Source organism: Ictidomys tridecemlineatus, chromosome 3 (genome assembly GCF_052094955.1).
Source record: "Ictidomys tridecemlineatus isolate mIctTri1 chromosome 3, mIctTri1.hap1, whole genome shotgun sequence".
Taxonomy (NCBI): domain Eukaryota; kingdom Metazoa; phylum Chordata; class Mammalia; order Rodentia; family Sciuridae; genus Ictidomys; species Ictidomys tridecemlineatus.
In genome coordinates this window covers 112,481,875-112,702,074 of record NC_135479.1, presented here as the reverse complement: position 1 = coordinate 112,702,074, position 220,200 = coordinate 112,481,875, and the positions used below count along the sequence as shown (strand labels likewise).

The following is a 220,200-nucleotide window of genomic DNA, read 5'->3' as shown; positions in this document are numbered from 1 at the left end:
GGAACCATGTAACATTGTAGATTTTACTCTGAGAAATTAAGTATTTCTGGTATGCTGGGCCCTAGTAAGCTTTGCACATCTCTTTTTCAAAAATAGCCACAATTAATAGTAATTTAAAGTTGTACCAATAGTTGGTTTGAAATTGTCTTGAGTGTTACTATTATATACACTCTTTAAATATGTACAATTTTGTTTCACCATAGAGAAGTTTTAAGGAAATTATGTATTAAGTATTCATGTTAAGTGATTTCATTTTTCAATTATAAAATAAAGGAAAAAATCAGAATTTGTTTATCTTTTATAAAGATATTAAACTAAATTCCTGTTGACAATATAATTTTTTGCTTTAATGCAGTTGTTATTTTTTGCTCCATTTTTTCAAAATGGATTTTTAAAGACTTATTATCATTGACCACATAAAAGTAAATCATCTTGTTAAATAGAAACAAGAAATATGTGGGAAGAAGCAAAAACCTCGATAGATATTGGATGAGATATCATAATTTATGAACATTTTACTTGATTTTTCTTCAAGGATACATAGCCAGTAAGACAAATAGAATTGGTGACTTTACTATTTATATTGGGCATAAAGTATCATTCACTCTTAGAAAAAAAATAAATGATTATTTGCAGAACAGACTTGTGAATATATGAAGAAAGAAGAGTTTTATTTGGAACATGCTTTTCTTACATAAACCAAATACTGTCATTCCTCCTGTTTTATTTTCTTAACAGAACTTGGTGGTTACCAGGCATGTCCCAAATCACTTGTTTTATAAGCACTCTTTCTCTTTTATTGCCGACCATCTCTGGCCTTCTGTTTTTATGAACTATGCCCCCAGAAAGGGGCTAATTTTCAGAACGTCTTTATTTGGAGATTTTGCTGTTTGGGATGTTTAAAATACTCCTTCCCAATACTTAACAACATGAGTTTGTTTTTTTGTTTAGTTTTTTAAGATTATATATTAATAATAATCAGGACATGTGGCTGGCAAACTAATGTAAGCCCTTTATAATTTTTTTAACTATTTATGGAAATAATTTCCAATTTACAGAAAATTTCCAAAAAGAAGAATATTACAAAGAACATCCATATACCTTTAACCCAAATTAGCCTGTTAGAATTTTACCTTCTTTTTTTTTTAATCATTTGCATGTTTTTTGTTGTTGTTGTTGTTGTTGTTGTTGTTGTTGTTGTTGTTGTTTTTGCCCTGCCTTAATTTTCCCTCATTTGGGCTGCCTTTGACTTAAAAGGCATTGACAGGTGTTTGAAGAGAAAATTATCTTTCCCCTTGTTTTTCTCTTTTAATATAATGTTTCTTATTTGGGGTTTCTGTGTGATTAAATCCAAGTTGTGCATTTTTGGTCAGAATACTTTCTTGGTGACTGTGTCATCAGGACATGACATCTAGGAACATACAATATCTTATCTCCTCATTGGTGATATGAATCTTGATCACCTGGTCATGGTGCAGTTCTGTTTCTTCGATGTATAGTTACTAGTTTTTACCCTGAAATTAATAAACAGTCTCTGTGAAACAAGAAGTCTACATTAACATTTTCTCCCAGCATTTAAAATCCATTGATGATCCTTTAGATTATATTTTGGGAGTTTCTGTGATGATTTTGCAACTCCAGCATTCCTTCCACATGTTGCAGTTAGCACTCATCATTCTACTGAAAGCAGCACTGTCCCCAATCCATGCTTCTATCCATCCAACTAAACTGTTACAGCTATAGATTTCAGTTTTCTAGTATTTTTTCACTCCCTCTTCCTCCCCAGTGGTGTATAAGTTATTAATGCACTTACTTTGGTGCTGAAATTGCCTTAGATTTGGCAAGAGTCCTTCTCTACTTACATAAAAGATATTGGGGATCTATATCAGCAGTTTCTCCATAGAACCCTAGGGCAAGTTATTAGATACTTGGATCCAGACCTGAGGTGTATTCATTGCTAATGAGTATGTGCTCTAGGCCATACAACAAACGGAACTAGGAAATGATGTATGTACAAATATTCATGGACACATTTTGATGTGCTTATGTACCACAAACATGATTTCAGAAATCATGAGTTCACACCAACACTTCCAAATCCCAGGTATCCTCTCAGGGTGCATCCTTGCCTTTCCCATTCTGTGTTTCTATCTTTTTCCTCAAAACCCTGGTTCCAGTAACATTCACTTGCTCACCCCTGTAACATCTAAAGTAGTTACAGAATTGCTTCTGTCAATATCATTGTAAAAAATGTATGTTTGCAGTTCCCTCTCTTTGTGTATCCTATCCAAGATTAAGGATAGTTATAATGCTATTTGTTCATAAATTTTGGTTCTTTTATCCCTCCACTGTAATTATTATTCGTTGAAATATAATCCATTTATTTTTTCAGTTTACTTGAAGGTTTAAGGTCCTCTCTGCAACCCCTATTCATCTTTGTTGATTTGTTCTTATTTTTTAAATATATAGCACTTAACATGCTTGTAGATGTAAAGAGTGTAGTTTCTTTTCATATCCCTCAGAGGTGCCCACCTTTACTTTTTTTGTTTTCCCCTGTAGTTTTCTTTTTTGAAGAACAATAAATCTGTTTTCCTTTTCCCCTTTCCAACCCCTTCCCTGGCATACACATAGAAAGACAAGCATCCCAGTTTGCCTAGGAGTGAAGGACTTCTTGGAACACAATACCGTTAGAGCTAAAACTGGGAAAACCGGGCAAACCTGGATGGATGATATATTACTGTATTAGTCCATTTCCTGGTGCTTATAATATGGCAGATTGCATAAGTTAGAAGAAAGATTTATTTTAGTTCACAGGTCTGGTCCAAGGTTGCGGGGCCTGTATCTGGTTGATGGCCCTGCTGGCTGTCCTGAGGCTGTGCAGGGCATCATGTGCAAGAGATGGACCCACGTGCAGAGCTTCTGGTATCTTCCTCTTAAAAAGCCACTTGCATTCTATCCTGAGGCTTCATCCTGATGATCTCATCTTAAACTTATCACCTCCCAAAGGCGCCACCTCGAAACATGGTTGTTAAGTGTGCAGTCTCTCAATATCTTACAATGAAAATTAAACTCCACTATGAAATTTGGAGAAAAATCATATTCAAACCATACCAGTTATCCTAATGTCTTTCAAAAAATGTTGTATTGATACATATTGTAACCATGTTATTCACATACCTGATCTTCAAAAAAAAACTATACTGAAGTACAACTTAGTGCCACAAAATTCACCCATTTTAATTGTACCATTCAGAGATTTTTTAAAAATATTGACAGAGTTGTACAACCTAGCCATGATTCAATTTTGGAATAAGTCTCATACCTGTAAGATTCCCTCATGCCCAATTATAATTACTCCTTCATATTTCCAGTTCTGGGCACTACTAGCTACTTTCTGTCTCCATAGATCTTCCTTTTCTGGGGATATCATAAATAATGAAATAATTGTCTTTCTAGTCTTGGTTTATCCATATCATAGCATATATTAGCAGTCCTCTCGATTCTTTTATTGCTGAATATAATTATATGCCATATATTTATTAAGAGTTGGTGAACATTTTAATTTTTTTCTATAATACACATTCAAGTCGCTATGAACTTCACATGGAAGTCTTTGTGAACATGGATTTTTATTTGGGGGTAGAGATCTAGGAGTGGAATTGCTGGGTATCTTTATATTAAACTTTTAAAGAAGCTACCATTGTTTTCCAAATGGCTGTACCATTTTAAATCCTCACTAGCAATGTATTGGAGGTTCCTCATTTTTCTACATTTGTTAAAGGGTGTTTCTTATCAACATTCTACTAAATGTAAAATTGTTTTTTAAATTTTTCTAATGACAATAATATTGAGCTTCTCATGGGTTTATTAACTAGTTCACATAGATCTTTCTCATTCTCTTATAGAATTCCATGGTGTACAATAGTTTATCTGATTGATTCACATTGACACATGGACATTTAGGTAGTTTTAAATGCTTTGCAAAAATACAAATAATGCTACTGAAACAAAAGGTGTATATACATAAAATTTTGTTAGTACCGATTTCCTTTCCATAAAGATGACATTTCACATTTACCAGCAATATATAAGGTCATTCCCCATAGCATCACTAATAGATCATCAAGCTTTTGAATTTTTACCAATCTGATGAATAAGAAATGTTATCTCATGGCTTTAATTTGCATTCTGCTTACTACAAGTAAAGTTAACATCTTTTAAGGAAGGAATATTTTTATATTTGTGATTTTGGTGGTTTATGGAGTCTTGCTCCCCATGCTATTATTTTTATCAACCATCTTATGAAACCATCTGGGCCTTGTGCTTTCTTGGGAAGTAGTTGCTTGATGACTTTATTTCTTTTATGAAAATTGGTTTAAATTGTTTCTATAGGTTGGTTACACTGAGTCTGTATGTGTGTGGTTTAAAAAATTACCCCTTTCCATTTTTAAATGTATTTCCACCAAAGTAATTTCATTTCTTAAATTTTTTTCTCTATCAACAGCTTTTCCTCTTATTATTTATTATTCTGTATATTTTCACTTTCTTTTTTTCTATAATAAACTAGCAGAGTAAATTGTTACAGTCTTTGGGTTTTCCAGGATTTTACTTATTAATTTGGCCTGCTGTTTTTCTATTCTGTACTTCTTCATTTCGATTCTGTTTATTATTTACTTCTGTGAACTTTATTTGATTATTGTTCCAACTCTTTCAGTAGGAATTCATTTTTTAAATTGTACAGTTATTTAGTACTGTGAAATTTTCCCTGATTACTGCTTTAGAACGTATCCCAGTGATATGTTTGTTACCATTATTTTTCAGAAATTGTATAATTTTTGTTTGCATTTTCTATTTTGTCCGAGAGTTAGGTTTAATAACTTTAATTTCCATCCAGTATGACCTTCTTAATTTCTGTTTTTCTTGCTTGTATTAATTTTGCTTCATGTTACCTGGTGATGTTTTCTTTGTTCCCTAACATATGGTCATTTTTTTTAATATACATGTGACTGTCTCATGAATACTTGAGAAAATGCTACATTCACTGTTAGTGGAGTGTAATATTCAACATATAGACTTCAATAAAGTCTACCCTATTATATTGTTTAGTATATGTCCTTGTTTGGGGTGTTTTTTTGTTTTGTTTTGTTTTGTTTGGTTTGGTTTGGTTTGGTTATTGTTCATTTGGGACATCTAAATGTTAAGGTGTTCTTTTAGTGGTGTGTTTCTACTTCTTGTTTTATATAGGTGGCTGATGGTATTATAGAAATTCTTTCTACATCAAAAGTGAAATGTGGGTTTTAGTATTATAAATTATCTTTCTCTGCCTTGTTTAATGACTCTTGAAATTTGTCTTTTGACTGAGTTAACCATATTCATATTTATTGGTGTGACCATTATGTTTGAGCTTTAATTCTGTTATGTTATTTGCTATAATTGCTGTGCCTGTCATGTTTAGTTACTATACATCTTTCTCTATTCAGTGTTTCTATTTTGCTTTTAGAAATATTTCTTTTGTTATTGAGGTAGGTTAAAATTTTTTTGTGTGTTTTCTTTGTATTAGTATTTTATGGTATTTGAATCCCTTTTTGTTATTAAAATTTTACTACTATATGTCAGTTTTAAACATATCCTTTAGCTCTCACCTATTATTTATGACAGTCACTGTTCCTTTTTTCTTTTTTCTTTTCTCTCTTCTCTCACTTGTAATTACATTTTTTCTGCCTTATCAAAACATAAATTCTTCCATGATTGTGTATACATAATTTTTTACTAGTATTTCCATTTTTATTTTGGTCTAATCTCTACAATAAAATTACACAGAATACTTACTATTATTACCTTTGTCAAATTTTCACAGTCATTTATCAGTTGGATGAAGTTGGTCCTCTAGAAGATTCTTCAGGAAGAGCACATCTAAAACAGTATTCTCCAAGTTCTTGCCTATTCAACATTATTTTCCTAGAATCTTGATATTTGATACCCTGGTTGGTTATAATATCCTTAGTTCACATTTCACTCTCCTAAAAAAAATTTCTTGAAATGAAGTTTCACTGTTGCCCCACTTTGTGTGTTGTTTTTGAGGTCTCTTATCTAATTTTCTTGCCTTTAAATTATTTCATCCCTTTGCTTGGAATCCCTCAAGGCTTTTTCTTTAAGCATATAATGTCAGAATGGACTATTTCAGGAAACATTCAATTTTCCTTATTTTTAGAAAGTGCAGACACTTTCTGTGTGTTTATGGAGATATTTTATTTTTGGAAAAGTGGTCTTAACTTTTTATTCCATTGTTTTTTGCCCTTCTGGAGCATCATGTAAACGTATGTTAGACCCGCTTACTTTTTCTCTGAACTTTGTTACTTCTTGCTTTACTTTTATTCTCTTGCCATTTGTCAGGACTCCATATTAAATTTTGATCCAAATCTGCTTACCTTTGGATATCTTATACAATTATAATTTACAAGTTAAATATCTATATTTCTAGTATTATTTAATTTTACCTTTTAATTTCTCTCCTGCAGTCAATCAACTCCCATTTTATTTCTTTCTATTCTTGAGCCTTTCTCTTCTCAATACTTGTACTTCTGATTCAGTCTAGTTTTTCATACACCATTTGCTTGTTTGAAGCTATTTAATTTAGTTGGAATGTGCTGATGCAGTTTTCTTTAGCTCCTTGTTTTTGTTTTGGATGAAGGAAGGTATCATCAGCAGAAGTGAATTGTGTGGATGATGTTGGGGAGAGATGAGGGTCAGCATCACCTTTGGGTTTTTGTTGTTGTTTGTTTGTTTGTTTTTAATACCCCCACGTGCTGAGTTTCCCCTTTATATTTTCATTTTTCTTTGACTGCTTCATTCTTCCCTAGAAGCAATGCTTCACCAAAATTGCCTCTCTATATTAGTAATATGATCTGTCAAGTACACACCTATGTTCATTTGGTCTTTGATGTTACACTTTCTTCTTTCTAGGACAAAACTTTGCTTTTGCTTTGTCTATGTCCTCTGTTCCCTTGCACTCCTTTCCACAGACTTTTAAATGTCCCCTGACATACATTTGCACTCACAAGTTTGTACAGCCAGGGAGCAGTGGAAGCTCCCTTGGAATTGTTTTCTTTGTTGTAGGTAAATATATAGGCAATGCTCTCTGCCTCCTATTAATACCGAAGGCATATGTCATCTGAAGTTTAATTTACTCTGAATGTTGATTTACCAATTTACTTAGGAGGAAGTGAGGGGAATTCAGAATCAGCCACCATAGTTTTCCAGACCTGGAACTTACTTTTTCAATTTTTAAAATAATTTTATGGTGCTATGAAATTCCAAATTCCTTGGCCCATTTATTGATTAGATTATTTATTTATTTATTTATTTGTGTGTGTGTGTGTTAAGGTTTTTGAGTGCTTTATATATCCTAGAGATTAGTGCTCTACCTGATGTATGAGGGGTAAAGATTAGATTTGCTCCCATTCTGATTGTTTCTTTTGCTGAGAAGAAGCTTTTTAGTTTGAATTCATCCCAGTTATTGATTCTTGGTTTTAATTCTTGTGCTATAGGAGTCTTATTACTGAAGTTAAGGCCTAATCCAACATGACGGAGATTTGGGTCTACTTTTTCTTAGGCACAAGGTCTCAGGTTTAATTCCTAGGTCCTTGATCCACTTTGAGTTTTGTTCATAGTGAGAGAAGTTTAATTTTATTTTGTTACATGTACATTTCCAGTTTCCCAGCACCATTTGTTGAAGAGGCTATCTTTTCTCCAATATATGTTTTTGGAAACCTTGTCTAATATGAGATTACTGTAATTATGTGGATTTGTCTCTGTTCCCTATTCTGTACCATTGGTCTACAGGTCCATTTTTTTATGCCAATACCATGCTGTTTTTGTTATTATTGCTCTGTAGTATAGTTTAAAAGTTCTGGAACAGTAATGCCACCAGCTTCACTCTTCTTGCTAAGAATTGCTTTGGATATTCTGAGTCTCTTATTTTTCCAGATGAAATTTTTTTTTTTTTGGTCTCCCATCCCTTTATTTTTTTATTTTTTTTTTTATTTTTTAAATTTTTTTTTATTGGTTGTTCACAACATTACAAAGCTCTTGACATATCATATTTCATACATTAGATTGAAGTGGGTTATGAACTCCCAATTTTACCCCAAATGCAGATTGCAGAATCACGTCGGTTACACATCCACAATTTTACATAATGCCCAATTAGTAATTGTTGTATTCTGCTACCTTTCCTATCCCCTACTATCCTCCCTCCCCTCCCCTCCCATCTTCTCTCTCTACCCCATCTACTGTAATTCATTACTCTCCTTGTTTATTTTCCCATTCCCCTCACAACCTCTTATATGTAATTTTGTATAGCAATGAGGGTCTCCCTTCATTTCCATGCAATTTCCCTTTACTCTTCCTTTCCCTCCCATCTCATGACTCTGTTTAATGTTAGTCTTTTCTTCCTGCTCTTCCTCCTTGCTCTGTTCATAGTTGCTCTCATTATATCAAAGAAGACATTTGGTATTTGTTTTTTAGGGATTGACTAGCTTCACTAAGCATAATCTGCTCTAGTGCCATCCATTTCCCTGCAAATTCTATGATTTTGTCATTTTTTATTGCTGCATAGTACTCCATTGTGTATAGATGCCACATTTTTTTTTATCCATTCATCTATTGAAGGGCATCTGGGTTGGTTCCACTCCAGATGAAATTTTATGATTGCTTTTTCTATTTTTATGAAGAATGTCATTGGGATTTTGATTGGGATTGCATTAAATCTGTATAGTGCTTTTGATAGTATGGTCATTTTGACAATATTAATTCTGCCTATCCAAGAACAAGGTAGATCTTTCCATCTTCTGTCTTCTTTAATTTCTTTCTTTAGATTCTGTAGTTTTCATTGTAGAGGTCTTTCATGAACTCTTTCATTAAATTGATTCCCAAGTATTTTATTTTTATTTTTCTTGAGGCTATTGTAATGGGGTGGTTTTCCTAGTTTCTCTTTCTGAGGATTTGTCATTGATGTACAGAAATGACTTTGATTTATGGGTGTTTATTTTATATCCTGCTACTTTGCTGAATTCATTTATTAGTTCTAGAATATTTCTGGTGAAATTTTTCTGGTCTTCTAGGTGTAGAATCATATCATCAGCAAATAGTGATTATTTGAGTTCTTTTCCAATTCGTATTCCTTTAATTTCTTTTGTCTGTAAATGGGCTTAGGAACTAAACAGACACTTCTCAGAAGAGGATATACAATCAATCAACAAATCTCCAGTCAGAATGGCAGCTATTAAGAATACAAACAACAATAAGTGTTGGCGAGGATGTAGGGGAAAAGGCACACTCACACGTTGCTGGTGGGACTGCAAATTGGTGCAACCAATCTGGAAAGCAGTATGGAAATTCCTTGGAAAACTTGGAATGGAACCACCATTTGAAACAGCTATCCCTCTCCTTGGTCTATACCCAAAGAACTTAAAACCAGCATACTACAGGGACACAGCCACATCAATGTTTATAGCAGCACAATTTGCAATAGCTAAATTGTGGAATCAACCCAGATGCCCTTCAGTAGATAAAAAGGAAATTTTGGTATATATACACAATGGAATATTACTCATCATTAAAAGACAATAAAATCATGGTGTTTGCAGTTAAATGGACGGAATTGGAGAATATAATGCTAAGTGAAGTAAAACAATCCCAAGAAACCAAAGGCCAAATGTTTTCTTTGATATGAGGATGGTAACTCATAATGGTGATGGGTTGGGGAGGGGGTATGGAAGGAATGGAGGAACTTTAGATAGGGTAAAGTGGAGGGAGGGGAAAGGAGAGAACATGAGGGTTGAAAAAATGGTGGAATCACTACCCTAAGTACATGTATGAAGACAAAATGGTGTGAAAATACTTTGTGTACAACCTGTGACTTGAAAAATTGTGCTCTATATGTGTAATATGAAATGAATTGCATTCTGCTGTCATATATAACAAATTAGAATAAATAAATAATTTAATAAAAAAGAAATCCCAAATTCCTGAAAACTGTACTAGGAGACTGAAATTTAGAGATAAATTGTAACCCTTTGCTGTTGGAAGGAAAGTTTTAGTAGAAAGCTGTTGGCCTTCTTACTTCTTCCTGTCCCTTTCTCCCAAGGACAACATTGTGAGTTGCATTACTCTTTTCCCTAGTCATGATGTATTTGATGTTAATATAAAGGTTAGCTTGAGGAAATTCTGAATAGCATTTCATGTTGGCTAGAATGCGGAATTGTGGGCTTTCAATAAAAAGAAAAAAATGACTATTAAGTCCAATGATTATTTCCAGTCATCTAATGAATTTGCAAACCAACTGTGATAAATTAGATAAAAGTGTGCTTTTGAGTAAAACTTGGTGTTTTGTTTTTTAATTTTTAAATTTTTTCTAATTAATTATACATAACAGTAGAGTACATTTTGATACATTGTACACAAATGGAGCATAACTTGTCTTTCCTCTGGCTATACATGGTGCAGTCAAACCAGTAGTATAATCACACACATATATAGGATAATAATGTCTGTCTCATTCTACCGAAACTCAGTGTTTTTAATGATGGCTAAACTTACTATTAGACTGGAATGAAATAACAAATTATAATGGTCTGAGTGGCTTAAACAACCAAACTTATTTTCTCACAGTTCTGACAGCTGGGAGTCTGAGATTAGAATGCTAACATGGCTGGGTTCTGGTGATGGCTCTCTGACATGCCAGCAGCCACCTTCTTACTGGGTCTTCATATGATGGAAACAAGAGAAAGAGTATTAGTAAGCTTTTCTGTACTGTAACAAATAACTGAAAAAATCAATTATAAATATAAAATGTTTATTTTGACTCATGGTTTCAGAGTTTAATCTATGACCAATTGACCCTATTGCTCTGGATCTGTAGTGCTTCATCATGAAAGGAGTACATAGCAGAGCAAAGCTGGTCTCCTCATGTCAGGAAGCGAGAGAGAGAGAGAGAGAGAGAGAGAGAGAGAGAGAGAGAGAGAGAGAGAGGAAAAGATTCAATCCCACTATTCTCTTTAAGGGCACATCTCTAATAACTGGAAGACCTTCCACTAGGTCCCATCTCTTAGTTTCTATCATCTCCAAATAGTGCCAGCCTGAGAACCAAACTAATGCATAGGCATTTGAGATACAAAGTGAAAAAGCATTTTCTAATAAAGGCACTAATGGCATTATGAAGGCCCCATCCTCATGACTTCTAAATCTAATTATCTCCTCAGAACCCCACCTCCACCCATCATATTGAGGATTAGGTCTTCCATGTACATATTTGACACAATTTAGGACATAGTTTAGTCTATAAATATCACCATTCTAATACTGCCTGCCTGGACTAAAGAATTAAGGATTATTACAGGGAAAAGGTGGTATTCTTGAAAACAACAAAAGTGTATTATAGATAATGTTAGATTATTATCAGGTGATCAAATGGAGACTAGTCCTCAAAGAATTGAGAAAGATTTAAAGAGCACAGGAGGTACCAGCCAGATTCATGGTGAATAAGTCCATATTAAAGTTCATTCTGTTAACTGGGTCTTGACCGCTTGACCAAAATACCTGACAGCAATTTAGACAAGGAAAAATCATGTTAGCTCCTGGTTTCAGTCAATAAGAAGCAGAATCCATTGCTCTGGGCCCAAGGTAAGGCAGAATATGTTGGTGGAAGGCCATGGTGGAGGAAAGTTGCTCAATTCATGGCATCTGGGAAGCAGAGAGAGAGCAGGAGGAGCCAAGTTTAAGATATAAACTGCAAAGGCATGCCCCAATTAACTACTTTCTGTAGTCACATCCCACAAGCCTACAGCTGCCCAGTTAGTCCATTTAATCCACCAAAGGACTAATCCACTATATTCTGTCTCCATCAGAAGTGGGAGGGAAGATGGACAGGGGATTCTGAGAAACAGAACTAATAGGATATGGATGTCCTATATATAAATAAGATTTATTGTAAGGAATTGGTTCATGTTATGGAATTTGACAAGTCTGAAGGTCTGCAGGGTGAGCTGGCAAGCTGGAGATGCAGAATTAGTTCAGTCCAAGAACAAAGGCCAAAGAATCAGGAGACCCAGTGGTGTAATTTTTATCCAAAGACAATTGACCGTAAGAGCCAGGAAAAACCAATGTTTCAGTTCTAGTCTGAAGGCATGAAGAAAGTCAGTGTTCCAGTTTAAAAGCTTTCAGGAAGGAAGAATTCACTCTTCCTCATGGGAGGGTCAGCTTTTTGTTCTACTCAAACCTTCAACTGATTAATGAGGTCTTCCCTCATTATGGATGCAACCCGCTTTCCTCAATCTACTGATTGAAATATTGATCTCATGTAAACACTCTCAGAGAAACACTCAGAATCATGTTTGACCAATTATCTGGGCACCCTGCTTCCTTGTCAAGTTGACACATAAAATTTATCATCATACTGCCTGTAATCCCAGCATCTTGGGAATCTGAGACAGGAGGATCACAAGTTCAAAGTCAGCCTCAGCAAAAATGAGGTGCTAAGCAACTCAGTGAGACCCTGTCTCTAAACACAAAATAAAAAGGGCTGGAGATGTGGCTCAGTGGTTAAGCACCCCTGGGTTGAATCCCTGGTGTGAAAAAATAAAATAAAAACAACCATCACAGACTGCAAAGAGGGAATCTTGATCTGTTTGTGAGAATAGCTATAGAGGAAATAAGCAGAACAATCTAGAACTGACTAATAAATGTTTCTGAATTTAGACTTTAAATCTTGAAATATTTCATTGTCTTTGAAAAATGTGATTGTAATGTCATCAATAAGGTTAGTCATTACAGTGATTTTGGTTCTGATATAAAATGACCTTTATTTTTAAATTTGGCATATCATTGGTATATTTGGACTCTCTCTCAGCCTCCATATATCTCCATGGAAGACAAATTAGGCTTACCAACAAATAGGCTTAAAGACAGATAAACTAGTAAATATAATTTGCTAAATTATTCTATTGATATTACAATGTTACAGAGTTCTATCCTCTTCCTAAAACCTAGACAGAACATTGAGAGTCTAGAAGATAAAAGGCAGCTTATTATGTGGCCAGGCATCCAGCACAATGCTTAAGTTAGTAGGCACTTCATAAATATTGAGGGAATGATTCATCAGGCTTCTCTAGAATCATTACTATCAAATGTATATTATGTTCAGAAAGTCTGTAGAGATAAGAGATAATTGAAGGTGTTAAATGAAGATTTTTGTTTGTTTGTTTTTCCCCTTGAAGAGCAACAGAGAAAAGAATAATCAGGGAAGAGAATGCTAGGGGAAAAAAATTGATGAGCTTTCACATATTTTAAAGAATACCTGAGATAGATGGTTTCACTTGCTAAAGTTAATACCAATGAAAAGGGCAAAGAATCCCACGAGAAATACACACAAGAACACAAAAATAAATGTGTATACTGTGCCTTTCAGTTATAAGATTCATAAAAAGAAGAAACTAAGGGAATAAGGAAAATGTCCTGGAATTATTTTAAATATGATCACCTTATAAATGTACTGAGATGTTTCACTGATGATAAAACAATTAAGATGCTTGGGAGAAATTTTTGTAACCATGACAAATTGAAGAGCAAATAGTCATTCAGAAAAGATGGCTTTTCATCTAGGTACATTGCTTTAAAAGCTGCAGATTGTCAATAGAACCTTGCTCTAAATGCAATTTAGAAAGCAAAAATTGCATAGATTAAACTCAAAAATAGAATCAAGATAACTGGGGGGGGGAGTGGCTGAATGCAGATCTGTTTCACCATTGATCTATGCCATTTGATTGGCATTTGTATTTGACCTCTTTATCATGTTTATGCATTCCTCTTTTCTATTAAGCTTTTTTCCAAAAATTGTTTTAGAGAGTTTTTTATGATTTTGACAGTTTGACATTTATAGTCCAAGCAAAAGTGTTAAGTTCTTTCAAGCATGTGTTACTAAGGTCTTGGAGAAAATAAACACAGTCATTTGATACCACCACAGGGAAAGAGCAGTCATCTTTCTAAATCAAATCAACAATTCACAAACTTGTTGGATATTACATTTTCTTCTATTGTTATCCTATGTGTCTGGCTTTTCAAGTATGGATGGGAAGTTATTCTGTGTAGTATACTCACTAGTGTCTTTCTTAACTTTCTTTTTTCAACAGTACTCACAAATGCCAGAGGAATCACCTTGGTTTCCTCCAAACCCCACTTCTAAATGAAACTGCCTCACTCCTGCTTGCTACCCCATCCATTGCTGAAGAAAAGATATCTGGTCTCTTCCTATGTGATTTCTTCCATCTACAATGATTAGATCAAGGGCAGAAACCTTATTCAAGGGCAAATGTTGCTGACCATGGACTTTAAGATAGTGTGTCTAGAGTACAGCTCTATTAACCATGATGAGCTGTGTCTTTTCAAATTCTTGGTCCAAACCCTAAATTGGGCAATTCAAAGAACAGGTTCACCGTGGGAGAGGAAACCAAAAGAATACCACGAGGCTCAAAGCAAAAGTGGGCACACAAGAGGAAGAAGCAGAAACCACCAGTAAGGATGAGGTGAAGAAATTGATCAGAGGGCAAGTAATCAAAAAGAAGCAGCTGAAGAACTGCTCAAATTTCATTTAGATGAAAATTCAGCTGACTGCTGCTGACATAAAATAATCCCCAGCTCTGATTTGGTTGCAGAATGACCTCCCAGTTCCAAAAGGTTTCAAACTCAGCTGTGCTATAATACTTTTTGTCTCTGAACTTTCACTTTCTGTTTCCACCTCTCTTTCTTTCACTCTCACTCTCTTTTTTTAATGACACTTGGCCAGTATACAAAAAGTCCCCATTACTTGGCTACTTGAGTGAACCTGTTTTTTTTAACAATGAAATAGCCTGACCTATGTTGCCTAATGATTGTGTATGGGTAGGTCTCTGAAAGTATCAACATTTAGGTACCCCTATTTGTTTTCCTGATGCCAAAATACTTCAGGTATCCTCTTAATTTCCTCATTTGCCTCACTCACCTGTTCTGTTTTGTTTTGTTTTCAGATTTACCACTAAAATGCTGGAGGAGGGAGAAAGGAAAGGTTGCCAGTATCATCATGCGCTGCTTTTCTGCTAATCTTCACATTTACCAACTACAGAACTTTCCTGGCTAATCAGAATTTCAAGGAGTACAGGAGGCAAAGTTTTCTTTCTAATTTAGAAAAGAACAATTCCTAACATTGTATAAAGAAAAGGATAACTGGAGTTACAGGAGAGCTTCAAAAAATAGTGTAATACACATATGAGTGTGCATGTATATTTATCATCGTTATACAGTATATCTTATCATTATTGCTGAACCGGTTGCAAATGTTGCAGGCATAATGACCCTTATCCTAAGTATTTTACCATTTATGCCTTATGAATAAATACATTCTTTTACGTAACCACAGAGCAATAATTAAATTCAGACTATTTCATATTGATTCAATACTAGTATTCTAATACCATTCCTTGGTATTATTACAATACTAGTATTCTAATACATTCAAACCTTGCCCATTTCCCCAATTCTCTTCCCTCCTCTCTATTCTCATTTTTTCCCCCCTAAGGACATTTAAAGACCTGTGATTTAATCCTTTAATTTCACAGATGAAAATTCTGATACTAGAGAAGTTAAGGAACTTTACTTTTATGTTGTGAATATTTAATGTCCCCCAAAGTCCATGTATTAAGCAATATAGCAATGTCAGGGTAAAAATATTAGATTATGAGAGGTATAATGTCATCAATAAATTAATCTGTTTGAAGGATCAATAATTTGAAAGGACGACTGGGTAGTAACTCTAGGCAGGTGGAGCATAGCTGAAGGAAGTAGGTCACTGAGGGCATGTATGGGTCTATACGTGTCCCTGGCCCCTTCCTTTCTCTTTCTGTGATTCCTGGCTGCCATGAGCTGAGCAGCCCCCCTCTGCCTCCCTCTTCCACCATGATGTTCTACCTCACCTCAAACCTGAGCAACGGAGTGGGCCAACCATGAACTTTACCTCTGAAACTCTGAGCCCAAAATAAACATTTCCTGCTCTAAGTTGTTTTTAACTGGTATTTTGGTCCCAGTGATGCAAAGCTGACTAACGCATTCGCCAAACAGCTGGTTATTGTCATAGATCTGTATCATTTTCCCCTTCATTGAAAATTTGACTCACTTCCCTAAATTTAGTATCCCACTTGGTAAAGCTGTAAGCCCTACTATTGCCACTACTGTATTTTCCCAGGATGTAGATGAGCCCTTCTCCTGAGCTAACTGCCCGCCTCCTGCATCTGAAGTGGACATGAACACAATAATTAGTGCTCCTATCATCTGCTTGGAACATGCATAACTCTCTAACTAATTCAAGAGTGCCTTTTTAAAGCTTGCCCTTAAAGAATCTCTTATTTCTTCCGACAGTGGCGAGAGTTAATTTTGAAAATTACAAAACCAAAACGTGTTAAGCAAATTGAGATTCATTTTCTCTGACAGCATTTGGGCCTAGGCAATGATTGCAAAAGCTCCATCTGCATTTTGTAAGATGCTTTCTCTGGGAGAACACGCACAGCAACTTGATTTAGGAATGTATTCCGATATTAATTTGACAATCGCTCCTCCTGCTGTGGAGAAATGGAGGCCCTTAGTTTCAGGGCATTTAATCAGAAGCGCCATGTTAGGAGCACTATGTTCTGTGAGAAATATTTATTGTGGTGTGTTCTCTCTTGGGACCACGGTTTTCAATCTTTTAAAGTGCCGTTTGTTTCAGAACTTTGAGTTTTACAAGTTTTGAATTCCTTTTTATTACCTTTCCCCTTTATTTCGCTGCTTTCCTACACAGAATTTCTTAGAGTAAACAAAGGTGAAGTGGCAGCATTTTTCACAGAAGTGTGGACTTTCCTGATTTTTTTTCTCCCTGTTTTTAAGAAGTAGCGGATTGACCCAGAAAAAGAAAAATTAAGAGTATGAAACAAGTAAGAAATAGATTTTAAAACTATATTTGATGCCAATTCATTCCTTATTCTGTGAACTCCTTTTTTTTTTTAAAGCATTCATTCAATAAATATGTATTTGGTGCCTACTATGTGCCATACACTGTTCTAGGTCCTTAATATTATATCATTGTATTAAAATAATTGTGTATATTAGTATTTGATGTAAGTTTAATAATAGTGATACGCATTAGCACCACACGTTTCTACCCATCAGCTGTTTTTCTTGATTTTCCATATAACCAACAAAATTCATTTACAAGGGCTGTCACAATCATGTACCACAAAGTTAATGGCTTGAACAACAAAAATTCATTGTGTCTTGGTTGTGGAGGTAGAAGTTCATCATCAGGCCTCAGCAGTGAAGCCAGATTAGATAGGCAGTCAGTATACTCCAGTCAGGTGGGATCAAGGAGGCCAATTTTGAGTGAGTCTGGCAAGTAGGAGACTGTCCCCTGAGGGATTGAAATGTTAATTCCTTCAGAGCCCTTTCTCCGCCCTTATCAAGAACCTGCCCCAGCTCCAACCTGTTGCCAAGGTAACCTGTCCCAGGAATTGCCCCTTCCTACAGGGAGCTATAAGGATGTTTGTGGCTTTGGCTGCTCCATCCTGCCCTTCCCTCTTCAGCCCACCTGTTTCCCACCTTTTGGTCCTCCCATCAGCATTCCTGGGCCTAGTCACCTACTGGAAAGATAAGGGGAAAAGGGCAGGAAAACAAAGAAAGCCTAGGAAATATAAAAAGGGCAGAACGCCTCCCTTCTTGGGATGCCAGGATACCAGCTATGGCCCCCTTCTCCCTTGCAGGAGAAGTCTGTGTTACCCCTTTTGAAATAAACTCTGCTTTATATGTTTTCCTCTTCATACTTCTCTAGTGTTCAAACTTCAACAGGTGGGGAAGCAGGACACAGATAACTGGCAGTATCAACAGGACCACATACATGCCCTTCAAGGCACTAGGAAAGGATCTGCTTCTGGCTGCTCTCAGTTTCTGTTAGTTCCTTGATTTAGAGCAATGGAACTACAGTGTATGTATTTACATATGAATGTCCCCTTTCTATATGGACATTGCTCATATTGTGTCAGAGACCCTAGTCCAGTGGGACCTCCTTAATATAATTATATCTGCAATCACTCTCCAAAAAAAGGTCATGTTCTGAGATACTGGGGCTCAGGACATCAACTTATGCATTTTGAGAATTCAAAATTTCAGCCACAACACAAACTCCAAAGTGATCTCTTCCAAAACCACCTTGGCTCCATCCACCAAGCCTCCTCAACTGTAGTTAAGTAATGTTTATCTTAAATAAAATCATGTAGTATTTCATCTGTATCATTTAAGGTGTTCTGTAAACTTTATGCTCCCTAATGTTAGGACTCATTGCTGATAGCTATTGGCGTTACCAGAGTGAAGCCCCACATGTTAAGTAACATAAAAACTATTATTAAATGAATGAAACAATCAACCACTATATAAATATTTACATAGCCCTTTCTGGTTAGCATATATTTGCACAGACGTGATCACATTTGAGCTTCAAAGTGATTACTTGAAATATGAATGAATGAACAATTATTTCCATTTATAACCTTGGAAACTGAAGCCAAAGATGGTAGGCCTCCAGAGTCATACCAACACAGTGGAGACTGCACAAAATCCAGGTCTCCTGACTCTAAAGTGAAAACTGTTGTCCTATTATCTTTTGTCCATTTCAGAAATATTTGAATCTCCATTTTATCATTCTACCACTCTAGTCAGTGGCCAGTACTCACTTGAAGCTCTGTGACTTCCCATAATTCCCCTTTGTGAGGCAACCTGTCTGAGAAATTCCCAGTCTTACACTCTCACAAGTTTTTTTCTCTCTCTTCCTCCACCTCTCATTCTCCCTGTCTTTCTGTGCTTGTATATGTGCATCCATAAGACATGCAAATGTCTATAGATCTTCCTTTGGGACTAAGTTAAAAGTAAGTCCATATGGAATTAAAGTCCACTTCTCTCCTAGAATAGAGTTTTTAATACTATATAAACAAAATATCTGATTCAAGGGATTCAGACACATAACAGAGAGTAGTTACACTATATTTGGTATCATTTCTGCTGTTATTAAAAATAGATTGATACAGTGCCAAGCAAAACAGGTCTTCTTAGGGAAGACTTCTGTATTTTCATTAACTCTGACGACTAACCCTTAGGCAGAAAATGTTTTTGCAAAGTAATAACCACCCCCACCCAATTCCACCACACACACACAATCTTTGCATAATCTTGAAATATTGATATAGCATTGCTCTCTGGGATGCATTCAGACATAAGACCTTTCTAGAAACAATGAAAATGATTATAGAATTCAGCTTCAGTGGGAAATGCCATGATGTGAGTTAACCTGGCTTTATTATGTTTCAAGATTGCCGTATTCCAATCCCTCTGAGAAGCCCCACCTGAGCTCCCTGAGGTTGCAAGAAATTTATCTTTCTTAGGTAATTTTACCCTCAAAACCATTCTAGGAGAGAAACAATATTTCAATCTTCACTTTGGGAATTGACTCGATCTGATGCAAGATTATAGGAATGAAAAGGAGAGAACCCAAACTTGAATTTGGAATTCTGATTCCAAATTCTGAAACACTTTGACTTGATTACTTTTGGAACTTCTTGGTATTCAGCACAGATTATGCTACACAGAGCTTAATATTATGAAGTGCATGGACATATCTGGAGTTTGAATTCCAGCTTTGTTTTGTTTTACTTTGCTGGGTGATCCTGGACAAGTTATGCAACCTGGCTAAGCTTCAGTTTCTTTATTAAAAAAAATATAAATAGTGTCCATAGCATGGAGTTTTCAGGAGAATTGATTGAAATAATACATGTAAATTGAAATAATACATGTAATTATTTGCAGAAGAACTAGCCTCATTCCATTGGTATTATTGCATTACACAATTTGCAAGTTGTATGAAAATTGGATGAGATACTTAATTTTCTTTAGTTCTCTCGTGAATTAAAAAAAAAAGAAAGAAAATAGTAAGTATCTTTTAGGGATATCATGAGATTTAAATAAAATAACATTTGTGAAAGTCCTTACCACAGTGTTTGACATATACAAGGAACTCAATAATTGTTCATTACCAATCTACATATTTTGGTTGTTTCAACAAGGCAATCCATACACGCTCACTGGATTCTCATTGACTCCTTTCAGGCAATGATTTTATGACTATTTTTTAGTGGTTCTATACATGGATGCAAGTGTTCAATATCAAAGTGATTTTGACAAACTGTTCGAAAGCTCCAAGTAGAATAGAATGCAGTGTTCTCTCAGCAAGGGAACGTAAGAAAAAATTGGTAACCTAGTTCACAGTAATTGCCCAGTAAGTGGCCCCCTAGTGAAAACTCTGCTGTTGACCCAAAGAACCACACAGCACTGGGAACAAAGACATTGATTTCAAAGAGAAGCACGTGTTAAAGAGCATCTCAAAGTGATTTGTGATCGGGGATGCCCATGAGAACTCTCACAAACAGACTGAACCTAAGAATATTTCTAAGCACTAGTTCTCGATATTAAATTCAGTGGATCCTAGGTGCCTACTGATAAAATCACTGTTAGTCAGCTTTTTGTTGCTGTGAAAAAAAAATACCTGATAAGAACAACCTAGAGGAGGAAAAGTTTATTTTGGATCATGGATTCAGAGATTCAGTCTGTGGTGGGCTAAGTCCATCGCTCTGGTCCTTAGGTAAGGCAGAACATCACGTCATAGCAAAAGACTGTGCCAAAGGAGAGCCGCTGATCTTCTGGTGGCCTGGAAGCAAAGAGAGAGAAGGGGTAGGGGCTGAAGGAAAGGTTAAGTCCTCCAAGGCATGCTGCCAGTGGCCAGCCTCTTCCAGGCACACTCCACCAGCCTAGGTTACAGCCCAGTTACTCCATGCAGTCATTTCATCTGTGGACATTTCTGCATTAACACAGGAGTTTTGGGGGGACACCTCATATCCTAACCATAATAGTCACAGGTACCTTTTTTCAAATAAGTAAAAACAGTGAAGTCAATAATTAAGATTTTGGGGCTGGGGATGTGGTTCAAGCGGTAGCGCGCTCGCCTGGCATGCATGCGGCCTGGGTTCGATCCTCAGCACCACATACAAACAAAGATGTTGTGTCCGCCAAGAACTAAAAAATAAATATTAAAATTTTCTCTCTCTCTCTCTCTCTCTCTCTCTCTCTCTCTCTCTCTCCTCTCTCACTCTCTCTTTAAAAAAATAATTAAGATTTTCTCTTATTTTACATTTTGCTTCCCTATATGGATATATGAATATGTAAATATGTGTTTAACTACTACTATTTGCTTGGACTAGAGTTTTACATATGATGGAATATAATTTATTGTGAAATTATATATACAGTTACTTTGGGATATAAATATTTCATGAATTCTGTCTTCAAATCCTTGAAAAGTCTGAGGGTTGCTGCTATAAAAATATAATCTTGTTACTCTAAAAGTTTCTCAGTAGGTCAAAAAGGCTAACGTGTATGTGCCTATGGTTAACAAGGAACCCGCTTTCTAAGGTTTCTCAAAAGACAGGATTAATCTAAACCCAATATTTACTGTTACATGAACAATGGTGGGCACAGAGATGGATGTCACTTACCTTTGCTTTTCTGGTGCTTAGGGCAGGGTCAGGAACAGAGCAGAGCCTCAACTCTTATTTGCATTTTATACCAGACTTCAAAAGTGCTTGAATACTTGAAATGGCTTAAAAACCCAATCTCTTCAATCCATTTGCAGTTTACTTTTTATTTTTTTTTTTTAATGAGTTTACTGTGGATGGGTGTAGTGGAGGGAGGGGTGTGGGGGTGGGAGATGGGAGGGAGGCTGGAGGGAAGTGCTGGGGATTGAAGTGGAGCAGGTTGAGTCCCACACCTTTGTGATTATGTCAGGTTGTATCCTGCCGGTTGTATGTAACTAAAAAAAAAAAAAATTAATTAAAAATAAAATCTTAGGGGAGTACTATCATAAAAAAGAAAAACTCCATCTTAGTTTCTCTTCATGTTTTTCTGTTTTCAAAGAATCATGCCTTGGTGCCACCTACTTTCAGGACCCCTCACTGTTGGGTAACTCAAGGTTGCAGTGAAGGCTGCTTCTGCCTATGCTTTCATACAAATGAGCATTACATCACTGTACTGCTTAGGCAAAGCTCTGTGTTGGGCAGCATGAGGCTACAGGCATTAGTGGGGTATCATTGCTGTTCCTAGGGAGTTAATCTGGTGGGAGAGAGGGATACACAGACAACTAATTGTGTTACAAGGCAGAAAGAAAAAGTGCTGTGGTTAAAGGATTAAAAAAAAATGCTGTGGTTGCAGAGAGGAAGGAGTAATTAATTCTCACTGGGAAGATTAGGAACAAGGAAGCAAAGAAACTAATATTTATTAAGGGTTCAGGAGGTGCCCCAGGTGGGCTGGCGCTTCACGCTGGGCTCTGGGAGGAGGTTGCCTTTCAATTGCAGATTTTGGTCACTGGGACCCTGTGGGGAAGGCCTGGGTTCAGGAGCCAAGAAGACTGTGGGAAGATAGCCTTCTTCCAGCCCAGAGAGAGAGAGAGAAAATAAGGCAAGAAACTCAACTTACCATGATGGGAAATGGGGTTAGTAAGAGGAAACAGGTGTCAGTTCAAAGGAGGAGACAGAGAATTCTAGGCAAAGGTAAAGAATTTTAGTAAGAAGAAGCTACGACATGGATGGACATCCCCCCATTAGAGGAAATGGGAGACCTGTATTGATGTTAGCAGGGATCAATTATGCGAGCAGAAGGCAGGGATTTGGGGATGGAGTGGGGAGTTGGCAGAAGGACCCAGACCTGGTGTGAGCTCAGTGGGAGAATTATTCAGTTCCTTGGTTTCAAAGAAAACAAAGGCCAGTGGATGAACCAGCTAACTTGGCACACTTGGGTGCTTGGTGCTCACAGATCTAACAAGCAGTAGCCTGTCCCTACAGGGGAAGGGAGCAAGTGTCAACTTGTTCCCTCTCTCCTGAGACTAAACTATCAACATTTGACAGCCCAGACTGCTTCAGCCCTGTGACATTCCCTGTAGAGCCTAGTAGTGGACTGGTCACGGGGCAGCCTTTCACCAAGTCCTAATTGATTCCCAGTGAGCAAGGACGTGAATTTCTGCGGTCATGTTATGAATTTTACAGAGTTGCAGAAATTTAACCTGAAAATTAGCCATACAGATACAGACAAAGGTTAGAGCATTGAAGAGTTTACCATCAAGAATTATTTCTAATGCCATAATTTTACAGAAAGAAAACTGTGTCAATTGATTAACTTCTACTGTAATTTGTTAGCTGCTCATTACACTTTCCTATCTTGACTAATGAAAACGTTTAGAGCTGCATCTTTATGGAAGCTAACTAGGCCAGGCAGCTTGCCGGTCTTAGAATAATTAGAAAATTTTGCATTATCAGCCAGTGGGATACCTGCCTCTCCTGGTGAAGCTTCATAGAATGTTTTTTTTTTTTCTTTCTATTTCCTCTTCTTTCCCTCATTAGTGTCTGTTACTGAACTAAGCCCAACTCTGCACAATTTCACTATTAAAATATATTATAAACATTTATGAGGATGATCCAGCTGAATCAAACTCTTATTCACTTACTCATTAGGTTGGTAGAAAGAAAAATTTTGTTACCATATGAGATAACTTAGGGGGAATTTATATTATTAGGTCTTAAAAATGTTTTCCTAACTTACATGGGATGTTAAGCCAGGAAAGGCAAATTTGGGTAAATATGCTCCCCCACCATCTTTCTGTGTCCATGATACATGTCTATAATCTGTAATACTGTCCTTTCCTCTTAGACTATCTATGACTTCACAATCCTTCTCAACACAGCATTATAAACAGCAAGAGGTTGGAACTGGCCTGGAGGATGAATTAAGCAGGTAATTGTTCCTACCAGACTATAATCTCTTTAAGAGAAGAAACCAACTCAATGGTTTGTTTTTTTTTCCCTGGGTTGGGGGTAGTGAACCAGGATTTGAACTCAGGGGCACTCGACCACTAAGCCACATCCTGAGCCCTATTTTGTATTGTATTTAGAGACAGAGTCTCACTGAGTTGCTTAGTTCCTCAGTTTTGCTGAAGCTGGCTTTGAATTTGTAATCCTCCTGTCTCAACCTCCCCCTGATCCTCTGGGATTATAGGCATGTGCCATAGCACCTGACTGGATAGTTCTTAATGAATGATTGAACAAACAATGGGAACATATATGAATGTGTTAATGGATGCAGAGTGAATTTTACTTTTTCTATTTTTTTTTTCATTCTACAGAAATGCTTGCAGGATTCCTCCATCTCCTTCCTAGGAAATGCACTATGTATGTCCACATACCTAGAGGACACCAGCTCATAGACCCTTAGCTGGAAGTAACCCAAGAGAGTATCCATGGCCAACTTTTCAATTTACAAAGATGAAAAGAGGGTGCAAAAAGGACATTCAGCTATAATGCAGGCTCTCAGGCTTGGGAGGCATTCTGCTGCATTCCGCATCTGACTAATGTCCCTGTGTGGCCTCCGTCATTTTCTTTGCAATTTCATCCATAAAATGGGGGAGAGTGATTATATCTGCCTTGTATAGTTTTGCAAATTTTAAACGAGATAAGGGGTACAAAGTGAATAGTATAGTGGCTGGAACATGGTAAGTATTTGAAAAAAGTTAGTTTTTCTCCTTTTTTTTTCATCTCCTTTTTTTCTTTCTTTTTTATTTCTGCAGTACTTGGTATTGAATCTAGTGGTGCTCTGCCACTGAGTTACATCCCCAGCCCTTTTCATTTTTTTATTTTGAGACAGGGTCTCACTAAGTTGCTGAGGCTGACCTTGAATTTACAATCCTCCTGCCTCAGCCTTCTGTGTTGAGTAACTGGGATTGCAGGGTGCATCACTGTGCCCAGTTCCTTTTTATTTGTATTAGCTGAACCAGTGATTTATCACAAGTAGTTTTATTGTCAGGTTTATCATGTTACATTATACTTCATTTTTTTTCCCAACTCATTTTCCAATGAGTTGAAAGCTTTTTTGAGCCATCCTTGTTCTATATAAATCGAAAAGACAAAGAGGATATAAGGAATAAATTTGTAATAGATGAGAAGAAAACACTTTCTGTGTGAAAAACATAATAAAATTCCAGAATCTCATGCCATGCTTCCTTCCTGGGCTAATCACATTGTTTCCTGATATGCTTCCTAGAAAATAGGTTTGTAAAAATTGTCTTCAAATCATACAGGATGCAGTTTTATACAAATATGAGTTTGCTGACCTGTTCCTTTAAAAAATAACTCAGCACGCAGATTGTGCATTCAAACCTTCAGTTCACTCATTAGTTGGGGAGGAAAAGTTGGGGCTGGTTTGATGCTGGTTGCCAGGAAACATACAAAGGCCTCAGAAACAGATGAAACAAAACAACTCCACATTGCTGGGAAGGTGGCCTTCGGGGGCAGGCACTTCACCTGTGGGGGAACTTTGCAGCTTCGTCCTCTAATGTCCCCAGACAAGAAAATGGAGTCGAAAACCACAACTTATTAATGTAAGCAAGGTTAGCCACAGAGATCTTGAGGAGTTACTTTTCTCATGCATTTAAATGAGGATCTGAAGGTGTTTCAGTGTCAGTGGCTGTAATTATGGGAAGCTTTACACATTTTTTAATCAAACAGTACAAAGAAGGGGACTAGGGGTTTTAAAATAAACTATGGAACTCAAAGTGGGAGGGGATCGAGGATTTTCATTTCCTACCTTGGCTTAGACATTTTGCCTTCTAATGACATGCCTTGAAAGGGTGGTGCTTTTTTATGGGGTGGTGGTGGTGGTGACCAGGGATTGAACTCAGGGCCATTCGACCACTGAGTCACATCCCCAGCCCTATTTTATATTTTATTTAGAGACAGGGTCTCACTTAGTGCCTCACTTTGGCCGAGGCTGGCTTTGAACTCACGATCCTTTTGCCTCAGCCTCCCAAACTGCTGGGATCACAGGTGTGAGCCACCATGCCCAGCTCTTTTGGAATTTTTGTTTGTTTGTTTGTTTTGGTGCTGGGGACAAGCACTCTACCAACTGAGCTATATCCCCAGCCCTCTTTGTGGGATGCTATTGCTAAACTGAGTTTCTTTTCAAAGGCACCTATTGAAATGGGAGGGAAAAAAGCCTCAGAAAGAATTGAAGGCCCCCAAAGAGGTGAAGCTATGATGAGTTACCAAAATGCTGCACTTGATTTAAGCACTGGCTCCCAGCCTGAGCCAAAGAGCCCAGAGAGGACAGAAAGTGTGACTGTAGAGAGAGACTATGGCACAGGCCTGCTTGAAAACCAGCTCAGCGTGGATGACTTTGTGAAGATACAGAGGGCCTTCGAGGTAAGCGTCATGCTTGTAGACCAGAGAGTTTGAGTGGTTCACAAAGGACACTAGGATGAATCAGAAAGAGGCTTCTTTTAAAAAGTATTTTTAATATATTTAATGATTACAGCAGGGAATTGAAAATAATGAGACCCAGCTTTGACATCATGTACTTGTTAACTTTATCCCTCAGTTCTCTGGGATGAATAATAATACTTAGTTTGAAATTGCTGCACATGAACTTTGTTACTCTCAAGGAAGGACAATTTATTCTTGGGCGACATTTGTTTTTGAAATCAACATATTTTGGGGAAACCAAAAATTTGGTTATAAATGAGAAAAGCCAGATTACTGAGGTAACTCCCAGTAACTCTTCTTGTATTTGGTATGTACATAAAACTAAATAAATACAAATTTGAACATCCGGTTTACAAAAACTCTCTCCTGCCTCACCTGGAGTGGCACAACTCTTTTTCAAAGCTGATTTTGGCATTTTGTTGTCCCCAAGATCCCATACGAGGGACCTGCTTTTCATGCTTCTTGTAAATCCTGGAGCAATGCCCATAAAATAAAATTAGCAGTTTTCATTTTAATTCCACATAGAAAATAAACCGTCGGAACTTAACTACAAATGAATAATTTCCTTTTCCCTATCTTAGTTAATTAATTTGAAATTCTGCAGCTATGCATAATGAACAGCATATATCAAAGTGGTTTTAGTTTCAAATGTGGTTAGGAAGAAATGCCCTCTGTGCTGTGCAATTTAGGTAGACCTGAGCCTCCATTCTTTCTGTTTCATTATGTTCACTAAAATATGATCTCAGGGCTTCATAAAGTCCCCAAAGGGGTGCTTGGAATATCCATATTAGTTTGAAATAGACATATAATATTTTGCGATACAACCTTGAAATTTTTAAAACATGAAATGTAACAATTATATTAACCTGTAACCTGCAGTTTAGTCTTTAAGCTATCAAAAAAAAAAAAGAAGAAAGAAAGAAAGAAAGAAAGAAAGAAGAAATAACAAAAACCAAAAAGAGTTGCTAACCATTAAAATTCTGCTATACCCCATTTTTGTATATAACAACTTAGATTCTTCATTAATAAATTGATGTCCCAATAATATAGATCACTTCTTTATAATAGAATCTATCATATTTAGGAGCAAAGATATCCTCCGTCTTATACTTTTTCTCATTTTAACCTTTATGTATTTGCTATTTTTCTAACTGCATTTTGTCTGAAAGATTTCAGTGCTGCTCCATACCCAATGCCCTCAAATGAATTTGGCACATTTTGATAGACATAGCCAGCATTTTGACAGCTTGAGGACAATCAGAAAAATGTAACAATGGATTAGGATGACTTTAACTTCAGAAAGATATATGGCAGTTTTGTTCTGCTGTTAAGAACACAAAGAATTTGAATGTTAGAATCTTTTAGGAGAGTTAACATTATAACATTGATGTGTTATTGGAACTACGGCAGAGGGTTGGGAGTGGGTGTCTTTTCAAACTACAGATTCAACCTATCAAAATTGGACCACTAATTTTGAAATTACCAGTTGGAAAAGCAGATGCTGATGGACACAAAGGAAGAAAAGGATGCAATTCAGAGCTTCTGTGAACAAAGAGTCTATGACAATTTTTTTTCCCCCAACGGAGCTTTGCAGGTGTACTTTCAAGAAACAATGAAGCTCATCCATTTTTAAACCATTCAACAGAGATAGACAGGAACAATCTAGTGACAAGTGTATAGCCAATACTAAGAGTGAGACCCTTGAGTAAATGTGAATTCCAAACACAGCATGGACACCTCGAGAAGATGATATGCTGGATGATTCCCGTGAAATGCAGCCATCTGTCACAAGTGTGAGGTCCACAGGCCACAGGGGAAAACTGCGGCCGAAGAAAAGCATGTCCTCAGCAGCTGAAGCTCCAGAGACACTGGTTTGTGCTCCAAGAGTTAAAGACACACTCTTAGAAATCCCATGATTCTGGCACTAGATTCCTTTATCTCTTATTTTGTTTTGTTTGTTTTGCTTTTACACAACTTGCTTATTTGGGATTGAAGTGTTGACAGATGTTAGCTGAAGTCCATCTCCTTAAATAGCAGGGGCAAGGCTTAATGAAAGACAGGAAGTTTGGTCTTTGAATTGTACAGTGAATGTTTTCCATATATCTCTAAATAAAATGTCCCAAATCAAATTAATCCTAGTATTAACATTTAGGAATAAAACAAATTATTATGTTCACTGTATAATGGTACAAATGAGTCAGAATCACAGCTTTGCCACTTACAATGTGACCTTGTGCACATCAACATCTCTGGATCTGTTTCCTTTATTTCTAACTGGGAATAACAGTTTGTGTGTGTGTGTGTGTGTGTGTGTGTGTGTGTGTGTGTGTGTGTGTGAGGATTAAGTGAGGTAATATTTGGAAAGCTCTTGAAAGAGTGCTTGCCACACAGGTTAAGTTCTCAATTAACATTAGATGTTATATATTCAGCCAGTAGAAGTTGAACTCCATGATCTCTAACATTATCTTTTTTAAAAAATATATAATTTTTAGTTATAGATGGACACAATACCTTTATTTTATTTATTTTCATGTGGTGCTGAGGATTGAACCCAGTGTCTCATACTTGGGAGGCAAGTGCTCTGCCACTGAGCTACAATCCCAGCCCACTAACATTATCTTGATTCAAATTTATTTATTTCCTAAAGAAAATTAAGCTTCCAATGATACTTGCTACTGTTTTTGTTGTTGTTGTTGTTGTTGTTGTTGTTATTTTTTTTGTGTGTGTGTGGTAGGAAATGGTTAGCAATAAGTTTTGAAAAGCCAAATAGTTACATAGACATGGAAAAAAAACCCACATCATTTTCCATCTCCCATTTCATATTTTATTAGTGGGCAAAAGATTCTAATTAATGTCTTGGTTCTGTTCTTTGGAACAAAGAAGTTACATGGAGAGAAGGATGAGAACAGTAACTTGTGGACTTAATTTTCTTTCAAGTGGTGGTGTCAAAAGGCCATATATCATCCTGAAGGGAGTGAAACTTGTATTATTCATAGAATTATAAAATGGTTGTTACCCAAACTTTCTTGTAGAACTTGCAAGGCTTAGAGAAATGACATGGTCTCTGGATGTTCATATTATTTTTGATGTCAACCGTATTTCACATTTTCTTAGAAACTTCAAACGCCAGCTATTGTATGAGACAGACTGAGTGTGGTTGATGATTTTATAGGAATGGTGAGAAGTAAAAATTATGGCATAAGGGAAATGAGATTTTTGGAAGGCCACACTGGGGCTATGTATATATATGTATATATGTATTAAGTTTCTTCTGGGCGTCTAGTTATGTAGTCATCTAAAGTTTCCTTACTTTTATTTTCTGTTGTTGACTTCAGTGCCAGGATGTTCTGTCTGTGATCCTGGATTCTCTGTTGCCTGTTTGATCTGGGAGCATAGTTTGCTTTTCACTACTGGGTTCTTCTTGGCATATCTGTTCTGGCCAGGCTATAGGTGCAGAGGCAGGGACTGGCCCTGCATTATCTACTGTATGCTACCACTTCCCCAAGCCCACTTTCTGTAGAAACAAAAACTCCTAAGCCTCATGGAACACAGGAGGTATTCATGCTCAAAGTAGAAAGGCTCAGAATAGATCAGTGTGAGAACAACATGGCTACAATTCTAGCAGGAAGTCCCTAGAGACCATCCAGTGAGAATTCTTGGAACAAACATGTCTTTGGAGTAGATGGAATCTAAACATAATGTTCTGGTGATACTTTAATCTCTAAAGACCAGAAAAGTTCAGGAGACAAAATTGGCAAGAGTTTGAAAAGTAATAAAATAGTTACATTTATAGATTTTATGGTACCTTCATTCTTGATTATCTTTATAAAATTCCCACCATTCCTGTAGACAGATCCTATAGCAGGGCCTGTGAACTGTATTCTTTGCTTTAACAAGAAAAGATGAGGATTCTGGTACCCTGCCAGGCAAGCTAAGTTTGAAGGGAATATGGAAAGTCAGATTTGCCTCTTTTTTTACCTTTCCACGATTTGTCCTTCTTTCTAAACTGTCAAGCTTCCTTTCAATTTATAAAGGGCCCAGAAATCTCTAGGGCTTCTCTTTGTATGTTTCTGTATGTTCACTAGTAAGGTACCAAAAAGAACAGGACCTATTGGGTGTGCCTCATGTTGTGGACTATTCTCATCATTTGTTTCTTTTCTTGCCACCCCAGACACCACAATCTCAAACATGTAAATAAAATTACTCAATTGGTTTTAGTCCCTTCTCTCAAAACATTTAGCTTTTGTTGTCTCTGATAAAATGTGGGATAGTCCATGAAGATCATTCAAAAATTTTTCTTAGATAAGACGGATAGTTAAAATATAAAATTAAGACAGTATTATTCAATAAGGTTTCAAATTAGAAAATCTTGGTCTTTTTAGGTTTGCAAATTGTACTAAATACGTCATGCATCACCTAGTTCCAGCACTTATTCTGAGAAATGCACTGTTAGGCAATTTAATTATTGTGTGAACATCCTGGTGTATACTTACACAGACCAAGATGGCGACAACATCATTGAGCGGTAGAAGTTCATGAGACCAGCTTCATAGATGTGGTCCATTCTTGACCAAAATGTCATTATGCTGTACACAGATGTCACCATAGTTTCAATATGGATATGTTCTCCCAAATGTCTGTGTGTTAGAGACTTGGAACCCAGACGGGTGATAAGAGGAGATACTATTAACCTTTAAGAAGTAGTGCCTGGTAGGAGGTCCTTAGGTCATTGAGGGTGCATTCAAAGGGGACTGTGGGACCCCCATCTTTCAGTCTCACTTTTTCCTGTCTCTGTGCCTGAGTAGTTTGCTTGGCTGCACACTTTCATCATAATATGCTACCATCACCAGAGGCCCAAACCAATGGGGCCATCCAATCATGGACTAGAACCTTCAGACCGGAGAATAAAAAATAAAACTCTATATACTTCTTAAATAATATGCCTCAGGTATTTTGTTACAATAAACCAGTGCTATAAATAACAGTCTAACATGATAGAGATTTCTTTCTTTCTCATGTAAAGTAGAAAGCAGATATTTCTAATTTGTAAACAGCTCTAATTAGGGATTCAGGTCCTACCTAAGCTTCTTCCCTCTTCTGCTTTCCCAGATTGTCATGTTCCAAGCTAGAAAATATGGGAAAGCCAAGGGGAGCCTGTAGAGATCATCTCATTGGCTAGAGCTCAGTCAGATGCCACACCTAATTGCAAGGGAAGTATAGAAAGGTGTATTCTCAGAAAAAAATCTTACCAATGATCCTCTTAGAGTTTAGGGGTAATACCTCCCATCTCTCCTAACAAATCAGCATACTTCATTTGTAATGTTAGGAGAGCCGTGTGCCTGATTATATTCTGTGTTTTGACTTAGTTTAAAACTAAGCTTACTGTTCAATCCATACAACTAGTCTTAGATCTTCTGAAACAATTATTCATTATTTCTATTATATGACTCTTGTTCTTTTATCTTTGCCATAATGTTTTTTTTTTATCACCTGTAACTTTTGTTGTAACTGAACTAAAATTCTGGAAATCAGTGAAGGTGAAAGTGATGAATAAAAATGTATTACCTTTCATCTGGGGAAAGATTTTTATAAAGCACTTCTGTGAGCATGATGTTATTTGATCCTCTCACCAGTCTGAAACCTAATCAAGGCAGACATTTTTATTTCCCGGTTGCACATAAGGAAATAGAGACTCAAAAATATGTAATTGAATTCCCCCATGGGTCAGAGCCAGGACTCAGAGGCAGATTGTCCATTTTCAGTGCATGCTCTTGTGTGACTTCTACTGACCGCAGACTTCCTTTGGGATGATACTCCTTTAAGGAACAAGAATCAAATAGGATAAAGACTTCATTAACAAAACAAGCATGTTAAGTCAATAGTGTACAGGTCGAGGCTCTGCTAACTTGGAGTTGATGCATAATCAGCAGATAATCAACATTGCCTACAGTAAAATCAATGCAAAGAAGGGTTGAAGAATGAAAGGCAAAAATAAGAATATCCCATTGCTTTTTTTATTCTGGTTTCTTTCTAAAGGCATCTCCATGAAGACTTGTGAGAAAGTAAACAGGTAAAGCTTAATCAATAACTCTATTATACAGTGAAGAGTGCATTCAGTAGCCTCAGTCAATTCATCACCTGCTGAACAAAGGCAGCAGGTCAGAGTGCTCCTCACCCAGCTCCCTTAGTGGAATCAAAACACCTATTTTTGGTGGCAGCAGAAAATCAGTGAAGCTCTGCAGGTCTCCTTCCTTAGCATTAAGGTGATAGCATGAGGACAAATCCAATTTCACTAAAGCTGGCACAATAGAAGATGGCAGAGGAATTCTTTGGTGATTTTGCTTCTCTTGTTAAAATTCATGGCTGATGGACTGCAAACGGTGTCATAACCAAAAATCAAGGAAGTGAAACCGTGTCAGTACAGATTAAAAAAAATGTGTCTTCCCAAATGCTGCAGCCTTTATGCTGAACTTTGTGGCAAGTTCTAATAGCTTCATGCCTTTTCCAATTTCTCTGTGTACTTTTGTAACGGATGCTTATAAATAAAAATGAATCTGGATCAGAGGAGGTGATAAAGAGAGATTTGGGGGAGCAAATGTTTTAACTTTGAGCTTTGGCCAGGACTAGAACAGAAAAGGCAACTAAGAAGCTTGCTATAAAGGAAGGAGAAAGGAAGGCAGAGATGTCCATTGCTAATCACCGGTAGTGCAATTTAACTGGACCTGTGGACCATGGTACAGTTGCTTTTTCAAATTTCTTGAAGATTAGACAAGAAAATGGACAATGTAAGAACTGTGATTTGAGCCATTTGAATCTCACATTTGTCATATTTTACCAATATCCAATCAAGTCACCACCAGCTTCAATGATGATTTCTGACCTTTTCCCAAGGCTGTAGCTCATATGTGTTTAGGACTAAATCCTAGAGTCTCTTCTAGCCCCATCACATCTCACCACCATTTTTGGATATACTTGGATGGAATCTGAATTTTCTGGGTGCTGACATTCTTTGCTGAGGACGACAGGAGCTGCTGGTTTTCCCTACTTCTCTACCTCCCGTGTGTGTTTGTGTCTTTCTCTAATTCTCTAAATCCACCTGAGGCTGGTTGTCATACTAGTTTTGCTGCAGAACTGTATTGCCCACTGGCCCCAAGCTACATGTGGTTTTTAAAATTAAATAAAATGGGATAACTTAATAAAATAATTTAAAAAATCAGTTCCTCATAAGTACGAGCTGTATTTCAAGTACTCTATGTCCACATTGGGCTGGTCACTCTGACACTAGACTGCAGAGATGATAGAATATTATAGAAAGTTCTATTAGACAGTGCTACTTCAGACCCTTCTTCAAATTTTCTGCTAACTTGTTCTATTTTCTCACTTTGGGCCACATTTATGTGGCTATGGAGCAGCTCTCAGCTCTTCAATATCCTGGAAATGCATCAGATTACCCATTCCTTAGAGTCTATAGGTCAAATTGATTTGTGGCCCCAGAGATAGCAGAAAATATTTTCCTTTACTCTAGACTAAGAACTGATTTTCTGTGTTTCTTTTCTAAGACTGTGAAAAATGGAAATTCTCTTTTGGGGACTCCTTCTTCCAATCTACACCCCTGCTCCCCAACTCCCAACACACACAGGTGTTTGGTTTGGATTTATGGCAAGTCAGTCACAAAAATCATCTGACACTGGAGCATTACTGTCATACCAACATTATTCTATTTACTTGAACATATTCTCATTGGAGTACTTCTCTCCCATTCTCCAACAACTTCCCAGCTAACTTCACTCATATCTGTTGTTAAATATCACTGCCTCAGTCTGCTGGTTCAGCACTTTAATAAGATCCTCTTTTAGCATAGTTTCCTATACATTCCTTTTTTTTTATTCTTATCACAAAGGATCTGTTAAGTACAATGGCTTTGTTTAAAAATGATTAGAAGAGCCAGAGAAGCTATGAGATGGAAGTCAGTGTGAGAGGATCTCAACTTAGATACTGAAGGGAAGAACACAGGTGCAAGTGAGATGAGCTTTCTGGAGGAGAGAGCAGGGTGTCTAAGACTGGACCCCAGGGAAATCCTTCAAGGCAGTGAGAAACAACTCTAATTGGTACAAGAAAAAAATACCAAATAGGATTATTTCCTGGAAGTAAAAGGAGAAGCCAACAAACAAATAAAAAAGGAGTAGATCATATATAATTACATTTATTTTTATGATTCCTATTTAATAATCCCTTCATCATTGAAAAATTAGAATATTTTATTCCCAATGTAAGAAATCCAAATTAAGCCTGAAATTCCCCTCTTGCCATGGCTTACCTATATCCATGATATTTTTCCCAATAATTATTTTTAATGCTGTATCTTTTCAGTGCATTTTATGCACATATATATATATATGTACATACCTATATGTATCATATGTAGCTTTATTTTGCATAGAATCTACTTAACTACACTATAGTCTATGCCTTCAAGGGAAAGTGCCAAACAAATAGCTTTGAATCATGTGAAAAGTTACTTAACTTCCTTAGGAATTTGATTTAAAACTCTAATTAAAAACAAAACTTCCTTATTTCAATTGTCAAAATGTCAAAGATTAAAAAGATCAACAATATTTACTGTTGGCAAGTAATCAGGAAAATAGGCACAATTGCTAAGACTGTCAGTTGGCAAAACTTATTGGGGAAGGCAATTAGCTATTATATTTCAAACATAAATATCACGTTTGTTTTTTGAGCTAGCAATTCGATTTCTACAAATTACACTGAATAAATTCTGATGTGTTCAGAGAAAGATCCATGCACAAGGATATTATTATACCTTTGTCTATAAACTGGAATATTAAAAAAACATTGATAAGCAGTAAGTGGATAAATAAATTATGGTGTACTTGTACAACTCATTTGTTAAAAAGAAAAAGGAAGACTTTTACAAGATTGCCAAGATTTACTGCTCAGCAAAAATAAGAAAATTATAGAATATTGCATAATACATGCTGAAATAAAAAATGTGTATATTTGTGTGGGTGTGTGTATAGGTCTCAAGAATGGAAAAATTGAACTGTGTTTGTAGTGGGGGAAGTTACAGCAAATGGCTTTGTGGACACTTTATGCCATAATTCAATGCAAAGATAAATGTTACTAAAATGTCAATGTACCATAATAACAAAGCATCTGTGGTACTACTTCTAAATGTATGCCTCACAATGCTGAATTTAAATAGTACTGGGTTGTAGATACTTTGTCCTTCTACTAAGTAGTGTTTCTTCATTGGAGTCCTTGGAGTTTTCACATTAAGAGAGAGACTGCAGTGGACTATTTCAGTGTCTTCATTTTACATATGATGAAACAAACATCCAGAATAAAGGATTTGTCATTCTCCATTTGAATTATTGACAGAGCTGGAACATTGCCCAACATAGTATGATAGCCAGTTTTTCTCTCTTTTCTCTTAGTAAACAACTCTAAACCAATCTTTATTCAAACATTTTTCTCTAATTTTTCGAAGTTATTTTACACAATATTATTTTATGCCCTTGGTCATCATTCTGTACTCTGATCCTCACAAACTTGCTATTATCAGAAAAATTGATAAACATCTCTTCTGCAATGTAGAAAATTTACACTCATGGGGGTGGGGTTGTGGCTCAGAAGTAGAACACTTGTCTAGCATGTGCGAGGCTCTGGGTTCGATCTTCAGCACCACATAAACATAAATAAAATAAAGGTATTGTGTCCAACTACAACTAAAAAATAAATAGTTAAAAGAAAATTTGCATTTATATTGAAAATAATACTTTCAATACATTTCTTAATTTGCTTTTTCTTACAACAAAAATTTATCGGATGTCCGTCCTGTGGAAATTGAAAACCACTTATATTCAGGCTTTCCCTACCAGAGGTGCATACTCAAAGTAAACTTCATTACTTTGTAATTGCTCAGTGCTTTGAGAGGAAGAGAAGAGTGTGGAGGGAGCACGTATCTCATGCTTGGGACTGGTCTCCTGGGGGTTTTTTTGTAGGAAATAACATCTAGGTTACTATCTGAGGGAAGGGCATCACTCTGGTAGGTGGAATGGGGGCTAGGAAAGTAATTTTCTTGAAAGAGAATACAAAATGCAAAGTTTGTACAAAAATAGTATGTATGGTGCACTAGGATATTAATTTATAGTAAGACAGAGACTTCTTCTGCAAAGGGGAAAAGGAATAATAAAAGGTGACTCTGGATCACCAAAGCCTGAACCATATCAGGAGGGGACTGGGAAGTCAGGTTATAGTCTTGACATTTGTTTTGAGGGCTGGAGAGAGTCATTGCATGTTTCAATCACAGACATGACATGATACGATTGGTATTTTGAAAATGACCTTTATGTTTGTACTTTTTATTTACTTATTTATTTAGTTGTAGTCGGGCACAATACCTTTATTTTATTTATTTTTATGTAGTGCTAAGGACAGAACCCAGTGCCTCACACTAGTTAGGTGAGTTCTCTACCACTGAGCCACAATCCCAGCCCCTGTTTGTACTTTTTGAGGATGGTTTGGAAGTAGAGGTGGGTGAGGTTGGAAACAGGAATAGAATACAATTAGAAGGCTGGTGCAATGATCTGCCAGTGCAGAAGAGTCTGATGTGAAAGTCAAATGCTATTCAGGAGCTATAAAAAGCAGAATTTGTTGATTGATGGGGTATATTGAGTAAGGTACCAATATATATAAAGTTAAAAACACAGAAAGAAGAATTTGTTTACTGCCCCCAAATTGTTTTTGTAAATCTCAAACCTACAGAAAAGGGGAAATACGAGTACAATGACTCATCTTTCATCTAGATTCAGCAATTGTCAAATTTTGCTATATTTATATTTCTACATCCAGATAGATAGATAGATAGATGTATTGATGGCTACAGAAATACAAAATTTTATATCTATTATTTATTTAAAAGTGAGTTTCAACCATCCTAACCAGTTAGTCCTAATTATCTCAATATATATCTCCTAGGAAGAAGCACATTCTCCTTGATAACCAACTATAATGTCACTATTACACTCAAAAAGTTTAACTTCATACTTTACTTCCGAAAAATTTCATATCAAAACATCTTCAGTTGTCCCAGTAATGTTTTTTTTAATTATTATTTATTTTTTAGTTGTAGTTGAACACAACACCTTTATTTCACTTGTTTATTTTTGTATGTGGTGCCAAAGATCGAACCCAGGGTCTCGCACGTGTGAGGCCAGCGCTCTACCGCTGAACCAAAACCCCAGCCCTTCAGCAATGTTTTTTATAGGCTTTTTGCTTTTTCCAATTTCTGTTTACCTTTATTTATTCACTTTGTAAAACACAATTGAATTGTAATCCAAGGAGACTTATTTAAAGTCATTTTGGTAATCTGGCTAAAACAGGAAAGTGTTTGTGTATGCTGGAGGCATGTAGGTATTTCTTACATAAATGGAAACTGAATTATTTTTAAGAAGTTACATCTAATGAGAATTGTTGTCTAAGTTCTGTGAATTCACATGTAACCTTCAAAAATTCACTTATGACCTTCAGAATTATGGGAAGAGACAATACATATGCACATTATTGTCATACTTATTACACATGTCTTATGCCCTGCTTTAAAAAATTTTTTAAAAATTTATTTATTCTCATTTTTATTCTAATTTTAATTTATGTATTCTAATTTTGTTACATATATATTATATTTATAGAGAACATTTTTTTATGTCTCTAGTTGTACACAAAGTAGAGTCACACCATTTGTATCTTCATGCATATACTTAGGGTAATGATGTCCATCTCATTCCATCATCTTTCCTACCCCCATTTACCATCCTTTCCCCTCTCACCCCTTTGCTCTGTCTAGAGTTCATCTAATCCTCCCAAGCTCCCCACCCCAACTCTATTATGAATAAGTATACTTATATCAGAGAAAATATTCGGCATTAAAAAAATCTCAGGCCTAATCAGGATTATACCTTTGCTTTCGGTGATTTTTTCTTTAATTGTCTTCAATTTTGGTCACTTTTTCTCTTATTTCCTGATGTGGACATTTTGAGGAATTCCCGCCATTTGTTTAGAATATCCTACAATCTGGATTTTCTTATTGCTTATTCACTGTAAGATTCAGGCTCACTACATTTTGGCAAGGGAATAGCATAGAAGATGTTATGTCTACCTCTTGCATGGTATCAGAAATTACATCATGGTAACTTGTCCAAGTATTGGTGATTCTGTAGTTTGATCCTTTGATTTAAATGGGTCCCCTACAGTTATCCACTATAAAAGTACCCGTGGAGTGACACTTAGATATTATGAATAGTCTTCAGCACATTTTTATCCATTGACTTGAGCATCAACTGATAGTCTTTGCTGAAAAGAGTGTGTTTAGGTTAATAGAAAATGGTGATTTTTATATTTTATTGATCCTTATTTATTGTCAATATGGCTTTTTTTTTGTATGAAAGACTTCTTTCTTATCTTCTTTTCTTTGTCTCTCTCACTTTCCCTTTCTCTCTGTTTTGAGTGTTGCTACAGATTCATGGATTCATTTATTCTATTCAATGTGTTATTAGCTATTATCATCATTATTCTTTTTGATACTAAAATTGAGAAAGATTCACAGTGTCACAGAACACAGGCACTTCCATTATTAAGGGTCATCTTAAACGTGTTGGCTATGGGGCTTTCTTGATGGTTGCTGATTGGCAGGCCACCTCTGTCATCTTATTGTCTCCCATTCTCTCTGCTTCTTCTTTATGTCACTATTTTCTTCTATCCCTGTCTGATCAAACAATAAAATTATCAATAAAATAAAAGTACCAAGTTCTTTCTGTTTTAGAGTAGCTTGACCCTTTTTTATTGATTGGTATCTTGCAAATACGTCAGCTTTCATTTTCCCATTAAGTGGGAATCTCAGGGTTTTTTTCTCAAACAAAGATATTCTGGCACTTAACATCACCTCGGTACATTTTCCTTTTATTATATAAGAACTGAAAAAAGCCCATTGAAAGATTTTGTCATAAGATTTTTAGTCTTCTTAGTAAAAGCAGCTTCAAAGGGGCAAGGAAAAGAAACTGGATTGTAATAGGTTTAGTATGTTGGAGGTGAGCATCATTCCTTCAAGTACAGAGTAGGAAAGGAGATGAAGGATGTGAAACTAGTTAAAAACAGATGGTGGTGTCACGAGAATATGTTCACTGTTCAGTGACTTCAGTAACTTGACCATGTTAAAGTGCTGGTGAAAAGGAGTCAATAGGGAACAAAAGGACGATGAAGGGAGGGCTTCTCTGAGGTGGGGAGAAGTACACGTCCAGAACATAGGAGAGGTTCTGTCGTCACAGGGAAGAAGAGGGCTGCTTACACAGGAAAATCTGTATTCAGGGTTTAAAAACAGAAGTTTCCATCTGATTGATGATTCCTGCTTCTTCTTTTTTTTAATATTTATTTTTAGTTGTAGTTGGACACAATACCTTTGTTTTATTTATTTATATGTAGTGCTGAGGATTGAACCCAGGGCTTCACATGTGCTAGGTGAATGTTCTACTGTTGACCCACAAACCCAGCCCCTGATTCCTGCTTCTTTTCATTCTCTTTATCCTGCTCCTTTATTCCTGTAAGAATTAGGAATCAAATTTCTCTATTAAGAATGAACAAGGAAGTGATATAAACTAGGAATTTGAAGAAAGTGTGGAATGAATCTAAAAGTTCAGCAAAGAAACTTGGAAAGAACCCTAATAATACAGAGAGACCATTTTAGTTGGAGATCATATGTTTTGTTTAGTGACAACTTTTGCCCATTTGTGTGATCTTTTTTTATATATATTTAAAGTAATTGTGTTTTATTGTGTCACAATTTATCAGCATGGATATTTAATATAGCTGGTGAATTCCAATTAAACACCACCAAGTTGTTCATGATTATTAGATTAACTACAAATGCCATAATTTCGTTCTTTTTTAATGCTGAGTAAAATTCCAATGTGTATATATGCAAAATTTTTTTAATCCATTCATCCACTGAAGGACATCTAGGTTAGCTCCACAGTTTAGCTATTGTGAATTGTGCTGCTATAAACATTTATGTGGCTGTGTCCCTGTAGTATGCTGTTTTTAAGTCTTTTGGGTATAGTCTGGAGAAGAGGAATAGCTGGGTCAAATGGTGGTTCCATTCCCAGATTTCCAAGGAATCTCCATATTGCTTTCCATACTGGCTGCACCAATTTGCTGTCCCACCAGCAATGTATGGGTATACCTTTTTCCCCACATCCTCCTAGTTGTTTGTCTTCATAATAGCTGCCATTCTGACTGGAGCGAGATGATATCTTAAATTAGTTTTGATTTGCATTTCTCTGATTGCTAAAGATGATGAGTATTTTTTCATATATTTGTTGATTGATTGTATATCCTCATCTGAGAAGTATCTGTTCAGGTCCTTGGCCCATTCGTTAATTGGGTTATTTTTTTTTTTTTTTTTTTTTTTTGATGTTTAGCTCTTTGAGTTCTTTGTATACCTTAGAGATTAGTGCTCTGTCTGATGTGTGAGGGGTAAAAATTTTCTCTCAGGATGTAGGCTCCCTGTTCACCTCACAGATTGTTTCTTTTGCTGAGAAGAAACTTTTGAGTTTGATTCCATCCCATTTATTGATTCTTGGTTTTAATTCTTGTGCTATAGGAGTCTTACTAAGGAAGTTGGGGCCTAATCCCACATGATGAAGATTAGGGCCTACTTTTTCTTCTATTAGACACAGAGTCTCTGGTTTAATTCCTAAGTCCTTTATCCATTTTGAGTTAAGTTTTGTGCATGGTGAGAGATAGGGGTTTAATTTCATTTTGTTGCATATGGATTTCCAGCTTTCCTAGTACCATTTGTTAAAGATGCTATCTTTTCTCCAGTGCATGTTTTTGGCACCTTTGTCTAATATAAGATAATTGTAATTTTGTGGGTTAGTCTATGTGTCCTCTATTTTGTACCATTGGTCGACCATTTGTGTGATCTTTATCCATCAGTTTTTCAGTATCCTGGGTATAGGCCTGGAGAAGATGCTTTTCTAGGACTGATATTTTTCTTAATAATTGACAGCAGATCAAAAGAATGGGAATAATGACTAGAGAATGGTGGAAATGTTGAATCTTTGGTTTAAGAAGGTTGTGATAAAAGGAAAGAGTTACAATTTCATAGAAAAGTTTCTCTTAGAGTCTTAGACCCTAGTTCAGACTTTTCATCATTTCTCTCTCTCTCTCTCTCTCTCTCTCTCTCTCTCTTTTTTGCAGTGCTGGGGATTGACCTAGGGCCTTGCACCTGCTAAGTAAGTGCTATACCGCTGACCCAAATCCCCAGCCCATCATTTCACTCTTAACTGATTTCAAACTTTGTAAGTAAAATTTAAGTGTATCACTATATAAAACTTTAGACTTCTAATATATAACTTAACAAAATGTATGAGTTAATTGGGGTATATACATTCTAACTTCATATTTTTCTGTGTTATTCTGGAGAGAATCAGGTTTTATTGAAATCAGTGTATTTACAGTGTGTTAAAGTGGTAAGAAATTGGAAATCCTTAGTTTTAGGCCTGTTTCTGTCACTAGTGAGCTATGTGATCTCATCTATGTGGTCTTTTTAGTTTCCTGGGCCTCAGTTTCTTCCTTTTAAATGAAGGGTTTGGTATAGATTCTCTAAATTTCCTTCTGCTGCAATATGCTATCAATTCATAATCTTATGGATGTGTGAAATTCTTTGCCACATTTTTTGACAATAAAGAAAAATCGTTTTAAAAATTTATATTTAGGCTGAGATTATTAGATTTCCAAGTGAATATCCATGGAGGTGAATTATCTATTGGTTATGCCAGTCCATTGGTCAGATTTCTACCCCCACCTAAGTTTCTAGTTTAGGCAAAAAAACAGATGATAATGATGAGCACCAACTTATACATAGAACAGAGAACTGAAGACTTCCATAGACTTAGAGAAAAATAAAACAATTAGGTTTCTCAGGGATCATGATCATCTTTATTTAAAAAGGGAAGATGGATTTATTGATTTTGCTTTCCCCTATAGCTCCAAATCACTTCTAATTCACCAGCTGGGTAAGAAACCTAATTGTTAGATTTTTGGTTTGGGAGAGTTTGATTATAAACCTTAAATTCAATACCTGGATTTCAAAGCCTGTGTCTTTGTTACTCAGAGTACTCTAATTTCATTCGAATTGGTGAGCTCTTGAGTCATTAATATCACAGCATAAATGATAATTAAAACCTACTAAGTTCATGGAAGCAGGAAGAAACAGTGCTATGAACCTTAGCTAGCAGATAGCCTCTCCTGTTCTTTTGCTCAGTCTCTCACGAATGTTCATTGTAGGTGAAAATTGCAGGGGATGATTTAAACTGCTGCATCTGGTTTGAAATAACATCTAATCTTCGGCTCCAGAAGATGTTCACGGGGTTTGACAGCGAATCCTAATACATATTCATAACCAATATGCTTTGTAACCAAGGGAAATTGAGGCAAGTGCAACAGAATGAAGCATGAGAAAGCAGCATGTTAATTTTAAATTTAATTACAAAGAGAGGAGAAAAGAATGTATTTTGATAGTGTATACTCGTTCAGCTGTCATGGAACATTACCCAAAAATCATGCTGAATGACAAAAGAAATATTAATTTGGGTAAAGTGGTTGCTAAAACTAGCAGGTACTGGAGAAAACAAGATTCTGAGATCATATTCTAAGCTATTTTTCATGTAGAGGAAAAAGAAGCATTGATGAATTCCAGTGTTCTGAAATAAAAGCAAAAAACTTACCAACTAAGGAAAAGTTTCTAATCCCTATAAGATTTCTGTTTATAGAATGTTTCATCATGTTTTGGAGAGGCATTCAGTTTAAAATTAGGAGAAATAATAGTTATGGAAATGCTTGTGACCTTATTCTTTTTGGTAACCTAGAACCACGTGCCAGTCAGTGGTACTGACACACCTAGTATCTCCACTGAAGTTCAAGTATTTGAAGCGTTGACCTTGTCTGTCTTGTGCAGAGTTAATGCTCAGTGTTTAGAATAGCATTTGACATGGGTCAGGCACCCAATAACTAATCATTGCATGGATAAATAAAAAGGTAAGCCTACTTCATGCTGCCTTTTATTATATACATACTTACCATGCATTTACTAATGAATAGATCAGTAGATGAATAGATAGATGCATGGATGAAAATAATGAAGTTCACCATTTCACTTTAATTTCCATGACCTGGAAGCAAATACAATGAATGAGGTCAGTGGTCCTTAGGTCTGTGACATGCTAACCCACTGCCAGGCTGTGACAGAGGAGAGAATATTCAGATTTCTTATGGAGTTGAATTATGCTCTTTCCATAGTTGTAATCTTGGACTTGTATTATTGTCTTGTGCAAGTCCTTACTTATAAAGTAGGAGAAAATAAAGAATCTTTTCTTTCTTCATTTAATCAGTAAATATCATTATAAGAAAAGAATAGGAAAAAAATACATAAATGACATTTTCAAGACTTGGCAGATTTTGAAAGACAGAGTTAAGTGTCTGCTTTGGGAACGTATTGCTCTTTTGTGCCAGAAAGTGTGTAAAAGTTTAGGCTTAGCAAAATTATTTTGTAGCAATAGTTGGCAAGTCTTGGGGCTGGGGCTGGGGCTCAGTGGTAGAGTGCTTTCCTAGCATACGTGAGACACTGGGTTCGATCCTCAACACCACATAAAAATAAACAAAAAATAAAGGTATTCTGTCCATCTACAACTACAAAAAAAAAAAAAATTAGAAAAAAAAAAAAGTTGACAAGCCTTACAAATACCCAAGCTTGGTGAGGCTCTTTGGTATAAGCAACCTTATACTTTGTTGATGGGAATGTAAATTTTTTCAAGCATTTTGAGAAGGACTTGGCAAGACATCAAAAATTTTAAGAATGTGCAAATGTTTTGTCTCAGCATTTCTGCTTCAAGGGAATTTTTCTCAGAAATTAATTGCACAACTGAGTAAAGATATATGTGCAGGGATATTTGTTGCAGTGTTGTTTACATTGCAATACATTAGGAATAGTTGAAATGTTTAATAATAGAGGCCATAAATAATCGAATGTCCCTGCCATAGATCTCATGATGATAAAGACCAATATATATTGCAAGAGGCATAGTTTTTCGGTATGATGGAAGAAAAACAGCATATATATCATTGCATTATTCTGTAAAAGCCGTCATTTCTATTTCTTCCTAGAAAAACTGTCTGGAAGGCTTAACAGTATGGTGAATTTTAATATTTAGCTTAATCTGTATTTTTTTTGTAGTAAGCATGGGTTATTTGTGCAAAAAATCAACAATATTTGAAGCATATTGGTACCCTCACATGTTACCAATTCAAAACACAGCATCTCTTCTTAATGACAAAAAAACAGCTGTCAAGTTTCTTACATAAGATGTATTTTAGGAGTTTTACACTTAGATTTAAAGCTTAGTTTTCATGTAAGTTACAATGAAATCTAAATCTAACAATGCTCAGAAGCTGAAGAGAATTTTAAAGAATTCATGCTTTAGAACACACACACTCACACACATGCACACACAGCTTGCTAGCACGGACTATAGCTGTAGAAAATGCTTTCAAAAGGAAATGATTTTTATAATGTTCTTTGAAAGAGATTCAGGAAGACAGAAAGATTTCCTAAAGGTATAAAGTTGTGCCTAGTGGGACAATCAGCCAGACCTTTTTGAGTATATTAGTCTTCTGGTTCTTATAAGAACTGTTAGAGACAATATCTGGTTATTTTCTTTTTCAATAGTTAAATAGATACAGCAAAATAAATTTACAATGCTATCTCGGGAAGTGCTGAATAAGAATGTTTTCTAATTGCTCAGATGCTTTTCACTTTCATTGGAAGTGTTGTTTTTTTGATTTATATTTTTTATGTTATTGTATTTTTTTATGTCTTTCATTTATTTATTTATTTTTATATGGTGGTGAGGATCAAACCCAGTGCCTCGCACATGCCAGGCAAGTGTGCTACCACTGAGCTACAACTGAAGCCCCGGAAGTAATATTTTAAGAGGGGCAAGAATACCAGTTTCTAATTCATAAAGGTCAGCCAGAAAATTGATTAACAGGAGTGAAAAGATATTTCTTTGAAAATACTGTCAGGTAGTTTTTATCTGAAAGGCTGACATTCATTTTGAAATGTATTTATCTGTTGGGAAGAAGGTTTTATTAATGCCACAGTAATTAAACTTTCAATTGAAAGGAATGAGAATTAATTATTGGACGCACTATGTTTTGTAATGAAATAAAATTTTGTAAGTTCCTAATAGTTCCTTGTCTATACTAAATATATGCTTGTGAATTTAGCTGGATATGGATACGTCTTCAACAACAATATATTTGAATATAGCTGTTTAATGTAAAGATGGTCCTTTATATGAATTTTCTTATTGGAGCCTCATATAAACCCTGAGAGAGGTTATGACTGCCTCAAGGTTACACAAATATTGTGTGCAAATTCTGGCATAAAATCCAGATGCTAACTAAATTAATATTAATTTTAACAAATGTTTTTGTTCGTATATCAGTGATACAAAAAATAAATTATTATAAGGAACAAAATAATATAAAATCAAACTAATATGAAATTAATATAAACTCAGAGTTTTTGACAATTAAATCATGGTATAAGCAAGTTCATTTTTAGATTGAAGGGTCTCTTAGGTTCTTTTCCATGGGGTTGCCTCTTTCCAAGAATTCCAATGTGGGACCTCAGCTCACCTCACATCACAGTGGACTCCAATGGCACATGGCAAGATGGAATGTTGATCATGAGGATGTGAAATAACTGAGGTGTCTGGGAAAAGGTGAATTTTGCTTTCACAAGGCTCACTTAGGACACTTTTTGCTTTTGAAGAGCATCTGGAAGAGTGTGTACAGTTATCTCATTTTAATCTCAAAACTAATCTATACAGCCATGAGAGCCATGGTCATAGAACAGACAGCCTCAGATTATCCTGTTGGTGGAATCTCCTCTACATATTTTTCACCCCAACAAGAAATCTCAGAATCACTCAATTTGCAACAAGCCATTCTTGATAGAGAAGATAGTATAGTAAAATTAAAAATTGACAACTCAGTTTTACACAGATGAGTTGAGGTAAATTCTCAGCCAGTAGTTATTGATGACTTGATTTATAGTTCTTAATATTCTTTAGACCCTTTAGCAAGGAATTAACATTTATTGAGTATAAGTGTACTATCAACACATTCAATTATTTCATGTGGTATATATACCTGAAATTATCCATTAATCCTAAGAATAGCACTAAGTTAGTTATCATTATTTATATTTAGAGGTGCATTAACTATGGCTGGGGCTTACAGTTCAGTTATACTATCACACAATCTCTCTACAACAGAGTGAATATGTGTGGTAAGATGGAATAAGTGAATTAAGTCTAGTCCCAGAGGGCAAGGTGGGAACCAGTGATAAAATCAGTATAAATTGTGCAGTTAATGCAAATCCTTTGTGCTTTTCAGCTTATATAAAAATTCAAATACTGTATTAGTTAGTATTTTGTCATTGTGACAAAATACCTGAGAGAAACAAAACAACTTAGAGCAAGAAAGATTTATTTTGGCTCCTGATTTTAGAGGTTTTAGTTCATAACTGGCTGGTTCCATTGCTATGGGCCTGTGGTGAGACAAGAGCATCAGGGCAGACAGGGTGTGGCAGAGCAGAGCTGCTCATCTATTGCAGCTGGGAAACTCAGAAGAAAGGAAGCTACAAGTGATAAGATATGATTGCCAAGGGCATACCCCTGAAGATCTACTCCTTCCAACTAGTTCCACCTCCTACATTTTTCATCACCTCTCAATAGTTCATCCAATCTCTCAATGGATTTATCCACCCATGAGGTTGCAGTCCTCAGGATCCAATCACTTCGCAAAATTCCCATTTCTAAACATTGCTGCATCGGGGGACCAGCCCTTTAATATACGAGTCTTTGGGGGAAACTTCATATCCAAATCATAACAAGAATTTTAACAGTACATGTAAGTAATTTATTCAGGCTAGCATGTAATAGAATAAACACAAGCCACATATTTGTTGAGACATAATGCCTCTTGAAATAAGATAGAATTTTTTAGTAATAACAAACTGTGAAAGTTTTAACCAAAAATATGCTAAAAATATGGTTTTATTTCCAAATTAAAAAAAAGTACTGGGTGAACAATAGTAATGAAATTGTCATGGAGAGCAAAGAAACAATTGGACTTTAGTTTTTAATCAATTTCATAAATTGAGAATATTTTTCTCTCTTCACCAGTGTATACTGGCATTATTAATGTGCAGAAAACTATGTCCTTAATTACTTATGGTATTGGGGGGAAGAAAATCTGTTGCTGATGTTATATCCACAATACCATATTCATGAATATAAAAAAAAATTGTTTCAATGTCTGTCAGAATATTCTTAGAAATAAAAAGAAGTTACTAGCTCATAGGGAGAAAATGCACTGAGATTCTGCTTTAAAATGTTGTTTTATTAATGAGATTATAATATATGTGAGATTGATTGATGCCATTATGTAATAGTTTAAAATAAAGATCAACATTGACTTAGTTTTCAAAAACAGTTTGCAGTTTGGGTTCAGATGGAGTGATTTTAGGCCCAGATTTCTTTCTCTGTGCTAAATCTTTCTCTGCACTAAAATCTGGGTCACTGAAAAATTATCATCAATCTAAACTTTCTAGACTAAAAGATAATTTAATAAGGATAAGAATGATAGACTACTGCTCCTTTTTTTTTTTGGTACAAAGAATTGAACTCAGAGGTTCAACTACTGAGCAGGATCCCAAGCCCTTTTATTAAGAGACAGGGTCTCACTGAGTTGCTTAGTGCCTGCTAAATTGCTGAGGCTGGGTTTGAACTAACAGTCCTTCTGCCTTAGCCTCCCAAGCCACTGGGATCATAGGCATGCAACATTGAACTGGGCAAGATTGCTACATTTCTGATTAGTTCAAATGACCTGATGCTAATTATTTCTTAGAAAATTAATTTAGTTAATTAAAAGCCTGGACTAAGCTCTATTAAACATCTGATTACCCAGTTCTTACACACATGATACCTCAATTAATCCTTACAACAATTTTATCATGACTGATACTGTGATACCCATTGTACAGATGTAGGGATTAAGGCTCAGAAATGAAGTAGCTTGCTGGTAGATTTTACAATACTGGAAGAATCAGGATAAAACCTACATCCGTTTCACCAGCTGGGTAATATGCTGCCTCCTGGGCTGTCAATCTTGACCCTTTGCTCCAGGGTAGTAGGAAAAGTTGATTGACTCATTGCAAATTGTGGTGAAAAGCTCATCAATATTAAGCAATATATTTATTCAAAATATAATCATCATTATTCATAGATTCTTATTTGTGAATTTATCTACTTCTAAAAATATGTTTATAACCTAAAATCAGTACACATGGTACTTTCATGGTCCTTTGCCATCATGTGAAGACTAGGGAAAAATTTGAGTATCTGAATGAACACGTTTCAATCTGAGGTCAAGCAAGGTGACCCTCTGCCTCTTTGTTCCAGCTTTCACACTGTGAATAAGCATCCTTTCTCCATCTACCTAGTGCCATCTTTTTTCATTTCTGTGCTTTTTGTTGATGATTTTGCTATTTTAAAGGACCCCCAGGTGTAGTGGCAAAGTGCTTTTTAGCATTTCAAAGCGCAAGAAGGCTGTGAAGTGCCTTACTGAGAAAATCCGTGAGTTAGCTTCATTCAGGCAAGAGTTACAATGGTGTTGGCTATGAGTTCAATTGTGATGAATTTACCATAATATTAAAGAAAGAATCTTTAAATTAAAATACACATAAAAATTATGTATTCAGCTGCTTATGAAAATGGGGTGACCAGAGGACTGCAGAAACCTGATCCTGTGTTCCCCCCTGAAAAACAGTACTTCAGTATCTGCTAACTTATACTCTATAGAACATTAGCATGAACAGCAATTCTCAGCGGTCTGTGGTTTCATTGTTTCTGTAATGGTTTGTTTACAGAAGTGGACTTATTGCACTTGGATTAAAGTTTCACCACAGTATAATTTCACTGACTGAGCTAAAGCCTCTTGGGAGATTCACTCATTTTCTGTGAAGCACTATATTAAGTTGTTAATGCTGCTGTAACAAATTATCACAAATTTGGTAGCTTCTAAATGAAAATTTATTAATTTGCTGGAAGTCAGAAGTCCAAAATGGGTTTCACAAGGCTAAAATCCAGATAGTGTCTGGGTTGCAGGAGGGCTCCAGCAGGGAATCCTTTCCTCTCATTTTCTAGGTTCTAAAGGCTGCCTGCAATCCTTGGCTAGTATCCCCTTCTCTTCTTCCACTGGCACACCTTCTCTGACTCTCCTGCTCTCCTCTTCCAGTTATAAAGATGTTTATAATTGAAGATATCAGCTTCTAGCCCTGGAAATAATTTGTCCTGTCACCCAAATTCACTTAAATATGATATCACTATAAAGTAAAAGACATTTTTCTTTGCATCTTGGAAGAACTGTTAATTAAAGCCAGTTCTGGGGGTAGCATGATGCTCTTGTACCTGTGGATGCTTTCACTATGGTCTTTTTTTTTTTTTTCCATTTTTAGTCTCCAGACCCAAGGGAAACCATTTGTATGTCCAGAGAAGAATTCATGCATAAGATGACTGAGACTGTTGGTTGGGGCCCAGCAGAAGAATATGGAGAGCTCTTTGACAAAGTGGATGTGGCCCGGGAGGGCTTCATTAACTGGGACAAGCTGACTTCATTTATCCTGTTATCACTTTATGAGAAAGATGCACGGACAAAGGCAACTGTGGTTCCCCAGTGGAAGGACCTTGAATTCCTCCCAGGAAAACACAAGGACACCATTCAAAAGATAATTTTCTTAAAAAGTTCAGGTCATTATCTGACTATCAGTAAAGAAGGCTTATTAGGAATCTGGGGAGAAAATTTAAAGCTACAAGAAACACTTCCTATCACTTCAGATGCCACCAAACTGAAACACCTGTGGGTGACGTGTCTGGTTTCTCTGGAAAATGTAAACAAGGTACAAAGTCTTTACAAGTAAATCTCTCTGTTGTTTTATATCATTTATTTAGTTGCAGTGCTGAGGATGGACGGAGGGGGAAAATGAGGGAACAGGGCTTCTGATCAATATCAAGTGTAACCGCAGCAGTGACAGAGAGCTGCATTACTCTTGGTGCCTTTCATCTGACTTGGAGGAAATACAAGTAAAGCCAAGCAAGCTGCTTCAGTTCCTAGACTGTTCTCTTGGGTACCTTAAAATGACACCACTGATAAGGACTCAGGCTCTGGATCTCTCCCACATGTGGCCATGCTGTTATTAGCTTAAAGACTACCAGTCCTTTCCCAGTTTGCAACAGAATCAAGGATCCACATGCAGGCAATTATAATATGTGGCACAGTTTAATGCAATTGAGGGGAAATAGTTATCTGAGTTTGACCACTGTACTAGTCAGTTTCTTAATTCTAATAGGTAGAGCCTACTCAGTCCAAATATCTCTGCATTCTTAATGTATTAAACAGCAAATAGTAAATTTTACTATGAACAATTTTAAATGCACACACAAGCAGAGAGAATAGCATTAGGATCTATTGATGTATTCTGGATCCACCCTTATAACCATCTTAAAGTCATGGCTAGTCTTGTTTCATATATGCCTTCCTGGTTAAGATCCAAAGTACCAAATCATTTCATCTATAAATATTATATTCCCCTAATTGTCTTATGATTTGAAATATTTTGTTTGAATCAAGATCTAAGGTCTACATATTGTGAATCGTTCATATATCTTTCCCCGCCCTCCCATCACCCCTTTCTCTTTCTCTGTTACTTTATTTATTTATTTGCAGTATTGGGGATGAACCGGGGCCTTGGGCATGCTAAGCAGGCACTGAACTACATACATCCTTACTGGGATATGTCTCTTTTGATCTATGCATTTTCCTTCATCTCTTTTTCTTGGATTTTTTTTGCTATTTCAACTGCACTTGTGTTAAAGAAACTTGATATTTGTCTTTGAGAGTTTCCTATATCCAGCAAATCAGTAGTCAAGTCTAAGGCCCCAAGCAGTTTCAGATTTGTTTGCTTCATTTCATTCAGGAGGTACAAATGCCTGATTTTTGTTTGTTTGTTTGTTTGTTTGTGAATGTTAACATTTAAAGCCAATTCTTTCTAGACTCATCCACATATTAGAGGTTGCCAGATGATGATATTCTAACATCATCATTTCTTCTCCCTTTATAATATGGAATTTCTGTATAGAAAGAAACTTCTCTCATGAATGACTTAGTTATCATGCAGGACAAATCGCACAAGACAGGACAAATGCCCCGTTCTTTACTTTTATTTACCAGTTTTCAAAATAATAAGCTGTTTTGATATCCTCTAAAAGGATCCAAAGGATCTGTGCATCTAAAAGATGAACAAAGAGTGCTAATATCATTATTGTTACTGATAAATTTGAAAACTCATAGGTTTAAAAAGTTGATTTTAAAATCCACTGAATTATTATCTCCTGTAAAAACCGTACCATCTTTACACAGTAGGAACTAACACAAGTTATCTTCTGAGTCTTTTTATAACTATAACAGTCTTTGAAAGTTTCATTGCTTCCTGGTACGACAAGATGTTCCAGGATTGTCTTGTATATTTCCTGTGCCAGACCTAGAATCAGCCATTTCTCTGAAAAGTCAGGTTCTTTTTAGTAGGAAGTGTATGCACCACTGCCTGGAACCATAAAAAATCAGTGTCACTAGCTTCCTATGGAACATGCCCTGATTTTCTACTCCTTTCAAGATCACCACCAAGTTCCTAATAGTCCTACTTTAAGGATGAGAGAGTGAGCAAGAAGTTGTTAATCTTTTCTGGGATGCAATTAGTGTTGCCACAACTTGTACACTGAGACAACTGGTGTTCAGAGCCTGTGCCTTAGTGTCTTCACTGCCTGCACAGTGGCTGCTGGTATTGTATCCATTTCTTTGCTAAGGATTCAGTGCTAAAACTTAAAGGCATTAAAAGACAGTTTAAAAGATTAAAACACAGTTCTAGTCCAGATTACATTTGTGTGCAGCATTCTGTTATCATCATATGATATTCGTCTTGCAGGGTTTCTTCTTCTTAGGACTGATAACTAAATCTTAGCCTGTCCTTTGTAGTCATTCTACATAGAATCTTCATATTGCCTTTCGGTTGAACAGTTTCATTGAGGCATAAGTAACAAACGATGCTACCAATATTAAAAGTGCCCCAAGTTGATAGTTGTTAATATATGTATGTACCCAAGAAAAACTAACAGCATGACAAAGATAATGAGCATATCCATCACTTTCAAAAGTTTCCTGGCACCCTTTGGTAAACCTCCCACCCCGTCTCTTCTTGTCAGGCAAGCACTGATCTGTATTCTGTCATTATAGATCAGTTTGCATTTTCTAGAGTATTATATAATTGTCTTACTGGATGTACTCCTTTTTTATTTTTTTGGCCTGGATTTTTAAATTTGACATAATTATTCTGAGATTTCTTGTGTTGTTAGGTGAAACCATAATTTATTTTTTAATTACTCTTCATCTTTCTGTCATGTGGATATATAGCATCTCCTTATCAACACTAGATAAGATCAGATATTGTTATTTCTTAATTTTAGCCATTTAAAAAGGTTTATATTGGAATATTGTGGTTTTAATAAACTTTTATAATTACGAACCATGTAATTTTCATATGCTTATTGCTACCTATATATCTACTTTGGTTAAGTTTCTGTTTAAATCTTTTTGCCCATTTTTATTGGATTTCTTTTCTTGCCTTAAAATAAATCCAGTGCGCTCTCTCTCTCTCTCTCTCTCTCTCTCTCTCTCTCTCTATATATATATATATATATATATATATATATATATATATATATATATATTAGTTGTAGATGGACAGCATGCCTTTATTTCACTTATTTATTTTTATGTGCTGCTGAGGATCGAACCCAGTGCCTCAAATATGCAAGGCAAGCGCTCTGCCACTGAACTACAGCCTCAGCCCAGATTTATTTTCTTATTGTTGAGTGTTTGGTGTTATTCATATATTTTGGGTGTATAGATTCATCAGATGTAGACTTTACAATATCTCATCCAATCTGTGTTTTGTCTTTTTGTTCTCCTAATACTGCCTCTGGTTATTTCATTTTCAGGTTGTTCATTGAATGAAATACAACAGATTTTAAAAAACAAAAACAAAAGCAAACACAAACCAAATATATATCCTGCAATCTTGCTGAACTTATTTCTTTGGTCTTTAGATTTTTGTGGTTTTCCTGTAAGATTATGTCATCCATAAATGAAATAACTTAAATCTTTTCTTTCCAAACTAGATATATTTTCTTTTTCTTGTCCAATGTCTGTGGGCAGAACCTCTGGAACCATGCTGAATAGAGGTGATGAGAGTACACATTTCTAGTCTTGTTCCTGAATTTAGGGGTAATACATCCAGTTTTCCACCATTAAGTATGATAACAGATGGAATTTTTTGTTAAATTGTACATGGTCTTTACCACAAGTAAGTTCCCTTTGATTCCTGGCTTATTGGCTTTTTTTTTCTTATGAAAATATGATGAATTTTGTTAAATTCAATTTTTGCTATTTCTGTAATAATATAGTTTTCATACTTTAGTCTATTAAAATGGTTTCTTAGATTGATTTTTTATTTGTTCTTTTTAGATATACATGACAGCAAATGTATTTTGACATATTACATACACATGGAGTATAACTTATTCTAATTAGGATTCCGTTCTTGCGTTGCATGCCGTAATGTGGCGTTTCACTATGGTGTATTCATATGTGAACATAGGAAAGTTATGTACAATTCACTCCTTTGTCTTTTCTATTCCTATCTCCCATTCAGCCTCTTCATTTCCCTTTGTCTAATCCACTGAACTTCTATTCCTCCTGTTCCTCTGTTGGGTGTTAGCATCCACATATCAGAGGAACTATTCAAGCTTTTGGTTTTGGGGATTGGCTTACTTCATTTTGCATGATAGTGTCCAGATCCATCCATTTTCTGGCAAAAGTCATAAAGTCATTCTATTTTATGGCTGAGTAATATTCCATTGTGTATATACACCACATTTTCTTTGTCCATTCATCTGTTCAAGGACACCTAGGTTGGTGTGATAGCTTAGCTAGTGTGAATTGAGGTGCTATAAACATTGATGTGGTGTCACTATGGTATGCTGATTTTAACTCCCTTAAATATAGAACGAGGACTGGGACAACTAGGTCAGATGGTGGTTCCATTCTGGATGGTTTGAGGAATCTCCATACTGCTTTCCAGAGTGGTTGTACTAATTTGAAGTCCCACCAGCAATATGAGCATATCATTTCCCCCACATCCTGGCCAACATTTGTTGACTGTTCATATTTTTTCTTTTGAAAAGTATCTGTTTAGTTCTTTTGCCCCCAACAGTGTGGCTGCAAAGTGGCTCCTTCCTCTGTGCTCGGCAGGTAACTGAGAAAGATGAGCTTCTTTCTCGCACGAGCATAGTTTGCATCACATCGTTCAGGTTAGTCCAGAAGTGTCTTCGATCTTTGATCTCTTCATACCCAGATATGCCACAGGCCTGCTAAAAATGCAGGTTCCTTTAATTCCCTCATCCCTCACTTTGTTTCCGAGGAACCACTCTGGCTGGTATAGGCAGCAGCAGCAGCAGTGGTGGTGGCAAGGAGGATTTCTTCCTTATTTTACTTTATCCAAACTCCTGAGTCCCCATTCTGCTTTGAATGTCCAGTATTAATTCCCAGTAAAGTCCCCCCCCCCTTTTTTCCCTTTCACCCACCTTGTTGAGAAACTGCGAAACTGCTTTCTTGGTTTCAGGCCACAGAATATCTAGGAATGGACCATCTCTATTCTGCCATCTTCCTCTACCCCCCTAGATTGAATTTTGTATGTTGAAAAACCTTACATTATTAGGATAAATACCTCTTGCTCATACTTTGTAATGTCTTGGTGTGTTTTGCTATATTCTCTTCGCTAGTATTTAGTTGGGTATTTTTACATCTATATTTACAAGGGATATTGGTCTTTAGTTTTCTCTTGTGGTGTCTTTGGTTTTAGTAATAGGATAATACTGACCTGACAAGGGGATTTCATAGGAAGAATCTGAGAAGAATTGGCATTAATCATTCTTTAAACATTTGGAAAAGAATTTATCAGTGGAGTAATCTTCACTGCAATATTCTTTGTGGGAACTTTGTTTATTCTGATTCAATCTTATTTGTTATAGTTCTTTCTCTTTTTCTCTGTGTTTTGGTTGGTCTAACTAAAAGTTGGAAAATATTTTTGATCTGTTCAAGAACCAAGTCTGGTTTTGTTGATTTTCTCTATTGCCTTCCTATTCTCTATTTTAAAAATATTTGAAACTAAATTTTATTATTTTTTTCCCTTTTCTTAATTTAGGTTTAGGTTTTATTTTTAATTTAATGAATGCCAGCAATCATTGGCTTTATTTTGTTCTCTCAAGCTATTGATTATTTGGGCATATGGTAAAGCAGGAAAGGAAAATCATTTTCAGTTCACAAACTGCATTAATAGTGCAAAATCAAACCACACTGACACTGTTAATTGAAGATACATGTTTAACATGCATTTGTCAGCAGCTGGTACTGTCCTCTTTTTTGCCTGATCTTGGGACAGACCAGCATTATGCGAGCAACAATACCTTATTGGTTTTCATGTGGCTTATGTGATGGTTTTGGTACAATGAAGAGCAGAATATAATCACATTTTTCTATCCAATTATCCTTTCACAAATAATATTATGATATTTAACATACTATCTTTAAATAGCAGAATTAATAGTTCCATTAAAGAATACATGAAAACAACACACATAGAAATATACACACGAACAGTTTTGAACCTTATACATAATTAAAACACTATAACCTTTGTTTATCTTTTGATATGGTTAAAATGTCCCTTTCTATGTCACCTGAATACATCTGCCATCTGTCTTCCAAGGATGACTCTAGGGTTTTGGGTCAGCTTCCTTCTACATTTTGGAAATGTAGTTCATGTATACTCTTGATTGCTACGTGTTCTATCAGTTGAAGGAGCTAATTAAAGGGATGCCTCATTCTGCCTCTTGATAAATATATATGTGTATATATATATATATATAATTTGTTATTTGTTATTATTAGGTGTACATGATAGAATGTATTTTACATAATATATATACTATATATATATATGGAGTATAACTTCTCATTCTTTTGGTTGTACATGATATGGAATTACATTGGTTATATAAGCATATATGCACATAGGATAGTAATTCATTCTGCTGTCCTTCTAATTCCCATACCCTTCTCTTCCCTTCATTCTGCTTTTTCTAAACCAAAGTACTTTTATTCTTCTCTATCCACTTCCCCATCCTTTTTATGAGTTAGCAGCTGCATACCAGAGAAAACATTGAACTTTTTGTTTAGTTTTTACTTCTTTTCTCATTTCTTATCTGAGAAGTTAGATTACTGATTTGATATCTTTATTTATTCTGGTGTTTACAACTACAAATTTCAATCTAGGCACAGTTGTTACTGGATTTCAGAAGTAATTACAATTGTGTTTTTGTTTTCTTTCATTTTTTTTCCTATTTTCTTGTTGATCTCAGTCCATTTGTTCTCTTCATTATTGAAAGTGGGGAAATTGTTGAAATGCTGATTTCTCTTTCTAGCTCTTTTAGTTTTTGCTCCATGAATTTTGGGACTCTGTTGTTAGAAAAATGCAAATGTAAATTCTACCTTGTCAGTAATTATATTAAGTCTAAATCAATCAAATGATATGATTCTTTACTTTAATAATTTATACATGTTTATTGATATTCTCTCTTTGATGAGATATCTGTCTCATAAATTTAGTTCTTTAGATATTGTTTCCTTTAGTTGTTTTGGCTCTTTTAAAAATTTGTATTAAATTTAATTTATTGTCTTTTAAAAAAATTTTTTTTATCCCGGAACTGGGGATCCAACTCAGGGTTTCCTGTATGCAAGGCAGGTGCTTTGCCACTGAGCTACATCCCAGCCCAAATTTTAGATAACGTCTCATTAAGTTGCCAAGGTTAGGCTTCAACTTGCCTTAGCCTCCTGAGTAGCTGGGATTATACGTATTTGCCACCAAGCCTGGTTTCTTTATTGCTTTAAAATATTTATAATATTTGAGTTAAAATATTTGCCTAATAAATCCAACATGTGGCCTTCTATAGGGATCATTTCTATTGACTAATTTTTAAGTTAATAATTTGCCTTTTAAAAATAGTCTTCAGGATTTTATATGACTAAGAATAAAACTCCTTGAAGTTTTATTAATTGATTTCTGTGAGCATCTCTGTTTACTTCATAAAACATGGTTAGTAAAGTTTTGGGTATGATTGTGGGATGCTATAGCTCTCTGTATTGTCTTTCCCATGTGAAGGGCTATCTAGCCTCCCATGGACAGAGATGTCAGTGGTTGTGTGGAGTAGAAATAGGAAAAAAAGTTTGTTCAAATGTCTTTAATGGAAAAAAAATTTCTTTTTTGGGCTACAGTCCAAGGTTGGAATAAAGTTCATGTGTGCCACTGTGCTACATTTTCATAATGCTGTTAAAGACTTTCAGGAACGATGTCTGATTTGGAGATCAGATTTGTATATCTGCTTTGCATATTGATTTCACTAAATCCATCAGAAAGACTTGCTAATTTTTTATTCTGCTACTTTAGATTGCAGTGGCTTTTACAAGTAAGGAGATTTGTTTCTATGATCTACTATCCAAAGAATTTCCTTGTCAATATAAACTCCAAGGCCTGAAAGGAACACCAATTTGCATGGATTATTGGTGTGATCCTCTTGATGCCAATGAATCAATTCTTTCTTTTGGGGACATAACTGGAAAGGTAAGTGAGGGAGGGATAAGACTGAACAGTATGGGATGTAATCACCAAACTGTAGCTCACGCTATCAATTAAAATGGCATCAGTGTGATCTCCTGATTGAACTACATTATCAATTATAAAGTCACACATTTGGACATAAAGAGATATATTATATTATAATTCATCTTCTTGCTTATACAATCAAATCTTTACTGTGTTTTTTTAGTCTGTGTATCACTGCATTTCACTCATTCTTTAAAAAAAATCTCACTAAGTATATACCATAGAATACTTAATCTAACAGATCCCAATTTTAATGAATGTTTAATATGAAATCTCTAAACTTATCTATCATAAGTCTTTCAAATGAACTGTTCTGATTTTCATTCATAAGATTTTGAGATTCTCAGGGCTAGTCAACTAGGGATTGCTCATTTTTTATATCATGCAATTAAGGGAGAGATGCATAGAGGGGTAACACTGAAATCAAGACACTGAATTCAATGATTTCTTGCTTCTTATCAAATTCCATGTAACAAGTGAGAAATTCTTATTTACTGAATGACGATAGAATATGCCAGGGACCTCTCAAGTAGCTTAATTTGAACAATTTCCTTTCCTAATTTTGAAAGCTTTTCATTCTTGCTGTATTAAAAGACAAGAGTACTTAAAAGCAATAATAAACTATTCTTGGAAATTGCTTTTCCAGTCTTATAATCTGTTCCTTATTAATCATAAAGAACGCAGAATCTTCTTGCAGCAATCACCCTGCCTATGTTTGTTTTTCTTTCAATGACTTAAGGTCCAAGCAATTGTCTTCACGGCAGCCTTGATCTCCCTGTTTGAACGGCCTGCTACTGCATGTGATGACAAAGAGGCCACCATGACCATTAACTGGGCAGAGCTGCTTTCTGGATGTCACAGATGTTGCCATATTTTAGGACATAAACTTCATCGTGGAGATTGGGTCAGACAAGGTACTAAGTTTGAACAGTAATGAAAGAAAACAGTCACCTTCGACTTCTACATTTATATTCTTTGATGAAAATGTTTCACACAGAATGTTTAAGTTTAGAAGCCCAATAATTGGTTCTCTGGAGGATTTGGTCTGGACTCTCTGCTATTCTCTGAACACTAGCAGAAATCACTTCTTTCCTTCTAAAATTTATGCTTCATACAATTAATTCAGGTGAACTGTGAACTAAAGAAACCCCAAGAGAAGAAAGAAAATTGTCATAGAATCCATTTAGCTTCAACCTGATTCTGATCATTCAGGGCTGCTAAATAAAAGAATTTAACAAGGCCCCTTACAGTTATACTTTGGTTTTCTTTATGTTCTTATGGGAAGTATATTAGCTTGACTGCTTTCATAATGAAATTGCCTTAATTTTCTTTTCTTCCATTTTTTGATATATAGTGACATGAATTTCTTTCATCTAGAGTACTTTAGCAGAAATTCTGTCATGGAATAAGATTATTTTATAAATTAGCATCTGTAGCATACCACAACTTCTTTAAAGCTGAGTCACCAATGAGTGAATTAGTTTCATAATATATTTTAATTTCAAAAAATTTGTATCTGATGTTCTAAGAATCAAATGTGCACTATATGTACTGATATCTTGGTACAGATACTAAGGATTGGTACAGATACAAGGATTATGTTAATTTTTCACTTCTAATTTGCCCCAGTAAGAAATACTCACTAAAAAGAACTTTAATGAGATTAATGTCATTGGTCTGTTCCTGACGTAGTTTGAAGAAGAGGCAGTTCAAGTGAACGCAGCTGTTGGTTTTTGTTAATTTTACCTTCTTTGGGTTTTAGGAACTTGGAACTAATTCTCTAATGTATGCCCACAAAGATCGTATCCTACATGAGGAATTAGACTTTTTGCATTTTTCTTCCACAAAACTTACATCACGTTTTTTTTATAACTTCCACCCATCTATCCTTTAACTTTGACATGATAGTACTTGGGGGAAATACAAAAGATGATGTGTTTTGGTCACTTGCTAAGTGTGACAGGCACAAATGATGTGTTGAATCTTCTGAAATAAGAATTAGTACTAGAAATAACTAAATAGAGCTATTGCAGCTGCTTCCAAAAAACATTACATTTGACACATAAACCCCAAATGAGACTATAATAGTAAAGCAGGGGTTCTTATAGTGGATTCTTTGAAGTTGAGTGTATTATTTGAGTACCATGATCTTAAATTAATGTGGATAAATAAAGAGAAGTAGTCCATGTGATGATTTTGAGAAAGTTGAAGATTAAGCTTTGAAATCGTCAGTGAACATTTGTCTTTTAAGATGCAGAACAAGAATTGTTCTCTAGGTCAAAGTGAATTTGCTACTTACTAGGTTTCCATCCATCTTGTTCTGATCTTTGGTTTCTTTATCTATTGATAAAGAATGTAGAAATATAGCTTAGTTGAAGCAGAGATTATATTTATAATCTAAGGAATCCAATGTGAGTCTGGTCCCTAAATCATTGCATATTAGGAAATAGCTACAGATGTCTACTATACATACATGTGCATTTAAATATATATTATTAAAATCTTTGCTGTCTTACCTGGATTGCATATTTACTAGCTCTTTGAATCAAATTGCATTTTAATTAAGTAAATAATCTTCTAGGAAAATAGCTGAAATATATTTATGTAACAATATATATTTGTAAGAATAAACATGTGTGCATACTTATTTTAGCCATTTATTTGAATTATGGAATTGAAATACCAATCAATCAGAAATTATCTATTGATATTCTATGTGCTCTTAAAAAACTATCTTAGGCATTTGAGAATGTAGAAGAAAGACTAATTATGGGCTTAATTCTCAATAAGATTAATATCTGACATAAAATTAACACTAATGTAAAATATTTCATTCATTAAGTCATTGTATATGGTAATAAATATTTACTAAAAAATTTAAACAAATTTTGATTTACAGTAGTTCTTAAGAAAAAACTAGTGCACTTAAGGGAGCCTTTAAGTGCACTTTGCCCAGACAACTCTTGTTAAGAACATCAATTTCGGCTTTGCTCCTGGATTCTTCTTGAAAAGCTTTCTAGAGCAACAAGATGAGCAGAGATTTATAAAGAAAACAAAACACAACAACAAAAATAAAAATTTAAAAAGAAGGAACAGCTATGAGGAAAAGCTTCAGAGATACAACTTAGACAAGAACTTAAAGGATGGGGAGATGGTGGAAAAAATAGAGAACATGATGAACTTGAGTAAAGGAAGACAAGGAGACATACTTGGCAGAGAGAGGATTGGACATGAATAGAACAGACTGAGTACTGAGGAAATAAAAGTGAATAGATAGATCAAACGGGGACATATGTGGTAAGATCTTAGCAATCAGGCCGAGTTCCTATTTGGTACAGGATGAAATATCAAGGCATTGAAGGTTTTTGAGGAAATTTAGACAGATCTGATGCAGAAAGCATTTAGGGAAGGTGTCTTTTGTAGTTCTATGCAACACAGGTTGGAGGAAAAAAGAACTCACAAAAAACAAAAACCACAATCAGACTGGCTCGTTAGAAGGTTTTTGATCCTGAGAAAATGGAAATTGTAGAGCAAAGACAGAAGCAAGCTATCTTCTGAACCAAGAATCTTCTGGATTTCAAGTCTGAAACTGCAGAATGATGAGCCATTTTAGACTGTTTAGAAATTTCACCTGGTGGAGAATTATCTATTTGCAGGTCATAGATCCTCACCTGAGCCAAATACTCAGACTTTTCCCAGATTATCTTCTCAACTTTGATCACTTCTGCAGATTTCTTCATTCTGAGATAGTCCAGATCCTGTTGTCAAAGAAAAGCTTTTTAAAATTTTTACCAGAATGATTCTTGAAACTTTCTTTACCTTTTGCTACTAACCCATCTATGGAAACAGACTTTTCACTGAGTGATATGCAAGAACATCAATTTCTGCTTTGCTCCTGGATTCTTCTTTAAAACAATTCTCTTTGATGCTGTTCAAACTGTGAACTAATCATATGGACTTTGGTACCCATGGTAGAATTTGAGTCCTTACATTCATTACCCTCTCTACTCCAGGAAAAAAAAATCCAATGCCTCACATGCCTGTTACACTTATATAAAAATAGAAAATAAAAAATACCCTTAACTATGAAGGCAGTATTTCTTTTATTCTCCTTAGTGTCTATGTAGAGTAAAAGAAATATTGATAATGAAATATTTTGTAATATTTATTTTTAATTTAATTATCATATGCCTTTGTTTTTCTTGGTGTATGTGTGTGTTGCTTAGAATTCATTGAGACTCTTGGATATATGAATCTATGTCTAGTTTAACTTGAAATTTTTTCTGTTATTGTTTTCAAAGTTTTCTCTCTCCGACCCATTTTTTCCTAGGCTCCTAGTTATCTACCTTTCCTTAAATTTCCCAACTTCTGGCTGCTTCACCCTCTTCAAACTCCAATCTTCAGCTCTTCATCTCAGGAGGTTTCTGAACTCTGTACAGTTTCCCTCTTTGTGTACCCATGTTTGAAACTTCTTCCAAGGAAGCTGGGGATGATTGCAGGGCTCACTTCATTTGTTTCCCTTCTCTTAAGCTTTATACTTCTTTGTTACCTGTTGTCAAATGCCTGGAAAAACACTGTTAATGCAGTTTTCTAGTTGTTTATAGGGGGAATTAAATTTAGTTCTTATTACTCCATCATGGCTAGAAGAGAAAATTAAACAGGATGTTTTTTTAAATACTGAGTATGCAACAAATATTTGTCGATAATTCAGTTTCTTCCCTGAAATCTTTCAGTCCCTTTAACAGCCCTTTACCTACCCTGCATGTGGGAGCCTTTAAGTGCACTTTGCCCTACAACACTTGTTAAGTACCTGCTGTGTAATGGGCACAGTGCTAAACACTGATAAGTTCAATGGACTGTAATGTCTGGCTCAGTCCTAAGCAACTGACCTTCCAATATGCTCACTAAGGAGAATTTTAAGATAATTATTTCAAGATTTATTTATTATTATGATCATTTGGAAGTGTTCAAAACTCAGCAGCCTCTCAGTAACACCTACTGAGCGTCCATATGCACAGAGCATTGTATACCATGTTCTCTGTGATAATTGTGGTAGAGAACAATGGGCAACTTACTTGCCAAAGGATGCTAGGTGAATGAATGTCCCTCTGAGCTTGGTTCAGGGTGGAAAACAATTGGCAGTTTATCAATTTCATGGTGGAGAAACTAGACTGTGTTTTGACATAGGGAAATGCCAAACTACCTGAACTCATAAGAAAGAATTTCATTAATGTTTCTTTTTTCTTTCTCTTTTTAAAATATTTTATTTATGTGTCTAATTCATAATCACATTAATTTACTTTGTGAAAGCTTATTTGATTATGTAAAAAAAGTCATTTTGCAATTTGGTTGTCAAAGGTCTTGGATAAATTATTGAATGAATATTATTGAAAAATATTATAACAAGTAGAGAGAGATATCAAAAGAAATTATGCTTGATATTTGTAGAATTCTTTTTATTATAAAATAAGGACTTATTTATAGTAAAAAAAGTGATTGATATAAGAAAAACAATTAAAAATCATAGTTACATACTATATGAATATATGTTGAGAAAAAGGCAGAAGAGAAGATTATTCAAAAAGAAGAAAGTAAAAGAGTAAAGGAAATGAGTTATCTATGTAAGGTTTTTTTTTTTTTATCTTCTTTCAAGTTGTGGATTAGGCTCGATAATGGTCATCTGTAATCCAGTGGCTTGGGAGGCTGAGGCAGGAGGATCGTGAGTTCAAAGTCAGCTTCAGCAACTTAGCACAAGGCCCTAAACAACTCAGCGAGACCCTGTCTCTAAGTTAATAGAAAGACTGGGGATGTGGTGCAGTGCTTAAGCACCCCTGAGTTCAATCCCCAGTACCAATAAATATATAACCAATCAAGTTTTACTTTTGAAGCTCAAAGGCTTCTGAAAAGGGAACCTACTTCAGTCTTGACCAGCAAATGAGGAACTATTCTTAGATATAGCAATAGAGATAAGAAGTTTAAATATGTCTGTTTGTTGTTATTTGAAGCTCAGTTATTTCAAAATGAAGAGAAGGAGGAATACCGGAATGAAGAAGGAGGTAGAAAGAGAAGAGAGGTTAGAGTCAAATATAGCACAATGGGATTCATAGTGATCATGGATTATGCTCCTTTGGCCTGCAAGACCTATTCTGTCAGCAACAAGTAACCTAGGGCTGCTCTAATTTGATATGCTTTTTAACTCCAGCAACATGAATTGATATTCTTAGAACTCCTAAGGAATATTTTTGGTGATTTTCTTCTCAGTGTGAGGAGGGAATATACAATTGAGGATAGAAAGAAATACTTGAGCAAGTACAGGAGTAAGCTTTTACCAGAGCTAAGGATAAAATGTCTTCATGGCTGAAATGTGAAAAGAAAAGCTCCGTTTCAGACACAAGAGTATTATTACCACACTGTTTTAAGAGAACGTTCAGACTTCTTACTTAAAACTGAGGGAGAAAATGTTTTCATTGTATTGAATGGTTCTGTGCCATATTTTAATAAAAATAGTAATTGCATTCTGAAATGATTGTAAAGTAAATGAGATTTGGGGGCAACACGGTGAGACATAAATATCTTCAAATTCAGAAAATTTTCCTTTTTAGTGATTGTCTTCTCATATAGGCGGTACCATTGGGAATCTCAGACACAACAGACTGGGAGTGTAGCTACCGAAAGAATGATCATTGCCCAAAGAAAAGCCATTGATTTTTTTTTTAAAATCATGTTGATAGGTGTTTTCCCATCAGGTCTAGAAGGAGATACAAAACTTTTGGAATTAATAACAAAATCATTAATTGCTGCACTATTTAAGGGGATTCTTCTTCCTGCTTAGGGGGATGTAAGCCACCTAAGAAATTAAAGTGTAGAATAATTAGTGAAGAACAAAGACACAGGGTCAGAATTAGTTTCAAAGGATGGAGCAGCTGATAGTTTCAACCTTCACAGGAGCTGGAGCTGAATAACTAAAAAATGGCTTTTGTGGTTTATTTAAGGGGGTACATCAAAGGCAGGGATAAGGTTTCAGGGGTGGAGTCTTGCTTCCTGATGTCTTACAGTCAGCAGGTTGATTGGCATCTTGGCAGGTCATACCCATCTCTGAGAGGCTATGTGGCTGCAGTAGGTCTCCCCCTCTCCGAAGCTGTGTGGGACCTGGGTCATAGCTTGCAAAGGGCTCACAATATGTCTGGGCAGTCTTAGAGGAAATTTCCACTGGAATTTCCCTGACACCAGATTCTCCTATTCACTAGGCAGTGGTGCCTCTGTAGTCCATGAATGGCTCTCAACAGGCATGAACCACTCAGTGGCGAAAGCACCTTGTCTATCCTCCCAGTTCCCTCACTGTGTTTAATGTAGTTGAAATCAGCTGCAAGTTGGTGGCCTGAGCTTGGAGACAAGGCTGCCTTCCTGCAGATTGTTCAAGGGCATGGTGGAAGTGGAAGATCGGTTTGTATCGCAAATGGGTATCAACTTTCTGTTTTGAAAAGTCCTGAAATTAATTGTATTACTGTTTATAAATATTCTTAGCAGTGCTTCATTTGGGTGTTTTTTAAAAGTGCATTGGATTTTTAAATAGAATATAGATACAGTTATTCTTTCTTGTCTTTCCTCTTTGAAACAAATGGTGGTTGCTTAGTATTTACAGAGATCCATGGTGTTCTCAGAGAATGGGACTCTAATTTCAAAGTAAGATAAGAAATAAAACTGAAAATAACCTTTCTTCAAACAAAACAGTATCAAAGAATGTCCAAAATAAGCTGTCATTCTAACTCACATGACTTATAAAAGCCTGAACATTGATAATAAGAATTCCTTGCTATAAATGGCCCAGTTTTCTACCCTGATACAGACTCTATCTGTTGGCAAATGCTTTAGAGGGACTTATGCTATCTTATTCTAAGTGCACTTAATAGCATTACTTACTTAGACGTTAGGTATCACTTTTCATTTTCAAATCATTTTCCCACATTAACTAATTGCTATTACTAAGGGTCATTTTGACAGCACATATGGGGATAAGGATCAATAGCAGGTTCCCTTAATGCGTTTTTTTTTTTGGTGACTGTGTCGAGAGAGAGTAGAAGAGTTGAAAGTTAGCATCTTTTTTTAAAAAATCTTTTTAATTTTTTTTTTAGTTGTAGTTGGACACACTATTTATTTATTTATTTATTTTTATGTGGTGCTGAGGATTGAACCCAGCCCCTTGCACGTGCTAGGTGAGCACTCTACTCTGAGCTACAACCCCAGCCCCAAAAGTTAGCATCTTAATGGACAAATATATTCAAGCTATTGTTTTTTCCTCTCAAAGTGATATATAAAAGTAATTTTAAAGTATTTTCCTCTTTTAATCCCTAAAATTGCTGAGAATTTTAAAAACAAATAATTTATTTTACCAGCTCATCCCATTGCCTAGCTTGGTATTTTAAAAACATTTCTATCATGACCTATCATTTTCTTACCTCAACTAAAGAAGTGAGGAAAACATTTTTATTTATCAGATAATTTGATTTTAAGGAAATGGCTTTTCTCTCACCTTTTACTCAAGCATTCTCAGGAGTTCTTCAGTTCTACAATTTAATCAGAAACAAGTTGTATCTTGCTTTAGAAGTAAAGTGTGAATTGTTGAGCTTCCAGTATGTAACAGTGCAGTCCCATAAATGTCACATGGCAACTCACAGATTCAAATCTTAAAGCAGTACTGTGAACACCAGAACAGAATGCACTTCTTTATATCTTTCTTTATGGCTTCAAAACTAAGGATGAGTCTTGGATATAATGTGGGAACATATGACAAAAGTAATCTTCTGAATAGAAATATTTTATTTTATTTTTTGGTACCAGGGATTGAACTCAGAGGCACTTGATCACTGAGTCACATCCCCAGCCCTATTTTGTATTTTTATTTAGAGACAGGATCTCACTAAGTTGCTTAGTGCCTCTCTTTTGCTGAGGCTGACTTTGAATTTTCGATCCTCCTGCCTCAGCCTCTTGAGCCGCTGGTATTACATGAGTGCGCCATGGCACCCAGCTGAAATATTTTATTTTGATGTACTATAATTATATTGTAGAATTTCCATGGATTAGAAGGTAATATTAGTGTAATAGTGTGTACTTTAGATCTTATAATATTGATTTACTGAGTGTCAAGTTATAATAATCCTTAACATTTTTCAGTAAACAAAAGGGATATTATCAGTGAGGCTGCTTCCTAAATGATAATATATACCAATACATCAGGTTTTACACTGTTGGTCCCTCCAATAAAGACTTAGTAATGAAGCAAGCAATCAGGGGTCCTTATGCCTCTGGAATTAATTGCTCCTTAATGAAGCTGAAGACACCCTTCTTTATAAGAAACATGTTATTAATTCGTAGAGTTCCTTTCTCCTTCTTTCCTTCCTTCCTTCCCATCCTTCATCTCTCCCTCCCTCTCTCCCTTCTTTGCTTCCTTGAAAGACAGTACTCCTGAAATCCCAGCTATTGGGGAGACAGAGGCAAGAATGATTTCAAATTGGAAGCTAGCCTAAGCTGTTTAGCAAAGCCCTTTTTCAATCCTAAGTACCATGTATGGAAGGAAAGAGAAAGGGGCAGGTGGGGAGGGAAGAAAGGAAGGAAGGAACAAAGAAAGAAGAAGAAAGGAAGGAAGGAGGGTAGGAAGAAAAGAAAGAATTCCGGATCTAGTCCTGGCATGTGCATGGCAGTATGGTTTACTAGAAAAAAGGAGGCTGTAATAGTACAGAAAAGAAAAGTTCACAGCCAGATAGATGGGTTCAATCTCATCTCCACCTGTAATTAGTGTCATGCCCATGGGCAAACTTACTTTCAGAATTTCTATCCCTCATTAGTAAACTTGGGATAATTTACCCACTGAAGATTTTAACAGGGTAAGAGCACCAGACATGCTGCCTGGTACATGTGAGAGATTCAATAAATTATCATAATTATAAAAAGTCATCCATTGGTCAAAGGGAAATTACATAAGGGGGGGATGAGCAAGAAACACACCATCCATGTGAATTCTAGGCAGATTGGAGAAATAGACACTCTTACCACCCCCCACTCCCCCAGCAGCCCTTCTGTTTCACGACACACTTCACAGTAAATGATTCTGTGCTCTGTGAGGTAGCTCTGCTCTGGTCCCCTTTCTGAAACTCTCCTTTACTTTCCAGTCTCTTTTCTTCCTCCTGAAATTGTGTTCTGACATTAAGAGAACCCCACCATCAAAAGTCATTTAAACTCATATACATTAAAGAAGTGGAAGCTAAACATAGAAAACTAAAGTGGATGTGCACAAACACAGATGGCATATATTATTAGTAACAAATTTTAAGAATTACCTGAGAAGCAGGTGGAGAATTACTCATCCAAAATTGCCTTGCAACCAGAGGCTCATGCCCTACATTTCTCAGATGGATCACTGTTGGGATTTATGAACATCGATGGGAAGATTCTTAAATTCCTGATATTTTACACAAACTTTTTTTTGTTTGTGTGTGTGCACATCTTTCTGGTGGAGAGGGTCTATGACTTTTGTTAGATTGCCAAAGTAGTGTTTGGCCTCACAAATTTTCAGAAGTATGGATTGCTTCTCTAGAGTATAAAATGATGTCAACACTTTCAAGAGCATACTTGAGAGCCTTGTTACTTTAAGCATAGTCCTCAGGGAGTATCAGCAGCAATTCCTGGAATGTGTGAGAAATGCACAACCTCAGGTTTACTGAAAGAGAAGCTGGCTTTGAACACTGATTTTCAGGTGATTCATGTACATGTTAAAATTTGAGAAAAGTCCTACTGCAGCTATGAAGGGATCAGGCTCTACCTTCTGAATTTGTACTCTGGTTCTGTCAAATTCTAATGTACTGAGCTTGGATATATAACCTTGCATGTATGTAACATTCAACCGCAAAACCTTTAGAATTTATCTCAGGACTGCAGGCCTGAGTTAGACAATAATCAGACAATAATGACTTTGGACAGATCACTAAACTTATGTGGGCAAGTCAGTTTCTTCATCTGTAAGATAAAAAAGGTTCTCTTTATGCTCTGAATTCTGGAGTTTACCATTTGTTTCCCACACAGATGTTTTTGCCATGACCTCTCATCTACTGATATGTTATCTTTTTGTCAAGGTTTATTAAATGTTCCCCAAACCCAGAAACCCACACTGTTTTATTTCTTTATTCGGCTCCTATTATAGTTTTGGACTATTCAATTTATCACTTTACTATGGGCTATAATTCTAACTGTTTGATATACATATCTTCATTTCCAAGCTTGGAGACATATGATAAAGGTTCAGGCTTTATCTATTTCTTCTCTTATTATCCTTGTCATCACACAAAGTGTATAGTAGATGCCCAATAAATCATTGAAGACTGGATGCCATGTTTTGAGAAAGGTTATCTACAGAAGACACACTGAATAGGATCAATCTCATTAACTTAGTTACAAATTGTTCATGTTAAGCCATTTATTTCCTGGGGAGATAGGTATGAAATATGTTAACTTAAGCTATTCACATATCAATAACAGCTCCAGAATGAATAAATTCTAGTTGCTTTTAGAAGCAATTAATCCAGTTGAATAGGTCAAAGGAAAATGAATGTATTGAGCTACCTTATGCATTTCAGAATTTCCTTGCCTTTGGTAATTATTTGGAAACTCATATATACAATATTGATATATGTGCATATAAGCACATGTACATATGTATAAATATATACATGCACCATTCATATAAAATAAATTAAATTCTTTCACCAAAATAGTTAAACTTGATGGTCTCTTTAACTCTTTAATGAGGGATGCTATTCCTGATATAAAATTGCACATATTTTTTTGTACAAAAATTTCTGTTTCATTCTGTTCAGCTGCTCTAATAAAATACTTCAAAATAAGTGGCTGATAAACAACAGAAATCTATTTTCACAGTCTTGGAGGCTGGAAAGTCCAAGGTTAAGGCAGTAGCATATTGGTGTCTGGTGAGGGCTACTTCCTGATTCATACATGGTGCCTTTCAGCTATTGCCTCATGAGCAGGAAGGAGCAAAAAAGCTCCCTCATATCTCTTTTACCAGGCACTTCTCCAGTCATGAGGCTCTGCCCTCATGACCTCATCATCTCATAAAGGCCTCACCTCCTAATTTCATCACCTTGAAGATCATGATTTCTATCTAGAAAATTGGGAGAAACAAACATTGGATCATAGCACTGCCAGCTAAGAACTGTGAAGGGTCTAAGTTTTTATACTGTGTTCAAGCTAGCTGTTTGCAGTTCAGCTTGCCATTTCCAGTAGAGTCAGCTACAAATAAAGTTCTCACTTTGAGTGAATGATTAAAAAGAAAAAAGATCTTAGAGTGACAATGGACATGAGACTCCTATGTCTGAGAAAAAGTTCTTTTTTATTCTCAGGAGAGCAAGCAGCATAAGCATTAGCATACCTGGTTCAGTTCTTCTGGCCACATGTCCATAATGGAAATTAAGAGGGTCTGCACAGGCAACACATGCATTACAGGAGAAGAACCCCCCAATTTAGGGCATCTGAATCTTTTACAGTTTATGGGATATATGCTTCCTCCTACTCCAGAGAAAGACACTGTCTTTATTATGTTGGGTAATAAGTATGCCTGCCCTTTGCTCCAAAGGGACACAACTATCTCTACATTCCAAGACTGTTTGCAAGACAAGCATCTTTGAAAACACGATCTAAAATAAAGGGCAGTGAGTGCTTAGTTTCATAAGAAGAACTGAAATGCTAGCCATCTTCCACAAAACTCATGCATGATTCTAAATAAGAAGTAGATTAGAAATAATTTCTAAATCATTCTATTAAAGTGGCTTTCCTTAAGTGACACAAAGTGACAAAATCCTTCTCTATGTGAGGCAGGAATTTGATCCTAAGGTCAAATCAGAAATTTTTCAACATTAGCACAATCATTGAACAAAATAAAAAAAGAAAAGAAAGAAAGAAAGAAAAAGAAAAAAGAACTTCCACCTAACTGGGAAGGGCACAGTGGTTTGAGCAGCTGTGTGACTATTTGCTTCCTGGAGCTTGTGCGTCTGACAGGAATGGTAAGGTCCTGGTGGCAACAGTCATCAGGGCCATTATCCTTGTTTGGAGGGTAAGACTTTGCTTTGTAACACCTGGCACAGATTCATTGGGAACATAGGGACAGCCATTTTGTCCTGAGCCTCTTGTTGTGTTTGTGAATCTGGACAGGGAGTTGAGTCCTGGCCATTGACACTCAGATATGCTAGACCAGTAAAATCTAAATAAATCATTGTTTGAGCATGAGCTGGACCTTTGGGGAGCAGCAGATGGTTGGTAATCTCTTGTTTGCCTATTCCAGGCCCAGAAGGAAGAACATGGGAATTTGGTCAATACTCATTTACATCTCAGCATCCCATATGATTGCTGTGATTAATATTGTTTCCTTCCATGTATTCCATAAAATATTTTAAGTTGTCCCTAGAAAGGGAAGAAATTCTGAATGCAGAATTTGCTGCAACTTCTCACTGTGAATTCTTTGATGGGAGATGGGGAAAAGATTAAAGAGATATTTTCTAAGTGTTGAGCTGCATCATTATAGTATGAGTTTAATTTTTAACCTAAACTGTTCTATTTTCCTAATATCTTATAAAAAATCAGCTAAAGATTGCTTTCCTCTTTTTAATTTTTTTTTTCAGTGACTTATAATGCGTCTTTGGATGCTATCATTTCCAGTACAACCAGCAATACAAATACTGTGGTGCTGGCTTGGAGAGAGAAATCAAAAAAGCATCTTAAAATTACATCCTTCGACATTGCCCAGGGCGTTCATGCTTTTGATTACCACTCTCGGCTCAATTTAATTGGTATGTAAAATAAATCATGATAACTATGAGGGCCTCATAAATAGTCTAGAATGCATATTTGTATGCATGGAGCCTCTCTACCTTGTTGCTTTTATTGCCAGAGAGACCAACTTGAACAGCTAATATTTTATTGCCTGAGAATGTCTGATAATGATGCATTATTATGTGTGGTGTATATAAACTACATTGGGGTGAAAATATGAAAAAGTACCCCAACGCTTTAATGAGTGTTTTTTATTAGAATTGGTGGGGGGTGCATAATGATATAGACAAAGAAGACAATTTGTGCAACATCTGCTATCCTTCTAACACCACCAAATGTTGCACCCAAATACATCAGTTTCATTGCACAACACACACACACACACACACACACTGCTAAATAGAGAACTGCAAAATGCAGAATGTTTTTCACTTGCCGTTTGGGAATACAATTTTTGAAAAATTGAGCTTAGCTTTAGTTTACTAAGGAAGAGTTCTTTTGACGTAAATGGTATATTTTAGGAAATATGAAGGCTTTCAGATATTAACTATTTAAATAAAATACCTAGACATTCTGAAGTTGGTATTTGATATATGTTAATGTTCAAACATTATAAAAATGTGAGGTGAATATGTATTGTTTAAAAATTGACAAGTTAGTTATTAAGAATGTTCATGGCCTATAGGTTATATTAGTCCTCATTCATTAGGTATCATTCATCAAAAAAAAACATTGATATTAGCTATTGGATTCCTAAAATTCCCAACAATACTAGCTGACAATCATGATAAAAAGTACCATGAATGTCAACACAAAATCTAAAAGGAGTATTATAGATATATTATAGAGGGCTGAGGGGGGTGGTTGATGAATCGATTTGCAAGGATTCAAATATCAACCATTTAACTTGTTAGCTGATTAGTTATTCATTTTCCTGTATATTTGATCACTATTTTCACTTGCCACAGTGCTGGAAAAATAAAGGTGAATAAGCTCAGCTCCACAGCTGATTCTAAAGTGGGAAACAAAAGAGAGTGTTACATTGTTTCCACCCACCTGAATAAGTATTATACCTCTTGATCTTGAACTGCTCCCCGAATATAACCAACTCATATTCACAAATACTTAATTTTACCAAGAAAATAGGACAAACATACATTTGTAATGCTAGTTTTCTTATATATTCTTGATTATTTCATTAGTTGGGAAAATAATTTCTTCCTTCTATTTTATTAATTTGTGAACTTCCAATGTTGCCCTAGTCTGTTCTTGCTCCTGGGTAGCTCCAACACTGTCTACACTCCTAGGCAGCCCAGTTTGAAGAGAGAGAACTTCAGGATTAGGAAGGATTCTGTCCCCTGCTGGGGAAGGCTGCTGGTTGGCTCCTAAGTTGTACCATATTTTCCCTTTCAGCTCATGCACATCCCTTTCTGCTAGGCAAACCCTTTTTCTCCTGCTCCTCCATTTCAACAATTTTTATTGCCAGGGCTCATAGCTTGGTCTAGTTGCCTATTTTAGTTAGGCAATGGCAAGACTTTCCTTCCTTCAAGACAAGGAAGGGTGCTTTGGTGTTCATCAGAAGGCAGTTACTAACATAGATATGTGTAAACTCATTCAAAAAAAGAAAGGTTATTCATGCTATTTTTTTTAATGTTTTTTTTTTCTTTTTAATTCTGATTAGCAACTGCTGGCATTAACAATAAAGTTTGCCTTTGGAATCCCTATGTTGTTTCTAAACCAGTTGGTGTCCTTTGGGGTCACTCAGCCAGTGTAATAGCTGTCCAGTTCTTTGCTGAAAGAAAACAACTTTTCAGCTTCTCCAGAGATAAAGTAAGTAATATTGTACAATTAATTTAGTTCTGCCTTCCCAATGCCTACTGAAAACTCTCAAGGGGCCTGAATTTCTCTGAGAGCTGATGTTAATTTTTAAAACACATTGACTAACTACTATGTCTTTGGAAATCTATATTTTAAAAAAGTGTTGATTGATGGTTATTTAAAAATAGTTCTTTGGTAACTACACAAGTATTTCATTAAAATCTTGTTCAAACCAAGAACTGACTCATGGATTTAATCCCTTTTGTTGGACTCTCAATATGTCACATTTTAAGAGTTTCCAAATTTCTCACTAATTCAAAGAAAAAAATGGGGATAATTTTTGTCTTATTGAAATGTTGTTAGATAGTGCAGTTAAATAGGTATAGCCAGTGGCTATTGTTGCTTTGATACAGAAGAGATTTAACAAAATAGAAATTAATGCTAATCTGGAGAATATGAAACACATTTCAATTATACTCAACAATTCTTTTCTATTTGATGGTTTTGATGGGATGTTTTTATTTGTATTTCTGGGTGCTGGGAATTAAGCCCATGGCCTTGCCCATGCTAAGCACATGCTGTACCACTAAACTGTACCCTAAGCCCTTGAAAAGATATTTTAAATATTGTGGAAAAAGTATGGCACCAGAGCTGTATAGTCCAAGTTGAATTCTGGGCACACTATTTTGCTGTATGTATCCACTTAAGTCAATTTTTTAATCTCTAAAAATATTATCTTTAATGCTTCTGTAAAAATTTCCATTTTGTATAATGCTTGACTTAAGGATCCAGTTAAAAATGTGATAGATTTCAAGATACTTGTTTATGGAAGAAAAGGGGGTGATAAGTTTAGTGGGGAAAGTCCCTGAGACACTGGATTTTTGTTCTATGCTAAAGGGTACACACACACACACACACACACACACACACACAAGCATATAAACACACACATATATGAACATATGCATATGCATACACATATATAGTATAAATTTAATATGTGTAAATTAATGTTTAAATATACAAATATGTGTAAATTATATATACATATTTATATGGAAATTCATCTTCAACTCCTTAGCCACACCTAAGCCAAAAGTCCTACTAAATTTACTGTTTCACTCTTTGTTACTTATCATATAAACCTTTTCCCTTTCCCTTCCATTTTACCAATAAATCTTCAATTCCTGCTGATTCTACCAACAAGACACATTTGTCAGTCTCCCATCTCCATCTCAGCTGCCATTGCTCTTATTATAAATCTTGACTTGTTTCCTGCAAAACACTGCAGTATTACTAAAATGTCTGCTGACTTTAAGACTGGTTTGACTCCAGTCTGTCCTCAGTTCTAATAGTAGTTTGCAAGACAAAAGTTTTCATGCTCTTATATCTATCCTCCGTGTATCAACTCTAAAATTCTTTCATAAAAAGCTCTCCTCCTGTTTTCCAGTCCTATTTCACTTCCTGCTTTTCTCTTTCATTTATTTAGTGCTGTAGAACTCCATCAAACAGCTGTTCCTACCATGCACTTTCTTGGCTTAGCAACATGCTCTGTCTTTAGTCCCATCTCTTCCATTAACTGACATGTGCCGTCTGTCCTCCAGGCTTCGGGCATTTTGGAGTCTCTCCTCGAGACTTTCGTGTTTCTCTCCATGCACTCTGCTGCATGTGTCCTTGGAGCATTTGTGATGCTGTGCTTAAAGTGGTAGAATGCTTCCTTAACCAGGGTCAGGATCTTTTTGGCTTGTATTCTTGGTGTCTCACTGTGCTGAACACCTGTAGTGTTTATTCGGTGATTATTTGTTGACCACTTGAAGTGAAGGCACATTACAATGATCAATACTAGGGAAGAAACTCAAAGTGAAAACTTTTTATGATATCCTAGTTAGATCTACTTGTGCCTTTTTATTTAAAACCTGTCAGCACAATTGTCTTAACTTTCATTATTGAATTTGCCATCTAACTTGTATACTGGAGCATTGTGTATGTACATTGTACCTTTCATTAGATTTTGATTGCTTGAAGGCAAGGATCATTTGTTGAATTTATTTTTGTGTTTCCCAGGATCTAGCGAGTATTAGTGTGTTAAACACATGTTGAATATAATATATGAACTAATGTACTGTTAACAAAATGATAGGACTCATGAAATTAGGAACTCTGTTTTACTTGGATTGCATCATATGCATACAAGGTCCTCAATAAATCATAATTAAGTGGATGAATCATTATCAAACATAAAAATGAAGTAAATACCAGATATTTTACCATTAAGAGTTCCCCGAAGAAAGGTTTTATAACTTTAAAAGCAAGTGAAAACAATGTCCTTAGAGTCAAAATTGATTGTGAACAGCTGACATCAACTTTAAGACCACCTAGCCTCTTTTGAAAGCAGTTCTGTCCTTCTGTTTTTGGTTTGACTTATGAACCATTACATCATAATAAAGCTTGTCATGCTGTCATTCACATTAGTCTGAATCCATTACACTTTGATAAATGCATGATAATCTCAGTTCTTATGTCTTTACAACAAAGCACAGAGCTTTCTGCTGCCCGGTTAAACCTCTGCTTTATTGCTAAAAATTAATTTTTTTAAATAGGACTAGAGGTAAGTGAGAGAACAGGGAAAATGAAAAAGCATTCTTTTTCAAACAGCCTTTGATTGAATCAGGTTTTGATTGAAGAGTTGCTAAATTAGAGGATTTGTAGACCAAAGAAATTTGGATCTAAAATAATTTCTTCCAAAAATGATCTGAGACTTTAGATCATTTTTTTGGAAGATTGTTCTATTGCCACTTCCCAGTGATGATTAAATAATGTTTATTTCTAAAGAACTTGGTGTCATGAATAACAGCTCAGTTGCACTATATTTTGGAATCCTAAGCAGATTCTCTTAATGGCAGTCACTGGTGGCAAGGCCCTGCTGGGAGTCAGTAATGTGGCCAATTGAAGGAGGAACCACCAGGGGACTGAAAGCATTTTCAAGGCCCAAGAGGAATCGCTCTGCTGGAGTCTAACATTCCAATCAATGAGCTGAAGTCAGCTTTTCTATTACTCCTAACTCCTGGGCTACTAATCCTGATTTGGCCACCAGAATCAGATCAGTTTGTAACATAATCCTTTGTTTGAGGTTCTGATTTTTTTCAAAGCCTGGTGTCTATATTGTAGAACTGTGGTTGGCAAAGAAAATACAAAGCCAGACTTTGGTGTTGGTGATTGCATTGTACCTATTTGTCTTCTTCCCTCCACACAGCCCTCCACCCCAATTTCTATCACCCATCCAGAAGCTAAGTATTTTCATCTTGTTTAAATTGCATGAATAAAGGGATTGATTCTCCCCCATAAATGTTACATTCTTTTTATTTTATTTTATTTTTGCAGTACTAGGATTAAACCTAGTGACTCACACATGCTAGGCAGATGCTGTACCACTGACTAAGCTATATCCCCAGCCCACCTCTAAAGATTACAATGATGAGGACGCATATAGTGCAAAAAGTGAATATTTTTCTTTTTCATTTCCCCTTCAAGTCAATTTCTCTCTCAAGAAATAATTGATAGTTGATGTACATCTTCTCACATTGTTACTGAATACTTAATGCATTGTTATATACATTGTCCTTTGTGTGTGTACAAAAGAGAAGTATTTATTAGTTTTTTATGTAAATGGTATCACTTGAAATATACTTTTCTTCAATTATTTTCTCCTAAGTAACATCTCTTGGATAACATTCTGTGTGAATATACATAAACCTTTTTTTTAAACTACATAGTATTTTATAATATGGATGGCCATGGTTCAATTATTCAATCATCTATGGATTAAAATATATAGTTCCTAAGTCTTTATTGACTCTCTCTCATACACACACACACACACACACACACACACACACACTCACACATTTACACATCTTTAAGACCTCATAAATTAATTTCTTTGTGATAAATTTCTAGAAGTGATGTGATTGGATCAATAGGCATGTGACTTCTTTTATAGGATTGTCTTATATATTGCCTATTCAGTGTAGAAGTGTTGACTAACTGACATACTTGTCAGAGGTGTTTAAAAGTGCCTGTTTCCCCATGTTCTTTTCAAGAACGGAAACCATCAGTGTTTATTTATTTATTTATTATAAATCTGAAGGGCAAAAAATTAGCATGAATTTGTTTTTCAAGTATTAATTTATATTTCCTGATTTTAATGCATTAATTGATCATGAACTTTATCTTATTTTAATAAATTTGACTATCTTTCTACTGCTTTGTAGTAGCTCGAAAAATTTTTGATCAGCTTTTATTAGAATATTTTACCTCTTTCAAGCATACATTTTAAAACTTTAGTGACTTTGTTCATTCAAAAGTTTTTAATTTTTGTGAAATTGAGTCAGAAATGGTTTTCTTTGTGGATCTGGATTTTGTGTCTATCTTCGGAATGTCTTCCATAATGCTTCCATTTGTAAGAGTGTCCTTCTTTATTTTCTGTTAATACTTTATACCAGTAATTTTTTAAAAATTTAACTTGGCAATTTATTTTTGTGTAAAGATTTTTTTTTTCTTCTGTAAATGGCTATCCAAGATAATTTATGAACAGCCTGTCTTTTCTACTGTTTTAAATTGGCATTGTTATCATCTGAATTACTCTATGTACATGAATTTGTTTTATATACTTTATTCTTTACATTTACCAACTTATTTTTTTTCTCACACAATACACATCCTACTGTTTAACTACTATAATTTAACTCTATATTCTGATACATGGTAGGTCAATTTCTACTTAGTGTTCTTCTTTTTCAACTTTATCCTCTAGCATTTTATTCTTTCAAGTAAATTTTAGGATCAATATTTATGTTCCATGAAAAATACTATTAGTATTCAGACTGGAATTGCATTGAGTTTGGTGATATTTGACAGCTTTAAAATAGTGAGAAAGCACATCCAGTATTTTCCCATTTATTTATTTATTTGCTATCTCTCTGAAAACATTGTGTTTTCCCACCCATTTCTTTGTTCAAATTTTTGTTCATATTTTAGGAGGTGTTCTTATATTCTTGACCTGAGTGAGGTGTTTCTAAAGGCGGTGTGTCCACACTGCACATAACTCATACCTCTCATTCTTAATTTTTTAAAAAATGTATATTTTTTAGTTGTAGAGGGACAGAATACCTTTAATTAATTAATTAATTTATTTATTTATTTTTGTGTGGTGCTGAGGATCGAACCTAAGACCTCGCATGTGTTAGGCAAGCTCTCTACTGCTGAACCATAACCCCAGTCCCTCATTCTTAATTTTTACTAAATTTTTCCTCTACTAGGTTTATTTAGAGCTATATGATAAATTTGGATAGTCTTTTGCTGTTCATTCATTTTGAGGACTCTGACTTTTAGCTCTTTACCTTTAAACTTAATTATACTTTTTTACTAATAATTCTTATACCTGGAGTCCTTGATATCTAAATTTGATGTCTGCTGTTCTGGTAATTCTCCCTCATGGAGACTTGGTTATCTTTTATTGTTACCTTACTTTTTATTATTGTTGACGGGTAGGCATTTCGAAAACCAAATTATATGCCAGTTTCACAGATAGATGTATGTTTGTTTCTACTCAGCGTAAACATGGGAAACCGCCGCTCCTGGCTTCACTATCTCCTGCCCAGTTATCCCTACTTGCGGGCCCACATCCTGCCAATCCCACGCAGGCTTGGCTACTGGTTAAAGGTCCTTCCTTTAAGCCTACTCTTCACTGTTCCCATTTTAAGTTTGTTGCTTTTTTCTTTCTTCTTTTGGACTCATGGAGATGGTCTCCTCTCCCTGAAGGCCTAACAAGGAGGCAGATATTATGTTTTATTCAGAGCTGTGTTTCTTTGAGGTGGAAAGGCACTTTACAAATACCTAGTTTTCAATGATAATTGAATAAAAGTTCCTAGTTCAAACTATTGACTTTTTTTTCTTTCAAGGTTGTTAGAATAGATACTAAGGGAGTAAAAAGAAAGAACTTAAAATTTAAAAATGGAACTGTGATTTTGAAAAGAAAAAGTTGAAGAATCTTAAAAAATGGGATCATTTCTGCTACAATTTTAAATGTCATATGAATAATTATAATGGCAAAGAATCAATTTAATTTATGAGAAACAAAATACCCTGAAATGAAATGTTGGCATTATCGAATTTATTGTCAAATTGGAACTGAGAAATCAATGTGATTTCTGTTGAACAATTCATAGCTTTAGGAAATATTTTGACTTTTTCCAGTTCAGTGGTAGAATACACAACAGACATAATATAAATTGAGTTGTAGAGATATACAGCTCTCATTTCTTGATCTGAGTGAGAAAAGAAGTCCAAAGAAAATAAAGAAAACATAATATCATGGTAATGTTGAAATATAAATAGCAAAGGAGAAGATTTTAATTTCAGACTAGTACTCTAAATTTGATGACATTCATTGGGGTGGGGGAGTCATAAAAATTTTTCTCAATCCTTTTTATCCCATTTTCCCAGATATTGTACTTGCCCAATATCCCATTTATAGGATGACTTTATATATAAAAGATACTTTTATAAACATAAAAGATATTGTCCTTGTATCCTATTTATAGGGCAATCTGAATTTTCATTCTTAATAATAATAAAAGATATATCAACTCTAGATTATGATTTCTCACCCATTTTAATATACCTTTGTTAATTTTATTGAAATATTTACAAAATTGAAAACTTGGGACATAATTTAAAGGAAGAACAGTTCTGTGACTTGAGGTAAAAATATTAGTTGAGCTATGTAGTAGAAGAATTCTCCTAATATATATCAAGTCAAACAAAATTGCCTTTAAGTATTTACTGATTATGTTTTTGTGGATTACTGAAAGGCTTAAATTCTGAATAAATAGATTTGTTAATACATAACAGTGTATTCAGGACAGCCAGTGCCTTCAGTTCCAGTTATCCTATTATCTGCAAGTAGGTGATCCAGTTCTGTGGATTACTCCTGGAGAGCTGGGTTGCTGAACTGCTGTTCTCAAAATCCTCTTGCAATTCACGCACACCCTTCTGTCTCTTTCTCTTTTTTCTTATCATCATTTTATATTTGTCTCTTACAGAATGGCAGGAGTTAGTAAATGTTTGATGAAACCAAGCAAGTCTCCTGTCAATAGAGCCAGTGAATCTATTTCCTGCTTCTCCTTCACTTTTATGTCATTATTAAGAAACTATGAATATTTTTTTTGTATTCTAACTACTTTTGATTAAACTTGATATGTTGTCAGTCTGTAAATAATGTTGATTTATGTGTGAGGTCCTGGGGATGGAACCTAGGGCATCATGCATGCTAGGCAAGTCCTTTATCACTGAGCCGCATCTCCAGACAGGATTTTGTTTTTAAAAGTGCACTGAAAACAGATTCTCTATCCGTACTTACATCTATTCATGCCCCTACTTATCTATTAAGTTACCCTTTTATAAATGTAATATTTGTAACCCCAAATTAATGTTATTTTATTTATTTCTTATAATTTTATGATGCCTGGGTGAATAATGGAGATTCTGTCTCTGGAGGGAGCAGAGCTACACTGCAAACATGCTGCTGTCCTACATCTCTAAAATTCAATCTTCACAACACACCCTTCTGAATTTGTTTGAATTGTTGTTATTTTGAAATATTTAGATAATGGATTGAGCAATTTCACAACATTACAGACAGAATTGACAGAATCTCAGAGCTGGCAGGGTCTCTTTATCAGAAAGGTAAAGAAATGGACGGCAAAATCACATACCTAAGCTTACAAACCTCAGCAGGATTAAAATGGCATCCAGGTACATGCAGCCTCAGTACATTAGTTTCTAGTTCTTGTTGTGTAAATAATATAGTATTTGCTTATAATCCTTCATCATTAAAAGGTTAATATTGAAATAGGATAAAGATTATGCAGAAAAATGTCATTATTAGTTGAAAAATCTAAATTTTGCCTTAATATAAAACCATGAGCATAAGAATCTATTCTGATAATGTAAAAGAGGACCTGAAATGGAGAACCCCTAAATATGCCCTTTTGAGGACCTGACTTGGTAAGTCTGAGTTTTAATAGACATCGCAAGATCCTGATGTAAGTAGATGCAGCACAGTTTAGAGAAGATTTGTGGAAAATAAAAAATTAAAAAAAAAACCATTATTCAATTGTAGTTTTTAACTTTAGGAGTTTGTCAATCTCTTTTTCCTACTAAGAATTAAAAAAAAACACATCTAGAAGATTTAGAATGAAAATTGATATTAAATATGGTCCTTTGCGAACTTGTAAAAGTTGGGTAGAACCCATGATTCTCAAATAATAACTAGATGTCTAAGTGACATTTTGTCAAAGGGCTTGATTAATAAAACTGAAGTAATATGAGTTCTTTTGTGTGATTAAAAGGATATAGACTGATTAGGAAAGAGGAGTAGAGTTATCTGGTTTAAAGCCAAGGCATGTGATTTTACAAATTAAGCTGAGAGAAAGATTTCTTACACAAGGAGATTAGCATTGACCTTAAAACCAAGTAGAGCAGTTAAATGTTTAATACAAAGAAAAAACCAGGGGAAAGTATTTTAAAAATACTAATGTCTGAGCCCCATCCTCAGAGACTCTGATTTAATTGGTCTGGGATGGGGGCCCAAGCATAGGTGTTTTCTAAAGCATTGTAGATTATTTCTAATATCAAGTTTAAGAACCACTGGTATAGAATATGGTAGTATTTGGAAAACCGAAAAATGTATGGTAGATCATACATGATCACATAATTGCTAAAAGTATGCTATTTTTTTTTTTCCAGTAATGGGGACTGACCTTAGGCAAGCACTCTACCACATAGCTACATTCTCAGCCTTGGAACATTGTTTTAAGCATTGATGCCATCATATCAACCTTGTTGTTTGACTCTCAGAAGAGACAAAACTTTTGAATTAATGATGGAAGGTTGACTTAATGGGATTAGTAATGGAGAGACTTTAGGATGTCACAGAAGAATGATATGAATTAATTTTAAGGAAAATTAATTAATTTACACATTCCAATGAAAATAGTTCTAGTTTTAATTGCTAATAGCAAGAAGTTACCTGTTGTAGAACAGAGAGGTCACAGTTCATATATTTTTTTTAATTTTTAGTTTAATTTACGTGACTAAATGCCAATGAAATGTTAAAGCCAATACTTCCAATACTCAATTACTTGAAAATAAAATGGAAGTTGATTCTGGTAAAATTATAGTCTACTGATACTGTTGAGCTATTCTTAAACTATACTCATCTAAATCCCAGATTATTATGCTGACATGAAGTTAGTTTCTATTTCTTAGGAGGGGTCCCATACCAAACAAGACAGAATTTTGAATAATATTCTTAAGAACATAAGTAATTGAGACTGATATAGAATCTTCTAATATTATGGATATAGCATTCAGAAGAACAGTTTAGTAATTCTACTTATATTATAGTACCTTGAAGTATATTTATTTATAAGTCTTTGTTCTTATAGAATTTATATTTTTGAGATAAAGATTTCTTGGGGTGCTGCCAGAACATTTTAAATTAAAACAATTTTTTTAAGCAATGAAAAACAAAACAGGACAAGTTCTTTAATAAAATATTTGTGCCAAGGAAACCAATTTTTCTTTATAAATATATATTTTTGGCATTAGAGGGACTGGTAATCCTGTTTGTCGTACAGGAATCAGGCCAAACCTCATTGGATAAGGGCTGGTAGAGAAAGGGATTATTCTATATAGGAAGCACAATATTTCTGTAAGATATTTGAAGAAGCCCCATGTTATAGTCAGCATTTTTGTCACTATGACTAAAAGGACCTGGGCAAACAACTGTAGAGGAGGAAAAGTTTATTTAAGGTTTATTTAAGGGCTCAATTCGTAGATAGCAGAGTCCATTCCTCTGGTCTCTCAAGGTGAGGCTGAACATCATGGCAGAGGAACGTGGCTCACATGATGATGAAAGAGAAGGAAGGAAAGAGAGAGATCTCCACTTGCCAGATACAAATATATGCCCCAAAGCTATGCCCCCCAAGGAACCACTTCCTCTAGCCACACCCCATCTGCCTCCAGTTACCACTCAGTTAATCCCTTCAGGGATCAGTTCACTGCTTTGGTTAAGGTAATAACCCAATCATTTCTCCTCCAAATCTTCTTGCATGATCTCACATGGACTTTTGGGGGACACCTCACATCCAAACCATAACACCCCATAAAATTTCATTGTGGATTATATGAGATCTTGAACTGGTTGAATAACTATGTGAAATAAGGCCAATTTTTTTTTTTTGTTTTGTTTTTAGTGCTACATTCTTGGATATATCCTCACTAACCTTTACATCAATAAACTGAATTAAAAAAATAGTGACTTGGTAAGCCATAATTTTAACAAATTAAAAAGTAATTATTCAGCATTTGCTGTGTCCTGTGGTATATTTGGAAAAACCAAGCAAGAATTGTCAATATAATTGAATTTGATTCAAAATGATTTTGTTCATATTGCAATCCTGGATTAAAACTAGGAAAATTCCTAATCTTATTTCAAAAAATAAGAGTTAGTGGCACATTAAATGTTTACCTAATAATGAAATTCATTGTGATATATTTGTACATGTACATAACATAATTTGGTCAACTTTATTCCCCAGTTTCTCCCTTTTCCCTCCTTTCTTTTCTCCCTCTGATCCCCTTTCTCTATTCTTTGGTTTCCTTTATGGAAAGGAGCAACCCCTCTCTCACCTCCCCACCCTGGCTCATTCCTTTTGTCTCTAGCTTCCACATGTGAAAGAAAACACATAACTTTTGACTTTCTGAATCTGGCTTTTTTCACTTAAAATGATGTTCTCTACTTCCACCCATTTTCCTGCAAAGGACATACTTTTGTTTTTCTTTATGAGTAAATACAATTCCATTCTATATATATACCATATTTTCTTTATGAATTCATTCATGCATGGACAGCTAGGATGGTTTCTTAACTTCAATATTATAAATTTCACTGCTAAAAACATGGGTATGTGTATGACCCTATGGGCATGCTGACTTTAACACTTGAGAAACACCAAGGAGTAGTATACCTGGGTCATATAATTGTTTCATTCCTAGTCTTTCAGAAACCTCCATACTGATTTTAAAGGCAGGATGTTAGATATCTGGCTAGCTTATTTGTTCATGAGAATAAAATCTAGAGCTTTGGCCAATCAGAATCTCAAGGCAATTGGAAAGCAGGATGAAGTAGCTTACTAGCCAATGCAAAATTATGGTGCTTTGAAATAGTCATAAGTTCTGTAATGGTTAAAATTCCCTTGAACAGAGGGTTTTGGTGCATAACTGTAATCCCAGCAGCTCAGGAGGCTGAGACAGGAGGAAAGTGAGGTCAAAGCCAGCTTCAGCAACAGTGAGGTGCTAAGCAACTCAATGAGACTCTGTCTCTAAATAAAATACAAAATAGGGCTGGGGATGTGTCTCAGAGGTCAAGTGCCTCTGAGTCCCATCCCTGGTATACCCCTACCCCCAAACAAACAAAAAACTCACTTGAAATATTGGCTCAGTTCTGGGCAATTTTCTTAAAAAAAAAAAAGATCATTGAGATCCCTAAGGTACTCAGAGATAATGTCTTAAATTAGTGGTGCAACAATTTTAAGTACTTTATTTAAAATTATAATAACCAATTATAATCTTAAAATATTCAGCTTGGGAACGGAGGGATATGAAAAGCAGAAAAAGAGTATAACTGTTTTTCTAAGGACAACACACACACACACACACACACACACACACACACACACACACCTTCTATACATACATACACGATGATATTTGTTAGTGTTATTATGGAGAAAATCGTAACCTTGGAAGAGTTAAAGAAGACTGTCTCCAAGAAGTGAGACTTAGGGTAGAGATAAGGTTGGGTTAAAAGCCCTCTGGTGCTATTTGATGTTATACAAAGAATACATCCTTACCATGGATTTTAAAAGCAAACAAGTCTGCATCACTACTCTTCCCTGCGGAGAAAGTGGGAACAAAAATGAAGCCAGAGAGAATCTAGAGGCTACCATGATGGAAGATGTGAAATCTGTAAACTGATATTAAGATGGCTGAAGAGACCGGGGTCATTTATTCTGGAGAAGAGGTTTAAGAGGAGAGTTAAGTTGAGGTGAAAAAAGATAGGATAAAATCAAAAGGTAGAAGAGATTCCTTGGATGACTATATTTACAAATTACTATTATGGTTTGGGTATGAGATGTCTCTCAAAAGTTCCTGTTCATGCAGGAATATTTAGAGGTTAAGGAATTAGATTTATGAAAGCTGTAACGTAATCTGTCCATCCTATTTGGTGGTAACTATAGGCATGGAGTTATGACTGGAGGAGAGGGGTCACTGGGGGCATGCCCTGAAAGGGTGCATCTTTCCTGTGGTCCCTCCCTCTCTTTCTCTCTCTCTCTGCTTCCTGATGCCACCATGAGCTGAGCATCTGGGCTGGGCTCTTCTTCTATGTTGTGCTGCCTTACCTTGGGTCTAGAACCATGGAGTTGGCCATCCATTTCAGTCCTATGGGACTAAGACCTCTGAAAAACTGATCCCCATATTAACTTTTTCTCCTCAAAATTGTTCTTGTGGGTATTTTGGTCAGTGATGCGGAAACTCACTAAAACAGAAATTGGTTCTGTAGAAGTGGGGTAGTTGCTGTGACTCACCTGACCATGTGTTTCAGAATCCTTTGGACATGGTTTGTGGGAGTATTTGGGAAACTCTGGAAATGCAGATTTCAGACTGTTGTAAGCAGAGTTTAATGGGTGATTCTAGGGGGAGCTCAGAAAACTAGAATGCTGGTTGGACTGGGGGCTGTGCTCTTGTTTCAGAGAGAAATGAGGACTCTCTTGGGAATTGAACTAGCGGCCACTCATGCTGTATTCTGACAAAGAAGCTGGTTACATTTTGCCCATGTCCTGAGACTATGTGAGACTGAATTTAAAAGTGATGGAGTCATTGATCAGGCGGAGAGAATTTCCAGGCATCATAATGTTTAGTCAGTGGCCTGCATATTTTTGGCAGCTTTAAGCTAGTTTCTTGTGAGAATTGGGAGAAGAAAGCAGAGCTAAAGGATTTTCAAAAATTTCAGTTTGACTGGAATAGTGCATGTAAAGTTGGGGCCAATAAAGCTGTGTTTGTTGAAGGGATTACAGTCCCTAAAGAAATGCTAAGTACTTTACACAGAGATAAAAGGAAAGATGCCTTGAGGGTATCTTAGGAATTTGTGAGACCACACGTATGAGAACTCAAGGCTGTAGAAGGAAAATTCCTTTGGAGAAGACATATTGGGGATGCCTTACTCACATGGTGGGGAGCGGTCTAGGAAGTTGTTTCACCATATTGATCCATGCAGTCACTCAGGGGCCCCTGCAGCCATGATTCCAGGGAGCCTAGGTATCATGTGAGCTGGCAGCAGACCTTAATGGCATAATCCACATGGTGCTGATTCTGCAGGAATACAGGATGCCAAATTTAAGGGATCATGAAGACTTCCACCTGAATTTCAAAGGAAAGCTTGGGAGAGCAGGGGTCAAAATCCAGGTTGCTTCTGAGAGGGCCATGTGTGACATTGTGAGGGTGAAGCCCAAGTTGAAATGGAGACCCCAGGAATTAAAAGATACTGGCAATTTGGACTGTCTGCCAAGACAAGCTGCTGGCTGTGAAGATAGCCAAGCTAAAAGAAAGCACACGTGTGTTACAAACATTAAAGTGGAGTGGGTCTGTCCAAACCCTTTGGAAATAACTTCTCATAGCCATTTGTCTTAGACACTGTATGTGGAGTTACAGAAAGAGTTCTGGGACATCTTTGACTAGCTTGGTTTTGGTAGGTCCCATCCTTTCTTTTTGTGCCCTCCCTTTTCCTTCCTTTTTGGAATGGGAGTGTTTACTTGGTGCCACTGTATGTTGAATATTTGTAACTTGCTTTTGATTTTATAGGAGCTCACAGCAAAGAGTTTGCTCTGAGTCTCAGACGAAACTTGGACTGAACTTTTGGGAAATACTGAAATTATTTGAAATATTGAAACTAAATGACTGGGTAGTAACTACTCCAGGCAGGTGTGGTGTGGCTGGAGGAGGTGGATCAGAGTTGGCATTCCCTGTATTTTCTCCACAGGACCCTTCCTCACACCCTCTGCTCCCTGACCTCACTATGAGCTTGAGCTCCAGCCATGATCTAAACAGCTCTCCTCTACTGTGTTCTTTCCCCCCATGATGTTCTGCCTCATCTTGGGCTCAGATCAATGGAGTTGACCTTCTATGAATTGAGACCTCTGAATTTGTGAGCCCCAAATAAATTTTCTTCTTCTAAGTTATTCTACTCAGGTTTCTTGGTCACAGCTATGCAAAGCAGGCTAAAACAATTACTGTGGGAGCTGCTATCTTGAATCCCAGGACCTACCGATATGTATGTGAGGGGTGTGGTTGTGTACTCAAAGAAGTTATATATAAAATAACATTAACCTGGGTATCAGTATTCAGTCAGGGGAATAGAGCTATCATTTTCAACAGAATTTTTTTCCAAAGTAGTGTATGATTTGAAATAGATTAAAAACTCTTTGTTAGTTGCCTGTTTTATGAAATAATATTCATTTAAACAGAAGCTATCTTTCTGTTCAAAAATAATTCTCACATTGGGTAGTATAGTTTATTTGAATAAATCTTTTCCGCTCTTTGGTTCAAATATTTGTATGATGAAAAATAATAATAAAATAAGTATAACAATAAAAAGCACCATTAAACAGTTATTACAGTATAGTTTTCATGCTAAAACATGAACATAGGCTCCCATTCAATTCTTATAGCACTGCATTAAAAACTCAGAGAGTAAAAAAAAAAAAAAACTTGCTAGAGGTCACCCTAAAGTAAGGGACCAGTAGTAAGGTTAAAACCACAAGTCTAACCCTAGAACTTGCCTGCTAACCCCTTTTGGAGGGATTTTTTACTATTTATTTTGACTCTTTCCCCCTCTTTAGCCTATGCTAATTTGGCACCATTACTTATAACCTCATACTAGTGCCCCAAACCTGCTCCTTTAGTTTTCTTCTGTGATAACCTTAGTGTAACTTACCTTCAGGGAATAAAGGGAACTTTAAGAGACTCAAAATATAGGAAAAATGGTTATTTAGCATCTGTTGAATTTAAAGCAGACTTTCTTCTGAGCAGGCATTCAGTGTCTGTCCTCTACTATCCATTGGTCCATTGATCATGTTTGTATAAGATTCTAATATCTGGTTTATTTGAATTTGATTTCATTTAATGCCATTTATTATATTTCACCAAAAAATGCATGGATATCTAAATACACACAGAGAGAAATAATTATATTCATTTTCCATGAATACAATTGACTATAAATTCATTGTCTTGAAACAACACAAATTCATAGTATTTTTGTATTCTTTAGGTTAGATTTCTGACATGGCTCTTGCTGGGCTAAAATCAAGGTGTCAGCAGAACTGTGATCTTTTCTGGAGGCTGCAGGGAGAATCTACTTTCATGCTTTAATAGCTTTCTTGGATCATGGCTCCCATTCTCCATCTTCATAGCCAACAAATCTAGGCAGAGTCCTTGTGCTGTATCATGCTGGTCTCTTTTTCTGCCTCTCTCTTACACATTTAAAGACCCTTGATTACATTGGATTCACCCAAATAATCCAGGATAATCTCCTCACCTCAAAGTTATCGATCTAATCACATCTGTAAAATTATTTTTGCTTTATAAAATAACATATGCATAGATTCTGGAAGTTAGGACACAGACCTCTTTAGGAGAGCACTATTTTACCTCCTATAAGCACATGCTCCAGGCCAAGCCATGTTTCAGGGACTGGGATAAAACAATCCCTTCCTTAGAGGAGTTTACTGTTTAGTAGATATTTCAACAGGCCACTGAAACACAGAATAATATGTGCTGTGACAGAAGTAGGAACCAATTATGGTACTGTGGAGGAAATAACTGTATGCCTCGGGTCTAGAGTGAGCTAAAAAGAAATTGGTTAAAAAAAAATTAGAATTATCTTTGACCTATTCATAGGATCTTATCCCTTTTCATCCAGGTTTTGAGACTCTGGGATACTCAGCACCAACTGTCCATCCAGAGAATAGCCTGTTCTTTCCCCAAAAGTCAGGACTTCAGATGCCTCTTCCACTTTGACGAAGCCCATGGACGACTTTTCATCTCATTTAATAACCAGCTAGCATTGCTGGCCATGGAGAGTGAAGCCAACAACAGAGTGAGAAGCCACCAGAAACCAGTCACTTGCATTCTTTATAATTCACTCCTGAAGCAGGTAACCATGCTTCCTGCTCTCTCTCTCTCCTAGCACCTCTCCAAGACCAGCCACTCATTTCCTTAATTCATCCTAACCTCATACTGAAGACAAATCTAGCAAAAACAAATGTGGAGAGGAAATGATTTAGCAATCATGTACTCTTCTGCTATAATGTGTGCCCAGGTGAATTAGAAGAGGGATTTCATTTTCCGCCAGTGACTACAGCAGCACTGACAGAGTTACAAGGAATGATAACATTCCAGCTTATACAAACACAATGTGTAAAGTAATTGAACTTATCTTTGTTACCAGTTAGTTTGAATCTTGAGCCAAATGCAAGTGAACCTGCTTGTAAAATTCCCTTTTATGAGCACCATCCTCCTGTATCCCAGTGCAAAGTTCTGAAATATGCATGAAACGTAATTAGCAAAGATCCATTTTGCCAGCGTATTTTACACCAGTGGCTCACAGTGGCAGCCCAGAATGTATTCATAATAAAATGATTCAGTTAAATGGGATGGCACTTGGTATGCAGCACGAGTGTTGTTTGTCTCCCCACCACTTTAATGATGCTCTGCAGCCCTTGCTTATGGGGAGCGCTACCTGCATCTCAATGAAGAAGCCTGGCTCCCCCGGAGCAGAGATGCTACTCAGACCATAGCCCTTCTTAGAGGACAGGGAGGTCCAGCTGGGAAGCCTGCAGAGATGGGTAGGGGACAGCCTGTGGGTCTTATGGAGGGGGTAGCAACCGGTGGAGGTTAGTCTGCTGAAATGATTACCTCGGGCTGATGGTAATAGCACAGCATGAGCCAAGCAGAAAAGCAAGTCTCCAGCTTGCGGCCAATTAAACAATAAGTCCAACCCATTCTTTCTTTTCCCTTCTGTGGAAGCTTCTGTGTTCACGCAGAAATGAGTAGTTCAGATTTTGCACAAGGGGTGGAAAGCCCTTTGTTAGTAATGACTACTGTGTCATGTCACTACTTCAAATGTTCTGTTTTTCTGGTTCTTCTAGGAGATAAAAATCCTTTACAGAACTATCCATTTTGAATTCCATCTGCAGGGAAACATTCCCCTGCAAATGTTTTGCTGAACTTTATGAAGGCAACCAGCTAATTTGGCTCCCTGGTGGCCGCTGAGAGAGAGAGCGAGAGCGAGAGATGTGTTTGTTTCCAAGAGAATATTCTGTTAATTGAGATCTGCAAAGTTAAAAAGCTAGGTTTGCTTATAATGTTAAGATTCTAAGTTGCATGGCCATAAAATGAGAAATGTCCCATGAGGAAGTCAGGAAATGGGACACAAAGAAGATCTGAAATCTTTCACCAGGGAAGCGAAGATAGAACCAAAGTAATACAAATATATGTGAGTTACAGGTGACCAAAAAAAAAAATGTGCATATGGCAGATGATGTAGAAAGTATCACTGTACATTTGAGGATAGCTCTACTTGTTGCTGTTAATGACTTAAATAACTTAAAGCCTTGATGTATATATAGAACACAGACAGCTGTACACCACACATACCAGTGTTTTCTACATGTGGCTAAGCTATCAATGCGTTAACATTATTATATTTAAAAGAATGTAATGCAGAATAGAGTACCACCCACAGTCCTATCACCAATAATAACCCATTTTAAAGGCATAAGACAAAGCAAATAAGTAGTTTTGAACCACTTTCAGGTGCTAGGCATGAAGAATTAAATATTAATAAACCTCATTTCTTTGCCCCAGTAGCTCAGGGAGACTCAGCCTTTTAAGGGCAGGTCCAGATCCTCCCCCCAGGGCTCACTGCTGGGCAGGTGCTCATTAAGAAAGAGAGGCAGACATACTATGGACTGACCAGGAAACAACTGAAGGCGGTGAAATGAAGCACAGGTAAAAGCAAAGTGCTGTTGGCAAAAAATGATCACTTCTCCTTGAGCTGCCGTGCGGTGGGTGGATGACATTTCAGTCCTGAGAGCTGGAGTGGGAGTCTCTAGGAGGAGAAGGAAGTCATCCCAGGCAGAAGGCACAACAGGAGTGCCTGCAAAGAGATTTGAGTACTCACAGTGCCTTTGCTGAGGTTGGCTTGGCTATTTGGGGGAGTTTACAGCAAAGGTTGTTGGAGCTGAGGCAGTCAAGGGAGATCAGGGCCAGGTTGTGCAGGTCCTTCACTGGATAAACCACGATCGGGTCTCCGAAAATTAAGCATAGACTTGAGATTTAGATAACAATTCTCACACTATGACTGTGGACCCTTGGGACACTCAGATCCTCTGGGAGAATCTGAGAGGTCAAAACATTTTCATCATAATAGGGATTCTCTGGTTTTCGTAGGAGTATACAGTGGAGCTTTCTAGAGGCTGCATGACACATGATCACATCATTCCTCTGACAGCTCAGGGAATATATGTTTTTGTATTCTTGTGTTTTCACAATCAGTTCAAATTTGTAATGTGATGAATATATCCATATGTGCATATGCATTGTCTATTATATATGTACACCTATAGACTATATTTACATACATACACATCCCCCCCAAAACGAAAATTCAATTTTTAATTCTTTAGTAATTTTTGAGAATGCAAAGTGAACCTAAGACTAAAAGTTTATAGCATTGTTAAGCTAGAGAGGTGGGAGTTGGAGTTCTGGGCAGACCTCTTACTCTGACTGATCTTCAGTGTACTGGCTTTAAAAAATATCTTCTTCTATGAGTGTGGGAATAATAATGGCAATGTGCCTTTCCGGCAACGCCTTGCTAGGGCTGGCCACTGGTCATTTGGAAACTGTCCTGGCCCTGGTTATACCAGCTCCTTTGATCATAGTAGGGTGAATTTTGCTGTTTTACCACATATCTTTTTTTCTTCTTAACTTGTTGGGATTTTTTTTTTTTTATTGGTTGTTCACAACATTACAAAGCTCTTGACATATCATACTTCGAACAATAGTTTCAAGTGAGTTATGAACTCCCATTTTTACCCCAAATACAGATTGCAGAATCACATAGGTTACACATTCACATTTTTACATAATGCCATACTAGTGACTGATGTATTCTGCTACCTTTCCTATCCTCTACTATCCCCCTCCCCCCCATCTTTTCTTTCTATCCCATCTACTGTAATTCATTTCTCTCCTTATTTTTCTTCCAATTCCCCTCACAACCTCTTTTATGTAGTTTTTTATAACAATGAGGGTCTCTTTCCATTTCCATGCAATTCCACTTTTCTCTCTCTTTCCCTCCCATCTCGTGCCTCTGTTTAATGTCAATCTTTTCTTCCTGCTCTTCCTCCCTACTCTATTCTTAGTTGCTCTCATTATATCAAAGAAGACATTTGGTATTTGTTTTTTAGGGATTGGCTAGCTTCACTGAGCATAATCTGCTCTAATGCCATCCATTTCCCTGCAAATTCCATGATTTTGTCATTTTTTAGTGCTGTGTAATACTCCATAGTGTATAAATGCCACATTTTTTTAATCCATTCATCCATTGAAGGGCATCTGGGTTGGTTCCACAGTCTAGCTATTGTGAATTGTGCTGCTATGAACATCGATGTGGCCGTATCCCTGTAGTACGCTCTTTTAAGGTCTTCAGGGAATAGCCCAAGAAGGGCAATAACTGGGTCAAATGGTGGTTCCATTCCTAGCTTTCCCAGGAATCTCCATACTGCTTTCCAAATTGGCCGAACCAATTTGCAGTCCCACCAGCAATGTATTAGAGTACCCTTTTCCCCACATCCTCGCCAGCACTTGTTATTATTTGACTTCATAATGGCTGCCAATCTTACTGGAGTGAGATGGTATCTTAGGGTGGTTTTGATTTGCATTTCTCTGACTGCTAGAGATGGTGAGCATTTTTTCATGTATCTGTTGATTGATTGTATGTCCTCCTCTGAGAAGTGTCTGTTCAGGTCCTTGGCCCATTTGTTGATTGGGTTATTTGTTGTCTTATTGTCCAATTTTTTGAGTTCTTTGTAAACTCTGGATATTAAGGCTCTATCTGAAGTGTGGGGGGTAAAAATTTGTTCCCATGATGTAGGCTCCCGATTTACTTCTCTTATTGTTTCTCTTGCTGTGAAAAAACTTTTTAGTTTAAGTAAGTCCCATTTGTTGATTCTTGCTATTAACTCTTGTGCTATGGGTGTCCTGTTAAGGAATTTGGAGCCTGATCCCACAATATGTAGATCGTAGCCAACTTTTTCTTCTATCATACGCAGAGTCTCTGATTTGATATCAAGGTCCTTGATCCATTTTGAGCTAATTTTTGTGCATGGTGAGAGGAGGGGATTCAGTTTCATTTTGTTGCATATGGATTTCCAGTTTTCCCAACACCATTTGTTGAAAATGCTATCCTTCCTCCATTGCATGCTTTTAGCCCCTTTATCGAATATAAGATAGTTGTAACTTTGTGGATTAGTCTCTGTATCCTCTATTCTGTACCATTGGTCTACCCGCCTGTTTTGGTACCAGTACCATGCTGTTTTTGTTACTATTGCTCTGTAGTATAGTTTGAAATCTGGTATTGCTATACCACCTGATTCACACTTCCTGCTTAGAATTGCTTTTGCTATTCTGGGTCTTTTATTTTTCCATATGAATTTCATGATTGCTTTATCTATTTCTACAAGCAATGCCATTGGAATTTTGATTGGCATTTCATTAAACCTATAGAGGACTTTTGGTAATATCGCCATTTTTATGATGTTAGTTCTGCCTATCCATGAACAGGGTATATCTTTCCATCTTCTAAGATCTTCTTCTACTTCTCTTTTTAGGGATCTGTAGTTTTCATTGTATAAATCTTTCACCTCTTTTGTTAGGTTGATTCCCAAGTATTTTATTTTTTTTGAGGATATTGTGAATGGAGTGGTTTTCCTTATTTCCATTTCAGAGGTTTTGTTGCTGATATACAGAAATGCCTTTGATTTGTGCGTGTTGATTTTATATCCTGCCACTTTGCTGAATTCATTTATTAGTTCTAGTAGTTTTTTTGTAGACCATTTTGGGTCTTCTAGGTATAGAATCATGTCATCTGCAAATAGTGATAATTTAAGTTCTTCCTTTCCAATTTTTATGCCTTTAATTTCTTTCGTTTGTCTAATTGCTCTGGCCAGTGTTTCGAGAACTATATTGAATAGAAGTGGTGATAGAGGGCATCCCTGTCTTGTTCCTGATTTTAAGGGGAATGCCTTCAATTTTTCTCCATTCAGAATGATGCAAGCCTGGGGCTTAGCGTAAATAGCTTTTACAATATCAAGGTAAGTTCCTGTTATCCCTAGTTTTTCTAATGTTTTGAACATAAAGGGATGCTGTACTTTGTCGAATGCTTTTTCTGCGTCTATCGAGATGATCATATGGTTCTTATCTTTAAGTCTATTGATATGGTGAATTACATTTATTGATTTCCGTATATTGAACCATCCCTGCATCCCAGGGATGAATCCTACTTGATCATGGTGCACAATTTTTTTGATGTGTCTTTGTATCCGATTCGCCAGAATTTTATTGAGGATTTTTGCATCTAGGTTCATCAGAGATATTGGTCTGTAGTTTTCTTTCTTTGCTGTGTCTTTGTCTGGTTTCGGAATCAATGTGATGTTGGCCTCATAGAATGAATTTGGAAGGACTCCCTCTTTTTCTATTTCCTGGAATAACTTGAAAAGTATTGGTATTAATTCTTCTTTAAAGGTTTTGTAAAACTCCGCTGTATACCCATCCGGTCCTGGGCTTTTCTTGGTTGGTAGTCTTTTGATTACTTCTTCAATTTCATCCATTGATATTGGTCTGTTCAAATCGTGTGTGTCCTCCTGACTCAGTCTGGGCAAATCATATGTCCTAAGAAATTTATCGATGTCTTCACTATCTTCTATTTTATTGGAATATAGGTTTTCAAAATAGTTTCTAATTGTCTTCTGTATTTCTGTGGCGTCTGTTGTGATATTGCCTTTTTCATCCCTTATGTTAGTAATTTGAGTTCTCTCTCTTCTTCTCTTCGTTAGCATGGCTAAAGGTTTGTCTATCTTGTTTATTTTTTCAAAGAACCAACTTTTAGTTTTGTTAATTTTTTCGATAGTTTCTTTTGTTTCAATTTCATTGATTTCCGCTCTGATTTTAATTATTTCTTGCTTTCTGCTGCATTTGCTATTGTTTTGCTCTTCCTTTTCTAGGGCTTTGAGATGAAGTGTGAGCTCATTTATTTGTTGGTTTTTCCTTTTTTTGAGGACTGATCTCCAGGCGATGAATTTCCCTCTTAAAACTGCTTTCATTGTGTCCCATAGATTCCGATAGGTTGTGTCTTTTATCTCTAAGAATTTTTTGATTTCCTCCTTTATGTCTTCTGTAACCCTTTGATCATTCAGTAACATATTGTTCATTTTCCATGTGATATTGGATTTTCCCTTCCTTCTTTTATCATTAATTTCCAGTTTCAATCCATTATGATCAGATAAAATGCATGGTATAATCTCTACCCCTTTATATTTATTGAGGGTTGCCCTATGGCATAATATATGGTCTATTTTTGAGAAGGATCCATGTGCTGCTGAGAAAAAAGTATATCCATTCGATGATGGTTGGTATATTCTATATATGTCAGTTAAGTCTAGGTTATTGATTGTGGTATTGAGGTCTATAGTTTCTTTATTCAACTTTTGCTTGGAGGATCTGTCCAATGGTGAGAGAGGTGTGTTGAAGTCACCCATAATTATTGTGTTGTGGTCTATTTGATTCTTGAACTTGAGGAGAATTTGTTTTATAAACTTCGAAGCGCCATTATTTGGTGCATAAATATTGATAATTGTTATGTCTTGTTGTTTAATGGTTCCTTTTAACAGTATATAATGTCCTTCCTTATCCCTTTGGATTAACTTAGTCTTGAAGTCGATTTTATTCGATATGAGGATGGCCACCCCTGCTTGCTTGCGAGGAGCGTGTGCGTGGTATATTTTTTCCCAACCTTTCACCTTTAGCCTGTGTATGTCTTTTCCAGTCAGGTGAATCTCCTGGAGACAGCATATTGTTGGATTTGTTTTTTTGATCCATGTTACCAGCCTATGTCGCTTTATTGGAGTGTTTAAACCATTAATGTTTAGAGTTACTATTGATATATGGTTTGTACTTCCAGCCATATTTGATTATTTATCTCGTTTTTTTTTTTTTAATTGCGTTTGTTTCACCATGATTAGTTTCCCCCCCTCCGTCTGTCTTTACTGAGGTACTTCCCACTGTTGGCTTTGGTTATTGTTTTCCGTTTCTTCCTCGTGAAGTGTTTTGCTCAAGATGCTTTGCAACGCTGGTTTTCTGGCTGCAAATTCTTTTAGTTTTTGTTTATCGTGAAAGATTTTTATTTCATTGTCGTATCTGAAGCTTAATTTTGCTGGGTACAGAATTCTTGGTTGGCATCCATTGTCTTTCAGTGTTTGAAACACGTTATTCCAGGATCTTCTCGCTTTCAGCGTCTGAGTTGAGAAGTCCGTTGTTAACCTTATTGGTTTACCCCTGAATGTAATCTTTCTCTTTTCTCTTGTAGCTTTTAATATTTTCTCTTTGTTCTGTATATTGGATATCTTCATAACAATGTGTCTTGGCGTTGGTCTACTGTGATTTTGTATGTTCGGTGTCCTGTATGCATCTACAATTTGAATATCTGTTTCCTTTTTTAATTCTGGAAAGTTTTCTGTGATTATTTCATCTAGTAGATTACTCATTCCCCTTGTTTGAATCTCTATCCCTTCCTCTATCCCAATGACTCTTAAATTTGTTTTTTTTATATTATCACATATCTCTTGTATGCTTCTCTCATGATTTTTAACCAGCCTATCTGAGATGGCTAGCCTCTTTTCCAGATGATATATTTTGTCTTCATTATCTGATGTTCTAGCTTCTACTTGCTCCACTCTATTAATGATACTCTCATTTGAGTTTTTAATTTGGTTTATGGTTTGTTTCATTTCTAAGATTATGGTTTGATTCTTTTTTATAGTCTCTATCTTCTGATAAAGATGCTTAACTTCTTCCTTTATCTGTTTGTGTAATACATTCTCAATGTGTTCTTTCGCTGCTTGAATTTGCTGTCTTGTATCCTCTTTAAGGTTCCGTTCCATCTGTCTCAGGTGTTCCATGAGTTCTTTATATGACCATTTTTCTGGTGGTTCTATATCCTCCTGAATATTTAGGCTGCCCTGCATTGTTTGCACTCCTTTTCTTCCTTGCTTTTTCATGCTGTTCATATTGTTTCTTGTTCTGTTTGACTGCTGAGTTACTGTTTACTCCTATAAATATATTTGAAGCTTGGGAGGAAAGGTATTAGAAGGGATGGGTAGAAGTCACTAAAGAGAATAAGAGTAAGCAGGTAGAATTCAAGGAAGGGGGAATAAGAAAATTAAAAAGAGATGTAAAGACAGGAGAAAAGAAGGATAGAAAAGAATAGAAGATTAAAAGGGATTTAAAGAGAAATAATAATAGTAGAAATGGAAAATGAGATTTAAAAAATAGAATAAAATAAAATAAGATGGATTAAAAAACATTTAAAAAGACAGTAAAAAAAAAAAAAATTTATAAATGCAGTCCTAGAGTTCGATTAACTGCTCTTCCAGTGGGTGGAGCTATGCCCACCAGGCCAAGTTTCTCCTCTCAGTAGGCGGGAGTCAATCACTGTGCAGCGGTACTTCCTCCAGGATTGGGCGGGTCTCCCTTCCTGCTGTTCGCTGTGTGGGCGGGGCCTTTTGCAGAGCTGGTCAGGGGTCGTTTGCAGCACTGGGTTGGCAGGTGGAGGGTGGTCGTCTGCAGCTCCAAACCACCAGAGGAGGTTCACAGAGTCGGGCCCTCGGGGCCGGGCAGGCAGTGTTTGCTCCCCCACTCACTGCAAGGGTGTAGGCAGCGGCCGCTTGGCGGTAGCCAGCGGCGGTTCACAGAGCTGGTCTGCGGGGAGCCCAAGCAGCCAAGCAGGCAGCGCCAGCTCCCAAGTTCACTGCGCCGTGTGAGCAGTGGCTGGTTGAGGTTCACCAAGCCAGCCCGGGGGAGGGAGGGGGGACAGGCAGACAGCCAGCAACTGCTCCCAAGTTCGATGTTACGTGTGGGCGGTTCACAAAGCCGGGCTGCGGGGACCCAGGCAGGCCGCTCCTGCTCCTAAACTCGATGCCACGTGTGGGCGGTGGTCGGCTTGGGTTCACAGGGCCCACCCGCGGGGGTCCAGGCAGGCAGCAATGGTTCCCAAGAACAATGCAGCGTGTGGCCTGCGCCAGCTGCGATTCAGAGAGCCAGCTCGCAGGGCCCGGGCAGGTCGCTCCTGCTCCTAAACTCGCTGCCGCTTGTGGGTGGCGGTCGGCTTGGGATCACAGGGCCCGCCCGTGGATCCAGGCAGGCAGCAATGGTTCCCTTGTTGGGATTTTTTAATATTTGTTTTAATCATGTGTTGTGTGGGTCCTAGCTCTGCTTCTCTCAGGAATGTTCCTTGAGGTGAGACCTTCTCTTCTTGGCCATTGCAGTTGCTTCTTGCTTTGGTCTTCTCCAGAGACATCCCCAGTCATTCTTGCCTCCTTGCTTTTTGAGCATTAGTCATGTATCTAGTTGTTTCCTCAAACACTTAATCTTTTATTTTTGTCTCTTCCCATGTTTGTGGCATAAGGAAAAGAACTTGTCTTCCACTTTTTCTACTTCCACTTATTTTCTTACATCTCCTAACACTGTTCTGAGTACAAAATAGATGCTCAATGGCTAGATTTGGTTGATTATTGCAATTTCACATTGCACGTTTACCTGTGGCTTTTCAGTCCTGGCTCCTGCTCTTTGGATATCTGGTTTGGCATCATTATTGAAAGCTTTCCCTTTTGTCTGAATTTAATGAAAACCTTCTCTTCTGCTGTCATTTCAACATGTTGCCCACATTTCATTACATTTGGACTTCAGTGGGGGAGCTCACGTAATCCTTCTGTGAAAGCGGCTTGGCACATTCCTGTGACTTCTCTTTATCTTCTTGCCTTTTGGTTTCCTCACCTCCTAACCTAAGCAAGTGTGTTAAGCCACACAAACCCTTTTAAATGGAACTGCTTCTGGCTTGTAGCCCTCTCAGCTACCAGCAGAACAAATTGGGACTAGATAAGGAGTCCCCGGAATAGACTTTTTTGAAGGAATTAATCTTGGAGGCCATTCTAATGAACCATCTTAACAGTGATTTCTTAAATGAAGTTTTTATTAAAATCCATAAATATTAAGAAAATTCATGAAATGTAATTCTCTATATCACCTAAAGTGGAATAGGTAAACTTTCTGTGTTATGACTAAGTTCTTCATTCTAATGATGTAGATTTACATGCGTTTATAAAACAGGTAATGTTTCAGTTTGTTTTGCATCTTGGACACATACGGAGTCAAGCTAGATATTTAAGTGTTACCAAATCTTAGCAGAAATTGTATTTACTATTTCTGTGAAAAATAAATAAGCTTCACATTATATGTGAAACATTTTATATATATAATATTATGTATATATATATTTATATACACATACATGTAAGAAATTAAAACAATGTAGCAAAGCTCAAATAAGAACTAAATATTGCTGAAGTTTCATCAGCAAGTTCTAAAATCTCTGTGCATAGGCTTTTTTTTTTACATAAGTATGGTTCTGTAACTTTTTATTCAATAATATATTGGAATATTATAGTTCCTTGTGCTTAAACATAGATCTAATTCATAATTTTTGAAAGGCAGTACAGTATCTCTTTGTATCATAATTTACTGACCCATTTCTTCGATGAATACTTTTTTCTTATGAAATTTTTTGTATACATACATTCACACTCATGACTTTATCTCTGTACCATAAATTCCTAGAATATACTTCTAGATTAAAGGATGTGCCTATTAGATAGTTTGATATACAAACTGCCTTCCAGAATTTTACCATGTTATCCAACTCCTAAGAGTATATGTAGTCATCTTTTTTGTTGCTGTTGTTGTTATATTTTTATTTATTTATTTTTCTATGGTGCTGAGGATCGAACCCAGTGTCTTGCAATGCAAGGCCAGTACTCCACTGATCTACAGCCCCAGCCCCATATGGTTACCTTTTAAAGAGACTTGTCAGATTGTGGCCAGGTGGCTTCTTCCAGCAGAATTCCTGATATCCTTGATGGGGGTTCCCATAATCTAGCATGGAATGTTTGCAGATTTGAAAACTAGAGCTTCTTCATTTTGTCCAGAGTAGTGCTGTTGTTTTGAGGATTGACTCTCTCCCTGTCACAGGAAACCTGAGGCTGAATCATTCTTTAAAGAGGGGACCCATGTCCTTTGTTCTTTTTGGGAAATTGAGGTATTTGATGATCCAGATAATTCAATTGCTAGTTCCCTTGGGAATCATAAAATCTTAGGAAAGGGATGAGGCTATCCTTGAGAGAAATTTACCTCTACTTATCACGCAGTATATCTGTACTTGCATTTAAGGCAAAGTCAATAAATTTCTCTTTTGCAGAGAACTGGATGAACACTAATGAAAATTTCCTCCTTTCCTGACTTATTGCTGGGCTGGAGTGACATTGCTGCAGTTAATATAGCTTTTTTGCCATTGGCCAGATTAAAGCTCTAACTGGTTCCCTATCAATCCTGAGGCTATGTGCTCTGATCACTTGATGGAAGCATAAGAAATACACTAATTTTGTTGATTACACTAAAATACACACACATGTATGTACACACACATACATGCACACACACACATTTGTTTGTTCATTTATTTAATGTAATTAATTTGGAAGTAACAGGCATTTACATGTTAGAATATTCAAAAGGACAAAAGATTTATGGTGAAGATGTCCCTTTATCCCCCTGTATCTACCTACTCATTTCTTTCCCTGCAAGCATCCAGTTTTATGAGTTCCATGAACGACTTTCAAGGGCGATTCCATTCCTACAAAAGTGAACATATATATTCTTTTATACATATTATTTTGAATGTCTATATAATACTCAACAATTCTTAATATTTAATATATATCACTTAAAGCCTTTTTACACAAATGTATCCTAGTGCTTTGTGTTTTGAATTCCTGTACTTTGACCATGGGTGGTTACAGTCAGTGGCTCCTCAATCCCCTTCTCTGCCTAGGCCTTTGGACCTCCTTGCTGCTCTGCTCTGTGGACATGCTAAGGGCACCCACACAGGGCTTTGCATTGCTGTTTCCTTCACCTGAAGCTCTTTGACTGTGGTATCTATCTTCATGGTTCATTCCTTCATCTTAGTTATCTTTCCTCCAATGATTCCTCAGGGAGGCCTTCACCGAGCCCCTAATTTTGCACTTACCCACAATGCTCTCTTCTTTCTCTTGTGCTGTATTTTTCTCTGCAACATTTTTCACCACCGAACTTCATATTTTAATATGTGCTATTTTTTTTTCTTTTTCTTTTTCTTTTTTTTTTTTCTTATCTGGCAGCATCTCTTCTCTCTCTCGCCACAAAATGAAAGGGCAGAATAGTTCATGGCTGGATCCCCAGTGCTTAGATCCAGAACCTTGAACGTTACAAGTGTTCAATAAATCCAAGGAATGAATTTGAAAGAGAAAATTACAAGTTAATTGAGGAAGATGTAAAGTCTAATAACAAGATTCATAAATGGAGAATGACTGCCTTAATATATTTGAATTCTTTGTGTCAGTACTCTGAGATATTATTCTTGTTCTCCTTACTCACTGAGATTGAACTTCTGGATTTGATATGAAATGGAAATACTAGAAGTCACCTGCTTTATGTGATGAGACTGTAAATAGCACTGAGTAAAATAGTAAGATTATAAACAAAAATTAAATCAAACATCCCTATCACCTGATAGTCAATAGTTTCAGCTGCTGAAATTTTTGATTCCTGCTCTTTCTTAGACCTAGGACTTGAGATGCATGTAAAAGACAACTAACATGCCCATTGTTTTTGGACTTATAAGAAGACAATTAGGTGACACAGATACAGCTTCATATCACTTGAAATTGTCTGATTAGCTGTGACAGCTTCAGTGAGAGAAACAGAAAGGACTCCGGAATTCCTAAACAGCTATTCAGTCAGGTGTATTCCCATCAGAGCAACAATCTGCTCATGACACTCATTTGCACTGCCACTTCTGCTCTGCTGATTGTCAAGGTCCCATCCTCACTGTCTGAGGTTTAGTCTGATAAGAGACATCCAAGAATGAACTGTGCACCCATAGAGATCTGGTATTATCAAAAGGTGGTATGTAAGTGTGTTGCCAATATTAGTTCCTTAATAAAAATGGTTTGCTTAAAAAAAAAAAAATCCTTACCATTCTAGAGTCAAACCACATTCTTCATCTGCCAAGTGACAATTGATGTACTCCTCTCTCGATAAACTTTGAAAGCTTTTTCACCATCATTGTTATTCTTATATTCCAGTATTGTCATAGTTAGAGTAGATTCTGGTTAATGCTAGTCGTATGTTTGTGACACAGTCAGTTTCGACATACTGTTTTCCTGCAGACAGCACCGGAAGGCAGATTGCCATAAAATGAAATCAGACTAGCTGTGCGGTGTTGTCACTGTTGATTCTGATTTCATGAGAAATTGTTAAATGAGCAGGGAAAGGTGATGGAAACTGATGAATGGTGTGCTGGGGCTCAGCCAGGTGGGCAGGAGAAAGAGTGCAAAGGAGCAAAAGTGAACATTACTAATTTCTGATCAAATGTCTGCATTAGGGAAGAGTGGTGCGGCGTATGACTCGATGGTTTGTAATGTGGATGAGGTCAGACTGTCAACAAGTAAGCAAGTCTTTCCTCAGAAAATTGTTTTTTCAAAAAATGTTATTTTGGTCTCTTTGTTTCTTTTAGGAGATCTCCATCTTTTAGTGCTGAAATGTCTACCTTATTAAAAAAAATGCTTTTTGGATAGAAATAAGGTTCTTTTCAAACTTTAAATGTTTTTTTTTTTAAAGACACTTATTACAAATTTTCACTTATGCTTAGAAAATTATGTTTTCATGGATTTGTCTTTAATATATATAATCTAAATTCCTAATCAATTATGTGAGAAATTTATAAGTACGATATAATTTGAAATTTCAATGTATATCTAAAATCTGGTTTCCAAAGTTTTAATTGTCCACGTTCACTGTCATGGTTAGAAAAGGCAAGATATTTTTTTCTTCAATTGATTTGGATATGCAAAGTGATATGAACCTAAATAAGAGGTCAGACAAATAAAACTTAGATAGAATAGTAATACTAGCCAAATTTTATGGCTTATTGACAGACGTGCCACACATTATGTTAAGTGATTTATAGATCTTAGTTTATTTAAACTTCAAAATAATGTTTTGAACTGGTTGCTATGATTATCACTGGCTTACAGATGAGGACACTGAGCCCTTGTGCTTGACCTTAATCTCAAGGTTGACCAGTAGTTGGTGAGACCACTAGCTGTCAGACCTAGACATCCTGGAAGAACATCCCTGTACTCTTACCTACTGAACGTATTGCACAGACCAAGTCAAACCGGAACACAATTAGCTATTGGGAATGATAATTAAGGTGTTAGGACACTTTTTTTTTTTTGGAAAGATCCAGGTTGTCCATCCTAGAAATTATACCATAGTAATGGCAATTAAGTATTTCATGTACTTTTGATTTTTCTGAGAGATAATGTGTAGCAACAATATAATTTTAAATAATTTAAGAAATTGTCTCATCAGAGTTGTAATTTCAGAAAAAAAGGTCTAGTAGAGATCATACACTGATGATCATTTCTTTCTTTTGGCATAAACATTGGTAAATGGTGACCCCATTTTTCAATCTCTCCTCTCTTTTCTACCTCTGGAACTAGTGGGTTAGGTGAGAATCTTTTACCTGAATTATGACAGAGACTCCAAATGGTCTTTCTGAAAATCCGATTTCTCCAAACTACTGTTTATCTTCACAAAGAAACCAACAAAAAATATTCTGTACCATACATCACTAAAATTGCTTTTAATCTTTTAGGTTAATTATAGACCTCACTGATAATCAAGGAAAAGTGCAGACCTTGCCAAGTAAAGTCAACTTTATACATTACTCAGTATTTCCTGGAACTTCTTATTAGGGATTTCTAAAATCTGATCTCCAGCTTGCCTCCTTCTCTGCTATCCCACTGTATTTATTACTCCAAATGTTTTGCACTTGTGCTTCATTGAACTTTTCATTGTTTCTCATGCTTGGAAAAATTTTTAAACCCCCTTCTCTTTCAAACAGTCTCTTAATAACCTGGGATAGATTCTAAGCTGGAATAAAGATAGATTTTATGACACGGTACTTGCTCAGACTGTCAAACCTGGTTATTGAAGCTCAGAAGCACTACTTAGCTGACTGCAATCTCAACGTCAACATTGGTAAAATGACAATCATAATATTATTTTGCAGAGTTTTGGTGAAATTTTTTTTTGTAAACTTTTAAAATGACCAATGTAAAGGGATGTTACTCAATAAATATATATGTCTTACTCAATTCCACATCAATTGTAACCTTCTGTGTGAATCCTGACATACCCCTCTCACCTCCACTTCCTACATCCCCATCTCCCACTACAGTAAGTGTATTTTTGGGTTTTCTTTTCTGTGTACCTGCAGCACCCAAGGGTGGATACCTTTACACTTGCAGCATTTCTTGGAATTGACATGTTTCTTGCTTGTGTCTCCATCTAGATCAGTAGTTATGATCTCAGCCTGCACATTGAAATAACCCAGGGAGTGCTAAAAAATAAATGGTTGCAATCTTAATCAAGACTTAAGCAGAAAAAAATTTTTTGTTTTCTCTAAGTCTAGCTATTGCTTTAGACAACTTCCTACCTACACATTTATGTGTTTGTTATTTTTTCTTTTTATTATTAGGGTTTCAAAAGCTATATTAGCTAGGTGGTTTTAACCAATAAATCTACTTAAAAAGGTGCCTAAATACTTAGACCTGAAATTAGCCATCTACTTGCTACTATAAAATGTCTTATTTTGGACTACTGTATATAATCCTGTTTTGCACTCCTTTTGAAATATATATGCAGATTTGTATTTAACTTGTGATATTTATTTTTAGTAAACAACAATAATTGTGTTTAGCCATAAATATATGTATATTATACTGCCTTGAGAAAAAAAAATCAAGGGACTTGTGGCATAAAAAGCAATAGCCCTTGTAATTTGTTGAAATTAACTTTTTCCCAGAATAGCTGGTAGTACTATTCAGAATGCTAAATGGAAGCTGATACTTAATAAAATGTTTCCTTTCACGTAGTAAATAGTGTCAGTGCACCATAACTGGTAAAATCAGCTTTCTTATCTAAATGTAAAAGATTTATAAGTTTATTTGTGGTAGGGTTTGATTTCTGGATGGCCTCTAGACATTACGCTGAGTTCTGGGTAAAGGAAGCAGATTCCTATCTTCTCTGATAAAAAGGATCATGACTTCATTACCTCAGTAGTGGCTTAGAAATTGAAATGTTATCAGCTTAACACAAAGAAAGAAAATGCATTACAAAAATGTCTCTAACTGTTGGGGGATTTTGGTAGTGGAAATGCATTGGCTAGATATTTTTTATTGAGATAAAATATGGTTGGCCCTGGGTCTATATTTAATGCCCATACAATGTTATTTTCTCTTAGGTAATCAGCTCTGATGCGGGATCTACTGTTTCCTTCTGGATGATAGACACTGGGCAGAAAATCAAACAGTTTACTGGTTGCCATGGCAATGCAGAAATCAGCACTATGGCCCTCGATGCAAATGAGACACGGCTTTTGACTGGCAGCACAGATGGTACTGTAAAGGTGCGAACCCAAGGATGCTTTTTCTATCCAGATATGGGAAGGCTAAAATTCTGTGAGAGGAGATGCAGCTACAGATTCACTCGTTTTTGCCTTTTTGGCCCTGCAAGGAGAACCATGGGACAAGATGAGAGCTAAATAACTTAAACTATCTCACAGAAAAGCTGCTAGGAAAATAAACCTCTGTGGAAAAATGAATAAATGACTTTTCTGAATAAATTATTTAGAATAAAGACACAACTTGGCTTGCTTATTTCAGAAAGCCTTTTTCAGTGTACTGGATAAGGGACTACTTTGGGGAATAAGAGACCTGAATAATTTTCACATGCTTCAGCTAATGTCTCTAGGCTTCTTTTTCCTAAGTTTATAAAATAAGAAATTAGGGCAACTTAAGTAAACTTTTAAAAATGGCACAGATGCAGATTTTTTCAGAAAATAAATATATAAAGTGATTCTACTTAATAATTTACATTTTTGTTTTATAAAAAAAAATGGAGAGTAGAAAAGGATAGTAGAAAAAAAATTGTCATCTCATTTAGTATCCATCCTAAACTGACACTATCTTATTGCTTACAATTTTCTTATTTGTAACTGCTATTCATTTATTTTGGGAGAAAGGTGATATATTACTTTGCAAAATGATCTTATTTTTGTGCAAAGCTAGATGCTTGCTATGTGAAATCATGCCCACCAGTGACTCTTCTCTGCTTTCTTCAGCATAGAGAATCATGCTGGTGTGAGTGGAAATGGCTTGTCATGCTTAGAGGAAACAGAAGGCAGTTTCTTGAATAAATACTGAATGGTCCTCAAACCAGAATAATTGGGGTCAGAAAGATTGTAGACCACCTCCCATGGCAGTCTATGAAAGGGATGCCGTGATAGGTGTGTGGCACATCCAGATAAGCTGTTGGGCAGGGTCACTAGAGCTTGTTGGATATGTAGCTAGAATATCCCGGGAATAGGGGATGAGTACTCATGGGGATTCCAGGCTGGCAACCGTTACTATGAGGGAGTTGCTATGGTGGCTTCATGGGGAGAATCTCTAGAAAATCAGCAGAACTTGGTTCTGGAAAGGATAAAGGAATAAGCATGAACTAGGAACTTGGGTTTAAGGAAAGACAACAAGATTGCAGGAGATGGTAAGATGTACAATGGTACCAAACAATCCCAATCCCAATAACTTAGGTGAAATAAAACAGAAATAAATGGAACTGGAGTGTTAGGTTGTGGTGTAGGCAAAATGGACTCAGCAATTTCTCATTTTCCAGTCCTGTGGTATGAGATTGAACTCAATAAGGATGCAAGTAGAATAGGTCCCATATAACTTTATCTTGGAAAGTAACTGACTATTGTCTAGGGTAAGGCAGAACTTGTAGATGCAGATAAAATTATCCCAGATAATTAGTAGGACTTGGGACATACAGATCTTTGCAATATTTACTTGTGTGAATTATTTTAGTCATGTTTAGAGAAAAAGAGAATAACATGGGTAAAGAGTAGGTATGCCTCTCAATTCTCTACAGAAGCCTTGACATCTTAGAGATTAATGTGAATTTAGTAATATAATCACTGCTTTTGAAGGTGCATTTATCTTTATCACCATAGCAAAACAGAGTTCTTAAATCTAGCTATCTCTGCATGGGTCATAAAAATCAGGGTTAAGCTGGTCTGGCCGAATTTTATGAAGAAACAAGAGTCAATGACATTTTCCAATCCCATTTTTAATTTAGAATATAAACTCATACCTATGTAATCAAAGATATAAAATTAATGTCCTATACATCGCAGTTTTAAAGGAACTGTTTTTTAAGTTAATTAATATGTTAAGTCATTAATTAAATGTATGTACAATAATTTTTTTGAAATATAGAAGAGATGTGTAGTGGAAAGAAAGTCTTTTTTCTCCTTCCTATTCCCAGCTCCTTTCCTGAGGCTACCACTGTTATTGGTTTCTTGTGCATTTTTCTAGCCTATGAGCACTGTTTGTTTCTTAATGATAACCTACAATGCACACTGTTCTGCATTTTTGCATTTTTCTGTCTTGGACACTTGTTAATATAAATGTGTAGAATAATAATGTTAACTGATTTTCACTGTACGCTTACTATGAATGAGGCATGGTTGCAAGCATTTCATAAGCACACACACACAACTTAATTGTTATTGTTATTGACATCTTAGAGGTTAATGTGAATTTAGTAATGTAATCACTGATATATTAGAAATCATTGTTATTATCCCAATTTTACAGGTGAAGAAACTAGAGCTCCAAGATATAAAGCAACTTACTCAAGGCACCATAACTGACTGAGTTTTGGGAGAGTCTAGAAGCAAGGAAACAATTCCTTTTTATCCTTCTTTTCTTCCTTCCTTCTTTTTTTTTTAATGCTGGGGATGGGCCTTGCACATGAGCTCTACCACTGAGCTATACCCCCAACCTCAATCATCCTTCTTAATGGTTACAATGTATGCCAGTACATACATATTCCATATTCTGATCATTTAGTCACTAATGAGCAATTAGGTTGGTTCAAATTTTTAGCTTTTGTAAACAATGCTGCAAGACAGGTTTGAAAATATGTCATCCCACACCAATTACTGTATCTGTGGGATGATTTCTTAGAAGTTAAAATTTTTAATTAAAGCATATATGCATTTTAATTTTGAGACATACTGTCAACTTGATCTCTTGCTTAACTGCTAGTACAGAACCCAGGGAAACACTTTATTTTATTAACCTAATATAGAAGAAAAGCTGGTTAAAAAAGATGCAAAAGGCTAGGGATACAAGAAGGGGTATGAAGGATCCATGATAACCACCTCTGGGTGTGTGGTGCTCTGGGCACATCTGCATGCTCAGCTATCTGCCATAGAAGCTCCCTGATCCTTGCCCTTGGATTTTTTGTTATGTGGGCATGATCAGTTACATTACAGGTCACTGGTGATCTATTGAGTTTTGAGTCCCTCTCCCTAAGAAGTATTTGGGGCTCAAAGTCCAGACCCTCTAATGTTTTTGTCTTTCCTATGACCAGCTTCCAAATGCTATGCAGGGAACCCAATCTCTGGTCATTTTGTTAGCATGCTACAGTCACTCCTGTCACTCTGAGATCTCAAAGTTTTTATTATTTTTTTTTAACCAAAGAAGGTATAGAAGACTATATATCTTATATTGTGATCTGTGTTGGTAGGTCATCACTTTATATAGTCTTAGGGAGGAAGATCTGGGAAGGCCAGAATGAGTGAATATATAATATGATATAGCATATATGAGATAGTATATATTACATAGACATTAGATTTCACAAATAAATATGTATACACATACACACATATATTTCACAAGGTCATAAAAGTGATAAATAGAATGGTTAAATCAAATTAGAGGATTTTCTTTAATTATTACATAGCCTTACAACTCTAGTTCAGAATGTGAATATGAAGATTTAAAATAATTCTATTATACTGTGTTGTTTTAGTTATTGAAGATAATTTCATTTCCTGCCTAAAAGGCGGTTTTGATTTTTCTTTGAAGGTATGGGACTTCAATGGCTATTGTCACCACACTCTAAATGTTGGGAAAGATGGAGCTGTGGATATTTCACAGATCCTGGTTCTTAAGAAGACAATACTGATAACAGGCTGGGAAAGGTATGGTATGCTTCGTGCAGCTCTGTAGGAAGGTAGAATGGGAATGTTTATATTTTAATCAAAATCTAAAAGGAGAACAACATAGAAATCTTGACTAATTTTAAGTCATTGATGTGATGGTGACCCAGGTGACTGAAATTCATTGGAACTGACTGAGCATTTGGTAAATAAAATATAGTAAGTTCACATAGGTTGAGTAGTAATGGTAAGTGTTACAGGGCTTTCTTCTGGCTTCAGGATTTTGACTTTTTCTTTAAAAATTCCAGATATGAATGTAATAGTGCTTCATGAGCTCCAAAAGTTTTCCAAATTTTAAAGTTAATAAATTCTTTTTTTTCCATAGTTTTTATTGTTGTATTATAATTACATATAATGGGGCTAGGGTGGTAGCTCAGTGGTAGAGCACTCGCCTATCATGTGTGAGGCACTGGATTCAATCCTCAGCACTATATAAAAAAGTAATAAATAAAATAAAGGTATTGTGTCCACCTACAACTAAAAAAATTTAAAAAAATTATACATAATGGTGAGATTTGTTGTCACATAGTCATACATTGCTAAAGTCAATAAATAATGTATGTGTTACATTATTCTAACTGTAAAGGGCACTCCTTCTTCCCTCTCTAGTTACCTATGTTGAGTTGCAGGGCAGGACAGACTTAGCCCAGAGACTTCTGTGTTGGCCTGGTTCATATCACTGCAGAACAGGGCCTTGCATGGCCCACTTACTCTTCTTGTGGAATATTTCTTCCATTTCATTACAAGGAAAATTACTTTTATTTCCTTTTTTTTTCCTGAGAGAACAAAAGGATCATAAACAGGCCTTTTTCTATGCCATTGTATAAGCACTAGGAAAATTAAAGTGTGATATGTTTTGAAAAGATATTGTCCATAAATTCAATAGTTCACAAAATATTGCTCTAACAGGCAATTTGCTCAATGTTATTCATTGTAGAATTATGTTGTTAATGGTCTGAATCTAGGAGTAAGTCAGATTTTATACCTAGAAAACCAGCAGTGTATATTTTTTTCTAGGGCAAATGAGCAAACACTTGAGTAGCAAACATAGTCTCACACATGGCTTCATTTTCAGGGTATTTGGATAATAAGAAAAGAAAGTATAGTACAGATTATTCTACTTGATATTAAGAACTAGTTTAATAATCCTTACCTTTGAAGGACAGGCTTCTACACATCCCTGGGAGCAACCATGATCCATTATCAACCACTCCAAGAGTCTGTGGCCTAAAGACCTCTGTAATTAAGCCGAGGCAATGAATAAGTTTAATTCTCTAACACCACAGCAGGATATTTGGTGGTATCAAGCTGACCCAATTTAAATTTTGAACATAACAAAAGGACATTTAAAACTCTAATTCAGTGTAAATCAAAACTAAGAGATGCTATTTAATTTTTTTTGTTCTTTTAAAGTGTTTTTATTTTATTTAATTTTTATACCATGAAATTTCCTTGTTACAATGAATTTTTTCTGATACATTGAGAGACCATTTTCTTTATTTTTGTTGCTAGCCATAGTTAGAAATTAGCATCAAATAGCTTTAAAAAATTCCTTACAAGGGAAGATTTAAAAGATTATGTGAGGTTATTGAGGGTGGTTTAAAGAAAAATCTGGTATTCTGATCCATGTTAATGGGTCATCACTATGGTCTTAGGGAAAAGATTTGGGAAGAAGGGGGAGGAGAGTAAAAAAGACTTGTCCCTCCTCCATGGTCTTCCAACTTTCCATCCTCCTTAAGGTTGTCAGCTTTTGAAACCCTTTGTTGGAATTAAAAATTGAATCAATACATTATCACTCTTATTATTTCACTTTTATATTGGTAGACTCAAACATTTATATTTCCTGAGTCAGAGGTGTTATGTTAGAATGAATTTTGTATGATCTAAGACAGGATCCTTTTTACCAGGAGGCTCTTAACAAAAGAAGCAAGAAGGCAAACACTGTTTGGTTATAGTTGGGGAAATATGGACTATTAATCCAGCTCCTTAACAGTGATTAGCAAGAAATGACTAGAAGATTGACAGTCAGCTTATTAAGCTTTCTGTAAAGCCCGGGGAGAGCCCGTTAGGTTAAGCTGTAGCTTTAACTTCAGACTCTATCTAAATACAGAGATTGGTTTGATAATTTTGCCCAGGATGGAAAAGAAATTACATTCATTGAGTGAGTAACCTAAAGATACCATTTAATTTATTTTTAGTGCCGTGAAGCAGTAAGCACTTTATACACATTATCTAATTTAATCCTCATCTTTATTTTAGAAGGTAGGTGATATTCTATAGATACCTTGAATATCTGTCTTCAGCTCTTATTTCTCTAAGCTCCCTTTTTTATTTGCTTGCTGGATGTGTCTGACTGTGGCTTCAAATCCAACATGATCTAAAGTGTCTTTTTTGGTCTTAGATTTGGAGCTTCAGTTAATGAAAAGGGATCTGGACTTGTGCCTTATTCTCCCTTTCAACTTAACCTCATAAACAGTAGTCACTAAGTCTTGCCTATTTTTTTAAATATTTTTTTTAGTATTTGTATGCGGTGCTGAGAATCCAACCCAGTGCCTCACACATGCCAAGCAAGTGCACTACCTCTGGGCCACAGCTGCAACCCCAAGTCTTACCTATCTTACATACTAAATGTTTCTTTAACTGCTCCCATGAGTACCACAGCTGTACCACTCAAAGCATCATTCCTACTTGGATGGCTTGTACAGCTTTATAAAATTTATCCTTTCCTCCAGTGACATCCACTTCTCACTCCTTAAGTAGATTCGGTACACTTAGGCAACAATGATTTCTTTTACAATGAATTCTATCTATGCTATTCCCTTGTTTAAAACTTTTCAGAATGTCTACAAAATAAATCTAACCTCTGTCTGGCCTGGACTTATTCTTTATTCTCTAGTTCCATTTTTACACATCCTTGTGTCTATTCTAAACTTCATCAGATAAAAACCTGCAGGTCGGGTTGTTCCCATACAAAGTATCACATTTCACATCCCTCTGCCTTTATCTCTTCTCCTTATCAAGAAATTCCTCTTCCATTTTTTTTTTCATGTGGCTGACATTTATTCCTATTTCAAGGCTTGTTAAGATACCTTCACCACCAGGATATTCCCTTTAACTTCCAAGATAAAAATATATCCTCTATGTGTCTATTTAACTTAGGGAAAAATATTATTAGATGCACAATTTTGTTTTTTATTGGTGAATTATAAATTATACATGATTAAAAAAACCCAAATGATTGAGTAGGTTGGTTTTTTTCAAGCAAAGGTTACCAATTGGTTTTGTGCATATGAAAAAACACAAAAAATGTTATTTATCAGCTTAGCAAGATCTCAGATGTTTCACTTAGTATATTTTTTCCCCAATAGATATTTTAAAAACTTTATCCTGGTGGAAGACACTGAGTTAGGAACTATAGTATACAGAATATGAAAAATCATGATTCCTGATGTCAAGAGCATCACTTTCTGGAGAGTCAACATGTACAAGGCAGGATATGTTAAATGTCATTGTAAAATAGTACTAAGAAAAAATGAATTAGAGCCCATGTTGTTTATTTAGAAATACAGTCATCAGAATTTATATGTCCAAAAAAAATCTCAAAATTCAGAACTTCTAAAAATATATTTTCTATTTTTAAAGCAAAAATACTTAGAGAAAAAGTTGTAAATCAATATAATGTCAATTAAAGATATCTCCTTGAATCCTTGGCCACATTTATGTTGTTAACATTAAATGAAAAGATGATCAATTATCTTTGCATTTGTTTAAAGTAGACATGTAATATGTATACCTATAGTAAAATCAAATAAATATTTTGATTTTTTTTAAAGATTTTAACCTGCTCTAAAATTCAGTGATTTAATACTAACAACTCATTAAAAAATATACTTAGTTTTCCTTCTTTATTTATCTCCTTTGTGTAAAGGAAAAATCTCCATGTTTTCTCCCAGCCTCTCCAAGTTATAATTGAAAATGACATATATTTATGGCATACAAGGTTGATGTTTTGATATTTGCATAGATCGTTAAATGATTAATTCAAGATAATTACTATACTCTTCATGTTAAATAAATATCATATATTTGTGAGAGAAATCTTTGCTCATAAATATTTTAAACTCCTTAAAAATTTAGATATATGAAAACACTAAAAAGAGAATTTCTCATGTAACTTAAAATTTAAAATCATTCTGAAAATATTATTGGTAATAACATCCTTCTTAGAGTTCTGTAAATAATAAGTACTCAGAAAATAGGTATTAATATAGCTATTTATCAAGCCTCTGTCTTGACAATAATCAGACTGCCTATGCAGTTTTCATACATGATGTCAGGAATTAAAGTAGTGCATTAGAGGCTTAATTTGATTTTTAAAAGTGTTTTCTAAGGTAAATGACATTAAAGATTTGAAGCTACCTAGGAATAAAATTTAACTTATTCATTACAAGATATTAAATTCTTAATAATTTCCTTACTAAGAAACTATAATCCCATGACTCAATTAATTTCTATTATTAGGCTAAGAATCAGAATGGAAAGTTCCAAAGTTGTAACGTATTCTAAATTAGCCATGCTGGAGCTAAGGAGAGAGAAAGGATGTTTGAAATTCACAAATAATCCTTAAATCAAATTTTGTGATTATTCCAGTGTCCAAAATTTGATTCCACACATTTTAGGAAGAAGAAAATAGGAAAGGAATCCAGATGAATTGATTCATGAGGAATTTATTCTCTGTCCTTTGAAATATTCTTTAAGCCTAAAAAGCTATGTATCAAAAGGTAGCTATTAACAAGACTTATGGTAATTGTACTAATAACACATGAGCAATTAACCTCCAAAGAAAGAAATAATTGATTGCATTCTTGTGAACTCTTAATTACTACATGGTTAGGATTCAGTCTAAACATTATTTTCAGGGCTAGGAGTATAGCTTGGTGGTAGAGTGGGTGCTTAGTATGCTCAAGGCTCCGGGTTCAATCCCAAGCACTCCACACACACACACCAAAGAAAAAAAAAAGTTATTTTCTTAACTTTTCATCCTAGAAAAAAGTTTGTTTGTTTGTTGTAATCATTTCTTCTTCTTCTTTGCACTTGACAGGAAAACTAATTTTGTTCTCACAGAATTGTCCATCATGTCAGAATTCTGAATTAGATTATGTGTTCCTCTTCACAAGATGATGAAAGGGCTCTGTAGCAATGCTCTCAGGATTTCAGATGTGAGGTGTGTGAGGGAGCTGGTAAACTCCTCATACCAAAGGGAACAAGACTCTCAGACTCTGAAAATGGCCTAAAAATTGGCTCATTCTGAACTTTAATTTTACTCTTGGCAAAAGTACAAATTAAAAAAAAAATTGTCTTAGAAATGGAAAAAATGAGAACCACAGTGTGGATTCTTAAGGTATTTTCAGGACAACTGTCATTTCAAATCAAAGTTTCAGGTTAGGCTTTAAGGGAGAGGCGTCAGGTAATTAGTTTTCAGCATCTTGACACATAAGGTCAAATACCAGAAGGGCTACTTTTTACACCATCACATGAAATGCGTTTTGTTCCTTTGGGGGTGTTTCCTGAATATATTTAGTATAGATCTTTAATATGACTCTCTTGGTAAAAAGACATTTGACTCTGAATTCTGGCCTAGAGATAAAGGTGTAGGATTGAAATCTTTTGTCTCATTCTCACCCCACACTCTCCATCCTCAAAGGAAACTCTTCTCAGCCAAACTTAACCAGTAGCTATTCTAGGATACCCTATTAAAGTGTAATTTTACTTAAAATCATCTTAGCTATAATATCTGATTAAATCTTAACAATATTATTCAAGTTATATTAATATTAAAATTGTTAATTAATTTTAAAAAAAGAAAATATTTTTTTATATTGATACAGGCTGAGAGACCCAAGGGAGAGTCTTGAGATAGGGTAGTCAGGAAAGTGTTACCTGAGGATGTGACATTTAAGCAGATAATTTTTCCTTTCTCCTTTGTTAGATATTTATTGAACACTCCACATATGTGAATCACTATCTTGGCTAATGTGGTTTACAGAATAAAACAAAATCTCAATTTCTAAGAACTTACAATTTATCATCTAGTTGAAATAATGTAAGAGTAAATATTGTAAGTGAAATGTGAATGACGTAAGAGGTCAGAAGAAAGAACTTTTTCTTTAAATCTTAGTTATTACAGAGGAATACTAGAGTAAGATAGGACTTAGAGAATAGTGTGTGGATGGCTAGATGTGGGATCTAAGTGGATGAAAATGCACAGGGGGATAGAAGAGTATACCATGAGTAAAAACACAGTACCAGAAACAAAGGGTACTTAGAGAACAATAATATGGTTTGGGGGGCTGGGGTTGTAGCCCAGTGGTAGAGCATTTGCCTTGCAAGTGTGAGGCACTGGGTTTGATCCTCAGCACCACATAAAAATAAATGAATAAAATAAAGATATTGTGTCTATCTACAACTAACTAAATAAATAAATAAATTAAAAAATATGGTTTGGGTTGGACAAGAAAGTGTACTGCAGAAACTTAGCCCCTAAATACCCCCAACAGTTCAAAACATCTCTTGAAATAAAGAAATTGATTTGAATTTGACTTCTGTCTTAAAAATGCAGACAAACTTTGGATTTTATTGCATTATTTAATCTATCTTTTTAAAAAGTGGAAACAATATTTTCTACGACACTGTATAAGACACAATTATGCCATATTTACCCTATGGCTTCTAGGGTCACTGCCAAGTATTTAGTTGGATATTCACATATAATGTTGAAAAGGAAGAATAGAAGAACAGATAGATAATTCTAAAGAAGTAGAGAGGACCTATATATTATTGGATCTTGAAAAACAGGTCCACGTTTGAATTTTGTCATGTAGGAAATGAAAAACTAGTAAATATTCTTAAACAAGGCAATTAGCCTCATCTTTATCATATTTCCTCTACCTAGACTGCTTTCCTCTTTAAAGTCCTACACATCTTTTATGGCCCATTTTAAATATCAGGCCTTAACTAGGCCCTTTGTGACTTGTACTCAGGAATCTCAAGTCATTTGATTAGTATTTCCTTACTACTTACCACCTTTCACATTGCATTTCAGTTAAGTTTATGCTCACAGCTTATTATGTTTGGGATATGAGGTGTTCCCTGAAAGGTCATGCATGAGAATGCAGGAATGTTTAAAAGTGAAATAATTATGAGAGCTCTAACCTAATCAGTGGATTAATCCATTTGCTAACGGATTAATCCATTTCAAAGGACTGCTATACTGGGTGGTAACTGTAGGCAGGTAGGATGTGGCTGGGGACAGTAGGTCCCTGGGTTGATGCCTTTGAAGTTTATATGTTGTCTCTGGTGCCTTAATTTCTCTCTCTGTTCCCTGGCTGCTCTGAGCTGAGCAAGGGCATTTCCTCTGCCATGCCCTTCTGCTATGATGTTCTGTCTTGCCTCAGGCTCAGGGCTATTGAAGTCCGCTGTCCATGGCCTGAACCTCTGAAACTGTGAGCAAAATAAACTCTGCTTCCTCTAAGTTGTTCTTGTCAGATATTTTGGTCACAGAGACGAAAAGCAGACTAACACATAGCTCTCAATCCGTAAGACCATTAACTGGAAATTTAACACAGGAGCAAGACGTGTTTATAGAATGAATGGACCTTGAGAGCCCCAGAACTAAATGAGGAATCTAGTAGCAGGATGAAGAATATACTAGAGGAGGGTGAACTGGAAGCAGTGAAACCGGTAGGAGGCTGTTGTAATTGTTCAACCATGAAGTACTGTGCACTGGCCTAGAAAGCTGTCTCTGACAGTTTAAAAATTTTAAAAACGGAAGGAATAGCTATGTAACATATGTCAGAGGCAAAATGTAAGTATTTGATTTGACTGGGGAGAGAACTACACACAGGAGGCTATAATGCTGGTTTATTTGGGAATCAGGATGGAGGGCTGATGGGGAAGGAAGATGGCAAAGTTTGTTTTTTGATGTTTTTGTAATATTGTTTGCTGATGGAAGCATTGTATGGAACTGTGAACTGGCAAATGGATACTATTCAACACCTAGCAGAAGTTTTGAATGGAAATCAGCTTAAGAGCATTCGTACAGAAGTGAGACTAGAACCATGGTTGTACAGAGGATCTCTGATTAAGCCAGTTTGAACAGATAGGGAGGAGTGGAAGAAAGGCACTGAGGAATATCCATATTAAAGGGGCTAGATAAAGAAGGGACAGGGTAGCAGAGACTAAGGAATGGAAGATAAAGAGACAGGAAGAGAAGCAAGAAGTACTGAAAACAGGAGTTTCAAGGAGAGGGAGAAAGTTATCGCCATCCAAAGCCGAGAAGGTAACTGTAAGAGCAATTAGGAGACCTCACAGTGGTGGGAAGAAAAGCACAATTAAAAAAGGTGAAGAGAGAATGATAGTGAAGACACCAATTTTAGGGTTTCCAATGTTCATTTGAGAAACGTGTGGCTCTAGAAGGAAGAAGAGGCTTAGCATGAGCTGGCAAACAGAGCTCAGACCCAGTAGAAACTGATGGCCCTACAATTTAATATCAACAATCTTTTCTTCCCAACTAGGAACCAGGCATTTCATTCTCTACCCATTCTAGTCTGTTCTGAAATTTATTAGCAGTGCTCCAAGATGCTTACTATTCTTTCTATTCAAAGTGTGTCTGTCCTATATACCATTTCTTTAGAATGGTATTTTCCAAATGAGTTCCACTTTAAGATGGAGTATACTCCAAGAGAATAGATATGAAACCGCCTAAGTATGGGAAATACCATAGAAAATGTGAATATGTTAAATGTCCTGAGATGCTTTGAGGAAAGAAACTTTATTGATTTTGCTTAAACTACCTAAGAGTATTCATAGATCTATCCTACCTTTTATTATTATTACTATAAAACTTTCACTAGTTTCATTATACTTGTATGGGGAAACTGTGTTTTAGGGTTTTGGAAATGAATAATTAATCCAATAAATGGATATGTTTGGTGTTAATAGTTATAAAAGAATAATTAATTCCCAGATGTTAAATATCCATAATTTACCAGAGAATTCAGTGAGAGAATCCAGAAGAAAGTCATTTGTTAGTCATTTTAATTTTGTTGTTGCTGTGACAAATACCAGAGAAAAACAGCTCAAAGTAGGATAGATTTATTTATTTATTTATTTATTTTAGTTGTAGGTGGACACTCGATCTTTATTTCATTTTTTTTTATGTGGTGCTGAGGATCGAACCTAGTGCCTCACATGTGCTAGGAGAGCATGCTACCACTGAGGCACAACCCCAGCCCTAGGATAGATTTATTTTGACTTATGTTTTGAGAAGTTTCAGTCTATGTTGGCTGGTTCCATTGCTTTGGGCCTGAGATGAGGCAGATCATCATGGTGGAAGGAAGCTGTTCAGTTTATGAAAGCCAAGAAGGAGTTGCGGGGAGAGAGAAAGAGAAAGAAAGAGAAAGAGAACGAGAAAGAGAAAGAGGAAGAGGAAGAGGAAGAGAAAGAGAAAGAGAAAGAGAAAGAGAGAAGAGAAAGAGAAAGAGGGAGAAGGAGAGGGAGAGGGAGAAGGAGAGAGAGAGGGAGAGGGACCAGGGATAAGATATAGTCCACAATGGCATGGTCCCACTAATCTATTTCCTCATTGCTTATAGTTTCCACTACCTACCAATAGTCCATTCAAATTATTAATCCACCAAATGAATTAACCCACAGCCTTCCTGACCCAGTCATTTTCTAAAAATCCCATCTCTGAATATTGCTGCATTAGGGACCATGCCTTCAACACAGATGACTTTGGGGAACATTTCAGATCTAAACCATAACAAGGGGAAAGCTAAATATTATAGATGAAAATTGATGATAAAATTTGGGTCAGCGTAACCATTTATGGACTTATTTTTATTCATTCACTTATTTTTGGTTCTGGGAGTTAAATTCAGGGCCTTTTGTTGTGCGAGACAAGTGTTCTGCCACTGAGCTATATCACCAACCCCAACATAGTATTTTAGACTTCTCAAATCACACCACTCAAGTGGATAATGGCTACTCAACACCTGTATCAATTTCAGATTCACAGATAAATTCTATATTCCTTTTTACCAGAGCTATTACTGTGTTTCGACCCCAAAACTTCAATCGATTTTTCATCCAGCCTGAAGAATGGAAAGGTGGAATACAGCACCAAGATGACATCCTGTGTGCTGCCTTTTTACCTCCACAAACTCTTGCTACAGGTAAACGGAACCTTCACAACTGGGTGCAGGCAGTTCGGTTTGTTTTGGTTCACTTTAACAAAAAAACTTTTCTCAAGTGCAAAATGAATAGATTTCCTGAAGAAGCTGCTCTTGCCTTGAAACCACCTTTCAGTCCTTATTTCTAGGGCAATATATTAATGGTGATAAGTGTCAGCTCCAATGGTGGGCTATTCGGCTTCTTTTCCTGGCTCTGCCACTTGCCACAGCAAGATACTGTGAGAGTTACTCAAACTTTAAATTATAGTTTCTTCTGGCTAATCATCATATATTTATACTATATTTTTAAACTACAAATGACTTGTGTCAGGGTTTATCATTGTGCTTGGCATGTAAAAAGCACATCGATGATTATTGCTTTAATTTTTATTGTCCATTTTCAAAGAGTAGCATTATAATGGTTGAGTACAAATCACACCTTGGTGATACTCAGATGTTACACAACGGGGACATTTTAACCCCTTGATGTAATTCAGCTCACAAAATGTACAAATCTAAGCTCTTAATACCATCCCATTGGCATACTTTGATGATGTAATATATTAAAGGGTATGAAAACTCTTATAAAAGCAATTATAGAAACAGATGATACATTGAAATTTTTATGTCTGTATTTTGACAGCTTATATTTTTTTTTTATGGAATCCAAAATGTCATCAGGTAAGAGGAATGAAAACATGCAGGAGAAGAGCTGAAGTATCACTCTATGAGTTTCACTGATCCACATTTAAGGTTCCATTAATAATTTTAGGACTTACCTGATTGTCCTCTGGTAGGGCTAACTGTATAGTTGAATCCACTTTATAGCTACTGAAAATCCTTACCTTAGGGGAAGATCACATCCCGAATTGTGATGGAGACAGTGAACTTGAAAGTTGTGTGGTTGTTATTGTAAAAAATGTGTCATAAAATACCATTGTATTGGTGGCTAGATAATCATTCTCCTTCTATTAGTTCTATATGCAAATGTTTGGTCAAGCACTTCACAAACAGAAAGGTTAAACACCATGAAGAGAACATGGATATGCTGTGGATATCTGAAATTCATCTGTTTAGCCAATTTCTGACTTATACAGGCTGCCCTTTCCAGAATAGTACAGAGATGTTTTTTTGTGGGGGGAGGGTGAATACCAGGAATTGAACTCATGGGCACTTGACTGCTGAGCCACATGCCCAGCCCTATTTTTTATTTTATTTAGAAACAGGGTTTTACTGAGTTGCTTAGTGCCTCACTTTTGCTGAGAGTGGCTTTGAACTCTAAATCCTCCTGCCTCAGCTTCCTGAGCCGCTGGGATTACAGGTGTGTGCCACCATGACCGGCTTCCAGAACAGTACAGAATTTTGTGGGCATTTCTCTCGACTCTTCCCAGCTCTCAAGGAAGTCACCATCTGTAGGTTCCACTCAAACTCAACCCTCCACTTGCCATTGACACTTTGCCAAAGACTCTCTTAGTCCTCCTGGAGCCACTAAACGTGGTGATGTGGGCCTTGCTGCAGTTTTTCTCCACAGGATAGGCTTGGTCAACTTAGCCTCACTCTTGAGTTTTTCCTCTGTTCCCTGGGACAAGAAATAGTGAGTACTTTCAGCAGAGAGAACTTTAGGTTTTCAGAATGCAATGTTTAATGCAAGGAAATAACACACGTATGTGCATGTGCACCAAGAGCATGGAGAACAGAAACCTAGGAGGTCTTTAATAATAAAAAGAACAAAATGATAATTAACACTTTTCAGTTCTTACAGTGTGCTCAGCACCATTCTAAATACTTTTCATTATTCACAACAACCTGGTAAGAGAAACACAATTATTAACCCAGTTTTGTAGATGAGGAAATTGTGGCATCAAGTAGAGTTAAATATCATGTGCAAAGTTACACAACTAATAAGTGGCAGAACTCGGATGGAAACTTAAATTGTTTAAGTGCAAAGCCTTTATTCTGAACATTTTATTACACTAAAGTAAAAGAAGGTAAATGTCATTTTATACACCTACTACATAGATTATTCTGTGAGGAATGTAAGTCTAAAGTTAGTAAAAAATACCAGTTATTTATATTCATGTCTCCAAAAATATAGAGAGAATGCCTGCTATGTGCCAGATTATATGTATGATGCATTGATGATGTATTCGAATTACTATTGCATGTATTTTCTATATAAATTTTTGGCAACTCATATTCTTTATCATGGCTCATGCAGGGAGTTATGATGGAGAAATTGTTCTGTGGAACAATAGCACAGAAAATGCTCACTATGTACTTCACCCTGATTACCAGAGGTTGCTAAAATCAAAATCAGGTGAGTGCAAATTTGAAACTAAAATGTGACTGAGTCAGACCATGGTAGGGATGGTTGTTTATGACTGTATCTAATGCAGCTTACTGCTGAATTATAGATGATCAGCTATAAGCACAAAGGATTAGTGATAATGTTGTCTTGTCAAAGTGACTAAAAAAGAACCTTGAGATTTACTTGGCTTAGCAAATTCTCCATGGCACGTTGTTTCTTCTCTTTATGCTACATCAGCGTTTCTGCATTACTGACAGCAGGGAGCAGGCCTCTCATTTTTATCTAGTTCAGTTTTTGCCAATAAACCTTGCCAAATTGCCTTTGAGTGAACCTTGGGTACCCCTTGGTAGGAAAATGGGAACTGTGTTCACTTGATTGGCTGTTCAGGCTCAATCTGGAGCTTCTATTAAATATTATACCACCTGGAAATCTTAAATTATTCCTTGCTTTAGAAATCTGTGAGGAGCATTAGACAGAACTATGTTGTACTTTATGGGAATTTAGCAGAGCACATGAATATTTTAGACTTAAGCAAAATACCTTGACAATTGCCTTTCACATTTTATTTGAATTTCCTTAGATACTAAAGGTATTTCCTTAGACTAATTTATTCGGGCAATGAATATGTCATTCCTCATGGTCGGGCCAGGTTCTGTTGTCTCAATTGGGTAAGCTCACAGAGAATGAATTCAACCTTAGGAAAGCACTGGTCGTCAGATGCAGTTGTTTGGAAAAAGCTGAGGAAGTGATTTATGGAGAGTAAGAAAACCAATTTAAGAGGTTGAGGATTACTTGGCTGCAGGCACACAGGCCTGACCTGTTCAAGTACAAAGAGCTTACTATAAGTGTTCATCTGAGCCTTCCATGGAAAGGGTGGGTATCTACCTTTTTCTCTACATGCACCTTAAAGACAGCACTGACACCTATAGCAAACCAATTGCAGCTACCATTAAATATACAGAGAAATAAATACGATAGAAAAATAAATAACTCTGAATTTATAAAAGACACAAAGAACATATCTCTAGATTTCTTGCTTTGCAATTTTGAAGAGATCTCTGTAGATATTTTTCATGACTATGTGCAGACTAGTCATAGATTTGCTGATGATTTTCCTCAGTTTTCTTTAGTGTCGCCTAGAGGTGGTATTAGTGCACACTGGAAGTACCATTAAGGTTGTCCTCTCTAAGGTAACTCACTGACAGCATTGCTAAAAATGCTCATCTAAATATGTAAAAATATCCATTAGACTTCATGTTCATTACAATATTTACAAGATTATTACTAATGATTAATAAGCTGGAAATGCCATATTATTAAAAACACATTTGTCTTGAGCATGTCAAAAATCTCTGAGATGTCAGCAGCAACTATAGTATGAAGTCCATATTAATTCTTGTCAAGGAAGAACATGGTGTATGTGGAATATGCAAGACAAAAATTAAATCAAATAATCCTTCAAGTTAAGGAAATGAATAGCAGGAGGCTTGAAGGGTATTGACTGTATGTCCGTTATGAGACAGTGACTGACATGGACCTGTTGTTTCCATATGTACTAGTTTGAACAGCATATGTTTCTCTTCATTAAGACACCTGGCTTTGTCTTCACGACAGACTCAGAGCCTCAAGATCTTCTCAGTGCTGAGAAGAGCCCCTCTTCCCACCACATGGCAGATCAGGCCACCCTGGCAGCCTACACCTTGGAGATTGACACCGAGGGTAACAATGCTGTTATGAGGCTTTGCTTCCTTGAAGCAAGGAAAACCAATGCAACCTCAGGTAAAAGATGTGTTTATAGTTTGCCTGTGGTTGAGAAGGAAAGCAATAAAAATGTTCAATCTATTTCTATTTAGGTCTTGTAGCATTTGACTCCGTGTAGCTAACAAGTCATTCCTGAGTCATGGGAGGCCACAGGTCTTGCAAAGGAGATTAGGGTTGATGAGAATGGGTGCAGAAGCGGGAGTCAGACTAGAAGTGACGACTAATTTATCCAGTGCTGTGTATAACAGGATTAGAGTGACGAAAATTCTGACAAACTATTTTTTATGGGCAATGATTGAAATTGGTGTCCCAGCCATGGGGAAGAGAGACCTTAGCGGGGGAAAAGACACAGCTAAAGACACATATCCCAAACATAAAAGAGTCAAAGTTTAGGTTCATACATAGCAGAAGAGTAGAATGAGGAGAACATAATGATGAGCTTGGAGACTGGAGCAATAACAAATTCTGAAATAACTTCTGATCCAAGGATGAGAACTCCCTGTTTCTCTTCTCTCTCTCTCTCTCTCTCTCTCTCTCTCTCTCTCTCTCTCTCTCTCTCTCTCTCTCTCTCTCATAGTTAGTTGTATTTACTTTCCAGAATAAGTCAGAATCTTGCTTTTATTTTTACTGAGATGAATGCCAACACTGTGCTATCAGATGATTTACTGTAGTTATTTGATATTATACTGGTGAAACACCCATTTTCCTGATTTTCTCTATTTTCAGTGGCTATAGTAGCATGTTTCAAAGAAGATTGTATTGTTCTCAATAAAAATCTGCTTTTGAGAATAGTGCATCTAAATATTAGGAATTATATTTATAAGTATGTTTTCATCTAAATATTAGATGAAATATTTTTATATATATAAGCATATATATAAGTATATACTTATATACTTATATACATAAGTATATAAGTAATATATAAGTATATTTTCATCTAAATATTAGGAATTATATTTATAAGTATATTTTCATCTAAATATTAGGAATTATAAGTATATTTACTTGACATTAGAGATCTAAATTTATGAGTTATATGTTTGAAAAAAGTGATAAGCATATCTAAATTATGTTTTCTATTTTTCTTTCCCATATTTAATTTGCAAATGGAAAAACTGCATGATACTCATAGAAATCTTTTCATCATCAATGTTGTAGGAACATTGTGGAATATTTAAAATGGACTTGGAACAGATTATAAAACTTTCTATTTTCTAGAACCCACTTATACTCACAATATGAACTATTATCCTAAAATTACTCTCATTTCCTTAACACTAATTCTTCTTAATGATATCAGTATTCCCAAATTGTTTCCACTGAAGTGACTACATGCCATTATTTCTATCTTAAACAGATATGATTGTTAATCACCAGTACATTTGTGAAGGAAATTGGAAGTCATCTACAGATTTATCAGATAATAGGAACTTTGCCACAGAAGAATAATTTAGGTAAAGTGCTTTCTACAAAGCACATAAAAATGGAAAGTGAAAAGGTTATTTCTAGGTCTATTAACCAAAAAAGAGCTTCATAAGGGCTTACAATAAATTCTTGATGAAAAATTTAAAAACAAGCTCAAAATCAGAATTCTAAGCTTGCTGCAAACAGAGAACTTAATAGCTACACTTTTATCACATATACATGCCTCTAACTTTGTGCACCGGGGTTTTGACTTCTTTCAGGTATATGTCCAATAAGTGATTAGGAAAGATAAGTTTTGTGTAATCAGAACATTATTATTATGTTGAAATTAATATTTTATAACTTTATTTGAAGAAAACTTAATTCCATATTTAAAAAAACCAAAATAACATTAGAGTAATAAATAAAGGAAAGGAAACTAAATATAATGAAATATCTTATGTATCTTATCTCATTTACTACTTAACACAAACGGGTGGCACGATTATAGGTTTATTTCCATTCTGTATTCTAGAGCATCAAAGTGGAACTGGAAATTGTCCTCGGTGCTATCAACTCTCTAATGCCACATGCTTTCTTGACAGAGGGAAAGCCACTTGAGGAAGTTATTTTCTGGTATTTGTAGTTCCAGTTTCCTTATTAGGTTTTCCATTTCTTTTAAGGAAGAGCTAACCTGGTATCATGTGGTGGGTCTGGTTATGTCAGATTCTGGAATACATTTAAGAAACAACTTCTGGCTGAGTTTTTGGCCCACAGAGGAGCCAGATCCATTATTATGTCTATTGATAAACTGAACCGATACCTTACCACAGGAGATCTTGATGGATGTTTGAAAATCTGGAATATAGAGGTAAACTGAAATTATTTTCCCATTGTTTTTGATTGTCTCTAGTTGCAGAAAACAAAAATTTAATAAAATTATATTCAATCATATGGATTGGGTCTTGTCTGTTTCTTAAAGGAAGAAATACTCAGTTTTGAATATTTTAAAGAAAGCACGTACATTGAGCAGAGACTTCTTTTAAACAAGTAATTGGGAAAGCCAGCTTTTTCTCAGTATTGGAAAGCTGTTAATATATAGTCAAGTCAAACACCCAATTTAGTAATGCAATTTTGTCAGCAACGTACTGCAGCATCATTTAAATGTAATAATTAGGTGATACTTTATTTGGAATGAGATTATAAATGTAATTTAGAAGTACTGGAACTTCAACTAATATTATTGCCATCATGAGCTAGTTTGGTTTTTCTTTTTTTAATCACTGATTACATGTTCAGTTTTTGAATAGCATTATAATATTATGTAATATGTGATTAACAATACAAAGTAAAGCTCCTCTCTATCAAATTACTATTCATCTTTTTCTTTCCATTCTCTTCCCTGTCTTCTTTCTACTTCCCAAGTCAATCAAGTGAGAAGCTGTTTTTTTTTTTTAATGTTAATGCCATTTTTCTACCCTCTGTCATCATGAACTCTCTTTTGCATTTGGATCACAGATGGTTATTATCAAATATACATTTTTCATTTTTGTATCAGGCTTTAGAACAAGTGCTATGCCATTTTGAGCTAATATTTGGAATTTTACAGTTCTGAAATTTGTTTTTTTCAGGACTACTGTCTTAATTCCAGTGAGAACAAAGTCACACAACCCCCAATGCTAATAAGATCATTCCAACCTCATGAGGACCGGATAACTTCCTTGGAGGTTTGTGAGCGAGGTGGCCATCTACTGATTGTCTCCTCCTCTGCAGACTGCAGCATTTGTGTGACTGGAATCTGCAATGCTCCTATTTGGATCTTTGGTCAGGTAGAAATACTGTTCCTTTCTTATTGGAATATTTACTTGGCATTCAGTATGAACTTGGGCTGATTTCCATTTGAATCTTACCAGTCTTGAAAGAACTGACCTAACATTTCTGAAGCTCTAGTTCCAGGCATCTCTTATCCTGTCTACCATTAGATGCAGTAGTTCCACCAAATAGAGGACACTAGAGACATGGAAAGACATATTTAAAGACATGTTTAGTACGACTCAAAATATTTTAGGATTTCTGAGAAATTTTTCTTTTCTAAAATAAATAAATTCAAGTTTAAGATTTAGTAAAAATATAATATGGGGCTGGAGTTGTAGCTCAGTGGTAGAGAGCTTGCCTCGCACATCTGAGGCACTGCGTTCGATTCCCAGCACCATATATAAATAATCAAATAAAATAAAGGTCACCAACAACTAAAAAAAAATAATATGTGTAAAAATATGGATAAAATTAACATTATCATTAGGCAGGTGATTCTGGTTATCAAATAATAATAAAGGTAATAATCAGATATGGAACATTTTGGAAAAAGACAAATCTCCCTATTCATTTCCTGGTTTATTTTTTCAAATGTAATAGTTAATATTTACTGGGTGTTTTGTGTGTACTCAGAATATCTAAGATCTTTACATGAATTATTTCTTTTAATTTTTACGATGGTCCACTCCATGAGGGTAGAGGTTCCATTATTTCTATTATATGGATAACAAAACAGAGTCACAGAGAGTTTGAGTGAATTCTCAGCTCAAATAAGCTCATGATGGCTGACTTTTGCCCTTTTACCCATGCTGACTCACTTTAGAGCACATGCTTTTAACCCTTTCCTTCCATGAAATTAAGGTCTACTTGTTCCTGACTGAAATAAAATAGAAGTGGGAGGCGTGGAAGTAAGGGAATATTCATTGTTTCATATTTTTTGTTCTTGTTTTCATGGGGGCTCTGTTCCTGTTCCCTTTGTACTATGGGAACATAATATATCTGGCTGGTTTTAACCAGTACTGTTCAAACATGTTGGGGTGAGTTTAAGCTGAAACCTTGTTCTGTCCGGCCAGCTAATTTGGTTCTTTTCAGTGACCTCATGTGCCAATATCATGCTGTGACAGTACCTGATTCTCTTAGTGTTGGAAGAAAAGCTTTGATGTTTCTGTATTGGTGAAGTCAGTTTGCTAATGTCAATCTGTGCTGAAAGAATTCTCTGCAACCCTTTAGGACATAGAACATTATGATAAATCAGAAAATAGTCTAGGGAGGTGGACCTGTGTTTGGCTGAGCAGTGTGGGAGTCTCCATGTAACACTTGTGAGCTGTATCAGTGTCTTCTACTCTATAAATAAGGCAAGTGCTAGACTTTTCTCAATCAGGAAAAACAGCAGCTGAGTGGAAGCTCAAAGGGTGTGTGGGTAGGTGTGTGGTGGATGAGATGAGTGGGACATGACTGTTAATCTGCGTAGGAGAGAAGTCGGAAGCCTGCTTCTGGCAATTGAAAAAGTCCATGTAATGCTGATGCTGGCAGACAGCCACAGGGCTCTGGAAAGACACGAGGGGGAGTTTGAATGACAGGTCAAGAAATGAAGTGTCACCAAGTGGGTGAGGTCTGGTGTATCCATCCCTTAGATGGGTTGAAACAAAAAATAAGACCATGCCTAGGTAAGGGTAATGTATATACTGTGCCTACCAAATGCAATCTGTTCCTAAATTTTAATTTAATTAAGAAATGTGTCCTAGTTAAACTATTCATTTTTACGTCATTGGTATTTCATAACAGGGGTGAGGATGGTTTATCCATGATACACATTTATCCCAGAAAACTGGGATTGTGGGACAAAAGGAAATCAGTTGAGTGCAATTCTTCAGTGCCCTTCCTGATGTCTTAAGTACTGTTGTGTAGCACTGATTGTATACTGGTAACTCCTCATCAGATCATTAGGTTTTTGTTTGTTTGCTTGTTTTCTTTTCTTTTTTTTTAATATGAAGGACTTCATCCTCCAGAATCCTTTATAAATTATAAATAGTGCCTTTTCCCCCTTCTAATTGACAGGAGTAGAGCCACAAGAGCTGCATCATTTTGGAACCATGAGGCTGACAAAGCTGAGGACTCTGGGCTTTCTTGTCCCTTCTGCTTGAGACTTTTGATTTGATTTTAAAGAACGATTCACTTTTGTCAAGCTGCCTTGAATATGGGTACTGCTAGTTTCAAGGGGTATGGGAAAGAGGGGAGGGGAGAGGAAGGAGAAAGGAAGGAAAGAGAAGGTCCTCAAGGGAAGAGTCAGCGGAAAAAAAAAGAGAAGGGAAGAGGGGGACAGAGAAGGGGAGGAGAAGGTAGGATGGGGAGAGGAGGGGATGAGTGAACAGGTACTGGAAAATAGTAACAGCGAATGTCTGGCTCATGAGGAATAAGAAAAGAAATCCTTTACAGAAAGAAAACATTATGGAAGGCAAACCCAAGTACATAGATAAGGAGGAGAAGGGGCTCAATGAGTAAAAATAATAGGATCAGAATAATTCTTCCTGAACAAATTCCATCTGTACAATGTAGTGACTGACTCCTGCCCACACTTGAGTGTAGCATTTGTCTTTCAGTTGAATTAATACGGATCTAGTAGTAATGAAAACAGGGCAAGCAATGATGTATTTTGATTTCCTACCTTGACTTAATCTCCCAATCACACGCAATCTGATTAAAGGATTTAAAATTAATTGCAATGCGATTTCATATACTTCATGAAAAAAGATTTTAAAAAATAACTTTGAATCGCTTTTGTGACATAGCTATTGATCTTTGGCTAGTTTTCAAGTTAGATTTTTTTAAAAGTAAGTGCTATGGCATGGCTATTTCTAGAGCTGAAGAAACAGGGTGATGATGATTTATCCTTGAATACACATTTATCCCAGGAAGCTGGCAGATGATGATGGGATAAGAAGTAATTAGATGATGCCTGCAATTCTTTAGTACCCTTCTGTAAGCACTAACTGCTGTTTGTGCTGGGCAGAGTTTATCTACTGGTACCTCTCCTCATCAAATTGATTTTATGGCCAGGGACTTTGGCTATGCCTGCTCACTTAGTGCTTGCAATTTGAATTAAACATTAAACAATGTCATATAAAGATAAAAGATTTCTTCTCTTGAAAAAGAGCATATGTCACTCCCTGAGAGTTATTATGGCCCCTGTATTAGTCTGCTTTCTGTTATTAAAATGACATATCTAGAGTAAGGTAATTTTCAAAGAATAATGGTTTATTAAGCTCAGAGTTTGGGAGGTTGAAAGTTTAAACAGCATGGTTTTGATAAAGGCTTTACCACTTCATGGAAGATGACATTAGAGATGTAGGAGCCACTGTGGGATGGAGAGGTCAAAAGGCAGGTGGGATAGGAAGCCAGAGAGCTGGAAAGGCATGCCGAAAAGACAATAAGGAACTATAGGCTTGGTTTTGAGAGAACTGTCTCCGCGTGCCACAAGAATTAATGTCTTCTGAAGGCATCCCTCCACCAACAACCTAACGACCTCCCGTCGTAGATTCTGTTTCTTAAAGGTTCAACACTCTACTTCAATATAGCCACACTGGGGACCAAACGTCTACCACATGAATTCTTGGAGGACACAGTGTGACTATTTTCACATCATCACAGCCTCTTTTACATGAGTCACTTACTTTGAAATTGAGTGTAGTCCCTACTCTTCCCTATTGCTTTTGAATACAGAGGCCAAATTTAATTTGCTATTTATTATGCATTTATTCTATGAAGATCAGTTCACACATTGACATTTTACTTTACTGAAGACAAATGCTGAAGACAAACTCATCAGTTTGAAGGCTAGTCAAATATCCTCGGAGTGCCTAATGCTTCTCTTCTAACACATAGGCAGTGTTCAATGGTGCATTCCTGTGTGTACAATGTGAATTGATACAAGATAAGGAAGTTGGTCTTGTATTTAAAATATGAAAGAGCTTGTCAGTGTGAAACTTTTGCTAGATGGGTGCACATTAAGAATTATTGGCAAAATCTGATATGTGAAAACTATCATGTAACACATGTTTTTCTGGGAAAAAATTAATACTTAGATTGTATTTTGAGGCTCTCGAGAAAGTAGTGTACAAAGAAAATTTAATTCTGGCAATTTTTCAATGAAAGTTTTGTTTTTTGTTCTTATTTAATATACAGTTTGCTATCCAAGAATTTAAAGTGGAAGTGGCTATAAAATTTTTTCAGTTTATTATTGACTTTTCAATGAATTTCTGTTTCCTTGTTATAACATCTCATTTTCTGCCTTTATTAACACAATGTTTCACCTCCTCCTAAGATTGTAAGCTCCTTATAGATGAGAGTCTGGTCAAAGTCATTTTCTGTTCGTGCATGTTCCCAGGGTATCAATTAGTAATCTAATACATAGTAAATACACAAAGATATTTGATGAAAATATGTTTTATAAAAATAAGATAGATTTCTTTGTCGTTGTTTTTTTTTAGGCAAAGCATTGGCATATTGACAACTGTCTTTCTCCTCCTAAAAGAGATACTAATTTAATGGAAAGTGAAACTCAAGAGGAAAGTATGAGAGCAAAACCTTTGTTTTCTAAAGAGGAATCATATTTAGACCCAACAGAATATTCTCTACTTAACAAGAAAAACAAAGATCACTCAACATACAAGTAAGAAATTTTAAGCATTACGCAGATGTCAACTAGAGAACAGAAAACATACAGTTGGCCTAAAGTTCCTTCCATGCTCTGTGGCTGTCCATTGACCACCCCACCTCCAGATTTCTCTAAAATTTTGGGGATTAATAGGTGGGAGGGGGTTTATGTTCTCAGGGCTATGTTTGGTAAGTTCTTGCCTTCATTGTACTCTTTTTTTTTTCTTTTATTTTTTTGGTACCAGAGATTGAACTCAGGAGCACTTGAACCACATCCCCAGCCGTATTTTGTTTTTTATTTAGAGATAGGGTCTCCCTGAGTTGCTTAGCTCCTCGCCATTACTGAGGCTGGCTTTGAACTTGCCACCCTCCTGTCTCAGCCTCCTGAGCTGCTGGGATTACAGACATTTGTCATGCGTCCAGCTCCATTGTACTCTTGATTTATATTCAGTGTCTCTAGTCCTTTTATTTCTACTCCACCATCAACCTAATTGTGGAAAGTAGTCCCTTTTCTCAAACACAATGTCTACCTCTATATCTAACTCCCAGCCCCCGCTCTCTCTCTCTCTCCTTCTGTCTCTCATCAGTCTATCTCTTGTCTCAGAGCAAGTATTACTCCTGGTTTTGGTAAAGTGCACAGGGGTTTATATAAAAGAAGTTCTAAGAGTTTTACTGAATGTTAGACATCTCCCTCCTTACAGATTCTAGCCTTTCTACCTTGCTCAGACATTTTTCCTCTTCACATTGCTCTGCAAGGTTCCATTCTTACCTTTCATTCACTCTCTAATGCCAGGCAACTTCAGTATTATTTTTTGGTTTCCTGTATTCTTGTTAACTCATGCTCTCATAATTTCACCTTCAATACTAAACAATTGACTTATTTTGAGAGGATAATTTAAAAATATATTTTTTTGTAGTTGTAAATGGACAGAATGTCTTGATTTGTTTATTTTTATGTGGTGCTGAGGATCAAACCCAGTGCCTCACACATGCTAGGCAAATGCTCTGCCACTGAGCTACAGCCCCAACCTGAGAGGATGATTTTATTTATTCAGTTTTCTTCTAGAAAGTTGGAATTTTTACCATGTGCATATGTTGCATTATACTTTTTTTTAGGTTTACAGAACAAAAAGTTAAGAAATACCCCCCCCACATACACACATAATGTCTTGTACTAGAATGGTATATTTGTTAAAATTGATGAATAAATACTGATATTGCACATTAAAATCCATTGTTTACACCAGGGCTCACTGTTTGTTTTGTACAGTTTTAAAAATGGTTTGTGTTACACTTACCCATCCCTCCTAACATCATCCAATCATTGATATTTCATTATCTTCTTTACCTATTTCAAAGTGTTATATAGTTGGAGTCATAGTATATAGCATTTTTAGGTTAACTTCTTTCACTTAGTAATATGCACTTATGACTTCTCAAAATTCCCTCATAACTCAGTACAATAGTTTATTTCCTTTTATCACTGAATAAAGTTTAATCATAGGGATGTTCCATAATTTATTGATTTACTATTGACAGGCATCTTAATTGCTTCTACATTTTGGCAATTATGAGTAACATAATTATTAACAATTAATTCACTGTATTTACATATTTTGGGGCTCTCTATTCTGTTACAATAATCTAGTTTTTAAAAAATACTACACTGTTTTGATTACTGTACATTTACAGTAAGTCTTGAAGTGAAGTGGGTATTTGTTAATCCTCCTACTTTGTTCTTCTTTAATATTTCTCTTCCTATTCTGGATCCTTTATGTTTTCATATAAAGTTTAGTCAATTTGTTGATAACTCAAAGTAATTTCTAGAATTACCATTAAGGTTATGTTGAATCTATAAATCTGGTGGGGAAAATGACAATATTAAATCTTTTTTTTTTTTTTAAGAAAGAGTGAGAGAGGAGGGAGAGAGAGATAGAGAGAAAATTTTTAATATTTATTTTTCATTTCTCGGCGGACACAACATCTTTGTTGGTATGTGGTGCTGAGGATCGAACCCGGGCCGCACGCATGCCAGGCGAGCGCGCTACCGCTTGAGTCACATCCCCAGCCCCGACAATATTAAATCTTTCTTCTCATATATATCTCTACATTTATGCAAGTGTTCTTTGATTTTGTTCATTAGAGTTTTTTGTAATTTTCCTAACAAAGATGTTATTGTATGTGTCTTACATGTATTATAACTAAATATTTCAATTTTGGTGCTAATGCAAATGATCTGTTTTAAATGTCATATTTTAATTGTTTATGGCTAGCATTTAAGAAATAAATTTATTTTTTGTGTCTTGTTAACTCTGTTTCCTAAATTCTTGCTAGATTTTGAGTTCTAATAGTTTTTTTTTTTTTTTTTTACTTTTTGGGATTTCCTATGTAGATAATTATGCCATTTTCCTTTCCTTTCCTTTTCTTTCTTTCTTTCTTTTTTTTTTTTTGGTTACTGGGGATTGAACTCAGGAGTGCTTAACTATTGAGCCACATTCCCAGCCCAATTATGCCATGTTCAAGAAAAGATAGTTTTATATTTTTTTAAATTGATTTTTAAAAAAATGTATGACAGCAGAATGCATTGCAATTCTTATTACATATATAGAGCACTATTTTCCGTATCTCTGGTTGTATATAAAGTTTGTTCACACCAATTCGTGTCTTCATACATGTACTTTGGATAATGATGTCCATCACATTCCACCATCTTTGCTAACCCCCTGCCCCCTCACTTCCCCTCCCACCCCTCTGCCCTATCTAGAGTTCGTCTGTTCCTCCCATACTCCCCCTCCCTACCCAACTATGAATCAGTCACTTTATATTAAAGAAAACATTCGGCATTTGTGTTTTTGGGATTGGCTAACTTCACTTATCATTATCTTCTCCAATACTGTCCATTTACCTGCAAATGCTACGATTTTATTCTCTTTTACTGCTGAGTAATATTCCATTGTGTATATATGCCACATTTTTTTTTATCCATTCATCTTCTGAAGGGCATCTAGGTTGATTCCATAGTTTAGCTATTGTCCATAGTGCTGCTATAAACATTGATGTGGCTGTGTACCAGTAGTATGCTGTTTTTAAGTTCTTTGGGTATAGACCGAGGAAAGGGATAACTGGGTTGTATGGTGGTTCTATTCCCAGTTTTCCAAGGAATCTCCATATCTCTCACCATGCACAAAACTCAACTCAAAGTAGATCAAGGACCTAGGAATTAAGTCAGAGACTCTGCATCTAATAGAAGAAAAGTAGGCTCTAATCTTTATCATGTGGGATTAGGCCCCAACTTCCTTAATAAAACCAATTCTTGGTTTTAATCAATAAATGGGATGGATTAAAACTAAAAAGCTTCTTCTCAGCAAAAGAAACAATTAATAAGGTGAATAGAGAGCCTATATCTTGGGAGCAAATTTTTACCCCTCACAATCAGATAGAGCACTAATATCTAGAGTATAAAGAACTCAAAAAGCCAAGCCTCCCTAAAACAAATAACCCCATAAATAGATGGGCCAAAAACCTGAACAGAGAATTCTCAGAAGAGGATATACAGTCAATCAACAAATATATGGAAAAATGTTCAACATCTCTAGCAATCAGAGAAATGTAAATCCAAACTACTCTAAGATATCATCTCACTCCAGTCAGACTGGCAGCTATTATAAAGACAAACAACAATAAGTGTTGGCGAAGATGTGGGGAAAAAGGTACACTCATACATTGCTGGTGGGATTGCAAATTAGTGCAACCAGTTTTATCTCTTTTTTCCAACATATATAACTCTTATTTTCTTTTCTTGTTTTATTGCATTAGCTAGGAGTTCCAATATGATGTTGAGTCAGCATGGTGAGAAGGAGCATTCTTTTTTCTTCTTGGTCTTGGTCTTAGGGGGAAACCATGTAGTTTCTCTTTATTACATATGATAGATGAATGTCTTTTGTAGGTGGTTTTTATCAAGGTGAAGAAGTTTCCTTCTTTTCTGTTTGCTGATAGTTATTATGAATGGGTATAGGATTTTGTCAAATGTTTTTTCTGATCATATGATTTTTCTTCTGAAGTCTTTAATGTGATTTTGATTTTGAGAGGATGATTTTATTTATTCTAGTTTCTTCTACACAACTGGAATTATATCAGTTGATTTTCAAATGGAGAACCAGCTTTGCATGCCTGAATAAATTCCACTTAGATATGGTAGACAATTATTTTTATACATGGTTGGAGTTTATTGCTAATACTGCTTTGCAGATTTCTGTAATTATGTTTATGAGAAAGAATGGTCTGTATTATTTCTTTATTGAAATATCTTTGTCTGACTTTGGCATGAGAGTTATGCTGACTTTCTGGAATGAGTTACAAAATGTTCTATTTTCTGGAACACTTTATATAGAATTGATATCATTTCTTCTTTAAATACTTTATGGAATTTACTAGTACAAATGTCTGAGTCTGATGCTTTCTGTTTTAAAAGGTTATTAATTATTAATTCAGAAAAGAAATATTAAATGTTTAAAAATAGACACTCCCCCTAATATACATATACGATTACAAAACAGAATTCTGGTAGGGATAAATATTTGAACCTACTACACAAAGACAAACAAAAAATATTTTGGTACTTTTGATTCATTACTTATTCCAAATAAAAAAAGAAATAGGGCTTCCTCAGAACTGACAAGAAGATAGTTCTTCTATAAAATTCCCACCGTATTTCAATTCAATGTGACTGTCATTTTAGAAATCTTGACCAAGTGGAACACCATCGCAGAAACTGTCTTTTCTCTGTTGTTCGCTGGTCACAGTTTCCCATTCACTGAGGCTATAAAAGGAGGATGAAAGAGAAGGAGGATGTTGGCATTGCTGCTCTCCCTGCATGGCAGATGCACAAAGCTGACTCTTCCTTCTCCTTCTCACCCCAGGATCCAGTTGAGGGTTCTTTGATGGTCCCACTCAGGACCTCTGTATTGCACATTTCCAAACGAATGCACTCTTTGGCTCTCTCTCTCCTGTGTCCATCACAGTTTATTTATTTTTAATTTTAACCCCCTCATACTTCCAGGCTTTCCCTTGTACACAATTCCTCTTGGGTTCACTTCTGCTTGGCTCCTAGGAAACTCCTACATCCTCACTATGTCAACTTTTCCACCCACTATATCCGTTCCTTACCCAATTGAGCCACAACTTTTTACCTGTAGACTTTTTAGGTATGAATGAGAACCCAATCCACCATGTCCCTCTCTTGGTTATCCAGAGGCTGTACATCATGTTCTTTGACTGGTCAACATGACTGGAGGCTAGAAATAAGAGGCTTAGAAGCGTCCCTCTGCTGCCATAGGGTGGGCCTCAGCACATACCTATAACTCTCTCTGACACAATCCTCCCTGTTAATGTCTACTTTGTGTCTCTCGTATCTTAGGGTGCTGACTGGCCTAAGCACCACAAGTCAGTTTGGGAGCTATCTTCTTGGCAAAGTGGGCTTATATACAAGGAATCTAGCACTTCCCTTTGGAACATGGGAATGTTTTACTTCCCAATTAAGAATTTTGCTCTCAGACATTTTGGACTTCTGCTGATAGCTAAATAGAAGAGAGAGAGAAAAAAAATCTTATTTAGACATCCTCTTATACTAAATTATACTTTGATATTTGTTCTTGCATTTCCTTGAATTGTGGCTTGCTGAAATGTCAAGTGGCATTTTATTTTCAGGCAAAAGGATATTTCCAATTTAGAAATATAGCATAACAAAAACCTGTACAAGCAGAGAGTGCTGAGAATGGAAAGATAAAATGCCCCTACCTACACACCCAACTAAATTTTGCAGATAAGGAAATAAAGTCATCCTAGGGTAACATCACTATTTCTCCTCATGTCACACTCCTGAAAAAGGGAAGACAAATGCTACAGATTCCTGCTTAAGAGTATTTCAGACAATATGCTAATTTTCCATTCCCTGTGACAAACTCAGTTATGCTTTTAACAATTTGTATCAGCCGTTCCTTAGATTTGAAAATTGGAATTCGAATGTTTTACTACTCTCTCAATTTCCATCTCATTGTATTTCATTACCTATTCATCTTAAGCACTTTGTTTTATGAAAATTATTGCTGATATGTTTTTAAGTTCACAGATTTTTTTTTAACCTCAAGCTTTGTTCTCTGTTATAATAAATGGGCATACAGAAGAGCAATCTTTTCACCTGGGTTGTGCTTAGGTAGGCTGTGGGAGACTCCCAGGTAGGGGCAGGGATGATGCAAAAATTTTCTCTGTTGTACTTTTTCGAAGGACAAAATAATACATCAAAAGTGCTAACGGTATTTAAAAATGCTTGTTTTTAACCATGTTACATTTAATTCAGATGAAGGGATTGAAATGAGAGCATATGGAGTAATGCCATTTAGGAATCACCAAACTAATTGAAATAAAATTGTTAAAAATGTGTCTGCAGAATTGAACTGCCAGGTGCATCCCTCCCTTCTCCCAGGAATGTTACCAGGAATCCTATGTGGAAAACACGGTCCAGTGGAGTTGTCAGCTATGAAGTGTCCTTCGAGCTTTCTGTCCAATACTGAAGAGATTATCAACAATTTTCTTTCTAAGAAAATGCTTTCTGAAGAATGTGCCCCTTTACCTAGTCATAGTAATAAATTCGATTAATAAATTCAAGGAGGATATTATGCCAGTTATTGTCCATATGCAAAAATTTGAAGGAAAGATAAATGTGTGTGGAAGTTTAGAGAGACTAAACAAGAAAAAGCATATTTGGTGTGTATGTGAATATGCATTTGGGGGCATGGCTAAGAAAGGTGGAGAAGGAAAAAGAAAAAGTCTAGAGAAAATGAAACAATCAGCTAACATACAGGAAAAATTAAATGATTTGAAGGTATATTCTCATTTTAGTGCCTAAGATTATCCTTCCAGGAAAAAACAATTGGTGTATATTATCTTCTGGCTTGCACATAAACACCTGGTTTCCATACCACTTATAATATTTTATAACAGAAGTAGGTAGGTGGTCAAGAGCATACTTCCATTTAAATCCTCAGAGATGGAGGTGAATGTAGTATTTAAAAGACCAAAGGAAGTCTCAATGCTAATTTAGTAGCTGATACAGAGATACAGATTTCCTCCTTCCTTAAATTCTACAAAAATTATACTTTGACTAAAAAATAAAAAAAAAGAAAAAAGAAATGAAGAGATATATAATAAGAAATAACCATAGTAGACATGAATTCTTCTTAAATTATAGCAATATTTAATTTTTGGACTCAAAATTATTTTAATCTAGAAACATTTATATAAGTCAATTCATTTAGATAACATAAAGTTAGAATATTTTTATATTGCGAAGATAACATGTTTTCTTTATGGGAAAATTTGGAATTACTAACAAGCAAGAAGAAAAAGAGGAAATCAGTGTAGTAAAACCATCGATAAGGCATTTCACTTTGTTCCAAGTATTCTTGTGAAAATAAAAAAAAAATTAATATTATGAAATTGGGGACTTAATATAGTTTATAGTGTGTTTTGTCATTCAAAAATATAGTGACTAAACAATATGCTAATTTAGCATATGCTAATTTAGCGATATGCTAATTTACTAAATATAGTGAACACATTTCTGTATTAATTAATGTGAGCATCTATGGATATCAATAATCATAATGACTTCCTAGAAATTTTTCATGTAGCTTTCTTTTTGTTGCTTGTGGTCCTGGGATTGAACCCAGGTCCTTGCATATACTAGGCAAACACTGTACCATTGAGCTATATCCCCAGTGCTTATCATATAGCTTTTACACATTTTAACTGGGAAAACATTTTTTTAAGTTTCTTCGTGGGCCTATGTTGGAGTACCCAGTGAAATTCATCATTAGAGTAAATTCTTGGAAGTGGAAGTGCTGAATCACAAGATTTAGAGGTCTTTGCGACATTCACTAAAACCGCTGTCTAGAAATGTGAAATTTTTGGCTGCTTTACTGTCTTGGAATTGAGATTGGATGCTACTGTCCTCTTAAAACTACTAGTGAGATATCATTGTTTTAAATTGGATTCTTTGTTTGCAAAACAAACATTATTTTTTCATGTTTATTAATTTTAGTAAATTAATAATAACATTGAAAGGGATATTAGAAGTGTGCCAGACTAACTCTTGTGGCATCTTTAAGAAGCACACCCCAGTCTCTTTTTGAGTAATTTCTATGCAGTAAATTCATTCACTGTCATACACTCTGTTACAGAATGATTCTAATGTTAAGTCAGGCCTATCCTGTCATAGAACTCTCATTCATTGATCTTTATTCTTATTCTAGGTCAACAAAGATCATTTCTATTTCCCTTTCTATTATTTGACACATTCCCTTTGTTTACAGTTTACAAAATTGCTTAACAGAAATAAATTCATTATTAGGAACCAGGATAAATAATTAGAGGAGAAATTACACAAATTTCTGAGCAAGTTTATACATGACCACTTAAGGCACACTTAAAATTAAGGTGTTTTAACCATATTAAATTATAGCGTTTTGAATTCCATACTGTTATTAGAAGAGAACTGACACCTAAAACTACTTGTATGGTATTGATAACCTAATTATTTGTCAGCATATATTGTGAGAAAAATTGAATTAGAAAATGTATGGACAATTTCAAGAAAAAATATGTAACATTCAAATCTCATTTCAAAATAGACCTTATGTGAATAAAACACCTGAGGGATTGACTATCTGCTTTTACCAACAATCTGTGGCAGCAATTATCCTATGCTCAGATATGACAAATGAAAGTCTACTTAATTTTTGAAATTTAAGGCTTAAAACTACAGGTAGGTGCAGGAAGTTATTATTTGGGGGAGTGCCTTATCTTCTTACTTTTTGTCTTATCCTAATGGTAGCTCCCAAAGGTTTTAGAACTGGTTCATAGGGGACTCTTGGAATGCCCCACTTTGAGTGAAAAGTATCATCTTATTCTGTTTGAACGTAATAGTAGCCAGTCCCTATAGAGCTCTGACCATTTCCAGGCACTGTTCTAAGGCCTTCATGTGTTTAAGTCATTTAATTTCAGTATAATCTTAGGCAATCGCTGTTATTATCATCCCCATCTCACAGCTCAGCAAACCACAGCAGAGAGAAGCTACGTGATTCACTCAGAACCAAATTAACTAACTTGGTTCTGAGTAGATCAAATCCAAACATAGACACTCTGGCTTGAATTAGCCCTCTGTGCTGCTGTCCAACAAGCATCATATAAAAACCTTAAAAATTGGTGTGTCACAGTCAAGTCATCTGGTATTTTGTCAAGGACCTGACCCGCTATGTGAAAGCCACCACTCAAGGTCCTTTCACTTTCCTTTTATTGCTTCGTAGGGCAAAACAGTCATCATCTTCTCTCTGCAGCCAGAGCTCAGAGGAGGGAGATCAGCTACAGTCTTTCCTTCTCACAGAATTAGTGCTAAGGTTGTCAGAGCCCACAACAGGCCCTACATATGAGGTATTTTTCCCTAGAACTTTCTTTAAGTCTTTCATTGCATGCTCCTTCTTCTTTATCTTCCTCCATGACATCTACGCTTAGCAACGATCACCTCTTCTCAGTCCCCAACACACTTTCATGGTAACCACTCCCTCATGTCGATGTCTATGTGAAGAAAGCAATTTGTTGTTGGCCTTCTGATCTAGTCCTGTGGAGAGTTTCCCTTTCTCTTGCAGCTTTATCAATCTAACCACATTTCACAGGCAGCCATTTAAGTAAGTAGTGCAATTTGTTATAATTCCAAGAAGATTCTTTTATGCCCTGCCTGCTTCTATCCTGCTGTGGATAAGACAAAATATTTTATTTTTACAAAAAGATACTTAATTTAGACACCACCAGATGAGTCAGCCAGAAAGCAAATAGTCCAAAGGCAGGCGAGAGTTCTGTGGGCTTTGGGGAAAATCAAGGTCTGATGTTAACTAGTCAAAAAAGGGAACCCTCCCAAAACTTTTTTATTTCATCAACAATTTTCTGGGGGAAAGGTATATTCTTAACCCAATAACTGCAAGGCCTAACTACATCATAGCCCACCTTTCCAGTATTCACCAACTTGTTATTGTTACAGATTCCTTTACTTTCTTAAAATGATCATTCTGTTTTCAAAGCACAGACATTGGCTAAATAGCATGCTATTATTTATAGGAGATGGCATATTGTGAGGGAGGCCAATTCAGCATGATCTGGGAAAAAAATTACCCACCTACCTTAAGGCTTTTGGACAGCAAAACCCTCCTAAAAAAAATCTGTAGTTCCAAATAACTTATGTAGGTACTCTGCCTACTCTAAAAACAGAACTAAACTCCTCTCCTCAAGTGTGGGCTGTGCTTGGTTAAGTTGCTTCCAGAGAAAAAGTAACATTCGGGTGCGTGCTGTAAGCTGTTATTACTGCAAAATGGGCAAACACAGTCTTGGACAGGTGACCAAGGCTGACATCAGCAGTGGGGAGTCAGGTTGATAGCACATGTCTTGGATTGGATGTGATGAGGGCACTTGCGTTCTGTGGCCTTCCTCCCAACAATGAATGACATCAGTTTAAGAAAAATGTCAGGCAAACCTAAATTGAGAGGTATTATACCAAAAGTCTGACCCATATTCTTCACAGTTGTCAAGATCATGATCCACAAGAAAAGTACAATGAACTGTCACAGGCCAGAGAAGTCTCAGGATTCAGATAATGAAGTAGAACATTTTTGTTATTACAGAACATGGAAATTAGCAAAATACTAGTAGAAACTCTTAAAAAATTGAAATTTGATTACTCATAATATAACCAATTTGATTTTGGGATAAATGGTAAGATATTAACAATAGAGGCCAGGCCCAGTGGCTCATGCCTATAATCCCAATGGCTCAGAAGGTTAAACAGGAGGATAACAAGTTCAAAGTCATCTTCAGCAACAGTGAGGCACTAAGCAACTCAGTGAGACCCTATCTTTAAATAAAATAAAAAATAGAGCTATGGATGTGGCTCAGTGGTTGTGTGCTCCTACGTTCAATCACCTGTACCAACAAATAAATAAGGAATCTGTAACAATAACAAGTTGGTGAACACTGGAAAGGTGGGCTATGATATAGTTAGGGCTTGTAGTTATTGGGTTAAGAATATACCTTTCCCCTAGAAAATTGTAAGTATTATTTCTTTAGGTCTGGTGCTCCCTAGACATTAATAATGATTTTTGACAACCACCAGCGGTGGCTGTTAAGTTTGAAATCTATAATAATGAATATTAAGTATTTGAGATTATTTATTTTTTATTACAAATCAATCAATAAATGATATTGACAATAGAGAAAACTGGGTGAGAGGTATACCAGAACTCTGAACAATTGTCATATCTTTTCTGTAAACTCAAAAAGAATTCTAAAATGAGAATTTTGTTTATGTATATAAAAAATCAATAAATTCTTACTTCAAGCTGTATATATAGCTTCTGATATTAATGTTAAAGGTGCATATATTTAATTTTGTTTGTATTGACATTTGAAGCTGGATTTGTGAGATACAGTAAAAATAGAGTAGAGGAAAAGGAAGGAGGGCAATTAACATTTATTGAATAATAGTATATATTAGGTACATCACCATCTTTCATCTATTGTACCTCTTAAAGGAGGAGGTATACCATAGCAAAAGTCTCATTGCATAGAAGGAAAATTAAGGTCAAGGATATAAGAAATATCTCAGGGTCCTACAGCTACAAAATATGAAGCAGAGTTGAGGATGAAAGAGAGTCTTAAAGAGCCAAAGCATGCAGAAAAGGGAATCAGAAGGACCCGGGCAGGCAAAGGTCCCCATGGCTCTCTGGGGCTTGGGGAAAATGGGTATGTTTTTAGGTCTGGTGCTCCTTAGACATTAATAATGATTTTTGACAACCACCAGCTATGGCTGTTAAGTTTGAAATCTATAATAATGAATATTAAGTATTTGAGATTTTTTTCTTTTTTCTCACAGAATTTTCATAGAGCTAAATAAGGAGCTCCCTCTCTCCCTACATTTTGTTGATAAAAAATCTTTTGTGTGGATTCAACTATTCTAAAGGTTTTTTTAATAGATGCATATGGTAAGCTCTAAATATACTGATCATTTGCATTTTGGATACCTTAAGTGAAGATGGAGGACTTGACATGGATCACTTCTACTTGCTCCTCGTTGCCCTTGTAATTTACTCATTGGGAAAGAATGTGTGTGTGTCTTTCTGTAAAATTTCATCCTGCATAATTTTTTTTCTGACTTTCCAGTTGTTATGGGAACAGAGTTCTTGCTTAACTAGACTCTTGGCCTGTGGTTCTCACTCTTTTATATCATCACCTGGCTAGCAAGCATTTTATTCAAAGGTATGGCTTGATTAGTGTAAATAGATGTCACTACTTAAGTACACAGAAACTGACTTTTTTTTGGTAGAAGTATAATATGTACTTATTTGTAGTTAATTTTTTATTTCATCGTGAATTATTTCTTTCCAGTGTCAAACCATCAGAAGATATAAATTTAGACATAAAAGATGAGGAAAGAGATGTTTATAAGAAAAAAACACCTAAACTTTATTATGATGAAACTATACAAAAATCAGCCAGTAAGTAATCACTGTTGATATAGTTTTATGTTGTTATTTTATAGATCAGTGTGAATCAGGGAAACAGCTAAATTCTGTATTTCAGAAATGTCTGTATTTCTTAAAAAAAACTAATGTAAGATTTTATGATATCCATTAAACAAAGGAAGAAAGTAAGTTTCAGAGATATTAAGTAACTTATTTAAGGCTATACAGCATGTAAGTGATGCAACTGTAAAGTGCTGCTTGTGATTCCCAAAATAGATTGCATCAGAATGTTGACACTTCCCTAAAGCATTTAAGAAATGATGACTCTGACAACTGGAGTAGAACTGGAGACCATTAATGTTAAGTGAAACAAGCAAGGCACAGAAAGACTAGTGTTACATAACCTCACTCATATGGAATCTAAGTTGATTTCACAGAATCTGATGATAGAATGATGGTTACCAGAACTGGGATTGTAACTAGAGCGCTTGCCTGTCATCTGGGAGGACCCTGGTTCCACTAGCACTGGGGAAATAACATGGGGTTACCAGAAGCTGGAGGTGGGGGTAGGGGATGGGGAAAAGGTGATCAATGGGTACTGCATTACAATCAGCAGGAAGGAGGGTTCTGGTGGGTTATTGCCCAGGAAGGTGACTCTAGATAATAATGGTGTTCTGTATATTTCATGAAAGAATTTGAGGTGTTTTTACTTCAAAGAAATAATAAACATTTGAGGTAATAGATATGCTTAGCTTGATTTAAACATGATGCAATTTATATTTGTATCAAACATCACATGGTACTCCATTAATATGCAGAATATTGTTTTATATACCAATTAAAACAAATTTTATCAGTTAATAAATTAATTTAATTTTACTTTAATAAGGAAACATAAGTTTCCTTTTATCTTTCCTCAGAGTTCCTCTTTGCTAGATTTGTAATTTAATGAATATAATTTAATTTTAAATAAAAAATAGATTAAAGAGGAAAATATGAAAATGAATAAAAACTTTTTTTGCCTCAGGATCCAAAAGCTACACAGGACTTGTTTCATAGCAGGTGCTGACTATCAAACCTACCCTAAGTACTGAGCCTCATAATGACAAAGGTACAGTTTCTATCCTCCCAGAGCTAATAAACAACATACAGTCATATCTTGAATTAAGCTTTCATTGATTTCTATACCATTACCCACTTACATGTGAAGCCATTTATTTTTTTCATTCTGTCCAAAACATTGATTTTAAGGGTCTGATTAAAATGCATTCCCATCATCTCTTTTGTGTATATAATAAATACAGTGACACAGCCCTGGTTTACATTACTGTGGAGTGAAAAAAAATACCTGCCAATTCAAAATTATAGAGTTTTTTTAAAAAATTATATACTGAAAAGTAAATAGATTCCATTTCACAAAGGATATATAATTTTCTCGTAGATAAAAGAGAAATTGAAACATTTCCAAACTGCAGAATATTCATTTTCAAGGGAAAAAAAGCAAAATAAAAAAAAATTAAATAAATGAAAGGGAAGTCTTGAGTTCATCTTGGTCCCTCTGAATAGAAAGGACCCTGGATTTATTTTGAACAGCTGTGTTTATAGTGTTTGCTGATCACTGCAGCTGTACCAGCTGAGTAACAGGAAGGTTCAGTTTTAAAAAGTTAACTTGAAAATGTGCAAGTTTCTTCTAATGGATGAATGTTATTGTCCTTTTCCCATGTCTTTCCCTAAAGCCTGCTGTTTTGAAGGTGCCTTTAGGTCATTAAGCATCCGAGGGCTGAAAGAGCTGCCGGAAGTGAAGAAACCTTCTTTCCTTCTAGACCTTGAGAAATACTTTAGGGAAGAGCCAGAGGAGGAGCATCCCCACATTCCAGAGCTTCCTTTACTTTCTGAAAGTAAGTCCTCAGTCATCATACACCTCCACTCTCTCTCTCCACTAATCTTCAAAAATAAAGTAGAAAAGCATGCTTGCCTTGTAGGTTATAGTGAAATGAAGTGGGTAATTTGATTGCTGAGATTTATAGCTCAGCTGCTGGTCTGTGCTCTCAGGAAAGTCAACAGGCTGGAATTTAAAAAAGGAATATTTTTTATTTTGTCCCTTTCTGAAGTCAGAATGCCATGAACTTGTATTATGTATCTACGATGGATGAGAACCTCTCTCCCCAAAATAACCTTCATGTTCAAAACTGGTCCCAGAAAATGAGGCATCATGAGACTGCTTTAGAAGAGAATCTCTGGCAATCTGGTTTTGTTCTATTCATGTCTCTAAAAATAGAGGCCACTTAAAGTGTATTGTCTCAGAGGCTGCCAGCTGCAGTGCTGGGCTAATAAGAGAGGGCAAGAAAACTAAGAAAATACAAGTGAATGATCTCTGAAGATTTGAAACAAGATGTGCAAAAGAATGCCCAGTTTTTCAGACTATTCTAATTTTTTGAGTTTCTAACAATTTAAAGAATAATTTCTGCATGAAATTTCTGCGTGAAAATTTCTCCACAATGGGGAGCCCTAATGGGAGCACAGGTAACACAATCTGATTTTCAGTGAAGCACTTAGAAAGCATATGCACACTTCAGGGGAGCTCATTTAAAATAATTAATGAACAGTGTAAGTTTTCAACCTGCAACAGTCAAAAAATCAGAACTACATGGCATCTGTCTGTGATCTGTGGCTTCTCAGCTTTCCAAATCTTCTGACATCAGATTCCTTGAACCATAAAAATCATTGCGGTAGATAGGTGTTCCCTTATGTCCACACTTGTGGATGCTTGAGCTTCTCCTTTTCTCTTGGTCCCCTGTGGAAAGGGAGAACAGCTGCTTGCCATTATTTATTTATTTTTGCTTGAAATTTCACTTATGAGCAAAGTGTATCTGTCATTCCCCATCACCATAGTTTCCAGTCTACTTATCATCAGTTTCCTTTTATCTTTCCTTAACGTTTCTTTTTGCTAAATTTGTAATAATTTGCTTGTCATGAGGGTCATCTGTGGCTTCTGCTCATTTCTCTTAAAAAATGTGCAGCCATTAACTGTGGTTCTAAATAACCTTTAAGTGTATCTGATGAGGTTTCCAATCTATCCCCCTATCGTTTTTCATCCAGGATGATCCATCTTTAATAATGAATATGGGGGAGTAGGTATCTTGTTCTTGTGAGATGCAGACTGGGAGCATCTGGGGAACAGACATTAACAAAAGATTCTGAGAACCAGGATGAAGCTATATAGACTGTTCAAACTCAGGGTAAGCACAGAGGAGAAAACCAGGATGGAGCAAGGAGTCTGAATTCATGCAAGTGAATACACAGCAGGAGGTAGTGAGTGAGGTGAGAGAGAGACAGGTAAACAGAAGCAAATCCCATTCACAGAGGACCTTTCATACTGTGCAACCAGATGAGGATGTAGATGAATTCTGCTTTTGGGCAGGGAGGATGTGCATGTTGGGGGTTGGGGGTGATGACTAGATTAGAATATGTAAAACTTGTGAAAAACATTAACAAAGAAAACAATTTACACTAAATTTCTTATACTATATTTTCTTGTAATTTCTCCATGGTTTTTTAAAAAACGTGCTTTTTTTTCCCCTTTAAATTTTCTTTCTTTAGCTTTTCTTCATTTACCTTTTAAAAAAAGATTTCCACTCATGTGCCTTCTCTGCAAGGGAAAACAGTTCTGCCTTTTAAAATCCTCACAAGCTTATGAGAGGTACTAATGCAAACTACTGACTTTACAGATTACTATGTGACATAGGGTACCACAGTGAGGTTTGGCAAAGGTACCAAGAAAGAAGATGGATTCTTCCTGGTTGGGGCCTGGGAAGGAAATCAGAGTGAGGGTCACATCTGAGCTGAGACTTACAGAATGAGGAGGAGTTCAAAGGATAAGGAAGGAGACCTGGAAGTCGATAGGGAATAATGTAAGAAAAGACACACCAGAGATAAAAAAAAAAAAAGGGACAGAATTAAAACAAATGCCTCCATGTCGACTGCTATGGACAACTTCAGATACTGAGGCAGTTGCTAAGTCTGACACACAAATAGGGGTTAAATAGAATGGGTCATATTTAAAATGTGTTGAGCTTGAGGTATTCATGTGCCATTTAGAAATAAAGGAGTGGAGGACAGAAGCATATTGTAACATACCATAAATAATATCATGGTCTTCCACTAGAAGATCCTGAAATAATGCATGTTCATGTAGGCGTTTAGATATTGAATGCATTCCCTTTGTGTATCTGGCATTCCCTAAGGTAGATATGGAATGTGCTAGCATTTATGCTAGATGTTGGAGACACAGAGATAAAATGTAGAGGCCCAGCCTTCAAAGACCTTGAAAAGTCTAGGTGGGAAAGTAGATAAGTAAACATATAATCATGTTTACAACAAGGGCTGTGGTACAGATAAGCACTGGGTACTGTGGAAACACATGGAAATTCAGAGACATTTTCTCAGGGAAACAAGATTAGGCCTGAGCTATATATTAAATGTTAAATTGCAATAAGTCAGATAAGAAAAGAGGGGAGTGTTTCTGGTAAGGAAGTGGCATATGCAAATCTAAGGTGGTTTGAATAACATGATGTGCTATGGAAGACACATGGATTTCCTAATGGCTGTATTCTAGAAGGAGCATGAAGAGAATTAGGCTAGGTAGGCACGGGGCGCCAGATCACGGAGGGCCTAGTCTACTAGTCTAAGGACCTTGGCATTTATTTAATCAGAAGTAAAGAGCCACTGAAATGTTTTAATTAATTATTCTGAATTACTACATGTTATCTCCTCTTCAGAGCTTTTATATCTCTTTATAATATTGTTTTAGTGAGTGCCCTAGAGGTGAATATTCTTTCCTGTGTCCTTCAGTCCTTGTGATACCAGGCTTCCATCTGAAATCATTTCCTTTAGTATGAAGAACTTGCTGCAATATTTCTTATAATATAGGTCTATATACCAATATTTTCTCCAGCTATTATGTGTCTGAAAAATGCATTAATTTCATTTGGACTGTGGGAGAAGATTTTCACTGGGTTTAAAATTGTAGATGGCAAGGTTATTTTTCTTCCTATTCCTTAAAGATATAACGTATTTCTTTGCTTCCATAGTTTCTGTTTAAAATCCTACTCTTAATATTATTGATGGTTCTTACTCTGACTGCTTTTAGGACCTTTATCCATGGATTTCAGAGGTTTTATTGTAATGGATTTAAATACAGTTCTCTGTATGTTTATATTCCTTAAGATTCATAGACATTCCTAAATGCATCTTTCTTCAACTATGACCATTCTCAGCAATTATCTTTCTCCTATAATATTTCTATTTCCCTTCCTGCTGTCTCCTATTATTCTAGGATTGTGATTACATGTATTTTAGAGAGTTTAATTATACCTCAAATCTTTTGATGCTCTTCTTTTCTTTTTTTCTTGTCTGGCCTTCAGTTTGTATCTTTTATGTTACTTTTCTTTGAATTCCCTAGTTCAATCTTTTGCCAGCCTAATCAGTTCCCAATATCAGATTTTATATATGTCTAAAATTACACACACACACACACACACACACACACACACACACACTTATTTCTAGAATGCTATTTGGAATTATAAATGTTTTCATTTATTTTGTCCATCGTTTTTCTGTTTCATTTATTTATTTATTTAGAGGGGATCTTGCTATGTTGTCTAGCTTGGTTTCCAATTCCTGGACTTAAGTGATCCTCCTACATCAGTCTCCTACATATCTGGGACTATAGGTGCACATCACTGCATGTGACTTTTCTTTTTTTGTGTGGAGGGGTACCTGTGGATTGAACTCAGGGACACTCAACCACTGAGCCACATTCCCAGCCCTATTTTGAATTTTGTTTAGAGACATTGTCTCACTGAGTTGCTTAGCACCTTGCTTTTTGCTGAGGCTGGCTTTGAACTCCCAATCCTCTTGCCTCAGCCTCCTGAGCCACTGGAATTACAGGCATGCTCCCCTGTGCTCATGTTTTTAATAGCTATTTAAAAGTCCTGATCTGCTAAACACCAATATCTGAATGGGCACTGGTTCTGTTTCTAATGTGTTTTTCCTTCTTGGTTATTGTCACATTTTCCTACTTCTTTGCAAGCCTTAAAAGTTTTATTTTTAATTTATATATGACAGCAGAATGCATTACAATTCTTATTACACATATAGAGTGCAATTTTTCATATCTCTGGTTGTATACCAAGTATATTCACACCAATTTGTGTCTTCTTACATGTACTTTGGATAATAATGATCATCACATTCCACCTCATTTATGTTATTTTCTCTTAGCAAGAGTTTACTCTTTCCTTAGTTCAGCAGAGAGGGTAAGGGGCTGATTACCTTTATCCGATTAGGAACTGAGATGGGTCAGTGCTGAGGTAGAGCTTTAGCTGGCTTAGGCCATGTCTCATATCAAGTTTCTGATGTAAACCTCTCCCTTTAGTGTTATATTACCTTCTAAGTCCAGCGAGACTGTAGGAAACATTGCTTTACATTTCCAGTCCCATCCACAGTCGCCCACACACTAAAGAACTCAGAGGCTATCCTGTGGGGAACACTAGCCAAAGCTGTGGGTTTTTTCTAGATTCCAGCACATCACACCAACCCACATAGCCATCAAGACTCTGTGGATTTTACTTGTACATTGAAGAGTCTCTCAGTCTATGGCAAGTTTGTGTCTTAGCAATGCTCAAACATGATAAATCTTCAGAGGGAAGACAATATTTGGCCATCTCTGCTCATCTAGCAAGAACTCTATTATGTTTGGAATTATATTTAATGTGGTTATCTTGGCTTCCATAGCCCTTCGATGGCTTTAAAAATATGATTTGTAATTTATCTTTTTTTTTTTTTTTAATTCCTATCTCTCTGGTACAATGAGAATGATGACTCGCCACTACCTATCCTCTTATCCAGGAACAAAATTCCTGATGAAATATTTGAAACAGGAGAGTGATATGACCAGTTCTGAATTTTAGAAAGCTTCAGGGAACAATGTGGTGGATGGATGCATTATAAGGGGGCCAGACTGAAGCCAGCATATTATGCACAGCCAGCTATATGCCTCTGACTCATCACTTGGCCTTTGACTAGAAGTTAATATCTGGATAAATTACTACACCCTCTCTGGTTTCTTGGATATTATATTGGGGTAGCGATACCTGCCTTTGGAGCTATGTGGGTTAATTATGGCCCAATTACTGACACTAGTCACTCACCAAATGGTATGTGTCATTATTTTGAAAATAAGAACTTTGAAAGCAATCTGAAAAAATTTAAGGAGATTGAATTGAAAGGATTGTGTGCCGTGATCAAAGATGAAGAAATGCATGATTGTTATTTTTCTAGGTTGGATAAATATTTTAAAGTAAAAAACTATCATTGAGAGAGGAAACACAGGAGAAGAAGATGCTTTAAAGTTAGGAAATGAGGTCAGTTTTTAGAATATGTTGAGATGGAGATGCCTGTGGGACATCTACCAAGAAAAGCTAACACTTGTTCAAGAATCTGGCTATAGCAGGAAGGAAAGAGAGAGGAAACTGAAGAGCACTTTGAGTCAAGATAGGCACATTTTAGAATGAATTTTAAGTTCAGTTTTTTTCCTTTTGGATTTTAGATGCAATATATAGGCATTCTAGAACATTGATTAGTAAGAAGTAAACAGAACTCTAAGGAATAAAAGGAGCAGGAAATCAAAGGGGCAGCCTCTACTACCAGGCACGAAGTAAGGTGACCCTGGAAGAGTCTCCCTGACCCGAGGGATGAGACCGAGGCCTTGTTGGTGAGGGTTTATGCATACCACACTGGATGAAAAAACTACAGAGCAGCTGCAGGTGGAAATTTGCTAGAAATTGACCATGGAGGTGCAAGGAAAACCACCCACAGGGAGTTATTATACTTCAGAACTCACTGCAAAGCTCTGTAGGAGTATGGGGGAGACTGTGCACAGGGTGGCATCACTCAGGTGGCCCTCTCTTTGTCCTTTGGGGATATTGTGGAAGGTTTGTCATGGTGTTGTTCTAGACAGGTAGCACACTGTTGACAGGAGAAGCTGCTGGTTGAGTGCTGGAATCTGAAGCTGGCGGTGCTACTGCAGGGCCTTGGTGCTGTTGAAGTCCAGTGCTAGAGAAAGGGCACTGATAACATTCTCCAGTACTAGCAAAAGGCATTGTTTCTTTCTTCTTTATGGCTGAATAAAACTCCATTGGGTATATATACCACATTTTCTTTATCCATTCTTCTGTTAACAGGCACCTGGATTTGTTCCATAACTTGGTAATTTTTTAATTTATTTTTATTTATTTATTTTTTTTGAGAGAGAGAGAGAAAGAGAGAGAGAGAGAGAGAGAGAGAGAGAGAGAGAGAGAGAGAGAGAGAATTTTAATATTTATTTTTTAGTTCTTGGCGGACACAATATCTTTGTTTTTTCGTATGTGGTGCTGAGGATTGAACCCGGGCCACACGCATGCCAGGCAAGTGCGTTACCACTTGAGCCACATCCCCAGCCCAACTTGGTAATTTTTTGAATTGCACTGCCATAGTCATCGGCATGCATGTGCCACCGCAGTATGCTGATTTTAGTTCTTTTGGATAAATTCCAAGGAGTGGAATAGCTGGGTCATATGGTGGTCCCATTCCTAGTCTTTTGAGGAATCTCCCCAGTGCTTTCCAAAGTGGTAGTATTAATTTGAAGTCCTATCAAAAAAAAGCATCACTTTCCCCCTTTGTCATAGCCTACAATTGTTGCTGTGTATTAGCAGATCTCAGAATTACCAGCTCAGCCCAGAGTTCTTGCCTCCATTTGAGACAGGCATTGTGAAAAGGCAAAACAACATTATACATACAAGGCTTTGTTGGGGCTTGTGCTGAGTGGAGCACAAGGAAAAAAGTGTACAGGGTAGCAGGTCTCAGAGAGCTCCTTGAGGACAGGAGGAGAAAAGGGGCAGATTTTGCAGGCATGGGCACACAGTCAGCAGTTGCACCAATCTTGGAATTCTGCATATCTTATGAGATCTTTGCACTTGACACTGGGGTTTGCACCTGACGTGGCAATCTGTGCTTGTGCATTGGGTTGTTGGTGGTCAGCTGTCAAAACACAATAGAGGTACTTGCTGCCACTACCCCAGGAAGGTCGAGTATCAGTCAAGTAGAGGCTCATTACTCAAGCAGGAAGTCAGGGTTGTTGGAAAGCTTGTGGGAGGAGCCCACAGCTCCTGGATCTTTTTATTGGCCAACACAGTTCTTCTAAAGCCACTAGCGTTGGGTGGCAAACTTTCATGGGGGACTCAGGGCCCTCTTTGCTGTGTCTCACCTTCAGTGCACTCTGGCTAAGAAGCTCAATATCATGCCAGCTGGCAATGAAGAAATATTTATAAGGGCTCCAATCTGTTATCACAGAACAGACATTGGAGAGTAAATTTGGTGCTGACAGGCAATATTTTGTGACCTCTGGAATCACAGTCATTATCCCTGCTAAGTTATAAAGTGATCATGGTTTTCTTTGGGGGAAAAATGATATTCTTAAAGGGACTAGAATGTAGAAGTAATAATAGTATAAAGGTGAAATTTCAATCATAAGACTGGCTTCAAATCAAAATTCTACAGCATGTTTGGGTGACCTTAAGTGGGTCAATGAAACATTGTGTTCCTCCATTTATTTGACTGAAAATGGGCTTCACATTAAGTACCATCCTTGTAATGTTGCTGTGAATATTAACTGTGCTAACCTGTGTGAAGCCCTAGCACAGAGCCTGAAGCCTTATAAGAGTGAAAATTTCATTTATTGACAACATTTTACATTATTATTCCACCAAGCAGCTCTATGATTGATATATGGGTAATCATTGGCCCAACTTTCTATGGGAAGGATTTGTGGCATCAAGAGTTTAAATAACATTTATAGGTTCACAGAGACACTACTAGGTGGAGCCTGGATGAAAATTCTGAAAGATGGACTCAGGTGTCTACACTATTAATATTTGCAGATGCAGCCTCCCCTTTTCAAAGTGTTCAAATCATATTCCCTAGGCAGCCTATTCTTGTGCTTGCTTCTAAAACCAGCTATTGTACTATAATATTACCTATTTTTATCACTTTTATTTAAAATTGTTCATCTCCTTTTCAGAAGGATGCTGCAGAATTTTAAAATTGTTATTATAAAAGAATACTTAAATAAGTCTCAATTACCAATATATTCTGCCTCCATGCTATCATTACAGAGTCTACCTTAAATCTTCACACTGCATTTTATTCACATTCATGCAGGCTCCATAATTATAGTGTGCAGAAGGTTATTTGGCAATTGTACAATGAGAAGCATTTTGCCAGACACACTTTCAATGTTTTAAACTATCACTTTGGAACTTGGGACACTTTTCAAACACTTCCTAATCCCCAGGTGACTTTTTAGTCTTACCTACTGGGTTTTTAATGTCCTTTTGTATTCTCTTCCTATTCCTTTCAACTTGAAACGTCTTTTGCTCTCTCTTTAGCTTCCAAGTTGTTCCCAGTAGGTTCTAAACAGCTTGAAACTCCTCTTTGATATATCTTATTCAAAAACCTGGAAAGTACTTGGAACTGGCTCCGGGTTGGGTTTTGCAAATAAATTTCCTCAAATCCATTCACATTGTATCCACAAAATCTTTAAAACTTCCAGTAGAGAGAAAAAGCAGTATTAATGATACCTCGAAAATTGTTTATTGCTGTTTGTTATGGTTTGGATGTGAGGTGTCCCACAAAAGCTCATGTGTGAGACAATGCTAGAAGGTTCAGAGGAGAAATGATTGGGTTGTAAGAGTGCTAACCCAATCAGTGATTTAATCCCCTGATAGGGATTAACTGAGTGTAATTGAATTGGTAGAATGTGGCTGGAGGAGGTGGGAAATGGGTTGTGTCTTAGAGGTGTATATTTGTATCTGGCAAGTGGAGACCTTTCTGTCTGCTTCCTTATCATCATGCAAGCTTCCCTCTGCCACACTCTTCCGCCATGATGTTCAGCCTCACCTCCAGCCCTGAGAAATGGAGCTGGCTTGCTATGGACTCAGACCTCTGAAACTGTGATCCCTCAAATAAACTCTTCCTTCTCTGTAATTGTGCTAATTGGGTCCTTTAGTTACAGCAGCGAAAAAGCTGACTACAACAATGTTGCTATTGTTGCTGTTGTCTGACAGAGACAAAATGCATTGGGAACATTAAAGAGATGATTTTATTCAGGCTGTTGCAACGGGGGAGAATATGCATTAATGAAGAGACATCTTGAATAAAAGAAATGAGGCTTAAGCTTTTATGGAAGCCAGAAAATGGAAAAAAAAAAAAGTCTGTGAGTCCTTGAGAATCAAAAAGAAGCAATCAAGAGGGTCTTATCTGTAATATGTGAGAATGGAGGGCTCTTTTGTGGTTAACTCTTTCTGGAACAAAACAAAACAAACAAACAAACAAAAAACAAACAAACAAAAAAAGAATTGGAGGCTTTTGTAACCATCTCTGCTTTCTAGGAGTACAGGACTCATGTAAAGGAGAACTTTGTCAGCTCCCCTGTCTCCATTTTGTTCAAGATGAGTGAATATCAGTCACTGCTGAACAACCCACAGTTGATCATAAAACTCCCAGACGGGGCAAAATAGGTCCTCAGAAACAATAGGTTAGGGATTCTTGTTGGCATTGCTCTTGCCAAACCAATTCATCCATCCATCGTGAGATGGTGGTTTTGGATTCTTGAAGATCCTGGCACAGCAAACTGGAATCTGGGTAGGGGTCTGGGTATCAATTATTTCTTAATGATGTTTTCAGAAAGGAGGAAGATAAATTGCAAAAGTTAAGTCTGGAGGGTTGTAGCTAGACATGGAAGAAAACTAGAAGAACTGAAAATTTGAAAATGGTTGATAATTCGTGCAAAGTTACAGGCGCTAGTCCGATTTACAGATAGGGACCGAAGCCGATATTTCCAAGGAGAGGTTAGAGTCAATTGAATAATCACCAGAATAAACAGAGTTTGCCTATCCATTAGTAACCAACTGTGTTAGCTTTGTGATGCTATGTCAAACACCTGAGGAAAATCAAATTATAGAGAAAAAATATTCATTTTGGCTCACAGTTTTGGAGGTTTGAGTCCATCATCGATAGTCCTAGTGCCATTGGGCCTATGGTGGGCAGAACATCATGGCAGGTGTGGATGGTAGAAGAAGCTGCTCACCTCATGGTGCTAGCTAGGAAGCAAAGAGAGACAAGAAGAGACTGGGGTCCCCAGTATCCCCTTCAAGGACAGGTCCCAATGATCTAACTTCTTTCCACGAGTCCCTACTTCCTAAAGACTTGGCCACCTCCCATTGTGCCACAGGCTGACAACCAAGCCTTTAGCATGGGGATCTTTCCAAACCATAGCACCTACAATTTATAATGAAGGGAAAAATAGTTTTAAAAATAGTGAAATAAGCCAGAATCTGACAACCTGGAAGGGTGTGCTAGAGACAATTCATGCTTTTCCATGGAAACACAACATTTCTCCTGGTAACTTTTAAATTACAGGTGAAAATCATATACACAAACTTTTAGCAAAAGCCAGTGTCATATATCTTTTTTTAAGAGAGAAAAAAAGATGGAGAGAGAATTTTTTAATATTTATTTTTCAGTTTTCAGTGGACTCAACATCTTTATTTTATGTGGTGCTGAGGATCGAACCCAGCGCCCTGCGCATGCCAGGAGAGCATGCTACCACTTGAGCCACATCCCCAGACCAGTGTCATATATTTTTGCTTTAATATATAATCTTAAATCTAGTACCTTGTAAAGAATAATAATTTTGATCATATGTTAAAGTTATTCCTTGAACAAATAATTAAAATACAGTAAAAAATTTATAAATATCTCCAAAAAGAGATGAGAGAATGCTACATATGTCTCATCCCAGAAAACGTTGGACTATTAAAGATCCAGAGTGAAACATTTTAGAAGCATAAATCCTTCATATTATTCTATATCTTTGTTCACATTACACTAAATCATCTTTAAATTTACAAACAGACACATACACCAAAATTTGGGGTCTACAAATTAGTCATTAAGGTGTGAAAACATATTTAAATAGATTCAATAATCCCAAATAATCATTATTTAACATTCATATGAAGACTGTAATTTTGATCAGTCACCACTCTGTCAACAACCTGGCTCTGTTACCTGTGCTGATAATGGTGCAAACTGAGTGACAGAAAGCTTGGTGATACTGATCTAGATTTCAATCTTAGGAATTAGAACCTCAGTATAGGGGTCTGTTGGGAAGGCAACATCTAAAGCCCCAACCCACTTTTATTGAGTCGAATCTGCATTATAACAAAACCTCAGTGATTCTTGTCTAATAAAACTTGATAGATGAGGACTTGTCTAGTGGAACTGGGATACATTGGAAAATGTGAAATAGAAGCTTTTCAGAATAATGTATCCTCACAGCCTAGCGACAGCTGGTCATCGCATGCTCTGTTTACATGGCCTCCAAGTCCCTTGCTGCTAGGGTGTCTTTGTGAGTTTTGCCATAATTGCTCATCTGATAGTTATTTGCCAATTAGTGGCTAAGGAAAGAACCAGAAAGTAACAGATAAAGTGATTCTCTTGTGTTTAAATCACCTAATCGTTTTATTTTAGTGAAAATATTTTGCATATCTTCATGAACACCACATCTTTCATTTTCATTGCTTTAGAAATACTTCTTGGTTACATTACAATAAACCTTGTCTGGTCATCAACTATAAAATGAAGTGAAGAGAGTACGAATGTCATGTTTCCTCGGGTAGGAAAGAGTGAATGTAAATGGTTACTGACGACACTAGATTTTGATTTTAAAGAGCTGGGATTGGGGTTAAATAGAAAGATATATAGATCTAAGACATGAAAAAAAACATGCTTTAGTTATTATTGTAGAGCCCCCAGTTCCCTGAAATTCCAAAGTGTGAAGAATGAATGGCATTCATTTATCTGTTCATTCATTCAACAGGTGTACTTTTTGATCCCCTTTCCATGAACCAGACACAATGCTGGGTGCTAGGTTGTTTGGTATACAGGGATAGGCAAGGATTTCACTTTCAATGAGTGTATAGTCTAGGGAGACAAGTAGATAATACGTAATAAATAAAAGAAGAAGATAAGTTTGGATAGCGATATGGATAAGAACTATGAAGAAAATATAACAATGTACTTGAGCATAACTCCGAGGGTGGGGCATTGACAAACATCTCTGGCATTCTAAGCTGGATTCTAGAAGACAAAGTCCCACAAAGACTTTGGAGACATATTAGCCCAAGCCCAGGAAACAGAAGTATAAAGCCACTGAGGTGGGAATGAAGTTGAAGTGTTCTAGGGACAGAAAGGTCACTTGTGCTGGGTGAGGAGACTGGTGCAAGATGAGCTGGGAGCCATGTCATGTGGACCCTGCTACGTGGGCAGGGAATCTGGTTTACTGTAAGCATAAAGGGAAGTCTATTAGAGGGTTTAAAGAGAAATGTGACACAATGAATCCATATACTGTGGCTGTCCCTAATCCTCCCGAGCAAAACATTCTCCTGAATTCTAAGTGTTTTGGCCTGGGAGACTGAAGCTTCCTAAGCTAGCGCCTGAGTAGAAACTTAATCAACATAAATTTTTTAGTAATTTGTTGAGATTTATTTTCTCATTCCACTTAACTGATCACTTTTTATAAATAATTTAGTGTTTGTAATTCGCATTCTTTTTCTTTAAGACATCTCCTAAAATTGTACATCTTCAAGTCGAGTATCAGGAATCCACCCCTGCATGTGAACTGTTAGTCTTCTGTTTTTTAACTCAACCACCCCCGCCACCCCCCAAAAGGAGTCATCCAAGGGAGATTGTTTGTCTCAAAATCTTACAAGGGCCTAACTGTTCATTTTTCACTTAATTGTCCTGAAGCCTATTCAATTCTAGTGAAAATTCAGCTCGTTGAGAGACAAATCTCAGTAAACAACGAATTTCTTTCAGAAGTAATATACTGAATTCTGCAGAATATCTCAGGAGGCCTCAAAGGATTCAGAATTCCTTGTGATTCCGAAGTACTAATCTGCAGTCACGGGAGACAGGATCAACTGCTAATGTACATTTTAAATTCACATTACCTCAGACTGCAGGTATTAGGAAGATGGCAAGTAGGAGCTTTTCATTTGTTGCTCTGCTTAGAGAAAGTTCTAGTTTTATTCATTATTGACTTATTGCTATAAAACAAATCCACACAGTTCAAATAGCAGAAGGTTCAAAAAGAAATTTAATAAGATGTTTCCCTCCTCCCATGATAATGAACTTTTCAATTCCCATTCTCATTAATGTCTGATAACTACCATTATGAGTTTCTGTATATTCCTCTTAGGGTTTCTGTATATATTTATGCTTTTAGATTTTGCCTGTTTTCCTTTGGCTTTTATCTGTCTGTTAGACTTTTCTTATCCTTTCATTTAAAAATTCCAGTGTCAGCTGATTTTTAATGTGTATTGAGTTTTTCTTTTTACCCAATGAAAAATTCTTTTCTGAAAAAAATTTGAAAATTGAGCACATTTCAATGTATTGATATGTCAGACATGGTGGACATATTGATTTTATTTCTCAGAGTCTTTGTTTCAGTCAGCTTTTGCTCACTGTGATCAAAAGACCTGACGAGGATGATTTTGAGTAGGAAAAGTTTATTTGGGGCTCTCAGTTTTGGAGGTCTTAATGCATAGATGGCTGGACAGCTGGCTCTGTTCCTTGGGGCGTGAAGTGAGACAGAACATCATGGCAGAAGAATGTGGCAGAGGAAAGCTGTGGGAACATGGTTCTCAGGAAGCAGACAGAGAGCTCTGCTCTGCAAGGACAGAATATAAATCCCACAGGCAGGTGCCCAGGGACCCACCTGCTCCAGCCACACTCTACCTACCTAAAGTTATCCCCAAGTTAATCCCTGTCAGGGGATTAATGCATTAATGATTAGGCTGAACCTCTCATAACTCAATCACTTCATCTTTAAACTTTTCTTGCATTGTCTCACACATGAGCTTTCGAAAGATACCTAATCTAAAACATAACAGCCTTTTATGCTATTTATTGTTTATATATTTTTTATAGTTTTCTCTGGGTCCGTAATTTTCCCTTTGTTTTTATTTGGAAAGTGTGTGTTTGTTCTAGAGGTTACTTTAATATTCTTTGGTTCATATGATTCTCTAGTTCTTTGTTTCTCTAGAATAGTGACAGATACTTGCTGAGTGATGATAAAATGAACATATTTTTTTATTCTCCTCCCCATCTTCTATAAAATTTTATATGATATGATTATATCATATCATTTATATTAAATGATTTTTAATTATATGACCTTTCTTTATGCTTATTTTGTTAAGCTGGTTTATATTGCTATTACTTATCCATTTTAAATGATGGTCTTTGTCTTTAATTTATTGTGATCTAGGCTGCTTTCTCCGTAACTCTTCCAATTTTTAACTGTATCATTTCTACATTGTTGGGCATATAGCATTTATTTTCTATTTTGTCATCCTGAACAACACATTATTTAGAACTTATGTTTATTATTGCTTTGGGGTACTGATGATTGAATCCAGTGGAACTTAACTACTGATTCACATCCTTAGCCCTTTTAATTTTTTATTTTGAGATATGGTCTCATCTTGCTAAGTTGTTGACTGGACTCAAACTTGCAGTCTTCTTGCCTCAGCCTCCTGAGTCTCTGGGATTATAGGCACGCACCACTGCACCCAGCTAGATCTTACTTTTATATTTTTATAAATATTTTTATAATTGCCACCTCTTATTTTTTTTTTTAAAGAGAGAGTAGAGATGGGGAGAGAGAGAGAGAGAGAGAATTTTTAATAATATTTATTTCTTAGTTCTCGGCGGACACAACATCTTTGTTGGTATGTGGTGCTGAGGATCGAACCTGGGCCGCACGCATACCAGGCCAGCGCGCTACCGCTTGAGCCAAATCCCCAGCCCACCTCTTATTTTTTCTTTCAGATTTTCCTGTCCTTTCTTAGTTTATCTTTTAGTAATTTTCCCCAAAGTCATTCTTGACAATGACAGTCCCTGAATTCCTTGAATATTGAAGTCATTTATAATATTTATATTATATCTTTATAATCAGGAAATTCTTTCCCTAATTATTCCATAGGTACTGCTCCACTATCTTCTGGCATTGATTATTCCCACGAAAATATCTAATGAAATATAGATACCTTTTATCCTTTAAGTCACTTGATCATTTTTTCTGGATGCCAAGTGATTCTTTATATTTAAATAATCTTGCTAACCTATATCTTCTATGTCTTAGAATTCTGACCTTTGGTATACAATCAGGTTGTCTCTTATTTGTTAAAAGTTGTATTAAGTGATGACCTTTAAATGTTTGTTATACTTTGTTTTTCTTCTTTAAGAATTGACTTCAATTATGTGTTTATTAATAGTTCTCTTTTTTCATGTCTTTTAAAATTTTGTTCTAATTAGTTATACATGACAGTAGAACTAACTTTGATACATCGTACATAAATGGAGTATAATTTCTCATTCTTGTGGTTGTACATGATGTAGAATCACACTGATCGTGTAGTCATATATATACATAGATTAATAATGTCAGATTTATTGTTCTATCCTTCCTGTCTTCATACCCCATTAGATCTATTTTTGACTGTCTTCAATATTCTTTTACTCTCTCATTCTTTTCTTAAAATTTCACTTGCTGTATTTGTTTTTCTTGTTTTATACTCTATATACTCTATTGTGTTCCCACTCTGTTCTCCACTGTGTTTTTAAATTTTTTTTTCTGCTTGCACACATTTCATTACTTTCTCTCATGTCTTTATCTCTTCCCTGAGTTCTTTCACTTCTACACAAGGGTGGTCCTTCATAGATGCAATTTCTTCCATAAGTTTTTATGTTTAATTTTTTTAAATGCTTGGTAATAAAATGTGGCAATGGCCACATTTTTTTGGTGGTGGTCTTTGTATTTAGTTCTGTTGTTTTTTTCTTCAATTTGATTTGTTTCTGGTTTTTGCTAACAATACTATCACGGTCATACTATGCTAGTCTTTAAATGTTTCTTTTTAAATTAGTTTTATGAGTTGGACTTTCTTAAACTTGAAAAATGCAGTAGATGTAGGTGAGGAGTTGGGATATGGGATTAAGGAGCCTTTGGGTTTTTACGACCCATGGAGACTGGTTTTAGTAAGCAATGACTCGTGTGTAATAAATACTTCAGGTAGCTGTACCTCCTCTGCTTGTTTTAACCAAACCAGGCCAGGGAGACTTCTGCCTCTAGCCTTCTTTACTTCTTTTCAGCATTTACAAGTAAAAATGAAAGATAAATCACTGTACTTCAGAGTGATACTCACCTTCAAAGAGCATCTTTTGGCCAACACTTTCTGAGATGCTGCTTGTGGTCTTATTATGCTATATTTTTTTTTCTTGTGCAATTTTTGCCCAGTCTCAGCTGTTTGCTCTTCTTCTTATGTTGTAGGCAGTGGATTACATCTCTGAATTTTCTGAAAGTTGAATTTGTTGGAAGAGTTATTTTCCCTCATTTTCCTGATTGTTCTTCTATAATTTCCAGGAAACAAGAGAAAGATATAGACATGCAGCCATGTTTGTACTTGAAGTAAGAGTGTTGGTTTGAATCTGAAATCTTGCCCCCACAAAAATTCATGCTTTGAAACATAGTCCCTAGTGCAGCAAGATTCAGAGGTAGGGCTTTAGTAAAAGATAGGTGATGAGAGCTGTGATCTCGTCAGTGGATTAATTCATTTGCTGGATTAATAATCTGAATGGATTACTGGATGGTAACAGTAGGAAGGTGGGACATGCCTGGAGAAAGGAGGTTACTGGGGACATGGTCTTAGACTATTTCTGTCCCTGGCCTCTTCTCTCTCTCTTCTCTCTCTTCTCTCTTCTCTCTTCTCTTCTCTCTCTTCTCTCTTCTCTCTTCTCTTCTCTCTCTCTCTCTCCCTTTCCTGGCTGCAATGAGCTGAGCAGCTGTCCTCTGCCATGCCTTTCCACTATGGTGTTCGGTATCAAGTTGGGCCCAGAGCAATGGAGTTAACTGACCATGGATTGAAACCTCTGAAACCCTAAGCCCAAATAAACTTTTCCTTCTCTAAGTTGCTCTTCTCAGGGATTTTGGGCACAGTGATATAAAGCTAATACAGAGAAGTATTTTTTTAAATACTAATATATAAAGATGCCACTATATTATAAAGTTGTTCTGCATTTGCTTTTTTTTTTCTTTCTCTTTGGTTTTACATTTAAAGTGCTCCTCAGTAGAGTTCCAAATTCATTCCACTTGACCTCTTATATTTATGCTTCTATTAAATTGTACAGAATCTTTGTAATGTTTTGAACAACTAATAAAAAATAAAAAATAAATAAATAAATTGTACAGAATGATCTATTCACCTCAATAGCAGCTCCTTATGCCCTGAACATTTACTTACTTTGTTCAATAGTGTACATTTCTGTTCTCCATGCCACTCCTTCTTCACCTCTAAGTGTTTTTATTATTATTATTATTATTAATTAAATCCTATCTGGATTTTAAGGCCTACAAAATAGTACCTAATTCTTAAAGCTTTTTACCTGATCTCTATATAATCTCTTTACAGATTCATGCATAATTTATGCTCCTATATTCTCTTCAAACTATATATATTGTGTATGATATTTTGATTACATGGATATTGTTTCTACATTCTACCAGTTAGAAAAATGCCTGTAACTTAAGTCATATTTGTGCCACACTTATGCCTGAGCACAGAACATTATGCACAATATACATCCAATAAGCATTCATTGAAATGATAAAATTACTCAAAAGGCCAAAATTATTTCTTGAATGGGTGGCACAATTTCCTCCCACTTCTTGCTGATGAACAATATACCCATTCATAGGGGTAATTTGGCTCTTTTTTTCTGAAGCCACAGAACCCTGCAGATCAAAGTATTTTATAAGGATGTGATTGCAGATGCATGGGTTTAGTCATGCAGATAGTCAAACTGTGTTTTGATTATTTTAATTGTCTTATTTCAATACAGAATAATTTGTTCTTGGCTTTTTACAAGTCCTTGATAACTGTTAAGTAGATTAAAAAACAAAACTGAAAAGCACACACTCCTTTTGTCTCTACTTTTACCAGGCAGATCTCCATCATGATAGAAATGCATTAGTAGAACAAACTTGGTTAAAAATTAACTTTTAAATTTAAATTGCAATGAAACAAATAGCAGAAACTCAGAGAACATTTCCCCAAATATACTGTTGGTTTTAGAAACACTCGATTGTTTTGAAAAAGAAAACTTGAGCATTTTCTCCCCATCACTTCATTGAATTGGGTCTCTTACCAAATGTAATTTACATGTCATTTTCTTCATCATTTTGTAGCTTTGAAAGCTGTATTTGTTGAAAAAAACCTGTTCCCCAAAGAAATTCTGGATCATGAAAGAAAAGCCAAGCAATTACATCAGGAAACAAGTTGTGAAGTGAAGATAAAGAGAAATAAGAAGCAATTATAATTGAAAGAAAAATAAATATTTCATTGTCATAGAAAGTACACTCATAAAATGCAGAAAACACATCAAGAATTCTGCCTGTCTTTTACTTTATATTTGAACTTCTGAAGGCTTCGTCTTCTGATGATGTTTTATTGCTGCTTTTATCTGTCATCTTTCACTTCGAATGTATTCTTAATATGAGAAAGTTTGGACTAGAGAAGGCGATGTTCATTGGTACTATCTGTTCTCAAGCGTTTTTATATAAAAAATGTACAATTCCAGAACAAAGTATTTTAATCAGTTGTATTCCTAATTGCCTGTATACATAAATGTGTTTGGTCATTTTTTATTCTGAAACCTCCATTAAAACATATGGAGGCTATTGACACACATCTACAAATTTGAATAAGAAAACTCTCCCCAGTTTTTACTCTTACTGAATTATTTTTCTGAAAATGGCAATTAGACCTTATCAATAACAGCTTTTCTTTTTAATTCTTTAAAAATATATTTTAGTTTAACCATATAAATTTATGGCATACAGTGTCATAATTTGATATGAATATATAGCATTTAATGATCAAATGGAATTGTTAACATTACCATCTCTTTACACACTTAAAATTGTTTTGATTAACATGTATATATAGTTGGGTGTGGTGATAGAGTTCTGTAATACCAGTGACTTGGGAGGCTGAAACAGGAGGATTACAAGTTCAAGACCAGCCTCTCCAATTTGGGGAGACCCTATCTCAAAATTTAAAAAAAAATGGACTAAGGATTCGTTCAGTGATAGAATGCCAGAGTACCCTTGGGCTTGATCACCTGTAATACAAACAAACAAATGCAATAATTATACATATTTATGGCATATAGTCTGATATTTAGATACATGTATATAATATGTATTAATCAAATCCTGGAAATCAGCAGCATTTTCTATTAATTTATATTGGCTCATATTTATTGACTCATATGCTTTTATATAATTTTGGGAAAATTATTGCATGTTTCCTACTTCTATATTTTGTCATACTGTACTTCAAAATGGAGTGGCATGGCCCAGCACAACCAAAGAGGTAATAGCCTTGAAAAAATATCAAAGGGCCTGGGATGGTATAAAAGATTTGCTTTACATGCACAGTCAGATAGGGAACAATTGTTCCTGAAATTTACTGCTTCTCTTTGTGGACTTATTTTTCTTTTGTACATTACATCATCCTCCAGGCTACCAGTATTCTTATGTTGCTTTTTTTTATTGTGTCCTGTAGAAAGAATTAGCAAATTCATTTACACATCGTTAGTTGCTTAGTATGTATTTATATTTTAAAGAGTTGTTGCAAAATATGTTTGCATTTTAAGAAAAATCGTGTGACAACCCATACTGGTAATAATTAGCAACATAGGGGCTTGCTTGGTATAGCAGCTGTGTAAGTTCGACATGTCTGGAGTTCATAATAGTCATATAAGATAGGCCTATTTTAATGTTAAAATCTGGCATTTTTGTCTGTTTAGGGGATTGCCTGATTATCAATGGCAGATTGGCATTGGAACGTAGGTCTGTTTAACTCCTAAGACCACAGTACTTACCCTTCATCCTTCTGTTCACTTACTTAATAGGGTAAATTCAAGTTAATCAACTCTATTGATAGAATTTCCAGCATCGGTAGAGCGATGCTGGGATGCTTAGCTTGGGAGAAGGTGGTAATGGAAAGGTTTTCAGAAGGCAGTCGTCACCTCCATATACATTTAAGTGCATTCTGAGTCAAGCATTTTGACTTCTATGTACATTGCTTTTTCTCTTCATGGAATAATAAGCACATATGGAAAAGATGTAGGAGAGACATATGTTTGTGTGAGCATATATGCTGTGAGGTGACTGTGAAGGAGGATGTTCTTGTTTCAGGAAAATACATCTTTAGAATGGTCAGATATGATGGGCAACTATGTTTTCAACTTGCTCTTAAATGATTCAGAAAATATTATTACATGTATAAAATATATACAAACATTTATCTATCATCAAGGATATATATAATCATATATATATATATATAATTACAAAAATATGGTAAGTGATAGTAATTGGGGAAAACAAAAGAGGGGGAAACATGAAGGTAGTAGGTCTTTGCACTAAACCTGCAACTTTCATGTAAATTTGAAAATATCTCTAAGTAAATTATTTTTTAAAATTGCGAAAACTAGTCTTGGGACAAAGGATTCCTTGTGATGTTTGAGCAAAAATAACTCTCTCACAGGGCTATTTCAGAGAATTCTTACACTGAATGGGAAGTTTGATTGTATAATCTATCATTTCAAACTCAGAGCATATGATTTATGAATCATAGGTTGGTGATAGTGCAGTGAAGTGAAATATGAGTCACATTTGTAGAAATTTAAAGGAATATTAAGATGTTAAAGAGATGTAACAAGAGTATCCATTGTTTTGTGAAGGATTTTTTTCCATCCATCCATCCATCCATCCATCCATCCATCCATCCATCCAATCATTCAGTTATGGAAAGCACATTCAGGGAATTGTTTTAGACATTGGGTAATCATATTTAAATAAGATACACTTACTCTGTCTTCAGCTTTCTAGAGTGGAGTCACATTAAATGTGTTGGTTTATTAAGTAAAAATTGAAAGATACCACTAGTGTTTCTGGCATAATTTGGAAAGTCTTTTGCTAGGCATGCTTTACTTTTTGTCCCTCATGATGACTTTGTTTGAAGTGATTAGTCTGAATTAGTCTGGTTCTGTAGACAGAACTTCTCTCTATAGCCTACCATGTGTGCAAATCTCTATCCTGTATGTAACTTTAATTCCATCCTTAATTAACTTCAGGACCTCTTCTGTGAAATGAATTAAAAGGAGCTGTCTCACAATTACCTTTAATGAGAATAGAGCCTTTAACGTTATGAAAGTTTTTTTAATCTTAATATTTCAAATAATTTGGAACAAAAGCATCCACAAAAAGGAGACAGACATTTAGTTATTGTCTTGCTCTTCTTTCATACTTAATAGCATCTAATTGTGCTAGGCAACTATCCGGGTCTTGCTTGTCAACTTCGGATAGAACTGGAGACATTATAAACTGCTTCTGAAATTAACATTTAGATTCAATTATTTGAGATCCATTTTTCTACAGTGAAAGGAACTTGTCACACTAAAACAGGATGTGTCATAATCTTCAATTCTTGTTTGTAGCATGCAGATTTACACTAAATATAATTTAACCTTTTCTCTTTTTAGAACATTTTCCTCTTATCAAAATATATGTAGCAAAATGACAGAGAAAAATTGAGATTAATCCATGCTTAGTTGGGAAAAAAAAGCTTTTTGAAGCTTTTTTATTGATGACAACACCTGCTTTTAGGTTTTTAAAGTTTGGAATTAAGGACATTTTTACTAAAAAAATACTATCAAATTCTAAGAAAGGCTATGGGATTGTAACCATGATCCCTTGATAATGATTTTATGTATGTTCCTAAGTTCATTTCTTTTCAGTGGTAGAGGCAATGGTGTTAAAATTTATACCAAGACACTTTGGCCCTCATTATGAATAAATTTTTTCTGATTTTTTTAGTAGCAAGAGTGGTGCAAGGAACAGATTTGTGAAAACATTTAAAAGCTTTGCAGTAATATTTTATGGACAATTTTGGTATCTTTATTGTCTATTAAAAGAGCTTAAGACAGGGAGGAGAAATTAATGGTTATTGCTTTTTGCTCCCCAAAAGCCAGGAAAATGCACATTTTGCTTGAACTGCACTAATATGGCTCCTCACAGAACAGCTTCATTAAATGATCTTAATAAGACAGAGTGGCTGTCTATGCCATTGGAAGGCAAAGTAATGGCCTGTTCCTGAATAAATCACATTATGATATGAGTAATGTACAGACATCATAATTTGGTAGCCAAGGGTGCTGGTGATGAATGTTTTCTGATGTCACTACATGGGTAGAAAAGCATTGATTGAATGATAGTCTTGGACATTCAGACATATTATTTATGTATCACAGTGTGGAATAAATAAGGATTGTGTTCTTGTGTTGCACCTCCCTGTTTTTGGACAATTATCTCTAATGATGTTAAGTTGAAGCTAGAAAAAAAAATATGTGTAGTTTAGTGAAAGTCATATCAGAATAAAACACAAGATTTAGACAACATTTGGATATGCTTATATAGTTATTAAGAATATTAATTAGGAAATTATGGTTTATAACAGGCTTCTCAGTCTAGAATTAAGTCATAGCTCTATTAGAAACTGAAAAGTATCAACAAGGTCCTTGAAGAAGAAATTTAAAGATGAAGTCCTTATAAAATTGAATACATATACTACACATATGTCTATATATACTCATTTTATTTCTTATACATTTTTTTCCAAAATAATATTGCTTGGTCATCAGTATTGACATATTTGTTGAATTGACAGTGGACCAGATTTTTCATTTCTTTTCTCAGAGGCCACTGATGAATAATGTAATGTGTTCAATATCTAATTGCTAGTGAGGTGATTGATTTGAACCACAAAAATGAGATTAAAAACCCATTCAATTATGTGTACTTTTAAAATTAATGGCCTGTTTGTAGAGAAAATCATGTAGAATTTTAGAAGCATACAAAAGTAATATCAGTGTTCATTATCAAGTTACCTATGGTTAATAGACTATTATCTACTAACCACAGGTAAATAAGGATAACTTGGTAAATCAGTAATCCTAATTGGTTTTTTTTTTTTGCTATTTATAAAGAATACACTTTTTCAACATCCATTGCTTTTCCTAAAAATTTAAATGGGTCTCATATCCACAGGAGTCTCCTATGACTATTTTATAATTTGATGAATTGTTGAGAACTCTATAAATGCAGCAGTAATTTATCTCTGCATTGTGGACTTGGTTTAGCTTTATTCTGTTTCTCACAGGCATTCTGAAATATTTATGATGGGGCACATTGGTAATCTGATGTGGGAGCCCTGTGAGAAACAAAAAGAACTAATTACCAGCAAATTCACAACCACTGGCACATACTTCATAATTCTGTTTTTACTTTTAAAACAAGCAAATAATGGGTACAATAATAATATAAATTTAATATTTTTAAAAAATTGTTTTCTTTGTCAATTCTTGCAAAGTTTATTACTGGTCATTACTTTGGCATGTTAGTTCTTTCATACAAATGTAGTGAGCACCTGCTGTGGTTCCAGAGGAATTAATAAAGCAATATTCAAGACAAATAGATTTGGCCTTGACTGATCAGGTGTTCCATGAACAAGTGTTTCCCAGTAAGCACATTCAGCTTTAACATTCCAGTAAGTAACCAGAAGCCAATTTGGGGTAAGTACTTTAAAATTAAATAGCTTTTGAACAAAGTATGTATATATTACATGGAATGGATTTGATTCTGAGTGTTTAGTAAAGTAGAAGAATGGCATTTCAATTTGCTTTGGTGCAGAAATCATTTGAATTTATTAAATTAATGTATTGCTTTTATTCTACTTAAAAGATTTTACTATAAATTGGAAGATCAAACTCTTATGGCAGAATTCAACAGGGTATTTAGTTTTCAGTATGTTGTGCTTTTGATGAAATTTTAGCCAAAAGCCAATGAGATAAGTGAAATTTTCAAACCAATTATTTGTCAGACTTTAATTAAGTGCCTAGAAAATTTCTAGGATAAATGGACGTAAAAAATATAAATTTTAATTATGAAAATTGTTAATAAGAGGATAACTCTAAAGGCAAGATTCTACTACAAGGGGAAAATTACATTCTTCAAAATATTTTTTATTATTTAGCATTAACCTAGTAATGAATTTCCATTTAATAACTTAAAAGTACTAATAATATTTTGACTATTTATGAAACTACAAAAATATTTTTATCAGAAATATTCTGAACAGGGTCTGGAGTTGTGGCTAAGTGGTAGAGCACTTGCCTAGCATGTGTGAGGCGCTGGTTTTGATCCTCAGCACCACATAAAAATAAATAAATAAAATAAAGGTATTGTGTCCATCTACAACTAAAAAAATTTTAAACAATTCTGAACAATTGAATATCTCAGAACAAAATGATATATATACATTTATTTTTCTCATAAAAGTACAGTTTTCTATTATTATATTCTCACATACTAATGCGCTGATCTATTCAATCCTTAATATTTGCTTGTTAATATATATTATCAATATTTTATTATATATTATCTACATTAAAATTTCTATATTTATAATTTACCAACACATATTGTCTAAAAATCATTTTGGATTACATTTTGAGCTTTTCTTTTCCCTTTGTAAAATGTATGTTTAAAAACAAAGTTTAACTAAATATATTTTTAAAAAGCTTGAAATATCTAAATAATGAGTTCATAGTTTAGTCTTGAGGAATATTCAATTATTAATAATTTTTAACCTACTTATGGGTCATAATGACCCACCTAATGATCTGCAAAACACTCCTGAAATGCATTTCTGCACTTCTTTACCTGTACCTCACACTGTTCTGAAGTAATCCAGTGAAGGATTACTTCCTGGTGACCTACTAAGTGTTACTAGCATGTATTATTTATAAAGTTAAGAGTTACTAAAATTTATGAGGCCTCAGAGTCAGTGTTCTACCAACCATATAGCAATATTGCAAAAGTAATTCTGTTCAAGGTATGATCAGATAGTTGAATTTCCTATAATTTGACTAGAGGGCTCATTAATATGGTGTTTGTCTTGTGACTTGGTTATGATTTTCATTTGTTGCTACTCTCTTTTCTGGTAAACATTTTTTCAAAAGACAAGTATCACATATATTCTCTTATATGTTAACTCTACAGGGAAAAAGATGACATGGAAGTAGAAGGGGGGACTATTGGGGAAGTAGAAAGGGACTGAGGTAGAGGCAAGGGGATCAAAGCATATTGTATGCAGGTATGAAAATGCTAAAATTGAAGCCCATTATTCGGTGCAGTTAACAGATGTTAATAATTCTAATAAAATGATTCCTCCATATTTTAAAATCACTACTTCCTTCATTATTTCATTTCTTTTAATCTCTCAATACTGAGGACTGAACCAAGGGTACTCTGTTCCTGAGCTACACCCCAGTCTTCCTTATTTTAATTTTGAGGCAGTGTCTCACCAAGTTGCCCAGGCTGCCCTTGAACTTGTGATCCTTGTGCATCCAGCTTCTGAATTTCTGGGATTACAGGTATGTACCACTGTGACCAGAAATTACCATTTTGTCTCTTTACAGTTTTTTTTTTTAATTTCTTTTTCTCTCCTTTTCAAAAGTATAAGAGTATAAGGTGGTTTTGGTAGGTCTTAGACTATTTTACTCTCTAAAGTGAGATTCTATAGACTGTGAAAAAGCTATTGGGAAATTATCCAGATTACTCAAGTGATTTAGAATACATTAACTTCCTAATATTGTAGGTGAAAAACAGACTGGAGTGTGCTTGTTTTTATTTCATTTTCATGCTTGATCTATCACAACTTTAGAGTAGCCTGTAAGAAGTTTCTCTTCATATCAGAGTTACAGTTGCGACATAAAACCACGAGAAAAGACAAGAAAGATACACCATATGGTTATTTAAAGATAATATTGCCATTGATAATGCTCCATAATTATCATTTCTCTTTTGATTTTAAGAAACTGCAAATATATTTTGTACTCGTCTTGAAGGAACATAAAAAATACCAGTACCATATAAATTGTTTCTCCTATTTGATGATGTTTGGTCAGAAAACTGTCATTGCAGAGTCTTCTGGCAGTAGTATGTTGTAATGAGATAGAAAGTTCTAGTAGTGGGTAGAAAGTCTTTTGCTGGGTGTAGAATACTATGGTAAAATCTTATTTTAAAAGCCAATAATATTTTAAATTACAATAAACAGAAGTCAAAATGGATAAAATCTTGTTGTGGAGTCTCCTGTTGATTTTTTTTGGAAGTCAAGCCTCAAGAACCTTGGCTCAAAAAAATACTGAATTTGCAGTGGATCTTTATCAAGCTATTTGCTTATCTCACAAGAACAACATTGTATTTTCCCCGCTTGGAACAACTTTGGCTCTTGGAATGGTACAACTGGGAGCAAAAGGCAAAGCACTTCAGCAAATAAAACGAACTTTAAAGCTGCAGGAAACCCCAACTGGTGAGAATCATACACTAGATTATTTATAGTTGACAAGATATGGTCAAGTTTATTTTTTAAGTATTAGAAGGTCAGGTCATAGAACTTGAACAAGTGAAAAAATATCAGAAAATACAAAACTTTAATAAAATAGAGAATTGTAAATGTAATTTTCATTCACCTATAACTGTTTTCCAATGAAAATGCTTAAAATAATTTACTAAGAAATTAACATTTATAGAGACATCAATTTTTGTACGTGTTTGTATTTTCTTCTGATGTGTTTGTTTTGGTCAATTTAAGTTGAGCTTATGCTGTGTGTGTATATGCACGTGTAATAATAGACATAATAATCGTATTACTTTGTCTCTTTTTGTTGTTGTTGCTGTCCTGGGGATTGAACCCAGGACCTTACACATTTTAAGCCAGTGTTCTACTAATGAGCTATATCCCTAACCCTTTTTTCCTTCAAAAATGCTGAAATCATTTTTCCATATCATGCTACTGAATCAAAATACAATTTTAAAGTGTTGCACTTTATTTCCTCTTATGGACATTCCATTTACTCAAGCCTTCTTCAGTAGGTTGTTTCCCATACTTTCTTCTAAAAAATGTACTTTCACCCATGGGGAAACCAAGAAAATCATTAATTTATGTATTTAAGAGCTTATTCAATAATTTTAGAAGAAAATTTGAAAAAAGCATTTAAATAATCAATCAGAGGGTTTTTTTTTCACTTCAAGTGTTGATTGCTTGGAGTCCCACAAGGCTTATGCCGGAGACTATTTTCTTTTGACATCCTGTTTGAAACATCTCCCTGGCCATGCTCACAATTTCCATAGTGGTTTGCATTTTAAACATTGACATCACTATTAGATAATGTGGCCCCAACACTAGAGGAGACATCTGGATTTTTAATTTGTAAATTTAGTCATTATGACTAATTTCAGCCTTATCACAGAGTAGCTATATTTAGGAATTTATTTTTTTCTGAAAATACTATTTACAAGGTTTTAATTGCTTCATTTCAAATAAAGCCAATTTTATACAGAAAAGAAGTTGGTGATAAGCTAATTGCAAGAGTTTTCCTTTGTGAATAATGTGTAATGAAGCCACTGTATTCCAGACTTATTCTTGATTAATTTCAGCAAATCCCATTATACCATTCCCAGAAACACTTAAATCACATGATACTGCTTTGAAAAGTAATAGAATGTTTATGAAGATATGTAAAGTTGGTTCCATGATAAGGTAGTAAGATTAGAGCCTCCGAAATCTAAATTCATTGAATTGCAGGCATCTTAGTAACAGAAGTCTTAAGAGCTATGGCTCCGAACGTAATAATCATCATAATAATCAGGCACCATCAAACACACATATAGTGTATCAGCCACTGTTTTGTGTGCTTGGTATATATTATCTCATTTGATATTTATAATTATTCTATATGGTAAATGCAACTTTGCCATACAGATGACAAAACTGAGGCCAAAAAAAAAAAAAAGTTAACTAATTTGGCCAGGACTAATTCCAAAAATGATTCAGTGAGGCTTAGAGATAGTAAGTATAATTATGACATTTTAAATATTTTCTGTACAAGAATACATATGGACAATTAAACACTAACACTTTAATACATTTGACAACATCTACCAGAACGGTTCATTGTGCCTTGTTAAGTGATGGGCAGTGACGCAGAGCAAGGGAAAAGCACCAGAGGTAAAGAAACCCAGTCAAAAGTGGAGAAAATGTGAGAAATAAAATTCAGAAAATAAAAAAAAGAGGAAAATGAAGAAATAAGAGAAAGAGGGACAGGAAGTGGAATAGAGTGAGGGACTGACACGGAGTTAGAGAAAAGGCCCAAGCAATCCAAAAAATGAGCAGAAAGGCTTTAGTGTGGAACAAAAGGCAAACAGATCCAAAGACAGTGCCTGACACAGATGTACTGAAACCAAGGGTGAAAATAAAAATCAGAAATACCAATCCTTTTTTTTTATTGACAGATTTTATATTTTGTTCATCAAAATTTTTGCAGTAATTTTAATTTTGGCATTAATTTTGCATTGAGGCATACATCTTGATTATTGAGTTTTTTGGCATCTCTTTAAATTTTATGCCTGAGATAAGCATCTCCTTGACTCACGTTAGTCCTGGCCTTACTTTAGTCCTCCTCTTGTTTAAAAAGATACTCTCCCTTGAATCAGTCTTGATCTTGCTTTTCCTGACAATCTGTGGGGCCTGCCCTACCCTTCCATGTTGACACTTGCTTGTTCTACAGGGCATACAACTGAGGGGTCTACTGGGGCTCTTTATGTGCTCAGTTCTCCTTTCTCTCCCTGTCAAAACACCTGGTTAGATTTACTTTGTCCATTTTGCTGAACATTTGATAATGCTCCATTTTGTTTCGTTTCTGCTGAATTGAAAGTGGTTCTTTATTCTAAGAGGGTTATGAAAAGAAAGCTTAGGCTGGGTATATAGCTCAATGGTAGATGGTGAGGCCCTGGGTTCAGTCCCCAGCACTAAGGGAGAAAGAGAGAGAGAGAGAGAGAGAGAGAGAGAGAGAGAGACTGACTAAACATGAATTCCAATCCTAGTTCTGCAATTAAGTGACCTTGTGATTTGGCATAAGTCATGTCACCTCTCAAGTTTCTTCCTCTTTCTGGAGCTGGTTTCTCACTATAGAAAGGAGGGTCAGATTAAGTGATTTATTTGGACCTTTCTGCTGAGATAATCTATACTTCTATGACTACTGTATTTTCATATTTTGGAGAATTGGTTATTGAACTCTTACTAGCAGAAGAGAACAGGTACTAAAATTTTAGAACATTATCTGGAGGTTTGGTGCAATCACCCCCAGAGTCACATTCACCCCATGGTCTGTGGATTCTCTATTGCTCTATTTTAGGAAATGAAATCAACTTATTCTCATTGCTTATTAGGAGTCATGTATAGGCATTCTTTTCGATCTGTGCTAAATGAGACCATTAATCTATAAATTAAATCAAACTTGTAAAGCAGATAACTTTATATTCTCTTCCAAATTTGTGCTACTTGGTGACATTTTTTCATTGATTTCTGAGTCCAGTGATTTATCAAAGGGCAGCTGTTTGTCACATAGTCTTAAACCTTAAGTACATGACATAAATCTGTTTGCTCTGACAAATGAGTTAGAACTATTTTTTCTTCTCTTTCCTTTTTTTTTTTGCCATTCCTTAAAGATGCTCATAAATTCCAAATTCCTGAAAATTAGTTTCAAATTCTGTCACTTCATTTCTGACCTGAAAATTGGTTTCAAATTCTGTTGCTTCTCTACTGACCTTAATTAATTATTTTGGAGAAGCTCTGGTATCTTAAGAAATCTCTGAAGCTTCCCAGCTGTTGAGATATTTTTTCAAGCTTCAAAGAGCAATGAATGATTGCATCTGGAATCATTGTATACACAAGTGAAATAGATTAACTGTCTTCCTTTCCTTATGTAAAGAATTCCAGTGTTGTAAAGAGTTACTGAAACTCAGATCTAGTTATACAGAAGCTAATTCTTTTATTTAGAATCTTTTATGTCTTTATGTCCTAGTAAGTGGGGGATTCTAGTTTGAAATATAATGCAAAATACCTGGCCGAGGCTCTGGTAAGGATGTTGTACTTATGTCAGAACACCAAGCTAAGGAGGCAAATAGGAACTGAAATGTAACCAACACAACTGGTCCAGGTGTAAGGCCACAGAGCTGCAGCTCCCAGTGACAGGGATATTGTTATTTGTACAAAGACACGTTGTGAGCTGCTAGCCTTCTGATAAAGTGTGTGTTTACACAAACACACACATATACACATCCCTTGTTTTCATTATATACTTATTAGCATGTTTCTTGCAGTAAAACTTTTTAAACTATTTATTTGGCATCTTTTAATGATGAATACTTATTTTCTCCAATAGAAATGAATTTAATACAATCAACTTTAAGTTATACAAGTACTATTTTCAATATTTAATTGGAAATCAAATGAAGACCCTCAAAGAACCTATTGTTTGAAAGAGTTCATGAATTATGATTGAGCTCTAGGATTAAGACAGAAGGAAATAAAACTTATTTGTACCATTTGGTAATGAAAAAACAGCTATTGAAGAAAGTATCAGAAGAGATGCTTTTCATAGAAATCTACAGCTTACTGTATATATTGTGTTAATCAAAATTTTGACATTACTGTGGTCAGAGAATGCATCAATAAATAGTAGATCCATGAAGATTCCTTTAATTGACTCATTTATCTAGTGGCCATTGTTAGAATAGTTAAAGATGTTTATTGTTCATGTAGACAGACAAAATATATAGATTCATGAACCTGAAGAAACAGGCAATTCTGATTCTCACCCATCTCTAGAGATGATCATAGTGTTTACCTTGCACATTTCAAAACCTGGACAGGCACAGTTACTCAAAAGAGAATGATTCTTTCTCGCTGAAATGAAAGTAATATTGAAAAGGATTGCTCATAGCTGCCATACCCCATCAACATCCATTAGCATTCCCCTTCCATAAGTATTGGGTATTCATCTTAAGGAATGATCAAGATTCTACATATGAATTTCCAACAACTAAAAATGAGCTAAATGTCTCTATAAAGAGGGATTTTCCTTCAGCCTGTACAAATGCATAGTTGCATGTTTGTCAGATTTTGAATCGACATGGGTATTCTTTTTCCTATATAAAAGTTGATTTCACTAAAAAATAATGCTTGAGATAAATGCTTGAAATATTTATACTAACTTCAGATCGTTAGTTATACCTAAGGGTGCAAAAAATGGTGATATGAATCAAAACGCTTAGATAACAAAACTGGAATGCCGTTGTTTTATGTTGCTCAATATGTCAGTATACGTTATAATTATTTTTTAGGAGAAGAATTTTCTGTGTTGAAGTCATTTTTCTCTGCCATCTCAGAGAAAAAACAAGAATTTACATTTAATCTTGCCAATGCCCTCTACCTTCAAGAAGGATTCACTGTGAAGGAACAGTATCTCCATGGCAACAAGGAGTTTTTTCAGAGTGCTATAAAACTGGTGGATTTTCAGAATGCAAAGGCTTGTGCAGAGACAATAAGTACCTGGGTAGAAAGCAAAACAGATGGTAAAGTTTTCTATTTTTCATAAAGCCATTATTTGCCATTGTAATCATAGTTTTTAATATCTTAGAGTAAAAGATAATGAATGTATATTAACTCTTCCACTTTTTTGGATCAGAAGGATCAAATCTCCTATTTCACTATTATTTAAATTAATATTAAATTTTAAAGCCAAGAGAAATTATAAGCTGATTTGAAAAAAGATGCTAATTGTTTTATTATTTTTTTGAAAGATATCTATTTACACAATTCTTAATTGAAGAATTTTAAAAATAATTAATTTAAAAATAATGTCTAAGCATTGATTTTTCAAGTATTGAAGCAGGAAGATCTTTGGCCAGATAGAAGTTAAAGCTGTCAATCCCAAATGGATTTTTTCCCACATGTGCTGTAAATAATTAACACAGTTTAGTTGACCATGTTAATGTTTAATAATAAATGTTAATAGTTCTACTAAAAACATGTATTTAAATTAAAGATTAGACTACCATGTCCATGACTAGCAAAGCCTAAATAGGATGTAGTAAGCTTAAAGTCAGATAGATATGTGTTCAAAGGAACACAGGAATATTTTAGGAAGTTATAAGCTATGCCCACTTTAAAATGAAGATACTATAAAACATTTTAGGATTATTGGAAGTTTTGATAATAATGTTTGTGAAGTAACAAGAACATACCAGGCCCTTAATTAACAGTAGTTTTTTTCTTTAATTATTCATTAAACTACAAAACTTGTGATAGTATTAGATGCTCTGTAATCTTTATAGGTAGCCTCATGGGGGGAATCATAGTTTAAAAATCTGAGTTTTGTGTGGTGAACAGTGTCCCACAGGGATACAGATCAGGAAGTCCCTAGATGGCTTCATGACACCCAACAGTGGTTATTTATTATAACTTAGAAATACTTACTATATATAGAAATGAAAGACTGGTTGTTTAGAAAAATTACGTTAGCATTCTCCACTCTTGTTCTGTTCCAATGGTACACACAAGTGTGGCAAGTTTGAGTGTACCATTAACCTATTAAATCTGATCAACCTGCTGGAGAACCTTAAAATAAAATCTGAATAATAACCAATGAATATTAAGGGAGAAATATTTTGTTTTTGTTCTTTTTGTCTGAAAGACAAATGACAAAAATAATCTCACTGAAAAGAATCCATTTATGTCTGAGTTTGCCTAATACCAGCACATAGTTCCTATTTCCTAGTGGAATCCATTTGCATCTGTTTCTTAATTAAATAATTGATAACATCTCTCTTTATCCTCAAAATTACTAAGGTTAGATTGTAAGACAAGTGTCCAACATATCTCTGCATGAGACATTTTTGCTTTAATCCTCTTTAAAGCAGTTCCACTTAATCATTATTGAATATTTCTTCCTGTTTCTTTCTCTACTCCTTCATAGGAAAAATTAAAAACATGTTTTCAGGGGAAGAATTTGGACCCCTGACTCGGCTTGTCTTGGTGAATGCTATCTATTTCAAAGGGGATTGGAAGCAGCAATTTAGAAAAGAGGACACACAGCTGATGAATTTTACTAAGAAAGATGGTTCAGCTGTCAAAATTCCAATGATGAAGGCTCTTCTGAAAACAAAATATGGTAATAGGAGAAACCCTACTTCTTAAAGCATGGCTTTGGTAATTGCCAAGTACATTTAATAATTTATTTCCTTGGTTCCAGGTTATTTTTCTGAATCCTCCATGAAATACCAGGTTTTGGAATTGCCTTATAAGGATGACCACTTTAGTTTAATCATCATACTTCCTGCAGAAGAGGTGAACATAGCAAAAGTAGAAAAATTAATTACTGCTCAACAGATCCTGAAATGGTTCTCTGAGATGCAGGAAGAAGAAGTTGAAATAAGACTCCCTAGGTTGGTCATTTCCTTTTATCATCCTAGTTCCTATGTTTCTGCTTATGGAGATATTTGAAGAGCCAGCTGAAAGATAGCAAATGCCTGAGAAGGCTATTGCCATAAATAAAAAGGAAAACGTATTTAAGAATGTTACTCCACAGAATGGATACAAAGGCCAGTCTTTACCCTGCCAATGTAGTTTCTATGTGAGAACTGACTTTCAGTGTTTTAATTCTTTCTGGAAAAGATGAAGCATTACCTGTAATTCCAGCGTCTCAGAAGGTGGAGGCAGGAGGATCATGAGTTCAAAGCCAGCCCCAGCAATTTAGTAAGATGCTAAGAAACTAAGAAAGACTCTGTCTCTAAATAAAAATACGAAATTAGGGCTGGGGATATGATTTAGTGGTCAAGCGCTCTTGAGTTCAATTCCCCCATACCCCACAAAAAAAGATGAAGAATTACATTGTAAATTTAGAATTCAGTGATTTAAAAGAATTATCGTCTTTTTATTTTACAAATTTATCCTTCTCTAATATGTTTTTCATTAGAATTTAAAATACTTTTTGTTCAGAGAAAACAAATTCTATAGTGATTTATGATAGTGTATTCACCATTAAAAATGTGCTAAATCACCTTTGACAAAAGAGTGCTCCAATAGTTACTGAATAATAAATAGAATCTTACAGTCAATTTTGCATAGTTAATACAACATGGAAATTGCAAAGGATGGTCCTAGAAAGCAATGATTATAAACATTGATATCATACCTCTAAGGGACAGAACTGACTACAGCATGAAAGCTGTGCCCAAATAACCCCAATCCACACTCCATCTGAACTTGTAAGAGGAGAGATATTTAGCAGATTATATGCTCTTCTTTGATTTCTAAATTTCTCTTGTAAACTCCACAACTCTTAGATAGCTTCTGCATCTGTGTCAGTCATTCCCAGTGTCAAAAAGTCTGGAACTATGTCCTGTTGTTTATCTCTGGAGACTTCACTAATGCCTTCCCCACACCAGCACATTCTCTCTTCATCTGCTACTCTCGGTCGGTTTCCCTGACTCTCAGCATATGTCTCAACCTCATACTTGTTAAAGAAAACCTATCACCGAACAATTTATATGAATTAATCTTCTTTTTACCTACCTTCCTTGGTACTCTGGAGAAAGAAGTATCTGATGCTTTACTCTCCCTGTGGGCTCTTGATCATCCTTTTATTAATGATCCTTTTATTTTTATTTGTTGTGGTGCTGGGAACTGAAATCAGGGTCTTGCCTTACTCATGCTAGGCAAGCCCTCTATTGCTGAGCTACATCCACAACCTTATTAATCACCTTAAAAAAATCTTTCTTCCTTTATTCCTTATACCGCTAATCATTTTCTCTCTCTTCTGCTCCCTTATTTTTTTTCCTGTACTGTTCTCAAATAAAAAATGTTTACCAGAGACTTATCTTCAGAATTTCTTCTTCTTATTCCTCTGAGAAATATTATTTTCCCCTGTAATTCTTGTCTCTGGAAGTCTGAATCACGAACTCCAACCTCTCTTCCAATTTCCTACCATCTGTAATCTCTACCTGAATGTTATCCAATCTTTTAAATAATATGTATTATTTATATTTTAGCTCAAAGAATATATATTATTTATATTTTATCTCCTATTTAGTTTACTTTATGCCAAACTGGGGATACAATGGCTTATATGACAGATAGTTTACCTTCTAATAATTGAAATAATAATTTTTGAAATTAAATTGTTTAACTCCAAAGTTACTTTTTCTTTTCCCTTCTTCTTTTTTTCCCTCTGCATTGGAAAGATCACTGTCTTAGAGTCAAAAAATACTGAATTTTAAAACTCTCTATACTATGTAGTACTAGTGTGGTCTTAGGAGGGTCACTGGATTATTCTTAGTTGCAGTTTTTATCAATATAAAGTGTATATAATTATGCTTATAACCAAGGTATCCCCTATTTCTTGATTCTAAGTAACAAATTCTTTAATTATGCAAGAACCCCAAACTTAATTGACTAAAGGAAATAGGATTTGAACACAGATCCACATAGAAGAAAGTTGATGTTTAGAGAAAGGGAGTTGATGTCCATCTATAAGCCAGGAAGAGAGGCAGAAAATAAAACATTCCCTCACATCCTTCCAAAGAAACCAAAACTACTGACCTGGATTTTGGACTTCAGGCCTCCATACCTATGAGATAAAACATATAAGCAGCCAATTTGTGGTAATTCATTAGCAAACTAATACAAGTAAGAAAACATCAGCGTTTAACCAGTTTATTGGAAGTGTGGTGATAAAGCTTGGTATGCACCATGACTATTCTCCTGGTGTAGACACTTCTTGTACCAAGTTCCCTGTCTTTTGATATCCATAGCATGCCATTGTCATGGCACCAGGGCCATCCCTCACCCAAGAGTGCTCTTCATCATCTTCCTCCAGAATCTTCCTCCAGAATCTTCCTCCAGGACTCTACATCCAGAGTCCTCCAATTCTTCCCGGCATAGGAAGAAAAAAACCCAGATTTCCTTCCACCAGTCTAGGGTCAACTTCCCAGGTGTGGAAGGAATCTATAGCAGTAGATTTCAACACTCACTGAAAATGAAATCTTCATATTATACAGAATATATTATTTCCCTCATAATCTCAGATATCTCTATCTCATTGAATTTGTTTGCATAATGAAAAGCCAATGTATTGATTTCCCACACAAATAAACAATTTACATTAAAAGGTGAATTGAAATCCTCATTTATGTAAAAACAGAAACAGTAGTTGGCAGTAGCACACCATTTTTTCATAAAAATTTCAGGCATCAAAGATTTTAAAAACTTGGTGATGATTTCACTTACACTATCTCATCACATCTATTCATAGCATAAAGTTTGGCAAATGGAAGATACTAAATAAATTATTTTTTTCCTGTTAAGATGACTGCCCAGCCAGTATCAAATGAGAAACATCATCTTCTCTGATTTCTCAGTCTTTTTCAACTTCTTTTTCTGTCACCACGGTCCTTCTGCATGGTGTCTGACCAGCGAATTTCCAATTATCTTTCAAGGTCCCCCTCTTGAATGACCTCTTCCATTAAGATTTCTCCAAACATGTCGAGTTAAGAACCATTACTTATCTTCATTTTCAGAACACTTCATGCAAACTTACATCAAAACACCTATTATATTACATTTTAATTTCTTGCTTTCATTCTTGTCTACCCTGTTAAGATGTAAGTTCTTGAACAGAGGGTTATGTATATGTTGGTTTCTATAGCCCCTAGCACATTTCACACTATATAGTATTTGTTAAATTAGTACTATTGAGTTAAATTATATAAATATTTTCACAGAAAAAGATTCTGTATTATGTCTCTTTATCTAATCTTAAATATCTCAAGCAGAATTCAACTTTCCAATCTTGTTTTAATAACTTTCTTATGAGGATCCTGGTGAAGTTGACCCTCCTTCCCATATGTTCATCATAATTAAGAAAAGGAAATCAGCCATTTATTTGGAAACATCTTCCAGAGAAGAAAAAAATTAGATTTTTTTTTAATTCAAAGGATTAAAATTTTGTCAATGATTTAATTGCATTAATACCTTTAAAATTATTAACTTTACATTAAAAGAATGTTTTCTAATTTCTTAAAAGAATGATTTTCTCACATGTTAAATTCATTAACAATTTTAGTCCACCAGAACATATTTGTTGGATTGTTTTCTGAACATAAAAATCAGGGATTGAAAAGTAAAAAAAATATATATTTTCCCAAAATTAACAATTTCTTCACAAATTGAAAAATTCCCATTTTAAAACATGTATTCAGCACAGAAAAAATTAGAAGAGCTCAATAAATATTTTGTGTGGACTGACAAATTTATATTTTATCACTCAGTGCTGTGGTTCTTTTATACCTGAATGGTTATACTGGTTATCAAATAGATGAGTGAAGATTTTGGTAACGCGGGAACAGTTTAAGTGACTGTTTTAGTTTCCCAGAACTACTGTAACAAAATGACATAAGAGTCTAGGTGACTTAATCCAATAGTAATTCATTCTCTCTCAGTTCTGGTTTAAAAGTCCAAAGCCAAGGTGTCACAAGCCCACTGTCTCTCTGATACTTCATTGAACACTTTCTAGCTTCTGGTAGCAGACAGCAATCCCTTGGTGTTCCTCTGTTCACAAATGCACCACCCAAGTCTTTGCCTCGGTTATGAGGTAGCCATCTATTCTCATATGTCATTCTCAGATTTCTGTCTCTCTCTCTTTGGTACCGGGGATTGAGCCTAGGGGCACTTAGCCACAGTGCTACATCTCTAGGCCTTTTTATTTTATTTTTAAAACTTTGAGACAGGCCTTTGCTAAGTTACTTAGGGCCTAGATAAGTTGCTGAGGCTGTCTTTGAACTTGTGATCCTCCTGCCTCAGCCTTCTGAGCCACTGGGATTATAGGCGTTTGACACTGTGCCCACCTCAAATTTTTTAAGGACACCTGTCATAAAGGATTAAGGACCCAACCTACTCCAGTATGACTTCAACCTAATTAATTATTTCTATAAGGAATCTATTTCCAAATAAAGTCATAATTACAGCTGAGTTTAGAACTTCAACGCATGGATTTGGGGAAAATGTGTGTGCCGGGGGGCAGGGGACACAATTCAACCCATTACACCAGCTATACTAAATTTTATGTTGTAAAACAAAATGCCTTTTTCAAGAAAAAATTTCATAAACACCAAAGATGGAAATATTAATTGTGCACCTATATCAAAGCTACAGCAGGAAGGAACATGTGACTCTTTAGATAATAGTCACTGAGAAACACTCCTCCTTCCCCTCTTTGATATATAACTAGATAGAATTGAGGCCAATAACACAGACTATAGTCTAAAAATACTAGGGTGCTAACTGGTTTTTATTGTCTCTAGCAGTCTAGAAATCTAATTTTAAAATTGTCCCCCAGTTGGATGTTAGCTAAAATAATTCTATTACTTTGTCTAGCTGTAATATGAAGTCTTATACATATCTTAGAGGTTAAAATTTCTTAATTTGGAGAGTCTAACATACACTTGCATTATGTTAGATTCTGATAATATGCTTTTATGATTATGTGTATGGGCAAAGGTGATCATTTAATACATGAAAATCAGGTTAAAAAAACAAGTAACTTTCATCTACAGAGCACTATAACTTTTTAAAAGATTTAGCTTTTGTCGTTTAATATCAAATGCTATGGTTCTATTGTCTGACTTGGGTTATGTCTCATCTGTGAAACAGATAAGAAAATGGAGACACTTGAAAGTAGTAAGTTGGTTGCATTCAGACACTGTTGGGAGAGACAGGATTGACTCCCATGTCTTTGGTACACAGCCTTATAGCCTGAGTTGATTATTTTTTAGAAAATTTATTTCCTGTTAACACAGATTGATTGGGACCTTACTGTGGGCAAAATGTGGGACAGATGTAACGTGATAGATATGCTCCTGCATTATAGGACCATTACTACAAGAGTGGAGCAGGGTAAGATTTCCACAAGGAACTTATGAAGACTAAAGCAGTGTACAATAAGTACTAAAACAATAGTATACACAGTGAGCCCTGTGACAGTCCCAGGAGGAGGTGGGAGCACCAGAGATGCTGACTATAAACAAAGTTCCCTAGAAGAAAGACTTCAGAGCTTCACTGTAAAAGAACCAAAAGGGATAAGTTTCATATGCCATGGGGAATTCTTGCAATTATCCAGGTCAGTCAAATGATTAAGATGGTCTTTTAGAAAGAAATATTTGGTAATCGCAATGTCTTTTACACACTGATAACTTGTCGGAAATTCACACTCCCCCGCCATCCCATCCCCACTGTATCCATTTTTTTCTGGATAGCTTCTATTTTTCTTTATGACCAACTTTGGCTTTTAGACAGCATTTATGATCTCTCTATGCAAGATCCATAAACATCTTCCTTTCTCCCTGCTGGGAAAAGTTCTTTTAAGATTTTGTGTTTATTTCTTCAAGGTCGTTGTGCTGACGCTGTTTTCTTGTTTTCCCATTGGCCTGTAAACCTCTTGAGGATTTATGCATGTTTCTTCCCTATGATCCCAGGACAAAGCAAGAGTTTGAAAAATGGTAGTTGTTCAATCAATGTTTGTTGCTTCAAACTAGAAGTAGTGATGTTCTGAATGTGGAAAAGAGGGACAGACTGAAATCCCAAAGATCATTTAAGAAAACACTGCAAAGATTCAGGCATTCAGTAATGAGTGCTTAAAGGGAACAGCTTTACCTGGGGGAGTAACTGGTAAAACAGAAACACATTAATGGAATGTGTGACTAGATACAGGCCGTGAAGGAATAGATTGGTTTGAGGGTCTAAGCTTGATTTGCTAAGAAAATGAAAGAGCTATGATTTCTCATTCCTTTGTAGCGGTCCTTAACTGAACACCATGGATTTCTGGAGAGTCCTTGAAATCAATAAAATTATTTACTGATTTATGCACATAAGGTCAAATTTACATTTTCCTTGGGAGAGGCTTAATAGATGTCATCAAATTTTCAGAGGTCTGGGTCTTTACACTTATTAAGCACTACAGTTCTAGTCAAGAGTAAATATAAAAATGGGGCTGGGGATGTGGCTCAAGTGGTAACACGCTCGCCTGGCATATGTGGGGTGCTGGGTTTGATCCTTAGCACCACATAAAAATAAAATAAAGATGTTGTGTCTACTGAAAACTGAAAATTATATTTAAAAAAAATCTCTCTTGCTTCTCTCTCTCTCTCTTGCTTCTCTCTCTTTAAAAAACAAAAATAACAGGCATAGTTCCATTCTGATGGGTACTATTCTTTTTCTGATAGGTACATATTGAATGATGGCTGGCATCTCATAGTATATTTTATAAACATTAAAACCAAATAATGGAAAATAGAATATATTGAAGACCCAAGAGCTTTGCCACCCTTTAACTATAACTTTAATCTCTTTATTGATCTAAAATTCTTGTTTTACTGTTTAGGTGGGAGAATGATAATGCATGCCTTGTAGGATTGTGGTAAGGATTCCATGAGATCATGTATATACAATTTTAGTGGTCAATATTAACTCTTTCTATTATTTGTATTATTAATCTCATTGAGCATAGAGCTGCCCGCCTATCTTTAATCCTTTCAATAAATTTGATAGACATTGAGTTTTATATTCAGGTTATAGGTGAAGTGTACACAGGTGAATGCCTGACCTAGGTTTACATAGTTAATAAATGGTAGAGAAAAAGTTGCAAGAGGACAGCTAAAAGTCAGAAAAGAGATATCATGTGAGGCAAGCATGAGGGGTGCCCAGACAAAGCAAGTGGTCAGTGATAGAGCAAGATCAAAGATTTGGAGCAGCTGTACCAGGACTTTTAAGGACAGAACATTTGCCCTAGGAACAAAAGTGTCACATTCTTGTTGGACTAGAATCAAGTCCCAGGGGGTGGCCAGCCTTCTATCTGTAAGTGGGTGAGTGAGAGTTATGCATGGGTGAGAGGTAGGGAACATGAGAAACATGAGTTGGAATACAAATATGAATATATCATGATGAATAATGATTGCACAATGCTCAATGACCTACTCAACACTGATAAAAATGGGAGTAATAATAAGAAGTATATATTAAATGTTGTTAAGATATGTTTCATATGTGATAGAAAGTATTTTTAATTCAGCTCATGAGGCTCAAAGGGTATTTCACCCCTACAACCTACACATATACACATACCCTAAGGAAGTTGGTTGGCAGGGGACCAGAAGCTAGTATGCACCCACATAACAGAGCAGGCCCAGAACTGTCAAGAATTGTGTTGTATTTCTATTCGTTTCATTATTTATTTATTTATTTATTTATTTATTTATTTATTTATTTATTTATTTATTTATTTATTTTTGGTGCTGGGGATTGAACCTAGGGGTGTTTAACCAGTGAGCCACATCCCCAGCTCTTTTATATATTTTATTTATAGACAGGGTATCACTGAGTTGCTAAGTGCCTCACTAATCTGCTGAGGCTGGCTTTGAACTCTAAATCCTCCTGCCTCAGCCTCCTGAGTTGCTGGGATTACAAGAGTGTCCCACTGTACCTGGTTATATTTTTATTCTTGTGGGTGACCCTAAGACCTGGTTTAGGTATAAATCACACCTCTAGCACCCATCTTGACCTTGAGCCTAGAACACAACTTTCTCCAGCTATTGCTATCTTCTATTTGATGGTGATGATAATGCCTACATCCCACAAGGTTTGAGAAGATTGAAGATATAACCTATATTAAGGGCCTCACTCAGAGAAGTGCTCCTTTATACCTGGCTATTCGTGACTTCAATAATTATGGATAATTTGAAATAGACTGCAAATTATACTTTTATTAAATGGCTGAATGGATTTCCATTGCTATAGGTTTCTTTGGACTATATTATGAGCAGGGCTATTATTTAAATGACTTTCTCGTAATTAGACATTATTAGAAGTTATAATAAGTCTTGTGGTATTCTTGTCATTATCCTAAAATTGTTGGAATATTACACTAAAAATAGTCAATTTGTAGGTGTATTAGAAAATATATTTTTCACCTTTCAGAAGCCCATACTCCATTTAATTTAAAGAATATGATAATAAAAATAGAAAAAAATCTCAGAACCATCATGTTGCATTTTATCATTCCTAGTAAAAAGTTACAAGGAAGAAGTTTAAAATAGTTGGCATACAGGAAGCTATTTTCATTATAAGTAGATTTTAATATGCATGTTGCACCTGTTCCCTGTTAGCTGGGGTTCTGAATGAGTTAATGTCTCCCAAAAGTATGCATTATTTTACCAAGAAATAATTTAGACCCAGTAAAGTTCTGCCACAGCATGTTCATTGTTTTGAAGAATTATAATTAAGAAGCTTGTTCAGTATTTGCCAATGAAAACAGTGATTAGACTGATTGCCCAAGTTAATTTCTAGCCCCAGAAGTGAGCTTACCTGTTAGATAAGCAAGGATCCTTGAGTAATAGTGTCTGCATCCGTACACTGGTGTTTAGGGGAAAATGCCTGTCAGGCATAAGCAAAGATGCTTATCAGGAGTTGCTGGAAATTTCACAGATGTAGAAATCATAGATAGTTTCCTGTTTAGTAATGTTACATTTGTCTTTTCATTTATGAACAATGTTTCCAATCTAATTTTGAGATGCTTTAAGCATTTATGAAATAAAAAAGTACTAGCCTCCTTCCCGTTTTATTTACATAAGATTTAGTGATTGCTGAATTCCATTATGTTGACATGGGTGGTGAAGTTCAGTGCCTGAGAGAATCTTTGAGATTCTCTGGTCATAGGTGAGGAACAGAGGGTGAGCCAAATACTGGAGTCCTATTTCCCTGCTATGGAAGTACCACCCCAACCCAAACTTTCTGTAAGTTTTCTTTCCTTTCCTTTGAAAGAACTCTGTTCCTTCTCTGACCCATTTACAGGGTCCATTGGGAAGATATTAGGTGTGTCCATCAACTGAAAAAGCTACATCAACTGTGACAGTGGTGGGATGGTTGACTGGTTACAAACGCTGTCTGTACTTCAGTAGCCAACAATCTTCCCCATAAACTGTGGACTCTGGTTTTCTGCAAATGGTATCCTGGATGTCTGCCAGGACCCATCTTTGATGGCTGGAGGGAAAATCTACACTTCTTAGAAAGAAGCTAGCACTGAAAATTTAGATAGAATTGTTGTGCTGGGTAATTGTCACTTCAAAAAATGGAATATTCTATTCATCATTCCTACCTGCCATTTATGTAGGATGCAAGTTATTAGCAATCCAGTACTGAATGAATGGTGGAACTGGGGAGAAGGGATGTGAAATGTGAAAAAAAATGTAATTGGGAGAATGAAAACAAAAGATTTCACAGTATAATCTCTTCCAAATCATCTGTTTTATTAAAAAAGCAGTTTGCTAGCAAATATGTGCAGTGTTTCAAGATTTTTCATTTTTTTAAAACAGATTTAAAGTGGAACAAACACTAGACTTCAAAGAAGCTTTGTATTCATTGAACATAACTGAGATATTTAGTGGTGGCTGTGACCTTTCTGGAATAACAGGTAGTATGATGGATAATTTTTCTATTGTCATGTTAGTTTGTTTTCTTAGTATTAACTAACTGATCTTAGTAGTAACTGACGGATCATAAAATTGAAAAGAGCTTTCATCCCCAGCATACATATACACAGTGAATAAATGTTATGGGCATGTTGATCTGTCTGTAAACAAGCACTCTATTTTGCATCTCGGATGTTTTCCTTAATGAAATTAAAAAAAAACATTTCACAATATTAGATAAGCATTCTAACCATACTTTCAATAAAACGATGTAGGTAAGTGTATTATGTGGGCTGTTATTTCTGCTGTTTGTATTTCTTAATCAGAATAATGGGAATTACAACTTTGAGTCTCTCATCTAAGCAGAGCTAATAAAACTCTAATAAACTAATTTCTTAATGTTAATTCAGTAATATTAGAGCCCATGGAGTAGACATCTTCAAGCTGCTGGATCAAGAAATTGTAATGCTGCAGCTGGCAGATTTAGCAACAGACTCCTTTGGATTGACAAGAATTACAGAGGGAGCTTTCATGCTAAATTGCACCTGGGGAATTGTGTGTGGTTAAGGAGCTTGCTTGCACAACAATGCCAGGACAGTGTTTTAATTCTTCTGGGTTTGGTTGCACTCAGTATTTCAAAAGACTAAACAAAAACAAACAAACAAATAATTTTTTTTTCTCTAAAGAGAAAAAAAATAGATGAAGAGGGCCAATTTGTCACAAGTTACTCTTTTAAAAATTCTGTCTTATGTGTTATAAAATGACCTTAATGATATAAGTCTGGTTTTTGTATCATAGCATGTGGAAATATTGTGGAAATGTTTTGTGTTTTCCTATATAAACATCTGGACTTTGGAGAGGTATTCCTTAATCTAGTCACTCATCAATTATGTGGGTGGCGGAATGGAAGAAATGAGCTTTCTTGGTGGAGAGATGAATGGGGTTCAGAGGGGACATAGACGTTCATTATCACCCTCACACACGATATAGCCACTTGTTCTCACAGTGCCAGATAGATCTGACTTCTTTGACAGTTTCATCAGCACCAGAAATGAGACAGTCAACATTAAATACTACAATAGAGTGCTGTCTAAATGTGCCCTGGCACACAGCCACCTCAACAACCTATGATAAACCAAACACTTATTTTAATAAATCAAGCACTTTTTCCTCTTAAACTTATTTTTGGCCATAGGAAGCTCACTCAGTATACCTTAGACTTTCAAATAGCTACTCATTCTGCAAATTCCTGGCAATTTGTGACTTTTATAACATCTCTTTTTACAGGATGATTCAAGAAAATACTTCTAAAATTCTTCATACAAATTTTTGTGCAAGAGAATAACCCTGAGCAGAGGAGAATAAATGTTCAGGATTTTCTGCTCTCTTCCTCCTGATTTACCTATTTGAGTTGCTTTAACTGCTCTGACTTTGTCTTATTACCTGAAATAGAATAGCTCCAGCCAGTGTTGACACTGCAGCTGGTAGTTAGAAGCATACTACCCTGTTATCCCTACCGATCATTTACGTCATGAACATCCTCTAAATGAAACTGATCTGGTTCAACACTATGATACGTGACATATACATGAAAGAGGAAAGAGATGCTACCTTATATGCATGCAGTGCACAACTTTTGAATAAAATACTTTTATAAAGTTAGTTTGGAAACTTTGAGATTCATATAACCCTTCAATTGAATCTCAATTCACTCATTGAGATTCAATAACCCTTCTCTGCTCAGGGTTATTCTCTTGCACAAAAATTTTAACTTCTCACTCTACTGTTACTTCTCCTGCCAGTTCTAGTAAAGTACTTAACCTTATTGAATCTCCATTTTCTGATCTAAGAGAAATAATATATCTTAGTGACTTTTGGAGCAATAAATAAGAGCATGTAAGTAAATCACCTACTTTACTTAATGCATAGTAAATGCTCAGTAAGTGTTGAAAAAATCAAGTGAAAAAGTGTCATATTAATTTTCATTTTCACATTTGCTATCAAAGTTTTCTCTGGTCCTCTTAATTTAACAGTGACATACTTGGAATTTTCATAGAAATTTAAGAGAAATAGTTGGCACAAAGGCTTAGAAATCAGTGAGTTTGTGGAGTTCATATACTTGTCCTAATCTGTCATTTCCACAGTGAGGTGGAATACAAAGCGGCTCAGTCTAAGCGGGAGCCAGTGGGTAGTTGAAGTGTGTGAAATTCTTTATTCTTCTACCAACTGCTCTTTAGCTCTTGTTGTGGCTCTGAGGTCATTTACTCTGTGCTTTATTTATGATTCCTGTCTTATTCCAGGTGATACTGGAAGAAGCTGTTTAGTTTTTTGACCTTGTGAATCCGTTCTCCTATGTCTTAGTTGATCCACCCTGACATTGTGGATGCCCCCTTTCCTCCATGTTACAGGTCTCTAACACTAGGCATATTCACATCCTTTGATTAACTTATTTGAGTGGTATTTATTGCAAGCTACTCATGTGCCAGGGGGTTTTCTAGAGCATGTATCCATCGACCCTCTGAGGAACACTGTGGGATCTACCTAGTTTTCAAAGCAGACTTGACATGTCTTATAATCTCATGGCTTCCCCTCTTCCCACGTCTCAAAGAGACTATTATTTCAGATTCTTATACCAGATATGCGTCACACATACATGAATGAGTTCCACCAAGGGGAGAAGAGGGACATTACCTCTCGGTTCAAATCCATACCAGAATAAAATATTGTAAGACACTCTCTTGCACTGAAAATTTTAACAGGCTTTAAAGCACAGCTCTGAAGTGATTTTGTAACAGATGACACAAAAGCTCTTCAGATTTTCATAGCCTCACTGTCTTGAAGGAAAGTAAATTTTGTTTTAAACTCAGATCAAAACTGAATATGGAATTTAAAAGGCAAGGCGGCTTTGAGGTTGAATACATAAGGTATGCCTCAATTCAAATCTGGAAAACCTCTTTCACTCTGTCTATAGATCGTGGTTAAGGGGGCAAAACCCTTTGTCCATTCAAATATTCCACTTGGTGGGATACCTGGTTTGATGCTTATCTTCTTCAATCTTTACCTCATATATCAGGGAGAAACCTAAACTCCATCTGTGTCATGCCTATATGAGCTAAACTCAAACCATTTTTATCTCTAGAAAATTGACTGAATAAAGGGGAATTCATTATGTTTGATTTCTGTTCTTTGTTCATTTGAAATAAAATTAATCTGGGACTTAATAGGCAATGACTCTTGATTTTAATCTTTAAATATTTAATGTTTTCATCAGATTCATCTGAGCTGTATGTTTCTCATGTCGTGCAGAAAGTTTTCTTTGAGATAAATGAAGCTGGCAGTGAGGCTGCAACATCAACTGGTAGGACAAATGGTCTCTCAGCAGACTGGGATGAAGGATGCTGGTCATTTGGTGGTGTTCTGATCTCTCTTTTCTTTGTATCATACTGCAGGGAACAAAAAAGGACAATTCTTTTATAAGTTGTTCATACATCTGTTCAGTAACAGCGTTATGCAAAAGGGAAGGGATTTGATTAGGACTTGAGGCTCCTCTACTGATATTTGTTCATTTGCAAATTATATTACCTGCCAATTAGCAGATACGACTGATGGAGAAAACCTTAGGGCTCACATACAAAGTCATTATTATTTAAGAGTGCTCAGTCGTAAGTGCTTGTGTTTAATTTCATTCTTTTATTACACAAAGTTTGTCTTAATTTTTTTTCCTAATTTGATTGTTGTTATTATATCCATGGCAGGGACTCTCAAACTTAGCTGAATATTAGAATCATCTGGGAACGGTAAAAAAATAAATCCTATGCCCAGACTACACTTCAAAATAATTGAATCATATGTCTGTAGGTAAGATCCAGCTTCTAATATTTTCTTGTTTCCCTAAGTGATTCCATTGTGCATCAAGGTTGAGAACTAGTTCTTTCTCCTTGTGGCTTGCGTCTGCCTTTACTGCTACAGATGCAGTGCATAGAATAAGAGCAATGGCATCACACAAGAGCCATTGTTAGAAAGGCAGAGTCTTAGGTTTAACTCCAGACCTACTGAATCAGAATCTGAGTTTTCCAAACTCACCATGTAGTTCTGTGTACATTCCAGGTTAAGAATCATTCCTCTATATTTCACTTCCTTGAACAAACAATATTTTGAATAATATTTATACTGAATATAAGTAATACTTGAAAAAAATGGGGAAAACTCTTAAAGTCAATTAAAAATGGGAAAGGAACTGGGCATTTCAGTGCACACTTTAATCTTAGCCACTATGGACACTGAGAGAGGAGGATAGCAAGTTCAAGGCCAGCCTTGGCAATTTAGTCAGACCTGTCTCAAAATAAAAATTAAAAGGGCTGGGGGATGTAGCTCAGTAGCAGAGTACCCCTGGGCTCATTCAACTCCCAGTACTGAAAAAAAATTATATCCACTTAGTAATTTCTTGATTAAATTGTAAAGCTGCTTAGAGCCAATGGATTTTGACATCTGGGTGGGACACACTGCACTCTTGCTCCCGTTTTGTCATCTCCTAAAGGCTTTGCATTGCTGTGCTCAAGAAACTAAGATTGTAGGGGATGAGCTGTATCAATCCTTGGAGAGATCAGAAGAATGCATTTGGATGAGGTTGCTGGCCCATGTAAAAAAAAATTCTCCAGCTGCTTTTACATAGATCTGGAAAAGTTCTTCTAGGTTATTGTTGGATCCTCTCAAAATATTGGTGAAGACAAAGGTCCAGCAATATGAAGTGATTTTCCTTGGGTCATGCTGTTGATTAATAACAGAGTTTGAACTAAAATCATGATTTTTGGCTTCAAATTCAGAGCTATTTCTCCTAGTTTCCACTGCTTCTCTTTAGGAGGATGTAGCGAGCATTAAGGGAAGACAATAAGAGCCTACAGTGATCCTGTTGAATTACACCTCAGCATAGTTGGCCTGAGTTTCCTGACTTTGGAAGAAGGCTTGCTTACGCGCTGCTCAGGAAGCAAAGTCCAGACATTCATTGTAAATGAGAATGGGAGTCAAACTGACTTGACTTTTCTGATTTTTCTCACTAATTCAAACATAAGCCTATATTCACTGGTAATTTAGGCAGTATAGCCCTTATGTTCCAGATAGAAGAATGCTCTTGTTGTTATATTAGTAATGTTATATTTGACTTGTTTTCTGATTCTGGTTATACATGCTAATTTTGTTTTCCTTTGGGTCTGAAAAAAATTATACAAAACCCTTGCATTATTGGTAAAGAAAGTAACTGATTAAGTGCCTTAAGTGCCGACATATTTCATCTGCAAGAAAAGCCATCCAACCATTAATTTTTCCCATCCAAAATATTGACAAATGCCATAATAGATCAACATGATACAATTATCATTGTAAATAATTTTTAAGGTAGCAAATCTCTGCTTCTAATATTGTAACAAAAATCTCATGTACATTCACTACATGAATCCTAAAAGCTCTGAGCTCATGGAATAATTTTGAAAGAGTAAGCACAAAATAAATTTGAACTCAGATGTGATTACCACAAGCTTGTAGTATAAAAATGAATTGCAAACATATCTGGATCAAAATTAAAAATTGAAAACATTGTAAGAATAAATCATATAATGTAAATAAAAAGTGAGCAGAAAATTACTGTTTAAAAGATGACATTTTCTAACTGCTTCCACCAAATTGAATCTAGTATCTGACTTTCTTCTTCACTGAACATAAATGTGAAGCTAGGATTATTCGATGAATGATCTAATATTTATTCTTCTGCACTTTGGTTTTTTAATTTATTGCAGATTTCCCAGCATTTAGAAAATGGTTATTTTTTCCACATGTTAACTCCTTAACCAAAATGACCTTTCTTGTCTGTGAAAAGTGTTTTGGATTTATTTTCTTTCCTGAACTTTTAAAAGTGAATATCTAAATAACTGCTGTCTCTATTTTGTAGGCATACATACTCCTGTGATCATGAGTCTGACTCCAAATCAATTTATAGCAAATCACCCATTTCTGTTCATTATGAAGAATAACCCAACAGGTATGTTTCTGAAAAATTCTTTGCGGTACTGCCTAAGTTAAGCTGCCAATTGGTGTCTACATATCTGAAATTATTTGTTCTTTCAATAGATGCTGTTAGGTATATATTAGGTACCAGGCATTGTGTTTTTGGGGAGGATGAGGGCCTAAAATAGGGTAATGGTAATCATGGCTTCCACCCTAGTGATTTTATGGCTAAAATGGAATGTAGCCAGTTTATATTCCTCTCTCCAAAGTTGACACCATGCTAGTAGGTAAGATAATTGACTAATAATGACATACAGGCTCAGAGAAAGGTATGTTTTGCCTAAGATCATGTAACTAGAAAATGGCAGAGTAGGAACTGAGGTTAGCTCTCTTCTATGATATCACAATGGAATGGAAATAGATAGTTGTGGAGTTGAGAGAATAAGTGAGGGGTTGAATATAATTTTATATTCGATCAATCTGGGCAATTGGTGAAAGATGAGTTGGTTGCATACAAAGAACACAAAAGATTCTGTGGTGGAGTAGATTGGCATTTGGCATATGGTTGACATACGAAAATCCAGATTACCTAAAGAGGTTTTGGCCCTTGCTTTTATGAAAGAGAAAGGCCAGGAATATGAGTGCAGTGGGAAAATGGTCTCTAGGCATGTATGTAGGACTTCACAGCAGTCATAATAGCCATGTGAGAGTCATAAACCCCAGGAGAGCAGAAATTATATTTTAATCAGCTCAGTATTTGGCAAAATACCTTGCAGAAAACATCAGTGTCCCTAGAAGTTGAGAACATGGACTTACTTGGATGTCAAAAATTCCACCTCAATTAACTAACAGTGGTTCGATATGTTGTTTACACTTTCTAAGCTACATTTTCTTTATTATCAATCTGAAAATAACATCAGCACTCATTGAATTAAATTTAGGGAAAACCTGAGGGGCTGGGAATGTAGCTCAGTGGTAGAGGGCTTGTCTGTCTTGCAAAAGCCTGTGGGTTTGCTCTCCAACACCAGAAAAACAAACAAACAACAAACAGAAAAGAATATGTGGAGACTGTCATACTATGCCTGACACATACTAAATTTTCATAACAAATGAATCAATAAATTTAAATAAGTGAATGACTGAATGAATAAAGGAAGGAAAATTGAAAAAGTTTCTCTCTATAAACTGGTTTACAAGCAAAAGAGACATAGTTAATCTCAGAATCTGAATCTGTTAGATTTAAATAGAGTCAGTGATACTGGTCCACTCAGGGATGTATTAATATCTCTTTCTAACTCAATGAAACTAGTGCTGACAGATCCTTTTGAAAGTTATATCTCAGAGATAATGGAACAGTCTGAGAATTGCTGAGATTGTATTAATACAACTCCGATTCTAGCGGTGGATGTCAGTGTTCAAATACATTCTGAGTATGTCATTTGATCTATCTGTCTTTAACCTTTGGATAACTCTAATTTCTTACACTTACTATGTAATTGTTGAGTATAAAGAAGAGAAAGAAATGAAGCTGCATTAAAGCACGTAAATAGTGACATTTAGAATAATTATGTTTGACTCTATTTTCCAAGTTGATGACTTATTGTATTCTAAGGCTATGTAATAGCTTTTAGTAAAACAGCACTGAAAGCCCCAAACCCAAAATAATCCACTAATTTATTTATTTGTGATAATGTTTAACTATCAAACCTTAATGATATTTTCCACTGTTTTATGATCTTTATTGTAATGAGAGTTTCTAGAGTTACTCCTTTAAAGTATTATTTAAAACAAATGGCCATGCATGTATTAACAGTTATAAATTGTTGTTATACAAAATGTAGATAGGCTATTATCTTAAAATAATATACACTTAGCGACTTATCTATTTTTTCTCACAAATGAACTCAAGAAATCAGTGAGATTAACGAAGATGGTGATTTAGCATCACTACAGTGGACTATTAAAGGGCTTCAGGCTTTACATAAAATGCATTCAGTTGACTCTTTCTGAAGCTTGAGGATAAATAACTTTAGGAGGTTTAGTGCAACCAATTTTTATCTAGATTTAAATTTCTCTTTTGGCCGAACAGCCCTCTTGTGCAAACTCTATATATTATTTGGAGTTTCCTATCAGGCATGTTGTTGTACATTGCAGTATATTTATGTAAAGCTCTAAGTTAAACTTCCAGTAAAATGAAGAACTTTTTTTTTTTCTCTTTTTCTAGGCTATGGAAGTAGGTTTGCTTTATAGACTTTGAGAAAATTGTGAAAGATGTTACATGAAATGTGCCATTTCTGAGAAAGCAGTGAATTATGATTTTGAAGTAGAACTTCACACATAATAAAAACTATTGCATTAAGAACTCTTTCAGGCCTTTGGTCAAAAGGAGAATGGACTGTAGGATATGGAATTTTTTATTCTGATCATTAACTTTGGTTATGCTATGTATTTTAATATTACGAGATAAAAGGTGCCCACATTTGACACAGCTGCTGCATAAATATGTTGATTAAAATGTTTTAAATGCTTCCTATTTTAAAAGGAGGCATGGAGAGGAAAAGAAGAAAAAGATAGTGGTTTCTGCTTTGCCCTACCTCCCAAGTCCATTGCTATTATGTCAGGAGACATTTCAGTAATCTCCCCAATTTAGTGGTGACTGGATTGGTGACTGTGTGAAGATTTGATTCAAAATGTGGTCTCATTGGTGAAAGAAATGGATTGAGAAGGTTGGGACAAATGGCTGTGTGCAATGCCCTGCACTTCTGAATGTCTAAGTTTTTAAACTATGGCTTCAATTATACGACCAGTGTCTGTGAAAGTGACTTTAAAGAATTCCCAAACAATTCTGAAAAGCACTTCATGCCAAAGCATAATGAAGATACCAGAGTTACTGCTGGTTCCTAGTGTGACTAAATGTATCATTCACCCTGGGAAAAGGGTATGTGTATCTTTATCTCTCTGAAAAATAGGGGTATTTACTTTCTTTTTCCCAGAATAATTTTAAGATTTTGAGGCAAGGCATGATTGAGTATAATTATTTATAAAAAGAAAAATAATACCTTGGAGATTTTATGTCTATTTCCACATTATTGGCCCTTCTACAAGTGTGTCTTTTGACCGAACAGGGAAGAGTTAATTAAATAGGGCGCTCCCACTATAATGTCAAATACATTTGAATATATCATTTTAATTAGCTTTCAAAGGATGCAAAATCTATTTTATCTTTCTTGAAATTAATCTTTATTACATCCAACTATAAGGAATTTATTTGACATTGACCTCTAGCCACTTTCCTTTCCCCATTTTTTTTTTAAAAAAAGGTGAATAGATTTGATACATCATTTATTTCTACCTTGCCCTCTACTTTTTTGTTCCTTTTCACTTGCAAACACAGAATGTCTGGAAACAGGTGTTTGCATTTATGCTCTATACTATATCATCTTTGTGAGGGTTTGAAAGTAGTTGCGATATGAAAATATTGTCTTTAGCAGGAAAGTAAGCTTTGATTCAGAGCTGAAGGGGGAGAACTGGTGAGATGCACTTTTAACCCTGAGGCTTACATTACGTGCATGAGAGATGACTGCTGATGCCTGCGATTTGAAACTCCACTGTGCTCATCACCATTTTATTATGCTATGTTTGCCTGACTGGGTCTCTATATTTAGAAGAGCACTTTTCTTTCACTTTATTTTTGCTTTCCTACATGAAAACCAGTGCTAACGCCATTTCCATGATGAGATGTGGTGGAAGTTAATTTTCTTCATCAATTACCAGAAAATGATTAATAATGATCTAGTTATGTATTTTAGACAAAGAAGAGGGTTCCGTCATTAGACATTGCCTATAGAGAAAAAGACTAAATGATTCTTAAAATATTAAAAAATATTTTTCTTCAGAAATACCTAAAGTGTGTGTATGTGTATGTATTTTTTTTTCTTTTCCTAGAATCAATTTTGTTTATGGGAAGGGTGACAAATCCTGACACCCAAAACGTGAAGAGAAGAGACTTAGATTCATTGTAAATGAGAAGCACAGCCTCAGAATACAAGAGTGTTCCTGGAAAAGAGTTGATTTGCAAAATATCATCAATTTGAAAATATCTTCTTGGTATCATTTTTCTCTTTAAAGCTATGCCTGTATTAACCTGTATTAGTATAGCCCTGTATTAATGAATGAGTGAATTCAGAAACATGTCTGTTTCTTTTTTTTTTCTGTAGGTTTTATAAGACCTATATGAATCAAAAGCAGAGAGCTTACATAAAAGATAACTGTTAATGCTAGAACAATCCTAAAATCGCTTAAATATCAAAGTCCTGTGTTGGATACCAAGTTCCCCACATTCCTAGAAGACTGGTCTATCACATCCCCAAACATTATCCAGCCCAAGGGGAGGTAAAATTCAAGGAAGCCTGGGCATGGTGTATGTCTGAGATGCAGCTTAGATCACTAAGGCTCAGTATGTATGAGAGTAGACAAACTTTGGGTACTTTTAATCTTCACTTGTTCTTCCGGGTGTGGCATTTAATGTCAGCCTTGCTTCGAAACCACTTGGAACATATCATTTTTTTTCCTGCTGATTTATACTTTAAACATGTACAGAAAGTGGAAATGCTAAGAACTTTTATAGAGCTTTTCTAGTTGCTTAGGCAAAAGTGGCAGCCAAATTAGCGTGATAAAGGAGGGTAACCTTCCACCATCCTATAATACCAAGCTAAGGAAGTGATAGAGCCAAGCATGTACTATATAAAGATTAAAAGCAGAACCTTTCCTCTGAATATCTTGAAATATCTTATATGCACATCAAAAATAATGCTGCATTACCATATGACTTCATGTGACTTGCTTCATAGATTTCCCCCGTCCCATTTTCTTGCTAACAGTGTAAAATTTTTTTGTTTGTGTGTTTGTTTGTAATGGCAATTTTGGGCAGGGATCTTACTGATAATTTCTACCTCTTATTGAGCCCTCATTATGTATCTGGTACTTTATGAACATTATGCTAAATATGCCCTAAATTCTATGAAACAATTTACCTTTCTTTCAGATAAAGAAACTGAGACTCAAATAAGTGATATAAATCAGTCAAGGACACAAAATAAATTACAGAAATAGGGTGGGTAGATTTGAACTCGAGTCTATTTGATCTAGAAGACCCATTGTAGAGGAGGAAGAAAATAATTTTTTCTTTACTCTTCATAGTTCTTCTTTGGGACCTTCTGTAGCCCATGAGAAATTAACAATAGAAAAACAGAAGTTTTTAACATTTATATTTCATACTTATGTGAAAGATACCCAGGGGGAAAAAATGAAAAACCTCAAAGATGAGGCTTACACAGCACCTTCCATAAAGAACAATACCATCTTTTGGAATTGACAAGACAAAAGAAAAGGATCTTGGCTTTGTAGGGGTGGAAAATTGTGGGAAGGCAAATATATCATAGATAAAGCCTAGTTAGTAAAGTTTTTTTAAAATAGATGTCTGTGGTAATATCCCCAGTCTGATAAGTATCTGCAGTTGTCTTCAATGATCAACTTCTGTCATTCCTGATAGGAGAAGGGGGACACTTTTGTAAATTTGTGTCCTGCTTTTAGGCAAATATAGGGAGGGCAGAGAGGTTTTATTTTATCTACTTATTCTCAATTGCCTTTAGTTCAAAGTAATACTCATGCCAGAGTGGCATATTTTGGGGTGGCACACTCTGCTACATTTCTCCTTCTATTTAAGTGTAGTCTTCAAAGTCTAGGTATCACATACATCAAAGCCTAGAATAATACTGTAAGATAGTATGAAGACAACTTTAAGATGGTGATTGCTTAAATCCATAACACAATTAAAAATAATGTCCATTCCTCTACTGTCAACTCAAGATAACTGACATATAGGAAAGGCTAATCTGTATGATAATGCTACACTAGACATTTGTGGCATAAATATCTAGCTCTTCCTTATGAAGGAACTGGTTTAAAAATACACTTTGTTGATTCAGAAGAAGAGAATGAGTTAAGATGAGAGTGATTTTATTCAGTGTGGTACAGATTCCTGTTTTCTTGGATTGCCCGAGTTCCTCTTCCATGTATCATTGGTCTGCTCTAGGGCTTCATTCATTCACAAATATTATTAACGTAGTAGTGAGAACATTAATTGAGCTTACAGGAGGTTCCAAGGCAGTGTTCTAGATACTGGAGTTATGCCAGTGAATATAACTTACAAGATCTGTGCTCTCATGGAGCTGACATCATGTTGGTGATAAGCCAGTGAAGAAACACAAAAACAAGTTAATTCAAAATCCTGATAAATGATGACATTAATAAAGCAAGATAGGAAAATAAAAGGAGTTTTAATAATTGAGATGACACAATTAGGTGATGCCTATGTTTCCATTTAAGAGCATGTTCTTACCATGTATTCCTAACATATTTGCTCTTCTTTAGTAAGGTTTGCTAAATGTCTGATTCAAATTTCCAACTATTGATTCTGACTGAATTATATGAAACTTTTGATTATTTTATTCTATGATTTCACAATCTTCATGTGGTCTGTTATTTAGCTGAAAAAAAAGAGATTTTAAATTTTTATGGAAGAAAGAGTAGTTTTCTGGTGTAGGATCAAGGTAAAAATCTCTAGAAACTTAGTTGCCCAAGCACTTCCCAAATTAACACCATTAATTTTAACCTCCAGTTGCAACTAACATTATATTTCCATATCATGAGGTTAAAATGCCTGGAATATATTTATAAAGCATATATCTAATGCTGGGCATAGTGGTACATGCCCATAATCCCAGCAACTCAGAAGACTGAGGCAGGAAGATGCAAATTAGAGGCCAGCCTCAACAATTTAGCAAGACTCTAGAAGCAATTTAGTGATACACTATCTCAAAACACAAATTAAGAAGGGCTGGGGATGTGGTTCAGTGGTCAAGTGCTCTGGGTTTAATCCCTGGTACCAAACACACACACACACACACACACACACACACAATATATATATATATATATATATATATAATTCAATGAAAGAAAATAAGTATGAAATAATTTTCTTGGCAAAGAAATCTTTGCACAATTTTTAGGATATATTATCTATATGGGATAAAATGTTGAAAAAGTCATATACATATATCTCATATATATCTTTCTTCCTGAGGCAAAATGGTCATTCGGGGAGTAGAATTCCAATGGAAACTTTGGAATTGAATTTATTTGACATCATATATTTATAATTCATGACATATTTTAGAGGAGTCTGCTGTATGACATATTTTAGAGGCAGTGAGAATCAGGAGCTCCAAGGCCTGAGATAAGAAACAATTTCTTCTTTTGGGAGAGGTATATGAAATTCTCCTGAATTGAATAATAAAGAGTTAGAAACATTGAAAGATACAGAGAAAACTTTAGGCAGGTTTCATTAGAATTCAGTGCTTTGGACCCTTGAAAATCAGACATTTCCCCACAATATGGCCTCCAACCACTTAAATTCATTCTCTGAGGGGCCCTGAGATGGGCTCCATACAGATGGTGGAGAGGTGGGTGTTCTTTAATCTGTTTGCTTGCTAGGAGCAATTTTTCCATCACATCTCTCTCCCTTTTTCTTCCCTGGTTTCTTATGTGATAATGTGTGAATCTGAAGCCTGATATTAAAGAGGTAAAAAAAAAAAAAATCTAGTTTCTTTCTTCTTTTGATGCCTGAGGTGACCACCCTGATGGCGTAACATAAAGGAATTGAAAGAGGAGATACTTTTTACTGCCTAACATTATACTTCTGGGCTTGTTACCTCAGTTCTCTGGGGCTTCAGTGTCCTCACCTATACAATGAAAGGTTAGACAAATGCTATGTAAAGTCTTTATTCCAGATGCCCATCATTGTAAATCTTTTGACTTCACAGTAAAGAGGCATCTTTGAAATAATGTCTTTTGAGCCATTACTGTACATAAGCAGCATTTTCCCACAAAACAATATAAATTCCAGAATGTGCTTCTCACTAGGATCTTGGTCCAAAATACATTATTTATAGTTGTCTATGGGTTTGAGATTTAATTTTTAAAACCAATGCATGTAGGAACATTTTCGCTATTGGGGTAGAGACCTCTGTCTCGTAAAGGTTTTTGACTATGTGCTGAGGGCCATTACCAAGTAGGAATGACGCATCGAAATTTCCTTGCCAAGCGTACCCCATGCTGCTTAGAGGACATTCGATGGGACATTGCATGCATGCTTTAATAAGGTGACCTTGCTCAAGGACCAAGGCGGATCCCGGTTTAGAGCTGATCAGGTTTGAGGAAGTAACCGGCTCCTTGAGTTTAAGGCGTTGCCAGTTTAAGATAATGAGTTTTAGGGAAGTTGGAAGTTGAAGATTATTGCTGGGATTAGGGTGTTCCTGCTGCTTGTTCCCGTTGAGTTCTCGTGAGATTAAAATGGGATTTGGAGATAGCCTCGCGGAGTAGGTGAATTGTGCGGGCAGACAGGAGAACCTGATTGCCCCTGGACCTGTGTGGAGGCGGTGTGAGAGCTGGAATAAAGAATTGCTGTTTGAACCTACAAAGCTGTGAGTGCCTCGTCATTCTGGTGCCAAGCCGAGACATTGGCCTTTGGCAACTATGGATTCACAATGTAGGCCTGTGCTGGTCAGTGTCAGCCTAGCCAGGGACTTTGCTTCATCCATGCTTGCATTTTTCCAAGTGGAGCTTAGAAACTGGTTCTCATCAGCAGAATGTGAAGGCAGGCCAGTTCATCCCTTGTGAGCCCAAATGGTGAAGAAACAACCGTAGCTCTCCACTTGCTCTCTTCTCCATTTTGATGCCAACGTGACCCTCTAATTCACGTCTAGAAGATGACAGATCTTCTGTTAGCCCCAGTTCTTTTATGAATGTGTGCCACAGAGATCCTCTACAGCCTGACCTCAAATCAGCCAGGGATTCCTGCATTGGACTATGACATGAGCAGAGATCTATTTTTGTGGTATTTGAGAGACTATTTGTGACAAGAGTTAGTGTTAACTTGGTACCTCTAATAGGGTACTTCTATAACACAAAGTATGTGGTGTTATTTGAAACTGGACAGCAAAAACAATACTACCAACCTAACACAGACTATAGCAGGTTGAAAGAGAGGAAAGCTTATCAAACTGGAAATATTTAAAAAAATGGTTGCCAATGATAACTTGGAAAGCAGACTATGTAAATACCGGTCCAGTATCTACCCAAAGATTACATTTCATGTCTCCCTAGAATTTGGCAGATTGCAGAACCAGTTTTTACCAGTGGAATATGAGAGGAAAGGATATGTGTTACCTGTGATTAGGAAAAACGTTTGCCTACTTTTCTTTCTCTTTTGTCCATTTGTTGACTGGATGTCAGCATTGCGAGCAACCACAGAAACCTTGTATGGAAAAGAGCAGAGATGCCATCAGACATGATTCCTGAATGATGGCAAACATCACATTGATCCTATCTTCTGCACCACATAGGCTCTTCTAAGAGTGAGGAATACATCGTATGATACTAAAGCCATTGGAACTCGGTAGCCAGTACTCACCTAAATAATACAAGTATGTTCTTGTACATGTATCAGCACATAGTATATGTTTTCCAATCCTGGTGCTTGACACCTGGTAAAATGTTTTGGAATAGTTTTTCAGCTTGCCTATTACTGTGAAAAGTTCAGGAGTGACATTCTTGTACATTTCCCCATGCAAATTACTCAGCTCCATGATAATAATTGAGAGATCAAAGATAAGAAAGAACACAGAACACAGAAAGTCCACTAATGGGGTGCTTTGCTGTCTGAATCACACATCTTTCCTGGTGGTGACATTTTTCATAATAAAAAGGATGCTTATTCTCTGAGTTTCTGAGTTCTCTCTCTCTTTCTGGTTGTACTGGAGGTGGAAGATATTTTGTATAAACAGTTGTCTCGGTTTTTTTTTTTTTTTTGGTACTGGGGATTGAACACAGGTAAGCTTTAGCACTGCTCTGATCTCTAGTCCTTTATTATTATTATTATTATTTTTAATTTGGGACAAGGTCCCAGTAAATTGCTGACATTGGCCTCAAACATGTGATCCTCCTGTTTCAGCCTCCCGGTTGCTGGAATTACATGCATGCGTCACTTCACTTAACTCAAACAGATTTTTGATTAATAAAAATTATTCCCCCTTGCAAGGCATGAGGACATGGCCTTGCTAATAATATTTAAAAGCATATGCTTCAATGCTTCACAGAAAATTACAGAAGAAAAGCTGATCTGAGCAAGTTCTCAACAGGCATCTGCAGAGACCAAAACGGATTTTCCTCTGGATTATACACACTCATTGGTTTTGAATTATTTGGTTGTCATGATATGTGTCACACTATTCATATTCTTATATCCATCAAGGTATTCAGAGCAAAACTTCTCACAGGTTTCCTCTTTCGTAAATAACTATAGCTTATGTTTAGAAAGATCTTAACAATTTTGAGTGATATGTAGTGTCTTATATAATCCTCACATGTCTTTCACATCCATTATAAAAAGAGAAAATTGATTTTCCAAAAGGTTAAGGGGATTTGTTTAAGGGTCATATCTAGCAAATGGTAGAATTGTATTTAAACTCTAAAGCTTTGATTTTAAACCTCACCTCTCAATCACAGAGCCAGTAGTTCTTGCATTTGATGGAATCAGAATCACCTGTAGGGCTTGTTACAGCACAGGTGACAGGCCCCAGGCCCAGATCTGGTGAGTCTGGGTTGGATTTGAGCACTTGCATTTCTGACAGGTTGACAGCTGATGCTGATGCTATTGGTCTGAAAACCACACCTTGAGCAGTGCCAAGGTCTCGGCTTGGCACCAGAATCAGGAGGCACCACAGCTTTGTAGGTTCAAACAGCAATTCTTTATTCCAGCTCTCACACCGCCTCCACATAGGTCCAGGGGCAAACGTGTTCTGCCGTCTCCCGCACAATTCACCTACTCCGCGAGGCTATCTCCAAATCCCATTTTAATCTCACGAGAACTCAACGGGAACAAGCAGCAGGAACACCCTAATCCCAGCAATAATCTTCAACCTCTAACTTCCCTAAAACCCATTATCTTAAACTGGCAATGCCTTAAACTCAAGGAGCCGGTTACTTCCTCAAACCTGATCAGCTCTAAACCTGGATCCGCCTTGGTCCTTGAGCAAGGTCACCTTATTAAAGCATGCATGCAATGTCCCATCTAATGTCCTCTAAGCAGCATGGGGTACGCTTGGCAAGGAAATTTCGATGTGTCATTCCTACTTGGTAATGGCCCTCAGCAGAGCAGTGCATTTTTTTTTCTTCTAAGATCTTTTTAATTTTTTTTCTCTCTCTCTGGTATATTCAGAAAGATCTAATAATCAATAAAGTAGAAAAAAAGCCACTGAATCCAATAAAGAAAGAGGACAATAAGAAAAGATAATCTTAAAAATCCAAATGAAAAGCTACATAAATAATAAAGATTGGGCTGGGATTGTGGCTCAGCGGTAGAGCCTCACCTAGCATGGAAGGGACCCGGGTTCGAGACTCAGCACCACATTAAAAAAAAAAAAAGGCATTGTGTTGTGTCTGTCTACATCTAAAAAATAAATATTAAAAAAATGATAATAAAGATGGTGATTCCTTACTGCAGAGAAAAAAAAGCAAGACAAGACCCTTTAGTCTATATTCAAAGCCTTCTGTAGTTTCATCCTCCATTTCCAATTCTCACTTACCTGTGCTTGATCTTCAAGTACAGACCCAGTCTCACCTGTTGGATGACTGCTTAAGCTGCTCCTTCTGCTTCTGCTGAATGTGTTTCTTTGCCCAGTGACATTTACCTTTTTTTTTTGACATTTTTTATTGGTTACTTTTAGTTATAATGACAGTAGAATCTGTTTTAACATAATCACAAAAGCATCGAATATATCATTTTCTAGTTCAGACCCCCATACCTCTCCTTTCCCCATCCCTTGCTCTCTTCCCTCTATTGATCTTTCTGCCATTTACCCAGTTATTTTTAAAAAATTAATTTCTTGTGGATGTACATGATGGTGAGATTCACTGCGTTATATTCATGTATGTACGTAGGAAAGTTTTCTCAGGTTCATTCCACTGTCTTCCTTTTCCCATCCTCCCTTTCCCTCAGTCCCGATTGTCTACCCCACTGAATTTCTACTCTTCCTCCCCCAGAAGCTCTATAGACAGTATATGGTCTTTGCTTAAAGGCCAAGTTCAGATATATCATCTCCTGAAACGGCCATTTAAGGTGCTCTCAGTTTCTCCTTCTCATCAATGCTCTTTGACCATTTAATGATAGGTCTTTGTTTGAGGTACTCATAATAGAAGGAGTGCAGGATGAATTTGTGTTTTTTAAAAACTGTACCATATGGTCCTTATTCATCTTTTGTTTTCCCACAGGACCTAGGACTTTGCTGCTTCCTGGCAATTGCTCAGTGAAGGGTCACTGTATTGAAGTTGTCAAATTAGGAAAAATTTAAAAGCTTATTGTGACACAAAAATTAAAGATCATGATCCTGGGGATTTCAAACCATTGTTACAAAAAGCTTACCTTACAGTGGTTACAGCTCAGTTTACAAAGCAAAAAGGAGGAAATGTTTTGACCTTTTCCCTTGCTGTTATACAATAACATTCTTTTCAAGTTAAAAAGGAGTCATGAATGTTGATTTGTCTGTAGCTGATTGGTTTAATTTCCCTGAATCATGCTGAAAAGAACATAAAGCTTATGATTTCTGTTTAGGATGAGGGATACCATTTCAGGAAATCAGAATGACTTCAGTTATAATTATATGAGCAACTTCCTAGAGGTATGTCTAATCTGTAGCCTCCATTTTTTTTTCTTTAACAAAGCAAATACAGAACTTTGTGTGAGTTGACAATTGCAGGAACATATTTGTATTTTTTGTCTGTTATGAGAACCTCAAAGTAATAACTATATAAAGTAGGGTGTGTTTCAAATGACTCCAAAAGGTGACTCAAAAAGTGATACTTTTAAATAAGTAAAATAAGTCTGCAGGTTGTCAGTATAGGGCTGATTCTGTGGGTCCATAATAAACATAGAGTCAGTCTCTTACAACAACTCTATCCATGTGGCCTTATTTTTATCCTTGTGGTCTCGGGTGGTTGTGGAGAAACAGCCATCAAATCCACGCTCTACGGAGCAAGAAGGAAGCAGAAAGGAGAAAAATACTTTCCCTTCAGCAGGTTGCAGAAACCCTCAAAGGACACTTTGGCAGGGCTTAGTCACATTATCATTCCTAGCTTTGGGGGCTAAACAAGACCCAGGCTGAAAATAATCTGGGTTTAATTAACTGGAAGAGAAAGTGCAAAAATAGGTAATAGCTTGGCCACACACCAAGTCTCTGCCACAATATTCAAATCCATACCTCACCAAAGTAAAAAAAAAATAGACGTTTTCCAATATTCTGTTCAAAATAAAATGAAATTTGCAATATTTTGACCACAATTTAACAAAATTTCTTTATATCTTCTGGTTTTCAAATACAATTATGGTAGATGATATTACATCCCTCCACAGGACACTGTAGCTTTGTTCATGTTTTTCTCTGTGCATGAATTTGTATAGTTTCTATTGTAATATCTTCAGGTTTATTAATTTTTTTTCTGTTGTATCTTGCCAAAGTCAATGCTCGGCTTGGCACCAGAATCACGAGGCACTCACAGCTTTGTAGGTTCAAACAGCAATTCTTTATTCCAGCTCTCACACCGCCTCCACACAGGTCCAGGGGCCAACACGTTCTGCTGTCTCCCGCACCAACCACCTACTCCACGAGGCTATCTCCAAAACCCATTTTAATCTCACGAGAACTCAACGGGAACAAGCAGCAGGAACACCCTAATCCCAGCAATAATCTTCAACTTCCAACTTCCCTAAAACCCATTATCTTAAACTGGCAACGCCTTAAACTCAAGGAGCCGGTTACTTCCTCAAACCTGATCAGCTCTAAACCCGGATCTGCCTTGGTCCTTGAGCAAGGTCAACTCATTAAAGCATGCATGCAATGTTCCATCAAATGTCCTCTAAGCAGCATGGGGTACGCTTGGCAAGGAAATTTCGATGCGTCATTCCTACTTGGTAATGGCCCTCAGCAGTATCTAACTTTTTATTTTAAATATTATATTTTTTTTGGAAATGTTATTTTAAAATGTCCTTTATTTCTAACTTTTATTCAGGTTTTCCTTTTAAGTCTTTAAATATATAGTTGTAACTATTTTAAGTCCTTGTTGTCTAAATCCATTATCATTACATTTTTTTAAAAAGAGAGAGAATATTTTAATATTTATTTTTAAATTTTCAGTGGACACAACATCTTTATTTTTATGTGGTGCTGAGGATCGAACCCAGCGCCCCGAGCATGCCAGGCGAGGACGTTACCACTTGAGCCACATCCCCCGCCCTCTCATTATAATTTTGAAGTCTGTTTTTCTATTGATTAATTTTCTTTTATTTATGTATAACAATTTCTGCTTCTTCTTATAAGTAGTAATTTTTTAGGGTGCTGGGCATTATTGTTAATATTATTTTGTGTTTCTGGGTTTTGTTGTTTTCCTTTAAAGCAAATTGAATTTGTTTTAGTATCTAGTGAAATTATTTTCAGATGAGCTCGATCATTTTAAGACTAAAGACATAAAATTCACCTATGTACAGAAAAAAATGATAACATGAGAAAGAAAGAAAGGTGTAATTTGGATGTAAAATTTTTATCTTGAGAGAACTTGGAAACCACTGACCCAAACTGCTTTTTCTGTTGGTTGTTACACTCAATATAAAGAATGATTTATTTAGTTTTGTATCCACATTTTCTCACTTTGTCTTTAAACTGTCACAACTCCTTGGAAGAAGACAGCAGAACACTAGAACTCAGCAGGGAAAAAGGAGATACACGTGTCCCCAGTGACCTTTGCCCTGCTTCCTTGAAGTCTATGCAGCTTTGCTTTAGTGGCTTTCCCTGCCCTTAATGCCACCTTGGGGCTTGTGTGTGTCCAAAATGGAGAAAAGAGCAAGCAGATAGCTTTAGATGTGGTAAATACTGGATCTGACTTGGGACTAATCATCTAAGAGATGGTAGGCTATGATTAAGTGAGCTCTGCCCTGGTGCATTTTCAGAAGATTATAAGAGGAAATTTTTTATTGATCATATTATCAAGAGATTATTAAAGAAAGATAATGTGGAACTCTAGGTATTTGAACTTTCTCAACTATTCCAAATCCTTGCATGCATTCATTTTTTTTTCTGGTTTGTAGTCTTTGGCAATTTGATTTTGACTAAATTTTATTATACATGGAGTTCAGGATAAAAAATATACCAAGCCTGAAAAATACTAGTTTCATTCAATTATATATGTGGGTGTTCAAAGGGAAAAGCAATGTGAATAATCAGACATTTATGCAAAGTCAGTTACTGATTTATTTTCATTTTATCTACTTGGTGATGAAAACTTAAACTGGTATGCTATCCAGATCAATATGGAGGCAATTTCAGATTCAATTTAAAAATCACCAAAATATAGTCTGGCAATTTTAAAGTAGGAATGTGATTCTTCTTTCAGAAGTTTTGATAAAAGATGTCCCCAATACATAAATTTGGTGAGCTCAGTTAAAGGTCACAACAAAAATTTGTTTTAAAATATTTAACTTTTTACTGATTGATCATTAGGCTGATCTGATTAGATATATCACAGGAGCACTTGTGAAATTTTGGTCTTGGAATTCCTGAGGATGCCCAAAACTCTATGATGTCAAACTATCTACTAAATAATATTAAGAAGTTTTTGCCCATTTAACCCTCAGTCTCTTATGAATGATAAGACATAAGATGTATGATATTGTGACAGATTAAATGCAGATATAGAAATGAGACTATAGCTTCCTTCTACTAACCAGGATGTTAAAGAAACAGGGTTCTAAAAAAATGTTATTTATGTTAACACGCAAAAGGTTTGTTATTATGACTTTAAATTAGTATAAATATATTTAAAGTCAGTTCTATTTTCTAATATGACAAATATATCTTTGGCATGCTCAATGATTTTAAGAGTACAAATGTATCTTGAGACTAGAAATTTGCAAAACCACAATGTTTGTTTATATAGAGCACATTTACATAAGAGAGATAAAAATTACAAAAAATGCCTAATAAAGGAAAAGAGAAGTGGAAGTGAAACTGGGCAACCAGGAGCGTGTGATGCTATGACATTAGCACATCGCAGACTTAAAGACATCTGCACAGTTTCAAGTAGCACAGTGCCAATGACTTTCTCTCAAACCAGAAAAGAAATCAGAATAGCCACAAAGTCTTTTACAGGATTGATGGGAGAGAGCAGAATACAGCCATAAAGAAGGTCACCGAGTATCAATGATGATTTTTTAAAACATCTCTTTCAATGGAAGAAAAAAATCATTTCTATCATATAAAAATTATAGAAATTATTTTTTAGAGAACATGCATTAGGAGAACAGTGAAACTCCTTTCATTTTTTTTCAGTGTTCACAGAGATCTTTACAGGGTAAATTAGAAATTCTAGCCATATTTAGTCACGGCTTTCTGACCACAGAGACAAACTCATGCTTATTAAAGAAAGAAGAATTTATCTGAACACACAAGAATATTTGATTACTAAGGAAGAAAGTGTAACTGAGGTTCTGGAGGACCAGAACCTGGAGAGGACCCACATTAAGTCCTCAGAAGGCTATAAGATATTGTAATTTTGGAAGATTGTGGTTTTCATTCTTTCTTCTCTGTGGGGTACTGACAAGTTAATTTGTCTCTATAGATGAACTTTTTTGCTTCTCCATTTTTTTTTTTTAGTCAGCTTTTTTACTGCTGTGACCAAAAGACCTAACAAGAACAATTTTAGAGGAGGAAAATTTATTTGGCACTCACACCTTCAGTGGTCTCAGTCCATAGAAGGCTTACTGTATTCCTCAGGGCCTAAGGTGAGGCAGAACATCATGGAGGAAGAGTGTGGTGGAGGAAATCAGCTCAGAACATGGCCACTAGGAGAAAGAGTGTGTGTGTGTGTGTGTGTGTGTGAGAGAGAGAGAGAGAGAGAGAGAGAGAGAGAGAGAGAGAGAGAGAGAGAGCTTCCCTCATTAAAGACAAAATATAGATCCCAAAGACGCTCTTCCAATTACCAACCTCTTCCAGCCATACCCTACTTCCCTACAGTTACCACAAAGTTAATCCCTCTCAGTGGGTTAATGCAACAATTAGGTTAAAGCTCTCATAACCCAATTACTTCACTGCTATACTTTCTTGCATCGTCTTATACATGAGTGTTTTGGGGGTCACCTCATATCTTAACCATAACATCCATATATAGGACTTAATATGACCTATGTAAATTCTCTTATTTACAAGCCAACCTATCAACAGAGATTGACTAGCATCATTAAATTCCAACTTCAAATGCTCAGAATAATCTGGCATAATTTGGGGTCCATGTCCAGTCCTGACCAAGACAGTTATTGCCTTGAGGTTTGGGGTAACTCACAAAGGAATATGTTAATTTTCAGAAAAGTGGCTTATGCATTGGAGAAGAAATATGACGTGTAAATACAACCCCCAAATTTTCATTTATTTCTAGATAACTTACTTCCCAACCCAGGTTTTAGCCAAATCAGATTTCAGCACAGAGTCACCCTAGCTTTAGTATATGGTTTCAACATCCTCTTTCATATTATTGTAGGTAACTGTCTTGGTAGTATTTCCCTGAACACTTCTTTTTATGAAGTCTGGGGTTTCCCAAGCAATTGCTGCTCTGAAATGAAATTTCTTTCTTTGGGGATCAGATGCTTACTTAAATTAATCCAAACCTATATATAAATGGGGACAGTTGCAATTCGAGAAAATAACTGTGGATGTATGTATGTATGTGATGGAAGTATGTAGTTGCATTGGGAACAATTAGCATTGGGAACAATTTAAAAATACTGGGTTCAGAAGGCTCTTTATCCAAAGGCCTGATCACTCTTTGTGTATTAGACCTACCCAGTTACCCTCGTGGGATGCAAATATACCATTCCTAGAACAGCCAAAAGATGGGCTTGTTTTCTTGGGAGTGGGATTTGCTTCCCTTGAACCCTGCTTAGGAAATGCTGAGAAAAATATAACATTTTGTTCTCATTTTTGGTGATGCACCTTGTCTTTTTTCCCCCTAGTTAATGGGAGAGATTGGAAGCTTGCTTGTGCCTTATCCAGGTCTGTGAACCTGTACTGCTATGCAAATATTCATTTTATTTAGAGGGAAAAATCATTTGTATAGTCCTACAATTGAACGAGAGTTAGATATTAATCAGACTTATTTAACTAGGTCAATATGGTATAGGCTGCTGTGATGGTTCTTTTTATAAACAATTAATTTGAAATCCCTGTTGATCTCCTACAAACCCCCTAAGATAAACTACGCTTATTAAAGCTGTGCCTAGAAATCATTTTTTCCATATCTTAGTGACTCAGTGTGATGTGACGAATCTCCATGTCATCATACAGCACTGCAAACAGTCGGTATATTCAAAGATACTTTTTGAATGTTGAAATTGGGTGGCAATCACAGGAAACAGGATCAAATCCCTACTCCAAATCTCCTGGCTGCCTACTGCTGTCCTGGATCCAGAGCCATCCTTAGACCTAGGTAAATGGGTTTGATCCCATATTATAAGCCTCCTCTCACCTTCCTCTAGCCATTTCTTCTCTCTAGAGAGCTAAAAGGCTGCAAAGTCAGCGGAATTCTATTCGGATGGACCTTGGGCCTCTCTTTTTACACCATGTTTTAGATATATAAAGCCTTAGAATTCATTTCCCAAATAGCCCTCAAGCATTCTTCCAGGGTGTGCATGAGGGCACTTCCTGGACTGCAACATCTTTAGAACATATTACACTCATAGAGGGCCTATCCCAAGACCCATAAAGAGACCAAAGGACTGTGTATACAGGGATAGATGGAGTTGGGACTTAAAGGTTGAGATAGGCATGCAATCAGGCCACTGGCAGTGTGGGATAGAGGTTAAGGTGAAAGAGAAAGTAGCAAGTTACTCATTTCTGGGGACTAAGAAGTGTTCTTCTCATGCTGCCATGTTTTATTGTAGGAATTCAGTGAATGCAAGAGTTCTTTCTTTTCTTTCTTTTTTTTTTGGGAGGGGGGCACCAGGGATGGAACTCAGGGGTTCTTAACCTCTGAGCCACATCCCCAGCCTTATTTTGTATTTTATTTAGAGATAGGGTCTCACTGAGTTTCTTAGTGCCTCACTTTTGCTTAGGTTGGCTTTGAACTCAAGATCCTCCCATCTCAGCCTCCTGATTCATTGGGATTTCAGGCATGTGCCACTGTACCAGCTAGAATGCAAGAATTCTAATTGGCTTATTACAAAGACTTACTTACTGTAGAAGGAGGAGGTGGAAGAGGAAGAAGAGGAGAAGGAGAAGCAGGAAGAGGATGATGAGGAGGAGACAGAAGAGAAATTATTTCCTTTAAGTTTGTGGCATGATTTACAAGTTTTAAATATTCATAGCATTTGAGCCTTTATTTGCACTCCTGTCTAGGGACCCACAAATGTTGCAGTCTTTGTCCAAATTCTAAAGAATTTCCAGAAAACTTCAAGGCTTTTATTAATACACAACTGTTTGCCCTAACCCTAAAATATTCATTTCATAGGCTAAGTTGGACACGAAGAGACAAAAACAAAATTTTTCCATCTTATGATAGGACAACTTAAACTAGAATGAAACCAGGTTGGGGAGCTTGTTTATGTCTCTTCTAAGCCCAGACCAATTTTTCATCTGGTTTTATTCAATCTTCAAAAGCAAAAGAAAGTAAATCTAAAGGAATGCCTGCTAACGGCGAGAGGAAAAGAAATGGTTCACTTTAAGACTTACAGAATAGCCGACACAATCCATCTATTCTAGAATGTTTTTCTCTGAGACCTAGTTCTGAGTTCCTAATAGGCATTGCTCTCTATGCACTTGGGTATGATTTCTTAGAGAAGAGGCATTGGATGTTATCATTGAGGCAGTATTTGCATTTGGCAGAAATATATTAGGTTAAAAAGCTATCAATTTCTTTCTTCCATGAGTTATTTTGCTGTTATGACTATGTTGAGAACAAAAATCCTTTGCAAGTATTGTTATGGATGGGCACTCAGACGTGGCAGACCAAACATAAAACTGTAGCTAAAATTACTGTGCATAGAGCAGTCTGAGTGATGCTCTTTAGCAGTGCCCCTTCCAGAGCGATGCTTCAGGAATGTCGGTGTCTTCCCTGGTGTGCCCTAACTTGCACAAACAGAGCCTTAGATGAGGCATCAGGGACATCCAGGATTGCCATTACACAGTGTCCAGGTAGTACCAAGAATATTAACGATCTGAGTTCCTTATTATCCTTCATCTGAAAAATTAATCCCAGAATGTTCTTCTGGTTTGTTTTTAGTAAGCTTGGGCATCTCACTGTTCATGAAATTTTATGACACCTAATATTAAAGCACTGTTCAGATGTCAATAAAGTTAGTAATGTCAATATTATTCACTGCTGATCTTCTAATGAACTGCCACATTTTCCGGCAGGCCAGAATGTGGAAGCCAGTTAAACATTAGCCATACACTCTGTTTTCAAGGTCGATATTATATACAGGTATGCAGCCATGTTACAGCTTATAAAGATTAACATTTTCAGGGCTCATCCTCTGTGGAAACAGGTTAGTTAGCTTCCTATGTCTGCTGATTTTAGAAGCTGTGAGTATTTTTTATATCCGTTTTTAAATATCTATGGTGCACCTAAGATTATTCCTAAACCTGTGTTATGCTAGAACTAGAAAGACAGTGCTTGACTTCCAAGTCATTAGAGCTGTGAGAGTCGCAGACATAGCTGGCTGGCCAAAGTGTGGAGAATTCTTGCAGTCAAGGTGTGCCTTGTCATTAAGTAACTAGGTCTCCATGCTGATAGTGTGAAAAATGCAAACGTGGAAGAAGAAACTCACTAGTCTATTAACATCAGTAGTAGCTAGATAAAGGCTAAGCTGCTATTTTGGAAAGTAGGTCCCCAATACAATAGCTTCATAAGATTTGTAATTTCCTAGGAAATGTCTTCACCTACATGATTGAAGCTGAGCTAAAGAATAGAACAAAGTCCTCGGCCAGCAATTTTCTTTTAAACCAATGAGGCAGAAATTTCACTTATCACTCCTGCTCATGTTCCCTTGGTAAAAACGAAGTCACATCCCAGAGAGAACTGCAAAGGAGTCTGGAAAATGTAGTCTCTAGCTGGATGATTGCCTATCCAGTTTGAACTCTTTTATTATAGAAGAGTAGAGCAAGGTAGATTTGGATAGACAACTAACGATCTCTACCAAAGAATCATTCAAAACTTCAGGGTTTCCCACAGAGTCCATTCATCAAGGTAGCTATTACTCGAGTAAAATCTTTAAGTTTTGGGACATCGAACAGGAATATTTTCAATGGGGCAATGGTAGATAGGCACTCTGCAGGATAGCTGTGCCTAATTGTGAGTAAATATGAAGATGAGACAATGATTCCCTATAATAAGTTTGAAGGAGAATGTGAAAGCCAAAAGTAGACTCAAAAGCTCTATAGGGATCACCTGGGGGCACCTTGGAGCTCTCATCTGACAAGGGAAAGATCATCTCACAGTTGTCTACAAGGACATCAATAATGATAATGTCATATATTCTGTTTTTAGCAAATATTATTATCTTTGCTATCTGCTTTTCTATCTGGAAAAATCATATAGGTAGGGAGACTTGTTTGGGACATATAAAATATTTTAGAATTAATATCAGAAAAAGTCATTTTAAATTGTATTTACAGTCGAATTATCTCATACTATTTTAAATTCCTGGTATCTTTTTTTTTCTGGATTTTTGTTTAGAGAAATTTAAAATACATAGTGAAGGTCATGAGCATATATTTATTTATTTGAGGTTTTGTGAAAAGCTCGATGCTTCTGGGATCTATGGTTATGTTATGATCTGGCGCCACCCAGCAGAACAAATGAACATTTGTTTTTGCGGCCACTTGTAAAACCAGCTAAGAATGGAGAAAAGAGACAGGAGAGTATTTGCAGGGGTGGAAGAGATCTCAAAATGCAGCCTGTCCTCCTAGTTCTCGTAGGCAGTCAGGCTATTCAGAGCTACTAGGAGAAAACTGACTGTTTTAAATGGCTGTTTTACAAACAGAAAATCCTGCCCACAAAATTTTAAAAATATATTTTTCCCTTATTTTCAAGACCAGAGTTAGGGTTAGGTTCTTCGTTTGCCTCCCCGTGGTTCATTCCTCTATATTTCTAGAGGTTACAGTAGAGAACTGAGAAGACTTTCCAGTTTGCAATGGAATTTGAGTTGTAGTTTGTAGTTGTGTTGTGAAAATTATAAGTAGACTTTTGTCTAGATTGCTTTATGTTTTTCACAATTTTCTTTATAGATAGGCCTTTCCTAGACCATTTGCACAGACAGCGCTACTCATAAAAACATGCAATTATTTATTTAGCTAGTTATCTCTGAAGATGTCATTTGAGTTGAAATCCAACAAAATATAAAAGAAGTAGAAAAATCAAATCTAGTGATTTATCTCTAGTTGGAAAGAATTTATTAGTTGCTTAAATTAAAACAAGTACCTACTTCATCTTCCTTACAATTCAAATAAATGACACCAAATCACTAGGAAAACCTTCTTCAATTAGTATATCCAGGTCAGGAGTTTCTATTTAATTTAAAAGCCATGTTCCCTAAGAATAACCTATAATAACTTTTTCTTCACGTTTATCTCTCATTCGGTTTTCAGTTCAATGAAATCAGGTTTCCATCCCACTTCTTAAAAACTGTTGGAGTTGGGAGCAACCTT

General features: G+C 35.8%; 2 protein-coding genes and 1 non-coding gene across 3 annotated transcripts; 2 read left to right on the top strand and 1 right to left on the bottom strand.

Moving 5' to 3' along the window:
- The first annotated feature begins 25,438 nt into the window (after nucleotides 1-25,438).
- Nucleotides 25,439-173,346, top strand: Wdr49 (WD repeat domain 49). The gene is made up of 19 exons (XM_040270037.2): nucleotides 25,439-25,576; nucleotides 26,163-26,396; nucleotides 50,116-50,556; nucleotides 58,276-58,449; nucleotides 59,231-59,405; nucleotides 72,174-72,341; nucleotides 74,006-74,154; nucleotides 90,248-90,481; nucleotides 107,066-107,230; nucleotides 110,760-110,875; nucleotides 120,995-121,125; nucleotides 123,341-123,439; nucleotides 125,045-125,209; nucleotides 127,282-127,469; nucleotides 128,230-128,427; nucleotides 132,901-133,082; nucleotides 145,553-145,662; nucleotides 147,366-147,527; nucleotides 166,037-173,346. Exons 2-19 carry the CDS (start codon nucleotides 26,175-26,177, stop codon nucleotides 166,165-166,167), a joined length of 3,210 nt encoding a protein of 1,069 aa, XP_040125971.2. The 5' UTR covers nucleotides 25,439-25,576; nucleotides 26,163-26,174; the 3' UTR covers nucleotides 166,168-173,346.
- On the bottom strand, nucleotides 115,174-115,255 carry LOC120884629 (small nucleolar RNA SNORD60). Its single transcript, XR_005727052.2, has one exon. It is a non-coding gene; the product is annotated as a small nucleolar RNA SNORD60 (small nucleolar RNA).
- A 58-nt stretch (nucleotides 173,347-173,404) lies between the features above and the next one.
- Nucleotides 173,405-202,148, top strand: Serpini2 (serpin family I member 2). Its single transcript, XM_005332513.4, has 8 exons — nucleotides 173,405-174,290; nucleotides 179,165-179,395; nucleotides 180,799-180,993; nucleotides 181,075-181,267; nucleotides 191,243-191,340; nucleotides 194,610-194,696; nucleotides 197,280-197,369; nucleotides 201,281-202,148. Exons 1-8 carry the CDS (start codon nucleotides 174,044-174,046, stop codon nucleotides 201,355-201,357), a joined length of 1,218 nt encoding a protein of 405 aa, XP_005332570.1. The 5' UTR covers nucleotides 173,405-174,043; the 3' UTR covers nucleotides 201,358-202,148.
- Nucleotides 202,149-220,200: the final 18,052 nt, after the last annotated feature.

Coding starts and splice junctions, on each gene's coding strand:
- Wdr49 (XM_040270037.2), top strand. CDS start 26,175: ATGGGAGGGAAAAAAGCCTCAGAAAGAATTGAAGGCCCCCAAAGAGGT. Junction 59,406..72,173: donor TGGAGATTGGGTCAGACAAG/GTACTAAGTTTG, acceptor TTTTTTTTTCAG/TGACTTATAATGCGTCTTTG. Junction 123,440..125,044: donor GTTGCTAAAATCAAAATCAG/GTGAGTGCAAAT, acceptor TCTTCACGACAG/ACTCAGAGCCTCAAGATCTT.
- Serpini2 (XM_005332513.4), top strand. CDS start 174,044: ATGGATAAAATCTTGTTGTGGAGTCTCCTGTTGATTTTTTTTGGAAGT. Junction 174,291..179,164: donor GCTGCAGGAAACCCCAACTG/GTGAGAATCATA, acceptor ATTATTTTTTAG/GAGAAGAATTTTCTGTGTTG. Junction 179,396..180,798: donor GGTAGAAAGCAAAACAGATG/GTAAAGTTTTCT, acceptor ACTCCTTCATAG/GAAAAATTAAAAACATGTTT.